The sequence below is a fragment of the Leopardus geoffroyi genome, chromosome D2 (assembly GCF_018350155.1).
Source record: "Leopardus geoffroyi isolate Oge1 chromosome D2, O.geoffroyi_Oge1_pat1.0, whole genome shotgun sequence".
NCBI classification, from domain to species: Eukaryota; Metazoa; Chordata; class Mammalia; order Carnivora; family Felidae; genus Leopardus; species Leopardus geoffroyi.
In genome coordinates, this window is record NC_059334.1 from 50,777,583 (window position 1) to 51,065,940 (window position 288,358).

Below are 288,358 nucleotides of genomic sequence, written 5' to 3' on the forward strand. Positions count from 1 at the left end.
CTGGAACTCACTCGGGCAGAAGCAGGTTCCAGCTGCCAGTCTGATTCCAGCTTCTTGGGCTCTACACCGTTGCTACTCAACAACATCGTTGTCATCTGGGAGCTTGCTAGAAATGCAAAATCTCCGGCCCAACCCCGGCACCTCTAAGTCGTAATCTCCATCTTCACAAGCATCCCTAGGTCATTTAGTCGGTTTCAGGAAGTTTCAGAAAGAGTTGGACTTTTTGGAAAATTTGAGAAGGGGACTGCAAAGTTACTGAGCAGTAGCCACACGGTACTTTAGGATATTTAAAAAACAGGCTAAGTCAAGTCCTTCCTCATTTTACGCTCTGGCTGTTTTGTTTCTTCTCCTTCCCGCAATCTCCTGCTCTTTATAAATCTGGACTGACGTCCCATTTTCACTGCAAAAACCTCTGGGTTGCATCTAAGTAATGATTAGCGAATCTATGTCTAAAACACACGTAAGAATTAGAAAATATGGCTCGTAAAAGAATTCATTAGCATTGAAAATGGACTTCTAAACGTAGAGCGCTGGAGCGCCCTGAGCTCTCATCTGTGAAGGTCTTTAGGTTCAAGGCTTGAGGATTTTTGCATTTCAGAACATTGTTTTCAGTGGCAAATAAGGCCGATTCTCCATTTAAGTAATGTAGGACGACCAGTTCTTTTAAAAAGTTTTGGAGAATAGAAACAAACCTCACAGGCTTCCCTCTAACCAAAGTCATCATTTACAGAGAGGCTCTAGCAAAGCCCAAAGCATGTATTTTGTTTATTTCATTAAATGCTGTGTGTTTGGGTTTGTTTTTGATTCTTGGAATGTTCAGATTGAGTCTGCCCGATGGTAGCTCTGGCAGAGTGATTTCCGTCTTTTGCAAGTTGAGTAATTGCAGATTGTTGATGATGTGGAGGGTAATGCTGCAGGCAGGGCCTGATTTGGAAAGGTCACGCCCATCTGCCTACGCAGGGCTGTTAACAGGCTGATGCCATGCGGATGGGATGGGCCGTGTGGAAGAAGGGAAGATGGAAAGAGGAAAGGAATCTCCTTTCTCAGAGGCTGGGGGTTTGGAGTAGCTGGGGAAGGAAGGGGAGGAGAAAGACCTGTGTGCTTGCCCTGGAATCCAACCAGGGAGGAAAGGAAAAAGGCAGCATTTTTTCCTAAACAGTACTACCTAATAGAACGTTCCTCCGGGGTGGGAATGTTCTGCATTTGCACGGTCCATACGGCTCTGAAATGTGGCTTTTTACCACATTTCATAATTTTGATTAAAATGTAATTGAAATGCATTAATACAAACGTAATTAAAATGTAATTACTTTTTTAGCTAAAATTCAGAGGTCTCGTGCGTGTGTGCTTGTGTTTGAGTGTCAGTCTGTTGCACTAACCAGGTTTCAAGCGCTCCACACGAACACCGGACAGCACATCAAGCTTTTCCTCAGCACAGAAAGTTTCAGTGTGCAGCAGGATTTTGAGGAGGGAGTGAGCCCCGGTATTCCAGCCGTCCCAAATCCTTGTCAGAACCTCATCTGGCCTACGGTGGGTGGAGGGGTTGATAATTAAACCAAGATCACTGAGTCCTCGTGAGGGTCAGAATGGGGTAATCCATACGATGTGCTGGACACAATTCCTGCATATAGTAAACGTGCAAAAAAATCTTAACCAGTATGAGCATTAATAGTCATTTTACAGTAAAAAAAAAAAAAAAAGGAAACAAAGTTGTTGCGGGGGGGGGGGGCGGCACATAGTACAACAGTTACATCCTTATTAGTCAATAACTTTTTGCTGGTGTGGTCAGCTGCTCTGGTACCACAGCTACCATTTATAGCTGCGCTCCAACCCCCCCTCCCCTCCCCTCTTCCCCTCTGCTCAGAGCTGGGCACTACCTGTACTATTCTAGCCCGGAGGCTCGGCATATTTGCTCCAGCCCCTACCATTTGTGTCCAATAAGTAACAAGTGTGTTAACAAAAATCATACCGTGCCATAGTTCAGGGGAATCAATTTTCAGTGGAGATTCTCAGAAGCGTGACACCTTAGGGTACATCCATTATGGAAAGAATTGTTTGTTCCTGTTATTTGGTCAAACAAGGATGTGTGGACTCAGCAGAGAGAAATGAGAACATTGGCTCCAGATAAGTAATATTTGGGGTGTCCACGTCAGACTGGAAGCTACCAGAAGCTTGGGGGTTGGGGCTGGCAGTCTGAGGCTTTTGCCTGAATGAAAGTTGAAAGTTTATTTTCAGGGCTAACACAGATTCTAAGAATAATTACAAACAGCAGAAAAAAGAAACAAGTATTCTCTGCTGTCAGTTCTACCAATTAGTTATACAAATTATACATGGAATGGGATACAGGGAAATTCTTCCCAGCACACCAAGAAACACGACCTTCTCGAACTCCTATTCTTGGGCCTTCTTTAATAAAATCACATCCTGTGGGCAGCTTTCGGATTCCACTTTCTTTATTGTCTTCCTTGGTTCCTTTTCCTGCACTTCTTTTCTTACGGCCATTTTCTTAGAATTCAGCCCCAATTCCTCTGCTCTCTTTACTTAACCCATCTCCCAAGCCCCTCTTGTCATGCCCGTAGCTAACAGCTGCCTGTTCGAGGCAGTAAATTTCCGGTCCTGACCTCTGGGTCTTCTTGCCAGGTCCCCAGGGGACGTTGTCACTTAACTTCTCCCCACCCCGTCACTTCCAACGTTGACCTGTCAGCAACTGGACTGATTAGGTACACTCTGCCATTAGTTGCCCCCAGACTTTCTGTTTTCTTCTCGTTGACGTCACCGCCCTGGTCTTTGGCGCTAAAATCCTCTCATGTCCCGTGACTTGAAGCCATGGAATGATTTTAACCCCTTTTTCTTCTGCATGGAGTCATGGTATAACTGAAAGACATTGAATTTGGAATCAAAAGACCTAAGTAAACACCCTGTTTTTTGCCACCCGTTGGCAGCGTGAACTTAGGAAATTTCTTAACCCTCTTAAGCCTTGTGTTTCTCATCAATAAAATTAGACCAACAGTACCTTTCAAAAATTATGACTTGAGCTGCTACTTATCTTAACCTCTGTGCTAATTAGGTTAGACTCTCACTCTCCACACTAATTAGATTTTGGACCTGATAATTCTTCATTGCGAGGCTGCCCTGTGCATTGAAGGATGTTCGGAAACAACCCTGGTCTCTACCCATCAGATGTCGGTAGTAACCTCCCTGGTCATGACCATCACTATTGTCTGCAGACATTGCCAAATGTCCCCCGGGCAGGGGCAAAATTGCCTCCTGTTGGCACCCATAGGGTTAGAGGAATTCTGGGAGGAGCGTCAGTGCCTTCCCCTGCGGGTCTGTGAGGATTCCAGGAGATGATGTACAGGAAGCAGCCGGCACAGAGCCTGACTAGGTCAACATCTGCAGGACGTGGGTATCCGCTCACCCAATGAGCTCTGTCAATGGACGTGTTTTCCGAAGATCACAGTTGAAAAACATTTTTAGAAAAAATTAATTTAGATTGTGGTGTTCTACATTATTCTATCCTAGAAAATATTGCTTTTGAATGTAAGCAACAATAAAACAAATTTCTTATATTACATTTTCTTGGTGGTTTTTGTTCTCTCCCTATCTATCCCCACTGCTCTCCAGACTCAGGTTCCCTTATGCGTAGTTTGCTACAACTAGTAGCCTTCCATTAGGTTAGTGTTCCCTTACTCCTGCCCTTCTGGACACCGACCCCTCCCGATACTGCTTATGACCTGCGTTCTTTCTACTGGAAACTCTGGCTGTTCCTGTTTCCCCTATTTACTCTCGTTGAAGTGGAACTCCTCTGTTCGTTTGCCCAAGTTCTCTTCCATCCAGCCTTCCTACCCATCCTTCATTGTCATTGTCCCCCCTGTCACCCTCTGTCATTGCCTCCTTCTTGTTCTATGAAGTCATCATGCACATTCCTGCCCCTGTTCTTTCACCCACTCTTTTCCCCATACATGGACTTTTGCTTCCTCTACGTCTTCTGCCTTTATAGACTTGATAACATCCTTCCAGGCTCAGTTCAAATCCTAGCTTCTACTGATGTTTGTAACCTCCTTTGAAAGGCATCAAAAAAAAAAAAAAATGATAGGTTGATGGTTGGATGGAGGGAGAGAGAAATGGATAGTCAGGTGATAAAGCAATGTAGTAAAATGTTAATCTAGAATCGAGGAGCAGTGTATGTATAATTTTTCAACTTCTTCTGTTTGAAAATGGTCATAATAAAAATAAATGAGATAAAAATTTTTAAAGATAAAACAAACATATCAAAGCCTTTCCATCTAACCCATAGTAATCAAGAATTCAGACTCTGCTATTAGGTAGATCTGAGTTCAAAGCCAGCTCCACCTTTCGCTGGCTGGGGGGCCTTGAGGAAGTTCCGTAACAACTCAAAACTCCAGATTCTTCGTCTATAAAATTATATAACAACACCTTCCTTGTAGGACCGCTGTGAGGGTTAAGTGAGACACATAACTCCTGAATTGCCTGGCATGGTTGCTGACACATAGTAAGTACTTGGCAAATGTTCGTGGAATTATTTACAATAAGAAGATATGGAGGGGCGCCTGGGTGGCTCAGTCGGTTGGGCGGCCGACTTCGGCTCAGGTCACAATCTCGCGGTCCGTGAGTTCGAGCCCCACGTCGGGCTCTGGGCTGATGGCTCAGAGCCTGGAGCCTGTTTCCAATTCTGTGTCTCCTCTCTCTCTGCCCCTCCCCCGTTCACGCTCTGTCTCTGTCTCAAAAATGAATAAAACGTAAAAAAAAAAAAAAAGAAGATATGGAAACAACATATCTATTGATGAGAACGGGTAGAGAAAATGTGGTATCTTTTTAATAAAATGGAATATTATTCAGCCATAAAAAAGGAAATCCTGCCATTTGGAACAACGTGGATGAACCAGAAGGACATTATGCTATGTGAAATAAGCCAGACACAGAAAGACAATTACTGTATAATCTTACTTACACGTAGAATCTAAAATAGTCAAACTCACAGAAGCAGAGAGTCGTATGGCCATTGCCATTCTCGGTGGTGGAAGAAATGGCAAAATGTTGGCCAAAGGATATAAGCTTTTACTTATGAGTAGGTTCTGGGAATCCCATGTACAGCGTGATGACTATAGTTAATAGTGCTCTATTATATATTGGAATTTGCTGAATGAGTAGACCTTAAGTGCTCTCACCACACACACAAGAAAAGTAACTATGTGATGTGATGGATGCTTTCTTAGCTTGATTATGGTAATAATGTCATAATGTATGCATATATCAAATCATCACATTGCGTACCCTAGATCAGTTTTTATTTGTCAATCGTATCTCAGTAAAGCTGGGGGAAAAATTAAAATAAATGTTAGCTGAAAATCACATACAAACACTCCTCCCTTCTCCACATAAAGCATAAGCTCTTTGGTGGCAGGGACCCCCTCTGTCTCCTTTGCAATTCTCCCAATGCTAACAAAGCAGGAATTTTAAGAAATCTTTGCAGAATGAGTGATTGTAGCTATGTCACCTTGGTTGTTCACCTCTGCTTTTGTTCCTCTGGTAGATTCATCCAGTTACTATTTATGAAGCATTTACTCCAAACAAAGTCAGCAACCATGGTCAGGATCACGATAGCCTCAGACCTAACCCGGTACTTTTCTCCCTGAAGCCAATGGTTTCCCCGGCTCTGAGCTACTGTGTGTGCAGTTTTGAGAGTTCTCTGACCAAGCTAAAACTCCTTTGGGGAACACATCTGTAATGGAAATGCATATTTCCATGAAAATGGGACAGAGAGAAAAAGCTACTGGTTTTAGCAACCAACCAGAGTGGAGTATGGAAAAAAAGAGATGAGAAATTCACCATGGCCTGACCCACAGACTTCATGACCTACCCTTTCTTGCTCCCGTTAAAGTAGCACACAGGCCCTACTGATTTAAAAAAAATTTTTTTTTAATGTTTATTTATTTTGAGAGACAGCAAGACAGAGCACGAGCGGGCAGGAGCAGAGAGAGAGGGAGACACAGAATCTGAAGCAGGCTCCAGGCTCCGAGCTGTCAGCACAGAGCCTGACGCGGGGCTCAAACCTACGAATCGTGAGATGGTGACCTGATCCAACTGAGCCACCCGGGTACTCTGGCCCCTACTGATTTTAATAACATTGAGCTTTGTTTCCCAGTTATTCAAAAATCTTGTAAATTACTGTTCAAACTTCTATATCATTTTTTTTTTCTGAAGTATGTGTTGGTTTTAGCATTTTGGTTCTCCAAATTAAACTTAAATAAAATTATTCAACTTCCGTTAATGTTCATAGCTGGTGTACCCCTCTTTCCCACCCCTGAATGGCTGGAGGGTATGATGGATTTACGGAACTCCTCTAGTGTTCTAGACAAATGTAGTTCGTTCATTCTCACAGCACCCGTTTTCCAAGTGCAGGAAGGTGGCTCAGAATTCTTGGGGAACAGGAATCCCTCCTCCTGCTCAGTCCTTCTGGACTAAGACTCAGATTGACATGAGATGGATTAACAAGAGAAAATCAAATTTAATAACATACTTAACGGGGAATCCACACAGACGTGGAAATTCTGAAGCCAGTCAGGCAAAATGAGGTATCTTTGTCTTCTTGAACGAGGGAGAAGGGGAAAGGAATGCGATTCACAGGGAAATAAGAAGAACAGATGTTTGGCATTTAGACGTTTGCCCTGCCATGCAGATGGTCACTTAGATAAAATTTACCTCTGCCAGTAACCCCTATTCTGGGATAGACACCCCCCTCCAGTTTAGATTCTTCTACGTAGTTAACAGAGGGGCAAAAGTTTCTCTTGAGCTTGTAGGCTCTCAACTGCCTTCAGCTCAAAATAATCTCTACACCCTAGCGACTCATCTTGGGGCAGCCTGCCCTCAGCCCCTACAGAGCGGTGAAATGAATTGTGCAACATTGTGCAACTAGGTAACAGCGCCGTTGGTATGTGAAGCCTGGTGTAAATCTGGAGTAGACTGGATACAAAAACAGCTGGGACTCTCTCCACCTGGGTCTCCATATCCTTTGTGGTGTGAATTTGTATCTTCCCATCAAGAAGTGGGGCCTGTTGCCTCACCCCTTGAATCGGGGCCAGTCTGTTCGTTATTTCAGCCAGTGGGAAAGATGAATAGTGGCAAGCCACTTCTGAGCCTTAAGGGGCCATGCCTCCACCCGGCTGTCTCTTAGAACCCTGCCTCGCTGGAAGAACAAGCCCGGGCTAGCCTGCAGGAAGATGGGAGAACACAGGGCCCGAGCCCAGTCAGCTCGGCCACCCCAGCCAAGGCCACAGACACCGGGAGAGCCAAGCTAAGATCAGGGAAACCGCTACCATCCCCACGGCAGGCTGCAGGTGCACTAGGGAGCCCACTGAGAACAGCTCAGATCAGGCCTGCCCAGCCAACCCACTCACGCATACACAATAATAAAGCTTTACTGTTGTAGCCACTGGGGTATCGTGCTTATCATGCAGCATCACTTTACCAAGAGAAAGTATACATTCATAATGCCCGCAGATCTTGTACGTACCCGACAATTGTAGGAAGGGTTACGCTTTTACAAACATACCTATCAGAAATCTTTCTCTCCCCCGCGCCCCTCTCCGGTTTTTATCATGCTATTTTGTTCTTTTTAATTACTCAAGGGGGGGGGGAACATACCGTGAGCAATATATTAGAAATTATTTTTGTTTGATGGGCCGATTGAATGAACAACTAAATTGGAAACTCAACCGCAGTGTGTTTCTCCTTCGTTTCTATCATCAGACAAATCCAGTGCGAACACATCAGCCAGTTGTTTTGAGGGTCGAGTGTGTATAGACACTATGCACAGTGCAAAGTGTTTTTTTTTTTTAGTTTATTTATTTATTTTGAGAGAGAGAGAGAGAGAGAGAGAATCCCAAGCAGGCTCTGCACTGTCAGTGCAGAGCCTGACGTGGGGCTCAAACTCACTAACCACAAGATCATAACCTGAGCCCAAGTTGGACACTTAACCGACTGAGCCACTCGGGGGTCCCCAGTGCAAAGTGTTTTAAGATGAGGTTCCTGTCTTCAAGGAATTTACAATGCAATTGAAAGGTAGGGGTGCCTGGGTGGCTCAGTTGGTTGAGCATCCGACTTCGGCTCAAGTCATGATCTTACAGTTCATGACTTCCAGCCGTGTCGGGCTCTGTGCTGACAGCTCAGAGCCTGGAGCCTGCTTCGGATTCTGTGTCTCCCTCTCTTTACCCCTCCCATACTCATGCTCTGTCTGTCTCTCTCTCTCTCAAAAATAAATAACACTATGGGGCGCCTGGGTGGCTCAGTCGGTTAAGTGTCCGACTTCGGCTCAGCTCATGATCTCACTGTCCGTGAGTTCGAGCCCCGTGTCGGGCTCTGTGCTGACAGCTCAGAGCCTGGAGTCTGTTTCAGATTCTGTGTCTCCCTCTCTCTCTGCCCCTCCCCTGTTCATGCTCTGTCTCTCTCTGTCTCAAAAATAAATAAACATTAAAAAAAATTTTTTTTAAATAAATAAATAAATAAATAACACTAGAGAAAGGGGTGCCTGGGTGGCTCAGTTGGTTAAGCGTCTGACTTCGGCCCAGGTCACGATCCCACGCTTCGTGGGTTCGAACCCCACGTCGGGCTCTGTGCTGACAGCTTGGAGACTGGAGCCTGCTTCAGATTCTGTGTCTCCCTCTCTCTCTCTGCCCCTCCCCTGCTTGCACTCTGTCTGTCTTCCCCAAATAAATAAACATAAAAAAAAAAAAAAAAGAAATGTAAGTATTCATGAACCGAGAGAAGCTTAATAACAATGAAAGACTTCAAGAACACCTGCACCACACCCTTACAGTCTCAAAAAGACAAGACGCATGACCGCCTGATCGTTCAGAAAAAGGACGTCAGCACTTGCTGGGAGAGCTCCGCAGTGGAATGCTTGGCAGACAAACCGCCCAGGTGAAGGCTGGACTTTACAGGTGGGGCTGGAACTCCTTCTTGGAGCCTTTCACTAAGCAGGTAGGAGGGCCGTCTTGGCAGGTGCAACTACAGGTTATAATATCAGCAGAGGGAAAGTGCAAGGTGTATTTGGCAGAGAGTAAATAAGTCATTTTGAGAACAGAGAAAAATCAATAGGACAAAGTGCCTGATGAGATGTGGAGTGGAAGACACGTGAGGAGCCTGTGTGTCTCCAGCCAGGAGGATGGTGATCATTAACAGAGAGAGAAGAGCTGATAGTTGGTGAACTCTTCAATGTTAGACACGTGGAGCTTGAGCTGGGAGTGAAATGCCCAGCAGGCTGTTGGAAATTCAGGTCAGGGGCCGAGGGGAAAGGTAAAAGTTAGAGATATGGCTTGAAAATCTTCAATGCAAGCAAGCCGAGATGAAACCAGAGGAGAAGGGCAAGGCCTGGATCTCGGGGAATGTCCGCAATGTCTAGCAGGGCAGATAAGAAAGAGGCAGAGCTGAGTGCTAAGTAGGATGTAGTGCGTGCCAGAGGGGTCACAGAAGTGTGATCACCATTCAGAGAAGGGAGACAGAGCGGCAGAGCGGAAACTGTCCCTGTGGCTCATAGCAGGGCCACCCGGCTTCTGTAAGTCACTCGGAGGGACGCGTGGTTCCGGCTGGACAGGTCACCTGCTAACAACAGAAACACAGAGGAGACTCATGACACTTATTTGCAAAAACAAAAGCCACACAACGAAAAACAAAATCCCAGCTAGCTTTGTCTGGGGTTGATGTGCCCCCTTTTGACCCTCTGTGTCGATCTTCTGAATGGATTAATTAGCACATTTCTGCTTCACTTTTATTCATTTTCATAAATTTGGGAAGTGCAAATTGAAGAAAATATTTGATGAGGGTAAGTCAAATCCAAATAAATAAAGCGTCAACCGTTTTTAGTTTCTTTTTAGTTTTTTTCTATGTGCTGTAAGTATATCTGAAATGTTATATAAGCTGCACTATAGGATACTATTGTATCTACTGCTTTGAGCAGAGACACATATTTGCACATCCATATTACTTAGTTCTTGTGGTTAGAGATGATGCTATGATAACATCATTAAATTACAGAAGTACAGTTCAGGGGCACCTGGGTGGCTCAGTTGGTTAAGCATCTGACTCTTTATTCTGGCCCAGGTCATGATTTCATCGTTTATGAGATCGAGCAGCGCCCCAGGCTCTGTGCTGACAGCGTGGAGCCTGCTTGGGATTCTCTGTCCCTCCCCCACTCGCACTTTCTGTCTCTCTCAAAATAAATAAGTAAACATTAAAAAAAAAAAAGTACAATTCAGGGACGTCTGGCTGGCTCTGTTGGTAGAGCATGCAACTCTTGATCTCAGGGTATGAGTTCAATCAACAGAGAGAGTGTGGAGCCTACTTAAAAAAAAAAAAAAAAGTACAATTCATCCCAACCACTGGAAGAACCACTGGTAGAGTTTCTAGGAATGTGAATAATAGTCATTGGCTCTACTCTATTTCAGTGAAGTACAAAGAAGAGAAAAACATAAAGTAAAAAGAAAAACAAACAAAATCTCCTTTAAAAAAAAGAAAAAGCATACAAAAAGGAGCCATAAGTCCACCAGCAAACTGCTTGCCAGTTGCTTTAAAAGTGTTTCCAACCAACACTCTGCAGGTTAGTTGAAAGGAGTGGATACATAGTTCTTATCAGCAGACACGTCCACATCCACCATCCTGCTCTGTATCTGCTCTAAGTGCTTTGCTCTAGTAATATTCTATGTAGAAACCAGTATTGAATAAACTTTCCAAGCGTCTCAGCACCCTAAAAATCGAGAGCCATGCATGAGTACTGGGGCGAGACCCAAGGGCAGTTGGAAAAGGGGAAGGCACCCCAATAGACAGGACCAGCTGCTCCTTTTCCTTGTCTTCCTCCTTAAGTGGACCAGCTCTGGTTATGGTCTTATTACATTGGATGCCATGCATTCCATTCATCAAGCCGGAAACCTGACTCATCCCTCACCTCCCACATCAATCCATCCGCAAGTCCTGTCAATTACCTCATCAAAGTAGAACTCCAAATCTGCCTCACTGTTTTTCCATCTGCAGGGCCAACAGCCTGATGCAGCCAGCCGTCTGGTCTTCTCTCCCACAGTGTCCTCCTAATCCATGTACTTGTGTCTGCTCTCAGCCCCCTGCAGTCCATTCCCATGACAACACCAAGAACATTTTTCTCAAAACTTAAAGTGGATCGCATTGCCTCGCAGCTGAAAACTCTTCTGTGGCTCCCAACGCCCTAAAACAAAATCTGGGCTCCGCTGAGCATGACCGGCGAGAGTGCCGCGCCCCTCTACGTCATCTGGCACCCCATCTCCTGCTTGCTATAGCTGTGGCCATGGCTGGGTTTTCTTCTCAGCACCAAGCCAAGGAGGCGGAGGTCTATTACAGTGTCCCTTCCTCCTGCCTGGAAAGCACTGCAACTTTTTTTTTTTTTTTTTTTTTTTGCAAAGACCTCAGCTTAAATGTCATCTCCCCGAGGCCTTCCGAGGCCATTTGTTTTCATTTTGTTTGGCTCTGAAGTAACAGCTCAGTGCAAACAAGAATCACGTCCATGGTGCTCATCCCGTGTCTCTGTTAACTTGCATGGTGCCCGGCGCACAGTAGGAACTCAATTATTGGATGAATGGATAAAAGGACCCAAAGCGTTCAAGGCGTGCAAGGCCCGGACTTAGGTCAGAAACTTTCATTTTTGGGTGGCGTGAGAGCGTGCATTGAGAAATTAAACTCCATTCTGGAGTAATCTCAGTGACCATTGATCTAAAAACGCCAAGATCACAGGGTGCCTGGTGGGCTCAGTCAGGAGACTGTGTTGACCCTCGATGAGCTTGAATCCCACGTTGGGTGTGGGCAGAATTTACTTAAAAATAAAATTAAAAATAAAAATAAACAATAGAATTCCCAAGCCCCGTTGCTCTTCCGACCTCGTGGAGCTAACTCACACTGTTGCCTGGAAACTTCTTGTTTCTCCCCTTATGTAGAGAGATTTATTGATGTGCGTCCGTAAGTACAAAGATATCACAGTAAGAAATAAGAAGAGTTTGAGCTCTTTGTGGGAGAATGCCAATTGATTAGACGGCATGTGTTATTCATACTTATTACGGTTTTATTACAACCCATGAATCACATGAAGTCTCATTATAAAAGTATGGGCTTTTGGCCAAGAACATCATGACAATCTAGTTTGGAGTGAGGCGTCATCATCTGGGGAGGGTCTCGAGCAGTTGGATCTGGCTGCTGGCCAGCCATGGCAACAGTACATAGCGTGTCCCATCGCTGATGGGAGCGGCAGTGTGACAGGAAGGAGCGTTGTCACGCTCGCAGGGGTGGGAGTGGGTGCACACGATGAGATCTAGCTCTGAGGTCCCTTCTAATGGCTTCTCATTTTCCCATTCCAGCAAAGTCACTTCAGCCCAACGAAACACGCAGTCACAGAGGGTCTTGTGAGTGCCTGAGGCCTCACCGGGAATGTGACAGTGAACGTGTAGATACCCGCTCTGCCCCAACAGAATAAATGGGAGGTGAACTAGACTTCACGAAGCCGGAGGCTGACGTCAGCCCTTAGCTCTCCCCTCGGAACGTCAAGACACAAGAATCAGCCGTGTGGAGTCGACAGTCGAGGACATGGGACTTTCTCAAATGGTACCAAAATATTTTTAGTTCCTGTTTCCATGAAATGCCCGCATTTGAAATGCCCCCAGAATTGGAAGCCCCAGCCGCCCTCGTGTCCTCGTTCATGTGAGCTCCTCCTCCACACCCCCAAGCTCGCTGCGTTTCCCGTGTTTTTTCTTCACTTAATAGTCAAACCCACATGCGCTTCTCTTATTAGGTTTGTGACATAATACAATGTCTGACTTACCCGGAATTTCCCGACCTTAACCCGCAGCTGGCCTCCTGCACGCGGTGGTGTTCCAGCTTACCACCGCGGAGCGCATTTTTGTTGGCTCCCTGGCCCCTCCGCGATAATCATCATCTTCCACATTAGGCACTACGTTCATTGTTAGGATAAAGCACACTCTGAATTGTCTCAACACCAACGTTGCCAAGCAGCACGGCTCCCTTTCAAGCCCCACGTGTTTAAAGTTGACAAGAGCCGTCTGGTAGCTGTCACACCTCTCCTCCACTTTTCCTAGCCATTTTCCTACTACAGGGAGAGAATACGGATGTTGGGCAAGTCATTCGCTTCTCTGAGTCTATTTAAGTGTTTTGTTTTGTTTTTTTTGAGAGAGAGAGAGAGAGCAAGCTTGTACATGCATGCACATGTAAGTGGGGGAACAGGCAGAGAACGAGAGCGAGAGCCAGAGAGAGGAGAGAGAGAGAATCTCGAGCAGGCTCCGTGCCCAGCACGGAGCCCATCATGGGGTTCTATCTCCCAACCATGAGATCCTGACATAAGCTGCCATCAAGAGCAGGCCGCTTAACCGACAGAGCCACCCAGGTGCCCCCAATTTTTTTTTATTTAAGTCATCTCTACACCCAACATGTGGCTCAAACTCACAATCCCTAGATTAAGAATTTCACGCTCTTCAGCTGAGCCAGCCAGGCACCCCTCTCCAAGTCTGTTCTTTGGTCCATGAAATTAGAGGATGGAATTAGGTTAGAGAGTAAACTATGGGGCAAGGAGGCAAATTTAGCTCCCTGCCGAGCTTGGATTGGCCCTCTGTAGCATTGACAAAAATTTCAGTCATAGGCAACCTTCTAAAGTTGGGAGATTTCCCATGAAATTTCGTATTTCTGGTTTCTTCTACAAAATCCAAATCTGAATTCCCTTGAAAACTCTGGCCTCAGAGACTCCTACACCTCACAAGCTTCTCACATTCGCAAATGACAGGGAGGAAGGCACAGCTGCCCACCTCATCCCTCCTCTGATAATAGCACCTGAAGATGATGATGCCCTGTCTCTGGTTCTCTGAATCCACTTTTCTGAGAGCAGTGCTTTCTGTTTGGTGACCTGAGGAAAAGGGGTGTGTGTGCTGATGGGGAGAGAGAGAGAGAGAGAGAGAGAGAGAGAAGAAAATTCTAGCCTGAGATAATTGGGAGGGAGTGGCCTTTAAATTGGACGCTGCTTGGGGCTCCTGGGTGGTTCATTCAGTTGAGCATCTGATTTCTGGCTCAGGTCATGATCTCACAGTTCATGGGTTCGAGTCCTGCATCGGGCTCTGTGCTGACAGCTCAGAGCCTGGAGCCTGCTTCAGATTCTGTGTCTTCCTCTCTGCCCCTCCCCTGCTTGCACACACACATTCTCTCTCTCAACAATATAATAAACATTAAAAAAAATTTTTTTTAAATTGGCTGCTGCTCTTCATTTAATGGCAGTTCCCACCTGTCCCATTTTATTTATGCATATTATTTGTCTGGCCCCTCTAGGCATTTCCACAAGATAATCTCTAAATCCCCCTTCCTCTGAATACACCTAAATGTTTCTAAGATATTCTTTCAAGAGTGTTGAGCCTCTGCAAGCAGATTAATTCCCTCCCTCCCTCTCCTGACAGAATATCTGGCAGGCTAAACACAAAGATACAACCATTGTCTGCCTTCCTCAATTTCCCAGCACCCAGAAAAAGCCCTAGCACCTAGAAGGCGCTCAGTAAATATTTGTAGAATGAAGTATTCAGGGTTAGCGATTACCTTTGGAAAGTGTCCACAATGATTAACCGAGCAAATTAATGTTTTAAGAAGACACCTCTAATCACCTTACTTGCAATATCATTATATTTTATGTTACCCAATAGAGAGGGATAACCAGCTTAAATTTCTTTGATTTAAACATTTGGACATTTAAAACTCCTTATTAAGTCTTGGGTACAAATACAGCCAAGCTTTTAGATTTTATTTATATTTCCATGGAGAGGATAGGTATATATTTCAGGCAGTAATGAAGCAAAATCAGAGAGCCTGAGCCTTAAAGAAATAAAGAACTTGCTTTCTTGACTAAAACTAGGCTTAAAAAAATGCCCTTTTCTCAATCGAGTTTTCTGAATGGAGCCAGGCTGGGGATAAATGGCACAACACTACCCCCATGTGTTCACTATTGGGATTTACACCGCCTTTATACATGGACTTCCGGAATCAACACTGGCACACCAGGCCCCTGGCTAGGTGCTAGAGAGCAGTCATGAGCAAAACCCACAGGATTCCTGAGATCTTGTGAGACATATGCTCAGGATTCAAGTCCGTATGGGATGTCAAACCGCGGTGACTCTTCTGGAGGAAAGGATATGGTTCTTGGAAAATGATTCAGCTTTAGTCCCCACCTCCTGAGATAATTAGCACAACATAACTCAATTTATTGAGAGCCTTCTATGCCTAGGCAGTGTAGTAAGCATTAGCTCATCTAACCCTCTCAAAAACTATAGACAGGTAGTTCATAAATAAATAATTTGCACAAGAACACAGAGCGAGTAAGCGGTGGTACTAAGAAATTTAATGTTTAACTCCTATATTCCTTACTAACTGAAAAAAACCCACATACACAATCTAAGATATTATAATAGTGTTTCTTAAATATGAGTAATGCATGAGCCCCTTTTAAAGGAATAGAAAATTTCTCACAGATGTCTCCATCAGCAGTTCTCAGGATCAACTTAAATTATTTTTTTCAGTTTTTATTTAAATTCCAGTTAGTTAACCTACAGTGTAATATTAGTTTCAGGTGTATAACATAGGGATTCAACACTTCCGTATAACACCCAGTGCACATCACAGCAAGTGCACTCCTTACTCCCCATCACCTGTTTCACCCATACCCCCTTCCTCCTCCCCTCTGGTAACTATCAGTGTGTTCTCTATAGTTAAGCACCCGGGTTACGGGTTACGGGCACCCTGGTGCCTCAGTCCGTTGTTCAGCTCAAGTCATGATGTCACAGTTTGTTAACAAACTGTCGGACTCAGACTCCGTGCTTAACAGTGAGGAGCCTGCTTGGGATTCCCTCCCTCCCCCTTTCTCTCTCTGCCCCTCCCCTGTTCTCTCTCTAAACAAACAAACAAACAAACAAACATGAAAAAAATTAAATAATCTCTTTCTTGGGTTGCCCCTCTCTTTTTTCTCCTTTGCTCGCTTGTTTTGTTTCTTAAATTCCATATATGGATGAAAACATATGGTATTTGTCTTTCTCTGACTTATTTTGCTCAGCATAATACTCTCTAGTTCCATCCACGTCATTGAAAAATGGCAAGATTTTGTTCTTTTTTTTTTTTTTATGGCTGAGCGATATTCCATTGCATATATATACCACATCTTCTTTATCCATTTACTGCCGATGTTCATTGGGGCTGTGTCCATTTGGCTATTGTAGATAATGTTGCTCTAAACATTGGAGTACATGTATCCCTTTGAATTAGTATTTCTGTATTCATTGGGTAAATACCTAGTAGTACAATTGCTGGGCCGTAGAGCCGTTCTATTTTTAACTTTTTGAGGCGTCTCCATACTGTTTTCCACAGTGGCTGCACCAGTTTGCATTCCCACCAACAGTGCAAGAGGGTTCCACTTCCTCCACATCCTCGCCAACACCTGTTGTTTCCTGTGTTGTTTGATTTTAGTTGTTGAGGTGAGATCTCGTTGTACTTTTGATTTGTATTTCCCCAGTGATGAGTGATGTCGAGCATCTTTTAGGGTCAACTTAAATTATTTTGATCATAATGCTGGCTGCTTTAGTACATAGAAAAAGTTAGGTAAGAACTCTGTGTATCTTTAGCCCTTACCTGACTATAAAACAAAAACAAATGCACAAACACGAGCAAAAGTATCATTCAAAGAGATGTATTGTCAACTTCAATTTAACAGCAATCATGTGGCACTCACTTAAAAATAAAAATACGTGAGTTGCCTGGCACAGGTCAGGCACTGCTCGTATCACTGGGGTAGAGCAGCAGAGATAAACAACAGACAAATAATGGGTAAAGTACACGGTGTGTCGGGTGGTGATGAGTGCCAGGGAGAGAGACAGCACAGGGAAAGTGGTCAACGGGGTGGTCAGGGAAGTGGCACTTACGCAGAAGCCCAAAGGAGCTGAGAAAGCAGGCCTGCGGCTATCTGCAGGGAGAACATTCCAAAGGAGCCTGGGACAAAGGAACAGACCTTGAATTTGGAGTGTGCTTGGGGGTATGGGAGGAAGAGCAAAGAGGCCGGTGGGATCGGAACAGGGAGGGAGTTGTAGGAAATGACGTGGGGTCAGAAAACGATGCCAGATAGAGATGTCTGCTGAAATTACCTCTTGGATTCATTTCCTACGGCTGCCCAAGGCAACACTACTGCCTCGTACAAGCCATTTATGGTTCTGCAAGTACATTGTAGTCCTTCACCCTTCCAAGCCTTCTCTGAAAGGAAGCCTAATCATGGTCTTTCCGGGAAAGCCTCCCTGATTAGACAAGCATCCCTTCAGAATACCTTCACACCCTGTGTACAACTCTGACTTAGTTCCATCACTGCATTCTGGCTGGTGGCTTATTTATCTGCCTTATGCACTAGAAAACCAGCTTCTCGAGGTCAAGAAGCTTTTTCTTTCCTTCCTTCCTTCCTTCCTTCCTTCCTTCCTTCCTTCCTTCCTTCTTTTCTTTTCTTTTTTCAATATCTTCAACGCATAAATACCTATAGGGCCGTAATAGATCATTAAGATAGATAATGTTTGTTGCACTACTAAGTATTTATCCAAGGGATACAGGCATGCTGTTTCGAAGGGGCACGTGCACCCCAGTGTTTAGAGCAGTACTATGAACAATAGCCAAAGTATGGAAAGAGTCCAAATGTCCATCGATGGCTGAATGGATAAAGAAGATGTGGTATATATATATATATATATATATATATATATATATACACACACATACACAATGGAGTATTACTCGGCAATTAGAACACAATCTTGCCATTTGCAACTACGTGGTTGGAACTGGAAGGTATTATGCTAAGTGAAATTAGTCAGTCAGAGAAAGACAAATATCATATGACTTCATTCATATGAGGACTTTAAGACATAGAACAGATGAACACAAGGGAAGGGAGGCAAAATAATATAAAAACGGGGGGGAGAGATGAAACCTAAGAGACTCTTAAATATGGAGAACAAACAGAGGGTTACTGGAGAGGTTGTGGGAGGGGGGATGGGCTAAATGGGTAAGAGGCTAAAAAACTTACATTCTACCACCCAGAGCCGGGATTTGAACCCAGATTTATTTATCCCAAACGACACCAAGCTGTAAATTCAACACGTGTGAATTAGGAACTAGATTTGGTATCATTTCCCAAGTTCCTTGAGAAATAACTATCATCTGTAAGAGATTTACAGAAACCCTTTCCATACTGTATTTACGTTGCTTGACATCGCTGTGGTTTTTAAGGAAGAAAGATGGAAGGCCACCTGCCAATCCCTGAGCCATTGTGAAGATGTTGACATTGTTGGCAACAAGGAAAGTAGGAGGAGCATCTGGAACTGAAGTGATGTGTTGAGCAAATGAAGACTACAGATCCTGCAGGAGTGTTAACTCTGCCGGGGAGCATTTACGAATCTGGCATTTGTACAGTTGTTGAGCGTTATCCTAATTTTTCATGTACCGTGTATAATAACATTTATTTATGTACAGAGAAAACAGGTCCAATGAGTATAAAACAGTGCTCTGGTTATTTCTAAGTTATGAAAGTTTCTATTTTTTTTTTTTTTTTACCCTGTGCTTTTCTACACTTACTAAAGTCTCCACCACTGTTAAAAAAAAAAAAAAAAAATCATGATGAAACTCAATAAGAAAATGAATCCAGTTACTATCGGACAAAAGACCTGGACAGACACTTCACCAAAGAAGATATATACGTGGCAAATGAGCAGATGAAAAGATGGCCAAAATCATACACCATTAAGGGACTACAAATTAAAACAACAGCGAGCTACCATTACACGCCCATTAGAGTGGTTAAAATCCCAAACACTAACACCAAATGCTGGTGAGGAGGTGGGGCAAAAGGAATCCTCATTCATGGCTGGTGGGGATGCAAAATGGTGTAACCCCTTTGAAAGACGGTTTGGAGGTGTCTTACAACACTAAACATATTAGTACCATACAATCCAGCAATCCCATTCCTTGGTTCTTACCCAGAGGATTTGAAAACTGACATCCACACAAAACCTGCACGTGAATACTCATATAAACTTTATTCCTAGCTGCCAAAAGGTAGACACAAACGAGATGCCTGTCAGTAGGTGAATGGATACATACACTGTGGTACATCCATACAATGGAATATTATTCTGCACTAAAAACGAATGAGCTATCAAGCCCTGATAAGACGTGGAAGAACTTTAAACGCACATTGGGGCGCCTGGGTGGCTCAGTCGGTTAAACGTCCGACTTCAGCTCAGGTCACGATCTCACGGTCTGTGAGTTCGAGCCCCGCGTGGGGCTCTGGGCTGATGGCTCAGAGCCTGGAGCCTGCTTCCGATTCTGTGTCTCCCTCTCTCTCTGCCCCTCCCCCGTTCATGCTCTGTCTCTCTCTGTCTCAAAAATAAATAAACTTAAAAAAAAACAACAACGCACATTACTAAGTGACAAAAGCCAGTCCGGAGTGGCTACATGCTGTATGATCCCAACTCTATGACATTCTGGAAAAGGCAAAACTGTAGAGATGGGTAAAAGGTCAGTGGTTGCCAGGGGTCCTGGGGAGGGAGAGATGAGTAGCCAAAGCAAAGGGGTTTTTTTTGTTGTTGTTCTGTATGAAACTATAACAGTAGGTAGGTGTCATTATACATGTGTCCAAGCCCACAGAATGTACAACGTCAAGAGTGAACACTAATGGGAACTGTGGACTTTGGTCAATAATGATGTGACAAGGGGCGCCTGGGGGTTCAGTCCATTAAGCCTCCGGTTCTTCATTTCGGGCTCAGGTCATGATCTCACAGTTGTGAGATCGAACCCCGCGTTGGGCTCCACCCTGGGCATGAAGCCTGCTTCAGATTCTCTCTCTCCCTCTTCCTCTGCCCCTCCCCCCTCAAAATAAGTACATAAACATTTTTTAAAACCATGTGTGTGTGTTGGTCCACCAACCGTAACACCCTGGGGCAGGAGGCTGATGTGGGGGGTGTTGTGCCCTGGCAGGGGAAGAGTACAAGGGAACCGTCTGCATTTTCCTCTTGATTTTGCTGCGAACCCAAAACTGCTCTAGAAATAGTGTCTATTCGGTTTTTTGTAAGTCTATGATGAGCAATGTTACTATTATTCAAAATCCAGAAGAATGCACTCCAAGACCTCTTGTGTTTGTTGGTGTTCCTCGCCATTCCAGAACGGAAATATTCCTGAGAAGAAAGCGGAGGTGTGCGAACCTAAGACATACGGGAGAATATGCTTCAGCGTGCTGCAGTATTGGGGGAGGTACTCATAACTAATCATCTGAGAGGAAGGGATGGAGAGCACCGCCGCTTATTTTTAAAAAAAGTTTTTAGTGTTTATTTATTTATTTTTTTTTAAATTTTTTTTTTCAACGTTTATTTATTTTTGGGACAGAGAGAGACAGAGCATGAACGGGGGAGGGGCAGAGAGAGAGGGAGACACAGAATCGGAAACAGGCTCCAGGCTCTGAGCCATCAGCCCAGAGCCCGACGCGGGGCTCGAACTCACGGACCGCGAGATCGTGACCTGGCTGAAGTGGGACGCTTAACCGACTGCGCCACCCAGGCGCCCGTGTTTATTTATTTTTTGAGGTGGGGGGGAGGGGGAGAGAGAGAGGGAGACAGAATCCGAAGCAGGCTCCAGGCTCTGAGCTGTCAGCACAGAGCCCGACGCGGGGCTCAAGTCCACGAACCGCGAGATCATGACCTGATGTCATGCCATCTCTTCATGACAACAGCAAGCCCCAGGACCTCCAAAAATAGCTCTGCAGATTGTTCGTTATACAAGGCTGCCCCACAAGGAAGCTTGGGGACAGAAATCTAAACCCCACCGAGCTTGCCAAGCTGTGGGCTCAAGCTGCATCTGCCGGGAGAGGTGTTTGCCCAATTAGCACAAAGGTGCTAGGAGCCAGGTACTGAGTTGAATGAATGCTTTGTGTGGATTTAATCTCCTCTAATCCACTTGTCCCACATGTCCGCCCATTCTCCTTGCAAAATCCCAGTGCTTCCTACACATGCAAAGAACTCTGTACTGCTTACATTTTAAGAAGCTGAGGTCACATGAGTCATTTGCAAGCCTGCCTATGAACACCACCTGCTTACTTTGGTTTCATCTGTCAAAAGATGATTATAGATGTTAACTGTTTGTGTAGCGTTTAGCTAAGCAGCTAGATCAACTAGGGGAGACTCTGTGACTTTGAAATGGACCTCTAATAGTTTTGAAACATAGCCAACGGTTTTAAACTTGTATTCTCTGCATTTTAGTACTAATGTATTCATCTATTCACTTATGCATCCAATAAGCACTTCATCTTTGTTTGTTTTTATTTATTTATTTTCTATTTGAAGGCCAGGCGCTATTTGGTAATGAAAATTCAATAAATAAAATGATTGTTACCTTGAAGAAACTCCTAGTCAGGGGCATCTGGCTGGCTCGATCTCTTGATCTTGGGTTGTAAATTCGAGCCCTGTGTCGAGTATGGAGATTACTTAAAAATAAAACCTTAAAAACACACACACACACACACACACACACACACACACACACACACACAAACCTCCTAGTAAAATAAGGGGGAAATATAGGGACTTGAACTCATTTATTTGTTTATCATTATATACTTAAGGCTTATTATACGTCCAACTCTGTTGGGCACTAAAAGTATCACCAGATAGGACATATGCTTCTGGTACTAGGAAATATTGTTAGTCAATTCAAAGTTACCTCATCTAACTAAACTATATAAACTAGGAATCCAGTACTAGAGGTCACTTACTCAAAATTGTCATTTCCTCATAGAATGTATTCAAACCATTCTTTCTGATGATAGTCTCAGAGAAATGCTCAAAATAGAATTGCTTTTTAAATTTTTAAAATTCTTTTTTGGGGGTTGGGAGCGCCTGGGTGGCTCAGTCAAACATCCGACTCTTGATCTCAGCTCAGGTCATGATCTCATGGTTCATGGGATCAAGCCCCCTGTCCCACTCTGCACTGACAGTGAGGAGCCTGCTTGGGGTTCTCTGTCTCTCTCTCTCTCTGTCTAAAAATAAATAAATAGGGGCGCCTGGGTGGCGCAGTCGGTTAAGCGTCCCACTTCAGCCAGGTCACGATCTCGCGGTCCGTGAGCTCGAGCCCCGCGTCGGGCTCTGGGCTGATGGCTCAGAGCCTGGAGCCTGTTTCCGATTCTGTGTCTCCCTCTCTCTCTGCCCCTCCCCCGTTCATGCTCTGTCTCTCTCTGTCCCAAAAATAAATAAACGTTGAAAAAAAAATTTAAAAATAAATAAATAAACATTTTAAAAAATTATTTCTTTCTAAGTAACCTGTACAGCCGACATGGGGCTCAAACTCACGACACTGAGACCTAGAGTCTCTTTCTCTACCAACTCAGTCAGCCAGCGCCCCCCAAATTATTAAAATTCTTGATAAACTCTGAGCCTAATTACACTACCTGAAAGAGAATAACATTTTTATGCACGATGTAAATACTAATGAGTGTGAATTTTTAAATCTTCAAAATTAGTAACAATTAGCATAGCGCTTCCCAGATAGCAGGGCATTTTCACAGACATATTTCATTTGATACTCATAAAGCCCTCGAAGGAGGGTGTTCATTTACTTTCATTTTTTTTCTGGGTGGTTAAGGAAACCCATGAGGTTTCCCCATGATACCTTTCTCTGCTCATGATCCTTTAGCTAATAGGTAGAGCTGGAGTCTAAACCAAGCCGAGAATCATGCAGATTTTATAACTACATTACAAACTTCTCTATTGCATTTTGTTATTTCAGTCTTGACAGGGATATTGTTATTCATTGGCAACTTAATAGAAAGATTTATGTTACTATAATGCAATATGAAATAGATACTTTTTAAAAGATCTAGAAATAATATCTGCATTAACAGAAGCCACTGTAACTTACAGGAGCATATAATGGCTAGATCCATGACAGTTTGTATGGTGTGCTGTCAAAACACCCATAATGGTTAATTCGTTAGGCTTTCCAACGAAAGCAGTCCTTGAACTGATATAATTTCAGTTTAGTTAATTTCACCAACTTGCAGGAGCAACCACGAGGAAATTCCTAGGGAAGCAGTGCCATCTAGTGGTAACATCAGGTACCTGCGATAAATTGCAAATAAAATACACATTTATTCAGCCATAAAAAGGAAGGACATACCAAAACATGCTACATCATGGATGAATCTTGAAAACATTGTGGTAAGTGAAAGAATCCAGACGCAAAAGGTCACATATTGTGTGATTGCATTTATATAAAATATCCAGAATAGGTAAATCCATAGAAACAGAAAGCACAATCATGCTTGCCAAGGGCTGGTAAAAGCGAGAATCGGGAGTCACTGTTCAGTAGGCAGGGGGATTTCTTGTGCGGTGATTAAAATGTTTTGGAACTAGATAGTGGATGCATAAGGTTGTGAATGTACTAAATATCACTGAATTGCTTGCTTTAAAATGGTTAATTTTGTTATGTGAATATCTCATTAAGACATTAAAATTGTTTTAATATTTATTTATTTTGAGAGAGAGAGAGGGAGTACAAGTGGGTGAAGGGGCAGAGGGAGAGGGAGACACAGAATCCGAAGCAGGCTCTAGGCTCTGAGCTGTCAGCACAGAGCCTGACGTGGGGCTCCAACACAGAAACAGTGAGATCATGAGCTGAGTGGAAGTTGGCCGCTTAACCAACTGAGCCACGCAGGCGCCCCAAGACATATTTTTAATAAAATAAATATATGAAACATATTAACCTGTAATAGCTGCGTTTACACAAAATATATAATAAACCATATTTGTCCTGTTGTTTGTTGACTGAGGCAACGCTCTAGTGCTATGAGGATATGAAAATGCGTAACCCAGTTTCTCTCCATAAAAGTTATAATTTAGCGGTAAAGAGTTGTATGCTCAAATAGCAATCGGAGAAAGTGGCATGCGGTAAGTGGCACTACTCTGGTGAACTGGAGAAGGGCACAACCCTTCGGGGGTGGGGGGCCAAGGCAAGGTGGCCGTGCAGCAAAGATCACTGGGAAAGTTTTCAGAGCCGGAGCTTAACGGAAACCCACACGCAGGTGCAGAGAACCTCGGCTTTAATTTAAATGCGCTGCCACCAAAGCCCATCGAATGCAGCGGTGTGCATCTGGCTGATGCCTGTTCTAGTGCAGTAAGATTCTGAAAGGCAGCACTCACCGAGAGGGCACAAAGTCAATAGCTGGAGGCGAACTCCCACTGCCCAGCACTGCTAAGGGGGAGGGGCGGTGTCTGTCTTCCCCGCCACCCAGAGCTGGGGCAGGTGATGGTTAAAGGTGGTGGCTTGGGGGAGTTCCTCCTGATGGATTCAGAGCCCAGCTCTGGGCAGGACAACTTGGGAGAATTCAACCAGAAGTGAGGAAGCAGAGTCTGGCCCCCGATGTCAGCACACAATGTTCATTCCTTCTTCCCACCTAGTACTTTTCTCTGCCTCGCTGTCTTTGGGTGATCATCTCAATTACTCCCCATTAATCATCATGCAGTAAGTATTTGCTGAGTGCCAGAAACTGTCCAGATCTTGGAAATATAAAAGTAAAAGACAGGATTCTTGCTCACAAAGGGCTCAGAGTCTTTGAAGAACTGATCTGTTAACAATGATCGTATGGTCACATAATTGCTTTCGTGGTTATATACACAGAGGTGCTCAGGAAAAGGAATCCAAGCTGTCTGCACAGAGCCCGAAGTGGGGCTCGAACCCACAAACCGTGAGATCATGACCTGAGCCAAAGTTGGATGCTTAACCGACTGAGCCACCCAGGTGCCCCTAAATTATTTTTTTTAATTATTTTTTTAAGTAATCTCTACACCCAACGCGGGGCTCAAACTCACAACCCCGAGATCGAGTCGCATGCTCTACTGACTGAGCTGGCCAGGTATCCCTACCCTTATAATGTTTAAATTGGCAAACAACAACCACGAAAAAGAAACGTGGTTTAGATCACATCATCCTTCCGCTCAGAAAAACGTTCACTACTTTCCTTCACCTCACACAGCGTCCTTCAGCCAGCAGCTCTCACTAATGTTTACTGATGTTGAAATATTGTGAGTACTTACCTTCAGTAGTCTTTGCTGCCTTGAATCCAATGGCTCTCAACCCTGATTTCACATTTAGAGTCACGTGGGGAGAGTTAAAAAAAATACTGACCACCTGATCCATTTCCTGATGAAGTGATTGAAATCTCTGCAGCTGGGCCAAGGAACCTGCATCCCACCAAGTCTCACAAGTGATTCCTGAGTTCATCAATGGCTTTATCAGAGACCAAACATTCAAGCAGAACTTTAACACCTGATTGAGACATCTAGATGGTTCTTGGCCTCCTTAGCAAAACAAGTATCTTGCGTTGTGAGAAAACTACTGATTACTAAATAGAAGAAATGTTTGAAAAATTAAGTGATGTTTATTTAAAAAATTTTTTTTAATACTTACTTATTTTTGAGAGACAGAGACAGAGTGGGAGCACAGGAGGGGCAGAGAGAGAAGGAGACACAGAATCCGAAGCAGGCTCCAGGCTCTGAGCTGTCAGCACAGGGCCTGATGCGGGGCTTGAACCTACAAACCGTGAAATCATGGTCTGAGCTGAAGTCGGACGCTCAACCGACTGAGCCACCCAGGCACCCCTAAGTGATATTTATTTTTAAAATAAAATCTTGTGGGTAGAAATAAAATGTCCAGGCAAACTATCTGTCAAATTCCTTGCATTGTCAAGGGCGCTTAGAAGGTTCTCAGGAAATATCTTCTGGTTAATGGTGAAATAACTGAACAAATAAAAAAAAAATTACCAGTGAGCCCAAATAAGCTGAAGAAAGTCTAACTGGCGGAAACATTCATTTGTGCAGGGTTTACCGAGTTCTGGGCCAGGTCCAGTCATTAAGATTCTACCAAGATAAGGACTTTTGGTTTGCAATAGCTGAGGTGAGGAGAGAAATGGTGGCAACATGTGTTTTGCCTTTATACATGCCTCTATCCTTTTCTTAAACTTTTCTCCTTAAAAAAAAAATAAAGTTATTTATTTATTTTGAGAGAGAAGAGAGAAAGAGAGCACAAGCAGGGGAGGACCAAAGAGAGAGGGAGAGAGAGAGAGAGGGAGAGAGAGAATCCTAAGCAGGCCCCTCACTGTCAGCACAGTCCAATGTGGGGCTCAAACTCATGAACAGTGAAATCATGACCTGAGCCAAAATCAAGAGTTGGACGCTTAACCGAATGAGCCACCCCGGCACCCCTCTTAAGCTTTTCCGAGGCAGAAAATGAATTATCTCCGTGTTCTGACTTAAAACAATTGACTTAGCACTAAGTCTCCAAAGACCCAGAAAATGAAGACAATGTCCTAACCAAAGGACAGAGTGAGTGAGTGAGCTGGAAGGGGAGGAGGTGGGGCAAGAATCCGGAGGGTACCGCCCACTTCCATTCGCGCTCCTGAATAGCTGTGCAAATCTTCAGAGTCCTAACTTCCGAGTTGGAAGCCCAAACCTTCCTTGTGCTCCCAAGGACCGAGGAAAAGTGGGGAAATTATGTCCCCTCAAACTTCAAAGCAGCAACATTTTAAGGAAATTCAAACAGACTACTTTTGTTATGAATGCACAGTGCCAGTGTAATCCTGCCATCTGTTTGAAATCATGAGTGCCACAGCTGTTACATATTCTTCAGTAAATATTTGAACCAGCTGCCAAGATGAACTTTTGTTAATAGCATATTTTCAAAGCATATGATTCCAAGTTCGATGTGCAACAGAAGTATAAAGATTTTTCAAAAGGCTAGAAAGCCTTTCTAGGAGAATGGGGTGTAAAGGTCAAATAGATGCTTATTCTCCTTCTTCCCTAAAACCAGAAAGGTTTGCCTTTCATAATCACACCAGTGGACTTTTTTAGTCAATGTGTGTCATTAATCACGGTCATAACCCCGATTTGACTTAAACAGGAAAATGTGGTGTAGTCATGTGATTAGAATGTTCATTATAGTGTCTGCCTTTGATTGAGTAAAATACCAACTTTAGGGGTGTCTGGGTGGCTCAGTTGGTTAAGCGACCAACTCTTGATTTCAGCTCAGGTCATGATCTCATGGTTGTGAGATCGAGCCCGGTGTCAGGCTCCACACTGGGCATGGAGCCTACTTGGGATTCTCTTTCTCCCTCTCCTTCTGCCCCTTCCCTGCTCGTGCTCCCTCTGTCTCTCTCTCTCTCAAAAAAAAAACCCAAAAAACAAACAAACAAACAAAAAAAACAAACATACACACACACACACAAAAACAAAACACCCAACTTTAACTTTTTTTTGAAAGAAGTGATATCTGTCTTGTACCCCATTCTCCCTATCAATACCTTCGGGGAAGTATTATTGAAAATAAAGAAACAAACAAACAAGGTAGTGAGACAGAGAGAGAGAGACAGAGGGAGGGAGGGAAATGGAGAAATAATCACTATGTAGTGTTGATTCTGGAAGCAGGATATATGCCTCTAAAGTCTTAACAAATAGGGGTTCCTGGGTGGCCCCCTAGGTTAAGCATCAGACTCTTGATTTGGGCTCAGGTCATGCATGGGGCTCCCCACTGAGCCTGGATCCTGCTTAGGATTCTCTCTCTCTTTCAAAAAAAAAATTAAATGTAAAAGTCTTAACAAATATCTGTACTTAGTAGAGAAGGGTAGGGGTGGGGTGATTGCCAGCCATTTCAGCCATTCCCAGTGAGCCGCCCTTTTAAAGAACAATCAGCCTTGGCTCCAGTGATGTAATTGGTTCAAATGTCAAAATCACTTGGGATTTTGTAAACCCCTGTTAACTCTTTATTGAAATACACCAAGGAAGCTCTAGGAGGTTTTAATTGCATGAAACGCGACAAATAATAAAAGCGCACTTTGAATAGAGTTTTTAATATGATATAAATGTTTATTAATGATAAGATACACTATCCATCCATAAAAGCACGTTGTAAGCTCATGAAACAGCTACATTGACCTAAATGTAGATATATGCATATATCTTTGCAATGAAATGATTTCATATAGTTTAAGCTTTCAGATTGATGGACCTTATTCAGAATAATATAGCATATATTTACAGAGTGAAAAAAAAGTAGGCTTTTCTTCTTTGTATTTGCACTTCATTATCACCTCATTAAGTGAGGAAAAAACATGTCTCTAGTTCTAGATAAATTAAGAGAGCCTGAGGAGAAAAATTTCAGTAATTACACAGTAAGAGTTGAAGACAATGTTTACTTTAATAATCTTTAATTTAATATGGCACAGGTTTTTCTTTTTCTTTCTTTTTCTTTTCTTCTGAGATTTGTATTTAAATCCAAGTTAGTTAACATATAGTGTAGTATTGGTTTCAGGTGTAGAATTTAGTGATTCATCCAGTTACATGTAACACCCAGTGCTCATCCCAGCAAGTGCCCTCCTTAACGCCCATCACCCATTTAGCCCATCCCCCCTGTCACTATGGTACAGGGTTTTCAAAGTAACATGGTTTCAGAGTGTCCTAGAAATTGAGAGTTTTGTGAAGATACCTAAATAGCCAGATGAGAACGTGATTTGCAGTCATTTGGGAAATTTGGCTTTCCAGAGTTTGAAGAATTTAAAATAACCCCCCTTCTTTCCTCGGTTCATGGGGAGCACTACATATTTTTATTTTATTTTATTTATTTTATTTTAAGTGTTTATTTATTCGAGGAAGAGGGAGAGTGCGCGAGCACGCGCACAAGCGGGGGAGAGGCAGAGAGAGGGGACACAGAATCCAGAGCAGGCTCCAGGCTCTGAGCTGTCAGCATAGAGCCCGATGCTGGGGCTTGAACCCATGAACTGTCAGATCATGAGCTAAGCTGAAGTCAGACACTTAACTGGCATCCCTTTTTAATTTTAATTTTATTTTATTTTATTTATTTATTTTTTTTTTAATTTTTTTTTTTCAACGTTTATTTATTTTTGGGACAGAGAGAGACAGAGCATGAACGGGGGAGGGGCAGAGAGAGAGGGAGACACAGAATCGGAAACAGGTTCCAGGCTCTGAGCCATCAGCCCAGAGCCCGACGCGGGGCTCGAACTCCCGGACCGCGAGATCGTGACCTGGCTGAAGTCGGACGCTTAACCGACTGCGCCACCCAGGCGCCCCAATTTTATTTTAATTCCAGGGTAGTTAACATACAGTGTCATAGTAGCTTCAGGTATACAATACAGTGATTCATCAATTCCATACATCACTCAGTGTTTATCAACCTAAGTGTCCTCCTTATCACCATCTCTTATTTCACCCATCTCTCCAGCTCCCCTCCCCTCTGGTAACCATCAGTTTGTTCTCTATAGTTAAGAGTCTGGGTATTTTTTGTTTGTTTGGTTGGTTGCTTGGCTCATTTGTCTCTTTCTCTCCCTTTCGTTCATTTGCTTTGTTTCTTTTTTAAAAAAAAAAAAAAAACTTTTTAAATGTTTTTATTTATTTTTGAGAGAGAGAGAGAGACCCAACGCAAGCAGGAGAGGGGCACAGAAAGAGGGAGACACAGAATCCGAAGCGGGGTCCAGGCTCTGAGCTGTCAGCACAGAGCCCAGTGTGGGCTTGAACTCATGCACCACGAGATCATGACCTGAGCTGAAGTCTGACGCTTAACTGACTGAGCCACCCAGGCACCCCTTTTTGTTTTGTTTCTTAAATTCCACATATGAGTGAAATCATATGGTGTTTGTCTTTCTCTGACTAGCTTATTTCACTTAGCATTAAACTCTCTAGCACCATCCATGTTGTTGAAAGTAGAAAAATTTTATTCTCCTTTATGGCTAAATAATATTCTATTGTATATACAACATACATCTTTTTTTTTTTTTTAACGTTTATTTATTTTTGAGACAGAGCATGAACGGGGGAGGGTCAGAGAGAGAGGGGAGACACAGAATCTGAAACAGGCTCCAGGCTCTGAGCTGTCAGCACAGAGCCTGACGCGGGGCTCGAACTCACGGACCGCGAGATCATGACCTGAGCTGAAGTCGGCCACTTAACCGACTGAGCCACCCAGGTGCCCCCCAACATACATCTTTTTTATCTGTTCATGTATCGATGGACATTTGGGCTGCTTCCACAATGTGGTTATTGTAAATAATGCTGCAATAAACACAGGGGTGCCCGTGTCCCTTCGAATTAGTGTTTTCATATTCTCTGGGTAAATACCCAGTAATGAAATTGCTGGATCTTATGGTAATTCCATTTTTAATTTTTTGAGGAACCTCCATACTGTTTGCCACAGTGGCTTACTTATTAAAAAAAAAAAGAAGAAGAAGAAGAAGAAATAATTAATTTCAATTACTTTTATGTTGAAATTTGGAGGAAACGGATAGATACCTCTCAAGTTAACAAGAGGGCTCTAGATTGTGCCAACCCAAAGATGACCTTTGGGATTAAACTCAACACCCAACTCACAAGAAGTGATTAATAAATCCTTGTTGAATTTAACAAGCCTTTTGTGCAATGGAGATTAACAAACAGGATTTCGCTTACCTTCTGTCATGGCAACCTTTGTAAACATACTCCCTGTTAGAAAAGTGAGGTTTTTGTCATTGTTTTTGTTGCCGTTTTTGTTGGGGAAAGTTTGGAGGATCCCTAGGTGAAAAAAGACTACGTGACCGCAAGGTGTGATTGCTGTTTTCCCATAGCCTAAAATAATTATACCACAACCCTGCCTCTGCCATTCAGCACAATGATCTTTTTGGAAAAAGTGGATTCTTTTAAGTTTCCATGCAGCTCGTCCTTAAAATTTCCAGTGTGTGCTCAGCATGCTTAGAAAACACAAACTGTTGAGTACTCAGAGATGACGGCAACAGTGAGTGGACGCTGAACTTACGGAGATGTCTTTTGGAGAGAGGCTAGTGGCTCACCCAAGGCCAACCTCAGACCATCTGAAGCAGAGTAACTGCCCCACTAAGAGATCCCTTCACCCCTGCAAACTGAACTGAGAACATTCCCTTGCTTAAAAAGCGTGAGAGTGGAACAGAGGCTGAAAACTAGACTACCAAACTGTGCCGGCAAAATCTGTTTCAACATAATGTGGGGGACTCGCTCGTGTATTGTTCTAGGGGCAGCCAGCCATCCTGTAGTAGCCATGGTTGACTGATGTGGTGCCATCATCAGTGATCGGGTGCGTCTCATCAATCGATGCTCATCAAACAATGCAGCTTTCCAACACTTGCAACTGAACCCAACGAGAGTTCATCCACCCAATGTGCCACAAGACCAGGAAGATGGACACTGGGCTTTTGCAGTGAAGAAAGATAGTCTCTTTACTGGTGTGGTGCCACCCAGGAGACCGAGGGGCTAATGCTCAAAGGTGCCGAACTCCCTGCTGGCTTTGCCTGGGAGAGTTTTTCAGGGTAAAAGGCAGCCGTGTTGATTGCAGGCCCATGAGGTCATGTGAGCAGATGTTACTTAATAACTTCTGATGCCACTTTGTCTGCTCTCCTGGAGGTTTGTTCCACCTCGAAATGCTTGGAATCTGAAAAATATCTTTATTTTACATCTGCTGATTATATCTTTAGGGTAGTGCTGATTAACTGCTTGTATTACAGACTCCTTTGAGTGGTAAGCTGACATTCCTACCCCTTGAGCCTGTCCTGCAGAGCCTGTGGGTGATATGGCCTGGAGTCTGTGTGTTCCCATATGAACGGACAAGATGGACACCGCCTTCACCATTGGGTGTAACCTACCAGAGAATCAGGACGGTTTATTTGAAGTGTGGACATGATTTTTAATGCTTGTAGTAATATACCCTTCAGTACAGTGATTCTCAAATTTTAAGTGGTTAAGGATCATCTGGGGAGATTTTAAAAAATGCATTCTGGGACCTCAACCCCAGAGATTTGAATTCAGAAGGTCTTGGGAGAGGTCCCCAAACAGGCCTTTAAGCAAACCCTCCAGGTTATTCTGAGACATGTCGGCCTACGCCACACTAAGATACTCCATATTATAAGCATCTTCTTCAATAAAAGCCATCTGACATCTGAGATGCTACTATTACTTAAGCAATTACACCGGGCTAAGTTACTGAGACCAAAGAATTTGATTTACAAAAAGAAAACCAGCCTACATCATTTCTGGGGGGAAAAAAAATTGAACAGGAATAAATATAATTCAATAAAAATTCTTTTTTAAAGCCATCCTTAAGGACAGGAATGGATTTAGAAGACACGGGTTTTATAATATAAATTATAATCACGACAAAATGATAGGCCATTTAAAAAATTAGATATTGGGGCACTTGAGTGGCTCAGTTGGTTGGACATTGGGCTTTTGATTTTGGCTCAGGTCATGGTCTCAGGGTTTGTGAGATCAAGCCCCCCGTGGCGCTCATGCTGACAGCACGGAACCTGCTTGGGATTCTCTTTCTCCCTTTCTCTCTGTCCCTCCCCCACTTGTGTTCCTGCTCTCTTTCTCTCAAAATAAAGGGGCACCTGGGTGGCTCAGTCGGTTAAGCGTCCGACTTCGGCTCAGGTCATGATCTCGCGGTTCGTGAGTTCAAGCCCTGCGTCAGGCTCTGTGCTGACAGCTCAGAGCCTGGAGCCTGTTTCAGATTCTGTGTCTCCCTCTCTCTCTGACCCTCCCCCATTCATGCTCTGTCTCTCTCTGTCTCAAAAATAAATATTTTAAAAAAATTTAAAAAAATAATAAAAATAAATAAATAATCTTAAAAAATCAATTAGCTATCAAAAAGAGGTTTACTCACTGAAACTAAAGATTGCATTACCACTAAAAAATTTAAATATAATGAGAAATGCTGAAAGCCAAATACCATAATTTTTATATACCTCTCTCCCCAAATTTATAATTGAAAGGTTAGTTAAAAAAAAAAAAAAAAAGAGGGGCGCCTGGGTGGCGCAGTAGGTTAAGCGTCCGACTTCAGCCAGGTCAAGATCTCGCGATCCGTGAGTTCGAGCCCCGTGTCGGGCTCTGGGCTGATGGCTCAGAGCCTGGAGCCTGTTTCCGATTCTGTGTCTCCCTCTCTCTCTGCCCCTCCCCCGTTCATGCTCTGTCTCTCTCTGTCCCAGAAATAAATAAAAAACGTTGAAAAAAAAATTAAAAAAAAAAAAAAAAAAAAGAAATCACATCAAGATGAACTGGTTTTTGTGAAAAATATAAATATTCCAAAGTAACATCAGAGCTAAGAATGCAAGTTATTGAATAAAATAGAAAGCATCTATTTCAATACATGAGACAGAAAATTGATACAAAAATCAATAATCGTTCCATTTTTCAAATATAATTTCGGCATGGATCTTTGCAATGTCAAGTCAGTATTTTGTAAAGTCAAGGGTTTTTTCCTGGACAAGGCAAAATACATATTATTTTAACCACCTAAAAGTTTAGTGAATAAGATTTTTGGTTGTTGTTTGTTTTAGAAGCGCTCTAGCCTGACCATCAGTGCTGGTGTGGAATGTGGAAAATGAGAGGAGGCCGAAGGGAAGAATGTGAATATTAACTGAATAACCGAGACGGAAGGCACCTGAGTTAGGACCTCAGATCAGCCAATGTGAAATTGTGAAGAAATCTCGATAGTTACACAGGCATTGCCTCCATACACAGTCCCCTTTGGAGAATGGAAGCAAACATCAGGATCATTTGGACCCAAAGAAACCTAGATTTTCTCCAGAAGGCCGGTTCAGGATTCTCGATTATTGGCATGTGATCATGGGTGTGTTCCTTACCTTCTTGGAGCCTCAGTCTTTTCTCCTGTTCAGTGAAGACAGGAACCCCCACCTCCTTCATTGTCTGGATGTTGCAGACCGTGCAAGGATGTTGCAGGAGCGCAGAGCACGTGACAGGCTTAATTTGTCAGTGCTGTCATTGTTAGGAACTCTTTTCGGAGTAAACATGTTTTATTTCCATGTGTTAGCTTTGTAAAGGGTAGGCCCAGTGCCTGATACTCAGAATCACAAAAGCTCAGGCTTGGAGGGTGTTAAAGATCATCTCCATTCCAAGCCCTCCCTCTTCATTCTGTGCTGAGAGTTCAAGAGAGTTCAAAGCAGGCTAATAATCTGGCACCTTCCTAATGAATATTTTCTAAGCAGATGTTTAACATTTATTTAGGAATTTTTAAGTCAGAATGACAGTGGAGTGTCTAATTTCCACTTCTTATACTTGGTAACCTTGCTTTGGGCAAGGCCTTTATCATAGTTTTGCAATTTACCACTTGACTGATCAAAGTTAACTTCTCCTGAGTTGAAAGGCAAGACTCATTGCTTCCACTCAAGCTGTTTTGCAGCACTGAATCAGTGAATAAGAGCTGACATTCAAACATGAGTGGTAATTAATGAGTAGTTAGCATTATATAATGAGTTTCTAAGTCTAGTCTACACCTTAGAGTTTGCATGCCAGCATATTTTGAATTTGCTTGGCAGTGTGGTATTCTCTTTTTAAAACCAATCTTAATTCTCTATACCCTTTTAAAAAGGTTAATTTCTTCTATCGAAGTGAGGTTACATCTGGCAATTTCTCGATGGCCACCAAAACAGAAATGGGCCTTAGGGTTCTATGAGACCAAGTTTTGTAATGAACAGAGATCCCTACAGCTTGATTTTGCTGAGACAGACCTCCCGCCTAATTCCCCACCATCGCTGTGACTGCCGCGGACAGCAGAGGTCGGGTGTAGACAGTAGACACAGGCTGAAGAATAGGAAGAATTGTGTCATCAACTAAATGTTCACGGGAAGGGCGCCTGGGTGGCTCAGTCGGTTGAACGTCTTGACTTCAGCTCAGGTCATGATCTCAGGGTCCGTGGGTTTGAGCCCCACATTGGGCTGTGCTCTGAGAGAGGATGGGGTCCTCTTTGGATCCCCTGTCCCTCTCTCTCTGCCACCCCCCTCACTAGCTCAAAAATAAATAAATATAGTAAGTAAATAAACAGTAAGTAAATAAATAAATAAATGGTCAGGGCAGAGCCAACAAAAACTCAGTTGTGTGGACAACTAAACCATTTTCTCTGAAGTTACTCTAAGTTGTGTGGGTAGGATCTACAGATAATAATTGCCTCCCTCTCCTTTGCTTGTCTAAATATTGCATAAATAACTACTTGATATATTCAATGTTGATGTTGGCGCACGAACAGATAGACAAGAGTGACTGCTCATTTCAAAATTTATAAATCCAGTATAAATAGTAATCAAACCCCAAAGGAGAATGCTTAAAAATGTTCCTGTTTAAAATTCACAATTGCATTTAACTTGCCTGATTTCAACCCACACACTTATGGAGCTTAATACAAAAACACTTTCGGTCTATATTTAAAATAATGTGACATTTGACAAACGATTCAAATATCAAATTTAAAAATACACTCTGCTAAAATTACAGTTTTGACATCAACTCTAAATACATCACTTGCAGGATTAACTTGGGGTCTCTTTCCCCATACACCATGTATATACAAACACACACACAAAACATAAAGGCTAAAGAACAGTCTAGAAAAAACCGTCTGAGAACATGCCATGAGAAGATATTTCCTATGTCAGGGTAAAGAAACTTGAGTAGCTAATGGAAAACAATTATTGTAAAATTTAAGTTTTCTTTAAAATTAAAATTTAAGTATTTCTTAAAAATACACAAGAAGATCTCTTAAGGATGCACAAAATCCACCTGTCTCACTCATGGAATGTGCTAAACCAGACATAATTCCTTAGCCACGTCATGGAAGCCAAATGGCATAAATTCTTCAGATGCTGAACCTGGTTAAAATAGCAAAGTAAATCTCCTTGAGCTGTGTGAAGGGAGGAAGAGAAGAGAAGAGAAGAGAAGAGATCGAATATTAAAAAAAGGTCCAATGCTTTCTTGTTGCTTTATGACCTAAGGGAAAATTTAAAGCTCTCCTTAAGCTAGAACTGCAAAAATTCATTCTTTTAATGTTTATTTTTGAGAGAGAGACAGAGACAGAGAGACAGAGCATGGGCAGGTGAAGGGCAGAGAGAGAGAGGGAGACACAGAATCTGAAGCAGGCTCCACGCTCTGAGCTATCAGCACAGAGCCTGACACGAGGCTCGAGCTCACGAGCCATGAGATCGTGACCTGAGCTGAAGTTGGACGCTTGACTGAGCCACCCAGGTGCCCCTGGAACTGCACAAATTAAAAGGGAATTTGTTTTAAAACACCCAGCAATTTACACAACTGGGGCTGAGACTATTTGCCTTTATGTCACAGTGCTCCTACTGTCACCGCATCAACTTTGGGCTACACAAATTTGACTACATGCCCTTGGTGGTTGTGTCTAAAACATGTGATAAGTCAAGAAATGTCCAGGGAAAAGAAGGTGGAAAAGTAAAACAACTAAAAAAGTTGTTAGTCTCAAGATGAGACTATTTTACAAAATTCAAAATAATGCCTGTCAGGTAAAAAAAGAAAAGAAAAAAGAAAAAGAGAAAAAAGAAAAAGAACATCCAATTATTAACATATATAATTTAGCTTTTGTGCAACATTCACGGGATTTTTTTTCAATCTTCCATCTAACTTGCTTTTGAAAAACAACTTTACTGAAATATAATTCGAATACCATTTAATTAATCCATTTAAAGCGCATAACTCCATGATTTCTAGTTGTGTTGTACCACCGCCACCTCAATCAATTTTAGAACATTTTCATCACCCAGAAAAGGAGCCTGATATCTATTAACAGCGACTCTTCATTTCTCCCAAATCTGCAGCCCTAGGAAGCCATTAATCTACCTTCTTCTCTATAGCTTTGACTATTTTGAACATTTTTTCCAAATGGAATCATACAATGTGTGGTCTTTGTGACTGGCTTCTTCCCCTCAGATTATTTTCAAGGTTTTTCCATGTCATGAGCCTCCTCACTTCATCCCCCCCCCCTCTTTTTTTTAAGGTTTGTTTTGAGAGAGAAAGACAGAGTGCAAGCTGGCAAGGGGCAGAGAGAGAGAGAGAGGGAGACACAGAATCTGAAGCAGGATCCAGGCTCTGAGCTGTCAGCACAAAGCCTGAGGTGGGGCTTGAACTCATGAACTGGGAGATCATGACCTGAGCTGAAGTCAGTCGCTTAACCGACTGAGCCACCCAGGCGTCCCGCACTTCATCCCATTTTACAGCCAAATAATATTTACAACCATAACCAAAGCACTTTTAACTGCGTCCAGTGAAGTTTTGACATTTGTGTTGTCCTTTTCATGGATCTCAAAGCAGTTTTTGAGTTCCTTTGTAATTTCTTCTTTGACCCGTTGATTGTTTAGGAGCGTGTTAATGTTCATGTATTTGTGAATTCCCCAGATTTCTTTTATTATTGATATCTAATTTAATTCCGCTGTCCTCAGACAGCATAACTTGAATGATTTCAGTCTTTTTAAACTTCGTGGGGCCGGTTGCATGACCTCGCATGTGGTTGATCATGGAGACTGCTCCACGGGCCCTTAAGGAGAGGGTGCATTCTGCTGCTGTCTTTAACAGTGTTCTGCTGTGTTCCGCTGGAGTATTTTATAGATGTCTTGTTAGGTCTGTGGCGTTTACAGTGCTGGTCAAGTCTTTTAATTCCTTATTGATCTTCTGACGAATTCTTCCATCCGCTATGGGAAGGTGGATTTTGAAATCTCCAACTATTGTTGAATTTTCTGTTTCTCCCTTCAGTTATACCCATTTTTGCTTCATGTAATTTGGGACTAGGTTATTATTTTGTTTTTAATTATAAATTTTTTTCTCATTTGATAATATATCTGTGCTTCAATTCTTTTGAGGTAATTTTCAGGAAGCTTTATGAGACTCGGAACTGACAACTATTTTTAAGGATCCGTCCCTGCTATTAAACAATAGGCAAAATTAGGTTAATTTGCCTTATTTTATAATACAAATATAACAGCAACTTTGTTCATTACTTTACAAGGTGGGTGTGCTGCTAATATTAATTCCAATGCATTTGTAATATTTTAACTATTTGCGAGTTTCCAAAAACCATTAGATGTTTTAGAAATGAAGTGTGTTTGTCTATGAATAACTTTTATGTTAATTATAATTCATCCTTACTGACTTACTAGAGTAGGCATTCATATATTACACCAAGTTAGCTCCCCTGGAATAAAGCCACACTTTGGCATTTCCTAACTACTAAAATTGAGATTTTCATCCAAATTCTGCTACCAATGTATTCTTTTAGTTTTCATTTTTTCATTTTTATTTTAGAGAGAGAGAGAGTGAGCTGGGGAGAGCGGCAGAGGGAGAGAGAGAGAGAGAGAGAGAGAGAGAGAGAGAATCTTAAGCAGGCTCCACATTCAGGGTGAAACTCGATCCAACAACCCTGGGATCGTGACCTGATGAGCCAAAATCAAGAGTCAGACATTCAACCCACTGAGCCCCTCAGGCGCCCCATCCAACTTATTCTTTTAACCTAGAGAAGCTTCTTTTGCTTTCTCTGCCTTGACTTTCTTGATGTAAAATAGAGATAACATTGCCTGTTTGCCTAGTTCATGAGGATATCATGAGGATAAACTAGCCAATGAGACACTTAGAACATTAAATGTTCTTAACAAGTGCACTTTTATAACCTACAGAACTTAGAGAAAATGATTGCTCACATATGACAAAAAAAAAAAAAAAAAAAAAAAAAAAAAAAAACCACCAAAAAAATAGCATTTGCAAAAGACCAAAAAAGAAAGATAATGTGCCAGGTCACATGCATAACTCTTGGAGGCAGAGGCAGAGGCAGAGGCAGTGTGAGTGGCTGCTCCCTTCGGGGACTGCCCAGGACTGATTTTTACTGAGCATGAGCACCTGAGCCAGGCACAGTTCTCAGCTCTTTTTCATCATCACTTAATCCTTACAATCATCTAAGGGAATAACTAGTTTTATCCCCATTTTACAGATGAACTAACTGAGGCTTTCAGAGGTTAGGGGACTCACCCACGGTCACACTCTAGCTTAAAGACAGGCTTCAACCAAAGCAGGCTCATTGCAGAATTTTTTTTTTTTCTGATTCACTCAACTGCATTGCCTTCTCAAAGACTGTAAGATAGCTTCTCTTTTGACCTGACAAGTTCATTGCAATTCCCAATATTAGAATCAAAAGCTCTGGATCAGGAAGATCTCAAAGACTTTCTATGCATATTAAAAGGAGATACCATTTTTCATCTATACGATTGGAAATTATGAAAGGATTGATAATACCTAGTGTGGATGAGTGTGTAGGAAAGTAAGCACTACGAAAATTCATGTACAATGTGTATACTCCTACTGTTTGGAAGGGCAAATTGTCAGTAACTCTCAAAAAATAAAATTTAAAGGAGACTGCCCAGTGCCAGGTAGATGGTCACCATGAAGTTCAACTCCTTTGTGACCTTGGACCACAGCAAAAATCTCAAACGCCCCCTCAGTGCCCCCTTGCACATGCACAGGAAGATCCTATCTTCCCCAATGTCCAAGAAGCTGCAGCAAAAGTACAATGTGCCAGGCCCATGTAACAAGGATGATGAGGGCCAGGTGGTTCAAGGACACTGCAAAGTTCACCAAACTGGCAAGTTAGTCCAAGTGTACAGAAAGATATATGTCATCTACATGGAGTGGGTACAGCATGAGAAGGCTAATGGTACAACTCTCCATGTGGCATTCACACGAGATCTATTTTCTCACCCCTAAGAGGTGGTTCTCACTAGGCTAAAACTGGACAAAGATCAGAAAAAAAATTCTTGAATGCAAAGCCAAATCCTGACAAGTTTGAAAAGAGAAAGGCAAATATAAGAACTTAATGAGAAAATGCAAGAATGAATATAACCTGTTGTGCAACCATGGTTTAATTGTAGACTTTTAGCCTGACATGTATTCCTCTGAAACTTTCCAAGATGTCTCTCAAACATTTCGTTTCATTCTTGTTTTGTTATTGATACGTAGCTCTGTAAATCTGCTTTTGTTGTTTTGATTAATAATTTTGTGAAAACAAAATAATAAATAACTATACACACACACACACACACACACACACACATACAGGAGAGAGTGAGAGATTGAGAGAGAGACACCTGGATGGATCAACATTTGGCATTATTGTGGATAGGGTATGGTATTGAAATAGGGGAATTAAGTTAGTCTATTTATGATGATAGCCAACATTTACCTGGTGCTTGGGTAGTCTTTAAAACATTTTACATATACTAACCGGTTTAATTCTCCTAACAAATTTTGTTTGCATTTGACAGCTGAGGAAAGTGAATCACAGAGATGTTAACTTGTCTAAGCTCATACAGCAGGTGGCTCCAGAGTACCACCTATACGTCATTGCCTCTTATTCTAGAAGTTCAGATTCCTCTCTTCACTCCACTCCCAGAATGCTGCAGTCAAGCTTATATTTCCAGAAAGGAGAGGAGAAACACCTTCTCTGGAGGATATCATGAATCCTGGAGAAAAGATCCAAAGATATTGACAGTGGGTATCTCCAAAGAAATGGCTGAGCCAGATCACCTTACAGTGAAGTTCAATCATCAAGTTCCACCCCTTACGTAAACCTTCAATCAACTTTTTGTCACACAAGGATCACAAGACATCTAGGGAAAGCCTCTAAAATGAAAGACAGAGACCAAAGCACATAGAAAAAAAGCAATTTGGAAGAGAGACTATTCAGACATGTAAAAACATAAAAGACAAAATATTTTTTTGAAAAATAAAACATAGGTTATGAAAAAATCAGACAATAAAAATAGTTGTTGGGAAATCCAGCATAATGGTAGAAATAGTAGCAATAATAACTTCATAGAAGAGCTGGAAGATAAAGGTGAAATGGAGCAAAAAGATTAAGATGAAAACTAGAAGAAAAAGGAATATGGAAATTAGACAGCCAATACAGGAAGTCCAACATCCAAACAAGGGTAGCTCCCGAGCAAGAGATCAGAGAGGGGATGGAATTATCAAAGAAATAATATTATAAAATTTCTCAGAGATGAAGGATACAAATTTTCAGTTTGAAGGAATCCATTATGTAACCAGCTTAGCCAATAAAAATACATTCATACTAAGGCTTATCATTATACATGTTCAGAATACTGGTGAAGGAGAGAAGTTTCTTCAATAGTTTAAATATTTTTTTTAAGTTTATTTATTTTGAGAGTGAGAGAGAGAGAGAGAGAGAGAGCAAGTGGGAAAGGGGCCGAGAGAGGGCAAGACAGAATCCCAAGCAGGCTCTGCACTGCAGAGCTCGATGTGGGACTCGAACTCATGAAAGGTGAGATCATGACCTGATCCAAAGTCGGACCCTCAACTGACTGAGCCACCCAGGTGCCTCAATAGTTTAAATATTTTTAGCCCATTTTCTTATCACTTGTGTGGTCTATGAGGAGAAGTCCACTGTAAGTGGTAAGTGGTTAAGTCCTAGCATTGTTCCCTCCATATGTAAGACACCCTTTCTCCAACTCCTTGCTTCTTTCAGAGTTTTCTCTTTGTCTTTGATTTTCTGCAGTTTGAATAGGATATGCCTAGGTGTAGATTTTTTGGTATTTTTCTTGTCTAGATCCTCGAGCTTCTTGGATCTGTGGTTTGGTATTTGTCATTAATTTTGGAAAATTCTCAGCTATTATTTCTTCAAACATTTCTTCAGCTCCATTCTCTCTCCTTTACTGGTGTTCTAAGTATGCGTAGGTTATATTGTTTGAAATTATGCCACAGCTCTTGGGTATTCTGTTCTCTCTTTGAATTTCGTTTAGAAGATTTTATTGACATATCTTCAAGCTCACTGATTCTTTTCTTAGCCGTGTTTGGTCTACTGATGAGCCTATCAAAAGCATTCTTCACTTCTTGTTGCAGCATTTGAATTTCTAGCGTTTCCTTTTGATTCCTCATTAGATTTTCCATCTCTCTGTTTACATTGCCAATCAGTTCTTGTTCTACCTTTTCCATTAAAATCCTTCACATATTTATGTTAAATTCCCTGATTGGTAATTCCAAAATCTATGTCATATTGGAGTCTGATGCTTGCTTGATCTCTCCAGACTGTTTTTTCTTGTCTCCTTGCATGTCATATAATCTTTTGCTGAAAGCTACAAAGGATGTATTAGGTAATAGAAACTGAGGTACAATGGCTTTTAGTGTGAGATTTATGTGAATCTGGCTAGGAGTCAGGCTGTGTTTAACATTGCTGTAGCTGTAGGTGCAGAGGCTTCAAACTCCTCGTGTCTTTTTTTTTTTTTTTTAAGTTTATTTATTTATTTTGAGAGGGAGAGGGAGCTCATGAGTGGGGGAGGGGCAGAGAGAGAGAGGGAGAGAGAGAGAACCCCAAGCAGTCTCTGCACTCTCAGCGTGGAGCCAGATGTGGGGCTCGAACCCATAAACCGAGTGATCATGACCTGAGCTGAAATCAAGAATTGGACACTTAACTGAACCACCCAGATCCCCCTGTGTCCTTGTTTGTAACTCCTCTGTTGTCTTTGAGTTTCCCTAATAAGTTCTTAAGTAGAATCTGCACCTTACAGCTCTCTTTGAGCTGTAGTCCACTGTTATTATACTGAAGCCATGTTGATGTGGTGGTAGGAGGTAAGGAGGGGAAACATTCATAATCTTAAGAGGAAATCTCAGTCTTGCAGTGGGCCTGTGTCCCTGGGCTGTGGGCTCATGTTTCCCAGAATTCCCCTTTTCCCACCTCCTCCTTGTACTCCCTCTTCCTTCCCCAGCCTTAGCTGAGATAGGGATACAAAAGGAAGCTGAAGTTAGGGAATTTCCTCCCCCCACCCCACTGAGGTGAGATAAATCTCTGATAAAATCCTGACCCCTGGAGGGGCACCTGGGTGGCCTGGAGCCTCTTTCGGATTCTGTGTCTCCAGCTCTCTCTGTCCCTCCCCCACTCACACTCTGTCTCTCTCTCTCTCTCAAAACTAAATAAACATTAAAAAATTAAAAAATATATTGACGATTGGGAACCAGCCCTTTTTCATGGAGAATACTCTAGACCAATTTCAAAATGGTTACTTTTACTGTCCCTCTGCCAGAGACACAAGATAATTTTTCTCAGCTCTTCACCATGAGAGCCTGATGGAGTTCCTGGAGGCACATGAAAGTGTGGAGACCCCCGCCTAAGACTGCAGGCCCCCAGGAATTTCTCTCTCTTCTGCTAGATTACACTCATCCTCCACCAGTTTGTCAAAATTGCCATGTAAGTGTACCCACCAGTTAATGGGAGGTAGGAAAACTGATTTCAGCTGTGATTTTCTGTCTCTTCAGATTTCAGGCTGGCAGTTTGCCCTATGACCTCAGTTCTCTGATGAGCCCAAGAAAAGTTATTGATTTTCAGTTTTTAGCTTTTTTCTTATAAGGATGGGAGTGATGAATTCCAAGCTCTTTACAGGTTGGGGCTGAAGCCAGAAGTTGATAAGTTTCCAAAAGCTTCCAGAAAAAGAGGGGGGAAGAAGTCACATGTGAAGATCAGGAGTCAGAATGACATCAGGCTTTCTCACAGTAACACTGGAAGCTTGACAATAACAGGGCTACGCCTTCAGAATTCTGGGAAAAAAAAATCTAACCTAATATTTTATACTTTGTCAAACTATCAATTGAGTATGAGCATAGAATAAAAATATTTTTAGAAATGTTTAAACATACAACTACCCAAAAAATTTCCACTTGTCACCCTACGCTTATCTGGGAAGCTGCTTTGCTCAGAAAAGCGAGATAAAACAAGAAAGAACAACAGCCAATGTTGAAAAAAGAGTTCCTGATAAAAATATACCCAGGCATTGGTTGGAATGCTGAACATACCCCTCCCCATAATCCTCCAGTCAGGATCGTTCCGGTAGCTCTGCACATTAGCTACAACTTTGGTGGTCTGACATGTTCAAGTGCCCTTTCCCAGCCCTTGGTTTTGCCTGTACACACTGAGGAAGTACCATGTGTCATTAATAAAGTATAAAGAGAAAGAGGGACAAAAAACAAGAAAACAGGGGTGCTGCTATTTTTTTCAGTCTTCTGGAGCTTACTTAACTTTAATTTAGATTATATGCATGTCAAAGTTGTTAAAATTATAAAAGTTACTTAAGTTTAATTTTTTAAGTTAATTTATGTATTTATTTTTTTTGAGAGAGAGGGATAGAGAGCGAGTGAGGGAGGTGCAGAGAGAGAGGGAGAGGGAGACAGAGAATCCCAAGCAAGATCCACACTGTCAGTGGATGCAGATGTCAAGACTGATGCGGAGCTTGAACTCATAAACCTTGAGATCATGACCTGAGCTGAAACCAAGAGTCAGACACCTAACAGACTGAGCCACCCAGGCACCCCAAGAATGCTTAGGAAGATGAATTCTCACTGCAAACTCGTTGAGAATTGGTGACAACGTTAAGTGAAATAGCCTCAATTCATTCTAGTTTGGAATGTTTGGTGTTTACCTGATAGAGTGAGCACAAAAAAGAGGCAAAGACTTTTAATTATCTTTTATTATTATCTTTTATTTTTGTATTGCAAGTGATGAATACTCATAAACTAACCTTTGAAAGTGTACCATAAAAGGCACTACATAAATGGTTACACTATGGCATCGCCAATATAACACTTTTGAAAAATGAAACAAATAAGTGAGGTCATTGCGGGAGTAAGTGCTTGTGGATTGGTTAAAAAATAATCCAGTCTCAATATCATAAGTAGATGCAAAAAAGTGCCGTGTGTCAGACTTGGCGCGCTCTGGAAACCACTACATGACCCTGATAATGACAAAGGCATTGACAATAAAGATTCAAGTGAACAGCTCAAATAATACTGTTTCATGAAATGAGGGAGGAGGGAAAATGGTGCATTACTAAATGTATATTATCTCATGTAACATAATGATTTTGAACTCAAATGGGAACTAAATTGATTATTCTAAGTAAAATAAAAGGAAAATGAATTAACTTCCAAACTGTTTCCCAAACACATCTCCCATTTTTCTTGTGGAGGTGGTAATGAATGACAGCAAGATAAACCTAATGGTCGTTCCTCAAGAGCTGAGGCCATCGTTTCATATTTGTATCTTAGGCCCATCTTACTAAGGAAGTCCCTTGCCTCCCTCTCCGCCACATCACCCTGTTTCTTGTCTTCACAGCCTGATCACTAAATGCTATTTTCCTGTTTATTTGTCGGTTCATGTGCTGAAAGTCCACCTCCCTCGTGAGAACGTAAGCCTGATGAAAGGAGGGGCCTTGCTGTCTTACCCCCACTGAATGCATCCCGGAACTTACCCAATGCCTCCCAGATCATAGGCATTATTAAATTAATTATGTCAAAACTAATTCAAACTAATTAAATTTGTCAAAACTAAATAGATGGAGTGAATAACGAGCCCCTGGTAGACCCAGTAGAATATGGGCATTAGTTCAATTTTCCTCACAAATTTGGGGTCGTCTTCTGATCATTGGGAGCAAAAGAGCCTTCTCTCCAAACAGTTCTCACAAGTGATGGAGTTAATGGTGATCACTGGTGTTGAAATCTTCCTAATCACTAAATGGAATCATAGCAGGGGTGTAGCTATTAGCAGCCTTTGCCCTGTGGGAAATTTCTCAAGAGCTTATATAACCCTCTTAGTTACAGAGAAACGTGGTCCACTAAGCAGCTATTGCATGAGGTCCGACACAACAGAGGAACTGAAGTAAACATGAGAATAAAATGGTGCTCTGTATTCAAAAGCATAATAACTGGTTTACTCCTTTACCTCAGTCGCACATTTTGCTCTGTTACCACTTTGAAGTCAGATTAATTCTAGTTTCACTTGGCCTGAAACCCTTTGATGGCTCGGCCCTGACTACAGAAAACACTAGAATCTTTAGCATGCAATACAACTCTTTCCATAATCTGGCTGATTTCCTCTCTCCTGCTATCTGGTTTCTCTGGCACTAACCAGGCTCTAGCTGAAGCAAACAGCTTCTAGTTCCCTGAAAGACCCAACTGTTTCTTCTCTCAATGCTTCTCTCACCCTGCTCTCTCCGCTTGGGAAGCCCTGCTCTCCCCCCTCCCCGCCCTGGCCCACTCAAGTGGTCTGTACTCACTGGTTGGGACTCTGTGAAAACTTCTTGATCCCCTCCTCTAGGAGAAGTGACCAGTTCCTCCTTCAGATGCAGCCCTCTCCCCTCCCGTACAGACCTCATATTGGGCCTGGCCCACACCTACTCCTGAAATTGCATTTCCTGTCACTCTTCCCATTGTTTACACACACTGGAATCCTTGCAACTCCTCAAAACCTCCATTCTCATTTGCCAGGAGTAAAAAATGTTCTCCCAGGGATTCACACGGTGTGTTCCCGACTTCATCTGACTCCACTCAAACATCACCTTGGAGGAGAGGTTGTCTTTGACCACTCTACCAACGATGTTTTTCCCCTTCCGCTTTCTAAATGGAACTACCCCCTCTCTCGCCCTTTACCTCACCTCATTTTCTCTTTGTAGTACTGATCTACCATTATTTATTTAGTGATTATCTATCTGTCTGTCTTCCTTCTGGAATGTAAGCTCTGGGAGGGTAGGTTTTTGTTTTGTTCTTTGTTGTAAATATTTGTGAATGACACCCGTGACACTTTTTGACACAAATTGGTCTGAGACTTATCTCCCTTGCAGAACAGCAGGGGTTATAGCCAATTCCTGTTGGTTTCCTCAGCTCCTTCCTGGCGCAAAGTGGCTTCTTATTCCCTGTATGACTGGATGAGGTCAAGCATAAATTACCTGTAATAACAGTTCCCACCAAGGGGACTCTGGATCTGTGTATGCTACCTAAGCTGAAGAATACAACTATATTCCCACAATTCCTTTACCTAAAACTCCTGGCACCAGATGTTTTTCAAAATTCAGAATTGTTCGCTACTTAACATTCCGAGTAGGGTCTGGGGTGGTACCCTGTAATCAAACATATCAGTAGCTTTGCAACAAAAGATGAGGAATCCTACAGAGTGTGATGAATAATCCTGAAGTCAGCTTTGTCTGTCAAGTGAGTTATCAAGATACATTTTAAGAGTTTGGAATTTTGGAATTGCGGACACAGGGCTATGGACATGTACTAGCATAGGAAGATCTGTATCTCTGTGCTACAATGGGCTCCCCACATTCTAGAAGATTAGATACCACTGATATCACATGTTCGTTTAAGACATCTGTTTTTCTCTTCCCAGTACAGCTAACATGTCCTATGTGCCAGCCTTTGTGCTAAGCTCTTTAGATATGGAGGTAAAAACTGTATGCCCCATTTTATGAACAAGGAAACCAGGGTTTAGAGAGAGGGTTTAGTGGCTTACCCACACAGCTAACCAATGGCCAAGCTAGATCCACACTGAAGCTGTCTCACAATCAAAAGCCGTGCTCCGGAACACCTGACCGTCCTGAATTCATACAGTTCAAGATAAAAATTCCTTAGTCTTGTCAAGTTTCTTTTCAATGTTGAGCCAAAGGAAAGTGTCTATGATTCAAGTGAATATAAAAATCCTTGAGCTACAAGTTTCTCATTGTAAAAAAAGGCTGGCTGGCTATATGGAGCCTACATTAATCGATATTTGTATAATGGAATAATTGATTTCCTCAGCTAAACTAATGTTTTACACATTTGCAGTGAAAGATCAAGTGATTCCAGATAATTAAAAAATTATATAATTATACTAACTTGCCCTGATTTCTTCTGCAGAACCATAATCCAAGGTCTGCTATTCCCTGACAGAGGAGTGTAGGATTGATTGAGGAGAATAATCAAAAGAAAGGCACTAATGTAGCTAATATGTACATTTTTACATGTATCTTTTTCAAGAACACCTTAGTTGCTTGAATTTTTTAAAGCCAGGTGGAAGTTGATAAGATGTATTTGTGATGACCAAATGTTGAAATTTGGCGGGGAGGGGAACTACCAAAGATAGTAATGATATTCTGGCAATGAATCAGTTGTATAAGAACAATAAAGCTATTTAAAAAAAAATCCCTGCTTAGAGCTACAAGCTTCAACTGAAGACACCCTTATGTGAAAGCCTCAAATTATGAGATGAAGAGTAGCTAAAATACAACACACACTCATTTTATGGCACAAAAGCAGATAATATGAACATGAAGATTAAGAAATGAAAATAACATATACACTAAACACATCACAACAGAAACAGGCTTTATTTCAACCAGACAAGTGAATACTTCAGTTAACATCGAGTTCTCCAAGACGTGAAGATATGGCAATTAAAGATGGTGCTCAGGAGGCAGAGAAGGAAAGATTCACCACGGAGTAATCATAGTGCCTGCAAAGATCCCTTTCAACAATATGCTCAGTTCAAAAGATTAATCAGTTCTAAGTCATTAGACCTCATGCGTTTCAATATTTGTACAAGACTCTCATTTGAAAGTTACCCAACGGTGCCAATGACATCTTTCAAAAAAGAAAAAAAATATGTATAGATAGATCAGTACCATGATTTTTTTAATATTAGAAACTGAGATTGAAATGCAGTTTTCAGTTTGAAATACTTCAAATCAAAATATTATTATTTAAGATGGCTTGTTACAAAGCTCCTATGTACATACGTGTACAAAACAAATAGGTGTTATTACCTGACACGTCAACCCATGACTTCTCCCCCATCTCCCAATGTGAACGGTTAATCTACTGGGAGACTTCACCCGGGAAGTTCCAATGTCCTGCATAAGGATTTGCTGCCACTCATATGGTGGGTATGAATGAGGACAGTTCATCAGAGAACACAATTTAATGTAACCTAATGTAAAGTAAATCCAACAAAACACTGTATATTCATTGTATATCATTTTCAACTTTTGCCTGACTCATAAAATTCATGAACGCTTTCGATCTCGTGCTTCACTCTTAGTGAGCTGATCAGCTCCTTCATTGGTACAAACAATTACATTAAAGAAAGGTATTGGAGAGGAGAGGGAGTCATCTGATGACAGAAACAGGGGGAAAGACTCTCTTTCTCCATAAGACATTCAAACAGAAAAAAACAAGACGAAAAAAAAAGGTAAAGAAACAAACAAACAAAATAGTGTTCACAGTAAAGCATGCCAGATTTGTAGTTTCATTTGAAACCAACAGCAAATCATGAAACGTCATGATGAATATAAGTAAAGGTAAGATCTCCTAGAGTAATTACTAAATGAAGTTAAAATTACCACACTGATCAGTAAACCCCAGAAGAAAAATAAACAGCACTTACACTTCGGGTCCTTCTTAAACCTCATACAACTTTTCAAGGTTAATGCATAAAATTCATAGGTTTGGCCTCTCTGCACAAATGTGTGTGTGTGTGTGTGTGTGTGTGTGTGTGTGTGTGTGTGTTTTAAAAATACAGTATACAGAAAAAACTCTTGTATTCCCCATTTTGAATCATAAGCTCAAAACCCAAGAGTAAAAGATCAGCTAGAAGGATTTTAAATTATTTACAAATCCAGCAGGTTCATCTGCCATAATGGCTTGGCTTCCGTCCCATAGCGACATCTACCTTCTCCAGCGACAGGTCTCAGGTCTCTGTTCTCACAGAAGGCTCTTCTATCCACTGTCGTCACTACTGGTCATCAGTCATCTTGAACAGTTCCAGCAGTGCCCCAACAGCTCCGAAATAACCCTACAAAAGCAATGGGGAAACTTGTGCACGGTTATCTCTAAACAGCCGGATACCTCCTGTTTTTCATAATTCTGGGAATGCTGCCCCCTAATGTTGTAGATAAGAAAAACTTCAAACCTGAACCCTGCCATGCACAGTAGAACAATAATAATAATATTAGAAGATATACCTGTTTTTCTTTTTTTTCTTTTTTAATGTTTATTTATTTTTGAGAGAGAGAGACAGAGTGCGAGTGGGGGAGGGACAGAGAAAGAGAGGGAGACACCGAATCCAAAGCAGTCTCCAGGTTCCGAGCCGTCAGCACAGAGCCGGATGCGGGGCTTGAACTCACAAGACTTGGGATCATTACCTGAGCCGAAGTCAGACGCTTAACTGACTGAGCCACCCAGACGCCCTGTATACCTGGTTTTCTATATTCAATAAATTAGCCGATGTCAATAAAGTGCTTAGGAAAATGTCTGGCACTTCGTGTGTACTACATGAGTGCTGGAATTGTTAGTGTTACAATTATAAGTGTTAGTGTTGTAATTCTTGCCATGGCAAAATTCATTATTATTACCCGATGAGAAATGGAAGGTAATAAAGTAAATTTCCCTTTCAGCGTCATACGCTTGTGCCAGGGCTCAGCCCCAAGCCTGTCTGACTTCAAGGTTGTGTCTCACAGGAGAGAACGCTAAGCTTCCCTCATAGATCTTGGAATGGCATCTAAATCAGCCCGAGATTCACTTTGCTCACCCGGAAAATAAAAGCCCGTATTTTTGTGAAAATGAGAGGAAATGAAAAATAAAAATTTTGAGAGAACTTGGTTTCCAAAAGGTAGAAGGCTCCACTCGTGTTGCCGAGTCAACGGTCACCGGTGGAAATGGGAGGCAACGTGCCAGGGGTAAATACTACATGGTAGGATCCCTGCTTCTGCTACCACCAGCTAACATTTCTTGAGGTTTCATAATGTGCTAAAAATTGTTCTTAAAAAAATTTTTTTTAGTGTTTATTTATTTTTGAGGGAGACAGAGCACGAATGGGGGAGGGGCAGAGAGAGAGGGAGACACAGAATCCAAGCAGGCTCCAGGCTCTGAGCTGTCCTGTCAGCACAGGGCCGATGCAGGGCTCGAACTCACAAATGGCGAGATCATGACCTGAGCCGAAGTCAGACACTTAACTGAACCACCCAGGCATCCCCAAAATTGTTCTTCTAAAAAAAGTTTAAAGAAATGTTTATGTATTTTTGAGAGAGACAGAGAGAGAGAGTACGAGTGGGGGAGGGACAGAGAGAGAGGGAAACAAAGAATCCCAAGCAGGCTCCACACTGTCAGCGCAAATTGCAACATGGGGCTCGAACCAACCAATAGTGAGATCATGACCTGAGCTAAAATTGGATGTTCAACTGACTAAGCCACCCAGGCACTCCTACGCTAAAAATTGTTCTAAGCACTTTACACGAATTTACTCATTCAATCTTCACAATAACTTTATGAGATAAATATTATTATCATCCCACTCTATGAAGACTCACACAAAGACGGAGACGTACAGTTATTGTCTAAGTTCTCCTAGTCAGTTAAGATGCTGTGCTCTTAACTGCTCAGCTGACTACTTCTCAATCCTACTAGTGGAACGAATGAGAAGGAGTGAATGAGGACCCCTGAGGCAGGGCAGGAAAATCACCTCACCAGCACCTCCCAAAAGTTCTCTGTCCACAGTGTCCTCCAGGAAGGCCTGCCTAAGCCAGAGTGAATTTAAGAACGCAGAGAATTTTCTGAGAGATATTTACAAGGGACTATAAAAACGCCCCACTTTCATTGGCCATAAAGACTAAGTTACGATATGTGCGTAACAAAGCAAAGCTGTAGTCCACAGAGGCCTAGGATTGTACAAACTAATACAGGTGACTACATTTTCACCTGCAGAAATGACTTTCCCCAAAATGATGGATCTCACTCCCTATTTTACCACCAACTAACACCCATGTGCCTTGTAGATGGCTTTTAATATCTGATGGCTTGCAGGGTTTGTTTTCTGCCTTAGTTGAAGAGAATCTGGACTTAGGGTTGCCAGATAAAATACAGATAAATGCCAGATAAAATAACTGTGTCCTGTGTTTTTAATCACTAAATATGGCAACTCTAGCTGAACTAGAACAGTGGTTTTCTTTTTTCACTTTAATTGCCTTTTTAAAGCTGAGGTGCTTTCTTCTTTTTCAAACAAAACCTTAGGTGGAAACGATAAACAAGCAGATCAAAAGGGAGCTGCTCTGGTTGGAGGGGGAGGGGGGCAAAAGTTCTCAGACTCTATTCCCCCAAAGTTCTATCACTCCATGCTATAGGTCGGCCGAAAAAACAAAAAACAAAAAAACCGGCTTTCTTTAGTATTAAGTTCTATCACTAAGCCTTAAGTCTTTCCTAGTTAAATTCTTACTGTTTTAGCTGCTTTAAGAAAACAAAAGATGGGCTTAGAAAACTGTAAGTAACTTATAAATGCATCAGCGACTTTTCAAATAAATAATTCAGTTTGGAGATGAGAAAAATGCCACAGTACTTATTCATTACAAGTTTGCAATATTGGTTCTCTCAAAGTTTTTTCTGCTACAATATACCCCAGGGATTAGGTACCTCCTGTGATAAATAAACTGTCGCTCTCTATAATACTGATTTTATTTTATTTTTAAGTTTATTTATTTAGAGACAGAGCGAGCACAAACAGGGGAGGGGCAGAGAGAAGGAGAGACAGAATCCCAAGCAGGCTCCATGCCATCTGCCATCAGTGCAGAGCCTGATGCGGGTCTCAAATTCATGAACTGTGAGATCACGACCTGAGCAGAGATCAAGATCAAGAGCTGGACACTTAACCGACTGCGCCACCCAGGCGCCCCTTAAAGTACTGATTTTAAAGGTGGTGGTGGAGGAAGTGGGCAAAAGAGAGGGAGGTCCCTCGCTTACTGTTAGAAACCTCTGATGTATAGAATTATAGAAACTCCATATAAGGGACTCTCTGAATTAACTGATCTCCGCTTCCTGTGCAAACAGGTTGCTAACGCCTAGGGACACCAGCCTTTCTGGGCCACCAGGCTGCTCTGAGCAGCCCTGGCACTTCCCTTCCTGCCAGCAGAGTTGTCTGCTTGCCAAGAGTCAGCTGTGTTTATCCTCAGATTTGTTTAGGACACTTTTATTGTTAATGTCGTAATCTAATTTAATTATGTATCATCTAAACCAATAAAAAGAGTACAAAATAAATGGACACTTCTATGAAAATCCAGTTAAATTCTCAAAAAAATTTTTTTTTAATGTTTATTTTTGAGAGAGAGAGAGAGAGAGAGAGAGAGAGTGTGAGCAGGGGAGGGGTGGAGAGAGAGAGGGAGACACAGAATGTGAGGCAGGCTCCGGGCTCCCAGCTGTCAGCACAGAGTCCAACGTGGGGCTTGAACCCATGAACCATGAGATCATGACCTGAGCTGAAGTTGGATGCTTAACCAACTGAGCCACCCAGGAACCCCCAGTTAAATTCTTGAAAAAGACTGAAAAAAGCAGTCACAAACCTCTCTACGTAGGTGGATACCAAATATGAAAGGTTGAGGAGAAAATCTAGGATTATGCAAACAAATTGCTTCATAAGTATCTTTAATTTCTTAATCCATTTTAAAGACACAGATCAGACATCAAAGAAGCTATAGGATACTTGCGGATTATGAAAAAAAGGATAACAGCAGGGGCACCTGGGTGGCTCAGTCGGTTAAGCCTCCGACTTCAGCCCAGATCATGATCTCATGGTTCATGGGTTCGAGCCTCCAATTGGGCTCTGCGCTGCCAGCGCAGAGCCTGCTTGGGATTCTTTCTCTCTCTTTCTTTCTCAAAATAAATAAATAAACTTTAAAAAAAACAGAAAGCAAAACAGCAGAGTTCCAATCAGCAGAAATCCATGCTCCAGTTCCAATCCATGCTCAAAATAAACCTTGGTCCTACACTGAAAAATTTGTGAGTGAATGAACATTTATACATTTTATATTAAAATGGTTAAAGTAGAGAGATATTTTTTAATGATTACTCATTTTACCTGATTTTTTAAATTATTATTAACCAACTACAAGTCCTGATTGTTGGAGAAGAAAGCTTCCATTTTATATATAGTTCTTCTTTATCCTTTGTCTAAGTGCAAAGTTTAAATGGCAAATCTTTCTATTTGACCAATTTAAAATTTTTTTTTTCAGCGTTTATTTATTTTTGGGACAGAGAGACAGAGCATGAACGGGGGAGGGTCAGAGAGAGAGAGGGAGACACAGAATCGGAAACAGGCTCCAGGCTCTGAGCCATCAGCCCAGAGCCTGACGCGGGGCTCGAACTCACGGACCGTGAGATCGTGACCTGGCTGAAGTCGGACGCTTAACCGACTGCGCCACCCAGGCGCCCCTCTATTTGACCAATTTTAAAATGGAGGGACTCACTCAAAAGTTAGACAACACCCAATACACTCCACGCAGGATGACTAAGTCCATGTCGACTTGACCTACCTCGTGTTCCAAAAACAGAGCTTTTAGCTGTCCTTTGGACCAAAAATCCATTGCATATGCTAGCAGTTTCATGGAGATCATATTGATTCTGAGAAAATTCCCAACAAACACAACTCTGTCAATATTCTGGAAAAAAAATTAAAGGAGAACAATGAAATGATAGTATAAAAGTAGCATGTAGCAAAGACCCAGTGTTCCATACTCCATGGGCTCCCAGGACCTTCAACAATGAATTTTCTTAAGTGAAATTATTTCAGCATTTCCAAGATGAAGTTGAACAAATGTCATAGTGCATTCCACAAGAATGAGAGGGTGAGATTCTGGTTGGGCGAGGCAGAGACCTCTATTGGGCTTGTTTGCAGGTATTATGTTAGATTGACTTAGGTCTGATATGAAATTCAGCTACCAACACACATATATAAAATTGTAATTGGAGTCTAATTCAGCTAAATTTGCTTATGCATTCCTCCAATCCCTCAAATTCCAGCTATAAATTATTATTATAACCAATTCATAAATAAAACGGCAATGGTATTATTATTCATCCAACAGGTTTGCCCCATTTGCTCTGTACCAAACACCAGGAATACAAAAAGAAACAACTCCCAGTCTCTACCCTTAGGATGTACGGTGGACTATTCTGTTTGGTCAGCATGTGGGTTAAAATATGGAAAAGAAAAATATGCTTGTAGCTTTGGTGACATGGATGTGGATTTGCATTCTGCACACACACTTAACACTGAGCTCAGCCTGACTCCCATGCAGAAGCTGGTCACTACCACTCATTCACAGAGCCAGTTGCTATGGTCACTTATGTCAAATGGAAGAGAGTCTTGGAAGTTGACATTATTTTCTGTTCAGTCTATCAGGAATAATCAGGATCTAGGAACATGGCCTCTTAACCGTCTCCAGTTTTGACAGTGTAAGTTGATGAGCCCATTAATTACGGTGAAAATTTTCCATGGGTGGACGGGTGGGAGGTGGTTTTAATAAGCTTCCACAAATAACAATGGTAGCTACAAACTGCTCAGACTGAGATGCGACAAGAAACACTCAAAGTAAGAAACTCAGATTAAAGAAGAATTTAATGAAATTTAGGAGTTCTGCCTTTTCACCTAAAACAAGGAAGTCCAACCAAAGCCCCAGTCCTGCATTACTCTGGTAATGAGCCAGAAGGAACAGAATGACAATAAAAGCTGATGGACAGTCCTCATTTCAAATAAATTCCAAGTGAGTCAAAGATAGACTATGAAAAAAAAAAGAAAGAAAGAAAGACTAGAGAAAATCTCAGGAAATTAGTTAAAAAAAATAATGTTGACAGGGCACCTGGGTGGCTCAGTTGGTTAAGCATCTGACTCTTGATTTCTACTCAGGTCATGATCTCACGGTTGGTGAGACTGAGCCTTGAGTTGGGCCTGCGCTGACAGCATAGAGCCTGCTTGGGACTCTCCCTCTCCCTCTGCCCCTCCCCCACTCAGGTGCATGCTGGCTCTCTTGCTCTCTCTCCCTCCCTCCCTCAAAATAAGTAAGTAAACATTTATAAAAAATAAAAATAACATTGCAGTAGGAAAGATATAACACTCACATGTATTCTCATGTAAAAAAGCAAGAGGCAATATTCCCGGATGTGCATATTGAAGTATATGAGGTAGGCTGATATAACGTCTGGTATTTGCTTTTAAATATTTTAGCAAAACAGAGAGGAGGAACAAAAGGAGGAGAGAGGAGCAGAGGGAGGAGGAAGAAGAAAACAGATAAGGTGTGTGTGGCAAAGTCTTGATAACTGTTGAGTCTGGTTAATAGATATAAGGAGGTTCTTTATACCATTCTACTCCTTTACGTAGGCTTACCAATTTTCATAATAAAAAGTTGATAAACAATCAAAGCAAGACATACAATAATATGTAAAGGGTGAATTGTATGAGGTGAGATTATATCTCAATAAAAGTGTTGTTAAAAAAAAAGAATGTTGTAGAGTTTGCTGCCTTTGGAAGGAAATGTTTCTCCTTTATTGCATACAAGATAGAATAAAACCCCCAAAGTGGAGAACAATGGCTACCTCTAGTGAGGCTAACATTTCCAGATGGGAATGGAAATTTCCAGGTGAAAATACTTACTTCCTCATATACCCTTTCGGTGTCTTTAGAACTCTGTGTCATGTGCTTTTTTTTGCTGCCTTTGGAAGGAAATGTTTCTCCTTTATTGCATACAAGATAGAATAAAACCCCAAAAGTGGAGAACAATGGCTACCTCTAGTGAGGCTAACATTTCCAGATGGAAATGGAAATTTCCAGGTGGAAATACTTACTCACTTCCTCATATACCCTTTCGGTGTCTTTAGAACTCTGTGTCATGTGCTTTTTTTTTTTTTAATGTTTATTTTTGAGAGAGAGAGAGAGCATGTGTGCGCACGGGTGCATGAGCAAGGGAGGGGCAGAAAGAGAGGGGACAGAGGATCCAAAGCGGCCTCCGTGCTGACAGCAGAAAGCCTGATGGGGGGCTTGAACTCACGAACTATGGGATCATGACCTGAGCCCAAGTCCGACGCTGGGTCCGAGGCACCCAGGCGCCCCATATGTTTGTATTTTCTATCCAATAATATGAATAAAAAGTTTGATGTTGATGGAGAAGCATTTTACAGGATTCCAATAATCACAGCAAAAATATTTTAGAATCTGTAAACGTGGTGCCCCTCTATGAAGTAGCCGAGTTCAAGGGCTCTCCACTCTGTGACTCCAGCACGCTAAGCAATGACTGAAGAGCTCACACTATGGCTCTGACAGGAAACCCTGCTGCCACTTTGTGGTGTGCCCACAGGGAGCCTGCACTGGCAGGTCACCGGCTAATAAAGCCCTTGCCCAAGGTCACCGGGTGGGTGATTCCTCTCATCGGCCATACTTAAAAAAAAAACCCACCATTTTTGCTACACTCCAACAATAAATGTTGGAAATTGAGATCAAGAGTGAAAAATAAACCCAGTCGACCTCCCCCTAAAGTGATTATGATTTCTGTAAAAAGACCTGCTGTCTCACTCAAAGTGCGTGGAAAGCAGGGGAAAGGGCATCTATGACCCTGTGGGGCAGGGACATTGCCATCCAACTGACCTTTGTGAGTATGTGAGGACAGCCCACTACACACATATTGGTCAGGCTTTGTTTGGCTACCTGGAAAAAACTCCCTTTAAAGGTTAAGGTCAAAAAATAAATCCTCTGTTAAAATGAGTCCCATGACTGCAGTGGACTTTGAAAGGCACATGGCTGGAACACATTCTTTCTTTCCATTTCAGCCTTGCATTTAAACTCCTGGCCTTTCATTTAAACTCCATCTCAGACAGGGACTTAAAAAAGTTGTGACCCTGAGCCACAGACCAGTGGCATATTCTATTCAAAGTTGTAACCCCAGATCTCAAAGGCCGGGCTGGCACCACCCGTCATAAAGATCGCCTCTTACCGTGTTTAAAACCCCACTGTTCAACTAGGAGGGGACAGGGGCTGGTTTCTGCAGTACCTGTAATGTTCTATTTCTTGATCTGAGTGGTGGTTATACAGGTGGGTGAAAATTCAAGCTGTACACTTAGGATTTGACTGTCTTCTGTATGTATTTCTATTAAAATTATATTTTTAAGAACTCTATCATGGATGCGACTGTGATTCTTTAATATAACTTCTATTACCCGTTGCATGTTACATGTTCCTGACCCCTTTCTTGTCTTCCTAACACAACTCAGTGGGAGCCATGCTACTTTACAGGTCTCATCTTTCAGAAAAGAGTTTTATTTTCCTGCAGGAATTCTGCAGTGTTTCAAACCATGTTACCAAAACTTTGTCACCAGCCCCACCCCTTTTTTGCCTGGGGCTCTGGCTGGCCTCGGCTGTAGCAAGCTCTCTATGCTTTGATAGCCCTGTACAATGCTGCTTGAACTCCATGCCACAAGGCAACACTGTAAAGAAGCTGAAAGCAGAGAGAATATCAACTATTGCAAGTGGAACACTTTACCTGCAGTTATTTGCAAGGATGCACAGTCTTTCCCTCACATTTCAGTAGGTACGTGGTAATAATGATGGTCAGAGAGGCTATGGTACGTGTGGTAAATTTTACCTGGTTTCCATGATTAGATGGCTTACCATTTATTATCCAGTGCCTCTTAAAAATAAGACACATACTCCTTTCCATTTCCCAAAACACACCCCTCATGTTCTACAAGATGTGATTAGGACAAAAGGCAGGCTTCCCAAGGATCTACAATTTTGTAAGGGTCAACAGTTTTGCACTGCTAAAGATGATGTGTATGAATGACACAAGTCTTTCTCTGGGTTAAGGCCTTACCTCATTCAACGCACACATCCGAGCAATGGAGCCAATGTTGTTGGTGATGGTGACCAGGGTGGCTCGGGCGAGGTCTTCCTTGCTGATGGAATCTCGCTTTTCCTTACTCATCATGTTGCCAAAGCTATGTTGGAAATATTAGCGAGAGTGTTCAAAATCATCCTCAGGCAGGTCCCACGCTTTCACCAAAGTACTGTGGAAAGCCTTATGAATAACTGTTCAAGTTCAAATGACCTGATTTGGCTACCATGGTTTACAAGCAGACAGGATTACGATATGAATGGTTGGCTGCCCTTTTTTTTTTTTTTTTTTTTTTTTTTTTTAAATAGGGGCAAAGTAGCATGACTATTAATGGGAAAAAAAATTTTTTTTTAATGCTCTCTAGATATATTGACAAGAATGGAACAGGGGAAACTGTTGCAGTTTTCCAGAACCTTCTTTCAAAGCTGCCCTATTTTAAGCACAAGCATCAAAGGCTAAACATCTCAGTGCTTTCTAAAGGGTGGGAGATCAAGTCTGAGCTCCAATAACCATAGATACTTGCACCAGGCTGGTGGGTTGACATTTTTAAAAATAACTAAGTGAATGGCCAGGGTGGAGAGGTTGCCTTGTTTAAACACTATGGCTCCTAGCTACTTCGTCTCTACCTTGATGCTACAGCGGATCCTTGAAGGCCAAATCGTTCATAGTCTCCTCCGTAAATGTCCTTCACCAGCTTATCAACATTGGTGCTGTCGCCTTTAGCTGCCATTTCCAGAGCTTCTTCAAAGGTCTCACAACCAGTCAGCAAGCAACATAGGCCTAGGAATGTTCCACCTCCAAGACTGAAGGAACAATAAGGTTTATTTTTAAATTTTACTTTAAGATATGCCCATCCGAGTCCCCAACTACAACAAGGTCACTAATACGGGTTAATAAAAACAGAAGAAAAGCAAAGGGGCACTTGAATTTTGTGGAGGGTGCAAAATAGCTTTAGGGTAGATTGGATTAAAAAAAAAAAAAAAGGGCAGAGGCTAAAAAGAAACACCAAGGAAAACTTGCCCCTGAATTGAAGAATAAAACCAGAGAAAGACTTTCACTGATTTCCGTTGTGAGACCTTCAGCTAGCCACTAACCTAAGAATCTCACTGAGTCTTCTCACCTATAAAATGGGGGCGAATCAGGATCTCTCTTATGTAAGTGGTCTGAAAGCAGCAAATAACCAGAGAAATGACTGCTATGAAAAAAAAGTGTAGCTTCATACAAATACTTGGAAAAAGAAACCTTGTGTACACGAAGTTCACAAGTGCAGAGCCAGACTGACCTAGGGTTGTGAGGAACAGCCTGCCCAGAAGCTGTTATCTTTTACCTTGACCTCTAGCAGACATAATCTCATTGAACCTTCTTAGAAATTTCTAAACGGAAACCACTGATGGCTCACATACTGGATTTTTTTCTGGTAGACTCTGGAAAAGGTTATTAATATTTTACTTACTACCCAGTAGTCAAAAATTGTAACAAAGGTCATAAAACAGTTTCAACGCTCAGCTATGTTTTAAAAGCTTTCAGTCGTTTTGGGGAAAAGTCTTCTAAAATAGTCTCTTTAGACAAAATTAGAAACTAATTATGGTAGTTGAGAATGAATTTAGTTGCGTCTTAATGTCAAAGTTACGTGACAGAAAGAGAAGCAGGCTTGGAGTGGAGCTATCACCAGTGACCTCCGGGCAGGGAAAGAGGCACTGACCCTGGCCTGGGTTTCACTCTACCACGTAGACGAGCAAATGCAGAAGAGTCAATTGCTTATGTCAGTTTTGTCCTCAAGCTCCACGAGCTGCTAGCCCTGGGAAGCCATGTGTGTTTGGGTACTGGCTTTTTAATTCTAAGAGAAAATTCAAGTGGAGGTGAAGGTTATTTTAAATTTAAATTTGAAGCAAGAAACTCTAGGGGAAACTCTATTTTCTGTCAATAACTGTCGACAAGAAGGTGCCAGATTATAGACAGGCACACAGTTCTTTAAGTTGTATCTAAAATGAAACCGTATGTGATATTTCTTAAATAGTGATTCTTACAAAAATACATGCTTGATTGAAACTATAGCTCCTTGTGGAAAATTATGTAGCTAGGCACCACCAGAGGCAGTTACCCACACTGAAGGTACAGTAGCAGGAGGAAATAAAGATCTCATGGACATCCCTGCCTTGGCAAGTCCGTCACAGTAGACATTTGGATTTCCTCTAAGAAAACTTATTTACATTTAACACGGTGTGGCACACACCTTGTCGGTTTCAGTCTGCCCTCCAAAGCTAGTATATTTTAGTGGGGACAATTTTTGGTTTGCGTGCCATCTGGATTTGTCTCTGTATGTTTTTAAGTCATTTCTCATGCTTCTAGCTGCTTTCATCCATGCTAACAACCTTTCTTTGAGCATCAGGTATTCCTGTCAATCAAGGCAGTCAACAACCTACTCTCAATCTAGGCAACCGGAGACATTGGCGGACTTAGAAAGAAGGCAATTCGTCAACTGATGTGTTGGTATGAGTGGACACGGACGAGTGCTTTGTGTGGCTGGAAGATGACCCGTGGCTCCAGACAAAGCATCGGGGCTGCGTGGGGAAAGCGAGCATGCATGTGCGTCGCTGGCACGCTGCAGATGGGAGGAAAGGACGCACAGTCGCAGAAGAGCACTTTATTAATATCCTCAACCTGCTAACCAGGATTTAATTAAAGTGGTTCTCTCGCTCATGATCAGGTACATCAGTTTGTTTCCATAGACACGGTAAGACCCTCAGCAAACTGGACACAAAAACATACTGCCAGGGAGCAGCTGTCGAATAGCATCATCATCATTTTTTTTTTTTTTTTTCCAAAAACCAACAACCTTGTAGTGAGGGATTTTAGGGAAAAGGAGAAGAAACCTTCAATTACTGAGGGCTTGTGCCCTTAAAATAGATTCCAGAACAATGAGATGAGCTGTGCTATTACTTTCACCTAAGTTCCAAAATTCTTTACATTCCCCTTTTAATAATCTGCACATTCCAACAATGTCAGCTGTAAAGTCCTCTTTTTTCTTTAGCTTCTACAATAAAATTGGAGTAGTGTCAATAGAACAAAAAAGGGGTCACTACCTCATCTAGGATGCAATAAAATTACACTTAACATGAAACGAACCATTTAAAATCGTATGCTTAAGGGGCGCCTGGGTGGCTCAGTCAGTTTAGCGTCCGACTTCGGCTCAGGTCATGATCTCGCAGTTTGTGAGTTCGAGTCCCATGTCCGGCTCTGTGCTGACCGCTCAGAGCCTGGAGCCTGCTTCAGATTCTGTGTTTCCCTCTCTCTCTGCCCCTCCCCTCTCTCTGTCTGTCTCTCTCTCAAAAATAAATAAACATTAAAAAAATAATAAAGTACTATATGCTAACCAATTTGGATGTAAATTTAAAAAAATAAAAAATAAAATTAAAAAAAATAATAAAGTCATATGCTTAAAAGAAACTGATCTCCTGTAATGATGTGGCTTCCTAAAAATAAAAATGTTTGAGAAAATAGAGTATAACATAATCACAAAAAACCTGGAGTTACAGCCACCAGTTCACGATAGCAGTAGTAAACTTAGAGCTGAAGCCATTTGCTTAGATCAGTGATTCCCAAAGTGTGTTTTACAAACTGACGTTTGTTGCCGACCATAATAGTTTATTTATATCGGTGCTTTTGTAACTTGGAAGCCTGTGGCGGAACAACTCTGGTTGGCCAAGGAGGAGCTGCAGCCCACAGAACTGATGTTTCCTTTCCTTCCCCTACCTGTGGCAGCCCTCGAAAGGGCTCTCTATGAACCTTCAGTCGGCTATAGCATGTTTCCAAAACTACTGGTCGAAAAGCATTTGCAGAGTAACTTGGATATCCAGACAGGGTCTGTTGATGATTGCAACACACCGGTCATTCATGGGCATTTACCAATAATGGGAATTCATGAGCATGATTACACATGTAATAGAAGCCAAACACCACAATTAGCTCATTAGCAGCTGTTCAAGAAGATGATCTAGATTCCTGGAACTTCCAAGTTTGAGAAAATAGAATTGTGATTGTGATGCATGAATTTGCTAAGTGTTAATCAACGAAATTATAAATATCTCTAACTGAGGAAAAGTGTTTATTTAGCTTGTTACCTTGGGACTAGCTCCTACCAATCAAGGACTCCTTCTGGGAAGAAGTCTGTAGTTTCTTCAAAACTGTACTTGTATTAGGAGATCACTCTCTAAGGTAAAACCAGCTTGGCCGAAATATTCATTTGCCTTTGACACTCCTGACAGTCCTAATACAGTCGTGGGACAGCTATGATTCTTCTGTGAGCAAGGAAGCTTAGTTCTGTACGTTCACTGAGAAAATGTGTGCCGAGTAGCGATTAACATTCGATATTCTGAACACAAGCAGGATTCAGTCGGAGTGTGTGTGTGTGTGTGTGCGCACGCACGCACATGCCAGGGTTCCTCAACAGCAGTACTATTGACTTTTGGGGTTCAGTACCTTTTTGTTGTTGGGGGCTTCCCTGTGCTTTGTAGGATATTTAGCAGTGTCCCTGGCCTCTAGCCACTAGATGCCAGTCACACCCCACATCCGATTATGACAACCAAAAAATGTCTCCAGACATTGCCCAAGTCTCCTGGAGGATTAAATCTTCCCTTCCCCAGTGGTGAATCACACTGACTAATGCGGACCCATCACAGGGCAGAGAAATACGCCCGAAAAACAGTGCTCTTCTCCTGATGGGGAAGTTATAGTGGAGGATGTCAGCACTAGAAACGCCCATAGAAACGACCTAAGAAACAACCCCCTTTGTGGCACAAACAAGGGCACTGAGGCCCAGAGAAGTTCCACGATATCTTCATCTATTAACAACGACGGGTTTGATACCATGTCCAAAACCATGCATTCCACCTGGCACTGGTTCCTTAAGTTATTCCTCCAAAAATGGGTTCTGTGCTCCAATTGGTGGGAGAAACACTCCACACCGAATCCTTCACTTAGAAGTAAGAGAAACTTCCTAGATTTTGTTTACACTAGCATTTCTCAGAGATTTCTGACACTGGATTCTTTTGCCCCTGTTGAATCACTACGAACAGGAAGCTGGGCACAACTGCCCTTGGGCGTGTGCGCGCGCTAAAAGCAAGGCACCCCGCCCAAGTGCAGCTGCGGCACTGTCTTCCCATCAGTTGCACTTGCAGAGTCCCTGTGCCCTGTGCCAACCATTCTGGCTTTCAGCTGGAACATTTAACTCAGGGTAAAAAAAAAAAAACATTTTTTGTAAACCCAGTTTGCTTTACTGGTTGCAGTGGTGATTTATTTCAAGCCACGCATCCTGTGCCAGGCACCAAGGAAATTCCAAGAGAAGGTTTCTTCCGAAGCCCTCTCTGACCATCCCAAGCATCCTTTCTTCTGGATTCTACTCTCTTACTGTCCCTGCCATTCATTTGGCATTTAACATGGACTGCCTTCCGTTTGGTGTGTGCTAATCCTTCCCTCAACCTGACCAGTTTCCAGCAGGGTAAGGACTGTGTTTTATTCACCTTTATATAAAGCATCCTTCTACTACTTTAACATATCATGCAATAAATCCTTTCTGGTTGGCTGAGGAGCGTAAGATCCTTCTTTTAAAAATGTACTCAGTACAAAGAATCTTTTTACAAACTGGTCTTCAAGAGAGACGCCTGGATTTAAGTACAGAAAGGTTCTTCTAGTAGAAACCATGTTTACCTGGTCCCTGTAACTCTTTTATAGTTGTCCTTGGAGTACACTGCTAGGATGCTGACACCCGAGCCCATGTTCACCAGCAACATAGGGTATGGGTTATCAAGGCAGTACGGCTTTTTTTGACACAATTCAGGATTTGTAGGATTTTCAAAATAGTAACATTCTGGCTTGCCATTGAAGCCAATGGAGTCGACGTAAAGCAGGCCCTGAATCAGACAGTCCAGTTCATCCAGTTTATGGAGCTGCAGGTCAGCAATCTGAAAGAGAACAAAACCTCATGAGAGAGGCTATGACCACTTCCGGGGAAGCCCCGTAGGCTTTTAGCTGGACTTAAAAATGTGTTATTAACAGTAAAAGCATGACAATATTTTTGAAACACTGAGTTGTGAAATCTGGTTGTAATTAGTCATTCTGCCAGAGAAGCACCTTGGCCGGACATCGTGTCTGCCCAGAGTGGGAAATGAGGGACAGGAAATTGCCTGCTTGCCGGGAAAGCATCCAATAGCATGTGTCATGGGTTGAACTGGTGGGCCCTGAAAGGTATGTTCATGTCCTAATTTTTAGAGCCTGTGACTGTTACCTGATTTTGAAAAAGGGTCTTTGCAGATGTCATTCAGTTAAGGATCCTGAGATGAAGAGAACATCCTGTATTATCTGAGTGGACTCTAAGTCCACTGCCGAGTTTCCTTATGAGACACACAGTAAAGAGCTGATGGCCAGAGGAGAAGGCCAGGTGAAGACAGAGGCAGAGATTGGAGTACTGCACTACAGGCCAACAAACGCCAACAGCCACCAGAAGCTGGAAGAGGCAAGGAACAGAATCTGCCTGAGAGCCTCTAAGGGAAGTGTGGTCCTGCCATCACCTTGATTTGGGTCATGTGGCCTCCAGAACTATGACTGAATCCATTTCTGTTGTCTTAAGCCACTACGTTTGGGATAATTTGTTACAGCAGCCACAGGAAATGAACAGAGCGCATCGCTAAGACCGGGGCTCCCCTGCAGGGCAGAGAGTGAGAATGTTCTGAGAGCAGAGAGAATCCCACACTTCTTTGACACGATGAGGTCCTTAGGGAGGCACAGCGAGCCTAGGAGCTGGAGATAAACACCTTTGAGCCTTCAAAATCCAGCTCTCCTTTTCCCAGGCCTGGGCTTTGGAGTTTAGATAGACTTGGCTTTGAATTCTAGCTCTAACACTTAACTGAGGGACGTGGGGCAAGCTATTTAACTTGTCAAGCCTCAGACTGCTTCTCTGTAAAATGGGGATGATACCCACTGTACAATGTTGTTGTAGAGATTTCATGATAATAATATATGTACAAAAGGTTCAAAAGATGTTGGCTATTTTATTAATAGTGGAGGTGGTCCTAAAGTGCCTTTTCATGCTCCTCTGAGACAAAAACTCCCATTCTCCCAGGTACAGGGGGAAAAAAGAAAATGGGAATGAGTTGGCTGTGGGGCAGGCTTAGGGGAGAATGGCTCCTTTGCATCCTCAAAAGTTTAATTCATGGCCCCCAAGAGTCGTATTATTGCTGGTCCATATGTCTCGGTTGAGGATAATTTCGCATGGACAAAAAAAGAAAAAGAAAGAAAGAAAGAAAGAAAGAAAGAAAGAAAGAAAGAAAGAAAGAAAGAAAGAATCTAATAATCATCAACATGAGTTGAGGATCATTTCCTATGGACTAAAAAAAAAAGAAAAAAGAAAATCTAAAAATCATCAATATGACACTGAACTAGTGAAAGAAGATAATTTGTCAGGTCTAACTCAAATTAAAAAATATATATATCTTTGGGGGGCTGCCTGGATGGCTCAGTCGGTTGAGCGTCCAACTTTGGCTCAGGTCACAGATTCATGGACTTCACTGTCTTTCTCTCTCTCTCAAAAAGATCAAGTAATAAAGATTAAAAAAATCTTTAAGAAAATAATAGCTAGTGTTTATTGTGTATTACATGCTAAGAACTTGTAGTAGATCATTTAATTCTCAGGGAACCCAAAAGTAGGTATTTTATCCTTTATGATTAAGGCTCCCAGAGCTTAAATAACTTTCCCTCGGTGATACAGCTAGCAAACGGCTCCCAGTGACTCCCTGTTCTTCTCTTGTCTCCACAATGCAAAGTACTTCTGGGATCTGGAAACAACCTATACAAGTGCTGTACTTAGATATTTTGCCAGAAAGGCATCGTTTTCATTATAAAAGTTAGCAGCTGGAAGAAAACTTTTGACTTCATATCACCCATCTGAATTTTCCCATTCAACAAAACCCACTAAATCTATACCTATAGAGCAGAATTAGTTTGAACAGGTTACCAGCAAGGTGGTACAAGTTTTCTTATACAAAGAATTATTCTGTTGTTGCTTTTTTTTTAATTTAAAGATCTAATTGGCTTTGTTCGATGATTCATGAATTGGGCAGCATATCATCCAACAAGTAGAAAGGAGGTCCCCAGAAACAATCATCCTAAATGACACTTGCTGATAAAGTAAACCTATCTCATACATGATTCCAAACATTTCCTTTTTTTACCAAGTGAAAATTTGGGGTGTGATGATCATATACATTTTAAGGGGGTAATACTTTAGGTAGAAAACTACCTGGAGACCTGAAAAGATTGTATGACACATATGAAACCCCATGCTCTTCCGCTTAGAGCATTAACCACATCCGGGCTTTGTTTATGGTTCATCAGGTGCCCCTGAGCACAGCGCTCAAAGGCCTGTCCCATCATAACTGTTTAATAAACATTTTTTCAATGGGACAGGGAAAGTTAGCGCTTCTTGGGTCAAACCAAACTGAAAAGTATCAATTTCATCAGCCAGTCTTGGGACCATAGGTTAACCTGCTTAAAAATTAATCAGAGGTCCATCAACCATATTGACAGCCATGCCCAGAGCCAACATCACAAACGTAGAGACACAGTGTGGCACGGCTTTTATGCTGTGGAAAAAGAAAAACCTCAAGGCAAATAAACTAAGCACATACAAACTTTGATCTGAAAGAAAACATCGTTATCTCATTTTTCCCATCAAAATCATTTTCGGGGCGCCTGGGTGGCTCAGTCGGTTAAGTGTCCAACTCTTGATTTCGGCTCAGGTCATGATTTCATGGTTTGTGGGTTTGAGCCCTGTGTCAGGCTCCTCGCTGACAGTGCTGAGCCTGCTTGGGGTTCTTTCTCTCCCTCTCCCTCTGCCCCCCACCTCCCACCACTCCTTCTCTCTCTCTCTCTCTCTCAAAATAAATAAATAAACATTAAAAATTTTTTCAAATAAAGTGCTAGCAGCAAATAAACATCTCTGCTATACATTTTACTGAGGGGTGGATATTTCCAAAGCCCAGGTCATGCATCCCCAAACTGGGAAACAGAAATAAGTCACTTTCGGAGACCTGTAGAGACCTCCCTCAAAAGTCTTCACCATCCAGGAAAAAGTCCAGGCTCCCAAGTGTTAAGCAATGGGCCAAATCCTTACTTGGATATTCAAACAGACCAACTGAAATTCAGAACAAGATGGGAATTACTCCCCAGACTTTCTACTTTATAAATACAACTATATTAACCTTGTGGAAAGCCTAAAACAGCACGTTCAGATCCTAGCTATGGAAAACCACTCATTCTCCAAAAAACACATTTAGTTTCTTTTATATCGGGGGTAACAAATGCAAATACCTATAGGAGACAGTAAGAAAACATGAAGAGTGAAGCCCTTGAGTGGATGTAAAGTAACAGGATGATGGGGATTGTTGCACACAGGACAATATACACATATTTACAATTCACCTGCAGCCCATTGTTGCCCTATGGTAAAGGGGGCTCAGTGTAATAAATTATCTGACAGCGAATTAACTTTTTAAAAATATTTCAGGCCAACCAAACATTTCTGTGGGCTGATTCTGACTTCTATCCTACTAACTTTATATGTATTCTAATGCTCATCTCTATAATAGGTCTTAAATGATGATAGATCTGAAACATCAGATCCAGCAAACACGCAGATGAAGCTATAACTAATGTGAACATCACCTTGTAACCAAGGTGTGCTGGTAAATGTTTAACAACCAGCTCTCTGGGAGCAAAAGCCCTGTTTTATAGCACTTACCAATTTCTGTGGCATAATCGCCCCCACAATGGCTAATTTCAAGCTCCCAACATGATGTCACTACCACAGAGTTGAGAAGACATGCACACAATGAGCTCTCTTAAGCCGGTAGGAACTGGCCCCAGCATCCCACTGCTTGTAAGTCTCCTCACCACTTTCAGAAAGTATGGCTTCCGCCAATTCCTAAATAATTAAGCTTAAACTACTCCCCAAATATAAAAGCAACAAACCTAAGCTTGTCCTAAGACTCAAACTCTGTGTAAATAATGGAAGCTAGTAAAAAATTGTATGATCTCATCTGTAGGACTTGAGGCAGGGAAGCTATTATTATTATTATTATTATTATTATTATTATTATTACTCATTTTGCAGATGAAACGCATCACCAGGGGTCAGCTGTTAAGTGACCTATCCCGGATGCCAAGGCTAGCAAGTAGGGGAAGAGGTAGAGTAGAAAAAACTTTCAAACTTACAACTATGATGAACTCACATTGTTTGCCCAGTACTAAAGTCACCCGAGCAAGCGTAAGGGTGTGGTGGGATTCTCAAACTATAGAACCCATCAGAATCACCAGGAGGGTTTGTTGAAACACAGACCATTGGGCTCCACTCCCAGGGATTCTGACTGTATTTCTAACAATATCCTAGGTGATGTTGATGCTGCTTGGCCTTGGACCACACAGTATTAGGAGCTGAAGAGCTGGGATGAGTCCATGACCCCAGAACAGTGAGTACAGGTGTTCAATAAGGTCACATACTCTTCCTAATAGCACCTGCCCTATCTAGCTCATAGAGCTATTATCTTCAAGAATCAAATGAGGGGCGCCTGGGTGGCTCAGTTGGTTGAGCATCCGCCTCTTGATTTCAGCTCAGGTCATGATCCCAGGGTCGTGGGCGTGAGCCCTGCGTGGGGCTCTGCACTAAGCATGGAGCCTGCTTGAGATTCTCTCTCTCTCTCTCTCTCTCTCTCTCTCTCTCTCTCTCTCTCAAAAAAAAAAAAAAAGAATCAAATGAGACACCTGTATGAAAATGTTTTGGCTACTATAAAGAACTATACACATGGGTTCTAATTATGTGAGAAATAAAATAATTTGGGACTTCTTCTCTTGAGTTGAAATGCACTGTTCCACTATTGGAAACACTATGTCCACAATGAAGACCCTAATTTGTAGAGGGAGTTCTATGATACCTCTATGCTAATATTAGAAAAAATGTGGGTCCTAAACACAAGGCATGCTCAGGATACAATTAGGTGAAAGGTTCTCCTTATGTGCTTCAGCCCAGTCTGCCAAAAATAACTAAATAAGGAGTTAAATAGATAAATCTGGTAAAAAACAAAAAACAAAAACCAAAAAACCCCAAAAACATCCCAAGAGTTTCCATATCCACTCCTATGGGGTTATTTGATGGACCTGCCCCAAACCAGCTATATTACTCCCCTGTAGTTGAGAAATAAGTCACCAAATTGTATTTTAGACATGAATAAAATACACATCTGGATGATACCCTACACTTCCCAAGGGTGCTTTTGAGGACACTGTTTCCATAAAACATATTGGAAGATGGAGAAACCACCAATGGCAGAAACTAAGAATAATTTGCATATAAAAGAGTTGATTCTGAATTACAAATTTCACTCTGGGCTCTTTTTTCTTCTCAAAGAAGACCTAGGAGACCCGAGACAGATGAATTTCAAACATGTTCTGTGAGTAAGAAATATAACAAAACCTCCAAGATGGCTTCTTCCTCCCTGCACCCTATAATAAAGAGGCCATAGCGTCAAGCCAGTCACAAGTGGAGAATGACATTGTCTACCAAACCTTATGCTGCTGCAATATCACGAATCAGTCCCTGAATTAATAGGAACCAAGCTAATAAATGTGTTTGAATGATCCACTTAGATTTAGATTTTCACATTTCCACAATTGTCCTCCCTCTTCCTGATAATTTTTCCACTAATTTTTTTTTTTATTTTTTACTGTTTACTTATTTTTGAGAGAGAGAGAGAGACAGAGCATGAGTGGAGAAGGGGCAGAGAGAGAGGGAGACACAGAATCTGAAGCAGGCTCCAGGTCCTGAGCTGTCAGCACAGAGCCCAACACAGGGCTCGAACTCGTGAACCAAGGGCTCTGAGTTGAAGTCGGACACTTAACCAACTGAGCCACCCTGGTGCCTCTCTAGTGAGTTGTTCAAAAGAAAACTCACAGAATAGAGACAGGGGATAGCCAAGTCTTCTCCTTGAAGATCACTTTCTTCAATGGTGGGATTCCTCACTGGCTTATCAATTTTTAGACCATTTGTAGTTAGATTAAGTTTTTCTTCTGTGTTCCATTTTGGTGTATCATTAACTCAGAAGGCTAACTTCTGAGTGTCAGAAGTTTATTTGTGACAGTGACCCTAAAATGTTAAAAGGAGAAGAAAGGAAAAAAGGAAAGAAGAGAGAAAAGAAAGAAGGGGGAAAAAAAGGAAGAAAGAATTGCAGCTTTGTTCAGTTGAAAGTATTCTACACGGGGGTCTAACTTAATGCTTGTCTCATGGTGTATAGCTCTTTCTTGTACATTCTAATTGGATGAAGGCTAGTTGATATTATTTAAGGATTTAAGTATATTTACTATAAATGAAAAAGATATAGTCATTAGATATAACAATTGCTGACTATTCAGGGTCTGCTGAACATCTTTCAGTTAGCTCTAACTACTCAGGCTTTAAAAACACACTTCTGCAAAGCTGTATTATACCCCAATCAGTAATTTTATACAATAACAATGACAGGACTTTATAATATATATATATATATATATATCTCAATATATATATCCATATATGGATATCTATATATATGGATATATATATATATGCTATATACTGCTTTATGTTGTCAGATTCCTTAGTATATATATTGATCATTTACAACCAACCATGTAAGCACCTTCAATTTTCTACTCTGGAAAAGGTAAGAGACAAAAGCTTGCATTTAGCACACCTAAGGGTCTTAGTACTTACTGTTCCCTCTGCCTAAAATACCCTTCCCCAGATACTGGTCTGATGTGCTTCATTACTTCTTTTGGTTCCCGCACCAATGTTACCTCATCACACTAAAATCTCCCAACACTCCCTATCTCCTTTACCCTGCTTTTTTCCTCCCTCCATAATATACATACATATACGTGTGTGTGTGTGCGCGCGCGCGCCTGCGCGTGTGTGTGTAGTGGCGGTACATTCTATATTCACTTGCTTATTTAATTACTGACCATCTCCCCACACTATAAGGTAGCTCCTCAAGGGCAGGGGCTTTGTTTTGTTCCCAACAGTACTTGACGCCCAGAAGGAGCACAATACATACTTGTGTACTGTGGACAGAGGATGGTAAGACCTATTCATCCTCACAAACTTTGGAAGGATAGGGGCACATAACTCAGCACCCTGGCAAACAGGTTATGGGAAGCGATGAATTCTGTCTTCGCTTTGGCTGAGACTGAGCATGGAAACAGAAGGCAACCCATTTATTTTTTTATGGATGTATGCCCCCAGCTGGCCAGGCTGTTTGGCAAATACTCCAGACTTGCTCCCTGCTCCAATCTATTCATTAGGCTCCAACAGCCTGCCTGAAGGAGCAGCGCCTTCTTTACTCTGGTGGTAATAAGGTATGACCTTGCTTAGTTCAGAACCTTGAGAAACACACTTGCCCACAGCTAACATATATTGAGTAACTTTCTCTCAGAATGTACACTACCCAGAAGGAGGAACGGAGGCATTGAGGGATGTTGCATAAATGCTCTAGGTCACCTTGCTTCCCTTTAAGCTCCCTAGTGGAGGTGTTCAGATAGGGTGACACAAGGAAGCTCCTAGCACTAGGGCTGGCTCAGCATTTTCTCCTGAATCAGAAGTGAGCTGACACCCTAGTGGTTACAAGGGGGCACTACCACAGTCTCTTCGTTTTAAAAAACGTTTTTAAGTTTGGTTATTTATTTTGAGAGAGAGACAGAGAGAGTGAGCAGGAGGGGGACAGAGAGAGGGAGAGAGAGAATCCCAAGACTCTGCTCTGTCAGCATGGAGCCTGACATGGGGCTCGAACTCATCAATGTGAGATCACAACCTGAGCCAAACCCAAGAGTGGGACGCTTAACTGACTGAGCCACCCAGGTGCCCACTACTGAAGCCTCTTAATCTCTCTTTAGCTTTAGTTTCCTTATCCATATATAGGCCACGAATGCTATACTTTCTGGTCTCCGAAGGTGACTTCAGGTTCTGATGTCCTAGAACTCCTCCCTCTTCTCTTCATTTTCCTGCCACTTTTTTACAGATGATGAAGCTAAAAAGGGATATGTCTTGCTCGAAGTCACCCAGCTAGTTAAATGCAGAGACAACACTAAAATTCACGTTCAATGCTTTTCCAATGATGAATTCAAATTTAATTTTCATGCCCGTGGATCTCAGCCTTTTCAGTTTCCAAACTCTTTGATCATTGGGTCCCTTTGGTGGGAAAGAGATGCCATGAATCATTTAGGTAAGTGGCAGCACCAAATTCTACTGCTAGATCGGGAAAGGGGACACAGAAGAAAGAGCCAAAAGCTGATATCATCAGTCTCACTTAGGATACTGTGCTAGGACTCCAATGCCAGCATTCCTGGAAACTGCGTTGTACAATTAGTGGGATAAATGATGTTACTTTTGATGATGCAAATAAAATTTGCATTTATAGCTTTATTAAATGCCATGAATAATATATTGATTCATTAATTTTCACTAATGACAGACGTTGTGGCAAGACCGGATTTACACTAGTTCCAATGACAGAATGCCAGAACTTTATACCCCAGGCTTTGGAAACATGTATTTTGTAACTCATCTCACTACATTTTCAACTTTCTGGCAAGGCTAGCCCCCAAGTCTTCCAACCCTTTCGTCTCTAATGTCCAGTCACTTCTGCCGAGCCTAGCTTCCCTGATTTTCTCTTTACTTTCTACATCCATTATTTCACTTTATCCTCCTTTTGTTCCGTGCGGGTTGAGGCTGGGCGGTATAGAGATTATCCTGACTGCAGAGATGGGGAAATTGGAACACACAGCTGTTGAAAGATTGCTAAAGAAAGAGAAACATGAGATATCTTACTCATCCGTGTCCTCCATTTAGCCAGTTTTCTCAAATGTAAATGAGCTATGCAGAGCTGGTATGGACTGCCCATTGGGAGACAGCATTATTCTTAGTACGTGAAATCACGCTCCCCAAATCTTACTCGCTAATAAAGGAAGTCACCTATAAATAGTATCAGGTGTTTCATTTCTGTCTCGAACAAAACTTCTGAGTGACAGTCACAAAACAAAAAAAGACACTCAGAGCAAATAATAGGTAGACGGCAGTAAAAAAATGTTCGCAGGATGTACAGAAAGCCTCTCTGGCGGGCCTCAGTCTCTCTAGCTAGAAAACCGGCATGCTGTTTATGCTTTTCGCGACACCGTGAAAAGCATCTGTGGAAAAGTCAAAGATACTTCGGACAGGGATCGATACCATCTCATCTTTGGCATATTGTGCAACAGTAGCTGTAGCAAAGATGATGACAATAGCTAATATTTACGAGCATTTACTAAATGCCAGGGACATACTACTGTCTCATCGAATCCTTAACAACCCTAGGAGGTAGGAACTACTCATATACAGGAGGGAACGGAGGCACAGACAAGGTGAGGTAAACCTGTCCAGAGCCCAAGACTAGTAGTCTAGCTCTTCCATATGAGAAGCCAGGTGGTTTTGTTGTTTAACAAGTACAAACCTGACATACCATTCTGAAGTCCTTTTCGAACTTGAAAGCCCCACCTCCCGTGGCACAGAGCGTGGTGTGGAGGCTGGAGAAGTTCTTCTCGCTGCCCATCTGAATGAACCTGTGCATAGCACAGCTGGGGAAGCGGATGAAGTGCAGGTTCCCTTTGCGCCCACACATGGTCAGATTTTTCAGTTCTAGATGGACGTCTCGGATCCCGGTTTTCCCATAAGCCGTATTAGAAGTCAAATACTTTCTGATGCTCTTCAGGTTCTCTACCTCCTCTTGCTCCTCTTCGGCTGTAATATCCTTTGGCTCAAAGTAGACCAATTTAACCAGCGTTCCACCGATGTCCATCCCAAACCACGGGAAGGCTAGAGGACAGAAAGATAGTACTGGTGAATCCCATGCATTGGGAGAGACGTTCAATTTCTGAATATTCAATAACGAAATGCAATGGTGTCACATCTGAACGTGCATTTAATATCCACGCCACCTGAATTCAACCAGACGTGCCTAAAAGAAGAGACAGGCAAGGGGGAATCCACCATTCGAGTGGTGCCCATGTGTCTGCCCATAGTCCACTCAGACTGTGCCTCAGAACTGAGGTTGAGAAGAGAACTAAGACATTGCAGTCCCCTAGGCTCGTCTCAATTCTCAGGGCTTCTCAGAGCTCGAGTGTCTCCCCAGGCTGAGTGCGATTCCAATATTTAAAGATTTCTTTTTGCAGGCACCATGGCTCTCAAATGCTCTCTTATCAGAATCTCAGTCAAAGAAACAGTGATCTGTTCCAATGCCAGGGGAAAAACTGGCTATGCCAGGTGTACCCGAGGCGTGATGGTCTCTAACCCACTTGGCACACCCCTAAGGCACTTTGCAGTAACAACTGATAGAGTATTCAATTTTTGCCTCCATGAGCCGACTCCACTGCTTTAATCTACAGAATAGGCAGGAAGGAGAAAGTGAGAAAAAGTGGGTGATGAGAGATGATGATCCTATGGTGACAGAACTCTAAAAAGTTATAGCTCCTCTTATAGCTCATTTCTTCATTAAGCAAAGTCACTCTCTTCATCTCAAATGGCCTGCTAAGGATCCTCAACCCAGCGGTGTGTCAGACTCGCCTTTAGCATCCCAATTCTGGTCTCCTCTCTCACAGGTTCTGACTTTAATTCAAGGCTGCAACCTGGGCATGAGTATTTTTTGAAAGTTCCCCAGTGGTTCCAATCTGCAGGCTTGGGAATCACTAAGCTGGAAGAACCATGGCCTCTGACAGGCAAGCCCACTAATGAGCACAGCTCCTGACCAGGTCTGCAACCTAAGGCAAGCCTTTAGGAGATGGTGTGTGTGTGTGTGTGTGTGTGTGTGTGTGTGTGTGTGTGTACGTATATATCTATAAAGCCTCCTGGAGATGTTTATCTTTAGGAGATGGTGTGTGTGTGTGTGTGTGTGTGTGTGTGTGTGTGTGTACGTATATATCTATAAAGCCTCCTGGAGATGTTTATCTATAACAAAACAAATCTCCATCATAATTATTTTTGTTATTAAAAGAACAGGCCTAGCTCCCTGAACTAACTAACTTCATTCAGAGGCAGCCTAGAAAGTTAATGCTGTGCAGTCAGATGCTCTGCAATGAACACAGAGCAAACCCAAATGAGATTCCAAAATCTGGGGTCTCGCTTTTCATTTCCATCAGTAGACTCCATGGACTAAATCTGAAACTGTAATATTAAAACTGAGTTTAAAGATATAGGGAGCAGGGGTGCCTGGAACGGCTCAGTCGGTTGAGCGTCTGATGCTTGGGTTTGGCTCAGGTCATGAACTCACGGTTTTTGAGTTTGAGCCCCACATCAGGCCCTGTGCTGACAGTGCAGAGCCTGCTTGGGATTCTCTCTCCTTCTCTCTCTGCCCCCCCCCACTTGCACTGTCTTCATCTCTTAAAATAAATTAAATTAAATTAAATTAAAATTTAAAAAAAGATACAGGGAGATACAATGACTTCTTTCAATAAGTTTATTTTATTCCGCCCTAGAGAACATCCATATGAGCCCTGGTCAGGTTGTGCATGCCACACCCAGAGGTCACATTGCCAGGAGCATAAGTGAGACCTACAGAAGTTCTTTTTTCTGGGCTGCCCTACTACTTTGCCCTCGACATCAGTAGGCTGGGGAGGGTGGAAGGAGAGGAACACAGCAGGAAGCCATCCCCGCACGTGCGATTTTCTCTCCAGTGCTTCGCTGCTGTCATCTTAGCTGTAATCCAAGCCAGCTGTTCCACACTTGGAAGCACTAACGCCTAACAGTATGAAAAATGAAATCCCAAACTCGCCCAAACACTAAGAGCAGCAGATTCCACTGACAAGACCGAGGTGACAAGACCAAGTCCTGTGATAACTACGGAAGTTTGCAAAGCAAACGCTTGTCCCGGCAGATCACAGAAAACCGGAAACAGTTCATCACCACTGGTCAGTTCAACTCACAGGTGACGTTTCTTGGTCTGGTCTCTAAAACTCGCTGTCAGTATAGGTAATAGGGAAAGCCTCAAAACAGGATTCACAACTGCTTCCCATACGCAGGAGCCAGTAACCAGCTCACTGTCACTCCCTCCACCTCTCTAAGATCTCATTTCCAGCATCTGTGGAGGGAGTGGATTGCAGTATAATGGTCTCCAGTTCTCTTCCTACTACAAACTTCCTACGGATTCTTTCAGAAGTATAATAAAATCGCAACCACCCCCAACCACGTAGGCTGACCAGAGCCCTAATTTCAACCTCCACTGAAATACTTGTGTCATGTCAACAGGTGTCAGGACTATGCAATCAGTGTTGCAGGTATAACCCTTTCTTCTCATAGTAGGAAAGACACCTACCACTGGACAGGATGGGGGAAGGGTATTCTGGAACTTTGCTAGGCTACTCATTTGGAAACACTGTGGCAACATCTAGTATAATGAAAAGTACTAGTACATTTTTAATCCAGCTAATCCCTCTCCTGGACCGTATTCAAAAAGCACCAGCATTTGAGGATAGGTAGAAGAATATTCTTGCAGCACCCTTTGCAGTGGCCAAATTAAAACAAAAACAAAAACAGAACAGAAAACAAATTGCATATCCAGTAACAGGAAAACACAGTGTATTCTTTCCATATCATGGAATACTGGACAGCCACTGAAAAGAATGAATGAGATCTATACCAGCTGCCTGGAGAGACAGCCCTAAGCTTCTGTTAATGAGAAAAGTAAGAGATAGCCAGAAGTGTAAATAATTTGGTTTGAAAAAAAAGGGGGAGGGAAGGAAGGCAGGAAAGAAGGCAGGTGGAAAGGAGACCCGTAGGTTTATGATTATATGATTATATATCTGCTGAAAGATATAGAAGGCTATCAATCCCTCCAGGTTGTTAATACCTTTCGGAGGTGGCAGAGGTAAGCAGGTTGTATGGGTGGAAGCTAGAGACTGGGGGAGAGGATGGAGAAAATTCTACACTCAGACATTTCGGTACATGCAGAAGTAAAAAAGAATATAAGAATAATTCAGTGACAGTGAAAAATAGGAGGCCTCCCAGCACAGGATGGACAGAACACGCTGTGTGAAACCCAGAAAATAACCTAGTTCTGTAGTAGAAATCCAGGATTCACGAAGCCACAGCTGCCCCCAGCCCTCTGCGATGAAGTGTCCCTCCGTGGTCTTTTGTGGATGCTGGCAAGTACAAGCATCCGCAAAGAGGTCTTACTTTTAAAAAACGTGACAGGGGACCTAAACATTTCATATGTTATTTAGAATCCTGCTACCTTCCTCCTGCCTCACCTCCTGCTCATTTCAAAGCTTTTGCTGGCCACTCAACAGAATGGTGGAAAAAAGTGTAGAGCTCTGAAAATCCTGTTAAATGTTGTATCAGCAGTTTTGCTTGAGGTAAGGGAATAGAGATCAGAATACTGTATTAGTTTACATGGCAAGAGAAATTGCTTTCATTTACCTATGTTCTTGTCTTTTCTGTTTATGTGTGTTGTTTACTCATTTTTGAGAGAGAGAGAGAGAGAGAGAGAGAGAGAGAGAGAGAGATGTGCTTAGAAAGTAATTGACTGGTTTACAAACCAAAAGAAAAGGGAATCAAGTCTATTAAGTCAGACTCACAGGGTTGGAAAAAGCAGCCGCTTCTCTTTCCCAAGAGATAAACAATGAAATGAGAAAAAGTCTTTGCAGGGAAGAGGTCAATTAGCACTTAGCTTTGGGGTGAAAGAGAAGGGGTATCACGCTCAATCTTAACACTCTGAAAGGGTTACAGAGTGTTGGCAGCAGTTGACGTCATGGCTCCTTAGTTCATTCTTTCAATTAGAATACCTCAGGGAAAAAGAGACCAGAGGTGTGGCTTCCCAACCAAAGGCTGACAGGCTCAAAGTATCACCAATTAAGTTAATAAAGAAAGGTTGGGAGCAAAACCACAAAGGCATACAGTGAACAGAAGCATGCCAAGGGCTGAGGGCTTGGCATATGGAAATAAACTAGAGCTAAATAGATAGGAAACTGATTTCCTTTTGAAAAGAGTCGTACTGCCAGAGAAACCAAAAGCTGAACACTTGAGTCCCCCAACCCTCTAGTCTGCTGGGAGAGCTGCTCAGCTCCTATGGAGGGCATATTCTTCCGTCTTACTTTAGCTGTGATCAAGGAGGTTATTGGGAAAAACCAAGACCTGAAGCAATGGATTGGGGAGCCCCTTCCCGAGATAACAGTCAGGACCCCAGAGGAACACCCTCTACATACTGGTCGCCAGATGGATTTCAGAATTGCTTCAGCAGTTTAGAATGATTGAGGACCAATGAATGGATGTCTCCCGTTCACCTCCTTTCTGAATAAGAGTGTATATTGAGGTTTCCAATCTTTTTTTCACCGTTACATATTCACATACAATGTGGGGGAGGGGGCACAGCAGGTAACTGGCCTCTTTGAGTTCAGAAGTCTCTAGCTCAAGAGGACCCACCTCTGGAGTTGATGTCAAAACAACTTTGTATCACCCCCTCATTTAGATCCTACCGCACATCATCCAGATGCCACGACTGGGTGAGGCTACAGGGTTGTCTGCTCTGGGGTGCGAATGGCTGTATTTCACCTGCGGTTTCGGAGAGCAAGCCAGCTATTTGGTAATCAGAAAAGTAAATTGCGATAGTCACTAGTGCTGCTGGCCAAATATTTCCAGTTCTCTCCCTTTTAGTCTCATGGGGTGAGACTGCAGCCCCCGGACATTTTATAACTGAGCTGGGCAATGTGCCTCATCTAGTCAGCGAGTTGTGCATGGACATGGGGTACATCACTTCCAGGCAAGAGCACTTACGGCCGGGGTGAGACCCTTCAGAGCTCTTTCTCTGTTACCATGTCCAGCAAGATCCAAGATAATGATGAGTCAGGGGGAGTGGGAGCCAGAATGAGTCCCGAACCACCTCCTTGATGGGCTTATAGTGTGAATGAGAAATAAACCTTTGTTGTTTTAAGGCACTGGGATTTAAGGGCTGTTATGTAGAATGATTTGCATATCCTCACTGATATACTCTACGTCAAAATCCGCCCCCGCCCCCCCCCTCCCCCCCCAACCCTCCTTCTGCAGAACCAGATCCAGGGACTGCCAGTATGGCCGATAAACATGTGGTAGCTGGGTGTTAATAAAAAGGTATGTAGGTCCTGTTGTATTTATCTCTGTCTAAAAATTTCTAAAAACACAAACCAAGATTGGCACTCTGGTAGTAATTTAAAACTGTGAAATGAATCTGTATTCCAAATACTGTAGTGAAAATATTTACAAGTTTTTTTTTTTTTTTTTCAACGTTTATTTATTTTTGGGACAGAGAGAGACAGAGCATGAATGGGGGAGGTGCAGAGAGAGAGGGAGACACAGAATCGGAAACAGGCTCCAGGCTCCGAGCCATCAGCCCGAAAATATTTACAAGTTTTATTGGTCATCAATGGCTTTGAAACAAAGCCTGTTTCTTAGAGACGTTTTTGGAGCACTAGAATAGTCTCTGAGAGACACCTATGCTTCCTGTAGTAAATGTCAAGGGTTACACAATGACCTTATACAGTGACCAAATAGCATCAAGGAGCAAAGACTCCCCCCCCCCCACCGCAAACAAAAAACAAAAAACAAAACCCCCAACAACCACAATGCAGAAAAGGTCAGAGAAACTATTTTAAAGGGCTAAGGGAGCCTGATACTAGAAAATCTACCTCCTCTTGAACAACAGCCAGACCTTTAAGGTGTTCTTGGTGAGGCAAAGTTCACTAATACTGATATTTCTTCCTGTATGTAAGAGTAACTCCTTTGGGCACAGGTTTGACTTAGCAACCAGTTGCTGTCCTGCACAGTTTAACACATTTCTTGAGGTTCCACCAAGCTGGAATTGGATGAAATAATTGTGAATAGAAGGACTGAATTTCTTTTCCCACTGTTTGTGAATAGATTTCTTGAACAAATTAATGGGTAGAAAAGATATCTGAGTATTGTGTAATCAGAAAAAAGAAAAGACTTTTAAGGCACTGATATTGATGCTACATGAATACTAATTATGTTGAAGTTGCTTAAGGACCTCTACATGTTAACAAACAAAAACTGTTAATCTAGATCCGAGTGTGTAATAGAATTGTATTTCTTAAAGTATTTGTTCTCTGGGGGCTAGCCTTCCCTTCACCATGTCTAAATGCTGATATATTCATAGAAACATTTAACTTGAAGAGGTGAAAGGGACCTTAGGTCGAGTCCAACATCCTGTTTACAGATAAGAAAATTATGGCTCAGAAAGATCAAGGAATTGTCCAAGGTCAATCACAGTAGCTTCAGAACCTGTTTTCAGTTTCATGAGCTAGCAAGCTCCCCATTTTGCAAGGCTTGTCCAAGTTAAGTGGCTTGTCACTTGAAATGACAGCACCCCCACAGATAGGATGATCGTGGGCAAGTTTCTTCCTTGAGCCGTTGACTAAGCTGTAAGGCAGAGATGGGCTCACTGATTACTGAAGTTCTGTCCACTTCTCACATCCCACCATCCTAAACACACACACAAAGCCCTCCAAAACCACACTTTTAACTGCATATAACGGAAGAGTTGAAAACCTAAGAACTATTTAAGGACCCTGCAGAAAGTGATACATGTAAAATTTAATAAAAGGGTTTCCATAACACTGCAAAGGAACCTGTAATTATTGTACATAGAGCAATCTGCTAAACATTAAATATTCTGTGCAAAGAAACTTGAGTCACGGTTTCTTGCAAATTAATGCACACCAGATTCCTTTAGTTTGAATTTTAGTCACATGGCAATCCCCAGGGTTGGCAAGGGTACAAGGACACAAGAACTTATAGAGTACCAACGGGAATGTAAACTGGTGCAATCTTTCCACGGGGGTTTTTGGAAATACCTATTAAAAAGCTCTAGATTCTTGCATTCTTTAATACATCAGTTCTGCTTTACCCTAAAGAAATAGTTATGCACGCATTCAAAAATTTATCTTAAAAAAAAAATCACTGAACTTTTACCACTAATAACTAGAAAATTAATTACTGTCCAAAATTACAGAGTCGGTAGGTAAATTAAATAAATGATTGTCCATTCACACAAAGGGAAAAAAGGCCACCATTTTGTAGGACGGCATTTAATGATGTGAGGAGAATGTTCATTATATGTCGTTCGGTGAAAGGGCAGGTGATTAACTGGGACACGTGTATGATTACTATTTTGGATAAAAATTCAACAGCTCTTTGTGCACAGAAAACAAGACTAGAAACTTCAGGCTGAAATGTTAACAGCTGTTATCTCTGGGTCATGGAGGAGGGTGGATATTTTCTTCTTCTGTTTTTTCTGAAGATGCTTTTCAATTATTTACAATGATACATTTAATCTTAATAATCAGAGTTACTTTAGAATTCTCAAAAACTGCACTATAAAAATGCAAAAGAAGAAAAATTGTTTTATTTGCCTCAATGCACCGATGGCAGATGTGGTCCCGCCCATGGGAAAGAGTGTGCCTACATTCCCCATCTCAACAGCCCCTCCCCTGCTCAGGCAGTACCCTGCCCATATCATGCCTGCTACTGAAATCCATTCGACACAGGCGATCAAAGACAAGGAAAGCCTGAGCAAAGTTGTTTAACCAGTTAGATACTGGACATCCCTCAGGTGCGAATTTAGGGTAGGAAGAGTCCTGATTTATGCACCTGATTTACTGTCAGCGCAACACCTGTAAGTTAAAGTCAGCAATTCAAAACACACTTCGGGGGCAGAGGAATGTTTGGGGGAAAGGATCGTGGTGGGAAAGGTCACACATCCACGTGTGACAAAAACCTTCCTTCCAATGGCACATGGCCTCCGATTCCTGTCAACTTTCTCCTTGGCAAGTGGGCTGGGAACAAAAAGGCTGATTTAAAGAAAAAAAAAATGCCGATCATATTCTCATCTGCGAGAGGGGCAAAGAATAGCAGGAATTCCTTCCAGCACTTTTGAGGCAGGCATAAGTATTATCACATCAGCCACCAGAACTAAGGCCCGATTTCACCAACTCCGCCATGCAGGCCCATGGTCTGTGACACACAATAGGCTCTGTGCCTAGGGACTGCGATCTTTTTGGGCACTCACAAATGAAAATATTGTAATTTCTTTTAAAATTAGAAGAAAATAGGGGAGCCTGGGTGGCGCAGTCGGTTAAGCGTCCGACTTCAGCCAGGTCACGATCTCGCGGTCCGTGGGTTCGAGCCCCGCGTCGGGCTCTGGGCTGATGGCTCAGAGCCTGGAGCCTGTTTCGGATTCTGTGTCTCCCTCTCTCTCTGCCCCTCCCCCGTTCATGCTCTGTCTCTCTCTGTCCCCCCCAAAAAAATAAATAAATAAATAAACGTTGAAAAAAAAAATTTAAAATTAGAAGAAAACATACAAACTTTCAGGTCGAAGAAAATGTGGTCACATGGCATCTCAACACATTCATCTTTCTACCAACAGAGTTGGTAATTTCAACAGAGTTGAAAATTATAACTTAAAATTTTTTTTTATTCAGGAAGGAACCCATGAAGTGTCAGGAGTCCATGAGAGTTAGTCTGTGTTTATTTACATTTTGCTCCACACCCAGTCCCAGGTCAGAACTGACAAGACATCAGACCAGAGTCTGCTTTGCATTTGCAATTTGAACTGGATTCCTATGGATTGTTTACAATTTTATTTCCTTAAAGCAACTTCATTTTAGTACTTCATGCAACCAAATTTTATTTTTATTTTTGTTTTTAAAGTAGGCTCCATGCCCAACATGGGGCTTGAAGTCACAACCCTGAGATTACAAATCACGTGCTCTACTGACTGAGCCAGCCAGGTGCCCCAGGGTGCACTAAATTTTAAAGTTAACTGTTTAAATTACATTTATTTAAAAATGACAGGCTATATTCAACCACATTTGTTCTCAAATTTGCCTCATTATAAAAACTGCCTAAGGCACTTGTTAAAAATATGAACTCCCAGGCCATGGCCTGGAGATTGGGATGCAGCAGGACTGGAGAAAATATTTTCAACGAGGGGGACCTGTAATCCTCACTGGCCAAGTTCAAAACCACTGTTCTCATTGAATCAAAATGAGTGCTGTAAGTGGCTGGACCACAGTTTAAAAGTGAGAGATCAGAGTTTGAATGGGCTACTCTTGCTTGTAACTGTGAGGGAGCTCTAAGGAGGAACCCCGGGGTGGTGCCTGGTAATGACCTGGAAGAGGTTCCCATTCTGGAAACAGAAGGACCTGAACGCATCTAACTGCTTGTTAATGGAATTATTTACGGGCAATTTATAACATGAGTGCCGCAGTATTTAATTTTAAATACAGCTTTTGGATTTCCAGGTATCATCCATCCACAACGAAAGCCCCTGGCCGTGGGTTTAGAAACGTTCCACATATAATTAAGTTTTGGCAATGTCCTCCTCTCTCCCAGCGACTCCCATTTTTAAGGTAACCATGCATTTCTCCATAAGGAAGTCAGCTCAGGCAACAGTACCGGTGTATTTAGGTCAGGCAGGCAGATGTTCTTTGATTTGCAACCCATGTGGTTGACCTTGACACAGACAACCACGTGAAATCAGAACAACAAACAGAAACACCAACGTGAAAGCTATGTTACTTTTTTTTTAGGTTAAGATTTGAGAGGCGGAAAAAAAAAAGCTCTTGCAGGGGGCCATTCTGGTGTCACCCATAAATGTATTCTTAGCTTGTCTTAGCTTGGACCTAGGCCAGCAGGAGCAGGGGCAAGATGAAGCTAGAGGTGAAGGGACCCAAAAGGTCAAACCCGTGAGGTTAAAAAGCCTTTTCCTTGGGTCTCTTCCTTAAGGCCCTGAGCAGCTCAGGGAAGTGCAGTTTCGTTCCCAAGGTCCGAGAGCTTTTCCCTGCCACTCTTACGAGAGAAAATCAGAGTAGACAAAGGGATGTCACTCTAGCGACCACCGAGCTCATTTTGTTCCTGTCACCCCCACAGTCAAGCCCTGGATTTCTGTCCCAGGTCATAAGGAGGGGAAATAATAGACAGATGAAAACTGTTTCCCATTCTGCAGTCATCTTGTGAGGCTGAGGAAGTGTGGGGGGGGGGGGGGGGAGCAGAAATACAATTACAGACAGTTAAGGTCATTGTCCCTATTTCTCACCAAGAACCTGTCTGTCCTGCCCAATCTAGAGGGAACAGAAGGTGAGTATCAACCTTCCACGTAGTCCTCGGCTTTGATTATGCCACCTTCATCATCAGAAGTACGGTCCCTGGAAGAAGATTCCGTAGTTTGGACTCTGCAGACACATGCCAAGGGACAAGCATACAGAGGCTCTTGAGGGCCACTCAAGATTGGCTCCAGTGTGATCATTTCAGCACCCAGAATAGACCCGAGCGTCCACCCAGGAATGGCTCCTTCAGCTACCTAATGTCCTGCACTGAAGCTCAAGATGGCAATCTCATTACCTGCTTAAACAAATCCCAGTTTAAACCACCAAGAGGTTTAGCTTTCTGTCTTGACAAGCCACCAGAGCGTGCTTACTTACTCCAGGGATCTACCGACGATTTAATACCAGGGAGTGGTTAATTAAGGCTTTGGGGAGAACAGCATTGCCAAGTGGCACCGCCGGGCGGAACAACAGGTTTACCAGAAATGGGCTTTGTTCATGTATTTTAGCTCGATGGCAAGAGCCTGGCAGATCTTTAAAGTCGAGCTGGGGGATGTTGGGGGGGGGACTGAGAAAAGACGTGCCAACTGCTCACATGGCGCTGCAAGCTGGAAGAAAGAGGGGGTAACAAGTCCCTCTTCAAATAATCTGAGAACAACCACATGCTTATGGACCCAGTGATTCATGAACACATGTTTATGCCCGTGAAAGTCACCGTGGCACAGAGCCGGGATATGGCAATGTACCTGCCCTCTTGGCACTTGCTTTCCAGTCTGCAAGGACCGATTGTTAATCAAGAACAACCAGGAACGAGTGAAAACTGCTAGGAGTGAAATCCACATTATTCGAGGACCAGACCTTACTTAATTAAAACAATCCTTTAGGGGGCGCCTGGCTGGCTAAGTCGGTAGAGCATGTGACTCGATCTTGGGGTTGTAACTTCGAGCCCCAGCTTGGGTGTAGAGAGATTAGTTTTAAAAAATTAAATCTTTAAAACAGTCTTTTAGTATTTATGAATGGCAGCTCTAAGCAGGGTTCCCTCTTAGGTACAATAACCATCACAAAGTAAAGCCTGACACTTCCTGGCCATTCGAGAACCTTGTAATTAAACTGGAGATGACACTCAAACCTACAAAAAGTTTAAAATCACTGGATGTTAGGGGTGCCTGGGTGGCTCAGTCGGTTAAGCGTCTGACTTCGGCTCAGGTCGTGATCTCCCAGTTCATGGGTTTGAGCCCCGCGTCGGGCTCTGTGCTGACAGCTCAGGGCCTGGAGCCTGCTTCAGATTCTGTGTCTCAGTCTCTCTCTGCCCCTCCCCGGCTCACACTCTGTCTCTCTCTCTCTCTCTCAAAAATAAATAAACATTAAAAAAATTTTTTTTAATTAAAAAAAAACAAAATCACTTGATGTTAGCGTTGGAGGGACATAAGAGATCTTTTAGGGAAATGCGTATCAAAACCACAATGAGATACCACTTCGAACCCACTAGAGTGACTATAATTTAAAAAACAGAAAATAAGAAGTGTTGGTGAGGACATGAAGAAACTGTGGCCCTCATACACCACTGGTGGGGATATAAAATAGTGCAGGGGCGCCTGGGCGGCTCAGCGGGTTAAGCGTCTGACTTCCACTCAGGTCATGATCTCCCAGTTCATGGATTCGAGCCCTGCATCGGGCTCTGTGCTGACAGCTCAGAGCCTGGAGCCTGCTTCGAATTCCGTGTCTCCCACTCTCTCTGTCCCTCCCCCACTCACGCTTTCTCTCTCTCTCTCTCTCTCTCTCTCAAAAATAAATACGCATTAAAAGATTAAAAAATAAAAAGAGCTTACTATTAAAAAAATAAAATAAAATAGTGCAGTCACTTTGGAAAACAGTCTGGCAGCTCTTCAGGAGGTTAAACGTGAGTTTGTATGTGATCTAGCAAGTCCACTCTCAGGTACATACCCAAGAGAAGTGAAAACCTGTCCCCATAAAAAGTTGTACACAAATGTTCATAGCAGTGGAAACACCCCAAATGTCCATCAACTGATGAATAACCTATGCTGTCTCCAGGCTATGAAGTATTATTTGGCAATAAAAAGGAATTAAATGCTCATATACGTTAAGACATAAATGAACCTTGAAAACACTATGCTCCATGAAAGGAGCCAATCACAAAAAAGCACAGATAGTATGATTCCAATATATGAACTGTCCACAACAGGTAAATCTGTAGAGACAGAAATATCAGTGGTTGCCCGGCTTCAGGAGTTGTGGGGGCAAAAAGGAGTGACTGCTAAATAAGGTTTTGTAAGGGGGTGACGGAGTATTCTAAAATTGATTGTGGTAACGGTTGCACTCTGCGAATACACTCAAACCCACCTAACTGTACACGTTAAGTGGGTGAATTGCATGTGCATTCTATCTTAATAAAGCAGATTTCATGCATATATAAAGCTCTGACCTAAACCCTTCATTTCATAGATAACTTTTGAAATAGAAATGCCAAATTATAATTGCTTTTGAAAAAAAGTCTTTCTACAGATTTTCCCATATTTTTAAAGAAAATAAGCACAAGAAAATTTTAGATCTTCCTGATGACTGATGGGCATATGAGGGTCAATTTTTGTGCCCACTATATAGTGATGCCCTCAGAACCACATGAACCTCTCTCTGCTTCCAAGGCTACTAGGGTTTAAGTATTCTTTTGTCTCTATTATGGCTTTCTATGTCTTGCTTTTAGGCTAATCCTGTTAATTTCCTGCTGCTATCAATGTTACTGCAGTACATCTACCCCAAACCTGCTATCTATGAATGCAGAGAAACCAGAAAATTCATGTCTGTTAACACTGCACCTTTAGTAAGAGTAAACAGACTCAGAGAGAGCACAGGAAGTACACTAAATGTAGAATGCAAAAGCGTCTCCAATTTTATTTATTTCCCAACACTGATTTTCGTTGCTCAGACGTGTTTGCTTCCTTCCAGGTTCTCAGCTGCCTTCTGGCTTATTGCTGGCAAATTTCCAGAGGTGACAGTCACTGTAATTAGTATTAAATGTTTTCTTTTACTGTAACAATTTTTATCCAAGGCACAGCTAGATGTAATATCTAACTGGAAAAAGAGGTGAAAACTTTAAAAATATAAACACGAGCATTCAAAGTATTCTGTTTATCTGGTGCCAATTAGTTTGGGGACAGAGTGCCCTTCTCTATCATTCAGGTAAGATTTTCAAACAACTTAGCCCTGGAATTTTTTATTGCATCTTAACTATGGAACTCACAGAAGGAAGAGATAAAAGCAACACCTTACTTAACATTGGCTCATTTTAGAAAAAATATTACACATTTAATGCAAAGTCCATCTATGAGACCAACACTGTTTTGATGTGTAAAGGCTGGACAGTTGTCTCTTAGGGATGACAGCCGCAGTCTCATAAACTTCAGCACCCAATTTATTTTTGTACTTTGTCTGGATTGCACAATATGGAGACAAGTTTGACTCACAGGGAGTAGGTGCAAATCCTAACTGTTTTCTGAACAGCTTTCCTTGCAATCCGGGGATTTCTGGAATCAAAACTGATTCAGTAGCTTGGACAGATTTACTGAAAATGTTTCACCAAAAAGCTGAACGCTAAAAATAACTAACGGCTCCTCAGTTTGCTTGTAATAAATATAAAAATCAAACAAAAGCCTCTAAACCTTATAATAAGTGCTAAAACTCTAAACTTGATGGGGTTATTCATTTACTTGTTATTATATAACTGACCTATGCCAGAGTGAGAGCATTTGCAAAGCAAATATGCCTAACTAAGCCTTGCCTAGAATGTAAGTGAGTGTGGTACACGTGTACTGAAGTGGTATATTAGCTTGTGCAATTTTATGTGGATATACGTGCCCAGGCCAAACTTTTTAAAAGACTTCAGAGCTATAAACTTGCCAATCACTGCTCTGCTTATAAGAATTCAGAACAAATGGGGCACCTGGGTGGCTCAGTTGGTTGAGCATCCGGTCATGATCTAGCCCTCTGTGAGTTCCGGCCCCGCATCTGGCTCTGTGCTGACAGCTCGGAGCCTGGAGCCCGCTTCGGATTCTGTGTCTCCCTCTCTCTCTGCCCCTCCCCCACTCATGCTCTGTCTCCCTCTATCTCTCAAAAATCAATAAGCGTTAAAAAATTGAAAAAAAAAAAAAAAGAATCCAGAAGAAGCTTCTTCTAATGTCTACAAAAAATGGGTTAATCCAGCAGCAGCACTGTACCGACTAACATTAAGGGCTTACCATGTGCCAGGGTGTGTGCTAGAAGCTTTACATGCAATGTTTAATTTAATTCTCAGAACCCAACGAGGTAGGCATTCTTATTTATGCCCACTTTACAGATGACAGAACTGAGGCCGAGAAGTTAAGGCACTCACCCAAACATTAGTTACGGGGTTTTCAACATGCGTTTCAGTTACGGCTTTTCAATAGAGAAAAATATTTTTAAAGAATTTTGAATTAAATACGTGGACCCTTTTAAAAAAGTTTCATCTGTATGCAGCTGGTGCCTAACAAGTATCCGTTGCCTAAAAAACAAAAGAGCGACCATTCGCACGCCGTGACTTCTACAGCCCAGTATAAAACCAGATATTAGTCATATCCCTAAATTATTAGAAAATATCACGACACTCAGTATTCTGTCCAAGAAGGCAAGGAAGTATAAAATGCATCTGAAGCACATTTTGCATAAAACTGAAAGACTCATAAAACTGCCAAGAGTAAGACAATCCTGGCAGTTATACAGATAAGAACTCACTGATGTTGAAGTGGTTTGATCCTCAAAAACGCTTGACAGACAAGAGTGATATTAGAGAGATTCAGGATCTTTTTCTTTGTTCTTGTGGTTCATTTGAAATGAAGGAACGGCAAATCTCACAAATTTCAGCAATACCCCTCCTGGTAACCTCCTGTAAACTCCACATTCAACCTTGAATCCAGCACCCCCAGATTTCCAGTCTGAGCCCAGTCCTCCTTCCCAGGTGTCTTCAGAATGAGTGCTAGCTTGCCTGTTCCCACCCTAGTGACTGCAGAGGCGGAATTCTTTTAATCCTGTTCCCAGTCTCTCCCTCTCAAGACAGAAACTACATGGGAGATACAAATCACTTCTAGTCCAGTGATTCTGGGATGATTCCAAAGCGCCTTTTTTGGCACATGGTTATTTCATTACGAGAATGAAGTTTCAAATCTCAGACCATGAAGATATGGTTAAAAATTAATCATAAACAGGCAGTAGCAGGTACTGGCAAAACAAACAAACAAACAAACAAAAACATACCAAAAAAAAAACCCCCAAACTAAATCCTCCCAGGAAACACAATATCAGATTTTCATCTATCTGTCAACAAACAGGATGCAACAATTTTAACCGTAGTTAGATAACTGAATTTATTCCTCTAACTGTGCATCATAAAATACTATATAGCTTCAACTGAAAATAATACATTGTTAACTTTTTCCAGCAATTAACAGATTATGGTTATGCTTTTAAAAAGAGTTTTTATCTTTTAGAAACACATATAAAAACACTTACCATTAAACTGAGATATCTGAGACTTGCTGCAAATCATCCAGTTTGAAAGGGGAGGTTTGGATGTAACAGAAAAAATAAGATTGGACATGAGTGGAAAGATAGGCTGAGTGATGAGTGATGGGCAGTTATTTGATGTACACTCTGGCTTTATATAACATTTGAAGTTTTCCCAAGTAAAAAGATTTCTTTACAATCCCAACACTCTCCAAATACTCATGCAAGACAGTGAGAGGACAGTGGGGCATCACGAGTCGCCTTTGGAGTAAAACTCTAATGGGAATGAACTGGGGAAGTCCCTTTTTTTGCCCCACAGATCCTGCCTCTGGAAACAAACAAACAACCTCCCTTCCCTTTTGGCTGGGACAAATTTCAGCCTGCCCGCCCTAACCAAAAACATGAAATGGAGATCCTCTGGCAACTCCGCCCTGCCATGTCACCAACAGTAAATTAATTATAAATCACCCTAGAAAGGTGCAAGGTTCACTGGGGCTAGATTTACACCCATCTAAAGGAAAAATATTGGTGTTGCCCAGTCCACATGTAACGAACATGTAGCTCAAAACAACTCAAGTCATTCAAAATAAAAACAGGAGTGAATCATAAAATGAGTGTAAAGAAGAAGCCTAAAGTTATGGTTCTCCTGTAGTTAGTACTCTGGTGCATGCATGTATATATACATAAAGTCATGTATATTATTTTCTTCTTTCTTTCTTTCTTTCTTCTCTCCTGCTGCGTTGTTGGTACACTAACACCTGCTTGTTCTACCTACTGGGTGATCTGGCACTGAACCCAACAGTATTTGGGGTAGGAATTTAGGAGGGAGAGAACGAGAGGCAGACAACAATGTGATTCTAAATTCTACCCTTAAAACATAGCGGGCCCTCAAATATGTGTGGAATACTTTCTTTCCTGAGAATGAAGTTCTTTTGTCTGACTCCTCACCTTCTGGCATTATCCTACTTAGCAAAGGACATGTCAGTCTTTTTCTCCCATTCTCTGAATCAAAGGCTTTAATTATTCAGCTCGTATTACTGATGCTGTCTGGGACTTTCCTCTGCGTGACCCATGACCTGTATTCTAGTCAGTGATGTACTGGTAAATGTTTAGCAACTGGCTGCCTAAGAAGAAAACCTTGGTTTTTAGCGTTTGCCAATTTCCACAGGGCAAATACACTCACTGTAGCCAATTTCAAGCTGCCAACACCAGGACATAGGATGCAGAGTTAGGAAGAAATGTGTACAACCAGCAACCCTGAGCACGTAGGAGTTGGCCCCGTCAAATTAAGGGAACTTGTGGTTTTCCTAGGATGATCCCAGTTTATGCCTGTGGTCCTGGCATAATTATTCACGATACCCCTTACCACTCTTTAAAAGTGTTGACGATATATCATGCAGTCACTCCAAAGAATAAATCACATTTGGGCCACTTCCTCACAGTAAAAATCTTCCATAAAAGGTAGGATGTGGTATCTCCTTGACCAAACTGATATTACCTTCCTTCTCCCAAATACGTAGCATGTTTTTAGATGTTTTTCATCAAACACTGGTAGTTGGGAAAGTATGGATGGCAAACAGACAGCCTCAACTTGTTCAAGTCCTCTGACTTATATGCACAGAGTTTAGTGACTTGGAAATGCCATAGATTTGAGTAAAATCAAGCCAGGCAACTGGCTTCAGGCTACACTCCAGCTTGGAATCACATGAAGCCGAGTATCCCATGCAGAGTCTAGCACAGTGCGTGGCCCACAGGAATAAAAACTGGTTAGCTCTAGGGCGCCTGGGTGGCTCAGTCAGTTAAGCATCTGACTCTTGATTTCGGCCCAGGTCACCATCTCATGGTTTGTGAGATTGAGCCCTGAGTCGAGTTCTACTCTGAGAGCATGGAGACTGCTTGGGATCCTCTCTCACTCCCAATCTCTCTCTCTCTCTCTCTCTGCCCCTCCCTTGCCCTCCCTCTCTCTCAAAATGAAAAAAAAAATAAACATTTTTAAAAGATTAAAAAAAAATGATTAGCCCCTGTGGGATATACAGGCTTATTAAATCTTGGCGTTCAAGGTCACCCAGGTCAGTACTTACCTGATCCCTTTTATGACAACCCCAAGAGGCCATTCTCCCATCTAAGCTTTAATACTTTGGCAACTCAACACAACCAGTACTGGCTCACAAGGATGATGAAGTCTGGCAGGTGAGTGTGTGGGTCTTTGTTTTTCAGAGGGCAGGACGCCATGGAAAAGTCAAGTTAAATAGCTGTCTTTAAATGTCTAAGGAGCTGTCATGCAGAAGAGAGATTATATACACTGTAGGGTCAAGGCAGAAGTTATAGGAGTAAGCGTAAGTAAGGAAGGGCATCTAACACCACCACCCATGACAGCTGACATTTATTGGGTGCTTATGTTTTGCTGCAAGCCTCATTACACTGTGGACCCATATCAAGCTTGAAGTCACACAAATCCACCCCTGCCTCATTCCCTCCTGGACTGCCTACCTCAGGCTGTAAAGGAATTGTTTGTCCAGAAGGCCCAGAGGATTCCTAGCAACTGGCACTGCCCAGGCTGGCCACAGCTCACAGAGATTCACGTAGGTTCAGTCTGTCCAGAGGCGCTAGCTAAAGACCCAGTGGCCCAGATTCAGCATTGAGTCAGGGCCAGGCATTCCAGAAGGTTCACGTGCTGGTCTCGAAGGCAACAAGTGCCCAGAAATATCCATCTCCTCATCTGCCAGAACAAGGTTTGCTAGGCTATGGGTAAAAAGAAGGCCTGAGAAGTAGCATCCCTTCTGAATTCTGCAGCCTTGTTTGATTCCTGCAGCTTTCATAAAGGAAAGGTGCTCACTTTCCTAATCCTTTTCTCTTGTGTGCATTATCTGCTTCACTCAGGGGCTGACATAGCAAACCATAAAGATCAAAGGAAGAAACTTCCTTTTTTAGAAATAACTTTGTCCTAGGGTGCCTGGGTGGCTCAGTCCATTAAGTGTCTCAGGTCACGATCTCACGGTTCGTGAATTCAAGCCCCTCATCGGGCTCTGTGCCGATAGCTCAGAGCCTGGAGCCTGCTTCGGGTTCTGTGTCTCCCTCTCTCTCTCTGCCCCTCCCTTACTCGCACTCTGTATCTCTCTCTCTCTCAAAAGTAAATAAACATTAAAAAAAAAAACAAAAAAACCCCAACTTTGTCCCGACACTAGATTAACAGTAAAATAAATGACAGTCTTCTTAGTCACCAAGTTGCCAAAATCACCCTCAGACAGGTCATGCTGTACATCTCAGGAGTTGCAGTGGGGCAACTTATGAAAGTGACAATGAGGTCAAGAATTGCGACACAGGCCATGTGTCCTGCCTCTAGAAACGTCAGAATTAGGGCACTTCCATTCAGGATGTGATGTTGGGTCAGGTTGGAAGATACCTTGAATGAAGCCCAGTCTCAGTTGGGGCAAGATGAGTTCATGGAAATCCTGAGATTTCACAAAGTTTTGAAAGCCTCTGTGACTAAGTAACAGCAGTAATATTAATATTAAATGTCCTGCTTGTGTTAGCAAGTAAAATATCTTTTACTGTGCACTTAGCAGGGTCCAGTCACTCTGTTTTACAACTTATCTCCATTTTCTGCCTTTGGTCCTCACAACCGATAAGATGGACGCCATTATCTCTATCGGAGAAGTTAAGGATCTCGCCTGAAGGGGACACTGTTAGTAATGGCACAGTGAGGCTCTGAATTCAGGTCTGGTGGCTTCAAAGCTCTTTCCACTACAGAACACTACCCAAGTCTAGCCCAGCAGAGTCAAAATCTGAACTCAGACAGTTTTGCCCCAAGCCTTTGTGCTATCCTTCAGTTTCTTCACCTGCCGAGGGAAGATCATATGATTTGTCTCACCATGGTCTCAGTATCTTATAAACAACAGAAATTAATTTCTCACAATTCTGGAATCCAAGATCAAGGTATTCAGCGCCTGGCAAGAGCCTACCTCCTAGATGGCTCTCTTTTTGCTGTCCCCTCACATGGCAGAAGTGGGGATGGGGGTTCTAGCTCCCTGGGGGTCTTTTATAAGGACACTAATCCCAATCATAAGGGCTCTACCCTCATGACCTAATCACCTCCCAAGGGCCCCACCTCCTAATAACACCACCTTGGGGGTTAGAATGTCAATATATGAGTTTTGGGGGGACACAAGTGTTCAATCTATAGCAGTACCCAACTCACAGGGTACTGTGAGCGTTTGCTGAGATAATCCATAGAAAGTGTTTAGCTTAGTGTCTGCACATAGTAAGTGCCCTTTAATGTTGGCCGCTGTTACTTCCACAGCCACATGGATGAGCTTTTTGCCAAAGGTGTACAGATTGCATACACTTATCTCTTCTTAAAGTTTTACAGAACACACTTCCTTTTCCCAACATAAATAATAAGTTTATCAGGGCAGAAAAGAGAGCCAGCTAGCTGGCAATGGACTTAGACTTGGGTCTGAATTTTGGCCCGGTCATTCACAGACTACAGGCTTTGGGGCAGGATACCTCACTTCTCTGAGCCTCTCTCTCTCCATCTGTAAAATGGACAGTGGGGTTGGTAATGTGCATGCTTTCATAAAAACACGTACAGAACAATATGTACACAGCTGTTGCTCAATAACAGCTACTCTACTGGAAGTGACTACTGTTAAGTACTCACTATGGTCATAAGTTTTTCCGTCCTCTTTCCAAACTGTAGAGAAACCTGCTGGAGGTCCAGATCATTATTTTGATGTAACTGCCTCTAAAAATAACATTACCTCACCCCTTCGAATCATCTGTTATTTTCAAATGTATTCCCAAGGAGAATACGAACACACACACACACCCACCCATACACACACATATGATTAGCCAAGTCGAAGCATCTAAGAGATGTCATGAATTAAGTAATGAGATACCACGCTCGATAGCTCCATCACCTACAGAAAAGGTCTTCTTAGAAATTCTGTGCGCCACATTGGGTACACTGAACAGTTTCTGTATCTGATTCAGAATACTGCCATCCTAAGGTGAATACTGGCTTATTTATTAAAGCTAAAGCACATGTAATTAAATATCATAAAAGTCAAACCTTGATTTATTTTTACTTTCAAGGCATTGGTTTGTATTAAAGCCACTCACACACACCTACACACAAGTCAAGCTATCACAAAAACAAAACCCCAAAACCTGTCAATTAAAACCAGTACTCCTTTGTTTCTCTACTAATTCTATTTCCAAAACCATGATGGGTTTTGTTTTATTCACTTGTTAAATGCCCCACATGCTAAACATTAACAGCACCCTTTCCATCTTTGGTTACTGTGCCAAGCAAAATATCCTTCGTATTAAGGTTGAAATTCACTTACTGGTCTTTTGAGGAAAAGTGTTCACATGCCTAACACATTCTGATACCTGACTTAACCACTTAGATGCAGGCCACTTGGGTCTTAAAGTCTTAATCTTCGGTTTAAATGTGCATTGCACAACTCATAACTTCAGGGACAAACTTGGGAATCTGACCACGTCCCACATGGTAGGAATACTACAGTGTGCCCTTGCTTTCCATTTCGGTCTTGTGTTCTTGAATTTGCAATGCTTCCCATCCATGTAGAAGTACTGAGTACAGTTTTTTTACAAAAAAAAAAAAAAAAAAAAAAAAAGCATATATATCTACCTTCTGTGCAGATACAACCAGAAAATTCTATGATCTTTTTTATCCTGGTTTTTCTCATAGGAAGTGGAAAGCCCAAACGCCAAAGCTAAATACCCCGATGTTTGGAAAATTGAGGCCTCATACTTTCACCATGCTGGCTAGCTGAAACGGGTGACAGATTTAGGTTTCTTTGGTTTGTACCTATGAGTATGTTATGGGTGCAATGGATGTTCACCCATTTTCTGCTCGTAGCATCCTATCTAAATGATTTGAGAAGCCAGAATGCCCACCCCACAGGAGACTGCCCTCCCTGATCCAGTCTTTATTCCTGCCTGTTGCCAAGCAACAGAGGAGGGAAGGGAGAGGGCAGCACTGATCCTCCAGTCTTCTGAGGATGCCCAAATACTTGCCTTTCTGCAGCATAGTGTTTGGTGACTCCAACAATCTCCTTTGCATTTCTCTCCTCACTCCACCAGGGTGGTTCATCTAACAGTGTCCTTGTGGTCTAAAATATCCAGCATTTCAAGGAAACATCTAAATACTACTTTGTGCTGTTTTGGTTCCTCTTCCAAAAAGTATGTGTCGACCCATCTCATCAACAATAACTTAAAGAGTTACGGACAAGGGCACGCGGGTGGCTCAGTTGGTTCAGTGTTTGGCTCTTGATTTTGGCTCAGGTGATGATCTCACTGTTGGTGAGTTTGAGCCCCTTTGAGTCCCCAGTCGGGCTCTGCACTGACAGGGCGGAGCCTGATTGGGATTCCCTCTCCCTCTCTTTCTCTCTCTGCCCCTCCCAGATCCTTCTCTCTCTCTCAAAATAAATAAACTTAAGAAAAATCTTTATTAAAAAAAAGAAAAAAGAGTTACACATGAAGTTGTTGCTACAGCAATGCTTATGATGTAGAGACCCCTCGCTGCAGCCTAAAGCTTCCAGAGAAAGGTTAAATGAATTCTTGGGGATATAATACAACCATTTAAAAAATGATGTTTTGAAAAAAAAACAAAAACAAAATAAAACAAAAAAAAATGATGTTTTGGGGCACCTGGGTGGCTCAGTCTGTTGAGCAACCGACTTCGGCTCAGGTTGTGATCTCACAACCTCACGGTTGTGAGTTCGAGTCCCGTGTCGGGCTCTGTGCTGTCAGCTAGGAGCCTGGAGCCTGCTTTGGATTCTGTGTCTCCTTCTCTCTCTGCCCCTCCCCCACTTGTGCTCTGTCTCTCTTTGTCTCTCAAAAATAAATAAACGTAAAAAAAATTTTTTTTAAATGATGTTTTGGGGTGCCTGGGTGGCTCAGTCAGTTGAGTGTCTAACTCTCGATTTCGGCTCAGGTCATGATCCCAGGGTCGTGGGATCGAGGCGCCTGCATGGGGCTTCATACTGAGCATAGAGCCTGCCTGAGATTCCCTCTCTCTCTAAAATTAAAAAAAAAAAAAAGTTTTCATGCCATAAGAAAATGCTTATGCTAAAACTTTTAAAAACAAAAGCTAGCAAAATCTCATCTTAGTATGATCTCAAATTACCTGTAAAATATGGCACATTGTAAACAGTTGTTTTCTCTAAGTGATGGGACTGTAAGTACTTTTTCCTGCTTTTTCTCTACAGTTTTCTATTATCCACTATTTGTATTGGGGAAGGGTAAAAAAATAATTGAAGGACTAAGAGTGTTATAGCTAATCAAATAAAACATTTTGGTCTTTCTTATTCTAAGCCTGTTTTTTGTTTTGTTTTGTTTGTTTTTAAGGAAGTCAATCTCTGGCAGCTCAATTGTCCTGTCCTTTGGATTAACAGTGGACAGTATTCTGTATGGGGGTGATGAGAGCTGGCATTTACTGAATAAATGCTATATGCCAAGCAGGGATCTAGGTTCTTACTATATACATTATCTAATTTAATTCTCATATCAACCCAATGAGTAGTATGATTATCTCCATCCTGGAACTGACACATAGGTGAATAATTGGCCCTAGGCCATCCAACGGCTATCCAAACTCAAGCCCTCCAGGGTTTGAATGGCTACACCATTTACAACACATTAGACCCTCACAGCATTTTATTAGGACTATCATTAGTTTCAAAGTATTTGGGAAGTGAGCTGACTCAGTAAGGTGCTACTTATGCATGCTTCAAAGAATCAAATCATCAAGGAGCAGATCAAAGGAATCTCCCAGTTGATACTCTATGGAAATTCCAGTGAAGAGATTTTGCCAAAGTCTATCTTATGGATGGAAATGACTATCTCAATGAGGTGGTGATAATGCCACTTGTACCTTTTCTCCTGTGACATCAAATGTTCATGGACCTGAGGTGCAAGGCATAAGAGAAAAAACTATATCATCTGCAATCAGACTTCTAACCTAATTGAGGAAACAAGACAACACACAGGGAACAATTGGCACGAAGAAGAAGAAGAAGAAGAAGAAGAAGAAGAAGAAGAAGAAGAGAAGGAGGAAGAGGAGGAGAAGAAGAAGAAGAAGAAGAAGAAGAAGGAGGAGGAGGAGGAGGAGGAGGAGGAGGAGGAGGAGGAGGAAGAAATCCAATTAAATGCTAAGTCGTGTGGCAAAGTGGATAACTAGCATAGAAGTCACAGCTCTGAAGTATCAGAATTTGGAAGACACAAGGAACAACACTTTAAGACCACCTAGCCAACTCCAATGTCTCAACATGAGAGCTAGTAACTTGGTTGAGGCTACACAGCTAAATAGCAGTGGTAGGTGAAGTAACCAAGGAAGACTGATGAAGCAGTCTTACAAAAGCTTTCCAAGGACAAGTGGTGAGGTGACGGTACTTTTGATAAAAAGTGGACAACACTCCCTTCTCCTGGTTTAGCAAAATTAACCTACCACTGGTCTGATGTTTAGCTTACAAGCTTGTAAAGAGTTCCTGCGTTGAGATTTAAAATTTTAAAACAATCAGAAACTACTGAATTGTTTGTTTCATTGCATTCATCATTTTCAAACGTTAAGTATTTCTATGTGTATTGCACTCTATCCACGATATTACCAAATAGAAACACACCCACTCACATAAGCATTCCAAGTGCCTATCTGAGAGCACTGAGATCTGGCTGTCTTCAACACACCTCTGGTTTAGACGGAAGCAGGTTGTTTGACGTTGTAAACTGATAAATAGGAATTATTTGTTCAGCTTCAATGCTTCCACCACCAACGATACCCCTGCATTTTATTTAAAGCACCCAAATACTCTTTGTAATAGTTGCTCACATAAAATCTATCAATCGTTAGAAAATGGGGATATACTTAACTCTTAGTATATCTAACTAAGATATAGATTAGATTAGATTAGATTAGAGAATCTAAATATGAATTGACCGAGCACTAGCTTTTTTTTATAAAAAAAATACCTAAACATTAATAGACAAGGCTTAAAGATGTTGCCCTAGTTTTCACTGAGAACTTTTGGTAGTGAACACAGCAGATGCCACTCAGAACATGTAAAATTTATTTCAGAAATGCTTGTTCAAATTTGAGAAATGAAAACATGGTAGGATAATGAAAAGTAAATTTTGATGAATCCCTTTTAAAAGTTTAAAAGTTAAGTATCATGGTCACTGAACTTAAAATAGCTAAGGTTTTAATTTTTGTAAAAAATACAAACCACTTTAATTTGTGACACCAAATACACAGGCATAAAGTTATATTTTCTTGTATTCTAAAATAATAATTGTTGGGGCGCCTGGGTGGTTCAGTCAGTTAAGCATCTGACTTCAGCTCAGGTCCATGGGTTCGAGCCCCTTGTGGAGCTCTGTGTTCACAGTTCAAACCTGGAGCCTGCTTGGGATTCTGTGTGTGTGTGTGTCTCTCTCTTTCTGTTCTTCCCCCGCCCGTGCTCTGTCTCTCTCTGTCTCTCAAAAATAAATAAGCGTTTAAAAAATAATTAAAAACTTAAAAAAAAATCCTTGTGGGTTTGCAAGCTCAAGTTAAGCCTCAAAATTATTTTTTCTCTGCCTCCAATCTATTATTAAGACAGAGTACTTTTAATTCCTCAAAAATTATTTCTAAAGGTGTTATATACCCTCACAGACCATTTAGGCTAGCTATACTACACAAAAACTCAAAACAGTTCTCTTTTGATATACTTTAGCTATTTACATTGCAAACTGTCCTACGATTTGTAAACATAGATCAGAGAAATAACTAAAATTTGGTTTCAAAAGAAGTAAAACAGGTTAATAAATCATAAGTAATCAATATCAAGTCCATAAAGAAGGTAATTTTCTAACAAGTCTGAAAAACAAAAATAAGTACAAATTCAAGTGCTAAATAGATGCCTTCCTTACAACAATCACCAAATCTGCTGTGTGGCTTCAAAGTTAACTTTCAGCCTAAACATTTCACATCTACAAAATACAAGCATCAGAGTCATCCCGTCCCACATCAGTACTTTCCAAAGTCTCAGAGATTTTAACTGAGCGCAGAAAACCTAAGAGTCTAAAGAGAGAAACAAAAAAGTTTGCCAAATATCAAGCTTTTACAGATAAATCCAAAACCTATACTAGCAATTTCTCCGTATCAGACAGAATAACCCATACGCAAATGGTGTTTGAATGCAATCACTAATTAGTATGCATTCTACTTACTTTGCTTTTTGTCATTTATAAGCTTCATTAAAGACACCCAGAAAGAGGTAACCAGTAGAAGGAGGTTCGGCTCAGATAGGAAAAAACAGTTGTAAACTCGATCTACGAATTTACATCCCACAACGTCATGCAGGGAAGGTACTCTTTATAAAGTAACATCATATATACACGCTTTAGATTGTGAAATAACGCCTTTCAGCTTTTTACGCCGCAAGCTACCATTAGAAACCCTCAACTCTACCTCCCCAGTTCCCAGAAAAAAAAAAAAAATCCACCTCTGATTCTCATTGGTCCACATAGTTCCGGCCCACATGGTATCAGTGGGTGTGCCCCCGCCAACGGGTCCTCTCATTGGCTGCGAGGAAAGAGCATTTAATAGGATGTGATTTGGGGGGTTGTCAAACTCCACGCCTCCAGGCCTTGCGTTTGCCAATAGACCCGAGGTACTGGCGGCTACTCTGCGATTCAAAGGACAAGGTGGCTGCCTGAGCGCCAACCCAGAAAGACGAACTCTGACAAGGAAAAGGGGCGAGGAGAAGGGAGAGGGCCCTCCCGCTCTACGCCTACTCCCGGAACCCGTGAAATGTTCGCACACGTGCATTTTCCCACCGACAAATTAGGAAGGCGGGCAGTACGCTGGCCTTGCCTAGAGCCAAGACCGAAGGAGCAGCGCAGGATCCGCATTGAATCGGCCCATTCTACAGACGGAAGCAAGCAAGCGTGAGGCTCAGGCAGCGATCTTTAGTGCTTGGCGCCCCTGGGGAAAGAATCAGTCCCCGGAGTCCCCTCCGTACACTCCCCCGACAGCGGGCGCTGGGGCGCACCAGTCGCGCTGCGGTGCCTGCCCGCGGCTCCCGGGGTGGTAGGCGCGCGGGATGCGCCTGCCTTGCGCCAGCGTTCCGCTCGCGATGGGACTTACGCGGCCTGTTCTTCCTCCCGGAGTCCATCCTCCTCCGCAGCCGGCATTTCTTGGCGGGGGAGTCGTGCTGAGGGGGCGGTGGCTGCGGCTGAAGCTCGGGCAAGAGCTGGAGGCGCGGGGGTGCCGCGTCGCCACCGCCCGCGGGGCCCCGGCTGCAGAGGAGCAGCGGCTGGACTGGCGGCGGGTGGAAGCCGTTGTGCAGCAGCCCGTTTACGGCGGCAGCTCCGGTGTCGGCGGGGGGCCCCGGAGCGTGCGTGGCCGAGTGCTCGGGCCGCCCGCCCCGGTCGCCCATGCCGGAGGCTGGTGCGGCGGCGCGCGGGCCCCGGCTCAGGCAGCCTCGCTGGAGGTCATTCTCGGGCGTCTTTATTTCCCCGGATCCTCCCTGCGGTTTCCGATTCAGCAGCCGCAGAGCCGGCGCCGGGGGATGGCGAGCCCGGCGCTCCTCCCCTTCTCCCACCGGCTCCCCCCTCTCCTCCGAGCTCTGCCCCCTGCGCGCCCGCCCCGCCGCGCCAGCCTGGAGCATGCCAGCTCCGGGCGCGGAATCGGGGATCCCCGCGGACCCCCAGCCGGGGCCCCCACGGCTCGCCTCCCCCTGTTTCCCCGGCCGCGCGACTTCAAACGCGGTTTCCTTGCCTTCCAGACCTGTCCCCACTACTGAGCATGCCCAGTGCTGCCCGCCACCGCCACAGACGAGTTTCAACTAGGGGACTGAAGTTCTCTGGGTTTCCAAAAAGATGGGCGGGTTGAGCTTTGTATCTCGGAGAGGCGGAGGGGGCACTGAGCGAGGCTGGCGCAAGAGGAGCAGGTAGCTTCGGGAGGAATACGGAGGCACACAAATATTTGTTGAGGTTTCAAGTTTGCTAATCCTGTCCTCAGAGAGCTAGACACCTTTGCAAGGTCATTCACGCTGTCCCCTCCAACACCCCTCCTCTCGTTGCTTTGTGAGTGTGTGTGTGTTTGGTTAAGTGACCAAACTACTCACAGGCCTGAGTGGAGGGAGGAGAGGGAATATTTATAGAAAGGTAGGCCGATTTGGGGAGGGAGGGGAGTGAAATTTCTTTACTGGCACACATACAGACACCATGTGGTTTCCCGGAGTTGTCTTCTGCAGGGAGGAAACCTAGGAATACAGTGTAAGGACAGTGAAGGACACAGCTGCATGCAGGATTAACAGGTGCTGGAAGAGACCAAGAAAGCAGAAGCAGTCCCAAGCTATAAAAAGCACTTTCCTCACCCAGAAAGGACTTCAAGAGACAAAGTGATCCTATTTATATAATAAGGAGTTGCCTGTGTTTTAAGAAGGGAAGGCAGTATGGCCCGGTGGTCAACACCATAACCTTTGGAGTCTGAGCTGGGTTCAGATTCCAACTCGGCCACTGAGCAAACCCAGAGAGAGTCATTGCTCAAGTGAGCACACCTGGCAATAGGAAACAGGACTGGACATGCTCCGTAGGCAGGGCAAATTTGGGTGCTGAGGACTTTACCAAAGTTATGTAATCCCTTGAGGCTTCAGCTTTTGAATCTAACAAGGAGCTGTTGTGAGAAATCTATCTAAAGTAACTGGTACAATCCTGGCACACAGGAAATGCTTCAAACAGGTGGTAATCTTTATTACATTATTAGCAGTTCACCCATGTCGAGTGAGAGGAACAAACCATGTTCACAGCCATATTTACTGTGTGATTTATTATATGTGATGTTCTCCATCATTTGTATTTACCTAACCTACAGAAGACTCAGAGGCCAGCAAGTGCTGCCTGGGCCACTGGGTTGCCAAGCCCCTGGGCCTCAGTGCGTTCAGCAGCAGCCAGGGCCTGTGCCTTGAATTGGCAATTTCTTCCAGGAGCGCCCTACCCAGAACCACAGCTTGGGAACCATAGGGGCCCTTGAGAACTCTGGTCTGCCCACTCATTTTTCCAGATAAGGAAACAGCCACAGAGAGATGGCTGAGGTTGTTAAGAGCAAAACCAGGGCGAAATCCTAAATCTTCTATCCCTGACTTTATCATACTATTTGAGACACAGAGGAAAAAAACAAAACAAAACTTGGGGGCTGTGGCCCCTACCTCTCCTGCCTCATCTCCAGCTCCCTGGGCTCCTGCTATGGGGCAGCCTGCCAGTTCCTCAAACAATTTATTTTCCCTTTGCATATGTTATTTCCATTGGCTGAAATTCTCTTCCCCCAGACCTCTTTGTCCACTAGATTTGGACTCAATCCTCAGATCTCTGCTTCAACATCTTATATTTGGAGAAACTTTCCCTGACCCTTGGGACTAGATCAGGTTTTCCTACTCCCTACACCGTATCTTCCTTACTTTATCAGTTTATAACTCTACCGATGCATCTGTTCCCTTATTGGTCAGTGGGGATATTAATAGGACATCAACTAAGTCGTTACAATGATGAAATTAACTAATATATGTGAAGCACCCAGCACATCATAACTGCTCTGAAAAATCTAGATATTGTAGCCAGGGCACAGGGGTGCAGGAGCACCTGGCTGTGAGGGTCCCAAACCGACCAGGTTCAGCTACTTGCCACTGACAAAATCCAAAAGGCAAAGAGACGAGTAGTGGGGAAACAAGAAAGGAATTGATTTCGGTGAGGCCAATACCAGAAAGCAGACTAACATGTCAAAGACTGTCTCAAAAGTGCTGACAATACTTCCAGGTTTATATAAGGAAAACAGGGGGCAAAGTTCAGTGGGTACATGCAGCTGGGCAGTCAAGGTGAGGTTGATCATTGTCTTGGGGTAAATCGAGCAGGGTGTTGCTGGCTTAGGGTGGTCCTTATTGCTTGAGTGGGTAGTTTTGGTTCTCATTAGGGGATGCTTTGCCCACAGGGTATTTTGCCTGAGGTTAAGAGATAAGCTGGAAAGAAGAAATTAATCGATAAATAAGTTTGAGGTCAAAATAGTAATATTGAAAGAGGTAGTTGAAGTCCTCTTTCAATATTAGTATTTGACTGTCTCACCCCCTCCCCCGGCACCCCGCCCCCCAAACACACACTGTGATCTCCATTAAGGCAGATGACTCTGTTCATAGTTGTATCCCTAGGAAACTTTTGGTAATTACCTGTGACTGAATAAATGACTTACATGATATTTCACCCAGGGTGTCTCTCACTTTCTGCTGTAAATCTGCTAAAAAATCTCTACTGCTACTCCTAAATATTCAAAGATTTTCAAATTCCCACATAACTTAAGCTGAGTAATTTAGGAAGCAGTTTACATCAGAGGTGCAAGTAGGAGCTTTAGCAATGCAGTATCTCCAAGGACATGCTCTCTCCAGCTTGATTCCCAGGCATGTTGAGGACTGCCTGAGCCAGGTGGCTCAGACCCAGGCAGGGCAGAAGTACTGGTACTGGGGACAGAACGTCCTCCACCTGCTTCCTTTCTCCCGCCCTTGTCAGGCTGGTGCCCTGGATCAGTCACACCAAGCATGTGGGGTAGAGAGGAAGTCAGGTGGCATCTCACAGGATTATTCAGGGGAGATATATCTGGGAAGTTTAACTCTGAGGTAGGAGCTCTCACGTGCTCCAGCAGGGGCATGGAACAATGTTTAGAAAAGAGTGAGGGAGGAAGGAACCCTCAAGCCACTTCTCTCCCTTTGTTCATTCATTCATTTATTTACTAGTCATTCATTAAGTGTGTACTATACTGTAGGCACTAAAACAGATGGTGGGAATACAGAGACAGCATAGATACCCTCACTACCCTCTAAAAGCTTACAACTCAATAGCAAGAGAGAAGTCAGGGCTTCTCCATCAGTGCTATAAAAATAGCCTGGGGAGTGTTTACTTTTTAACTCTTCATTGAATGTAACATACATACAGAAATGTATACATAATCTAAGGGCAGAGCTCAGTGAATTCCACACAAATAAACACTGTGTGTAATTAGCACCTGATCAAGAAACAGAACATGACCAGTAATCTAGCAGATTTTTTTAAGAGCAAATTCTTCACCCAGGTCCATGGACTGATTTAGTAGGTTTGGAGCACAGGAATTTGCAATGGTGATGATGGTGATGATAAATATTTTTTTAAAGAAGTAAAACAGTAGAAAAAAACTTTTCAAAAAACGAGATTATGGGTGCCTGGTGGCCCAGTCAGTTGAGCATCTGATTTCGGCTCTGGTTACGATCTCATGGTTCATGAGTTCAAGCCCTCACCGGGTGACCTCAAGCCCTGCTTTGGGTGAGCTCTGCTTCTCTCTCTCTCCCTCTCTCTCTGCCCCTCATGGGATTCTCTCTCTCCTTCTCCCTCTCTCTCTGTCCCTCACCCACTTGCACCCTCTCTCAATAAACAAACAAACAAACAAATATTTTAAAAAGTCCAACAACAAAGAGATTATGATGTAGATGGTCCTTGCTTGGACAAACATCGAACAATGACATCTGCCATGGAAGTAACTCCAGAGGACTCCAGACAGTGAGCTACAGGAAGGAGAAAGAAGGGAAGTGGTACTAAAACGGAGTTTAAAATTTGGGGTGCCTGGGTGGCTCAGTCAGTTGGGCGTCTGGCTTCTGCTCAGGTCATGATCTCACAGCTTGTGAGTTCAAGCCCTGCATCGGGGCCCTGTGCTGACAGCCCAGAGCCTGGAGCCTGGTTCAGATTCTGTGTCTCCCTCTCCCTCTGTCCCTCCCCTGCTCGCACTCTGTCTCTCACTCTCTCAAAAAATAAATAAACATTAAAAAACAAAAAACCTGGCTTCAGGGAGGAAATAACCCTTAAACTGAATTTTGAATAATAATGGGATTTCTTTAGGGAAGGTTGAAGGAAATCCATTCAGAAGGAGGGAATGGAGACTCTGTGGGAGGTTTGAAGCCTTCTGGCCTGTTTGGGAATCTGCCAGGAGTTCAACAAGGCTGAAGGACAGCTTTGCAAGGGAGGAGGTGAGCATTTGCAGCTGAAAATGTTAGATGGGTCCAAATCTTAGATGGCTTTCTGCCAGTAGGAAAGAGTTCCTAAGGGTCACGGGAAAACACTAAAAAGTTTTAGGTTATAGAAACACGACCAGACTTGCATTCTGGAAGAATCTCCTGTAGCAGCCTAGCAAATAATTGGGGGAGGAGGTCCGTATGGAGGGAGACCAGATAGAAGGCTACTGGAAAAGTTCAGATAAGCGGTGATAAGGGTCTGAGGAAAGGACATAGCAGTGGGAATGATAGCATTGTGTAGATTCAAGAAACTTTTAAGGGTAGAATCCATAGGACTTGGTGGGCATTTGGAGGGTGAGGGAGAGGTAAGGCTAGGATGATTTCTGTTTCCAGTTTGGCCAACTGGTGATGTAGTGGTTTCAACATGCAAGATGAAATCGGCAGAAAAGGACCAAGACCTTCTGCCTATATTCTCTTTGGGTCTTACACTTTAAAAAGGACGACCTTTGGGACGCCTGGGTGGCTCAGTCAGTTAAGCTTCCAACTCTTGATTTCAGCTCAGGTCATGCTCTCACAGTTCATGAGATCAAGCCCCACATGGGGCTCTGCGTTGACATCGAGGACCTGCTTGGGATTCTCTCCCTCTCACTCTCTCTCTGCCCCTTCCCTGCTATCTCCCTCTTTCTCAAAACAAATAAAAAGACAAATAAATAAACAGTTTTTTTTTGTTTTTTTTTTAAAAACCCGATGATCTTCGGGGCACCTGGGTGGCTCAGTCGGTTAAGCATCCGACTTCGGCTCAGGTCATGATCTTGCAGTCTGTGAGTTTGAGCCCCGCGTCGGGCCCTGGAGCCTGCTTCGGATTCTGTGTCTCTCTCTCTCTATGCCCCTCCCCTGCTCACACTCAGTCTCTCTCTCTCTCTCAAAAATAAACATTAAAAAAACATTTTTAAAAAAATTAAAAAATGATGATCTTTTAAAAATGTAGATCTGATCCTGACATTTTTGTACCTAAATTCCTATGTGGGTGCTCCACAATTCATAACATTCTAAACTCTTTAGCAGGGTACATCCAGGTCCTTCATACACTGCCTGCTTCAGCCTTAATCTCCTGCCACTCACGTTTACTCCCTGTGTTCCTGTGAGTTGTGAGTTCAAGCCTCATGTTGGGTATAGAGATTACTTAAAAAAAATAAAATCTTTAAAAAGAATTCCTAGGACTTTAGCTGCCAGGATAATATTGCCCCAATATGAACTTACTTATTTCATTGTTGCTTTTGTTATAGGCGTTGGTGCCTTGCTTAGAGATTTGCCACAAGGCCACCTCATACAAGAGGTATAGGAGACTATTTTTGAGTGTAGTGTTATTTTCGATTACAGTGATTTTCCATACTGCTTTCTGCAGGGTCCTAAGAGCAGAGCTGCCTGGGGGAGTCAGAGGCCACCACGAACAAGCAAAAGCTGCTCTGGTGAATGAACAGTGTTAGAGTGAGGTTCTGATGACCCCTTCTTCAAAGCCTCAATCTTTTCCTCTCTTCAGAAAACTCGGCAACTACTATGTAGCAGGCCCCAAGCTAAGTACCAGGGATATACTCTTGAATAAAACCAAAGTCCCTACCCTTTGCAGAAGGGACATGCATTAAGCACATAATCACATGCATTAAGCACATAATCACCAAAAAAGCAAGTGGGGAAAAGGTAAGACTTCCAGTGCCATGAGGACACACACCAGGGTGACCTGGCCTAGTTTTAAGCTTTAGCAGAGGAAATGGTATTTGAGCTGAATTCTAAATATTGAGTAGAAGCTAACCAAGGTTGGGGTGAATTTAGAGAAGGCATTCCTAGCCCGTTCTTTCTACATCATAAATTTAGTAGGCATTTCATAAATACTTGCTGAATGAAAGAATGAATTGGCCCTGTCCCTCTCAATAGGACAAATCAAATGTAAGGAAAATTAGTCACTGGAATGAATCATTGGAAAGGTTTAGGCCACTTCTTTCCTCTTTAATGTTCTTTTATATTGGTTGCTCTTCTCTCTGATGATGGAGTATTTTCTGCCCAATATTCTTGTTGCCTATTTAAGTTTCTCTTTGGTTTTGTTTTGTTTTTGGTCAACAGAGATGGAAAAATATAGCATCAGCACCACCAATAATAACTGTTTATACATGAATGGAATATACCCCGCATGAACAAACTTCCTGTCAGTCACTAATATTTTTTGAGCACCTACTAATTATGATTTGGTGAAGGGGGATAGGGTTGGGCTGCTAGAAATGTAATAGGCTATAATCAGAGTAACCCCAAGTATTGGGCATAATTTCAGGAATGGAGCTGGGTCTAGCAAAATTATAATATTCTTATTACCTAACACTTATTGAGTCCTCATAGGCCATATGCTACATACACAGGCCATGTACTAAGCACATTATAAGTGTCATCTTGTTAATCAGCACAGTAGGCATGTGTGTTGGGTACTATTATTCTCCTCATATTCCAGATGAGGGAAGGAAACTGAGAGAAGCTCATGAACTTGCCCAAATTCACACAGCAGAAACGTGGAACTGGCATTTGAACTCATGTTTAGGTGGCTCTAGAAACTGCACACTTCGTAACTCAACCATAGTGCCTCCCAAAAGTCAGTGTATTACTCTCATTACCCAGAGTTTACACCGTGGTTGCAAATGTCCGCTCTAATACTCCCCTACCTGCACAACAATGCCTTTCATCACAATTGCTGGGTCTCCTTATTTCTCATTGTTTCTTTGCAGTCTCAATTAAGTCTTGTTCACACAAGAACACTTCCCCCTGTTAAAAAATGTCCTAGCTACAACAATCTCTATTTTGTAATTTATTCAACAAATATGTTTAAATGATGCTACCACGTGCAAGCCACTGTTCCAAGGCAGTGAGGTTACGGTGATGAACAATGCAAAAAAAAAATGTCCCTCCTTTCACGGGGTATACATTCTTCTGGGCAGGGAGAAAGGTGGGGACAGGGGAAGACAGAAAATAAACAAGTAAATAAATACAGGCTGTGTTAAGTAACATAAAAATTGAACAAAATGATGTGAAAGAGAATAACTGGAAGAGGGGGGCCAGTTTAGATTGGGGAAATTGAGGAAGCCACAACTGATGCTGGTACCTGAAGGTAGAGAGATTAAGATGCAAACTGTCATGTAAGGAGATTTGGAAGAACATTCCAGCATATGGAAGAGGAAAAAAATGTGTGTGTGTGTGTGTGTGTGTGTGTGTGTGTGTGTGTGTGTGTGTACGTGTGCGTGCGTGTGTGTGTGTGTGTGGACATTTCTCCATAACCAAGTTCCAGTATTTGGAGGATACTGGTGACTAGGATGTATGCACCTTCCTTAGAGAAGGATAGCAGTGTCAGGGAGAGTTTTATATTAGGGTACCAGTGTTTAGGACACTCAGATTTGTTATATAGGCTCCCTTGTTTTCCAGAGGAAGTCCCTGCTGAATAGTGAAGGTTCTTCAGCCGCAAATAATAAAAGTCACTTTAACTCCCTTCAGCATAAAGTGAATTCACACAGAGAGCTAAGAGGATACAAATCCCTTGAAAGGCTGGAAGAGCAGGATCCAGGCTGGGCTCCCAGTAATGACGCTCAGGATTCCACCACAGAATACGCTTACTCAGGGAACAGTGATTCGGGAGCTGCCGCTTCTGATACAACAGTAAACCAAGAAATCAGGGAGTCATTGCTACTATTGCCAGTTCCAGGACTGGCTGGCTCAGGCTAAATCTACACCGCAAAATGCATGCCCGTATTCTGTCTCTCCAAAGCCATGACATCCAAGATAATACGCTCAGATCTCTGCTGCCCCAGAACTGCCTAGCTGATAAAACAGCAGAAATGCAGCTTCCTTTTCAAGCTGGCCTTCTGGATGTTGCCCAAGTGCATCTGCTTGGCCAGAGCTAGACTATGTATGGGATCCAAGCTCTAAGGGACCCTGGGAAATGAAGTCTTCAATTTTCTCACTTCTAGCATGTAATAGGGCACATATTACAAGGGGTTGAAATGGAGTTGAGTGAGACCATCTATTTACCTGTCACAAACCTCAATAGAGAATTTTGATAATTAGGTAGCACAGTGTTCAAAGAAAGCCAGTGTGACTCTTGACCTCAGGGCCATGAGTTCAAGCCCCACGCTGGGCATAGAACCTACTTAAAAAACAAAAAAAGAAAACCACAGATCCAAAATAAAGTCACTTATACTATAGGCTTGACACCTAACCTAACTACAGTTTCAACCTCTCTCAGAAATGTAGTCTTAACCAGTCAGTCAGGAATTTTCTGGTAAGCACCAATAAAGTAATTTGTCACAGGGACCTTCTCCATTCCCCACAGAAAGCTGAGGTAATTCACCTGATAAGACCCACCATCCCTCCCGCTAAGGGAAGGTGACCTTTTCTTTTTGTGAACAGCTTCTTGCCCCACCCTTTTTCCTGTAAAAACCCTCCATTTTGTATATTCTGCAGAGCTCCGTTTCTACTTGCTAGATGGCATACTGCCCAAATCATGAATTGCTTAATAAAGCCAACTGGATCTTCAAATTTACCTGGTTGAATTTTGTTTTCTAACAACGGTTTGCCCAGAATTTTTCTGCATCCCGGGAACGCCCTCAGGCCCAGGTAAATTAGGACAGTTGGTCACTCTGTGAGGTAGCCAGGCTTGAAGCTCCCTGTAAATTCCGTTAGAGGGTCTGAAGTGGAAAGCAGGAGTAAGCAAGTAATAACAGAATGATGACTGTGTTACAGTGTTGAGTTCTAGCTCTAAAGTCACTCAGACATGAGTTTGAATCCCAACTCCTCCTCTTAGTAGCTGTATGACCTTGGCTAATTTACCCCTCAGCCAATTTCTTCTTCTATCCAGCACTTTCCAGTAGAATTCTGTGATGAGGTAAAATGCACTAGATCTACATGGTGGTAGTCACTATTCAGATGTGGTTTTTGAGTAGTCAGTATATGGCTAGTGTGACTAAGAAACTGGATTTTAAATTTAAGTTAATTTGCATTTTTATGTAATTATTTTTGAAACCACTTTATTGAGGTACGATTGACATATAAAAAAGCTACACATATTTAATGTCTACATCTTGATGAGTTTGGACGTAAGTGTAGACCCATGAAACCATTACTACAATCTATGCTATAAACTTATCCATCACCTGCAAAAGCTTCCTTCTGTCCTCTTTATTATTATGATGATGATTATTATCATTTATCATGTGGTAAGAACACTTAACATAAGAACCACCTTCTTGGCAAATTTATAAGTATGGATACGGTATTTATGCTGCACCATCTATGCCATACATCTCTAAGACTTATCTTGCTTAACTGTAACTTCGTACCCTTTGACTAACACTTTCCTATTTCCCTCTCCTCCTGGCCCTGGCAATTGCCATTCTATTCTCTGTTTATGTGAGCTTCAATTTTAGATTCCTCATAGAAGCGGCATCATGTAGTATTTGTCCTGTGTCTGGTTTATTTCACTTTGCATAATGTCTTCTAGGTTCATTTGCTGTTGCAAATGGCAGGGTTTCCTCTTATATAAAGCTGAATAATATCCCATTGTATCTGTGTGCAACATTTTTTAATCCATTTGTCTGTTGACGGACATTTAGTTTGTTTCAATGTCTTGGCAGCTGTGAAGAGCACTGTGGTGAACACAGGGGTGCAGAGAGCTCTTTAAGATCCTGATTTTGATTCCTCTGAATACGTACCCAGAAGTGGGATAGCTGGATTATATGGTAGTTCTGTTTTTAATTTTTTGAAGAACTTCCACATTGTTTTCCATAGTAGTTATACTACATTAATTGAAATAGCAACATGTGGCTACTGGCTACGGTATTGGACAGCACTGTATATAATGTATACAATGGAGATAATAGACGTGCCTACCTTTATTTATTCAACAAATACCTACTGAGTATCTTCTGTGTACATCTGCAGGTATTGTGCTAGGGAAAATGTCATGAAGCTCACAGCCCAGTGATGCAGTTCAGACTCTTAACAAATGGACAAATAAAATAACCACAGTTTCTGGTTGGTAGTGTAAAGGAAGTAAACAGGATAGAGTTCCTCAGAATAATAGGGGGGTATATTCTTTAGATAGGGCACCAGGGGAAGCCTCTTGGAAGAGATGATGAATGACTCAAACTTTGTCTGCCATCATCATCAAGCTCAGGGTGGCCATGTGACATAACTCTGGCCAGTGAGACAGACGTGGAAACTGGCCAAATGATGTTTCAAGAAAGCTTTAGTTTTTCTCATAGAAAAGGAAATGGTGAACCAATGTAAGGACACTCCCAAAGGTCAGAGATGGGACCATTTGAGCATCAATATGGAGAATTGCAATGTATGTCAAAATATGTCAAATATGTTTAAATCTATAAGTTCATAAAGACAACTTTTTTATTTTTTATTTTATTTTTTTGAGAGACTCCTTAAAAAGTTTTTTTAAATGTTTATTTATTTTTGAGATATATGTAGAGAGAGAGCAAGCAGGGAAGGGGCAGGGAGAGAGGGAGACACCAAATCTGAAGCAGGCTCCAGGCTCTGAGCTGTCAGCACAGAGCCTGATGCGGGGCTGGAACCCATGAACCATGTGATCATGGCTTGAACCAAAGTCAGACACTCAACTGACTGAGCCACCCAAGCGCCTCCATAAAGACAATTTTTTAAAAAAGGATCCCTGAGTGGTCATCATTGGAGGGTGCTAGTGAGTCAACTCATTATTTTGAAAACTAGCAAACTAAAGAAAAGAATCAAGTATTTTACCTTTCCTTTATTGTCTGTATCCATTGGGTAACCTAATAATAGGGGGAGCAAGTTTCTCTTTATAAAAGTATTCCAACTAATAAATGAAGAAAGAATGATTGAATTAATGTACCAACATTTTATAACCTAATGAATTCATGGATCTAGACATTAATCATCAAAACCTGCTAATATTACAAAAAGAGAGACAATCAGATATTAGGTGACTCCAGACAGCAGAACACATCACCTCCTACAAAGCAGTCTTGCCAAACAAACAAGCAAGCAAACACACAAACAAATGAACAAAAGCTACAGTAACAAAAAACCAAGCCTGAGTCTAATGAAACCTGTAGATCCAACTGTGAGTTTATAAGACACGGAAGACAGAGGATACCATCAGGATGAAATCAGGAAAATCTAGATTGTGGGAAATTCTGGGAACAAATGACTTGATTTCTCAAAAATAAATTGAGAGGAAAAAAAAGATAAAAGGGAATCCTATAGATTCAAAGACATCAAGAACACATCATGGCAAGTATTGGTCTTATTTGGATACTTTTAAGTATAAAAAATATGACTCTTCTGGGACAATTGGAAATTTGAAATCCAGATATTTGATGATATCCAGGAATTGTTCATTTTTTGTGTGGTAATGGTATCGTGGTTATATTTAAAAAAGGAAGAGCTTTGTCTTTTAGAGATATATAGCGAAACATTTTGGGAAAAAACAATACAACGTCTGCGACTTGCTTCAAAATAGTAAGTGGAAAGGGAGAAGTGTGTGGGGAGGCGAAACAAGATTGGCTACGAGTTCATAATTATTGTGGCTGCATGATGGATCCATGAGGGGCCTGTTATATTATTCTATTTTTTATGTTTGAAATTCTGTGTAATGAAAAGTTAGAGAAGTAGGCTTTGCCCCCTAGCTCCCCTTCTTCTGCCTGGGATATGGAGTGAAGGCCTTAAAGTGTAGGAGCCATCTTCTGACCATGAGGCAGCAAGGATGAGGCCAGACACGGGAGGTCAGCATATGAAGGATGGTAGAGATGAAATCTAGGGAGAGGCCAAGTTCCTCTGGTCTCATGGAGCTGCTGTGCCAGCCCTAGAATACTGACTTCTGGAAATTTTGTTATAAGAGAAAAACTTCCATGTGTATTAGCCTTTCTTAGATGAGGTTCTTTTTATTTGCTGGCAAGAAAGACCATTCATAACCGATAAAGATCCAAAATATGAGAAGGTGCCATCTAGGTGACGAGTAAGACAGAGGGCACCACAGTCAAAAGGCCATGGGATAGGAATGTTTGGAACTTCCAGAAGGCCAGTGTGGCTGGAGCATCACAAGGGAGAAGAGTGGGTTCAGATGAGGTTGAAGGTGTAGGCAGGGTTTGGGGGCCAGAGGCCTGGCAGTCCATAGCAAACAGTCTGGATTGTTCTAAGCATAATGGGAAACTACTGACAGTTTTGAAGTGGACAAGTGACAATAACTGATTTGTTTATGTTGAGAAAGAGAACTCTGGATGTTACGTAGGGAATGGGGAGGAGCAGGGGCAAGAGGAAAAGCAGGGAGAGATCCAACAGGAGGGAGCTGTTCAGATGAGAGTGATGGGAGTATGGCTTCAGAGATGGACAGAAGGGGACAGTTCTGAGACCTATTTTGGAAGTAAAATTAACAGAAATTATTAGACTAATGTAGGGAGTTAGGAAAAGGAACAGGTCTAGGATACTTCTGGTTCTTGATTTAAGCAAGAGAGTGGAATTGGAAGAGGTAAGCTTCAAAGTAGTTACATGAACTAGGCAGGCAGATACGTGAGTCTGGAGGTGGATGAGAGAGGCCTGAACTATAGATACACATTTGAAAGCATCAGCATAATATTGTATTTCAAGTTCGTGGTGGATGAGGTCATCTAGGGAAACATGTAGGAATAGAAGAGGAGCCAGGATCGAATCTTGAGAAGTATCAACATTGACACATGGTGTTGAGAAAGGAAAGAAGACCGAGGATGGAGACCCCCACAAAAGAAGGGGAAAGCCAGGAGATTATGGTTTCACTGGAAGTAGGAGAGGAGAATATTTCAGAAAGTCCAAGCTAGCCTGATGCTGCTGAGAAGTGGAAAGAACAATGAAGTAGACATTGCTGTTAACAATAAAAAACCATTGGCGACCGTGACAAAGACAATCTCAGAGGAGTGGTGAAGCTGGAATCCAAATCCGAGTGAGCTAGTGAGTGCAGAGGTGATGGAGTAGAGATGGGGTCTGTAGAAACTTCGAGAGTCTGCCAGAAAGGGAGCAGAGAAACAGGGCAGTGCCTGGAGGGAGTGCAGGGCTCAAAGGAAGGTTTCCAAAGATGGGAGATAGTGGAGCCTATTTGAGTGCTGACAGAATGATCAGTGGAGAGGGGAAAGATGAAGGGATCTAGAACACAAATGGATGGACAGGCCTGCAATGGGAGGAGGGGCCCTTCCTCCACTGTTGAAAGAGGAAAGGAGAAGTAAATGCAGATGCAGGGGGCAGTTTAGGTTTGATGACGGAAAGAGGAGGTAGCTTCCTTCTCCTTTATCCGTGAAACCTGCGGTGAGGTCATCAGCATGGAGTGATGAGAACAAGGGTCTGAGGGAAGCTTGAGAGAGGAAGGATGTGAATGTAAAATAGTGCAACATCCAATTTACATCTGAAATTGCCAGGCAGTATTTCTGAAACTGCCAGGCAGTGTTGAGCAACCACCTGAGGATGGTGATAAGGAATTTGAAGTCATTTTTGATGCTCAGTAAACAGTAGCTGTCATTATTATGGAATGCCAGGGAGGTAAGGCTCATTTAACCCTGAAAGCACACTTACTAAGTTAGGTGTTACTGTCCTCATTTCAAAGAGGAGAAAATCCAGGGCCTCCACATTCATTAAGCTGCTCAGAATTATACGACCAGAATTATATCACCAGTTTAGGTGATGGAGCTGGGATTTGACCCCAGGTTGGGTTACGGTGAAAGCCAGAGTTTTCCCTCCTCTATCAGGCGGAGGTAGCCCTGTAGCATAGGCAGCCGAGTGGCTGGAGCGCCCTCCACCAGTCCGAGGAGCGCCAGCTTTCACGGATCACCCTTGGTCCTCTGGGGGTAAAGCAGAGGAAGAAAACTGCCAGGATAAGCCTTCAGCAGCCACTGCTGCTGCTGCTCTGAGAGGTCACACGTGTGACTCTGGATCAAATCCTTGCCAATGGTGAGCAGCTGCTTTTACATGGGAGCCAAGTCAGCGGCTAGGTAGAGAAGGAAGCGCACTTATTTTCAGCCAGCGTTTCTCATTCAAATGATCTTTTTCAAATTTCAGGGTGGATAAAAAAAAGGTTTTGTTTGTTTAGCAGCAGTAAACAGCATGTGTTATGCTCTTAATTTTGTGGATCTGGAGTTTGGACAGCACTCAGGGGAAACAGCTCGTCTATTCGTGATGATGCCTAAGTGGCTGGGATGGCTCAAATGACCATAGATGGCCGGGCTGGTTTAACTGCAGCCATACATCTGAGGCCTGACTTCGGGTCACGGTTTGTTTCTTCCGTTATTCCTCCACACGTGTCTCCTGGAGCTAAAATGTCCAAGGTAGCTCCTTCATTTCCATGTCTGGCACCTAGGTTGGGACGGCTGGAGCAGCTTGGGCTGATCGTCACTCTCCACAGGATACCTCTTCTGGGCTAGCTTGGGCTTCCAAACAAGAGTCACAGAGCAGTCAGACTTACAGGGTGGCTGGCTTCAAAAATGTATATTCGTACGGCTCAGTGTTAACCTACTTCATGGCATAAAGGAGTGTCACTGAGAGGACTGGCGCTGTAATTTGGCCACTAAGTCATTAATACTTGGACATTTTGAGAAGCAACATCGAAGTGTTTTCCATTCTTTCATCCTAAAATTAGATCAAGGGCTATATTGTGAAGTTAGGCCAACTGCCAGCCGAGGCAGATTCATACCAGTTTGTCCCTTCTTGCACTTCTCCTGCAGCCATCTTCAGCCTTCAGAGTACTTGACCCCATCTGCCTGATCCTGTATCAGCTGGGATGGCCCGAGGCCTTGACACTTTCACGTCTTCAGCACAAGCTATGTCATGGTAAGTAAAGTTGTTATTGGACATTGAAGATCCAAAAAACGTCATCTTGTAATGTATCTTTAAATTCTACTCATAGGGATTTATCTTAAGCCAAATTCAAAATAAGGAAAATAAGCTATACATACAATTGTGTATTACAGTGCCATCTATATCAGAGAGAGTGATGGAGAGAGGGAGGGAAGGATAGACAGATTACAAGTAACCTATGCATATGGCAATAAAGAATGGCTTATTTCTTCAAGAGGTAGTTCAGTGTAGTGATCAGGAGCATGGAATCACACTGCCTAAGTTCAAATCTTGACCCTGTCGCTTACTAGCTTTGTAATGATTTGGGGCATCTTATTTAACTTCTTCAGTCTTCTCATCTTTAAAATGGTAATAATAATAATAATACCTACCTTGTAAGGTTGTTTAGAGGATTAAATAGATAATATGTGGAAAGTGATTTGAATAGTGCCTGGAAATAGTGAATTAGCACAGTAGGTATAATTTTTATTTTTTATTTTTATTATTTTTGTAACGTTTATGTATTTTTGAGACAGAGAGAGAGAGAGAGAGAGAGAGAGAGAGAGAGAGAGAGAGAGGAGCAGGGGAGGGGCAGAGAGAGAAGAGAGGGAGACACAGAATCCAAAGCAGGCTCCGGGCTCCCAGCTGTCAGCATACAGCCCGACATGGGACTCGAACTCACAAACCTGACTCAGGTCAGATCATGACCTGAGCCGAAGTCAGATGCTTAACCGACTGAGCCACCCAGGCGCCCCAGTAGTTATAAATCTTAAATTGCTGAAATGACATTTCCTGGGACGTACTATGTGCCAGATGCTGAAGTGCTGGAAGCTGAAGACAGCATAATTCCTACTCTGGGGAGAGAGGTAGTCATAGAGCATGCATGGGAAGTACAATACAAAATGGAGATATGTACGAAGGTATCTAGGAGTATGGAGGTGGGAGTACCTCCCTCCTGGGGAGGATAGGAGATGCTCCTCCATGGAGGCAATGTTTATGCCAAACCTTAGAGGAGAAGTAGGAGTTTGCCGAGAGGACAGGAGGGGGCAGTGTGGGTGAGTTATTCTGGGCAGAGTAAACCCCACACGCTATGCTGTGTGCATTTCAGTGAACACAGGGGATATGGAGTAGGGTAGGGGACAGGGGGTAATGAGGCTGAAAATGCAGGCAAGAGCCCAGCCTGAAGCGGTCTGTGAGCCATTGGAGTGGTTTGGCCTCTCATGCATAGTTGGTTGGGAATCACTGAAGACACCAGTTTTAGGCCTGTCTGCTGTGTGGAGGATGGATTGCTAGACCACAAAAAGCAAGGGCACCAGTTAGAAAACATTTGCAGTAATTTAGGCAAGAGAGTACGTTGTTCTGAACTAGGGTAGTGACAAGAGCAACGTAGGTATAGCTCAGCTTTCTGACGTGGGTGTCTGAGTGGAGAGAGGAATGTGGTCGGTTAGGTGGAATGTCATGTATTTCTCAAAATGATCACAGTGAAAACTATGTAGCAATATGGAAAAATGTTAACTGATGAAAGCAACCTACTAATCGAGTCTGTACCATTTATGACTGTAAATCAAGCAAACATACTCAAAGATGAGGTGAAGGAGGGATATGAAATAATCAAATAGTTTGCTTTCTTAGGCTATTAGGATTGTGGATGTGATCTTCCTTTGTTATTAATTTATAGCAATGCTCTTGTAACTTTGAAGAAAAAATAGTATACAAAAACTATAATGAAATATTGTGCTTGGAATTGTGTTTTAGATTTCCTTTAATTCCTGAATTAGTTTTTTGGTAAGAGCTTAGTGGAGACATAATTCATATACCATACAATTTATCCATTCGAAGGGTACAATTCAATGGTTTTTTAGTATATTCACAGAATTGTGCAGTCATCACCAAAATCAATTTTAGAACATTTTTACCACCCCAAAAGGAAACCTCATACCTATTTGCAGTCACTCCCCATTTCCCCTTAACCCCCAGCCCTAGAGAAACACTGACCTACTTTCCATCTCTATAGACTTGCCTATGCTGGACATTTCATATAAGTGAAATCATATAATATGTGGTCTTTTGTGACTGGTTTCTTTTCGTCTGTACGTTTCTTTTCATGGCTGAATAATATTCCACTGCAAGGATATACCATGTTTTACTTACCCATTTGATAGTTGATAGACATTTGGGTTGTTTCCACTTTGGGGCTATTATGAATAATGCTACTATGAATATTTATGTACAAGTTTTTGTGTGGATGTATGTTTTCATTTCTCTTGAGTATGTACTGACTGAAAACATAAAAATGTAAATGGGCACCAGGGATAATTTGGGGGTCAGTGGATATATTCTGTATCATGATTGTGGCAGTGGTTACATATCTATATATATTGGCCAAAACTCATTGAATTGTACACTTACTTACCTTAATGAAATTAATTGTATTTAATTTATATCTCAGTAAAGCTGACCCGCAAAACAAAGGATAGAATGGTGGGAAGATAGATTTGGAGCATGTTAATATGTATAATGTTTTACATTATATGATGCTTTTCTGTATACCAGTATTTCACATTGTCTCATTAAAACCAATCAACCAACCAGACAAAAACTATGATCATTCCAATAGGCCAATGAGATAAGGAAGAAGGTATGTGTCCATCTGAGAGATGAGAAAAATAGAACCGCAGAAGTCAGTTAAGTGGTTTGCCCAATATCACAGAGCTGCGAATTAGCAGTGGCAGACTGTGTTCCACCTTTCATTTCTGCAGTTTTCAAACACTTAATCAAATTTGCTTACAAAAATTGAAGGAGAAGGAAGCTACATCTGAACAGATTTCATATTTGGACATAGGAATAAAGTTCCCCCACATGCTGGCTCTTCCATGACCTAGAATAAAAATAAAAAAGTGGTGACTTTAATCACAACAAGTAGAACAGCATCTCTGAGAAGCAAGAACATTTAAAAATGTCCCACCTTTGACTGCAATGCTCTTTTAAGTTGCTCTAACCCTTGAGCTTTGATTTTACTGAGAATAGAGTGTTCTACATCTCTTCCTTAGAGTTTCTGCATGTCCTACACTTTCGTGTGCTCAGATCCTTTGCCTGTGGCCTGCCTACCCTGCTCAGTAAGGCAGGTGGACTGGCTCCTGTAAGGCTGTCTTTCTCAGGCCCCCGAGTCACTTGGATTCCAGCTGGCATTAGCCATTGGGCGGCACTAGTGACAGAATGGTAGAATCTTACTCTCCTTCCCTTGGGTGGCATCTCCAAAACTGCTGCCCTTCTTCCAAAGTCTCCTGCACCTTTGGGGGATATGCTTGCCTTGACTGCCTCTTCTGCTGGGTGATCATAACTCCTGGGCTTCAATTAAACCACCTTTTCCCTGTTTTTCAGTCTAAGGGTGGTGGTGGCTTTGTGCTGTTGCTAATGTCTGTGTTGCTTCACTGTCTTCAGATTAGCTTCTCTGCCTCTTCCTCTTTCTCTCACCGTAGAGTCTCTCTTCTAAACACCCATGGTGGTTTCTCTTTGCTTGGTTGAACCTTGGATGAGAGACTGTCTCTGATCTTGACTCAGGATTGGACCTAGGCTTTACCCACTTTAAGGCTTTACCTACTTCATTTGGTATCCTTTTCTAGCCCACCCCTTGGGCACATTCAGTTATGACATCCATTGTTCCATTATGGGCAGGTATATTTGTATTCTGAAGGCAACCTTTAGAAAATTAAAATTTATTTACCAAACTGGCTGGTCAGAAATCATCCAACGGAAATAATGTATTTAATGGATCTTGAATCTCTGAATAAACATTTAGCTGCCCATTGTTGTGTAACATTTAGCATGTTAAATTAGTACGGTGGAGATTTTCTTAGTCAGCATAATTAACACTAGTTTCTGTGTAATAAATAATTCCAAATCTCAGTGGCCTAATACAATAAATATTTATTCGTTGTTCACAAAGAGTTCAATGTGGTCAGCTGGGGGTTTCTGCTCTGTGCAGTCTTTCAGAACCTAGTATTGCCCTAGATGTTGACATCAGTCTCACTGAGGGGAGACAAAAGAGAGCACAGAGGATTGTGGGCTATGGACTAGGCCTAGGAGTATCAGATAGCTTTTTCCCCATCTCATTGGTCAGAACTCAAGCCAAGTGGCCCCCCTCTAATGGCAGGAGAAGCTGAGAAATGTAATTTAACTTAGTACCTAGGAGGAAAAAAAATGAGCTTGGAAAACACATGGTCAGTCTGCTACAATTCGCTCTCTGGCCAATGAATTTCCCTTTTACTCTTCCTCCCATATATAGAGTAGATCCCTCTCCACCCTACCCCTGAGAATGTTATCCAAAGTCACTGAATCCAGCTAAAAGCGCTGGGAGATGCTCAGGCATCTCCATCTGGTACACATGTGGTTCTTTTTGGTTGTGTAAAAGCTAAAAAAAAAAAAAAAAAAAAAAAAAAAGCTATCTGTCCCCTCTTTTCTCATTCCCAAATATACAGTAGCAAGCAGAGACAAATAACCTCAGTGTCCTATTTGGAAAGGGAAGAAATGAAAGACATAAAGTCAACACTGGTCCAAAGCTAAAGAGCAGGCATTCCTTTCTCTGACCAGGAACTGTTCTGAAATGTCTTTGATTGTACTCTGTTTCTATGATAGGAATTATTTCATCCATACTAGATGTTTGCCCTGCCATACAGATGGGGCCTTCAAATAAAATTTGTCTCTGCCAATATTTTTATTTTGGGAAAGATCCCTTTTTTTAAAACATTTTTTTGAAATGTTTGTTTATGTTTGAGAGAGACAGAGCATGAACAGGGTGGGGCAGAGAGAGAGGGAGACACAAAATCTGAAGCAGGCTCCAGGCTCTGAGCTGTCAGCATGGAGCCCGACCTGGGGCATGAACTCATGAACCAGGAGATCATGATCAGAGCTAAAGTCGAATGCTTAACCAACTGAGCCACCCAGGCGCCCTCCCCCCTTTTATAAGGTTACCATTTGAGCCATTTTATTTTAAATTGTTTTTTTAACGTCTATTCATTTTTGAGAGGGAGAGAGAGACATGGCGAAGGAGGGGAAGAGAGAGAGACACACACAGAATCTGAAGCAGGCTCCAGGCTCTGAGCTGTCAGCATACAGCCCGATGCAGGACTCGAACCCACGAACCCACGATCTGAGCCGAAGTCGGATGCTTAACCAACTGGGCCACCCAGGCGCCCAGGGAAGATTTTTCTACATAGTTAAAAGAGGGGCAAAAGTTTCTCTTGAATGGTGCCTGCGTGGCTCAGTCAGTTAAGCATCTGTTGATTTTGGCTCAGGTCATGATCTCATGGTTAGCGAGTTTGGGCCCTGTGTCAGGGTCTGTGCTGACAGTATGGAGCCTGCTTGGAATTCTCTCTCCCTCTCTCTCTGCCCCTCGCCCGCTTGTGCACCTGCGCCCATGTGTGCGTGCTCTCTCTCTCTCTCTCAAAATAAATTAATTAATTAAAAAAAAAGTTTCTCTTGAGCCCACAAGGTCTTAATTACCTTCAGCTCAAAACAGTCCACATGCTAAAGTGGCACATTTTGGGGAAGACTTGTCCTGAACCGCTTCATTACAATAACAATTATAACAATAACTAAAATTCACTGAGCATTTATCATGTGCCAGACACTATGCAAAGTGCTTTATATTTATTATATTCATTATAAAAACTCTATATGGTAGACTCCATAATTTCTACTTTACCAATAAGGGAATTAATGATCAGAGAAGTTAATTTGCTTAGAGTCACATAGCTAATACCCAGTGGAGCTAATATTTGAGTTTAGGTCTGTCTGACTGCAAAACTCCTGCTCTTGGTCAGTAGATTATACACTCAGATTGCACGATGTTTCTCACCTACTTCTGGGGAGTCTTTCCAAATTTAATTCTAAAGCTGAAATCTTGGGGTGCCTGTGGCTCAATTGGTTAAGTGTCCAACTTCTGTTCAGGTCACGATCTCACAGTTTGAGAGCTTGAGCCCCACGTCAGGCTCTGTAATGACAGTGTGGAGCCTGCTTTGGATTCTTGGCCCCTCTCCCACCGTCAAAAATAAATAAATAAACATTAAAAAGTAAAGTTGAAATTTTGACCTCACTATTTGGCCAATACCACACTGATAATTTCTGTAGGTAAGAATCACCAATGGGTGGTAAAATTGGTGGGACAAAGTTTGATAAGAAACAGGATATAAGTATATTTTTAAAGTATCTCAACACAAGATATTTATTAATTATAAAGAGAGTAAGAGTAACTTTATAGTGGAGAAACAAGGCACAGAGCACCTAAATCACATAATTAAAGTTAACACATTAACATCATGCGACTCCTGAAATGATGCACCGAGAAGGGCACAGCATCACTTCTGTGGTATTCTTGCCAAGAATGTACAACCTGAATTTTGAATCATTAGGAAGGACATCAGGTAAACCCAAATTGAAGCACATTCTACAAAATAACTGCCAGTACTCTCCAAAAGTGTCAATGTAATAAAAGACAAACACTGAGGAACTACCTTAGGTTGAAGGAGACTGAGAAAATATGAGAACTGAATGCAATGTGTGATTCTGGATTGGATCCAGGACCATAAAAAACCATTAGTGTGACAATTAGTAAAATCTGGATAAGCTCTGTATATTAGTGGTATGATATCAAAGTTAATTTCCTGATTTTCATAATTGTACTCTCTTTATATAAGTTGTGAAGTTGGGTGAAGGATATATGAGGACTGATTTTTATTTTTGGTGATGCGTTGTTGGGTTTGTTTTTTTGGGGGGCACCTTTTTTGTGAGTCTGAAATTATTTTAAAATACAAAGTTAAAAGAAAAGCCTTATCTCTCCAGTTTACTTGTTAAAAGTTGTTTACCTATCAAAATCATGTCTGAGCTAAAAGTGAATGGATTATAAGTACGTCTCCACCAGCTTTCTCATCTGTTCCGCATTCTGTGTTCTGTCTCTAATAGGCTGTCACGTTCCTTTGTCCAGATGGTGTCATGCTCAATGGTGCCAGATCTAAGAGAGAGCTATTTACACCCTAGATAGCATACATTTGTATATTCATTATGACAATTTTCTGGCAAATGAAAGAAAAATGTTTTGTGCTAACAAAATCAATGTATTACGACAGTTTACCGTCATATGGAAGTAAAGTGTCTTGGGAAGGGCATTTTTCCCCCTAATTCACATAAAAGAACATCATAAGCCAGTGGTAGCCCTGCAGGCACTCCATTCCTTCCAAAGCTACCACCAAGGGTACAACCTCTCTTCCTCTACATTAGCTCTCATCACAGGCTATCTCCTGGCAGGAGGGATAACCCTTTTCCTCATCCAACCCTCAGCAACAGAATGGAAACCTTCGGTCAGATTTTGAAATGTCCTGAGGCATGATGTCCCCAGGTTGGCTGTGGGACCAGCCAATATGTAAAGAGGAATTGCAACAGGGGCAATTGTTAGACCTCAGAGTTGTGAGATGGATAGGTGATTCTCAAAGTTTTCCCCAAGGGTTGGTGAACAGCAGGGAGAGTTATTTCAGGTAGGATGCTATGGGCTGCCAGTTACAGAAAAATCGAGTTCAAACTAGCTTAAACAATGATGTTTATTAATAGGCAAATCCAGAGTTCAGAAAGGTTCCAGGCCCAATGCCATGAGGGCTCCATTCCATTTATTTGGTATTCTCTTGATTTAGTCTTTCTTTGTGCAACAATTTTGTCTCCAGACTAGGACTCTCATGGCTAATAAGTGACTTACAGGAAACAATGGGGACCTACATTACTTTGTTCATATTCCACAGGAGAAAAAGAAAACCTTTCACCCAGTTGTCCTACAGAAACCTTTCCCTTCAATCTGATGCAACTTACGTCACCTGCTCACTCCTCTAGCAACAACACTCCTCAAGGGAAAACTGTACTGTGTATGACTGAAGTCTGAGTTCCTAAACTATTCAATGGCAAGGTAGTGGGATTACCAAGAGTGGTTTAGAGTGAGATACACTTCCAAAGCTGAGGATAAGGTCAAAATCTGTTGAATCTTCTGATGGAAGAGTAAACACCTGACCAAAACCAGGGCTTTGTCAGGAAAAGAAATGGAGACAGTGGAAGCTGGGAAGTGAATTCCTGCCCATTGTGAATCTAGGGTGTTGGTCTAACATGACCCTTCACAAACAGGATGCTTTCTTGCCATTTCTACTTTTTTTTTTTTAAAGTTTATTTATTTTTGAGAGACAGAGAAAGATAGAGCACAAGGGGGGGAGGGGCAGAGAGAGAGGGAGACACAGAATCTGAAGCAGGCTCCAGGCTCTGAGCTGTCAGCACAGGGCCCCATTCGGGGGCTTGAACCCACCAGCCGTGAGATCACGACCTGAGCCCAAGTCGGAAGCTTAGCCGACTGAGCCACCCAGGCTCCCCGCCATTTCTTCTTTTTTAAAATATGAGTTCTACCATTGTGGGAAATAGTATGGAGGTTTTTCAAAAAGTTAAAAATAGAATCATCAGATGATCCCACAATCCCACTGCTGGGTATATATCCAAAGGAACTGAAAGTAGGATCTCAAAGAGATATTTGCATACCTGTGTTCCGAGCAGCACTATTCACATTAACCAAGAGGTAGAAGTAACCCAAATGTCCACTAATAGATGAGTGAATAAAAAAAATTGTGTGTGTGTGTGTGTGTATAAACAAAAAAAAAGTGTGTGTGTGTGTGTGTGTGTGTATAGTGTGTGTGTATATGTATATGTACACATATGTATATTATATTATATACATATATATGAATATTATTCAGCCTTAAAAAGGAAGGAGAACCCATTACAAGCTATAACATGGATGGACCTTAAGAACATTATGCAAAATGAAATAAACCAGTCACAAAAAGACAAACATCGTAGAATTCTATTTATATGAGGTATCTAAATAGTCAAATTTATAGGAAAACAAAGTAGAATGGTGGTTACCAGGGGGTGGGGTAGGGGGAAGGAAGTGTTGTTCAATGGGTATAAAGTTTCAGGTTTGTAAGATAAAACTGTTCTGGAGATTTGTTTCATAACAACGTAAATATACTTACCACTACTGAATTGTACGCTTAAAAAGAGTTGAGATGGCAAATTTTATGTTATGCATTTTTTCCATCACAATACAATCTTTAATTTTGGAAAAAAGCAGGTTATAGTAGCTCCTCAAAAAAATCCATTTTTAAACATAAAATATGTTTCCAATAAAGAAAGAAAAGATAGAAAAGGAATAAAACTCATTTCAAATATTGCAAAGAAAAAGAAAAAGAAGGAAAATAATGCCAACATGCTCAGTGATAAAGGACTGTTTTCTTTTTGTATTATACAAAATACAAGCACATGATACACATATTATAATGGAGCGTGGAAGCAGATACATGTCCTAGAAATTCTTTGCTAAAAGCAAAGCAAGGTTTGCTTATATATTCTTATATATTCATACAGACACTGCCGTTTTTTTTTTTTTTTTGAGAGAGAGCACTAGTCGGGGAGGGGCAGAGAGAGACGGGGGGAGAGAATCTCAAGCAGACTCTATGTGCAGCTCAGAGCCAACATGGGGCTTGATTTCACAACCGTGAGATCATGAGCTGAGCCGAAATCAAGAGTCACATGCTTAACTAACTGAGCCACCCAGGCACCCCAAGACACTGTTTTCTTATGTATACATCTGGAAGATGTAAACTTAAGTACCACAAAAGACCACCACAAGTGCTACCAATGCGGGTTGCATCTACAATTCATAAAAATGTCAACGAAATCATTTTCTCTTGAACTACATTTCATTTTTGAAATCCTTTTCCTGTTTTATCTTAAAAATTCATATGTATTTCTGGTTCTACTTCCTATGTCTGGGCTGGGTTTATTTTAGAGTGAATCTTCTCTTTCAATTTTGTGGAAAATTCCTATAAGAAGATATTTATCTTATGACATCCTCAAACCCCTGGCACTTAGCCACATATGCCACTGTTTCAGTTTGAGGCAAGATATGGAATCTAGACGAATGGATTTTCTGGAAGATAGTCTCTCTAGGGAACTAATTAAGTGACTTTTTAAAAAATTAATCAATTTTTAAAATGTTTTTATTTCTTTTTGAGAGAGCCCATGTGAGCGGGGTAGGGGCAGGGAGAAGGGGGAGGTGCACAGAATCCCAACCGGGCTTTGTGCTGATAGCAGAGAGCCTGACGAAGGGCTTGAACTCACAAACCAGGAGATCATGACCTGGGCCGAGGTTGGACACTCAACCAATTGATCCACACAGGTACCTCTGAATTTCTACTTTTTTTAAATAGGGGAAATGCTTATTTTATAACAATAAGCAAAAAAGAAAAAAGAGAATTCAATAGTTGACCATTACTACAAAAGAAATGGGCAACGGTAATGATGGTGGAAATATGAAACACATGTATACAATATCCCAAAAGAAAGAGATGAAAATATGAACAGTGGTATTCTTTGGGTGGTATATCTGCAGGAGAGTTTTTCTTTGTACTTTCGATTTTCTTGATTTTTTTTTTTCCCACCATTTATGTGATATGTTTAAAATGTTTCGTAAGGGAAAGTGAACTGGGGTAAACACAAAGATTGTGGGTCCCAGGGTCTCCCTTAATGTAAACCTGAACATTACAACCCCTATTTTGGCTGTTCAGAGGACTCACTCCACCTCCCCCATTCCTGCTTTTTTATTTTGAGTGTGTTTTTCACAGTCGAGGTCAGTATAAAAATACTACTGCACACAGAAAAATAAAGACCCAAAATTAAGTGGCTGTGTTCTCAGTGATTTAACTCCTTAGCCTTTAGAAAATTGATTTGAGTAATAACAAAAGTTGCAAGTAAATTAATTAATTTATTAGTATTACTTTTAAAAATTTTTGATGTTTATTATTAAGAGAGAGAGTGCAAGCAGGGGAGAGGCAGAGAGGGAGGGAGACAGAGAACCCGCACGGTCGGCACAAAGCCTGACATGGGGCTCGTACCCACAAGTGGTGAGATCATGACCTGAGCCGAAGTCAGATGCTCAACTGACTGTGCCACCCGGGCGCCCCGCAAGTAAATTAATTTAGAACAAAATAAAATTCTTGGTTGGAACAGGATTAAAACAAGTGTTGCATCTAGAAATATGAAATTATTGTTCAAAGGAATATAATTCAAAAATCCACTGAAAGCACATCCATGTGTAAAAAGTCATTTTGTTTTACTTCTCCCTTACATAATGTATGTATTACAAATTCGAGAAGGTGCTTGGGTTTGTTCCATTTAAATGCTCTTTGACAGTGTTGTCACTGTGTTTCTGGCAAGCACCGCTTTACATAAGCATAAACCATATGGAAATGCCGAGATTAGAATAACTTGGATTCTATCCTTGGGACACACTGTGTTTATCAGTATAACATGACGGATCGTCCCTCTGTGGGTGAGAGAGGTCCGGGTTTGGACTGCAAGCTCATCTCTGTGAAGACTCAAGTCCCAGGATCTCATCCACTGGTGATCTCCATCAGAGAAGCCAGGGGGCCACTCTCATTTGGGATCTGCAGCTGCTGCTCTCCCCTGCCTACGGGCTATGTGTGTCTGAGCCTCTATTTCTTCATCATGTCCTGGAGATCAAAATACTTGTCTCACAGGTTGAGGGGATTAAGCGAGGTTAACAGGTGAGGCCCAGAGAATGCTTAAGCGTATTTATTAGGTCCTCAGTTGCCGCTGATTCTCTGAAATATATCTATATATTTTTACTTGTTTCCAAGATGAGATTGCTTGTACAAATGGCAGAAGTTGGTACCAGAACTTATGGAAGGCCTTGGGCTAGGGAAGGTCAAGAGGCAATGTTTTTAATAGTTATGATAGCTACCATTATGGGTCAGACACTCCTGGACTATAAATCATGTCAGTGGTTTTTAAACTGTTCTGCGGCGTTGTGAGATTAGGTGGAGGGGGTCAGGAGCTGCAGTGGAGAGCAAAAGGGAGACCCATAAGTTCATATTCAGGGTCACCTTCTCTTCTTCAACTACATCAGTTTTGCTTTTACCTGTTTAATATATTGATCCTCTAGATATGATTTTGTTTGAAATGTAGTATGTCTGTTAAACACATTTGAAAACTACAATGGGGTTGGATCCAGATGGCGATAAAAACAAACACATGTTCATCTAGACTTCCTCTCCGGGCTTAACCCTAAAACGAATCTAAAGTGCATATATAAATATATATACAGATATTTGAAGATCATGCTGACTTACAAGATGACTTAATTACTCTCAATGGACCAAAAATTCTGCAGGAACTGGTGAAAGACAGAAAGTAGAACTGGGATGACATGGAGGGAGGGAACCACTGTCCAGTATTAGTGAAGACGGCACCTGTAAACTGTGAGAGAGGCTTCAGCTTGGGGAAAGTGGATATGGGGAACAGGAGGCAGTCCCAATCCAACATTTAGTATGATTTGGGTTAACATTATGGCAGTAGGTACAGTCAGGTTCCTTCTTCCAGCTGTGCTATGCAGCAAATAGCAAAGACAATTCCAATGAAAAGGACTACTTGGGCCTTACCAGCAGGGAAGTACCCAAGGGGCACTGTACCCCCAAAAGAAAATGGGAGTTCCAATGCCTACAGAAGTTGCTAATGATCTACTCAGTCAGGTAGTATGTCCTACCTCTCCCCTAGAACCATAAGAAGCAAAAAAAGGCGCTCAGACATATGGGCAGGCTAATAGGTAATTGAAAATGCAAACAGGACACAATGAAGAATCATCAAACATTTGAAGAAAATCAAAGAGGAGTTCCAGAAGGACAGACTAAAGGGAATGGAGGAGAGAAAATAGTAAAGAAAAAAAAAAAGATAAAATATCTCATTGTCAATGAAAGACAGGAAACTCCCAATGAAAGGGTCCATGAATGCCACTTAGAATGAACAGAAAAACAAAAAACCCTCAGATCACACCTAGACATTTGATGGTAACATTTTAGAAAACTAAGGATAGATGATATTTTAAAAAATTATCCTTATATAGGGGTGCCGGGGTGGCTCAGTTGGTTAAGCATCTGATTTCGGCTTAGGTCATGATCTCAGGGCTCGTGGGTTCGAGCCCCGTGTCAGGCTCTGTGCTGACAGCTCAGAGCCTGGAGCCTGCTTTGGATTCTGTATCTCTCTCTCTCTCTGGCCCTCCCCCACTCATGCTCTGTCTCTCTCTCAAAAATAAATAAACGTTTAAAAAAATTATCTCTAGATAAGGAAATTAACAGTCAATGTAAGGCATATTATTTGGGAGAGGAAGAAGAATATTATCTTTCATTAGAATTTTGTAAAAGTTACAGAAAAATCCTGAAATAACATAGGAATAGGATCCATAAATTCAATTACATGCATCTAGTTCCTAGGGTCTGGTTCACAAAGTACAAAGTAAGTATATGTCTTCTGGTGACATATATCAGTGGGGCAGACCTTTAATCATGTGCCTGGCTGAGATTTCCAGCGCAGAACAGTGACTCCAGGCATTTCTCAGTTCACACCTGTTTCAGGGACTGATCACAGGAGACTGGATAATACGGACAACAGAGAGCCCACCGTTCTCATCCCTACAAGATGGAGCTGCTACTGTTTGCCTCCCCACTGAGACTCTCTGTCCCTTGCACTGCATGCCTTTCCCGATTTCGCTCACCCCAATCCCAAAGCAGCGCTCCGTGGAGAATGGGAACCAATGGTCAGTCAGGGTATATATGGGCTCACACGATGGTGAGGATCAACTATTCCTTATAAGAGCAGCCAGTAGAGAGCTGGGTCAATATTCTGCATAGTTGTCATATGCCTTTTATAATGAAAGAAAAGCAAGAAATCTTATAGACACTACAAAGAAACCAAAACAAAAGGAGACCAACCTATAGGGGGTCAACTGACATTCATCAGGCTAATAATAGTTTTATTTATAAAACAAAATGCCAATTTTATTCACTCAGCTATCTTCAAGGTTTTATGGTAGCAGCTGAGGATATACACAGAGGATTAGGAATAAATCCTTACTCACAAGGAAGATTAAAATATTGTTTATGGGGTGCTAATGGCAGAGGGAACTGAGGAAATGGTTAGCAGACAGATAACCAATTATGTCTCTTTGTCGAATAATGTAAAGGCTAATTAGAGGTGTATGTATTTTATAAAACCAGTGTAACTTGTTGTAGCATAACATTTTCTATCCTCCAATTTGGGAATGCTTCAATCTTTTGGATGAAGATTTAAGAGATACTCTAGTACCTATCAGCAGCATATTGCCAAAGGATCTCTTAAGCTGATAAAATCTGAAGAATGCTTATTATTACTGTGCAAGGTCAATTTATTAACTTCAAAAAGACCTTGTCCTACATTTTCCTTTTAAGAGTAGGGGAATGGAATAGTAATGATAGCAATTACATTTAATGAGCATTTATTCTGTGCCAGGCATTTTACATTAATTATCTTATTGGGTCTTCACAACAAACTTGAAGGTAAATATTACAGGTCCACAATCTCTTATCCATAACCCTGGGGACCAGATGTATTTTGGAAATGAAACTTTTTGGAACTTATAAAGAAATTGGGAATATGGTACATACACTATTAATTTTGTAACATTCCAAATGGTTACAAAACTCATTATTTCTGCAGAGAGATGTATGAAAATTCACACTAAATGGAATAAAGACCATAAATAATGTTACAATTTATTTAGATAGATAAATCCATTGGCAAATGAAATTTGTTGGTAAATAAATTTATTGGTAAATGGAATGGCGGGATAAATATAGGCCATAAGTACGTAAGCTTCTTATTTCTTTTGTTGCTTATGATTAAATATTTTTTAGGGGTGCCTGGGTGGCTCAGTTGGTTAAGCATCCAACTTCAGCTCAGGTCATGATCTCACGGTTCGTGGGTTCGAGCCCCGCATCGGGCTCCGTGCTGACAGCTCAGAACCTGGAGCCTGCTTCTTCCTCTCTCTCTGCCCCTTCCCTGCTCATTCTCTCTCTCTCTCTCTCTCTCGCTCTCTCTCTCTCAAAAATAAACACTAAACATTTTAAAAAATATTTTTAAATAATATTTTAAATTTATATTTATGAAAACTAACCAATAACACATACAATAAATATTTATCACTTCTAGTTGTTTGAGAATCTTGGAGAAGAGGTTACACTGGTGGTATCCTTACCTATGAAACCAGGTTGGAGCTGGACGTTTGATGAGGAGCCAGGAATGGGATTCTCAAGTGATGAAGAGGCATTAACCACATAGGGCCTTTCTAAAGACTTTCCCCACTCTCACTGGTCTCCTTAACATAGGTTTCCGTCTAAGCAGTTTCTCTTTAATTGAATAAACGGCCATGATCTCTTGCTCACTGATAAATGCACATTGGTCAAGGCTAGCAATTAATCGATCACACATTTTCAGACTTTTTTCGCCCACACTCACGTCATCATCATTATTACTACGGTCTTCACACTGACCTGTATTTAACACCATCTCAGCAATTTCCCATCACTGAAAGAACACACAACAGATACATCATTTTCAATGTACAGCATTTCTTCCATGTCGGCTTCTTCCAACTTATTTACACTTCTGGCTGATAAACTTTTGGCATAAGTAATGAGTTTTGATAACATCTTCTCATCATAATCTCTGAATCCTTGAAAATCTTCACTGGCCAGGTCATTTTCAAACACCATTGGAGCCCAAAGCCTGTGCCAAGCATTAGTTAATGTTGACTTATCAACATCATTCCAAGCATTAGCAACACGTCGATGGCATCTTTAAGACTAATTTTTTTTTAAAAGTATTGAATTTTCGGGCATTTGTTAACTGAAGCAAATGTGCTGGCGAAAAAAAAAAAGTGATAGCTCTTCCTAGAGCATAGGGTTCCTTGGTCACAAGGCTGTATTTTGGATGTCATGTTGGGGTGGGGGGAGGATAGTAAATGCCAAAAACATTACTTTTCACAAGAATTTCAGGAGGGGGAAGTGCAGAATGGTTGTCTAAGAACAATAAAATTTTGCAATTGTCTTGCAGTCCAGCTTGCTTGCTGGGAGCTTGTACTTACTGAACCAATCAGAAAAGATTTCTCTTGTTACCCATGCTTTCCTGTTTGCATAATAATGCACAGGTAGACTGCACACAGCCTGTAAACATTTTGGATACAGGCTTTTTCCAGTCCCTGCCAATTTTGTCTCGTGTGTGCCTGCAGCATTAGCACACCCAACAGTCAACTTTTGCTTGGCATCTTTGAAATCTGCTGGTGCCCTTTTGTGAGCCATTGTTCAGGTTTTTCTAGAAACATAGTGCCAGTACAGAGCTGTTTCATCAGCATTGTGCATTTGTTCAGGGCTAAGGTTTTCATCAGATGTCACCTTAGCGAACCCACCAATGCAATTTTCAAGGGTTTCATAATCAGTAGGAGCTTTTTCACATATTTTAGGATGCTTGATACCGCAACACTTTTTAAATTTCTGCAGCCAGCCTTCTGAATATTCATCCTCACTTTCAAGGTTTAGTTCTCCATGGCACATTCTAGTTTGTTTCACAACCAACAAGCCAGCCAGTGGCGTGGCTTTACTTCTTTGTTGTTGGATGCATTCAATCAACACACACGCAAGATCTTCATTTTTGGCCCTGGGCCGTGTGTTTCTATTTTTCACTAGTTCCTGGTGTTGACTGTCATCACACAATTTCAACAACTCGCCTTTCTGTTTCTTTAAGTCAGAGGTGGTGGTTTCCGCAGCACAGTCTTCAGTAACATGTCTCACAGACACACCATCATCGATCTTCCATTTTCTGAGCTACTGATAAAGCCTGATGGCTTCCTTTTCTTCTTCTCATTGTTAACCCGTATTTTTAATGCTTTGGGGAACGTTCACAGTAAGATGAATCCCTAAGTCACAGAGTGTCAGCAAACAGCAGAGGGTGTGTGTGTGATAAATATGAGTGCTGAGACATAACTGAGGCTTCAAGTCTGTCCATGGCCACCTCTGCTGCCAAACAGTCCCGGTGCCAAGCTGACAAAAATACTTGCGGGTTCCAGAGAGTTTTTGCCTTTTTTTTTTTTTTTTAAACCCTACTTAGGAATTGCAGAGTGCAGATTATGAACTTGTATTAAAAATATCGTTTTAATGATGAAAAGACTGAGGCTCGATTAGTAACTTGCCCAAGGCAATGCAACCATGCTTTGTCTTTTCTGCCTCTATTCAGTCTTCTAAAATCTGGTCACTTTGTTGGACAAAGGACTTTTGTTCTGGTATTATTGTCTGCCAGGATGATTTGGGTTGAAATATTTTTAGCAAAGGAACTTGATACTCTTGGCTGTTTTACTGGCACAATCAATCACTGAGCCCCATGCTGAATAATGTGAGGATGTCTTGGCAAGAAATGGTTACAAATGCTAAATTTATAGTCATTGAATATAGATGTTTCTTTTTGTACCAAATTATCTGTTTGGTACTTATGTGCCTAGTTACTTATTGCCCCACAATGAGCAATCAGGAAAGATGAAAGAAAACCACTCATTTCCGATTACATCCCAAACACTCCCACAAATTTCCCTTAAATATCCACTCATTTGAAAGGTTTTTGGTTTGTTTTTTAACTGTTCTACAAATTATATCTCTCAACTGTGACTCAGAATTATTGTTAATCAAGTTCAGAATTAAAACATATTTTAGGCACTCTACTAATATATTTCTTTCAACTCAGAATTCATGAGAATTTTGAAGGACTTCTGTGGGTTGGGCCCTATGTCACGTGTTATTTTATAAGTTCTTTTTGGATAGCCAGCTTTTCTTTTTTTTTATTTTTATAAGTTTTTTTTTTTTTAATTTTTTTTTTTCAACGTTTATTTATTTTTGGGACAGAGAGAGACAGAGCATGAACGGGGGAGGGGCAGAGAGAGAGGGAGACACAGAATCGGAAACAGGCTCCAGGCCCTGAGCCATCAGCCCAGAGCCCGACGCGGGGCTCGAACTCACGGACCGTGAGATCGTGACCTGGCTGAAGTCGGACGCTTAACCGACTGCGCCACCCAGGCGCCCCATGGATAGCCAGCTTTTCTTACTCATTCCCATCATTCCCATATTTGTTTATATCCTCATCAAACATTTAATACGAACTACATACAGGTTTCCCCTGCTATCTGAAAGCAGCGTTCCTATGAAATCTTTTGAAAGCCAAATGGCATAAAGCATAGAAACAATTACCATTAATTTATATGGAAAATTTTTTGAGTGTTCCCAGACCCCAGAAATAACCTCTCTTAGGCTTTTCTGATACCTTAGGATATAGCTGTCAAATATACAGAATAAATCTAGATGAAGCACAGATGCTCCCAAACAGTTCAAAGCTACGGCCGATGAGATGCTGAGTGTAGTTCCTTAAGAAGGCGCTTGGTGGCGCCACTCTAGTTGCCGGGGCTCGTGCTGCTTCTGTAAGGGCTTAACTGCCAAACAGCTGAACACTATTTTCGCTTTTTCTCATGACAGCAAAAATCCTCTTTGGATTTCTTTTATTTTCTTTTTAAGTTTATTTATTTATTTTGAGAGAGAGTGAGAGAGAGCACGAGGACGTGGGGGAGAGGGAAGGGGCACAGAGTCAGACTGAGGGCTCGAACTCCTGAACCCCGAGATCATGACCTGAGCAGAAATCAAGGGTTGGTCACTTATCTGACTGAGCCACTCAGCCACTTCTGGATTTCTTTTGGTTAGTGAAAACAGTGCTAATATAGATCTTTTGTAAAAGTGAAGTGCAAAACATGAACTTTTGAAAAAGGGGGGGGGGTGCCTGTACTATAGAAGGCTGAAGACTTTTGATTTGGTCCCAAGTCCTTCTCTCTTTTCCCGTTAGGTACAAGCATGGTTCTTAGGGCGGAGGGGTTTATGGAATGAGTTAAAGCACAGGTCCTGTCATCCCAGAAGAGTTTATACAACCTACTAAATAAATACGAGAGTGTATAAAATCCAATGAGGATTCTCTCCCTTAGGAGTGGAAGAGATCATATTCGTTAGGTGGGGTTACGTCACTCTCCTATTATTTTCCAACACTGGTCTCTCCTGTTAGATTGTAATAATAACTACTATTTAATGGGTGTTTTTGTCTGCCAGGCTGGCACAGAGAGAAGCTGGCATTTAAGAAGCACCAGATTCAGAAAGGTGTGTTGACCTTGCCTAATGTCACAAACTTCAAACTGACAGAGCTTGGAATCCACCCATCTATTTGACTATAACGCCCTACCTATTTTTCTTACTTCAACATACTCTTTCCTTTTTCTTGACCAATCATTCTGCATTCTCACTTCTCCCTTCACTGTAGTTTAATCTCCTACTTTATGGTGCATTGTTCCAAGGAGTAAACATCTCCTGGTTGCCCAACAAAAGAACAATTCAAATGACTGGTTTTGGGGAAGCCTCCTTGAACAATTAATCAAAACACATAGAAACCTACCTGATGCTTCTCTTTCTTCTACGGATTTCTATTAAGAGTTAAGCGTTGCTTTGGAACCAGAGTATTTTGGCCAGTAGTGCTGGGATATTTTGAGTTAAATTAGAATGGACAGGGAAATGACTGTGCCTCTGGCTCTTTTTGGACTCTATCAAAGAATGCTCTTGGGAGCGAGTTCTATGACAGCAAATCAAAGAGCTTAAAAAAAAGCCCACCTTAGCACTTGTCATTAGCTGGAAAGAAAAGCATCACCAAATAGCCTGAACAGTAGTGGTAGCAATGCTGATTATTTCTTAGTATAACAAATGTTTTTTAGAAATACCAATTTTTAAAAGAGACATTGGGTAGCACTCACAGATAAAATTTTTACAAGGTTTCTCTCAGATTAGTTATTTATCAGCCAATAAAGTAGTGAAACCTATTTTATCAAACCGGATCATGAGATATTTATTCTGATTATACTCAATTCCTATTTTATTTCATCCTCTGAATTATTTTTTACCATCTCCCCATAACAACACCTGAATTTGCCAGCTGCTGGACCAGTTAGTTATTAGCTATGTGACAGACATTGGCTATCTGCTCATCAACTGGGTTTCCTCTTCCTGAGTGTGTAGGAAAACCGCATTTCTCATTCTCCCCTGCAGTTAGACTGGGTTCCTTCCAAAGGAATATGAGCAGCAGGAATGTACACGACCTGCAGGCCTAGTTCTAAACCCTTCTGGCACCCTTATTCGAGTAAGCGGTCTCTTTGCCTTCGGATAGGTCCGCAGAAGTCAATACTGCAGATTACCAACTGAGAGGAACCAAGCCAGTATTTTCAAGGCAGTTGCCCAGCACAGTCACCCTACTCACAACGGGGCTATGTATGAAATGAATGAGGAATAAACCAGTTGGAGCTGTTGTTTTACAGCAGCTAGCTTTAATTACCCTAATTAGCATATACCTTTATCTTCTATTAAACACAAAAAAGTTTGGTTGTGATGTCTAATGCAATTAATGACTATCTCTGAGTTTTAAGCATGCTTTGTATTATATTAAAAAATTTAATATCAGAGTTCAAATTATACATCTGTACGTTTCCTAAAGAATATCATACCTATTCCCCTACTCTTGCTTCATCAGTAACTTCTAGTTTTAGCCGGATACTACATTGCCAAAACTGCAGATGAATAAAAAATGTACCACTTTGTTTCAATTAACTAATGTAAAATTAACTATATTAGACCTGTATCATCTTAATATTGATTGCTTTTGGAAATATACAACACAGATTCTATAACTTACTTCTCAGTGTTTTTGATACTATTCCTTAAAACAGACGTTAAGACAGTTATTTAAATTGAAAAATAAAATCAGACTTTTTCTGACAAAATAAATCTTACAATGTTCGTACAAACTGATAAGTCTGACAGTGAGGACTGGCTTTGTCAATTATGTTATATGACATTTTTCCATACATTCAGTAAATGAAACCTTAAAGATTTTGACATAAATATATTTCAAACATATGATGAAAGAAATTTTATAAAAAAATTTGCATTTGCACAGACATTGAAATATTTCCATTTTTACTGAGTATATTGGTTTAAATGAGTGGTGCCGAGTAAAAGAGTAAAAGATGCAATTAATAGTCACTTGTTCATTTTTGATAAAGCCTTTTTGGTGTAGTTTAAGAGTTTGAGACTCTAGGGGCTCACTCGGTTAAGTGTCTGACTTCAACTCAGGTCATGATCTCCCGGTTTGTGAGTTTGAGCTCCGCATCAGGCTCTGTACTGACAGCTCAGAGCCTGGAGCCTGCTTTGGATTCTGTGTCTCCCTCTCTGTCTGCCCCTTCCCCACTCATGCTCTGTCTCTCTAAAAAATAAACATTAAAAAAAAAAAGTTTGAGACTCTAACGTCTATATAATAAAACTCTTTTTTTTTAAGGTTTACATAATTAAAAAATTTTTGATGTTTATTTAGTTTTGAGAAAGAGAGAGAGAGAGCTAATTTACAGCTTTCAACAAAATTAAAATAGGACCTAATTGAACTGTTAGGTGATAAGTCCTTAAAAATAGTCTCAGATAATGAGTCACTCTTGTATTTGGCATGTAATTTGAAAGAAGTTTAAACAATTTGGTGATGTTGTCATAAAGTCTTTCTACTCCTACATTATTTTTGTGTACAAGGCAATTATATGCTTACATATACAAAAATGAAAAACAGCAATAGAAGTGGTACTCTTTTCCATTTTAGATATAATATTCTTCCACGAGCACATGAACTAATGGAAAAATAAATCCCCATTAATCCTTATAAGAGGTATATTTCTGAAAAATTCTACTTAGTTGTTTAGTAACTACCAAAAATATTTAATGTATTTATATTGTTTTAACTACTTGAATAATAATGATGATGATGATGATGATGATAATCATGTTAACTACAGAAGTGTGTTTTTAACTTAGAGGGAATAAAAAAAATAAAATCTGTATAAGAATTTTTGTTTGAGAGACACGATAAGGTATTAATAAAAGCCTTTTGGACACAAACCCTTCATTAGGGTAAATTTATATTAGGGTAAAATTCTGGGAGAAATGGAATAACAGGAATTCTGGAAATAAAAAGGAAACAATGCTAATTTTCTGATTGCGAAAGATGAGCTTATTCATGTATTTAAAAAAAAATGTGTGCTAGTCTTGAAGTTGCTAATATGAGATCATACTATACTAATTATTTATAACTTGGTATTTTTTCTTGCGTATCTATTTTAAAAAATTGGCTATTTGTGCTGTGTATTCATATTCTGGCTCTGCCATTTACTAATGATGAATGCTTGGGTGTGTCACTTAATTTTTCAGAACGTTGTTTTTTCCCCGCCATATAAAATGAAAAATTTGAACCAGATCATTGGGCCCCTTATGTCCCTAATATTCTATACCTCTGTGTCCAAAGGCTCAGAAATATTCCTTAAGATAACTGAAAACAAAAATTATATAAGTATGCATTTTTCTTCTTCCTTCTCATTTTCCTTCTTCCCTCCCTCTCCTTCCTCCCAATATCACTAAGGCCTTGTTGATGTATATCAAAGATTGTATTTTTTAAGGAATTTATTGAAATTGGTCTCATTATTTATCAATTAATTATGGTAATGTAATGGCTTCCCTTAACCAAAAATAGTCATACTATTCATACCATCATTATTTTCCCTAGTAATTGAAATCTGAAAAGCACAATATTTTCTATAATAAAAAGATCATATTGGCATGATCCTACTTTCTCCTTCTGAGGAAACTAGAATCTTGAAATAGCTCGTCAAAATAAAACTTTTTGGCATAGATAAATGCACCAGAAAGCCTATAATTATTGTTGAATATGTATGTGAGGTCCACTAGCACTGCCCTGTGCTATTTTCAAAACAATGCAAGATATGATCTATAAATAGTGCCATCTTGGTTTTAAGTAATTCCATTTTGGCAATAGAATGCTGTGGTTTTTCTTATTTGCTATAAGCAGAAACAAAAGGTCTTGAAATGTTAGTGCTGAGCTTTTCTTTCTTGCCACACACTTCCATGTAGTTAGATCTATCTGCATCGACTTGTAGACAACTGAGATTGTTAGATTAGGGATACAAAGAAAAGGAAACAGTTAATGTCCAATTGACTGACTTCCAAAAAAGGACAGAGTTAAAAAGAGAGCTCATGTGAAGAGATGGTTGCTGGCTGGTGACTGCAGACCACCCCCAACATTTGAGTGAGTATGCCACCCTGTGTAGAGGAGCCTTAAGTCCTGTTGTGATCACCAGCAGGCCTTTGCACTTGGCTTCTTGGATCACCCAAGTGAAGGATGCCCACCTGTGCCCTAAGATTTTGCTAGGCTCCCACTTGAACTGCTGCTCTCTGTGGATTTCACCCTTGCCAATAGGACACACTTTTCAAAACACTGTGAGTTCCTTCACCACCAGAGGATACTGAAGATGAAATAGAAGCAGAAGCCCCAGCTTTGGCACTTGGAAGGGTCTAGACAGTGGGAAACCCATTCCTGGTTAAATGTGTATATATTTTTATTAGCAAATAGTAGGGTCTTAAGACTAATGAAATGGCATATAAGAATGTACACAGCATTAATTCATGTATACATTCAAATAATAAACTTTTATTGAATACCTAATGAAAACTTATAACAGCTCATATTTTGAACCAGGCCCTGTGCCTGAGTACTAGGGATACTGAAAAAAGAAAAAGAAAAAGTAAAAGCTACACCATCATTGTCTTCAGGGACATTATAGGACATTAGAGGTGCATAGAACACCTGCGAGAATTCATTCACTGAACAAGTATTTATTGAGCAGCTACTATTTACCAGGCACTGTTGGAGGTACTAGGGATATAGCGGTGAATAAGATGGATGAGATCCCCGTCTCATAAGCTTACACTGTGGTGGGGAAGACATAGCATCAACAGATAAGGTAATTTCAGTTATTGTAAGTGCTACAAAGAAAGTAAAATAGGCCACTGTGGTAGAAAGTAACTGGTTGGGGGTGGGGTGAAGGGAGCAGCTTCAGGTAGGGTGGGCAAGATAGCCTCACTGGGGAAGGTATGTTTGAGATGAGCGCTGAATAATGAGAAGGAGTTAGTCATGCCAAGACCTTTGGAAAGAACAGATAGAGGGAAAAGTGCAGAAGCTCTCAGACAAGTACTAGTCCAGTGTGTTCTGGAAAGACGGCCAACTGCACCATCTCTGCAGGCTCAGAAGTGGGGAGCCTCGTTCACTAAGGAGGTGATGGGGCCATATAGCCTGACACACAATAAGTGCTTAAGAAAGGAATGCATCTTTCCTCTGACATATGACCTTAAAAAATGTTTATTATAAATTTAAAGAATTTATAATGCCCTCCCTCGCTCCACGACTCCAGTCCTGCTTCCCAGAGGCAGCCACTCTTACAATTTGTTTTTACTTCTTTTGGTAATTACCATACATATCTTTGATGTATATCAAAGATATGTATGCTCCCAATGTTATTTCTTCTTGTAATAATTATAGATATTAACTATTCACTTCCTACAATGACAAACATTTAGCTCAAGAGTCTTATGGTTATTCTTTCTTTCTCTACTGGTTACCTCTGCACCTGTACATAGTAAACTTCTATGTCCCGATCCTTCATCTCTGGACTCCCACACTGTAAGAAAGACTGAGATGTTATAGACCTGACCCTTCCTGTTGCTTCTCTTCCTCCACTTTTCCCTCCATGTCTCTACAACCTCCTATGGCTCACAGAATATAATTCTGCGTCTCTTTAACATATCACACAGGGCCCTTTAGGATCGAGGCCCAGACGAGTTTTTTCACCTCCTATCGTTATTCATGTTAGTGACGCTCACAGTCCTACTGAACTACGTGTTCACAGTTTTTGGAAACTTTTGTGTGCTCGTGTCTTTGTTCTCGTTGCCTCATGTTTTCATTGCCTAAAACGGCTTCCCTCTGCGGTTCACTGCAAATCCCATTCATTCATTTTAGCTTACATGGCACTTGAAGAAATCTTCCCCTGTTGGGGCACCTGGGTGGTTCAGTTGGTTAAGTATCCTACCCTTGATTTTGGCTCAGGTCATGATCTCATGATTCATGGGTTCAAGCCCCGTGCTGTGCTCTGTGCTGATAGCACTGAGTCTGCTTGGAATCCTCTCTCTCCTCCTCCCCTGCTTGTATGCACTGTCTCTGTCTGAACTAAATAAACTTAAAAAAAAAAAAATCTGTTAGAAAAAAAAGAAATCTTCCCTGATAGATGACATTTATTAAATCAAAAAATATTTGAGTGGCTGTTTCATGCAAGGCACGGTCATAGATGTCAGGGCTATAGTGGACCAAGACATATACCCATGAGCTCATATTCTAGTGACTTAAGAAGAAGCAGGCTTAATAAAAATAACTACCATTATGAGACCTATTTTACTAAATAACTCACAGACACTATTTTAATCCTCACAACTTTGAGACTTGAAGAAGTGAAATAGTCTTCCTGAGGTCACTTCCTGTAAATAACAGAGCTTCTATTCAAACTCAAATCTGTCTGACTTCAGAGCTGTTACTCCAAAGCTGTATTCGCTCTGTTCTTACTACTTTTTGTATACTTCTATCATATCGTTTGTCATATTGTTTTGAAACTGTGCATGAGGTTCCCCACATAAACCACAGGGCATAAAAAGTTATTTGTGTGACTATTTTATCAGATGGTACAAAGGTAGTACCACACTAGATGCACAGGAGAGAAATTAATGCATTCACACATTGGGTGTCTTAAGAAATTAAAGATTAAATCTTTCTTGAAATCTCAGACTGATAAGGCCTTGCTTTAGACTGAAGGCTCCTTGAGGGTAGCAACATTTGCTGCATAGCATGTGCTTGACAAATTTTGGTTAAATCTGTCATTCAAACCTCTGTAATCAATACATACTCAGTTTCTGGATTGAAAAACTATGTTAGTCCTATTTTTGGAGGTGGCTTTGCACAGAAGCTAGGCACTCAGTCTTCTTTTAATAGAATTACAGGGGTGTTGATCTAAGCTTTGAGAGGCAGTAGAATACAGTGGTTAACTGCCAGACTACCCAGATTCCAATTCCAACCCCACTGTTTACTGTTTATGTATATTTAAAAAGTGACTATTTCACATACACCAGGCGCTTTTATAAGTACTTTACAAATATTACCTGAATTAAACTTAACACCTTTAAGTTAACTTCTATGATAACTTTACTATTCTTTAATAGCCCCATGCCCCAGTTTTCTCTCCTGTTAAATGGGGATAGTAACAACAACAAAATACCTTACCCAGTTATTGTTAAGATTGAGTATAAAAGTGCTCAGAATACTATCTGGCACATGGCAAGTTAGCTATGATTGGTAGCTCTTACCAGCAGAGGCTGTGACGAGGGAAGGAAATCAGCCTGATGTAACTTAACAATTCCCTCTTATGCTAATGATCACTTCAAGGGGACAGATGGAATTATTTGGACTTGGGACTAAATCTGAAGCATTTCCCAGTTAAGTTGGCTCTGTTTTTACGGGAAAATGCAGTGGCTGGCGCCGAAATGGAAAATACAGGAAAAAATACCTCTGAAATCTTCCAGTTTTCTGTATCAGCTCTGCCACGTCCCAAGTCCACGTTATCATCTCTTGCTGGGATGGCTGCAATAGTCTCCTAACTGGTTCAGTGACTCTTCTTTAGCTGTCTGTTTGCCGCTCCAGGAGATTAACCTTTTCAAAACACAAAGGGAAATCGGATTGGATTGTGCTCATGACGAGAATGGTCTACTTGCTTCTCATGGCTTTTAGAATAAGGACCCAAACCAGTACTTTGTTGACTGCGTCTTGTAGGATCCAGCCTTGGCCTGTTCCCACCAAACTTGCTTCTGGCTATCCCTCCCCAGGGTCTTCAACTCAGCCACATCAGCCTTCATTCACTGTTCAACAAATATTTATTTGATCACCATGGATTTACACTGTCATTGAGGATATATCTGAGACCAGTAGAAACAGTTCTTTGTACTCATAGAGTTTATATTTGAGGAAGCGGGGGAACAACAAAACCCAGACAAATATGCAAATAAAAAAGAGGGCCCACTGAGATAAGGTGGACAGGAAGTCTTCTCTAAGAACACACCATTACAGAGAAATCTAGAGGAAGAGCCCTGAGCCACACAATGATGGGGAGGAGAGAAATCGGATAGAGGGATCAAGCTATGCAAAGGTTCATATATACTAGAGAGAACCTGGTGTGTTTAAGGTGCCCAGAGCAGATTCCCTTACTGCACAAAGAGAAGAAGAGAGTGAGGTTGGCTGGACAGTGATACTTGCAAGGCCTGGTAAAGAATTAGAAATTTTTTCCTTTTTCTTTTAGAAAGTCTCAGAGTTATTTTTAAAAATAGAAATCAGGGCACAATGTACATGATGATACCTTTCACCTCGATCCACCAATCACTAACTTTTTACCACATTTGCTTTTTTGGTCCTATTTTCCCCATTCTCTCTGTTCTTTTGTTCCCTCTCACGATCTATTTTGGTTTTGTTTCATTTTTTGCCAAATCTTTTGAAGGTAAATTGCTGAATACCAAAGCAAGTATCTTCTCCAGTCTTCTACAAAGTCATGAATTACCACATGCAAAAAAATCTCATACTGATTCAGTATCATCTAATATATAGTCCATATTTAAATTTCTCCATTATCCACAAAATGTTTCTTTGTAGTTACTTCTTCCTCTCTTTTTTTTAAATTTTATTTTTTAAAATTTACATCCAAATTAGTTAGCATATAGTGAAACAATGATTTCAGGAGTAGATTCCTTAATGCCCCTTACCCACTTAGCCCATCCCTGCTCCCACAACCCCTCCAGTAACCCTCAGTTTGTTCTCCATATTTATGAATCTCTTCTGTTTTGTGCCCCTCCCTATTTTCATATTATTTTTGTTTCCCTTCCCTTATGTTCATCTGTTTTATCTCTTAAAGTCCTCATATGAGTGAAGTCATATGATTTTTGTCTTTCTCTAATTTCACCTAGCATAATACCCTCCAGTTCCATCCACATAGCTGCAAATGGCAAGATTTCATTCTTTTTGATTGCCGAGTAATACTCCATTGTATGTATATACCACATCTTCTTTATCCATTCATCCATCGATGGACATTTGGGCTCTTTCCATACTTTGGCTATTGTCGATAGTGCTGCTATAAACATGGGAGTGCACGTGTCCCTTCGAAACAGCACACCTATATCCCTTGAATAAATGCCTAGTAGTGTAATTGCTGGGTCGTAGGGTAGTTCTATTTTTAGTTTTTTGAGGAACTTCCAGACTGTTTTCCAGAGTGGCTGCACCAGCTTGCATTCCCATGTAGTTACTTCTTTAAAAAAAATCTGTGACCTGTCAGAAGGGCTAACATTAACAACTCAGGCAACAACAGATGTTGGCGAAGATTCAGAGAAAGAGGATCTCTTTTGCACTGCTGGTGGAAATGCAAACTGGTGCAGCCACTCTGGAAAACAGTATGGAGGTTCCACAAAAAATAAAAATAGAACTACCCTACGACCCAGCAATTGCACTACTCGGCATTTATCCAAGGGATACAGGTGTGCTGTTTCGAAGGGACACATGCACCCCCATGTTTATATCAGTGCAATCGACAATAGCTAAAGTATGGAAAGAGCCCAAACGTCTATCAATGGATGAATGGATAAAGAAGATGTGGCATACACACACACACACACACACACACACACACACACACACACACGCAATGGAGTATTACTCGGCAATCAAAAAAGAATGAAATCTTGCCATTTGCAGCTATGTGGATGGAACTGGAGGGTATTATGTTAAGCGAAACTGGTCAGAGAAAGACAAAAATCATATGACTTCACTCATATGAGGACTTTAAGAGACAAAACAGATGAACATAAGGGAAGGGAAGCAAAAATCATATAAAAACAGGGAGGGGGACAAAACATAAGAGACTCTTAAACATGGAAAACAAACAGAGGGTTGCTGGAGGGGTTGTGGGAGGGGGGGACGGGCTAAATGGGTAAGGGGCATTAAGGAATCTACTCCTGAAATCATTGTTGCACTATATGCTAACTAACTTGGATGCAAATTAAAAAAATAAATTAAATAAAGATAACAAAAAAATCTGTGAACCAATCAAGGTTTATGAAATTCATTTGTAAGTTTTATCTCCTGACTAAAGCACTCTTTTACCTTGTTTTTTTCTTTTTCCCTGACACTGACATTTTTTCCCTGACGCTTTTTGAAGAACCTAGGACTGCTGTCTTATAAAGTGTTCTATATTCTTTTCATTTTGTTTTGTTTCCTCATAATCAGACTTCAACATTTCTGGCACAGGTATCATTAGGTGATAGGTCACTCCATCATTGGTGATGCTAAAGTTTCCTCCTTTGGTTAAGGTATGTCCAATAAATAAACCTCTACATTGTAAAATTCCCCTTTCCCTTCTAATTATGAATTACTCTCTAGGACATTCTTTGAGATAGTGTTAATGTCCTGTTCCCCAACAACCTTTCAGTCAATGATTTTAGCATCTTTTATCCATTGTTTTAGCATGTATTCATAAGGCTTACTCCTATCAATTTTTACATTGGGAGTTGCAAAATGGAGATTTCCCATTTACTGCTTCATTTGTATTCATTAATTGACATTCTTGTGTAAAGAACTTTTCATTTTTATTCCATCTCTCCTTCTGTCTCTCATGGAAAGAATGTTAAAAAAATGAAATCTGTTTCAATCTCTCACCATCATTATTCTTTTTGATGCTCAAATTGTTCCAAGTATGGTCAACAGAGGTTCCTTTAAGCTAGGTCCAGTATCCTTTGAAATGACTCTGTGAACCTCTAAGGACTTCTTTGCTTTCTGACAAGAGTGTTCCAGGTTTGCTTTGTAATTCCTTGCTCCGGATGAGAATCAGCCTTCTCTCCAAGGAGCACTGATTTCGTTTTAGGGATGAGAATGGTATTTAGAAACCACTTCGGCGGCTTGGTGCTAGTATGCTCATTGTTACTGGGGTGTCAGAGTTTCTATGCCTCTAAGCCCTGTCAATGGACCAATTGAGATAAAAAAAAAAAAAAAAAAAAGAAATCACAACTTTATTCTACTAATGCCGATTCAAATCCAACACTCTGGGATTCTTCCTTAGCTTCTATCATTCTGTATTTGTTATCTCCCTTCTCCCACAGTGAGAAACTTGGTTCCAAACAACATGAATATATTCACTCGTTTGCTTTTTCCAATAATGCATGCATAGTAGTTTCAAAACTACTCTACCAATACCCTTTTCAACATCAAACTTACTAAGTGAAGTTACTGATTTCTTTGCAGTTTTTGCTCTTACGCTGTATTCCAGAACTCCTAACCCCAGTTCATGGAGTACTGTACTCAAGTAATTGAATGACCTCTGTATGGTTGTGCTGGCAATTTGATACACAGGTATGTTCAGGTCTTTTTTGTATTAAGTTTTAGGGCTTGCTTTTATTTCCACTGTTTTAAAATTTTTTTTTTTTTTTCAACGTTTATTTTATTTTTGGGACAGAGAGAGACAGAGCATGAACGGGGGAGGGGCAGAGAGAGAGGGAGACACAGAATCGGAAACAGGCTCCAGGCTCTGAGCCATCAGCCCAGAGCCCGACGCGGGGCTCGAACTCACGCACCGCGAGATCGTGACCTGGCTGAAGTCGGACGCTTAACCGACTGCGCCACCCAGGCGCCCCTATTTCCACTGTTTTAGACTTAATGTTTTGAAAGGGCAAAACTATATTTAAAAAAAACAAAAGGTTATTCAGAGAAATTAAACTGCCATCACTAATCCTTGCATAACATTCCCACCCCCCATAGATGACCATTTTCAGCTGATTTTCTTATTTAGTTTTTGAGTTTATCTCTTAAAAAACAAGAAAAAAATGTGTGTGTGTGGTATATAGGTATGTAGACTTTCACTTTTCCTTTCTCACACAAAAGTTAGTGTGTTTTGTATATTCTTTTGCATCTGTTTACTAAAAAATATAAATATGATTTTCTTAAACATTTTTAAAAAATGTTTATTTATTTTTGAGAGGGAGAAAGAGAGACCGTGAGCAGGGGAGGGTCAGAGAGAGACACACACACAGAATCTGAAGCAGGCTCCGGGATCTGAGCGGTCAGCACAGAGCCCCACGCCAGGCTTGAGCTCAGGAGCAGTGAGATCATGACCTGAGCTGAAGTCGAAGTTTCAACCGACTGAGCCACCCAGGCGCCCCTCATTCAGCTGCGTTTAAATCCCAGCTCCCCCATTAATAACCATATGCTTTTTGGCAAATTACTTAACTATATGAAGTCAGCTTCCTCAGAATCTATAAAATGGGGATGATAATGTTATTTACCTCAAAAGGTTGTTCTCAGGATCGGTAAGACGATCCATTTTATATGCTTAGCACCAGCACAAGGTAAACGCTCAATTAACCTTAGCAGTTATATTTTTCTTTAAAATCAAGTACACCAGGGAGAGACGGCCTCAGTAATAAATGCTTGACATGAATATTACAGCACCACACTCGGAAGAAGAGGATCACTTTAAAAGAAGCAGAGGAGGCTGTACTGGCTCTGAACATTTTGGGCAAAGACCTTGCCTATGCATGGAATTTAGACTGTCAAAGCACAGCGCCTCGCAGCGGTAGGTGCTTTATACTCTCAGAATGAGAAAGAAAGAAAAAAAGAAAGGAAGGAAGAAAGAGGAAGAAAGAAAAAGAAAGAAAGAAAGAAAATGCTTATACGAGTCTATTCTGGGTAAAACTCATTTCGTCCACGAGGGCGGCTGGGGATGACACATGGGGTCACGCAGCGAGGGAAGTGGCCCTTCGGGTGCGGGCAGCGCTAGTTCTAAGCGACTCTCGGGACAAGTAGGTCTGCTCCCGCCCGCAGGGACCGGACCGGGCAGAGGCTAGCACCCATTCCTCGGCCCGTCCCTGGGGGAGTCGCGGGGCTAAGTGTGGTGGCAGCGGCCTCACCTCCAGGCCTTCGCTACGTCTCGTCTCCACGACGGTATCCGAGATTGGCGTCCGTGCCAACGGAGGTGGTACCCGCCGCAACCACCAGGCAGCGTCCCATCCCTCGCGGCACGGCGGGCTCTGCGGGAAGCTCCGACCCTCCGCACGCAGACCACCCACCGGCCCCATAGCCCATCACTTGCGGGCGATCAGAGATCCGCCCCAGATTTGAAAGCTCCTTCCGGGACCTAGTGGGAAGCCCACGGCTCGAGCCGCTGCGATCCTAGGCGCCGTTCCGGAAGCCCCGCCCACTCCCAGCGTGCAGTGCGGTGGCTTGGCCGCCATTGTTTGAATTTGAAAAAGAAAATATCGCGGTGTTGCTCGCAGATCTGGCAGGTCTGGCAACTTGTGCAGGTGAAGAGGTGGGCCCAGGTGAGGGTGCGAGGTGGCTGACTGCGCGAATACCAGACTTGAGGCTGGGAAACGGTGCTGGCAGTGTGAGTACCTTCCCAGGGGATCGCGACGCCCCTGAGGTTACTCTCGGGAAACTGGGTTGCAGAGCGATGGGTGCTCTTAGGGCACCGTGGGTACCGCCTGCGCATCGCAGGGTTGAGCCATACTACTTGGGTTGGGGCTTAAATGTCGTCTCCACCGCATATTAGCTGAGTGAGGCAAGGCAACGTATTTTCTCTCTGGGTCTCAGTTTCTCATGTGTTAAAAGAGGTAGTAATAATATTTAACCTCTTCCGGCTCTTGTGAAGATAAAATAATATGTAAAGTTGTTAGAAACGGTGCCAGTATATAGTAGGCACCAAGTGTTTGCAATTAGTGTTTTTTGTTATTGCTGCTGCTGTTGTTGGGGCGCTAGCCTCCATTGCCAGGCCTAGTTTTCTGGATCCCGGAGGTGAGCAGTTTGCTTGGCAGATGATATGACCTCTCTTTTGGGGGGTGGTGGGGGGATGCTCTGTCTGGCTGTAGGTGCGTTTATTTCCACGCTGCTTCCACTACCAGGGGTTTGCCCTTTGGGGCTTTTTAGTACCAAGCGGAAGAGGGTGTGTGTGGCAAATGTGAGGACTACTGTCATCCCCCAGTTTAGAATGTTTCCCCCAACTCGTTCTACTTCCTGCTTCAGTGATTCCTTCTGACACAACTCTAATGTTCCTTGCTGAAGGATTAGTTGACAATCCTAAATTCATGCCTTAAACAATCTTTGCTTAAGGTGATCAGATTCAGATTCACTTTTTTTTTTAATTAAAAAAGATGTTTTAATGTTTGTTTATTTGAGAGAGAGAGAGAGAGAGCTAGCAGGGGAGAGTCAGAGAGAGGGAGAGATTCCCAAGCAGGCTCCCTATTGTCAGCGTGGAGCCCTACAGGTGGGGCTGGATCCCACTAACCCTGAGATATGACCCAAGCTGAAACCAAGAGTCCGATGCTCAGACTGAGACAGCCAGGCACCCAAGGTTTACTTTTGCTTTTAAAACGAAGTAGCATGTTTACCCAGAAGCCCGGTAACAGTCTATGTATTTTATTAGATGTCCACGACCCAGGACTTCAAGTTGCAAGATCCTATAAAGGATTCCTCTATTAGGAGGAGGGTTCTTTTGAAACTGTATTTTGTGGATGGCATTCAGAAACCTCATTCAGTAGTGTATTTGTTATTTTTCACAAGTGTTCAGCCATGGAATCTCACTGGAGAGAAGATAAAAAGATTCACATTCTCAGTGGTGGGAACAGCCTTTGAAACAGGTCTTGAACCCTGCTGTTGCTAAACATAATATCACTAAAAAAGTAGTACCAATTTTTTTTGATATAGAGGATTTTATTATTCTAATTTAAGTCATTAGGGAATTTTTATTCTCATACATCTCTGAATATGTTGTATAAACATAATATCACTAAAAAAGTAGTACCAATTTTTTTTGATATAGAGGATTTTATTATTCTAATTTAAGTCATTAGGGAATTTTTATCCTCATACATCTCTGAATATGTTGTAGGGGATACAGAGTAGTTCTTCTTGCCCTCAAGAGATTTCTAGTCTAGTTAGGAAGAAGTTAACTTCTCACACTTAAATACAAGTTAACCAGAAGTTCAGGTTGTGACAGTATATGTCAACAATTTTATAAATGTTAAGAGGTAGTTCATTGAAACTGAACTATGAACAAGTACAAACTACTATAACCTTGCTTTTTAAAAGAGGTATAAATATTCTTTTTGATTCAGTAATTTAATAGAAGGCTTATCATTTTTTTTTAATAATTGAAGGCAAAGAATGAAATTTATCTTCCAATTTCCTGGGTATTTCTGTAAAATCTGACTTATGCAATGTCAAGCCAGTGCTTTAATGTTTTTGCAAACTTCTCTATGTTCTAGATCAGTGGTTATTTCCACTCTATCGGATACCCTTTTTCTTAATTTTCACCCATACACTGGGTGTTTGAGATATTCTATCAAACTGCATTTTAAGTAATTATTTCATTTTTATTTATCACAGTATTTATCACTGACAATACAATAAAGACAAAAGCAACCAAGATACTAAAGTGTATGGTTGGTTGATCCTGCAGTTTCCTGGGCTTTGTTGAAGGTAAATAATTTCCTTTGTCTTTTTGAGATTTAGGAAAAACAGAAAAACAAAAACAACTCTGTTGTATTGAGTTTGTGGGTTTCAGGGCTGATCTAGGAAAAAGATATGACCACAGTATGTCAGTATCACACAGGAACTTTATTGGGATAGCACTTTGACAGGATTACATGGGAGAGAGGTCCACCCCAGCATGAAATCTTTCAGAAGCTAGAGTGAAGGACTACCACATAGAAGGGGGAAAAGGTAAAGGAACCTAGGGGGTTGGGAGGGGACGGAGAGGAGAATTAGACTTGGGGGTTTATGGTCTTAAGTGGTGTTGTTACTCAGAAGCACAGTGGGGAGTACCTGAGTCAGCCAGCTCCTAGGGGCATCAGTGGCTTGGGTTTTTATAGTCCTGAATTTGTCTCTGCAAGCAGAAGTTGGGTGCAGTTTTGTGGGATGTGCAAACTAGTTATGCTCTGGTTGACTTGAAAAAAAGAAAAAAGATTATTTGGGCTATATTAAAAGCAAATTGATGTGTAAAAATTTTAATTTGGCACCTAATAGGTTTTTGAACTAACATTCCTGGCGTTCTGTGAAGAAGTAAACAACACAGGGCCAATATACAGGGGCCATCTTTGGCTTATTTATATAATATGTATGGATGCCCATTACTCTTTTCTTGAGCCAGGAACCCTAGTTTGGGAATCACTGTTCTTTTATTTCATAATACTGTCAAAGAACATCAAGGAGCTCTCTTTCTTCCTGCTATTATGCACCTAGTAGATTGTCAATAATTATTTGAATGTTAAATTTTTTTTAGTTAAAGTTACCTGTAAGTTTATGTTTAAGTTTAGTGCCTTGATGTTTAGTTGTAATACTTTGATACATTATTCCATATTCACCTTAATTTTTAGCACCTACAATGTGTCAGGTACTGTTTTGAATGTGGTCACATACATTATTTCACTTTTCACTTGCATTATTTGGAAGAATTCAGTTGAAAGAATTCAATTGTCCAGATAACTGAATTTAACTCGTAAATGCTAAAGCATTACGAAGGCTTATAACTAACATTTTCAGAAGACATTAAATAACTAAAGTAACACAAGATTATTATTTACTCTATAATTATTTGATTTCGGAGAGGATTTCAGGCAGAGATTGAATGTTTTATATCGTCTTACTTAATGGACTACCTTTACTCATGAAATCTCTGGCTGAATTGACCTATAAGTTGGATCATATGAATAGTAGTGGCAGGCTCTGTTCAATATTACTTGATTCGGAATCTATAATTTTGATCATTTGTCTTTTCTGTGGGTCATCATCGTGTTATAGATGTAATGTTCCCCTCTCTAGAAATCTAGTTATGGGGGTTATTAGTGGGCTGGACTCAGACATTTTAAACTATGAGTGGCTTACATGCTAATTTATTAAAATTATCTAAAATTACTGTTATTCTTGCAGAATGGAATCTAATTTAAATCAAGATGGAGTGCCTAGACCATCCTATGTTTTTAGTGCTGACCCAATTGCAAGACCGTCGGAAATAAATTTTGATGGCGTTAAGCTTGATCTCTCTCATGAATTTTCCTTAGTTGCTTCAAATACTGAGGTAAGTACAAGGAAAGCATTATGCTGACTGAGTGGAAGTGTGTGTGGTGTGCACACACTTGCAGACAGGTATGACCAGAGCTTTCCAGACTTTGTGGGTTTAAGGCAACCTTCTATCTCGGTAATTTTTTCATGGTGCCCTAAATACATACCAGTTCTTCCAAGTAGTAGGTCCGAGCAGCTTAATATATAACTATACCTTAACCTAGAGCCATTTGAAAATATTAACGTAAATGAAAAAAAAATTGTCTTTCTTTAATTTCCACAGTTATTTGCTGTAAGGATATGTATATCTTTTGTGCACATCATAGCTTCTCAGGCTTTGGAATCAGATTAGATATTGCCAACCTTATTTCCTGTTCTTCAGTGTTTTGGGGTAGTACTTGTTTTTTATCATAGCAACCACTGAAGAATCCAGCTTCACCAAGATATGACATCAAAAGAAATGGTATGATCTAAGGTGGCAACTGTGAACTATTTTGAACTAATAGTTCACGGTGTTCAACATGTTAAGTACTGCCATGATTTCCTCAAAAATATAAGGCATTCCACTATGCCCCTAGGAATTGCATGCCTTACTTAAAGTAAACTAACTCAGTAGCGTTTAAAAAGTAAAAATCCTTCCTTCTACCACCGTACCTACTACCACTGTTTGTTTTGTGTCTTTGTAAACTTTATTTATTTTTTAAAAAAGTTTTATTTATTTGAGAGAGAATGAGCGAGCGAGTAAGTGAGCACGACTGGGGGAGGGGCAGAGAGAGAGGGAGAGAGATAATCATAAGCAGGCTGCACGCTGTCAGCACAGAGCTGCTGGGCTTGATTTCATGAATCATGAGATCATGACCTGAACTGAAATCAAGTGTCCGATGCTTAACCTACTGAGCCACCCAGGCGCCCCACCCTGCCTTGAGTACTGTAGCTTTATAGAATGTCTTGAAGTCGGATGGTGGCAGTCCACCAACTTTGTTCTTGTCTTTAATTTATATTGGCTTTTCTGGGTAGTCTAAATTTAGTTTTAGCCATTCTAATAGATGTATATTGGTATCAAGTTGGTATTTGCATTTAATAACTAAATGTGTTGAATATGATTCCATGTGCTTATTTGTCATTAGTGTATTTTTGGTAAAGTGTCAGTTTAAATCTTTCCCCATTTAAAAAAATTGGATTGTTTGTTTTTATATTATTATTTAATTTTAAGTGTTCTTTATATTTTTCAGATATATGCTTTATAAATATTTTTTCCTAGTCTGTGTGTTGCCTATCCTCTGTTGACAGTATTTTTTGAACAACAGAAGTTTTTTGTTTTTATTTTAATGTTTGTTTGTTTTTTAAATTTATTTTTGAGACAGAGAGAGACAGAGCATGAGCAGGGAAGGGGCAGACAGAAAGGGAGACACAGAATCTGAAGCAGGCTCCAGGCTCTGAGTTGTCAGCACAGAGCCTGTCGCCGGGCTCGAACTCACGGCCTGTGAGATCATGACCTGAGCTGAAGTCGGATGCTCAATTGACTGAGCCACCCAGGCGTCCCTGTTTTTTGTTTTTTAAAAAAAGAGTTAGCTAACTCTTGGCTTTGGGAGTAGATTCCCGTGATTCATAACATACATGCAACACCCAGTGCTCATCCCACCCAGCAAGTGCCCTCCTCAATGCCCATCACCCATTTTCCCCACCCCCATCAACCCTCAGTTTACTCCCTGTATTTAAAGAGTCTCCTATGGTTTGCCTCCCTCTCTGTAGTTATATATTTTTTTCTTTCCCTTCCCCCCTAATGTTCTGTTAAGTTTCTTAACTTCCACGTATGAGTGAAATTGTCTTTCTCTGACTGACCTATTTCACTTACGTACCCTCCAGTTCCATCCATGTTGTTGCAGATGGCAAGATTTCATTCTTTTTCATTGCCAAGTAGTATTCTATTCCCTCTCTCTCTCTCTCTCTCTCTCTCTCTCTCTCTCTATATATATATATACACACACACACACACACACACACACACACACACACACACACACACCACATCTTCATCTTCTGTCTTCATTCATCAGTTGATGGATATTTGGGCTCTTTCCATGATTTGGCTGTTGTTGATAGCACTGCTATAAACATTGGGGTACATGTGCCCCTATGAATCGGTACTCCTGTGTCCTTTGGATAAATTCCTAGTAGTGCTATTGTTGGGCTATAGGGTAATTATATTTTTAATTTTTTGAGGAACCTCCACATTGTTTTCCAGAGTGGCTGCACCAGTTTATAGTCCCACCAACAATGCAAGAGGGGAAAACAGAAATTTTTAATTTCATCAATGTTTTCTATTGTGGATTGTCCTTTTGGTGTGATACCTAAGAAATCTTTGCCTAACTCAAGTCCACAAAGATTTTCTTCTATGTGTTCTTTTAGAAGTTTTACAGTTTTAGTTTTACGTTTAGGATATGATCCATTTTGAATTTTTATAAACAATGTGAAGCATGTATCCAAATCCTTATTTTTTTTTTATGTATAGATATCTAATTGTTCTAGCATGATTTGCTGAAAAAGCTATGCTCTTTGTACTGCATTTCCTTTGCATCTTTATTATAAATCAAATGTCCTTCTCTATGGGAGTTTATTTCTGAATATTGTTTCATTGATTTGTCTGTCTTTCTGCCAGTACCCCACTGTTATGATCACTGTAGCTTTGAAATAAGTGTTGAAATCAGGTAGTGTTAGCCCACCCAATTTCTTTTTCATAGTTTTGACTATTCTAGACACTTTGCATTTCTGTGAGAATTTTTAGATGAGTTTGTCAATTGCCACAACAAAAGCCTCTTGGGATTTTGATTGCAGTTGCATTGAATATGTAGATCAGTTTTAGAAGAATTGACATCTTAACAATATTGAGTTTACCAAATGATGAACAAGGTGTATCTCAATTTCTTTTGGTCTCCTTTAATTTCTCTGAGCAATGTTTTGTAGTTTTCAGAGTGTAGGTCTCTCACATAAATTTATCCTGTATTTCATGATTTTTGATTTCTTCCAAATGATATTGTTTTTAAAATCAATTTCTGGTGTTTCTTCCCAGTGTATAAAAGAATAATTGATTTTGCATGTTGATCCTGTATCACGTTAACATTGCTAAACTCGTTTAATAGTTCTAGAGATGTTTTTGTAGATTCTGTTTGATTTTTGTATGTAGATGCTAATGTCTGAATGGAGACAGTTTTATTTCTTCCTAATCTGGATGCCTTTTCTTTCTTCTTCCCTTGCTTACTTTTTCTTTCCCTCCCTCCCTTCTTCCCTCTGTCCTTCCTTTCTTTCTTTCCTTCCTCCCTACTTTCCTTCCTTCCTTCCCTCCCTTCCTTCCTTCCTTCCTCCCTCCCTTCCTTCCTTCCTTCCTTCCTTCTTCCTTTCTCTTTCTCTCTCCCCTCCCCTCCCCTCCTTCCCCCTGATTACCATTGGCTAGAACCTCTAGTACAGAGTTGAATAGAAGTGGTGAGAGCTGAAATCCTTGTCTTGTTACTTGCTACTTATCTTAGATTCAGTCTTTGATCATTAAGTATGATGTTAGCTGTAGGTTTTTGTAAATGTTCTTTATCAGAAGGAAGTTCCTGTCTATTCCACTTGCTGAGAATTTTTATGAATGGATGTTGAATATATATGTCAATATCCTGTCATCAAATGCTTTTTTTACATCTATTAGAGATAAATGTTTCTTTATTCTTTTAATGTGGTTAATTACCCAAATTGATTTTTGAATGCTAAATTGACCTTGCAGTCCTGAGATAAAACATTTTTGGTCAGGATGTATTATTCTATTTTATATATTGGCTAATGCTTTGTTAGGGAATTTTTGCATCTAAATTAGAGAGGTTGTTCTGTAATTTCTTCTGAGGATATCTTTGTCAGATCATGGTGTCAAGGTTATGTCATACTCAAAATTAGTTGAAAAGTGTTCTCTCTCTTTATTTTCTTAAAGGGCTTATCTATGATTTGTATGATTACATGCTTAAGTGTTTGAGAGAATTTAGTAATGAATTACCAGGGCCTGGAGTTTTTTGTGGGATTATTTTGTTTGTTTGAATATAAGTTAAGTTTTTTTTTTAGTTGAATTTCTTTAATAAATACAAGTCTGTTCAGATTTTCTAGTTGTTTTGGTTTGTTTTTAGTAAATTGTATCTAAGTAATTGTTTCCTTTTTACTTAAAAAAACACACTTCTTTAGAATTATTTTAAAAAAGGAATTAATTTCTCCCCCAAAGGAAGCAGTAAAGAGAATGCTGTATAGCAAACAATTTTTAAATAGAATTGAACATTTGGGTTAATGGGCTATTCTGGTTGCTTGTAATTTACTTTGGAATTCTATGTTTTAGTGATGTAGAGCCCTATTTTTTGTTTTTAGTTACAAAGGTTAGGATTTTAGGGAAAAGAGGTGTATTATAAGCTTCAAATGTAAATATAGAAGGTAGAGGAAATCGAGTCTTTTGTGGTATTATTTTTTTTTTTAAGCAGATTTGCTTTTCTTTAGACATATAAATGGTTACAAACAGAAGAATCACTGATTGCTTAGAGGTTCTGTATGACCTTAAATGGTTATGTAATAGCCACTTTAAAAAAAGGTCATTTCTGAAAAGCCATATTTTGTATTTTTTAAATACAGTTATTTTGTTCTTCTTTTTAAGGCAAATAGTTTGGAATCCAAAGACTATCTCCAGGTTTGTCTTCGAATAAGACCATTTACACAGTCAGAAAAAGAGCATGAGTCTGAGGTTTGTATTGACTTTAATTGGGTCTTACTTTCATGGGCAAAATGCCATTGTTTTTATTTATTTATTGTGGGCTTATTTTTATTGATTGATTGATTGATGTCTTCTAGGGCTGTGTGTATGTTCTAGACTCACAGACTATTCTGCTAAAAGATCCTCAAAGCATTCTTGGTCGGTTAAGTGAGAAAAGCTCTGGGCAGATGGCACAGAAATTCAGTTTTTCCAAGGTAAGTCCTATGTGAAACTAAAGATTTTCTTTTAAGTAAAAGAGATTTGGGTTAGGGTAAATTGCTACGTTATTGTATATAATGAACTATATATGTCTTGTACTTATGGAACTTAGGTGTTAGGCACTGGTATTTTTTCTTAGAGTGGAACGCAAACTTTAGGTTTGTAAACATCTAATTGGAAATGAATAAATTGCTAAATTTATTGCTAAATTTATTATTAAATTGATAAATTTTTTAATCTTTTTAAGGAGATGTTCTTTCCAAAATTTAGATGAAAACTTGATTGACTAGGTCAGATTTCTATCTTGAAAACTTTCTGACAGTAGTTAAACTATCATGTATATTTGTGGGAATTGGGGATATGGCACCTCCCTTAAGTATGAATCTTGTAAAAGAAATCTTTTAAAATTATAAAACACGAGGGGCAGCTGGCTGGCTCAGTTGGGGGAGCACGCACCTCTTGATCTCGGGTTCATGAGTTTGAGCCCCATGCTGGGTGTAGAGATTACTTAAATAAATAAATAAAGTTAAAAAAAACGTTTTTAAAAACATGAGTTATAGGGTAGAACTCATTGTAAAAATTTACTTGAATTTTCTAAAAAGACTTGTTTTAAAAAATGCTTGTTTAGGTTTTTGGCCCAGAAACTACACAGAAGGAGTTTTTCCAGGGTTGCATTATGCAGCCAGTAAAAGACCTCTTGAAAGGACAGAGTCGGCTGATTTTTACGTACGGGCTAACCAATTCAGGAAAAACGTATACATTTCAAGGTAAATTGTATTGTTTTTACATTTCAAGGAAAAAAGCAGTAATATTCACTCATTTTCATAATATTTGCATGTAGTTATGTTTCCATTACCTAGTACATTTGCTCCATTTTTAATACTGATAGCATCGTGAATGTGTATTGCCGATGGCTTTTAATTCAGATTGATTTAATTCATTTGGGAAATTACTTTACCCATATGATAGAGAATTAGGTGATAAAAATTTGGAAAAAGGATTTATGTGACGTAGTGAACTAAGCATGGATAACCAGGGAAGCATCTTAAATTTCATTTTACTTTTCCATTATGTGATTATGGGTGATTGCAAATCTTACGGCCTGATCTGAATGTAAAATTTCAATAATAGCTGATAAAATGTCCATTCTACAATGAAGACCAAAGTGATGGAAAACTAAGTAATGCTGCAACTTCTTTCACTTTTGTCTTAGATGTTTATTTTTGCCTGTTGGTGATATAAAAGGAGTCTTCGTAATCCAGGAACATTTCCACTTTGCTAATACTCTGAAAGGATATAAAACAAAAATTCTTTTCACAGGCACAGAAGAAAATATTGGTATTCTGCCGCGAACTTTGAATGTATTATTTGATAGTCTTCAGGAAAGACTGTATGCAAAGATGAACCTTAAACCACATAGATCTAGAGAATTCTTACGGTTATCACCAGACCAAGAGAAAGAAGAGGTTGCTAGCAAAGTTACATTGCTCCGGCAAATTAAAGAGGTATGGAGGGAGTCTAGTATGTGAGATATATAAATGTCATGACCTTTTATAAGCTCTTTAGTTTGTTTTAGCCTATATTGGAATATTTTGTGGTGGTGGTGATGGTGATGGTGATGGTTGTGTTTTCTGTTTTTAGGAAAGTATTGTAACCTTGTTTGAAGTTTTTCTTGTCCTTGCTTTATATTGTACAAATAGCAGAAATGCTTAAACAATTCAAATGTAAATAGTTCCGAAATTTCTTTTGGTTGTTGTTGAAACACTACTGTCCTTGATGTAATGATTAAAAACTTTCTTTTTAGGGTGCTTGGGTGACTCAGTCAGTTGAGTGTCCAACTCTTGGTTTCGGTTCAGGTCTGATCCCAGGGTCATGAGATAGAGGTCCACACTGGGTTCTGTGCCAACAGCACGGAGCCTGCTTGGATCGATCTCTCTCTCTCTCCCCCTCCCCCTCCCCCCCCTCTCTCCCTCTCTCCCTCTCTCTCTGCCCCTCTCTTTCTCTTTCTCTTTCAAAATAAATACATAAATAAACTAAAAAAAAAAATCTTTTTTTCTCCCTCTGCCGCTCTCCCCTGCTCACATGCTCTCTCTCAAATTAAAAAAAATTTTTTAGTTATAAAAATAATTTGTGCACACAAGATCTAAACAAGGGAATGTGAGAAATATAAAGGGAAAATTTCTCGTGGCTTTATTTCTGAAGAGAAAATCACATTAACATATTGGAAAGTATAGTTTTTGATTCTTTTCTAAAACAAAATCTGTATTTAGAGCTTTCTATAACGTCTGTATATACACAAGCACAGTCATATATACAGTTGCATATATCTTCATACCTTTTGATTTTTGCTCAGTGGAGTTTAAAGTTCAGAGTCCATGGTTATGATCTCTGAAAGTAAACTAGTATATAGTATAAATAAGAATTACAGAGATTAGTAGATGATTGCACAGGTAATTCTTAGAGGATATTAAGGTCAATAATGAAAAAATTTCCCTAATGAGTTATTCAGTTAAAACATTATTTTGCTGGGGCGCCTGGGTGGCGCAGTCGGTTAAGCATCCGACTTCAGCCAGGTCACGATCTCGCGGTCCGTGAGTTCGAGCCCCGCGTCAGGCTCTGGGCTGATGGCTCAGAGCCTGGAGCCTGTTTCCGATTCTGTGTCTCCCTCTCTCTCTGCCCCTCCCCCCGTTCATGCTCTGTCTCTCTCTGTCCCAAAAAAATAAATAAAAGTTGAAAAAAAATTAAAAAAAACCAAAAAAAAACCCATTATTTTGCTATGAAATTGTTAAAATATTTAAAAAATGAAATCATGCTTTCATACATTGATTGTAAACTGCGTTTTTAGAAAGCACATTTTCTTCTATAAAGACAAATATTTTCATATCTTTTCATCCACTATTCAGATTTAGGGATGTATCCTAAGGAAATAATTAGAATGCAGAAGAAAAAAAATAACAAATTGAGATATTTATTTTAGTATTATTTTTACTGGCAAAAATTTGTAAATAAATGTTCAATAACAGGGCAGTAATTAAGACATTTCACATCTATTCCGTTATATAGCCATCAAATACTTACAAATAATTTTTAATCATAGCAAGTAAAAGTAAAAGCTTTCAAGGTAAGGTAACGAGTGTGGGGAAAAGAATAGAAAGGCAGGTATTAAAATATTAATAGTAATTGCCTCTGAGTGACAGGGATCATATATGATGATATTCTTTTTAATAGTCTTCTGTAGTATCCCAGATTTCTTACTATGAGAATGTATTATTTAACTAGGACAAAGAATTAATAGAGGTCATTGAATTGAGTAGATGAAAGGTTATGGTTTGGTTGGTGACTTATTTGGATAGATAGATAATTAATACACTGGTTATTTAACCTTAACTAAAAATGGTTTTTAACTTAAAAAAAATTGTTCCTTTTTAGGTTGCGATGCAAAATGACAGTTATGATACTCTTCATGGTAAGGTTTCCTTTCTCACTTTTCGAATGTTGATTACATGACATACTTTTGAATAGCTTTTAATTTTTGAATCAGTCCTAGCGATTTAATTTTTTTAATGAGATAGCAATTCTTGGAAAATGGTACATAACTATATGAAATATCAGTCACTGTAAAGTTTTTTTGGATTTAATGTCACAGAGAATCCCTCTCACTTATAACTTTTATGTAGAATTCAAGAGAGCTACTATTTTTTCTTTGTCCTTTACCTTTAACTTCAATTTGGCTCATTGGCATTTTTTCAAAAAGAAAAGAAAGATAAAAAGAAGCCAAACTTTGGCTAATATATTATTTATATATATAAGCCATATTTATATAAAATATAAATTTTATTTATATCTGCTTTGGTCCAAAAAGTGTTTAACATTGCTGAATAAAAGATTAAGGATACTTGGGTTCCTGGGTGGCTTAGTTGATTAAGTGTCGGACTCTGGATTTTGGCTCAGTTCATAATTTCACGGTTTGTGAGTTTATGAGTTTGAGCCCCATGTCTGCGCTGACAGCATGGAGCTTGCTTGGGATTCCCTCTCCCTCTCCCTCCCTCCTTTCCTCTGCCCTGTGCCTGCTTGGGATTCTCTCTCTCTCCCCCTCTCCCTCTCCCTCTCCCTCTCCCTCTCCCTCTCTCTCTCCCTCTCCCTCTCTCTCTCCCTCCCTCTTTCCCTCTCTCCCTCTCCCTCTCCCTCCCTCGTTCCTTCTGCCCTGTGCCTGCTTGGGATTCTCTCTCTCTCTCTCTCTCTCTCTCTCTCTCTCACTCTCTCCCTCCCTCCCTCCCTCCCTCTCTCCCTCTCTCCCTCTCTCCCTCTCCCTTTCCTTCCCTTTCCCTTTCCCTGCTCTCTCGCTCGCTCTCAAAAAAAGTAAAGATTAAAGATACTTAGTTTTTCAAGTCCACAAATCTTGATCTGTCTTATCTCATTTTTAGTCTATTTCTTAATTTTCTGATTATCCTTTTTTATTTTTTGTAGGAAGTTTAATAAACTCTTTGAATATCCCAGAGTGTGAAGAATCCATGAAAGATTGTGAACAAGCCAGCTTGAATATGGATAATAGTATAAAATTTTCTGTGTGGGTTTCTTTCTTTGAGATTTACAATGAATGTATTTATGACTTGTTTGTTCCTGTATCATCTAAATTCCAAAAGAGAAAGATGCTACGCCTTTCGCAAGATGTAAAGGGCTATTCTTTTATAAAAGGTATAGTAATGAATGTTTTTTATTTTATTGCTCCAAAGTTTCTTTCTAGACTTTGTTACAGCAAACTGGAGATTGAAAATTTTTATATTAATTGTTAACATCAACATAATAAGAGAAGTTTGTGCTTTGCAGGTATGTTTTGGTATGTTAAGTAAACCTGAATGTAAGGGGTCAGTGTTAATATTGTTTTCCTTGAGTATCATTGCAGGGGTTTGGGGGGGTGGCGGTGGGAAAAGCTCTGTGTGTTTATATTCACATTATTATGCTGCTTTGTAGCAGTGTGCAAACTTTGGAGCTTTCCATGGTGTGTTTTTCCAACTTTTTACAGTCACTACTCAAAGTAGGAAGTACTTACATATATTAACATTATGATCTAGTAGTTGCATGTGTATATACATACACGTATATTTACAACCTAGAAGTTTCGTGAATTATACTTATCCTTAGTACAAGGAACGCACTTTGGTGTTTTCTGTATTCTACTTCATTTTAATAAAATGCTGGTTATGACTAAATTTGACTTGATGATTCACTAATGAATTCAACCTGCAGTGTTTCACATCTAGGTAATTTTGTAGGGTTAATCCGTAGTGTGCTTTGTCTTTTGTCTTTTTTTTTTTTTTTTTTTCTGGATGTTTAATTCTAAGGAATCTCTTCTATTTTTAATTTTCCCTTTGACCGACTTTTGAAAAACTTTTGTCTGTGTTTGTGTAACTTAAATATTAGAAAGTAATTGTAACGCCTCCTCTTATATTTCACTTTTCTAGTGGAATATGGAATAGCTGAGTGGATTCCACATAAGGGGTGTTATTAAAAGATTTCATCATAGGGGCACCTGGGTGGCTCAGTCAGTTAAGCATCCGACTCTTGATTTCACCTTAGGTCATGGTCTCATGCTTCATGAGATCAAGCCCCGTGTCGGGCCCTGTGCTAATGACGTGGAGCCTGCTTGGGATTCTCTCTCTTCCTCTCTCTGCCCCTCCTCCACTCATACTCTCTGTCTCTCTCTCTCAAAATAAATACACTTTTAAAAAACTTAAAAAAAAAACTTCATTGTATGTCTTTGGGAAAAGAGGTTACAAATCTCTAAAGAGATTACATTGTACAACAAATGCTATGTTTTTATAAATTGATGTGTCCTCTTTATTTTTTAAAGATCTACAATGGATTCAAGTATCTGATTCCAAAGAAGCATATAGACTTTTAAAACTAGGAATAAAGCACCAGAGTGTTGCCTTCACAAAGCTGAACAATGCTTCTAGTAGAAGGTAAAGAAGAAACACTGTGGTGTGAGCTTGAAGTACCCAGGGTATTTTGTGCTATTGTAAATACAACTAATTTAAGATTGAACTGGGCAGTAGTCTCTCTGATATGTTAGATGAATTCATAGGCATAAAAAGTATTCTGTTAACTGAGGAACACTAAAACACAGAAGATTATCTGGACTATTTCTTGTTCTAACATAAAATTTGCTAATTTACATAAAGTCGCTTAGGTATTTTTACTCTTTATGTGAATATCTAACCTCTCTTTTAAGAGTTGCCATACATCTCAAGGTTAAGGAATGATGTTTTTGAGGGAAGGAATTGGGACTTGAGAGACAAAAGGAAATAAGTTTAAACAGTGAGATATTTAAAACAGGTTGTCTCTTAAGGGGGAAAGAGCCCTGTCTCCCATACTTAGGATGGCATGAAGATAGTATATGATCCAGGTAAGCCTGCATTTGGGCCAAATGTATGCTTTGCTTTAGGTAGAAGATTAGCAGTCTGTATACCATTTTAACTAATAATATGATCTTTGCAAGTACATTGAAATTTTATTGTAAATGATTCCACTAATAGAAGTGGAATGTTAAGAGAAGGAGAGGGTTCAGGGAATTTGGGGCTAAATGAAAGATAAGATATATAATTTTAGGCAGTTAGGTATTTAGGTGATAATGGAACATTGGATTGGAATACCTGGCAACTAGTTGGAAAATGCAGTGCTGGAGGTATGGCTAGTATTAGGGTGTAAATAGATGTCGATTTGGATGCTGGTTTCACCAGATGGAATGCAGAAATTAAAAATGAAAGATAACATTTGATTTTTGTATATTTCTTTTAGTCACAGCGTATTCACTATTAGAATATTACAGATTGAAGATTCTGAAATGCCTCGTGTAATGCGAGTCAGTGAGTAAGTTGAGCATTCTTTAACTCTTAATTATTTTGAATTGTTTCATTTTGAAGAACTTTTCATAGTTTTTTTTGTTTTTTGTTTTTTTTTTTTTGGTTAATTCAGATTGTGTTTATGTGATCTTGCTGGTTCAGAAAGAAGCGTGAAGACACAGAATGAAGGGGAAAGGTTAAGAGAGACTGGGAACATCAATACTTCTTTATTGACTCTGGGAAAGTGTATCAATGTTTTGAAAAACAGTGAAAAGTCAAAGTAAGTGTTGCTGAAAGTGCTGTTAGCATATTAAGTGTTATAATATTTAAACTTTCAACTCCAGTTTTAGAAAGTTCTTTTTTGTTTTTAACCTGCTTCCTATCTGATGACTATATATGGATTACAATTGAAATACTTAGAGTTCTTGGATTTAAAAAATTGAAGTAAAAAATATTGTTAGTTGATGCCAGTGACTCATCAAGTAAACAGTATTTTCCATAGCAAATATATGTCAACAGACACTTTAGATAATCTTCTTATGATCCTGGTTTAGCATCTAAAACCACTTTATTCTTACTAATGCCTTGTGTTCTAGATGTGATAGATTTCTGCGTTAATTACACTTTAGGCTTAGTAAATTGTAATTAGCCTTCATTTTTAGTTAATGTGTTTCATGGCATATCTTGTATAATTGCTTTACCCTAGAAAATACAACCCAGTTCAATGTGATTTTCTTAACATTTTGCATACTGAGTTATTGTTAGTTTTCATATTAGTAGTAGTATTTAAAGAAAAGAACATAAATAAACATAAAATGACTTTTATGGGCAGAACTAATCACTAACCTAGAGTTTAAGTCCGTGATAGCTAGATTAATTATTTCTTTGTAAATTTTATCAGTGTTCTGACTTTATGAGATTTGTTTTAACTTACGGTTTTTTGAAAATTTTTTCCATAGGTTTCAACAGCATGTGCCTTTCCGGGAAAGTAAACTGACTCACTATTTTCAAAGTTTTTTTAATGGTAAAGGGAAAATATGCATGATTGTCAACATCAGCCAGTGTTATTTTGCCTATGATGAAACCCTCAATGTGTTGAAATTCTCAGCCATTGCACAAAAAGTAAATATATTCAAATTTCTGCAGGATTTATTAAGTTTCTTACCAGAATATGAACCATTTTTTCTTGGTGTAACTAACCCATTTTGTACTTATAACTGAAAACCTGGGAAATAATTGAAAATTAGAAATGTGAATATTTGATCAAGTAAGAAGGCATTAAAAAGATTGAAAGTTTCCCTTGCTAGTATTAGGCTAACCTTAGTAATAAGAGTTCATAATACACACTCATTACAAATTACGAGTATTATTGTGAATTGTCCGTCTGCTCTGCCATCCATCTGGTTCACTTCATGGCTAATCAGGAAGCCCTTCTGCTAGGAGTCCTTCTTGTATGTTTGTTTGCATAGATAGGTCTTTTTTAAACACTAGAATTATTATTTGACTCAAATTTGTGGATTTCTTTTTTAGTTGACAGTTTTTCCTTTTCTGTTTTAAAAGTCACATTGGATATTTTTACAGGTTTGTGTTCCAGACGCTTTAAATTCTTCTCAAGAGAAACCATTTGGACCTGTCAAATCTTCTCAAGATGTATCCCTAGACATTAATAATTCAGTTAATAAAATACTAAATGTAAAAAGATCCACGATTTCATGGGAAAGTAGTCTAGAAGACCTGGTGGAAGATGAAGATTTAATTGAGGATCCAGAAAAAGGTGAAGAAAACCAAAGTGTGGAAAGTGAACATACTGATGAAGATCTAGATAAGACTTTGGAGGAAAATAAGGCTTTCAGTAGCCATGAGGAGAAGAGGGTATGTATTAAGAACTCGTATTTCTAAGCTTGGCTTATTATTATTATGAAAGTTAGGGTTAACAATACCTACAACTCCCTCTCTTCCAGTTTTTTTCAGCAACATGCTAAGTTTGTTATGTATCTCAGCTTTATATGTATATATATATATGTGTATATATTTAATATTTTAATTTTTTAAACATTTATTTATTTTTGAGAGACAGAGCGGGGGCAGGGGAGGGACAGAGGGAGAGGGAGACTCAGAATCTGAAGCAGGCTCCAGGCTCTGAGCTGTCAGCACAGAGCCCGATGCGGGGCTTGAACTCCTGAACCATGAAATCATGACCTGAGCCGAAGCTGGACGCTTAACCGACTGAGCCACCCAGGCGCCCCTCAACTTTATGTCTTGAAAAAATTTAACCTACAGTAGGACTAGTACAATGAAAACCCATTTATACTTCACCTGAATTTGCTAGTTGTTAACATTTTACCATGTTTAATTCTCTGTGTGTATGTGAATGCACATTTTTTTTGCCAGTACCATTTGAAAACAAGATGTAGACATAATGGCACCTTACAACCAACTACTTCAGCATGTGTTTCCTAACAATGTAGACATATTCCTTATGATCACAACACCATTTTCATACCTAGGCAATTTAACATTGATATAATAATATAATCTATTATATTGTCCATATTGAGATTTATTCAGTGGTCCCAGTATGTCCTTTATAGTCGTTTTTTTTTAAATTATTTTATTTTGAGAGAGTGAGAGTGCACGTAGGCACCCATGCTTGTGTGCATGAGCAGTGGAGGGGCAGAGAGAGAGGGAGAGAAAGAATCCCAAGCAGGCTCTGGGCTGTCAGTGCAGAGCATGATGTGGGCTTGACCTCATGAACCATGAGATCATGACCTGAGCTAAAATTAAGTGTTGACACTTAACTGACTGAACCACCCAGGTGCCCAGCCATTATGTTTTTGAGCTTCAACTAAAGTTAACCATTGTTTTTGATTGGTATGTTTCTTTTAGTTATTTGTAATCTAACAGTGATATTCTTGAGAAGTTGAGGCTAGTTGTCTTGTACAGCACCTTCAATCTCAGTTTCTTTGTTTCCTCATGATTCAGGTTTTACACTATACACATCCTATTATTTAGGTCAAGTTGTAAATTTTCCATTGCATCCTATCAGGAGACACATGATGTCTGAATCCCCCATTCTTGGTGATGCTAAGTTTTGCTCATTTGGTTAAGGTGTTGTGTTTCAGATCTCTTTATATTTTAAAAGTATCATCTGCGGGATGATAGTTTGAGACCATGTGAGTATCTTCTTCCTTAGTATCCTTTCATTCAGTGATTTTAGCATAATCCACCAAACTTACTTTGCAGTGAGGTAAAAGCACTCAAAGTGTCTACCTAGTACCAGTTATTCTATTTCTTCAAAAACAGGATGGCTGGTTGTCTTACATGTATGGTAAATGCATAAAATTGAACATTGGTATTTTTTTTAAAATTTTTTTTTTTTCAACGTTTATTTATTTTTGGGACAGAGAGAGACAGAGCATGAACAGGGGAGGGGCAGAGAGAGAGGGAGACACAGAATCGGAAACAGGCTCCAGGCTCTGAGCCATCAGCCCAGAGCCCGACGCGGGGCTCGAACTCACAGACCGCGAGATCGTGACCTGGCTGAAGTCGGACGCTTAACCGACTGCGCCACCCAGGTGCCCCAAACAGTGGTATTTTTTAATAATATTTTTAAAATGTTTATTTCTGAGAGAGAGAGAGAGAGAGACGAGTGGGGGAGATGCAGAGAGAAGCAGGCTCCAGGCTTTGAGCTGTCACCATAGTGTCCCACGCGGGGCTCAGACTCACAAGGCGTGAGATTATGACCTGAGCTGAAGTCAGACACTTAACCGAGGATGCTCCTTTATTTTTTAATATTTATTTATTTTTGAGAGAGGCAGAGACAGACAAGGAGTAGGGGTGGGGCAGAGAGAGGGAGACACAGAATCTGAAACAGGCTTCAGGCTCTGAGCTCTCAGTACAGAGCCCAATGCGGGGCTCGAACTCCGGAATGGTGAGATCATGACCTAGGCCGAAGCCGGACACTGAACCCATTGAGCCACCCAGGTGCCCCACGTCTGACTCTTGATTTTGGCTCAGGTCATGATCTACTGGTTCATGAGATCTCTCTCTCTCAAAATAAATAAATGAACATTAAAAAAAAAATTAACAGTGGCAAAATGTAGTCATTTGAAATTATAAAAGTATTATTTAATCATGATGGAATCTGGAAAAAGAAAAGGAAACTAAATACAAAGATCTCTCTATATACCACTCATGTTAATGGATTTTTACTATACATTACCCTTTTGTTTTTTAATTGTTTATTATTTTGAGAGAGAGAGAGGGAAAGTGTGAGCAGGAGAGGGGCAGAGAGAGGGGGACAGGGAATCTAAAGTGGGCTCTGTGCTGACAGCAGAGAACCCGATGTCAGGCTTGAACTCATGAACGGTGAGATTGTGACCTGAGCCAAAATTGGACACTTAACTGACTGAGCCACCCAGACGCCCCTATCCATTATTCTTTTGTATCCTGACTTTTTTCACTTAAAAAAAAAATGGTACAAAGTATGCATTAATATGTCATTGTTCATTACAGTAGGTTGCTGTATGATTGTACCATAATTGAACCAATCTTTTTTGTTTGACTGTTGAGTTGGGTTTCACTTTTCCTTTAATTAAGTACAATCACTATCATAAAACAACACTGATAACCATTTTCACAGCCAGAACACTGGGTCCTGGTATAGAAGTATTTCTTCGGTGTAGGTTCTTAGGACCAGGATTTCAAAGTTAGGATATTTATGGAAATATTTTCAATATCAAATTGAGACATTGAAAGATCTGTAGTTTTGAGAGAGTTTATTGGGTAATTTGTTGTTGAGAAAGTTTAAGTAGAAATCTTAAAAGACTATCAGGCTGTTATGCTATAATATTTTATTACAGATCTGTACTGGCCATGTCAAGTGTTAATTGCCTTATTTATTCATTGTCCATATTACATATTTATGCTTTTTCCAGGGTTTTGGAGTTGTTGCTCACCAAATAAGTTTATGTAACATCTCTTTTTTCCATTTTGGAATGTGTTTGGGATTCTCAGTAACTACCCTGTGTAACACTTAGGCTTTAGATCTTGACTAAGTTAAAATCCAGCCTTTACCACTTTCCACAAACCTGGTCCTTACTTTCCCCACCTACAAAGTGTGGATGCTGCTACCACGCTCACAGAAGGTTATGTGGATTGAAAGGCATCGAATATGAACTCCCCAGAGTAGTTCCTGGTGGATAATGGATCTTCAGATTTTTTGTCCTTTTTTTTCTTAGTGTAGCCATACAGTGAGACATCTGAGTTACTGTAAGTGTATTTTTAAAATGTAGAGAGGCTTTTCAGATTACTGAGTCTCTGCACATATGTAATTTTCAGTGAGAATATTATCATTATTAAAAGGATGCATAATTAGGGGCGCCTGGGTGGCTCAGTCGGTTAAGCGGCCGACTTCAGCTCAGGTCACGATCTCGCGGTCCGTGAGTTCGAGCCCCGCGTCGGGCTCTGGGCTGATGGCTCAGAGCCTGGAGCCTGCTTCCGATTCTGTGTCTCCCCCTCTCTCTGCCCCTCCCCCGTTCATGCTCTGTCTCTCTCTGTCTCAAAAATAAATAAAACATTAAAAAAAAAAAATTTAAAAAAAAGGATGCATAATTATAGTCAACTAAAGAGTTATTTTTGAATACTTGGACGGTAATATTTCCCTTGGGATATATTTGTTCTTAGGATTTTAATGTTTATGTTTTAGAAACTTTTGGATTTAATAGAAGACTTGAAAAAAAAACTGATAACTGAAAGAAAGGAAAAGTTAACATTGGAATTTAAAATTCGTGATGAAGTTACACAGGAGTTTACTCAGTATTTAGCTCAGCGGGAAGCTGACTTTAAGTAAGTTACTTCTTTCATGTCCTAGTAAAAATTGAGAATTTTATTTGTACAGAATTTTTTATTTACTTTTTTTATATTAAGTGGCTTCTGAATTCTGACCTCTTCTTTCAGCCTTGAGAGTAGCTGTTGCTAATCTTGACAGTGGTTCTGAATTGTACATGAATGATTTAAATTCTGCTTTTAATTTATAATAAATTTAATCGTAGAAATTTAGTTCTTATTTTATTTACTTTTTTAGCGTGATAAGTGTACTTATTTTTTTTAACTTTTTTTTATTGTTTATTTTTGAGAGAGAGAGAGAGAGAGCGAGGGAGGGGCAGAGAGAGAGAGGGAGACACAGAATCTAAAGCAGTCTCCAGGCTCTGAGCTGTCAGCACAGAACCCGATGCAGGGCTTGAACTCACAGACTGCGAGATCATGACCTGAGCTGAAGTCGGATGCTTAACCGACTGAGCCACCCAGGTGCCCTGATAAATGTACTTATTAATCCCCATCATCTATTTGACCCATGCCCCCTTCCACCTCCCCTCTGGTAACCATTAGTTCTGTATAGTTAGGAATTTGTTTCTTGGTTTGTCTCTCTTTTTTCTTTTTCCTTTGCTCGTTTGTTTTGTTTCTTAAATTCCACATGTGAGTAAGATCATATGGTATTTGTGTTTCTCTGACTTATTTAGCTTAGCATTATACCCTTTAGCTCCATTTGTGTTGTTGTATATGGCAAGATTTCATTCTTTTTTATGGCTGAATAATATTCCATTGTTTGTGTGTGTGTGTGTGTGTGTGTGTGTGTGTGTGTGTGTACACACCACATCTTTATCCATTTATCTATCAATGGACACTTGGGCTACTTCCATAGTTTGGCTATTATAAATAATGCTGTAGTAAACATAGGGGTGCATGTATCCTTAATCTTACAAATTCAAAACAAAAACACAAAGTTGTGCTTTTATGTTTCCTAATGGGATTAATTTGTGTTATGAAGGGAAACTCTCCTTCAGGAACGAGAGATACTTGAGGAAAATGCTGAATGTCGTTTGGCTATCTTCAAGGATTTGGTTGGTAAATGTGACACTCAAGAAGAACCAGAGAATGAAGATTGTGTCATGAAAGTTGAAAACAAAGTATGTTAACTGAAATATGAAGTCCAGTGAGGTGTTTGATCTGTGTGTAGTGTACCACATCAGTGATGAGAAACACTAATATACTTTAGAATTAAAATACTTACTATGTAGCTTTATTATAATTAAGCATGCTTTGTTAGTAATGTAAGCACAATTAGTTAAATAATAGCTATTAGACTAGAGAGAAATTATCTGTCATGTTTATATCTCCTTTTGTGTTGCTTTTTAGATGTATTGATTGTAGGTAGATTCCTTTTAGCCTCATTTGTGTCCATTTTAAACAATTTTGCTCTGATTAAAGCAAAATCATTTATATGTAAACAGGATTGCTCTTGTTGGCTGATTGACCATTCCCTGCCCTTGAGGAAACATACCCTTCTTCTGCTTCCACTGAAATTGATGTCTTTTGGGGGTTGTTTGATTTTGTTTTGCTTTTTTTTTAATAACTCAGTTTAGGGGCCTGGGAGGGTGATGTCCTGGCTCTTGCTGTCAAATCATGTTTATTATGTATCCTAGACATGGTTTGGCTCTTTGTCTGAGTTGTGATGATGGAGGTTTGTTTCCTTAGCTGTCCCACCAGAGCCCTTATGAGACATTATATAACAAAGTATACCTGAACTGACAGTCATAATTGTTCTAGAAGGATTTCTCATAACTTATGACATTTTTTTTTATGGGAAACTGTGTCTCATGTTCCATAAAATAGTCATGAGTAATGGAACACAGCTTTTTAATAATTAGAGATACTTTGATACAATTTATTGAAAAAAATTCTAAATTGTGAATTTTTTTTGCTATGTGTTCTTAAAACTCGCGAAATTAGATAGTGCCATATTGCAAGAGTGAAAGCCACTGTTAACATTAGGCATGTGGTTTTTGCTGTTTTTAGGAAGCACATAATTATGTAGGAATTGAAGATATTATTGATTCCCTTCAAGATGATGTCACTGATATTAAGAAACAGGCTGAAATTGCTCACTTATATATTGCATCTCTTGCTGACCCCCAGGAAGCTATTGCTTGTTTAGAAATAAAGTTTAATCAAGTTAAAGCTGAATTAGCTAAAACCAAAGAAGAATTAATCAAAGTCCAGGAAGAGTTAAAAAAGAAAGAAAATGGTAAGTAGATGTATTTTATCCATATTTAGATGTTACAAATGCATAAAAAACATAGTCGGTGAGTAAAACAGATGCTTATTTACATATTTACTGTACTGACTAGAAAGTTCTTTGATCTAGGCAACATTTAATATTTTAACATTTTAATGGCTTTCTACTAATTTACTATTAAAAATTTTTTTTGCCTTCATTTACTTTTAGGCTAATATTAATAGAAAGTAGAAAGTGGACCCCTCAAAACCAATAAGAACAACAAACACCAAATGAAGCATTAGTGTCATCAGCAAATTAAGAAATCTTAGGAAATTGTAAAGCTGTGAATTTTGTTCTGTATTTTTTATGTTCTGTCATAGTGTGGTAGATTCTGCTCTGGGCTTGTAAGTTTGGGATAGAGTAACTCCTATGGAGTGATTTTAAGTTTGTTACATTGGTGCTCCATTCCAGCTCAGACACACACACACACACACACACACACACACACACTCAATGTCTTGTCATATCTGGTTTTTAAAAGTGTTGGAGGACATGTTCTGCCCTTTTCTGTGTGAAACAAGATGGGTAGAAAATATCATGTAAGTGGTGCCTTTACATTATGAATGTATTTCATACATTACATTATGAAAATAGAAAAGCTTCTATTTTCCTTTCATCTCTGAAATTACACCAGAAATTTTTCACTATTTAACATAGGTCATTCATTTTTACCTTGGGTTGGATTTTGAAAGTGGCTTTTACAGAAACCTTGCCCTCTGGTGGTAGAATTAGTAACTGAGTCCTGGGTGCTTCTAGTGGCTGTGAAAATCATTTTTCCTGACTGTAACACTAGTGTTAGGTCAACTATAGAAGCTTATGTGTCAATGATTATACAGTAATATATTTTTTAGATGCTTATATATTTGTTTTCAATATTCTTATTTTTTCAGAATCAGAAATTAACATAAATTCATTGGTTCAAGAGCTTGAGAAATCTAATAAGGTAATACTTCAAATTTTATTTTGTCTTGATAAGGAACTTAATAATTAAGCAATTGAAGGAGCATGAATTATGACAAGGTACATTTATTTTAAAGATAATTAAAAAATAATAAATGAATGTGATTAAAAAAATTGAAAATTATAAGTGCTTTCACTCTCAGGCCTTTTCTTAGTGATAGCAACTAGAAAGTTTCTTCAGTCTTTCCAGAAGATATTTATTTATATTATAGAAAACACATACACACATCTTTTGAAAAGTTTACACAAATGGGATTAATTAGTTTTGTGTCTTGTTTTCTTCCGTCAAAAGGTGTCTTGGAGATCATGCTGATGTAATTGTACATCAGCACATAAAGATCTGTGTTATTCTTTCGGTGGGTGCATAGTGTTAGTTGGATGCATTTAAATGGTGTTTATTTCACCTAAAATTACTGTTGTAAAATATGAGATATGGCCTGATCAGTGTGCAGCATTGAATTCTGAAGATCTTCGGCACCTTGTATCTTTAGATCAGATAATCATTCCAAGTGGTTGTAGATGGATTTGACATTGATAGGTCTAAATATGAAATTACAAGCATACATGCACGTGTAGTGAACTTAGAGCTCTAAACTTGCTATTTTTCCTGACCTTCTCTGGCATGGGTCTTATATCAATTTATATTTATCCTTCTAAAGAGCTAAATATTTTAAGATATAATTAGACATAAATAAGATCTTTGGTATCTAATATCCAGTATTTGAAGAAATAACCAAAATAATGTACTTAGCAGAAGACACTACAGCTAGTGTTTGGATGATTCCTAATCTTTTCCTTTATTTTTTCTAGTTATAAAAATAGTAGATCCTAGTTGTAAAAATTCAGTTATATGTAAAATAGAAAATAAATCCCCCATAATCTTTGTCCTAAATAAAAATGGGAAAACCAAGTTGGTTGGTATCTTTTATAGACTTTTACTTTATATGTATTTATTTGTATAGAACATTACTGTGTACTCTTTTAAGTGCTTTACATCTCAGAACAACTTTATGATGTAGATACTGTTATTTTTTATTTGTACAGAGACATAAAATAGCTTGCCCAGGATCATACAACTAGAAGGTGGAGAAGCTAGGGTTCAGACTCAGATGGTCTGATTCCAGATTCCTCTTACTCAATTCATTAAATTGCTTTTCTTTTTTTTTTTAATGTAAATATATATTATTTTTAAACAAAAATAAGGTCATACTATGCATGGTGTGTTGCTACTGGTATTTTTACTTCGTTTTAAATTTGAAGGAATTCTAAAATTATATCCTATTTGCATTTTATCTATCCTAAAATATATTTACTAAACATTGCTGTTTTTCTTCTCTTTAAAGACAATACTTATGCAGAATCAAAAAATTCAAGAGTTGGGAGATATGATTGCTCAAAAAGAGGATACAATCAATAAATTTCAAAACCTAAAATTTCATACGGATAACACGTTTATAAGCAGTGTAAGAATTTAACTTTGTCTGCCTTACAAATTACATTAAAAAGTCTATGTTTTGGTTCAAAATAAAATAATTTAAAATAGCTCATATAGCTAAAAATAATTTACTAAAAATGTTGAATTGTTTATTTGGGTGTTGAAATTCAGTTTACTCTTGTGCAAATCTGAATTTTTGAGTAACTTGCAGGAGAACATTTGACCTCTTTGAACATAATATCCCACAGACTATGCTGGCAGTACTTTACATGTATGAGAGAGAAGAACACATAGCCCCTTGGAAGGGGAGCTCTGGGGCAAAAGGAACTTCATGTGCTTAGATATCTTCAGATCATAAAGATTTCCATCACTGTATCTATATTTCTGTATCTCTATATAGAACTTTAAATGAAATTCAATGGTGGAGGCTGCCTGGGTGGCTCAGTCGGTTAAGCAACTCACTTCTTGATTTCCATTCAGGTCACAATCTCATGGTTCATGAGTTGGAGCCCCATGCCTACCTCTATGCTGACAGTGTGCAGCCTCCTTGGGATTCTGTCTCTCCCCTGAACCCACGCATGCGTTCATACTCTTTCTCCAAAATGAATAAATGAACATTTTAAAAAAATGAAAATCATTGAAATTAGGGTTTTTTTGTTAGAGGCTTTTTTTTTTTTTTTTATCATATGCATTTTTGCTAATGTTCGTATGCTTAATAATAGCAAGGATATTTTCTTTAAAAAATTACATCATGTATTGTGTGCCATACAAAGCCTTTAAGGGTTTGATACATACAAATTTAGGTAATTTCATATTTAGTTAGTTTAGGATAATCAGCATGCCTTTTAATCCTTTGTTTAAAAAAAATGATTTTTGGTTTTATGTTTTTTATTGTAAACTCCTTTAGATTATTTTTTGAATTAAAAAAGTCAGAACATATAGACATAACACAATAGGCTGAGTAAACTAATAGCCAAACCTCTCTGCTTTGTTTGGAGGTGCTTTTGTAGGTCTTTTTCTCTGACCAGATGAGTCAGGGTTGGTGTCTTGTAAAAAGTGACTGTTGACTGTCCTTTGTATGTTTACAGTCAAGGTCCATTACCCACCAATATTCTCTGAATCATCTCAACATTAGGTGGGCTTTTGATACTGCATAGGTATATAAGAAGAGTAGCTTACCTTCTGTCTCATCTCTGGTAAGGCCTGTCTTTTGTTATTTATTAGATGCATTATTCAGGCTATCTGACTTTTTTTGTACCTGAACTGGGAAAGACACCCTTGTAATAAGGAGGACAGAAAGGATAAGAAGCATAAAATGGCTTATTTTAGTCAAGAAACACTTGTGAGTGTCTACTGGATGCCAGGTACCTTGTTAGATTTTGAGACTTATATAGGTTAATAAAAACTAGTCCCCTTAATGACTCCTCAGTAAGAGAGAAACCATATAAACATAATTACAATGAAATGTGCAGTGTAGTCACTATATGCAAGAAGCTGAGACTAGGTAGAGGTTTAGGGAATACTTTCTGGAGGTTAAAATGATTTAGTTGAGCCATAAAGGGTGACTAAAATTCAGCCAGTTGACAGTAGGGGGAGGGGACAGTTTGTAGCTGTGATAGACAAGAAAATAGGCTGGCCTTTCAGGTTTAGGAATCAATGTACAAAGTCATGGAAGTGAGAAGTCTTTCAGTCACTGTAGGAAAGCACAAGCATTTATTCAAGAAGAAAGTTTAAAAGCAAGGAGAGGTGAGAAATGAATCTGGGAGTGGTGGGTTGGGGTAAGATGATGGAAGTCCTTAAATACTGCACTAAAGAGTTTGGATTTTATTTTATGGGCAGTGAGGAGTCGTTAATTTTAAGGAGAGGAGTAGCAAAGTTGATTTTTTATTTTGAGTGATGTATTTGGAAACTTGTAGGATGGGATTGGGATGGAGTTAGACTGGAGGCAGAGAGACCAGAGAAGCATCTTGGAAGAGTCAGGTGATGGTTGATGAGAATTTTGATTAAGGGTAATTGGATAGTGGTGATAGAGATTAAGAAGAGAAAATGGACTTGTGAAATAAGGGGAGGTAAGACCTTTTGGGACTTGGGGCTTGATTTTTTACAGTAACTGAATTGCTGGGCCTCCAGACTCTCTCAGCACCTTCGTTTGGTTAGTCACCACATGCTTTTGCTCTAATCACTTCATTTGGATTTTAAGTCTTATTTGGTTTGGTGACGGAAAATACAAAAAAGAAAAAAAAAAGCCAGAGACAGATCACACTGGCGACTACCACTTCGAAGAGAATTATTAGAAATTTAAGGTAGAATTATCTTTATTTCTGTAGTATGTTTGTTTGTATACCACAGTGTGTCTGTAATGTTTAATAGTGAGAAAGCACTATAAAATAAGCCGTATTCCTAATTTAATAGTCCTTGCCTGTAAATAAACTTTTTAGATGGGTTCTAGATTGTGTTACCAACCAAGTTAAAACAGTGTGCAGTATTCACATAAATATGTAAACAAATGCAAAGTAATTTGGGACTTAGCCTGGATGTGCTGTTAAACTGTTAATCTAGGGTCACTTTTCCAAAGCTCTTCTTGAAAGCAGACTCTTCTGAAAGATAAAAAAGTTTGTCTTGAATGTCGGTTCTTGATCATCCTTCCATCCAAAAGCATACTCTAGGGGCAGAAAAGATTCTTTTCAGTAAATGAGTTGTGGAGGATATATTTCTTTTTTTTTTTTTTTTGGTGAAGTTGTATCCTTTGAAGGAGGAAAAAAATGATCATATCATTTTGATAGGTCTAAGAGTGAGGAAGGAGCCAACTTGATCCTGTTATGGAGTGTTTGAATGAAAACTCTCAGGCTCTGTCAGCCATGTGATCTGTCTATTCCAGGATTTTGTTATTTCTCAGTGACACCAGGGGACTAATTGTGAAAACGCGTGGAGGTTTTTCGTCATGACATCCTCCTCTGTTTAGGGATAGCTAAAAAAAAAAACTTCTTAAAAAAAAACCTCATTACTTTGTAATTTAAAAAAGGCATCTCATTTATATCTTCTGAATAAAATGTTTTATTTTATGGTATAAAATGGCATTTTGTTTTTTTCATACACTTTTTTTTCCCCCCAACATGGATTGCTACCAGCATGTAGGGATTTAAGTAATCTTTGCATTAAAAAAAAAAAAAAAAAGTCCCTGCCTTTACCATACTTTTGATTACTTTATAGACCTAACTACTGAGTTTCATTCTTCCTCTTTCTGGAGAACAGTATATTCAATCTTTGTTTTCTGCTCACCTTTTAGGGAGGCATAGTATTTGTGTTAAAAAATAAAAATCTAAGTGATTTTTATTGTTTAGATAAACTGGGGGCTCAGTTTTAAAGCTGTATGTGGACTGTATATCTTTATACATAGGCTTAGAAGCTAAGGCCTAAACTATTTTTCTGGGAGTTGTTAAAGATAAGAAGGTGCTGCTTATCTCTGAGAGGCTTTGATTACAAAACAAAACTTGCAGAGTTTCTAGAGGGGGACCTCAAGATTTTAAGTTTAGCCATCTGTAAGAAACAATTTTGTGGTAGTATTTTTGTATTTTTCTTTTCGAAGCACATTTGGAATGTGACTTAAAGGTAAGTGTTTTAGGGTTCTCCAGTTATCCCCATGCAGGTCTAAACCCACTAATGATGAATTTGATTTTCGGTATCAGGGTGAAACTACATGCTTAACTGACTTTAAGATAAGTATTTTTGTTTTCCTTAGAGAGTGTACAAATTAGTTAATATTACTCATTTGCCAGAGCTGTCAGTTATTTTAGGGTGAGATTTAAGAAATAAATTAGAAAATGTTTCTACTGATTTGAAAATAAAATTTTTATGATACACCACTGAAACATTTATATAGCTTTTACATGTATTGTAGCTTTCTGTATGTGAACTAATCTTAATTATTTTATTTTAGGACCAGGCTGGTACCTCTTCTTTAATAACAAGCAATACATTGGCTTATAATGAAACAGTTCAAGTGCTTGAGGATGACAAAACCAAAACCGATTTGGGAAGAAAAAGACAAAATGAAAATGAACTTCAACCAGAAGAACCGCCAGCAAAGAAAGGTACTACTTTATTTGTCAGCAGGAGGACTTTCAGAAAGTTAATTCCTAAACCAGTAATGGACAGAGTTGCAAATAGGAAATTTACTTATCTAAGGAAAAAACCTGAGGAAATGTAAATGTCACTGATTTTTATGCTAACATTATAAACTGCCTGGAGGATGGGTGTGCGTATTTACAGCTGTCTTTTATTTTAATAAAATAATTTTAGATACTGTGTTTTTATCACTCTTTTGCATGCCTATGATTCTTTTTACTTCTGTGCTTAATGGTAGTCTTCTTTAATAAATAATTACAGTATCTTTTCATGCCCAAATCTCTCCACACTGTTTTCTCCCTTTGCATTCTTTACTCCTTCTATAAAAGGACATTTGACAGTAAGACTTCGAGCTGAACAGTACCAAAGACAAATGTGCTTGAGTTATTGCATTTACTGTAGAATTACTAAAAAGTGGGTGCATGCTTACTGTATAATGTATGTCTCTGTTTATGTGGAAGAATATATCAACTTTTATGTTCTCTCTAAGAAAATCATTGTTTTTTTTGGAAAACTTTTGTAGTATGATACAGGGCGTAAGGGCTTTCTACGAAAGGTTTATAAACTTTAGCAACCTGCCTAGCTGTTTCACCTTGAGAAAAGGGGTAAGTTAAGTCTTAACTTTGGTCATTAGCAAAATAAAATAAGTACTACCTGCCTCCTGAGGTTTTCAAAGATGAAGGCAGTGGGTAGTATACCAACATGATAAACCTTATAGAACCTCAGTGAAATGAATGTTTACAAAAGTAAATGCCTTAGAGGATAATATAGCATTAGATATATGGTTTATAGGATGGGTGGTGCTCATGTGAGCTAATAGATCAAGACATAATAAACATATGCCTTCTGTTATGCATTGAAGGAGGGATGCCTTTGCTATGATTTTCCATAGCACACTGTTCCTCTCCCTCTTTCGCTTTGGTCTGTGCCATAGAGTAGCTGAGAACGTAGGATCAGTAGGTCACTAGGAAGTGGAAGTGGCCAGGAGCAAGTAATACACACAGTGGGACTAATCCTAAAGGTAACCTTTTCATGAAGAGTATTTAAGAACTGTAGTTGTTAGGCATAAATAATTTTGATATGGGTAGATTTAAGTAAGTTTATGTAATACAACAAAATATTTTTTTCTCCTTAAATTCACAACCACTTGGCCATTTCTCAATTTTTTATGTTATTAGAGACTACAAGGAATATATGTAAGGTACCCTATGAAAATCATAGTTATAACCACCATCTTTCCCCTTTAACTTCTACTAAAATCTCTGGAATAAAATATGTGAGTCCTGTAACCACTAGGATACGATCAGGGGGTTGATAGTGTTTCATAGATGCATGTTTTCTCTTCTTAAAAAGGAATGCAAAGCAATTTTCCTATGAAAGTGAATTTGCTTGTTTGAGGTCACTGTATCTGTACTTTGGGAAAGCTGGTAACCATGTAAACAGTCTAAGAAATAAGCCTTCAGGTAGCAATAAAGGAGGCAAACTAGAGACATGATACAGTCTGCTTACTTGCGATTGTTCAATCAAAACTGTACCTGTTATAACAAAATATAGTAAGCAGTATACGTGTAAGTTGAGTATAGTGTGAATGTTGAATTAAAGTGTTAACTGCATTCTTATTGTTTATGTGTACTTTTTATAAGTTAACAATAGATACTGAAGAGTTTTTCCCATCTCTGTTGCTTGACTAATACTTTAATTTCTCCCTGACAAGGCTGTTCTGAATATGTTGTATAAATCTTTTGATAGAAAACATTTAAAATTTTCTGGAAGAACAGTATGAGTATCTGAAAAAAAAATCAGGTACAAAACAAATTCGTTTGATTTACCTTATGTTTGTAATTATCCCAGTCTTGAAATATAGTAAAATTAAAAGAACAACATTATTTGATCACAAAAGTTTTATTGAGCTTTCTGTATTCACTTGAGGGTTTAGGGACTATATCCATATGGTATGCGTGACTCAAATTTCTCAACTTAGGATAGATAGGATCTATTTGTGAGTTCTGAATTTCTGATTATTCTCATTTTAAACTTGCTTAGATCCCATCTCTCCTCATGAAGGGTTCAGACAATTTTATAACTTGTCATTTTAAAGGGCAAGAGGATTCTTTTTTTAAAAAAACATTTCTAAGTTATGAAAAAAAAAAAGTCCAGGACTCTTATCATCCTCATTTAGTTTTTTTAATTAGTCATTTCCACTGATGAAGTCATAGGTATAAATATAGCATGACAAGTAGAGAATTACATGAAATGGGAAGTAAAACAGAAATCTGAACCAGTGGAGACTGGATCATTCCACTTTGGGACGACTTGCCCCAACTTTGTAAAAGGTTAGGAGACACTTAGATGGAAGAATAATATATTGGTTGAAGATTATTTAAAAAAAAAAATCCGTAAGAGGAAGTGGGCTAGTTTGTTGTAAAAATAGGGTAAATCTTTAAGATTCCAGAGTAGCTGGAATCCTTAGAATAAATTAAGAATCTTGAGGCAGTAAATGGGGAAAATGTAACTACAAACATAAGAAAAGCTTCAAAAATAAACTAAGCAGCTTTTAAGATAGTGAGGCTATACAGCAAGGGTAATGCCGTGTTTTCCCCACCCTCTATGAGGCAGAGGACACAATGGGAGTTACAGATAATAAAACCTTATTCAGTGTGCTTTTAAAATTAGTCTGTATTAAAGAAAGATCTTGGGATTCCGAAATGAGATTGCACAGTTACCCAAGAGCATTTAGACAATTAGGTGAAGGAAATGAATACGGATTGTATTTGAAAAATAGAAATCTACTGATAAGGCTTGTTTTTGTATCCATACTGTTGAAACTGAGATAGGTGATGTTATTATTTCTGCTTTACATTTGAGGAAGTGGTCTTAGGGTTGGGGAGTTTATTGACAGTTATACAACTAGTGAAGAAGGGTAAGGCAATATCAGAGTTCTCAGAATTTCACCGATTTCCCCCCTAATTTTAGCTATTAAAATAAGGTACTCAGTTTTCAAGTCATTAATTCAGTAGATCTGTAATACAATTGTACTTTAAAATTGTTCTTTAAGGTTTGGGATGTCCACCTTAAGTGTCTCATTATGTGATTTCCTTCCCTCTGTCCCATGTTATAATGATAACAAAGACTTGTAGTAGAAAATTTAGATAATATTGAAAGTTATAAAAAGAAGAGAAATAACTGGTAATCCTGCTCAGGTAGCTACCATCTATTTTGGCATGCTTCCTTTGCTAACTCTTTCTGCATTAATTTAAGGAACTATAATTTTTACATCAATGGGCTTATGTGGGTGTATGTTTTGCAACCTGTTTTTTCTTTTTCACTCAATGCCCTGTTTCTGTTTCTCATTAAAAGTTTGCTTTCATATTTGTTGTATGTTTTAATATTGGCCTATAGGGTAATTTTTTGGTTTTATTAAGGTTTGCCAGATTAATAACAGTTTTCTTATTTTTAAAGGACCTATCCACGTAACTCCAACTATTACTGAAGACGAAAAGAAAAGTGAAGAAGTGCAGAAGAGCATTTCAGAAGATGAGGAAGGCATAAGAATTTTACAAGAAAATAATGAAGAGCTGAAAACATGTCTACTCACGGCTGAGAATGAACTTAAAAATGAAAAGGAAGAAAAAGCAGAATTAAACAAAAAGATCATTAGTTTGCAGCAGGAACTTTCTTTTTCTGAAAAGAAGAGTTTGACTTTAAATATTGAGGTCCAACAAATTCAGTCAAATTATGATAATGCAATTTCTGAATTACATGTGCTGAGAGGTATAAATCAAGAACAGGAGGAAAAGATTGAGAAATTGTCAAAGGAAATAGAAACCGCTAGAAAAAATATCACAACTAATGTTTCACAAATAAAAGCAATGCAAGCAAAAATAGATGAACTACGAATGCTTGATTCAGTTTCTCAGATCGCAAACATAGATTTACTCAATCTCCGGGATCTGTCAAGTGGCTTTCAAGAGGATAATTTACAGAATACACAGTTACAGCTTTTAGATAATGATGGTTTGGTAAGTAAGCAGGTTAACGAATATCATATTCAAGAACTCGGTAGGGAAAGTTCTTTCCACTCTAGTATCGAGGCCATTTGGGAAGAGTGTAAGGAGATTGTAAAAGCCTCTTCCAAAAAAAGTCATCAGATCCAGGAATTGGAACAACAGATAGAAAAATTACAGGCAGAATTAAGAGGCTGTATGGATGAAAACAATAGGCTAAAAACAGAGGAGAGGGAGAATAAAAATCAAGGTGACCTACTGAAAGAAAAAGAAAATCTTATACAACAGCTGAAACAAGAATTGCAAGAAAAAAACATTTCTCTTGATGTTCAAGTACAGCATGTAGTTGAAGGGAAGAGAGCACTTTCAGAACTTACACAAGATGTTACTTGCTATAAGATGAAAATAAAGGAACTTAAAGCAATCTTAGAAACTCAAAAAGATGAATGTAGTCGTTCAGCCAAGTTAGAACAAGAAATATTGGAAAAGGAATCTATCATCTCAAAGCTAGAGAGAAGTCTGAAGGAATTTCAAGCAAATCTTCAGGATTCTATTAAAAACACCAAAGATTTAAGTGAAAAGGAAATCAAGTTGAAAGAAGAAATTGCACAATTAACAAATAATTTGCAAGATGCAAAGCATTCACTTCAGTTAAAGGAAGAAGAAAATGAAACCAACCGGCAAAAAGCAGAAAAGTAAGATAAATGTTATTAAAATATCTAAAATGTGCAAAGCATTTATTTTATTGGTTTTCCTATGTAGCTTTTAAATAATAGATGGGCATAACTTAATCTAATACAATATAGCATGTATGATGAGTAAAGAACTTGAACTTTGTTCAAATAGACCTTTGGAACCCAAAGTTATGTGCAAAAATCTGTTTATAAAATCACATGAAATCCTCTCTGAAGGACTCATTGGACATTCCAGGTTTGTGAAAATAGAGAATTTTGTAGATCGTTATCAGTTACACATATGATCTTATGTGTCTAGTGGTGGTCACTATAGAACATGATTTGTGTTCTTTAGGTTGAGAGAGGAGCTCTCTGCAAGCTCTGCTCTTACCCAGAATCTGAAAGCAGATCTTCAGAGGAAGGAAGAAGACTATGCTGAGCTGAAAGAGAAACTGGCTGATGCGAAAAAACAGATTGAGCAAGTACAGAAAGAGGTAGGTTATTTGAAAAGTTGTATGGCCAACTTAAATAACAAAGATTGTTTCCCTTCCATAGCACATTTTTTAGACACAGATTTTAGAATGAAACAGAACATTTACCAACTCCATAATTTTTCTTAAAATGCTGAGAAAACTTACTTCACAGAAGAAAATTTAGCCAGCTTCAACAAACAGGAATGTTCAACATTAAGAAAAATATGTGGGGGAGGTTGATGGAATAGGTGAAATAGGTGAGGGGGATTAAGAGTCCACTAATCATCATAAGCACGGGGTAATGTGTAGAATTGCTGAATCACTACTTTGTACACCTGAAACTAATATAACTGTATGTTAATTATCCTGGAATTAAAATAAAAAACTTAATAAATCTCAAAAAAAGAAAAAAATGTGCCTCATATAGGATTAGAATCTTATTTTCTTTTAAGCACTGCCAAGTTCAAGTTCCCCCAGAAGTAAAAATGAAACTTGTTTGCAGATAATATTCATAAGTGTATGCAGTATAGTTGTAACAAGTTTTTATTAGTTTAATATTAAAATAGGAAATGTAGGGGCGCCTGGGTGGCGCAGTCGGTTAAGCGTCCGACTTCAGCCAGGTCACGATCTCACGGTCCGTGAGTTCGAGCCCCGCGTCGGGCTCTGGGCTGACGGCTCAGAGCCTGGAGCCTGTTTCCGATTCTGTGTCTCCCTCTCTCTCTGCCCCTCCCCCGTTCATGCTCTGTCTCTCTCTGTCCCAAAAATAAATAAACGTTGAAAAAAAAAAAAAAATTTTTTAAAAAAATAAAAAATAAAATAGGAAATGTAATCACTGATTGCAAGTACAAAATACACAAAAGTATATACAGTGAGAAAAAAAACTCCCTCCTTCCTAGCCATCAAGTTTCTCTCCAAGGCATCAAACGATACCAGTTACTTTCTCTTTACTTCTTCCTCTCTCTAGCCTTCTTTCTTCTCTTTCTGTAAAAAAAAAAAAAAAATGAAAATATCCTATAGACACTGTTGTGAATCTTAGTTTTTTCACTTAATAGTGCATCTTGGCTGTCTTCTCATATCAGGATAATGTCAAGAATCTCCAGGGGCGCCTGGGTGGCTCAGTCAGTTGAGTGTCCGACTTCCACTCAGGTTATGATTTTATGGTTCAAGGGTTTGAGCCCCACGTTGGACTCTGTGCTGACAGCTCAGAGCCCAGAGCCTGCTTCGGATTCTGTGTCTGTCTCTCTTTCTGTCCCGCCACCCTCAAACTCTGTTTCTCTCTCTCAATAGTAAATAAACATTAAAAAAAAAAAAAAAGAATCTCCAAATGAACTATTTTAAGACTACAAACTGTATTTGCCATTAGTTAATTGGTTCTGTATTATTAGACAATTCAGATAATTTTGTCTTCTGCTGATTGAGCTTATGCAGCAGTCATTTGAACATTTACAAGAAATTCTGTGATACATAAATTCCCAAAAGTAGAATTTATGATTCACTGGTTTGTACATTTGTAATTTTGATACTCTCAATGCCAATTTGTAAGCCAGAGGTAATTATGAGAATAAGAGAATATTTTTTCCACCCTAATCCACAAAGTAGTATTTTATCATACTTTTTGATATTTGCTAATTTGACAGATAAAGTATGTATCTCACAGTAATTTAATTTGCATTTTTCTAATTATGAGTGAGCATCTTTTTGTTTAAAAGCCACTTATATTTTTTTCTATGAACTGTGTATCCATATCTTTAGACTTTTAATTTGGGTTATTGATTTTTCTGTTTTTTTTAATTATTTTTGCTTTATAGGAGCTTATTACATATTTAGGAAATTAGCCTTTTTAAAGATATGAATTGAAGACCCCTTCCCCTCATTGCTGTTTTTCTTAATAGGGTTCTTTTTTTGCCTTAGAGCAAATTTTTATTTTCATGTATTTAAATTTATTTATTTTTCTTTCATGACTTCTTGATTTTGTCTTGTACTTAGAGTTTTTTTAAAGCTGAAGGTGTTTTTTTTTTTAATAAATGTGGTTTTCTTTGTTTTGTTTTTTTTTTTAATTTTAAGCTTTTTATTTTTAAGGAATCTCTACGCCCAATGTAGGGCTTGAACCCATAACCCCAAGATCAAGAGTTGCATGCTCTCTCAACTGAACCAGCCAGGCACCCCTAAAAGCTGAAATAATTTTTAATTTTTCTTATTATTTTTTTTTTAATGTGTATTTATTTTTGAGAGAGACAGAGACACAGTGCGAGCAGGGGAGGGGCAGAGAGAGAGAGGGAGACAGAGAATCTGAAGCAGGCTCCAGGCTTTGAGCTGTCGCTGACAGAGCCCAACATGGGGCTCGAACTCATGAATTGTGAGATAATGACCTGAGCCAAAGTTAGGTGCTCAACTGACTGAGCCACCCAGGTGCCCCAAAGCTGAAACGGTTTTAAAGAATTATTTTTTATTATTACTTTGAGTTAGTTAAAAAGAATACTTAAATGTGTCTGGTCTGAAGAAATTGATATAGCAAATGCTTGTGGGCCCCATCCCTACTTATGCTTCCTACCTCCATAGAAGTTACTACATTGAACGTTTTGTGTTTAATCTTTCTTACCTTCTAAAAATATAATTTATTTATTTATTTATTTATTTTTTTTCAACGTTTATTTATTTTTGGGACAGAGAGAGACAGAGCATGAACGGGGGAGGGGCAGACAGAGAGGGAGACACAGAATCGGAAACAGGCTCCAGGCTCCGAGCCATCAGCCCAGAGCCCGATGCGGGGCTCGAACTCACGGACCGCGAGATCGTGACCTGGCTGAAGTCGGACGCTTAACCGACTGCGCCACCCAGGCGCCCCTAAAAATATAATTTAAAACCATATTTATTCTTTATCTCTAAACAGTATATTGTATTTTTCTGAGACTTTTTATTTTTCACATCATATTTCTGAGATTCATTTATGTATAGTTGTAATAATCACTTTTACTGCTGTATAATACACCCTTCTGTGACCTTCTGCTATTTATTTATCCGTTCGCCTATTGCCATTTAGGGTTTTTTTTTTTTTTTTTCTGTTTTTTGCTGTAGAAGCAGCATTCCTTTTTTCTACATGCCTGTGCATATACTTGTGTGAGAGTTTCTTTTTTTTTTTTTCTTTTTTTTTTTTTTTAACGTTTTTTATTTATTTTTGAGACGGAGAGAGACAGAGCATGAATGGGGGAGGGGCAGAGAGAGAGGGAGACACAGAATCGGAAGCAGGCTCCAGGCTCTGAGCTGTCAGCCCAGAGCCCGAGGCGGGGCTCGAACTCACGGACCGCGAGATCGTGACCTGAGCTGAAGTCGGACGCTTAACCGACTGAGCCACCCAGGCGCCCCAGAGAGAGTTTCTATTCCAAGGGGTGGAATTGTTGCATCAGACGATGTGAAGGGGTATTATTGCCATTTGGAATTGTATTCCTATGATTATTAATGAAGTCCAGCATCTATTTATGTGTTTATTGGCTATTTGTCCTGGTTACTACCTACTCTGTGAAATCATTTGTTAATATTTTCTCTTAATTGTGCTTTTTTTTTTTTTTTAATTAGTGTGTAGTATTTCTTTATTCTTGATTCTTTATCAGTTAAATATGTCACAAATATCTTCTATTTTGTCATCTTTTGATGATTGAAGTTCTTTATTTAAAATATTTTTTTTAATGTTTATTTTTGAGAGAGAGAGAGAGACAGGGCACAAGTGGGGGAAGGGCAGAGAGAAAGGGAGACACAGAATCCAAAATAGGCTGCAGGCTCCAAGCTGTCAGCACAGAGCCCGACGTGGGCTCAAACCCACAAACGGTGAGATCATAACCTGAGCCGAAGTCACACATTTAACTGTCTGAGCCTGAAGTTCTTTATTTTAATAGTTTTATTTTTTACCATTCTTTTGAAAACCAGACCACTTCATTTTTCAAATGTACTTAAAAGCCAGCATCTGTCAGTGCTCCACTTATTTCTATGATTCTTATTTTCACTCAGTTTTTTATCTCTGTATTTCTTAACTTTTTTTTTTGCTAATTATTCGATGCATTTAAAAAGATTAAATTTATTTTTTTCATCCAGTATATATATATTTTTTCAACAGAGGTTTATTCTAAACCATTTGAAATTGAAGTTCTGGAATAGTTTATTATTTAATGTAAAAAAATGCCCATAATAAGATAGCATTAATGTAAATTAAAAATGAATAAAAAAGTTAGAATGGATATGAACTTTCTGATTAAATAAGCAACAATTTTCATGACCATTAGGTCTGTCTAGTAAAGAAAAGGAAGGGGGAGTGAAGCTCTTGCTATGGACCCAGTTCCCCTCTGCACTTTTTATGGATGGAAGTTCTTTTCTTTCTCTGCCAGTTCCTTAAGCACTGTGATGCCTGGAAGCTTTGGCCTAAGTTCTGTTTCTTCATTTATAGTGATTTGTAGAGATGTGTAAATTGTATTTCTCATTGTTTCATCAGCACAATTTATAATTTATAAAGTTTTCAGAATCATCAGTATAAATAGCAGGATTCTGATTTAAGTACAAAGTTAAGACCTAAGCTTTCATGATAATATGGGAAAATGCTTGTGTTATAATATTAAATAATAGAAAGTGAACCCAATTTTATATACAGTCAAACCTGAACAGATAAATTTGAGCTGTGCAGGTCCACTTTTTTCTTTTCTCTAGCTTTACTTTATTGTAAGAACACAGTATATAATACATATAACATACACATGTGTTCATTGACTTTATGATATTGGTAAGGCACATGGTCAGGGTTTTGAAGAGTCAAAAGTAATATGTCGGGGCACCTAGGTGGCTCAGTCGTTAAGTGTTCGACTCCTGGTTTTGGCTCGGGTCATGATCTCACAGTTCATGAGTTCGAGCCCTGTGTCAGGCTCTGTGCTGAAAGTGTGAAGCCTGATTGGGATTTCAATCTCCCTCTCTCTCTGACTCTCCCTGGCTTGTTCTCTCTTTGCTCTCTCTCTCTTTCTCTCTCTCTCAAAAATTAAATAAGTAAACATAAAAAAAAATTAAAAAGTAATATGTCAGTTTTTGACTGCATAGAAGATATGTATCCCTAACCTCTGTATTGTTCAAGGGTCAAGATTAAAAGTTTGTGAACAATCTGCATTAAAATATAGACTGCAAGGAAATATATAAAAATATTACATATTTTGATTAACTTAGGCAGTGGCATAGGTAACTCTTTTAAAGCTCTATTGCTGCATTTATTAATATCTTATAGTATGTATTCATTATAATAAGGGAAATATAACAACGTTTTTAATCATACCACCATAGGTAAATATAAATCATACCACCATAGGTAAAATGTAAAAACCTATGGAGTTTCATATAAGTATATACAGAAAGTTTCGAAGTTATGTGACAAATATTTTAATGGTAGATTAGATAAGGAATGTTAGACAGTAAAGATGACCTAAACTATAATTAGATAATAGGAAAATTCTTAGATCAGTAAGCTAAAAGCAATGTGGTATAATTTGGAAAAGCATTTGTTCGTTACTCAGAAGATTTGGATCCTTTGTTTTCTAGACACGTAACTTCCTGGTTTAAGGTACTATTTCTGAGCACCATGATTATCAGTAAACATTCTCAAGGATGGTATAATTAACTTCTATTCACATGGAACCAGCTACTTAAATAATAGCTCATTTTTCCAATTAAATAATAGCTCTTTTTTCTAACTAAAAACTTAATTGTATATATTATCTGGAAATATTTCTTAACATTTCTCATTTCTCTCTTCTGTTTAAACATGACCACTCTTTTTTTTAAAAAAATTTTTTTTTTCAACGTTTATTTATTTTTGGGACAGAGAGAGACAGAGCATGAACGGGGGAGGGGCAGAGAGAGAGGGAGACACAGAATCGGAAACAGGCTCCAGGCTCTGAGCCATCAGCCCAGAGCCCGACGCGGGGCTCGAACTCACGGACCGCGAGATCGTGACCTGGCTGAAGTCAGACGCTTAACCGACTGCGCCACCCAGGCTCCCCAAACATGACCACTCTTGACAGTCCATCTATGTTTTTTTAGATCTTTGTGTATGCATTTGACTTAATATATGTATGTAATTGCTGTGTATACTTGTATGTGTCTATTTTTATAAATGGAATCATTGATATATAAATATTGCTTTTTAACTCTAGTTTTGAGATTTTTTTTCACACCACTATTTACAAGGGTATCTCTTTTTATGTTTTATTGTATAGATGACCACTGTTACCCTAATGATGGTTATTAAGGGTATTTTTTCTTTTTCAAAATAATATGTAGTGTCAATGTAAATAATAATAATGACAACAACAATAATAACTTACTCTGGGTCAGTTATTCTGAGTTTACATATAACATCTCATTTAATTCTCAGACATATTAGGGGTAGGCATTGTTTTTAACTTCCATTTAATGGATAAGGAAACATGTACTGAGAGATCTAACTTGTCCAAGTTCACTTAGCTAACAAATGGTAGAGCCAGGATGGAAACTAAGGTGGTCCTTATGTGCATATTGGTGCAACACACAGTCTTTAATTTCTTGTTGGCTGATAGTTTATGGCTGTAAAATTGATAAGGATGGTTTTATTACTCTAAGTCCCATATTTTTTAAACAAAATAAAAATAATAAATATTATTAATGTATGATTATAAAGGTAATAGGTATCTGTTGTGTAGTAAATTTGGAACATTCAGAAAGCCTAAAAAGAAATGTAAAAATTCCCTGAAACCAAACCACTCAGAGCTACTATTATGGTATTTCCATGCTTTCTATGAAGGGGAGCTTTTTTTCAGTTTATAGCCTTCATTTTATGAGATCTCTAGGATTGGTAGAGAATTGTAGAATTATGTTACCAGTAATCAAAAATCAGTTGACCTTCACTTGCGTGGATAACTTTTGATTTTATGATTGTTCCATTTTCATCCTCTGTGGGCCATTGTTAGCTTTTAAAGTATTTCTTGTATTACTGATCCCATTACTCAGTAAACCTTGGAAACCTGAGCCAGTATTTTCCTCATAGAGTATCTCTATTGATTTTTCTGTGATAATGATTTTGCTGTTGCAAGGTGCTATGTTGATTCTTTTTTAGAGCACTTAGAGAATTTGAAATTCTTAAAATATTATAAGAAGAAAGTGATCTTTTCATATGTACTCTCCTTTAGTGTATTAAGACATTTCCTATAATTTGAAGCCATATCATAGTATGTTACACTCTGTAATTTTTCTAATGGGTTTTGAAGGATACGAATCTTTGAACCAGTGGCCATGAATTTTAAACAACAAAAAGCAGTTAGTATTATAAAAAACATTTAATTTGTTTTATAAACATTACTTTGTAGGTATCTGTAATGCGTGATGAGGAGAAATTGCTGAGAATGAAAATCAACGAACTGGAGAAAAAGAAAAACCAGTGTTCTCAGGAAATAGATATGAAACAGCGAACCATTCAGCAACTCAAGGTAACAGTTTTGTTTTTAAAATAGTTTAAGTAGATTTTGTTGGTGTATTTTAGTATCTACTTAAATGTATCCATTCTTTACAGCAAATTCTCTTTTGGCTATTCCTGGAATCTAAAATTTTTTTTAATTACTTAAAATTAAGTATGGCCATAGTGATTTGCTTCTAATGAATAGAGTATGGAAAGGAAAAGGTAGTATCTTTACAGCAGAGAAACCTGGCAGATACCACCTTAACCAGGTGTTCAAGAATAGCATCACCAGTAGTAAGTCATGTTGAGACCATGTGCTTCCTGATAGGTTGTGTCCAGAAGGGCAGGGCCATCTCATGTGGTATTTTACCCCCAAATCCATAATCTCAGTTTAATTAGGAGAAAACATCAGACAAACCCAAACTGAGGATGTTCTACAAAATACCCGACCAGTAAAAAGTGTCAAGGTTATTAAAGAAAAAGATTACCAAGGAATTCTCACAGAATAGAGGAGACTAAGGGGAAATGATAGCTAAATGCAATCTTTGATCCTGTATGGGATCCTAGAAGAGAAAAAGGATGTCACTGGAGAAACTGGTGAAATCCAAATAAAGTCTGTAGTGTTCATTAGCATTATTGCATCAGTGCTAATTTCTTTTTTCATACAAAGATGATTTTTTCCATATTTTAAATAATAGAGAATGGACACTCAACTGCTCATTCTTCTGTCCAGTGTTTTGCAATTTTTAAATAAATGTACTTTGATAATGTAAGAGTTAACATTAGGGGAAGCTACGTGGAGGTTATACAGGAGATTTCTTCTATCTTTGCAACTCTTTTGTGAATCTAAAATCATTTCAAAATAAAAAGTAAAAAAGTGAAGCTCATGTTCTAAAAAAAATATTTTTCAAAAGGACAATTAAAAAGCAAAATCCCTTTATAAGTGATTATATTTTGCTTGACATCAATTAAGTGGATTGGGCAACAATAAAAAGAATGGATTTGTTGTATTCTTTGCATGTTTGCTTTTAAATGAAGCAAACCAATGAATATTCAGATATAAACACATGATTTAATTTTTTCTTAATGTTTATTTCTTGAAAGAGAGAGAGAGAGAGAGAAACAGGGCATGAGCAGGGGGAGGGGCAGAGAGAGAGAGGGAGACACAGAATCTGACACAGGCTCTAGGCTCTGAGCTGTCAGCACAGAGCCCGACGCGAGGCTGGAACTCACAAACAGTGTCATGACCTGAGCCGAAGTCAGATGCTCAACTGACTGAGCCACCCAGGTGCCCCAACACATGATTTAATTTTTAACTGAATGTAATCCTAATAAAGCAGCCTGTACTTTCATAATAGGATTCAGAGATTTCCAGATTCTGTAATGATTCATTGTAAAATTTATAAAGTAAGGAGATAGTGTTGACACTGAATGAGACAGGGAATGAAGGATTAGCAGATAGGTTAAAACTAGAATTGGAAGATTTCCAGTGTCCATAATTTAGTCTTGCCTTTGTGGCTCCTGTTATTTTTTTTCAAACTTCCCAGCTACTTTCTATGTAGAGGGTTTGGAGGACCCTATTTTTTCAGCTTTTTAAGTTTATTGATAGGGAACTTTTTTTTATGGTTTTCCTTGTTCCTTCTATTGTTAAATGTATAGTGAGCCTCCATATCCTCATTTCTACTTTTGTGGTGTATAAGAGAAACCTGGTAGCTTAAAATATTGAGTAAATAAAATGACTGGGCAGTAACTTTGAGGTAGATTAAAGGTATCAAGTTGTTTTTGTTTTTGTTTTTCTTATTACTACTCTCACCCTGCCCTTTTCTCCAAGGTGAAAAAACTTGGAAGTTTGAGACTAGTAATCAGCCTTGTAGGAGAGAGATTTCAAACCTAACATTGAACCTTATTTTTAAATCCCAATATTAAATATTGATGTGCATTTTAGTTACATTTGCATTTAATTCCCGTTGTTTCATTTTGCAGGAGCAGTTAAATAATCAGAATGTGAAAGAAGCTATACAACAGTATGAAAGAGTATGCAAAGGTCAGGAGCAAATCTCTATTTCCGGTACTAAAATAACTGCATAACAATTGATTTAGCATTTTCCTCTGAAAATTATAAAGTAAGGTCAACATAAGATGTAACTGTATCAAAAGAGAAAAGCATTGATTTTTTTTTTTTTAAGTTTATTTATTTGTTTTGAGAGAGACAGAGAGAGCACAAGCAGGAGAGGGGCAGAGAGAGAAAGGGAGAGAGAATCCCAAGCAGTCTCTGTGCAGTCAGCACAGAGCCTGATGCAGGGCTCGAATTCACGATACCATGAGATCATGACCTGTGCCAAAATCAAGAGTCCCAGACGCTTAACCAGCTGAGCCACTCAGGCGCCACAGAAAAGCATTGATCCTAATAAGTAACTTGTCAGCATAAAGTTTATTCTTAGAAAAATAAAACATTAAAAAATGCTCAGTTAAAGGAATATTGATTTCTAGATAATGGCCACTATTTTCTGAAAAACAAAGTCGGTTACATAGGTCACAATGAATGGAATAGATTTCTAGCAAAATCATGTAAGAATATATGTCAAGTAAAACATCTTTAAAATTAAAATATTTTTAAAAGGTTTTTAAAAACCATTAAGTACTTCAGCTTCACATCTTATGTGCTGAATTGTGCTTTTTTTACTCAAATTTTACTTTTAAATTTGAAATGTAAAATTACCTTTGTAGATGATACATCTTTCTATTTGTGATATTATGTGCATTCCTCTACTGCCCGTCACTCATCCCTCAATCTCTTAGTTGTGTGGTTAGTAGAGCTGGGATTTGAACGTAGGTCTATTTCATTCTTAAGTTTCAGATTCTCTTCACTAATTCATGCTATTTGTATTTGGCCAACTAAAAAGAAGGGGTAGGTCAACCAGATTATTTGTTTAGATGATTTGGACATTTGTGGGATTAACTAGGATCAAATATTTGAGTGTGTGTATGCATAAATATACTGTGTATATATCTGCACACTGTCCTATTTTCTCCTGCCTGCCTTTTTAGGCTTTTGTCCCTTAACATTTCTTATTTCTATAATGCTTTTAGGGATTTTCTTTACTTTGACTCTTTTGTCATTGTTGATAAATGTGAATAGATCTTAGCTATTCTGAAAAAGCATGCCTTTGGACCAGGATATAGTTTCTATCATATTTTAATTTTTCCTCTCGTTGCACAGTATTGAGAACTGTGGCATTGGCCCATTTTGACAACTTTAATCTGACTTCCATGTTCTTGAAACTTGCTCCTAAGTCACTTATAACCTACGTATTTTCAAATCTATTAGCTTTTTGCAATCCCTCCTTTCCTTTGTCCTTTCTTTTATTTTGACATAATTATTCACTCTCCTCCTTTTCCTCCTTTTCATTTTTTATGTAGCATTTATTGTGTGTGAGTATATTTTTTTCTAAATAAAATGGTAAATATGTAGCTTCCCCCCTTTTGAGACTTGTCTCAGCTGTTATGATATGTTCTGTACCAGTTGCTGCCTGTCTCTCAGAATGAGCCTCAGCCACTGTGGCAACTTTCCTAATGAAGGCCTCATCCTCTTTGTTCCTTTTGTTCTCTCACTTGAGAGTTCATTCACTCCTGTGATTTCATTCCCCAACAAACACAAAGGGCATTTTCACTTTGGCTTCTATATGTCCATTTAAACACTGAGTGCCATTTACTTAGCTATCTTAGTATAAAATTCTTGTTTTAAAAATTGAGCTATAATACCTAATAATTACCTTTTAAAAGTGTAATGCTGAGTGCATTTTAGTAAATTCACAGGGTTGTACAATCACTATCATTATCTAATTCCAGAACATTTTCATCACCCAAAAAAGAAACCCTATACCCATTAGCTGTCAATCCTCAGTCCCTGTCATCTACTAACATACTTTCTGTCTCTGGCTTTGCCTGTTGCAGACATTTCATGAAATGGATGCATACAATATATGGCCTTTTGTGTCTCACTTCTTTCCCTTAGCATGTTTTCAAGTTTCATCCATACTGTAGCATGTATCAGTACTATATTCCTTTTTATGGCTGAATAATGTTCCATCATAACAAATATACCACATTTTATTTATATATCCGTTGATGGACACGGGTTATTTTTACTTTTTGGCTTTTATGACTATTTGTGTATAAATTTTGGGGTGGACATATGTTTTCAGTTCTCTTGGAGATATATATCCAGGAGTGGAACTACTGGGTCATATGATGATAGCTCTATGATTAAGTTTTTGAGGAACTATGAAATTTTCCCTCAATGGCTATACCATTTTACATTCTTACCAACAGTGAATGAAAGCTCTCCAAATAGTTACCAGAATTTATTTTTCATTTAAAAATTTATAGTATTAGTTTCCTAGGGCTGTTCTAACAAAGTATCACAAACTTGGTGCTTAAGACAATGGAAGTTTCTTTTCTCACGGCCCTGAAAGCAAGAAATCTGAAGGTATTGATAGGGATATGCTTCTTTTGAAGGTTCTGGGGAAGAATCTTTCCTTGTCTCTTCTGATTTCTAATGCTTGATGGCAGTCCTTTGTGTTCATTGGCTTATGGCAGCATAACTTCAATCTGTCTCTGTTTTAACATGGCCATTTTCTGTTTTGTTTTGTTTTGTTTTGTTTTGTTTTGTTTTGTTTTGTTTTGTTTTTTAGTTTTTTTAATGTTTTACTTATTTTTAAGACAGAGTATGAGTGGGGATGGGGCAGAGAGAAAGGGAGACACAGAATCTGAAGCAGGTTCCAGGCTCTGAGCTGTCAGCACAGAGCCCGATGCGGAGCTCGAACTCACAAACTGTGAGATCATGACCTGAGCCCAAGTCGGATGCTCAACTGACTGACCCATCCGGGTGTACCCTTTTTTTTTTTTTTTTTTAATTTTTTAATGTTTAATTTATTTTTAAGACAGCGTGATGAGTGGAGATAGGGAACATGGCCATCTTTCTTATGGGTGTGTCTGTATTGGTGTCTTCTCCCTATGTGTCTCTGTCCAAATTACCCTCTTCTTAAAAGAAGACCAGTCATATTGGATTTAGGGCCCACTCTAATCTAGTTTACCTTATTCTTAACTTGCTTATATCTGCAAATACTCTATTTGCAAATAAGGTCATATTCATCGTAGGTGGCCATGAATTTTGTGGGGGGGACACTATTTAACCTAACATGCAGGTAGGTATAAAGTATTATGTCATTGTGATTTTGATTTGCATTTCCCTAATGACTATTGGTATTGAGCATCTTGTCTTGTGCTATAGGCCACTTGTATATCTTTGGAGAAATTGAAGTCCTTTGCCCATGTTTCATTTGGGTTATTTGTCTTTTTATTATGGTGTTGTAAGACTTCTTTATATATTCTGGATACATGACTTACCAGATAGATTTGCAAATGTTTTCTCCCATTCTGTGGGTTGTTTTTCACTCCCTTGATTGTGTCCTTTGATGCATAAAAGTTTTGGATGAAGTCCCATTTATGTTTTGACTGATTGTATTTTAGGTATCATGTCTAAGAAACTGTTGCTTAATCCAAAGTCATCTGTGTTTTCTTCTAAGAGTTTTAAGCTTTTAGCTCTTATATTTAGATTTTTGATTCATTTTGAGTTAATCTACTTGAGTTATAGTTTTGTATATGGTATAAGGTAGGGGTGTCTAACTTAATTTTACCTATGAAGATTCAGTTGTCCCAGAACCAATTTTTGAAAAGACTCTTCTTTCCCCTACTGCATTGTCTTTGCACCTTTGTTGAAAATCAGTTGATCATCAATGTAAGGGTTTATTTCTGGACTTTCAATGCCATTACCACACTGTATTGTTATTATAGTTTTACAGTAAGTTCTGAAATTAGGAAGTGTTGTTTTGGCTATTTTGGGTTCATTGCATTTGCGCATGAATTTTAGAATCAGCTTGTCATTTTCTGTAAACAAGCCAGCTAGAATTTTAATGGAAATTGTGTTATATCTTGAGGATCTGTTTGGGGAAATTGTCAATTAAATGTGGAACATCTTTTCATTTAGCTAGGCCTTCTATAATTCCTTTCAGTGATATTTTTTATTTTTTAGTGTATACATTTTGCACATCTTTTGTTAATTCATTTCTAACTGTTTTATTCTTTGTAATGCTATTGAAAATGGAATTGTTTCCTTAATACCATTTTTTGCATTGTTAATTGCTAGTATATAGAAACACAATAGATATAATTATATTTATCTTGTATCTTGTAAACTTGCTGAACTACTTTATGAACTCTAATAGGGTTTTTTTTCTTTCTGTCTCTTTCTTCTTATGTACAGTATCATGTCATCTGCAAATAAAGGTAGTTTTACTTCTTTGTTTTCATTCTTTTTGACTTTTATTTCTTGTTCTTGTTTAAGTGCTCTGGCTAAAACCTCCAGAACAGTGTTGAATAAAAGTGATGAGCGTGGACATTTTTGTCTTATTCCTGATTGTAGGGGGAAAGTTTTCATTCTTTAATCACTATGTATAATGTTAGGTGTTGGGTTTTTGTAGATGCTTTTTATCAGGTTGTGGAAGTTTGTTCCCTTCTTTCTGTTCCTAGTTCATAGGGTGTTTTTATCATTAAAATGTGTTGAATTTTGTCAAATGTCTTTTTCTGCATCCCATCGAGACAATTGTATGGTTTTATTCTTTTTTTTTTTTTTTTTTCAACGTTTATTTATTTTTGGGACAGAGAGAGACAGAGCATGAACGGGGGAGGGGCAGAGAGAGAGGGAGACACAGAATCGGAAACAGGCTCCAGGCTCTGAGCCATCAGCCCAGAGCCCGACGCGGGGCTCAAACTCACGGACCGCGAGATCGTGACCTGGCTGAAGTCGGACGCTTAACCGACTGCGCCACCCAGGCGCCCCTGTATGGTTTTATTCTTAATTAATTAGGTGTATTGCATTGATTGGTTTTCATATGTTGAACTAAACTTGCATGCCTGGGATAAATCCCACTTGGTCATGGTGTATAATGCTTTTTATATGTTGCTGGGCTTAGTTTGCTGTACTCTGTTGAGGTTTTGCAACTATTTTCATATGGGATATTGGTCTATAATTTTCTTTTCCTATGGTGAAGTTTTTGAAGTCTTATTAAATTCTGAATGTGAATGTGCTCAAACTGCTTTAACTTTCTGGATCTCTGTTACTGATGTCTACTATTTCCATTGTTTAGACCAGGGATTAGGAAATGGAAGTCTTCTGACCAAATCCAGTTTACTGCCTAATTTTTTAAGTAGTTTTGGAACATAGCAACACATTCTCTTGTATTGTCTGGCTGCTTTCATATTACAGCGGCAGAGGTAAATAGTTGTTATAGTCCCTTAAAATAATTGTTATCTGACCCTTTGCAGAAAACGTTTGACTATCTTTGCTTTTAGACTTTAAATAATATTGTCTTCCCACACCCTCAGAAGTAGTACCCAAGTTACTTTACTTCTTTTTACTCCTCATATTTGTCCTAGCTCATTGCCAGGTTTTATGTCAAACTCACTCGTATAGCAACACAGCTAGATTAGATTTTTCTAAAACTCTTCTTTCATTGTCATTTTCCTATTAAAATTTTTCAATCCTTTCATATTGCCTACACAAACTTTTACCCTCTAGCTAGGGATTTTAGTCTACCTTTTTCTAGCCTAATATAACTTTACTGCACTATCCAGACTAATTTGTTTTGTTCTCTTATTGTGACCTGCTCTATTTGCCTCTATTCCTGTGATAAAGAAGGCAAATAAAAGACCACACATTTCCTTTGTAAATATATGATCTCAAGAAAAATACCCCAGAAGAAATCACTAACTAAAACAATAAGTCTCTACATATTTGAGAAATTTTTCCGTATAATCACACACAGATCTTACTTTACCTTCCCCCCCCCCCCGCCCTTTTTAACTTTGTAATTTTATTTTATTTGAGAGAGAGAAAGATTGGGGGAAAGGGGCAGAGAGAGAAAGAGAGAGAATCCCAAGCAGGCTCCAATGCTCATCCCATGACCCTGGGATCACAACCTGAGCCAAAACCAAGAGTCGGACATTCAACTGACTGAGCCACCCAGGTGCCCCTTAACCTTTATTTTAAAAGGCTAAATAGTATTACATTTTATTGATATTGATATATCATACTGTATTTAATATGACCTTTTTTTTAATGTTCATTTTTGAGAGAGAGAGAGTGGGGGAGGGGCAGAGAGAGAGGGAGACACAGAATCTGAAGCAGGCTCCAAGCTGCTGTCTGAGCTGTCAGCACAGAGTCTGACATCGGGCTCGAACCCACGAATGGTTAGATCATGACCTGAGGCGAAGTTGGATGCCCAACCAACTGAGCCACCTAGGCGGCACCCCCCCCCCTTTTTTATTTTTTATTTATTTATTTATTTTTTAATTTTTTTTTTCCAACGTTTATTTATTTTTGGGACAGAGAGAGACAGAGCATGAACGGGGGAGGGGCAGACAGAGAGGGAGACACAGAATCGGAAACAGGCTCCAGGCTCTGAGCCATCAGCCCAGAGCCTGACGCGGGGCTCGAACTCACGGACCGCGAGATCGTGACCTGGCTGAAGTCGGATGCCTAACCAACTGCGCCACCCAGGCGCCCCCCCCCCCTTTTTTAATGGGAAAAGAAAATTTTATTCCTTTGAAAGAAAGCCTTAAGTAATGTAATACAATTTATTAGGATAGAGGAGATAAAACTGATTTTAATATACACTATTGCAAGGAGCGGAGTCCCTCATTTGCCTGAAGACATGGTGTTGATCATAAATGAAACATAATGTCAAAATCTAGTAGAGAATATTATATGCTAATTTAAGGGACAATTTCAATTGCTTATAAAGTAGGAATCATTATTCCTATTTTTCTCAAATTTTAATTAAGAAATAAACATTTGTGAAGGAATCAGAAAGTAAAGATCACTTGAATACCCTTTATTAGATTCACTGTTTTTAAATATTTTGTCACATTTGCATCTGTCTCTGGCTCTTGTCTCTTTCTCTAATATGCATGTATAAAACTGAGCAACTTGAAAGATATTTGCAGGCATCAATGATACTTTACGCTTAAATACTTTATCATGAAATTCATAAGGTAAGGAATCATCTTACATAAATACAGTATCATACTTAAGAAAATTAACAACACATTTATAATCTAGTGTCCAGTAATATGAACTCTTTTGATGAAAAAAATACTTTTGGTTATTTCAGACATTGTTTTTTTGTTGTTATAGACATTACCATGAATAAATTTGTACAAAAGTGTGGATACATGTAAATATATTTGTAAGGAAAAGTCTCAGCCCAATTGTTGTAATCGTTGGTCCAAATGATGAGTATTTGAAATTTTGATAAATATTGCTAAATTGCTCCCTAACGTGATTAAACTAGTTTATATTCACAGTAAAATAGTGCATAGAATGCCTGTTTCCCCACATTTTTGCCAGTATCAGGTGTTACCAAACTTCGGACTTTTGCCAGTGTGATATGTGAAACTGGTGTCCTGTGGTTTCATGCTTCTGTAGTTGGTCCGTGTACATCTGGTGTATATTCTGAAATAAATTTTAACTATCAATAAGTGAGTATTTCTAATCTGGAGTCTTTGATGGCGTTTATATTTATTTCTCTCCCTGGCCTCGTGTACGTGATGGCCCTTTTTTCTACTTCCTACTTGTTCACAAATGTTATGTTGAAGCCTTTATTCCTTGAAGCCTTCCTAGGACACCATAGCTCTAGTGACGCTCTCCCCTCAATGCTTAATGCTTGGTTGCTGGCTTATTTGATAGGCATTTATTTAGCTGTGGCAGCTCACGGCTATCTTTAGATAGCAGTGAAGAGATAGCTGTCTCATAGCTGTCCTCATGCTGCTTTATTTCATTTTATTTCATTCATTGTATTTCTGGATTGCTTCCTGAAATGAAGTGTATATTATTGGAGGTAGTGACTGATAAAATAATTCTTTCTTTTTTTTAAGTACACCTACCTTTCAAATAATAATAGTCATTAGTGAAATTGTCATTGGTGTCCTGGGACTTTCCTAATTGGTAACTAGATACTTAAACCTTTTTCTTTCTAGCCTTCTAGTTTAGAGTAAAATCTGGGGTGGAAGAGAGAAGGGGTTCTTTGAATAAACTTTTAATTAATTAATTGTATAATCTGAATATATTTGCAAATCATACTTTTTAAAAGAAAGAGTTTAGATAATAATACTAAGACTCCTTTTGATCCTAGGAGGAATTCTGTTTTATTAGCACTCCTGGCAGCTTACATAAATGGACAGAAATACTAAAAATTACTCATATAATGTTTTCTTAGTGTTTTGTCTTTATTTTCTTTTTTAAATTTTTTTTTTCAACGTTTATTTATTTTTGGGACAGAGAGAGACAGAGCATGAACGGGGGAGGGGCAGAGAGAGAGGGAGACACAGAATCGGAAACAGGCTCCAGGCTCTGAGCCATCAGCCCAGAGCCCGACGCGGGGCTCGAACTCCCGGACCGCGAGATCGTGACCTGGCTGAAGTCGGACGCTTAACCGACTGCGCCACCCAGGCGCCCCTGTCTTTATTTTCTTAATTGCTTTATGTGCACTTTGAGAAGGCCTTTTGAGATTTTTGTCATTTTTAATGTTCAGTGACCTGAGGTTGAACTATATGCATCTAGAGGTTTATTACCTCTGGCATCAGTAATAATAGTTTTGGTAAGTTTTGTAGTAGTGCCCTGCTACAAATGTGGCCGTCACCAGAGACCACGTTTTCCTTTTTCCCTCTTTCTGGCAGGCAGCATTAAAATAGAATTGTTTATGTCATTATTGTCATTTTTTAAGGGCCAGAGACAATTTTGGTAAGGCTAATAGCACAGTCATTCCTGAAGAGCTGATTTTAAAAATACTAGAAGTAAATATTTGGCTTTGGAAATTTTTGTAGAAAAAAATAATTACTTGAGATCTAAAAAAAAAAAAAAGTCAAATTGGGATTGAGCCCTTTTTGTTTTTAGGAGGTAAACGTTTTACTTTTGGTTTGAGAATATTATACTGAAAATGAATGTTTTGCAAATAATGGTTTTTCTAAGCCCCGAGATTTGTGTTTATTAGTACCAATAGTTTGATATTATAAAAAATTGTTAATTTTATCTGAAAAGAGTTTCTTTTCCATCCATCCATTCTTGCAATCATTCAAGTATCTATCTGTATGTCAGATACCTATTTAGTGCTTCATATGTGCCAGTACTGTTCTAGGCATTGAGGTACAGCAGTGAACAAGACCAAGCTTTTATGTGGAACTCAGATTCTATTGTAGTTAATAAAAGTGTATTTTAATTTTAGAAGAACTCAAGAAAAATTGGATAGCTAGATGTACATGTTAGTAGTTTCTAAAATGTTCTCCTCAAATTTTTAGATCTAAATGTTAAAGAGAAAATAATTGAAGACATGCGAATGACACTGGAAGAACAGGAACAAACTCAGGCAGAACAAGATCAAGTGCTCGAGGTGAAATTAGAGGAAGCCGAAAGACTGGCTACAGGTAAAACATGGTTGCTTAAATATCTCAAGGTCTGTATTTTCTTCTCTGTATTTTCCTAGATTTCTTTCCCTTTTAGAAGGAGTTGAGTGTAATAAAAGTATTGGCGTGTTTTCCGAATGTCCTATCACTTGCTGTTTTCCATTGTGGTGAAAATTGTTTTGTCTAAGTAAAATTATATGTAGTAAAGAAGGAGTAAGGACACTTTCATAATAACTGGATGATAGCTTGTAATATTTCCCAGACGTAAGAATAAATTTCTCAATCGAGTTTCACCTCTGTCCAGCTTTTTAGTATCATCTTATATGTTTATGTCAGTAAATATCCTGATTCTATCCTTCAGAATACCATCACGGTTTATTTTATTTTTTATTTTTGAGAAGTTTCCTACATAATTAAGGTTAAGATGTATTTAACACTGTATACTCTGAACACTATTCAGTGGGTTCTTGAGAGTTCCTTGTACTTTCTCTTCTCTAAGAATTTGGATTTGGTAAGAACTCTTAAAAATGAAGTCCTTGGAATTGGCTCTGTTCTCATCTGGGTTTATGTTTTTTCTTCTGGGTTCTGCTGATTCTTGTCTGTATCTCATGCCACAGGTATCTCTGTATGGTATAACTTTTTCATATGCTTTAAAAAATAAATTTATGTTTTCAAATTAGAATTGGAAAAATGGAAGGAAAAATGCAAAGATCTGGAAGACAGAAGTAATCAAAGGTCAAATAAAGAACTTGAGGATAACACAGATGTACTTAGTGAAAAGCTCAGTAAGCTTCAGGATGAGTTACAGGTACGATTTTATGTGTGTATGTATCTCTCCATTGTATTTCTCATGAGAGAGAATTCGGCAAATAGTTTATAATTAATTTAGATATGGGTGAAATACTCCTGGAAAATGTTTAGCATATAGGTATAATTTTTCAGTATACATTGAAATGACATGGCGTGGAAATTCTCAAGATACAAATCACTGTTAGTGCCTAGGAAAATACAGTGGTTGGGTGTTCATTTTTATATTCTATATATCTAATTCTTAAATCACAACTTCTTATGTGTTTGTACCTATTTTTCTACTCCTTAAGCTTCTGAGTCATCAAATTCTGCTGTGGGGAAGAGGACTGTTAGGAAGATTATTTTGTAAATAATCATTTTAATTTTCAGTTATGAAGTTGGAAAAGAATACAGTTGTGTATGTGGACACTGGAATATATTTGAAACTGCATCATATAGAAGATACTCTGTTTTGTGTTTATATTTTTTCCATGTTCAACTCTAAATACTGTAAGGCATACAACATATGGGGGAAATATTTTTCTTTTTTTTTTTTTTTTTTTCTTTTTTTTTTTTCCTCGGGAAATATTTTTCTAATGGGGTTTACCAAATACTACTTAAAATTTTCTACATTTGATTAGAAAGGACTGGTTTTGAAATTGAAGAAAGGATAATAATGATTTTAAAAAGTTGGCTGTACCTAAATGGTTTTCTTAAACTCATGCTACATATATAATCAGATACTGAATAAATAAAGAATATTTTCTTTTGTTAACTGTTAATTTGTATTCTAAAATTTACCCTTGCTGTTGGGAAAACTCCAAAGCAGCTAAAACAAAGTAAATACTGCATTATTTATGAAAAAATATATTAACTATATTGAGAATGTTCATATTAAGTTCATATTGGTTTATTTTATGTTGTCCTCAAATGACGTAATCACATATCTTAGATTGTAAACTTTCTAATTCTGGAAAGGAAATTACTTCAGTCTAGCTATTCCCAGTGTTCCTCAAATTAATAAACGTCCTGTTGTACAAGTTGTTTTTTATTTGGCATCCTGTATACCCAGGACTATTTTATTTTTGATATCATGCAATTAGAAATGTCCGTCATGGGGGCCCCTGGGTGGCCCAGTCAGTTAAGCGTCCAACTTTGGCTCAGGTCACGATCTCACGGTTTGTGGGTTCAAGCCCCGTGTCAGGCTCTGTACTAATAGCTCAGAGCCTGGAGCCTGCTTCAGATTCTGTGTCTCCTTCTCTCTCTGCCCCTCCCCTGCTTACACTCTCTCTCTCTCTCTCAAAATAAATAAATATTAAAAAATTTGAAAAAAAAAGAAATAACCATCACAAACCAAGTCTTTTTTTTTTGTTTGTTTTCTGGTGTTTAGAAAGACTTGGGTCTTTGTAACTCTTTCAGAAATAGAAGTTGTTTATTTCTTCTTAAGGTCACTGATGAAGGAGAGTCCTTAAATGGACTTCATAGCAAAATAAAGTTTATAAAATGAAGTCCATTTAGAAAAGGAAACCAGCAGCATTCATTCTATAATCCAAAATAAACTCTGTTCTTATCATTGTTTAGTGAAAAATGCTTATTTTTAAGTTTTCAAAAAGGTAAAAAAAGTGATGGGTTATATGAATATGTTATAAAAATACATTTACCGACTATTACTTATTCATGTGATAGTTACTTGTACTATTTATATATATAGGAATCTGAACATAAATATAAAGCTGATAGAAAGAAATGGCTAGAAGAAAAAATGATGCTTGTCACTCAAGCAAAAGAAGCTGAGAATCTACGAAACAAAGAGATGAAAAAATATGCTGAAGACAGAGAGCGTTGTTTAAAGCAACAAAATGAACTGGTGGGTAACAATTATACTTTATCTTTGATGTATTTTACCAGCTTTCTTTGGTTTGTTAAATTTATCCCTGGGGTTCTTATCAGTCTTTACATGGCTGCCTGATTTTCTTGGCTTTTTTTAAAAAGCAGTCTATTTGTAAGATGACTTTTCCGTCCCAATTTTGAAGTTCACTTATGTTCTTATTTTAACTTTTTTCAGTCCATTTAGCAGGTTGGGAAAATGCCTAATTACATCTCAGTATCTGGATACAGAACTTAAACGTCTCTTCCTTTTGATTGCTACAGTGGTGATCCTTACTATATTATAAGATTTTGCATTTTCAACTGTAGATTCTACTAACATGGTGTGTGTATTTTACCTCATAAGCTGATTTTATCAGGACTTTTAAAAAGTCAACCAAATAGTTTCTAGAAGACTACAGGTAGAAATGACCTTCAGTTTTACATTGACCAGCTGTAGCTCTTACAGCATTCTATCTTAGCTTATTCTTCCCCTCCTGTTTTAATTGACTGCTTAGTATGTTTAGCACCTTATGTTGCCAACAGAAAAAAAAGAAGTTAAAAGGCATCATTGGTCCTAGGAAAACTCTTGAGCGACACATTGACACTATCTTTAAATGAAAACCTCGTTTTCTCTTTACTATCATAGTAATTGGGCAGTATCACATTGTCATTGCTGGTATTTTTTTGTTTATGACAGAATTTTATAGCTAATAGCTAAGCTTTCCTATAAAAATAGGATGGTAATTTTCCATAAGGTAAGGGTGATTTTCCCACTAAATTTTTAAAATAATTTTACCTTTTTATTTTGAAATCATTTTATTTATAGGAAAGTTGCAAAACTTATACAGAGTGTTCCTGTATACTTAACCACTAACTTCTTTTTTTTTTTTTTTTTTTAAATTTTTTTTTTTTTCAACGTTTTTTATTTATTTTTGGGACAGAGAGAGAGACAGAGCATGAACGGGGGAGGGGCAGAGAGAGAGGGAGACACAGAATCGGAAACAGGCTCCAGGCTCTGAGCCATCAGCCCAGAGCCCGACGCGGGGCTCGAACTCACGCACCGCGAGATCGTGACCTGGCTGAAGTCGGACGCTTAACCGACTGCGCCACCCAGGCGCCCCCTTAACCACTAACTTCTGATGTTAGCACCTTACATAACAACAGTACAAGGATTAGAACCAACAAATTAACATTATTGCAGTGCTGTTAGCTAAATTGTGGACCTTATTAGAATTTCATCAGTTTTCCCACTAATATCTTTTTCTGGGTCCAGAATATCATCTGGAATACAATATGACATTAGTTGTCATTTCCTTAGAGTCTTGACTCTTTTGGTCACATGCTAAATCGTGTGAGACTAACACTTGTCGTTACTGCGGCTCTGAGATGGTAATGTATTTCATGTGCCAATTCCATGTGATTGAAGGTATCCTCAGGAAGTGGTGGGTTGAGCTGGATTCTGCTGCTACATTTGTCTTAAAAGGAAAGGTTGCTTCTAGTTCTCTGCTTCTGTCCCACAGCCCATCATTCCTTCCTGGGCAATAGTAAGAGGCAAGAAGTGAAATCAAAACTACTGGCTTTGAGTCACTCCAATTTAAAAACAGGAATCAGGGCTATTTTCTTTCTCAGTCAGTGGTCCCAGTCATTGGCAGCAATGCTAGCAAGGAAACCTACTTTGCAATCCTTGAGAAAGCTAGCTTCCTTCTTTCTCCCATACATTTCTTTACCATCATATCTAGGATGTATGTTTCTGCCATTTTAAGATATATAAATTGTTAATTTTTTTTTTTTTAATTTTTTTTTTCAACGTTTATTTATTTTTGGGACAGAGAGAGACAGAGCATGAACAGGGGAGGGGCAGAGAGAGAGGGAGACACAGAATCGGAAACAGGCTCCAGGCTCTGAGCCATCAGCCCAGAGCCCGACGCGGGGCTCGAACTCACGGAGCGCGAGATCGTGACCTGGCTGAAGTCGGACGCTTAACCGACTGCGCCACCCAGGCGCCCCTATAAATTGTTAATTTTTAAAATTGTCACATATGGGGCGCCTGGGTGGCTTAGTCGGTTAAGCGGCCGACTTCGGCTCAGGTCATGATCTCGCGGTCCTGAGTCGAGCCCCGCGTCGGGCTCTGTGCTGACGGCTCAGAGCCTGGAGCCTGTTTCAGATTCTGTGTCTCCCTCTCTCTGACCCTCCCCCCTTCATGCTCTGTCTCTCTCTGTCTCAAAAATAAAATAAAGTTAAAAAAAAATTAAAAAAAAATTAAATTGTCACATATAATACAGTAAGTAAACAAACAATAGTTCGGGAAATATTTGTAAAATCAGTATCTACTTAAGTACCATCCAGTTCAAGAAATAGATTACTCCAGAGGTACCTTAGAAGGGTCCTCTTCTATTTATTTATTTATTTTTTTTTTAATTTTTATTTATTGTGAGAGAGAGAGAGCGCGCGGGCACGCACGCACGCAAGTGGGGGAGGGGCAGAGAGTGAGAGAGACAGAATCCTAAGCAGGCTCTGTATTGTTAGCACAGAGCCACATGCGGGGCTTGAACTCATGAACTGTGGGGTCATGACCTGAGCGGAAATCAGGAATGGGATGCTTAACTGACTGAGCCACACAGGTGCCCCAACTATTGGGTCTTTTAATGTTGTACTTTAGTTTTGACCATTTTTGAATTTTATGTAAATGGAAATGTATGGGATGCATTTGTTTGTACTTGGCTTCTGTCACTGTTATGTTTGTGAGAATTATTCATGCCACACGGAGCTGGAATTAGTCCATTGTCTTTGCTGAATATTGCAGTGTATGCATATACCACAGCCTAATCATTTTAATGTTGAAGATATGTGTATTATTTTCTGTTTTGAGCTATTATGAGTAAATTCTCTTATAAACATTTTTTTACACATTACTTTCGGTGCACATGTGCATGCATTTCTATTGCGTATTTACCCAAGAACAGAAGTGTTGGATGATAGGGTATACATGTGTGGGACTCTGGTAGAATGTCAGGTTTTCAAAGTAGCTGTACCCATTTATATTCTAGTACTGGAGTTGCTGTATATTCCTACCAACATATGGTGGTGTTGGTTATTTCTTATGATTTTAAGGTGCTTTTCCCTGAGTACTAATGAAGTTGAAGGTTACATACAGGTCCCCTTGCCTTTTTCCTATCTGACTGTTTGGCTTTTTGTACTTGATACATAGGAGCTCCTTATACTTTCTGGATAGAAGCCCTTTGTCATGTGTTTCAAGTGCCTTTCTTCAGTCTCTGGTTTACTTTTTACTCTCTTAATGCCTTTTTATGAATATAAGTTCTTAAATATTCTTCAGTTCATTTTCCCAATCTTTTCCTTTATTAACCTCAAAGACATGAAGATGTTCTCATACCATTTCCTGTTAAGGTGTTACCTTTCATATTTTGATTCTAGTATTGAGTGTTGTGTTGGAATGAGTGAGGCATCCAGATTTTTTTTTTTAATGTGGATTACCAATTTTCCTGGTGGTATTCATTGGAAAAAACTGTTTCTTTCTCACTGCTCTGCCACTTTTGTCATAAATCAGTTGGCTAAATGTTAATTTTTGTATATGGTGTGAGATTAGGTTTGGGTTTTTGTTTTTTTGTTTTTTTTTTGTTTTTTTTTTTCCATTTGGCTATTGTAAGCAATCTTTGTTGAAAAGACTGTTCTTTCTTTGGCATTATTGTAGAATGTCTGTTGACCATGCACTTATGAACCCTCTTTTCTGTTCCACTGATCGCAGTGTATTCTAGTATCACACTGTCTTGATTATCATAGTAGGCTTGAAATGACAATGTGTTTGCTCCTACTTTGTTCTTCATTTTCAAAATAATTTTGACTATCCTGGATAATTTGCATTTCCACATAACTTTGATAGTGAGCTTTCCCGTTTCCACACACACTCACACGCATGCACACATGCATACACACATGTGTACCTGCCTGGATTTCAATCAGAATTGCTCTGAATCTATAGATCTGTTTAGGGAGGACTGACATCTTAACATTATTGAGTCTTTTGATCACTGAGCACAGATTATCTCTCTATTTATTGAAGCATTTTTAATTTCAGCAGTGGTTTGCAGCTTCTCATGTTTAGGTCTTGCATGTAGTTTTGTTACTTCACCACTATTTCATGGTTTTTGAAGACATTGAAAATGATATTTTAAATTTTCATTTCTCTGTTATTTGTTGCTATTAGTTTTGTCATTTGTTTTACTGTAATTTTACCTCTCACTTCCAAAATATTGGGGGAAATGCTAGTATTAGTTTAAAAGCCATAATTGTTGAAAGAAGTGACCAGTAAGCTGATTTTTGAAATGAGGTGGGATAGTGATAAATACAGCATGTGGACATTAAATATATTTAAAGGCATTATGTATTTTGTTTTACAAGTATCTAGCCAAAACCATGTAATTTGGTACATGTCTTATTCATGGTTGTGTTATTTCTAATAAAAATTTCAAAAAATTTTTAGTTTTATAACGTTTGCTCCATTTTCTGGTTAGGAAATACTTACAGTACAACTGGCAGAGAAAGATGATAACCTTCAGAAGTGGCGAGAAGAACGCGATCAACTGGTCGCAGCTTTAGAAATACAGCTGAAGGGACTGCTCTCCAGTAACATACAGAAAGACAATGAAATTGAACAATTAAAAAAGATCACATTGAAGCCTTCTGAAACGGTGAATAGAATCTTATTCTTTCTGTGCCTCTTTTTATTGAACATAGGAATTTTTCAAGATAATTGATTAACTCTTAGAAGACAAAAAAGTAAGTTTCAATAGATCACAGGGGAATCAGAGTTTGAAAAATTATTTGGATAGTTTTCATGTATTTCAGGTTTTCAGAGTTTATCATTATGACTGACTTGCCAGTGACCCACTGAGAAATAGTACTTTCTGAAATATTTTGGTCATATTTTCCAGGTAGAGTAATTAAAAAATAAACAATTTGTGACTTAGTCCCTAATCTACCTTTAAAATGTGGAAATGTGATTCAGTATTAGTCTTGGTAATATTTAAGTACGTGGGCCCACTCTAAGTTTGCTATATAAAGGTATGAATTGTTTTGAAAATAAGCACAATGGTGAGTCATTCAGGAATTACTTTTGTAATGTTACGTTGGGGTTGGGAACCCTGCATGGAGAGAGGATTGCATTTCACAGAGGATTGTTACTTCCTGGTGAAATCAAACATCTGAAACTAGTCTTTCCAGAATAAATGATCTACCTCAAAAATCTGCTGCTCTAAAGCCTCCAGACTATAGGAAAATGAATGTGTGTGCCTGTCTGTCACAACAAAAGACTTCATGATTCTAAGAGGAAGACTGCTAAAAAAAGAGGTAGTAATATGTGGTATAAATAGCATAGACTAGAAACTTAGAAAAATTGGGTATCTGTTGCTGTCATTGTGGTTTTGGGATCTTTGGGAAAATCACTTATTAGATCCGAACTTATCTAAAACAGAGATAGTAATGTCTTCCTAATAGAGTTGTGAAAATTGAAAGTATTTGTAAAACAATTAGCGCAGTTTTTAACACAGTGGAAGTCAATACATGCTGGTTGCTTTCCGCATTACGGATTCAGTGGATTCTTTTTTATTTGGCAATAATGGGTAGATGGCATAAGAGATACATTTGTATTTGACTTCTGCTTTTGATGGCAGTGGTGAGAAGGCCACCACTGTTAGAATTTTATCAAGTTTAAAAATGTAATCTGATTCTTCTTTATAGATCCCTTAAGTAGGGTTTAGGAGTAGAACATACCCTGTAACTGAGAAAATGGGATGAAGTGTGCAGCAAGAGAAGGTTTAGCTATCAATATGGTCTTTTCTCCCCTGATACCACAGTTCTATTCTCAAGACTCCTCTAGTGTTTCACAATGGCGTTATCAAAGCAGTTGGCGTTCCAACACTTCAAGCTTAGTGTAGACCTTGGCCATGTCATTTAACATCTCTAGGTCCCTGTTTCCTCATTTAGAAAGTAGGAATAATGATTCTTGACAAATCTAGCTGAGAGAGTTCCAATGAAAGTAAAATGAGAGAATAAACGTAAAACACCTTGGAAATTAAAAGTGATTTTTCAGATTTCTCTTCCAACCAGACTCAGGCTGGCAAGTTGCCCAACCTTTCCTGAGTCTCTGATGATGAAAGAGAGGAGGAAGGAGAGTTAGGTGGTCATTGAAGAAGTCTTTAATTACTTCCATGTTATAATCTACCCAAATCTTGATTTTCTATTCTTTAGGTGAAGTGTTTTAATGTATTTTTGGTTACAGTGGCTTGTTGTTTTATATTTCCTTACTTAGGAAGAACAAGATGTGGCTATCAAGCTTAGACATACAAGTTCAGTGGATCCTGGCAGAGTTGAAACTGAACCTCAGTCAGCAAGTTTTGAAATGTCTAGGAATGATGTAGAGGTAGGCATTTGGTAACACAGTCTACTTTTTTACCCTCTTTACCAGTGAGCATTAATTAATAAATAACACTTGCAAGTGTAATTTAATCAATTGTTAGTAGGTGCCTTGCTATGCAGTTAGCTATATGTGCTCTTGGCTGTGGGAAGGAAAACCTAAAGGCTTTTGAGAAGTGAAATTCTTTTGGGAGATTAGATCCCCAAATGATATTAGTCTCTCAAAATGAAACTTACTGCAAACAACAGATCTGTTAATATAAACAGACTTGGTGGTCAGAAATAGGAAATCCTACAAAAGATAAAATATGATTATTTGTCCTCATAAGAGGTCCTTTTTTTTCTTTTTCTTTTTTTTTCTTTTTAAAGTTTATTTATTTTGAGAGAGAATCCCTGTCAGAATCCCTGACAGCAGGGGCGCCTGGGTGGCACAGTCGGTTAAGCGTCCGACTTCAGCCAGGTCACGATCTCGCGGTCCGTGAGTTCGAGCCCCGCGTCAGGCTCTGGGCTGATGGCTCAGAGCCTGGAGCCTGTTTCCGATTCTGTGTCTCCCTCTCTCTCTGCCCCTCCCCTGTTCATGCTCTGTCTCTCTCTGTCCCAAAAATAAATAAACGTTGAAAAAAAAATTAAAAAAAAAAAAAAAAAAAAAAAGAATCCCTGACAGCAGGCTCTGTGCTGTCAACGTGGAGCCTGATGTGGGGCTCAGCCTTACAAACTGTGAGATTATGACCTGAGCCGAAATCAGAGTTGGACACCCATCCAGTGAGCCACCCAGGCTCCCAACAGGTCCTTACAATAAGCATTCTATTCAAATAGTGGTTTGGGTGGGGTTTTTTTGTACCCATTTAATAACTTTGTTACCAAATCTCAGTAACTCATGGTGAGTTTCCTTAATTTGCAGTGGGTTTAGGGCTCTGTGAATCACTTTGGATAATATAGAGATTCTCAGATTATATATGCAATAGATAAAAATTTTATGACACTTAAAGTTTTGAAGATGAAATTCCTTTTTTTACGTTTATTTTTTAAACACAATTACTGGGAGCATTGAGTATTGGGAAACTTGCTAAACACTGAGGTTACAAACACAAGACATTGCTGTCCTCAAGGAGTAAAAAATCTAGTAAAACAGATACATAAATGACTATTTGTTTGACTTTATCTTATGGGCTAAGACTCATGAAGAGACTGCTAAGAAGGAACCCTGCCTGTGGAGGGTATGATGAATTTTGCCTGAGTGGCTGTGGATGTGGATTAGAGAATGTAACATTATACTGAGTCTTGAAGGTGAATAGAATTTTACCAAGCTGAGAATAGGAAGAGAAGGGCATTTTAAAATGGAGAAATGTCATGACGCTTTTTTTCTCTTGGCCTTTCTTTGATAGTTTTTGGTAGTTTCAAATAATTAGCATTGACCTTAGAGACTAAGATCATATCATTTGAAGAAAAGTTTGGAGTTGATTCATAAATAAGATTAATCTTGATTGCAAAGGCAATTATTTTTTAAAAAAATTTTTAAATGTTTATTTTTGAGAGAGATGGAGACAGAGTACTAGTGGCGAAGGGGCAGAGAAAGAGAGAGGGAGACACAGAATCTGAAGTAGGTTTCAGGCTCTGAGCTGTCAGCACAGAACCTGACGTCGGTCTCAGACTCCCAAACCGTGAGATCATGACCTGAGCTGAAGTCCGACTCTTAACTGAGCCACGTAGTCACTCCTGCAAAGGCAATCATTTATGGAACATTTCTTTATAAATTTATATTGCTACCCTAAAACCTCCTGATTCCAATTCCTATTAAGAGTTTCAGCAGTTATTGTATATTCCACGGTTTCGGGAGGAATGGTATTGTTAATGCTATTTTGTATATTTTTTTTGCCTTCATGAAATCAATATGCTCTATTGTCTTAAATATAGGTTTTTTTAAAAAAATGTTTACTTTTAAGAGACAGAGACAGAGTGCAAGCAGGGGAGGGGCAGAGAGAGAGGGGGAGACACAGAATCTGAAATAGACTCCAGGATCGGAACTGTCAGCACAGAGCCCAACGCAGGGCTCGAACCCACAAACCATGAGATCATGACCCGAGCTGAAGTCAGATGCTTAACTGGCTGAGTCACCCAGGTGCCCCAATATGCTCTCTTGTCTTAAAGTCTGATAAAATGATTCATTCAGGTAGTTGATGGTTGATTCTGGGGATAGTTGATTCTGGGAGCTTAGCTCGACCTACATGCGGCCTCCCCCTGTGCTTGGGCTTCTCACAGCACAGTGGCTAGGTTCTGAGATAGGGGAGTGTCCTGAAAGTTCCTTTTCCAAGAGCACAGGGTGGAAGGTACAAGCCTTCCTCTACCTCTTACAATCTTCCTCTTATGGTCAAGCCTCAGAATGATGATGTTATTTCCACCACATCCTATTGGTTGTGGAAGTCATTAATAAGGACAGCCCAGATTCAAGGAAGGATTGAGACTCCAACTCAATTTGTTGGAGTCCAACAAATAGGAATTGGAATCAGGAGGTTTTAGGGCAGCAGTATAAATTTATAAAGAAATGTTCCAAACAATTTGTTACTCTGTTTCCCTAGATTTTAATATACCATGTATAAATCTTGAGAGGGTAGATGGTAACTCCATCTTTTTGTACTTGCTGTGGTAAATTTGACCCAGCGTACTTTTAATGTTTCCAATTCATTGTCTTTGATGGGCATTTGAAAGAGTTAACTCTTTGCGATTCATAAATTCATATTCTGCAAATAAGATTTGTGTTCTTTTTAATTCTGTTGTAGGATGGCTCTGTAGTCCTTGACTCTTGTGAAGTGTCAACAGAAAATAATCAAACGACTCGATTTCCAAAACCTGAGTTAGAGATTCAGTTTACACCTTTACGGCCAAACAAAATGGCAGTGAAACACCTCGGTTGCGCCTTACCAGTGACGGTTAAGATTTCCAAGGCCCGGAAGAGGAAGAGTAATGAAATGGAGGAGGTAAGTACTTAACTAATGAGTGAATTTAACAAGCAAACCTTAAGCTCAGTTATTATATAGTTAAACTATTATACTGTCCTCCTGTTCATAAGCACTGCTGTTAGAGACCAAAATCATAATTTATGGCACATTTTATATTCTTTAAGAATATTATTGTAGTTTGATAGTCCTCAAACAAAAAGCTTGCGGTTATTAAAATATATGGCTTACCTCTTGTTTCATTGAAGCTTTGATAGGTCAAGTGATGGTGGATTTCACTGGAGAGCTACTTCAGTATACCAGTCCTTTTCAAACTTAGTGACTCTCCCTCCAGTAGAAGAGAGTTGACAAAGAAATTAGAGAAACTGAATGGCTAAACTGCATGAGTATAATCTTTGTTATTTAACTAAAATCTTTAGGTCTCTATGGTCATAGTAGGTTTTGGAAGAGAGACTTTTTCTGTTAGCCAGTATATTAAAATTTGGGCCTCTATTTAGTGGTAGGATAAAAACTTTTTACTTCTTCTCACTAAAGATTTCTGATTGTAGGGTTACCAAACCTCCTGCCATCTCCTAGCCAAGCAGGTTTGGCCAGTCACATAAACTTCTGCGCCGCAGTTTTCTTCTTTTGGAAATACGGGATTAGAGACAATACGTTTAAAATGCTTATTAGCTTTTGTTCCACATGTGGTGGATACATAATAAATGGTCGTATTTATTTTAACAGTAACTTGTTTAAATTTAAAACTAATTATAAACTCTCTAGCACAATAACTTGTTCAACTTTTTTTTTTTTTACCCCTCTAAAGAGTAGTATATTTTCAAGCTGGTGGAAGGGCAGAAATAGTATTAACCATACTCCTGAGGCTCTCTGTCAGGTAATAAATTTGCCAAGTGAATATTATTTAGCATATTTCCTGCTACACCTAGAACACCTTTAGTGACTGTTTTGTAGAGTCTTAACTTTGTATTCAATATTTAATTTATATTTAGTAAATTTTAGATAACTTTAAAAGAGTAAGTAGTTCCATTATGATCTGTGTTAAGTTGACTTTTCCTTGATTCATTGTTTTCGAAGGAAAAGGAAAAATTGGTTGTGTACTCAGGGTTAAAACACAATTATTTTTTTCATTTTACTATCGGAATATACTCCCCATGTGTTTTTTAGAATAGATATGCAGATTATTGTAGATGTAGAATTATGTAGAAACTTAAATTCTGTTCCTGATGTTTACTAGCTCTTCAATGCTTTAAGAAACTGAGTGTTATAATAAGGTCCTCATGAAAATCATTTATACAGTGCTATATTCTAATCCAGTGAAGACTCCAGAGAGCTCTTTATTGCACACTACAAGTAAGAGGGACTTCTTACTCTTCATTTGTTTTACATTGATTACCATCTGTCTTTCCCCTTTCGGGAGGTCTGCTTCTTATCACCCTTATGAGGTCTACTTTGTAACTTGAATTCTGAGGTTCGGTCATGATCTTTGCTTCTCTTCTTGCCTTTTTTTGTTTTTCGTTTTACGCGTACGATCTTTGGTACAACCAGGATTTTTACCAGTTTGATTCGGTTAATATACCACAAGAGACGTTTTCCTAAGAGAGGTGATATGGGGAAAAGAAAAGGAATATGTCAAGTCTATTTAATAGGGAAGATAAACTATATTTCTTGATTTTAGCATTTTGCCTCTGCTTATACTGAAGATTTTCACTTGATCTTGTTCTGTTTTGTTTTTGATGCTGCCAAACATAGATGCTCTGAATGATTTGCGAATTGAGGAAAGTGTAGGTATATTGCTGTATTTTGGAAATGGGGGTTCAAATAAAAGATGTTATCTTTTCTACTATTTTTTATTTAGCTTATATAATTTCGTTATTTGTGATGTGTGTGTGTGAATAATTCATGTGTTCAGTCACGTTGCCATATATGTGTGTGTTAAATCCTCATGTTGTACATCTTAAACTTAACATATGTTATACTATAGTCAGTAATACCTCAATAAAGTTGGGGGGGGAAGTCATACCTTCAGTCAGGGATTCTCAGCTTCAGCGTGATTGACATTTAGGCTTATATACCTCCGTTTTGGAAGCCTCTCCTGTGCATTGTAGAAATGTTTAGTAGCATTCTTGGCCTCTACCACTAGTTGCCAGTAAAACCCCCTCCCCCCAGCAACGACAACCAAAAATAACTCCAGATATCATCAGTGTCCTTTGGGGTCAAAATCACCCTTGGTTAAGAACTATCATCTTTCTTCTTTTGAGTCTAGAGAAAGAAAATATTGTTAAGGAATTAACCAGTGCTGAATTTCATTATTTTTAGGACTTGGTGAAATATGAAAATAAGAAGAATGCTACACCCAGAACTAATTTCAACTCTCCTGTTTCTGAGCATAAAAATTCCTCTGGCAAAAAGGATCAAAAGGTTTGTCTTTTCATTCATCCAAAATTGACCATTTTCTTAACTTATAGTTAGAAAGTAAATATAAAAGTAAAAATGTCAGATTTAATTAGTAATTACCCAGAAATTCAGTTTTCTCCAGTTATAACTCATTTATCTTCCATTTCCTATTCATCTAATTCAGCTTAGAATATGAACTTTAGCATTTGGCCAGTAGCGGGCCCTTCTCGATACTTCTGAGTCCGCGTTCTGCCCGTTACACCCATTTGCCATTCTTGGGCTCTTTCATCGTCTCCTCATACACTTAATCCTGAGCTTTCTGCCTGCAAATGTGACCTGGGTCTGGCCTCTTTAATTCCACTGTGGTCACAACTGTTTCCTTCTAACATTTTTCATCAACAGTAACAAAAAATGTCTGTTTCCTTAGGTTTCCACACGCCCATCATCTAAAAAAACATACTCTTTACGGAGTCAGGCATCCACAGTTAGTACAAACGTGGCCACTAAGAAAAAAGAAGGAACACTACAGAAATTTGGAGACTTCTTACAACATTCTCCAACAATTCTTCAATCGAAAGGTTTGCAGAAAACTAATTAAAAGACCTTTTATGTTAGGTATAAGGTGTTTTCTAATATCTGGTTGGCGTATAAACTCAACAACAGTGATCATCTTATTTCGAATAGACATTGTCCTGTGTGAAGTACGATGGGAGGGTGCGTGAAAGGATGATGTGTGCTTAGGTGTTGGCTGTAGAGGTGGAGAAAGAACCGTATGTACGTACAGTTGACCCTTGAACAACATGGGCTTGAACTGCATGGGTCCACTTATGTGTGGGTGTTTCTTGCTAACTATGTTACTGTAAGTGTATAATTTTCTTAATATTTTGTTTTCTCTAGCTTATTGTTGGAATACAGTATATACTACATACAAAATCCATGTTAATCAGTAAAGCTTCTGATCAAATGTAAGGCTATTAGTTAAGTTTTTGGAGAGTCAAAAGTTGTACGTGAATTTTTAACATGGGGGGTCGGTACCCCAAAATTCTGTGCTGTTCAAGGGTCAAGTGTACTTCATCCAGAACAGGCTGCTTTAATGTAGTTACAGGGATCCAAGAAAGTTCTGTAGTATTGGAGGCTAGAGAGCTCTTTTGATTCAGAGGCTAAGGGAAAATTTTATTTTTTTTGAGGAGATGGGATTTAACTTGGGATTGAAATGCTGGCAGGATTACACCCTCTAGAGATAATCACTCTGTTATGGTATATATTCTACTAGTATTTTTTTCTATGCATTGACAAACATTACCCATTCATATATATCAAAAATATCAAATATATATGTATTTCTATAAATATCTCTTGAGTTCAATTGCTTAATGCTTTCTTCTTTATAACATAGCCATATTATTTGTGTATAAATATATACTAAGATACATACTTTTTCTAAATACACAACACACATAAACACAAACATACATTTATATGTATTCACACATGTGCACACACACATCTAGAGGGAACAGTTTTAACACAGGTAGAGTACCAGGAAAGTGTAGAGAATGTGTAGGCAATTCTGGGTAGTAATATGCATCTGGCTTGGAGAGTGTGGAGAGGTTACTGGGGACAAGGGGCAGGCAGGGAGTGGATTTTCGTCAACTTAACCTCAGTGGTAGTTGTGGGATAAATTGAGACTACCGGTGAGGAGAATGAGGGAAAGGGACTGAGTTAAATTAAAAGCAGGGGATAGTTGAGTCGAGTCAAATAGGCTGTGGAAAAACACTTCCTGTAAAAACTTAATACAGAGGTTCCCAAACTTTCTTGGTTCACAGTGCCTTTAATGCCTAGGTAATTTTTTTCATTGTTCCCCTACACCCAAAAAGAAACAGCTAATATTTTATCCATTAATGCTAAGGCCAAACAACCACTGAAAATTCAGCTTCTGAAAATCTAGTTTGTAAAGTTACGTCATCATCAAAAGGATTGTAACATGTTACCATTTGAAACAATACTACCTTGAGCTATTGAGTGTCACTGTTCTCTTTCTTTTTGAAAAAAAATTTTAACGTTTGTTTATTATGGAGAGACAAAGAGAAACAGAGCATGAGCATGGGAGGGAGGGGCAGAGAGAGAGAGGGAGACACAGAATCCGAAGCAGGCTCCAGGCTCTGAGCTGTCAACACAGAGCCCGACACAGGGCTCAAACTCACAAATGGTGAGATCATGACCTGAGCCGAAGTCAGATGCTTAATCGACTGAGCCACCCAGGTGCCCCTAGTGTCACTGTTTTCTTTGAAAATTTAAAGTATTTCGAGGTGCTCCTGTGAGTTTGTTGTAGTCTGGCTGGCTTCATGTACAGTGTGGGAATTTTAGACTTACCAAACCCCATTTGTATATATGTATTTTTTTATAAGACATGTACTTTTTTAAAAGTTATAATTAGCATAAGCATAGAAGATATCTGGAGGGACAAACAGCAACTGTTAAATGTTTAAATGTAGAGCGGTAGGACTTGTTATTTTAGATTCTTAGGTATTTTGCTTAAATTATATTGAATAGCACTTTCATAGTAAAGGAAAATAAGTTTTCAAGGAAAGGAGCACACATGGTAATTGACTTTCTTGCTTGGTTGACTCAGCTCCTAACAGCTTCCCTACCTGTACAGCAGGTGTGGATTTTATTTTTTTTTCATTCATTTAATCTCTACACCCAGCATGGGGCTTGAACCCCTGACCCTGACATCAAGAGTCACATGCTATTCCGACTGAGTCAGCCAGATGCCCCTAGTGTGGATTTTTAAAAACTTACTTCTAGGAGTATAAGATACCCCAAGTTTGGATTATAACTACACTATGTGTCTGTTGTCGATCACTTAGAAATCTAGGGGGAAAAATAGAGATTAATTTTTAGAATTCTGCGGCTCTTGATAACCACTGTTATTTCATTCCTTGGTATCATTGGTCTTCCTTCTTTTCCCTTTTGTCTCTCTCCTGTCCCGCTAGTGCATGGCCACCAGAGTGATCTTTCAAACTGCAAATTGAATTATTTAAACTACAATTTTTGTGTTATCTTTTCCACTACAATATAAGCTTCACAAATGCCACGTGTTTGTGTGGTTCACATCCTCAGCCCTTAGTATAGTGGCTGGCACATCGTAGTGGGGAGTTTGGGCCTCCAGGCCAAAATCCTATGTGTGGTTTTTTTTCCCCCCTTTTAGGCTGACCCATAGGCAGTTACATAATCTTTACCTGTTAGGCCTCATGGCTTTTTCGTGGGAAAGGCTGCCCTCCCCATGTAGAGTGCAGTCTCTGAAGGGAGTCACAGTCAAGGACTCAGGACCCTGGCCAGCCATCCCCTTATACATACCCGCAGTCCTCACCGAGGTGCCTTCATTCAGAGCCTCCTTACTGGGGGCCCTCAGCAGAGAAATTCCTCAGGCACCTCTTCCTAGGACCTTCTCATGACGGGAAAGGGGAGGGAACCTGGAAGATACTTTTCCCCATTCAGACTTTACTTTTCCACTCTTCTCCCTTCCTTCTGGTCTCCAGCCCTAAGGTCCATGAAATAGCAAAGGCAAGAGCTTTTTGTTCAGTACTCCCTTGGCAGTGGGAGGACTCCCCACTTGTGTGCCGATCCTCCTGACCTAGACCACACCTGGGGAAAGATGGAAGGTGGGTGCGAGTCGCATTTTCGCAGGTTTTGCCTCTTGCTTATTCTATTGCAGTAAGTGGTTAAAGGCCTAAGTGTTGCTTTCATTTTGGCTTATTGACTTAACTGGCTACTCTGACATCTGGCAGCTCAGCCCTTTCAAGCCCAGCCTAACCCTTGGCAAGTAGACTTTCAATTTAGCATGTTTTTTCAACCTTTTTTCTATTAAAAAAAATATATAGTTAATATCATATGTATATGGATTTTCTATCCAGCAGGTTTCCTAACTGGAAGTATGTTTTCTATTAAAATCAATATGTACCTGTTGAAAAACAAACAAATGTAGGGATGCCTGGGTGGTTCATCCCCTCACTCTCAATCTAAAGGTGTCCTCAGGTCTAAAATGAGTCTCTTGTAGACAGCAAATAGATGGGTCTTGTTTTTTTATCCATTCTGATACCCTATGTCTTTTGGTTGGCGCATTTAATCCATTTACATTCAGTGTTATTATAGAAAGATACGGGTTTAGAGTCATTGTGATGTCTGTATGTTTTATGCTTGTAGTGATGTCTCTGGTACTTTGTCTCACAGGGTCCCCCTTAGGATCTCTTGTAGGGCTGGTTTAGTGGTGACAAATTCCTTCAGTTTTTGTTTGTTTGGGAAGACCTTTATCTCTCCTTCTATTCTAAATGACAGACTTGCTGGATAAAGGATTCTCGGCTGCATATTTTTTCTGTCTAGCACACTGAAAATCTCGTGCCAATTCTTTCTGGCCTGCCAAGTTTCAAAAGAGAGATCCGGCACGAGTCTTATAGGTCTCCCTTTATATGTGAGGGCACGTTTACCCCTTGCTGCTTTCAGAATTTTCTCTTTATCCTTGTATTTTGCCAGTTTCACTATGATATGTCGTGCAGAAGATCGATTCAAGTTCCGTCTGAAGGGAGTTCTCTGTGCCTCTTGGATTTCAATGCCTTTTTCCTTCCCCAGTTCAGGGAAGTTCTCAGCTATTATTTCTTCAAGTACCCCTTCAGCACCTTTCCCTCTCTCTTCCTCCTCTGGGATACCAATTATGCGTGTATTATTTCTTTTTAGTGTATCACTTAGTTCTCTAATTTTCCCCTCATACTCCTGGATTTTTTTATCTCTCTTTCTCTCAGCTTCCTCTTTTTCCATAACTTTATCTTCTAGTTCACCTATTCTCTCCTCTGCCTCTTCAATCCGAGCCGTGGTGGTTTCCATTTTGTTTTGCATTTCATTTAAAGCGTTTTTCAGCTCCTTGTGACTGTTCCTTAGTCCCTTGATCTCTGTAGCAAGAGATTCTCTGCTGTCCTCTATACTGTTTTCAAGCCCAGCGATTAATTTTATGACTATTATTCTAAATTCACTTTCTGTTATATTATTTAAATCCTTTTTGATCAGCTCATTAGCTGTTATTTCCTGGAGATTCTTCTGAGGGGAATTCTTCCGCTTGGTCATTTTGGATAGTCCCTGGCGTGGTGAGGACCTGCAGGGCACTTCCCCTGTGCTGTGGTGTATAACTGGAGTTGGTGGGCAGAGTCGCAGTCAGACCTGATGTCTGCCCCCGGCCCACCGCTGGGGCCACAGTCAAACTGGTGTGTGCCTTCTCTTCCCCTCTCCTAGGGGCGGGATTCACTGTGGGGTGGCGTGGCCCGTCTGGGCTACTTGCACACTGCCAGGCTTGTGATGCTGGGGATCTGGCGTATTAGCTGGGGTGGGTAGGCAAGGTGCACAGGGGCGGGAGGGGCAGGCTTAGCTCGCTTCTCCTTAGGTGATCCACTTCAGGAGGGGCCCTGTGGCAGCGGGAGGGAGTCAGATCCGCTGCCGGTGGTTTGGCTCCGCAGAAGCACAGAGTTGGGTGTTTGCGCGGAGCCAGGAAGTTCCCTGGCAGGAACTGGTTCTCTTTGGGATTTTGGCTGGGGGATGGGCGGGGGAGATGGCGCTGGCGAGCGCCTTTGTTCCCCGCCAAGCTGAGTTCTGTCGTCCGGGGGCTCAGCAGCTCTTCCTCCCTTTGTCCTCCAGCCTTCCCGCTTTCCGAGCAGAGCTGTTAACTTATGACCTCCCAGACGCTAAGTCGCGCTTGCTGTCAGAACACAGTCCGTCAGGCCCCTCCGCTTTTGCAAGCCAGCCTCCGGGGCTCTGCTTGGCCGGCGAGCCGCCCCTCCGCCCAGGCTCCCTCCCGCCAGTCCGTGGAGCATGCACCGCCTCGCTGCCCTTCCTACCCTCTTCCGTGGGCCTCTCGTCTGCGCTTGGCTCCGGCGACTCCGTTCTGCTAATCCTCTGGCGGTTTTCTGGGTTATTTAGGCAGGTGTAGGTGGAATCTAAGTGATCAGCAGGACGCGCGGTGAGCCCAGCGTCCTCCTACGCCGCCATCTTCCCTCCGGTTCTCTCCTGCCTGGGTGGTTCAGTTGGTTAAGTGTCTGACTTTTGATTTGGCTCAGGTCATGATCTCACAGTTCATGAGTTCAAGCCGTGTGTCGGGCTCTGTGCTGTTTAGTGTAGAGACTGCTTGGGATTCTGTCTTTGCTTCTCTCTTTGCCCCTCTCCCCTGCTCTCTCTCTCTCAAAATAAATAAATAAAATAAACTTTAAAAAAAAGAAAAAAGAAAAATAGGGGCACTTAGGTGGCTCAGTTGTTGAGCATCCGGCTTCAGCTCAGGTCATGATCTCAGAGTTTGTGAGGTCAAGCCCCATATCAGGTTCACTGCTGTCAGGTCAGAGCCCACTTCAGATCCTCTGTCCCTCCCTCTGTGCCCCCCTGCCCCCATTTGTGCTCTCTCAAAAATAAATAAAACATTTTTAAAAAAGAAAGAAAAACAAATGTACACAGTAAGAAATTGAAAATTTTTTCCACTTCCCAGAAACAATCAACCATTAACAATTTGATTTCTTTTACTGTGTGTGTGTGTGTGTGTGTGTGTGTGTGTGTGTGTGTTGTGTGTGTGTTAACTATAAGCAAAGGGCTCACGATTATAAACTACTTTGACTTAATACTGATTGTGGATATCTCTACATGTGAGTACTGCTGCATGGTCCAGTATATATGGATCCTGCTTTTTGCTATAATAGCATAAGCCTCTTTGAGTCATTAAAGACACTTATTGGTTGTACTGTAATTTACCAAACCTTTCACCATGTTGAACATTAGTCAAATGATGTTTTATTTATTTGCCTTTTTGTTTTTGCTGTTCATCGCTATACCATGTGTTTATGAGGCACTTAATTTTTTCTTTGTGAATTGTTGAGTCATGTCCTTTCACCATTTCTAAGTTGCAGTGCTTTTCTCTTTACTTTGGTATGTTTTTTCTTTATTAAGGATTTCAAACCTTTCCAGTTAGAAAGTTATTTATTTTAGGATTTAAACTTTTTTTTTTCATAGCAAAGAAGATAATTGAAACGATGAGCTCTTCAAAGCTCTCAAATGTAGAAGTGAGTAAAGAAAATGTGTCTCGACCAAAACGGGCCAAGCGGAAATTATACACAAATGAAATTTCATCTCCTATTGATATATCTGGCCAAGTGGTAAGCTACTCCTTTCGTTTTCTTGAAAGTAAAACTGTTCATGCTCTTTTTAATTCTGAAGTATTCATACAGTTTGAATTTTACAATGGTTTGAATTTTTATTCTTTAGATCACATCTCCTGAAATGCTTTAAGTGTTACACTTTTGCTATGTGATGTGTTAAATTTGTAATAATTAAAACAAGTGCTGCATTAACGTATACAAGTGTCATGTATTTACATTTGTAAACTCATCAGAGGAATTTTAATTCCATCAATAGAATTATCACTGTTGAGCAATGTGTTTGCTCCTAACACCTGTTTTTCTTGTTAACTTTATCACAGGAGTTGTACAAATCTGGCCTAAGTGGGCCTGGTAAAAATGCAGAATTGACATTCAGTCATTTCCTCCCACCTTTTCTCTAAGCCTTCCAGGTTCTTTTAAGAAAAGACTGTAGTTTGTCATCCCGACTCGATGACTCATTCTCTTCACTCAGAACAGTCTGTGCTATTACAGGGAGAGTTCTAATTTCCCATCATGCTTGCATTTGCCCAGTAGATGAAAGTGACAGTAGAAAAGTAATTACAGGAGGAGGCTTCTGCAGGAAGTGGCTCAGAGAAATCAGGGGAGAAGAGAGACTTTTTGCAACAGCAGTGATCAGATATAAGACACTTGAAGGCAGGTGGTGAAGAATTGGTGTCAATTAGGACATGCTGTTGGAAATCCTAGTTTCTTGGTCACTTTTCACCATCTGTCTGATTAGTTCAGGATTTCTTCCTTTCACTGAAGTTCTTTCTTTTCTTAGTTGGAATATAATACTCGCTCTACTTTTCTGAGTTATATGCTGTAGCCCTTTCTTATCCTTTGTTTTACTTCCCATGATTTCAGTAACCCATGGTCATCTGGAGTCTGGAAGCAGATGATCCTCCTTCTGATGTATTATCAGAAGGTCAGTAGTAGCCTATATGTCACAATGCCTACATCATTCACCTCACTCATCATGTAGGCATTTTATCATTTCTAGTCATTTCAAGAAGAAGGGAGAGGACAGTACGATAACATATTTAGAAAGAGATAACATTCACATAACTTACTATACAGTATATTGTTGTAATTGTTTCATTATTAGTGATTGTCAATATAATAATGTGCCTAACTTTCAAATTATACTATATCACAGGTATGTATATGTATAGGAAAAAACAGCATACCTAGGGTTTGGTACAGCCACTGGGGATCTTGGAATGTATGCACCACAGATAAGGGGGGATTATTATACTTGTTGCTGTGAAAGATAATTTCTTAAAAATTATTTAAGGTACTTCTCTCCAAATATTTCAGTTATTACTTCAAGATATATATGTCCTGAATTCAATATAAAGTGTAGATGATTTTAATTCTGTGTTAGGTAATGTTGAAAGAATCTTTACAAAATCTGTTACTTTTGATGATGCTTTTTTTATAGAAGGTTAGTATACCTGCAGGCCAAGAGGACAAAAAAATATTAAAATGTACCTATTATTCCAGTTATTAAGCACATTAATATCTTATTAAATTATAAATAAGCTTTTATTTATAAAAAATTGTGGAATTGTTAATTTCAGATTTTGATGGACCATAAAGTAAAGGAGAGTGATCATCAGATTCTTAAACGACGGCTTCGAACTAAAACAGCCAAATAAATCACTTTTGGAGGACATTTTAATATAAATTTTATGTTCATAATCATTGTAATTTGTATGCTAACTTTTCAAAGAGAATTGTATATATGATGATGCATTAAATCCCTCTGTGTACACATTGCTATTTTATACATAGTATAATTTTAATTCAATAAAGACAATATGTCAACAGCTCAATTTGTCTACTTCTCTAAGACTTTTTTATAATAGCTTTTTTTCTTTCTCTTTTTTTTTTTTTTTTTGAGTATAGTTGACCCACAATGTGACATTAGTTTCAGGTGTACAACTTACTGATTTGACAAGTTTATACATTGTGCTATATAACAGTTTTTCAAACTGTGTGCATTTTCCTTTTATCTCAGGCATAAGGATCAGTGAGGTTCTGGGAAAGATGCTGTTGTTTTTGTTTTTTTTACATACATCACAGGTCAGATATTTGGTTTACTTCTATTTAACAGTGTTTTATGAATTGTTTTTACTTCATTTGTTAGGAAACCCAACTGATTTTACATGTCTGGATTATAGCTAAGATCCAGGAGTAGGGTGTACAGGTCTCCTCACTGCCAGAATTTGTAGGCACATAATTTAGAAAAAATCTCGAGTCTTTTAATTATAATGTCTTGTTAGTAATGTCTTGTTAGTAATCCTGTTTTTTTCTAGGACACAGAAGATCAGAAGCAGAAAGAAAGGAAGCATCTAGAGGCCAAAAAGTACTGATAGCTAGAAAATACAAAATTTTAGACCTGGAAGGACCTTAGAAATGCATTTTCTTAGTTTTATAGATAACTGAGACATAAAGTTTACTTTTCTCGGGATAATATAGCTAAGGTATATTGAGCTTTTGGTTTTAAAAAAAAAATCAATAAGAAGCAAAAAACAGGGGCGCCTGGGTGGCGCAGTCGGTTAAGCGTCCGACTTCAGCCAGGTCACGATCTCGCGGTCCGTGAGTTCGAGCCCCGCATCAGGCTCTGGGCTGATGGCTCAGAGCCTGGAGCCTGTTTCCGATTCTGTGTCTCCCTCTCTCTCTGCCCCTCCCCCGTTCATGCTCTGTCTCTCTCTGTCCCAAAAATAAATAAACGTTGAAAAAAAAAAAATAAAAAAAAAAAAAAGCAAAAAACAAAGCAGAGGCTTCAAGAATTGTTGCCAAATGGGGTTTTTAAATCTAAGAGCATACATTCATATATCTAAAACCTTAAAGGTTTCATTGGATTTTATCACTGTTCATTTTATTATAGTGATGACCTTGACTTGGGGAAAAAAGTTACCTTTAGTCTTAAGAGCAACACCGTGTTGAGGAAAAATTTCCATCAAAATAGGTAACACAGCCTTTTAAAGCAACAATATGTTTTTATTATGTTACCTGGCTTCATTACGCTAAAAATATATCCTCAGTTGATCCTCATTCACAGATTATGTTTGGAAATTTGCTATTTGCTAAAATTTCCTTGTAACTCCAAAGTCAGTACTCTAGGCTCTTTTGTAGTCTTTCTCAGGCATGTGCAGAGTGGCAAAAAAATTTGAGTTGCCCAAGATGCATGCTCCCAGCTACGGTTGAACAAGGTGACACTGCCTTCTTGTTTTAGGTCTCATAATGTAGACAAGTGTCCGCGTCCCTGAATATAGTCTGAAATCAAGCCTCAACAAGATTTGCAAGGGAGACAGAGTTTACCAAATTAGAAGGGTTTGAGATACACCTTGTACTTTCCAAAGAATCATACTAACAAAGCATAGAACCAAGCCTATGTAAGGTTGAAAGCAGTAATCAAAATGCCTCCTGGGACAGAAATCACCCTTCAGAGAAAGATACGATGCAGATTCTCTGTAACGTAAGTTTTATAACGTGTGACACAAAAGTCAAAACAAAGCTTGACACGGCCCATCAAAAACTTTAAAGCACCTTGTAAGTGCATGTTCAGGGATTTAAAGGAAATGTCATCTTAATGACTGTAGACATAAGGAATCTCAGCGGAGAAATGGAAGGAATGAAAAAAAATAAAATGGAGTTGTTACATCAGAAAAGTAAGATAAGTGAAATGAAAAATTACTGGAGAGATATAGCAGCAGAGGTGTCAAAAGAATGATCAATTTAAATTGCCCAAGCTGGAAAAAAGAGATGGAAGAAAGAACAGAGCTTCAGGGTCCTATAGAATAGAATCAAATGGATTGACACACATGTAATTGGAGATTCGTAAGGTTAAAAAAAATGAAAATAGGGCAGAAAAAGTGTATTTGAAGAAAAACGGCCATTGTATAAGTTTTATGAGGAAACATGGACTTCGAATAACTGTAAACCCCAATTAAGATAAATCCAATTAAGATAAATCCTAAGATTACACTTAGGAAGATCATAGTGAAACTACTGAAAACCAGTAAAGAGAAAATTTTGAAAGAGAAATCACAATCTTGAAAATCGTAGGAAAAACACATTGCATATGAGCCACTGGGAGAAATATAAGAATTATATATAAAATTGTAATGAGAACACAACCAACCCAATAAAAATCTGGTAAAAGTCTTGAACAGATCCTTCACTAAAGAATATACAAGCAATGGTCAATATGCACATGAGAAGATACTCAAGTCTTTAGTTATGAGAAGACAAAGCCAAAAGTAGAGGCAAAACCAATAGTGATTTCTTCAAGGCTGTGGTCAGGAGATGAGATCAGAGGACGTGAGAAATCAGTGGGAATTAGAGCGGCCAGTTTGAATCTATCTTCATATGACTGTCTTCTGGAATATGTAAAAAGCAGTAAGATGCATCCTTCATGCTATGTGTATACTAAAAACTCCTATATATATGCCTTTGATATATTTTCCTTGCAAGATTATCAACTGTGTGTTTGACAAGTGCACATTCAGTAAATCGGTAATCGGGGAAAAAAAAGCAAGCTAAGAAAGCGGATCTTGGAAAAGTAAGTTTTAAAAACTATTTTCAAAAAAACTTCATTTGTAAATAATTTCAAGATTACAGAAAACTTGCGTGAATATTACATGAAATACTTTTAGAATCTTTACCCAGGTCCTTCTGTTTACAAGCTTTGAGATATAATTGACAAAATTGTAAGATATTTAAAGTGTACAAAGTGATGATTTGATACAGGTATACATTGTGAAAGGATCCCCCTTGCCAACGTGTTAACACATCCCTCGCCTCACATATTCTCCCCCTTTTTGGTGAGCAAGTTGAAGTTCTAGTAGGAAATTTCAATTATACAATACAGTGCTGTTCAGCAAAGTAAGCTTTAATGAGAGAAGATTAAAGGGAAAACAGGGTTTGAGTGGGCGCTTAAGATGCTTTAGGGATCTGGTCTTGGATGAGTGTGGACACTCGCAGAAGGAAGACCTACTTTCATAGGTTCTTGAGAGAATTGAGAAAGTATGTAAAATTTGTAAACACATAAGTTATTAAAATAAGGTTGAGACTGCTTGCCAAGTTTGCCCAGGGACAGGTCTGGGTATTTGCTCAGCACATTCTGTCTCCTCATATGGAGAGTCACACAGGAAGGAATTTAAATTTAGATTTCTTTTATTCTTAGCATCAACTTGCCGAGTTCTCTGGAAGGTGGAAAAAGGCCTCTGGAATAGTATAGAATTTACCTGCATATTCTTTTTCCTTTATGGCAATCTTAGAGGAAGGATGATTGTCCAGCATCCACCAACTTAGAGCTTCTTCGAACTCAGTGGTTCTTAGCGCTAATTGCACATTAGAATTACCTATATACCTAACACACACACACAAATACTGAAGCCTGGGTCCTTTCTCAGACCGGACTGAATTGGTCTGGGGAGGAGCCTGGTATCCTGACTGTTTACAAGCCCCACTGGTGATGCTGAAGTGCAGCAGGCTTGAGAACCACAGGCTGACGTTGCTGAGTTTGTCCACTAGATGGAGACAAAGCACTTCTCTGTGCAAAAGGCTCCACACAAACAAAACCCATTCTCTGACTTTACATCTGTACTCTAATTTATGTAACGTACCAAGCAGGGCAAACATGTGGGAAGATAGGTAAAATTATCCATGGTACCGTTGCTTGCCAACCAAAGATATTCTTGCCACCACTGGGGAAAATTCCAGGAACCAATTTAAAAAATACCGTGTGGTTAAAAATAAAACCTATTCACCCAATTACCTGAGCTAGCATCTGGAAATATTTTCTAATCCTTTTCCTAGCCCACTTTGATAAAGTAGACCATATAGAAAAGGAGGGTAATATTGTTCATATAGAGGGGGAAATTTCGACATAAGATCACTCTAAGAATTATGCAGCTAGAAATCGTCAGCACATGTAAATTAGATTAAAATATGCTCCCAAGATTTTAGGAAATACGCAGATATAATAATGTGACTTAGATTTTATTAAGTCTGAAATACTGATTGACAGTTCCCAATTTTTATTTCTCCCACCTCTTGCCAGGCTCTGTGGTGGAAGCTGTGAAAGCTACAAACTTGATCTCTGTCCTCTTGTAGCTGGAAATGGTCAGTGAGATGTAGGTCAAAGTCACTGGGGAGGACTTACCATCCTAAAACAAGTTTCTTTTCTCTCTTGCTCTATCCCCTTCGCCCTGTCCTCAGGACACAAAACTTGGAGCAACCAGCAATCACTCTATGAGATGACAAGTAAGCACTAGGCAGTATAACTAAGGATGGCAGAGAGGACAGGTAGGAGGACCCCGGGTCTCAATGGGTCCCTCTGGCCACGACTATGCTAACAAGGACTGCCTATCTCTGAACTTGTTATGAAGGAAAAAGAGGCTTCCTGTGATTTGCAGATAAATTTATTCCTGACTGATCCATCACTGGAAAGTTATATTGCCTATAGACATAAAAACATATTTATCATATTGACCTTAGACATTATCTTCTCTAGTTATTTTCTTTTTAATCTTTCTAGGCAAAGAAACCCTGTCAGCTTTTGACAAAGCTAGGAATTTGGAAGCTCAACTTCCTTTTTTGGTTCTTTTTTTTTTTTAGTTTTTTTCTTTCTTTTTTTTTTTTTTTTTTTTTTTTTTGAGGGTGGGGAGCACACGTGTGAGCGGGGGAGGGGCAGAGAGAGAATCCCAAGCAGGCTGTGCACTGTCAGCAGGAAGGCCGACACAGGGCTCAATCTCACAAACTGTGAGATCATGACCTGAGCCGCAATCAAGAATCGGACGCTTAACCAACTGAGCCACCCAGATGCCCCTTGTTTTGGTTATTTCTAAAAAGCGTATGTTAAATGCCTAATTGTAAATGCCACACAATCTGCAGAGCATTTCTGCCCTAACCCCATTTTCCAAGCCAAAATGCAGAGTTTGACATATCACCTGGTTATAGGGTATTTTTAGCACAACAGTGCTTGAAAATCCAGGATGTTCTGTTACCCTACCTGACGTAGCCTGTGGTTTCTTCAGGGTACAGCCCCAGGTCAAAGCACACAGACCCCTGCTGTGGCCAAATGCACAAACAACAGAATAGAAACAAAAAACCAAGTAACAACAGACAACAGGTGTTTACATCAACACGGGCCCAATTTGATCTTAAAGGTAAATGACAAACAAAGATATCTAATTGGAAAAAGAACTGATAGATCATAAGACTTGTTCATCTTGATTAAGCAGAATGGCAATTTGTGATTCAATGGTTAGGGTGTTCAGGATAATTGCCATCCTGTGGTTCCTAGGAGGATTTCATGGAAGAGAATTTCACAGAATTCAGGGGCTGTTTAAAGAACCTGGGAGAACTGGCTTGGCAAAACGGGGAGAAAGATATTATAGGCATACAATGTTGCCTTGGGAAGGTCATAAAGGCACAGGTGAACCCTCCCTGGGGCACAACTTAGAAATGTGTGCCTGAGCCTCTCATATGCCAGCTCTGTGAGCAGCCCAGGGGGCAGTGAAGGCAAAGGTAATTGCCTACGAAGTAGGAGGAAGTAAATCCCTTTAAATGTTGAATCTCATTAGGTCTGCTCCTGACGCTCTTCTCATTTTCATGCTTTTTATCGCTTCCTAGAAACTCACATCTTTATCTCCAAACCTATTCTTCCCTCGAGATTCAGACTTGTTGCCTGCTGCCTCTGATTATCCACACCTGGGTTTTTGCACAGTCATTTCAGACTGACCGTGTCCAGAAAGCAATTTGTTAAATTGGTATCTTTTTTCTTGTACTTCCCTTTCTCAATCTGTAATCTTTGGCATTTATTTACTTATTCAGCTTTGTTCACATCTCATTAACAAAGTTGCAAGGTATTTAAGGTATAAGATGATTTGGTATATGTATGTGTTGTGAAAGGATTCCTGCATTAATTATCACGTCTATCACCTCACATATTTACCTTTTTTGTCTGTGTGGGAACACTGAATTTCTACTCTCTTAGCAACTTTCAATTATATGCTATCGTGTTATCAACTACAGTCACCATGTTGTGCATTAGATCCTCAGACCCTGTTTATCTTACAAAAGATCCATACCCTTTTTCCAATTTCTCCCTGTCTCCCTATGTCTCTTGCCCTCCCCACTGTCCCTGTTTTCCTTTTTTTTTTTTTTTTTTTTAACATTCTACATACTTAGTATTTGTCTTTCTCGTTGACGGCTAGTCACTGTGTGCTGACTCCGTGCCACCCCCCAGTGCCAATGCTGGTGACGCCAGGGCTTGCAGACCTCACGCGGTTCTGCCCGCCCCTGCGTTTTCAGTCCAGAGGGGCAGGCTGCCACTGAACAAGTAAGCACACAATAATGACATATTTCAATCTGTGATGACAAAGGAATGCACACAGGATGCGGTCTGAGAATACCGGAGGGGGCCTTCCTGTCTCATTTGGCAGAATTTTCACCCACCTGATCATCCAAGCTAGAAAACGGGCCGTCGTTCTTTTCTTTTCCCTCCTACCATTTACACACAGGGAACCACATCTCGCCTATCTGACCTTGTAAATATTTCACAAACCCCGACCCTCTTTCCCTTCCTCATTACCGTCGGCGAGACTGTCTCTGTCTTCTGTATGGACCATGCACCGCTGATGCCAGACTTTGTACACCTTTCCCCTTGCCCTGCCCTCCACCCCCATCCCTTCCCAGACTGCTCCAGACAGCGTTATCCAAAACCTACATCTGACCGTGCTGCGTTCCTGCCTAAAGCTTTTCTGGTAGTTTTCTATTTTATGTTTCTATTTTCTATTTTCTGTTCTATTTTCTGGTAGTTTAGCTTTTTTTTTTTTTTTAATGAATATAATCTATTTCAAATTGGCTTACATACAACACTCGGTGCTCATCCCAGCAAGTGCCCTCCTCAATGCCCATCACCCACCAGCTTAGCTTTTTTGTAATCTCATCATTTTTTTCCTCTGTCTTAAATTTTACACCCAAGCAACACCAAACTATTCAACTAGTGTATCTTGAACACACTATTATGGCATTTCACACATTTGAGACTTTGATCCTGCTGTCCCATCTATATGGTTCTACCTCACCTTCTCATCTTTGTCTGACTTCCAGTTTGCTGGTCTCCCACGGCCCTCCCATGCTCATAGTGGTTCATGCTTATTTACTCTCATTATAGCACTCAATACTACACTACATTTCACATTTGCCTGCCTTTCTAGAATGTGGGTACGTCAAGGACGGGGGGGCGTACTTTACTCATCTCCCTGTCCAGCAGTATGTTTGGCAAATGCAATTTGTAATGGAGCTCACCACGAAATGGAACCAGAAATGGAGAAATACTAGTTTACCTGGGAAGAAATGTGACGTGATGCCTCAGACGAGGAAGCAACTGATGATTTATGGTTTGATTGTCCAACTGGCCTCGAAAGTCAACAGCACAGAGGTAATGACTCCCTTACACAGACACGTGCTTTCATCAGTGACAGACGGGCACAAGCACTTGATCTCCTGGATTCTGAACATGTGCAGGGCACGATCTTTAGGGTAGAGCTGACCAATTACACCTTCCACTTACAATAAGAGAGCCCTCATTTTACCCTAATGAATGGTTGCGATTCTTGTGGTAATGGCTGTTTGGTCTTGACTCCATCCATAATAGCATGCTGGAGCATATGATTTATGGGCTGGGTTTTTCTCATTCAGACAGAGTTTATAAATAATAGGGTCCTGATAGCAACACGCCGAGAGCCCAGGTGCTACAGCAGCTCCTAGGATGAAGGATTCGTGGACCCTGGTGTTTGGACAGCTGGACAAGTGCAGCTGTATTTGAGACATACTAAAGCCATCGGTTTGTTTATCTGATAATCAAATGTAAAGGACGTCAGATGTTTTATCTGGCACCTCCACACAAAAGTGACTTGAAAAAACATACCCCAGTTTAGGGGCTGTTTACGTGTGAGGAAGAATTTCGGAAAAATGTCCGACGGACTGGTTTCTAGCCACACAGCTCTTACATCTTGCAGCTGCTGTCTCCTTATGAAATGAGAGGGTTTCGGAGTCCACGGTTCTCAGATTTTGTTTAGTCTCAAATCTGCACAAAGGAAATTTTATGAGAAAGCCCGCCACGTGAAACAGGTAGGAGTGTAACTGCCGCTGAGGCTGAGTACGGTTCACTCCGCGCCCCGAGGTGGCAGAACTGAGCACAGCTTGAAAACCATGGGACTTGGTGATTTCTAAAATCCCTTCTACCTGCGACAGTCTCCGAGTCCAAGTGAATCATTTCACAGGGAGCGAGGATCCCGTTGGTGGGTGATCGCACCCGCTCTTCCCTAGTTACTGTGGCAAAGGCTGCAGAGAGAAAGACAAATGTTACTAGCAATAAACGTGGCACTTAGGAAGGACCAAACAGATTTATTAACTGCCTTCATTCATTTCTTCAACAGACACGGTTGAGCACTTACTGCCCACAAGGCGATGGGTTCAACAGACACTTTGGAGGGAGAATAAGGGGGAAACTTCAGAAGGACCTCCTCACTGAGTAGGAAAGCTACACCTTGCGTGCAAGTAATCACACTCGTACCGACGGGGATTCACTATGTGGTAGGCATGTTAAAAATACTTCCGTGAGCATTACTCCAGCTCACAATTCTCGTTCCTTTCCATCTGCTCTCGTCACAACCTATCTCCTTTCGAATGTGCTTCTAAACCACAAGACAACTCCTCTAATTGTCGTTATCTGTGAATTTGTCTAGCTGATTTAGGATATTACTATTTATAAGAAGCGCTGTCTTGGCTCAACGTGGGATGATGAAGTCATAACGTGTTCTTCCCAAAAAGGTGCCCCTCCCACGGTGGGATGCGTCCCCAGGTCTGTGGTAGAATTGGTTGTTTTGGACATTATTGTCATTTTCACCCGTGCACATGCTGAGGCTGTTATCACATTTAGCCATTTCCTGTTCTGCAGGATTCCCTGACTTTTCTCCTCCCCTCTTTCCCGGCCGTGCCTAATTGCTCACCTAAGCTCTGCTCATCCCACATCTACCTCACCACCCTTTTCTGTTTCCAAGTCTCTCTCTCCCTTTCTTTACATTTTTTTTTTAATGTTTATTTATTTTTGAGACAGAAAGAGACAGAGTGCAAGTGGGGGAGGGTCAGAGAGAGAGGGAGACACAGAATCCGAAACAGGCTCCAGGCTCTGAGCTGTCAGCACAGAGTCCGATGCGGGGCTCGAACCCACAAACCCTGAGATCATGACCCGAGCCGAAGTCGGACGCTTAACTGACTGAGCCACCCAGGCGCCCCTTTTAAAAAAATTTTTTTTTTAATGTTTATTTATTTTTGTCCCTTTCTTTTAATATTTTGCATGGCTCAGCAAGAGTTCTTCTTAGCCGCCCTAGGGCTCACAGCAAGGGCTTTGAACCCACAGCTCTGTCCGTGTCTCTCCCAGATTGAAAACTCTCAGGTGCGTGTTTGAACAAACACCAACCTTTTGACATGGCTCTAAAAGACCAGTTATGGGGCGCCTGGGTGGCTCAGTCGGTTGAGCATCCGACTTCAGCTCAGGTCATGACCTCTCACTCCGTGAGTTCGAGCCCCACGTAGGGCTCTGTGCTGACAGCTCAGAGCCTGGAGCCTGCTTCAGATTCTGTGTCTCCCTCTCTCTCTGCCCCTCCCCCACTCATGCTCTGTCTCTCTCTCTCTATCAAAAATAAATAAACATGAAAAGAATTTTAAAAAAAGACCAGTTATTATTTTTTATTTGGATTTGCTTTTCAAAAAACATTTTTGTTTTTTTTCCATGGATTGCAAGATAATATCTATTGATACAGAAAGTTTAAATGTGTGCAAATTTTTAAAAAGTAAATGAAAATCATATATAAGATCATGTATACTCATATATGATTTATATTATATAATATGAAATCTGTTTCTGGGGGTGGGGATGGGAAATGGACACCCAAGATATCCTTTTGGACTATTTCTCTGCCCATGTATTTTCTTCTTCAACAAAATAGAGGCAAGTACCTATGGCTTTGTGCCTTGTTTTTTCACTTAACAATCTATAGTGAGCATCTTCTGATTTTATTAACTATTTTTCCTCAATCTTTCTTTTTTTTTTATTAAAAAATTTTTTTTTCAACGTTTATTTATTTTTGGGACAGAGAGAGACAGAGCATGAATGGGGGAGGTGCAGAGAGAGAGAGGGAGACACAGAATCGGAAACAGGCTCCAGGCTCCCAGCCGTCAGCCGTCAGCCCAGAGCCCGACGCGGGGCTCGAACTCACGGACCGCGAGATCGTGACCTGAGCTGAAGTCGGACGCTTAACCGACTGCGCCACCCAGGCGCCCCTCCTCAATCTTTCTAAAGACTGTGCGGTGTTCCATCGGATGCAGGGGCTATAATTTATTTCGCCTGCCCTGTTTTCTCCGTCATCTAGGGTTCTCAGGTTTTCGCTACCAAAAACAATGCTGCACTGAACAGCGTTGGAACTCTAGCTTAACATACAGGAGTGCTTGCTTTCCTTAGGTCACTTTGCAGAGAAAATAGTTACACGGAACCTACGATCACAGCCAGGTTTCACCATGTGTTTTGGCCAGACTTGCTCGTGATGTTGCTGATCAGTCCCTGGCTATCTGCCTCCTCGCCATCTAGGACCTGCCTCCTGCCCTTGTCGGTCCCGTATCTTCTGTCGCCTTTAAACCACAGCTGTGCCCGCAGAGCTCGCCCGGTGAACATGACTCACTTTTTCCAGTTCTGCAGGTGGAAGGAAGGCAGGGCCGTCCACTCCCTTCTCCTTCCAATGTTATTGTTACTCCCGTCTCTTGCTTGAGAGCATGGCAGGATGACAAAGGCCCCTAACTTGAGCTTCACATGAGATTGTGGTGAGGGAAGCCTGTCCGCTCACCGTGACTCACGCCACACACGCTCATGCTCACCCTGTGCCGTGCAGACACTCACCTCAGCTCCGAGTCCCCAGCGATGCTCTCACAGAGAGGAGAGTCAAGATCAAGGACCACGCAGCTGGCTCCTGTCTCTGGCTGTGAGCAGAAAGGTGGGCGCTAAGCAAGGTCATGTCAGGAAGTCTCAGGGCTCATTTTACAATTTTAGCAGAGGATGGAAAAATTGGTTTTTAAGCTGGGTTCTGTGACCCTAGGGTTCTACCTCAGAATCTTGGGGGTCATCCCAGGTGGGGAGCAGGAGACAAAGATGATGGCAGGGACCCGAGCTGGTTTGTTTTTCTGTCCTGCCAGAAAGGAAGATCTGAAGGTGCTGGAAGGAAGTGATGGGCTTTGTGAAGTAAGCAGAGGTCGTGTCTTCACCCGAGGTTCCTAGTCTCTTTTTCTTTCTTCCTTTTTTGAGAGGAGGCAGCTGCTGGGCCTGGCAGGGGGCCCAAGAGAATCCCCCAGAGGGTGGGAGCTGATTCGGGCTGGTGCTGGCTCCAAGTTGGGAACCCCAGGAGTGCTAACTGGGGGTGGGGGTGGGTCATGTGGAGACACAGCTGAGGGAGCAGGGGAGGGGGGCCGGCCCTGACCCGTTACATGGCATGGCAGGTGCACTTGAGGCTTGCTGTGGGTCCTGAGCGAGCTGGGGAGTGACTGGGGAGCAGGGACAGTTTTGTCACCTTTTATCAGTGCGAGAAGCCTGTGTGGTCAGTAGGTCAGGCTGGAGCCACTCACAGGGTTTGATGGGGGAGGAAATAGGACTGTCTCTGTAGAACCTCCCATGACATCTCACCAGGGGTGAGGAAATTAGTAGAGGGATAAGCAAAAATTTGATGAGTGACATCTTTATCACCTCTATGCATCTAGGCGATTGGACGGCCCACCATGAGACTCAGACTGTGGGACTCAGTCAGGTGTGAGGCCCCATGGAAGCCGACAGACTGTTAGGGGGCGGGCACGGTAGGCCAGGAAGTTAGCACTGCGTGATGCCTGACGATAATGATGTTACTTAAGAAAGTGGCATTTTAAACCCAAAACGATAGGAAATTAGTAGACTGGGCCAAAATTTTCAGATTGGCTTAAATCTAGTTTAGGGGGCACCTAGGTGGCTTAGTTGGTAAAGAGTCCGACTCTTGATTTCTGCTCAGGTAATGACCTCACAGTTCATGTGGACAATACAGAGCCTGCTTAGGATTCTCTCTCCCTCTCCCTCTGCCCCTCCCCTGCACACGTTCTCTCCTTCTGTCTCTCTCAAAATAAATTAATAAGCATTAAAAAAAAGTGACGTTTTAAATCCCAAGTGATAGGGGTGCCTGGGTGGCTCGGTTGGTTGAGCGTCCAACTTTGGCTCAGGTCATGATCTCACAGTGCATGAGTTCGAGCCCCGCATCCGGCTCTGTGCTGACAGCCAGCCCAGAGCCTGGAGCCTGCTTTGGATTCTGTCTCCCTCTCTCTCTGCCCTTCCCCCCACTCATACTCTGTCTCTCTCTGTTTCTCAAAAATAAATAAACATTAAAAAAATTAAAAAAAAATCAATCCCAAATGATAAAAAGAAAATTACTAGATTGGGCCAAGTTTTTCAGATTGGCTTAAATCTAGTTTTGTCGTTTCTGAGAGGGAATGAGTACTCATGACAGAAAAATTGATAAAAAATAAAGTGAATTTTATGCCTGCACAGAGATTATTTATGACTACCTATGTCGCATCTGCTGTCCAATTTTTCAGGTGAGAAAGGAGGCCCAGAAAAAGGAAGTGATCTATTCAAGGATATAGTTATTGAGCAGCAGAGTTGGTCCGGGACCCCATTTGCTCAAAACCCTCCAGGGGAAAGCTACCCACACAACCAGCCAAACAGAATCGGACTCTCTGACTTGTAATGAGGGACAATGAATGACACAGAGAAACATGGCCGGGGCAGGAAAGGAGAGGTCTTTGAATGAACTTACAAAACGTGGGCCTGTGGTAGGTGATCTGGGGGCAGGTGTAAAGGGGCGGGCCTTTGCTCTGAATTGGATGCTGTCTGAAGTGTCGCTGTTGTTCAAGAGACAGCTGGTGTATCGGCGGAGGCAACCTGTCGGCCAGATACTCTTTGTTCGAGGCATCTTCTGCTGACACGATCAGCTTGAGTAAAAACACGCCCAAGTTAAAAAGAAGAGCAGGTAATTTCTGGTGATCATGTAATTTGACGCAAGTGTTGCTACCCAGTACCGGAGGAGGGAAGGCTTTTTTAGAAACTTGAACGATGTGAATTAAGACTTAGATCGGGTGTGACGTGTCACCGCAGAGAGTAAACTGTCCATCAACAAGCAGAGCCAAAGTACAAGTTTCGCCTCTAGTTTGTGGGGGGAGGTTTTTCCTGTGCTTCTTCTCCATGGCCCTCGCAATATAAGAATCTGGAAATCTCTGCCATCCGTCTGACTATCGAGCCCAAGACCGAACCTGGACGCAAGAGAGACGGTTGAAATAGAGAGCTTGTACATCCATTTGAATTTTATGATAACCACAATTATAATGAAGGTTACATTTCCCTCCTTACCTGGGGGCGATGACCAGGTACTTGGAGCTCCTCCGGCCAATGCCATTTGCGTTATGCCTCAGCTTCTGGGGGAAGAGGGATACAGAGCATGTACAGAGGATGAGGACTGCTCCCAGGTTTCCCAGTTGGTATCTGAGTTTGGCCTCTGGCTGGAAGAGGATGAGCTCCTTAGATGGTACGAACCCTAAGTTTCAGAGTCAGTAGACCGAAGCTCTACCTTACTGAAAAGCCAGGGAGAGCTTGTCAACGGGGCATTTTAGGGGCTTGCACAGATTAATTTCTGACTAAGCTCTAGGGACTGATGCACCACGTATGGCTGGCGAACTATAGATAGACCAACCAGCTTTTCCATATATCAGCCAATCTAGGTAGAAGCACAATTTTTTCTTAAGCCTTATAAAAAGCAGGGTCATGATGGCCGGGGATCCTTTATGTGAATAACCTCAGATGCAGAGGAACTTTTAGAACGCTCTGGAAACATCCAGCAGCTGAAAAAAGGAGGAGAGCAGCTGGGAGGCCTGGGAGGAGACTGGGATTCGGCAAAAGGAAGATCACCTGGGAGAAAGGCAGTGTGGCATCCCTGCCAGAGTCAGGAAACATCAGGGCCAAAATGGGCTTCTCCTGGGGAGACAAAGCTGAGAGAGTGGCTGCATGCTTTCCAGCTGCCTGAGAATCCAGGTGCTGCTCAGAGGAAGCGAGAGATCCTGGGAACTTCCATTGCTGAGATCTGGGTTTCCAAAAGCTCCCTCCTTGCCTTTTCCATGTTAATTAAACTGAACATGGGACAGGAGCAGGGACCCTGCGGGGAGAAGCAGAGCGTGCCAGGTATAGGAGAAGCTGCCGCTGAGAGCACAGTCCTTTTCTGCTGGTTGGATCTCTTCTCTGCATCTTCTAGCCGTGGGACCTGGTCGACGATATCTAAATCCTCTGTGCATGGAGCTCCTCCTTTCTCAAAGGGAATTGTAAATGCCTTCTTCCTAGGGTTGATCTGAGGACAGAGAGAGATTGGGCTCTTACAATGGCTATGGCAGGTCCTAACACATAGATGGTAGATTGGATCATTTCTTCCCCCCCGAGCAGAGAGTGACACTTTCCTTCTAGGTAATCTAGTGAGTGTGGGGGTGTGCAGGGGCTAGACTCAACTTGGAGGGAAAGGGATTTCACACTTAACCCTCTTTCTAATTCTCGCGTTAACACAGATTGCAAGGAAGGGAGATGGTCTCTGCAGGAGGCTGCCGTTTGGATCCACTACAATTCTCCAAGCCAGTGGGCTGGAGACACGTTACTCCTGGTTACCCGAAGCCAGAGAGAGCTGGATCTGATGGGGTTGACTGACAACGCTTATCACCGTGGACCCCGGCTTATTGGTTATTCTCCCCTCTAAACAGCATGAGGGCCATGTAAAACTTGGCATTTCCAAAGTCTCCGCAGGCAGCCTGCAGCTACAATTGACAAGGGAGTTTTAAATTCTAGTTAATAGCCTTGTTCTTGTTCCTGTTTCCATGGATCTAGGTGGATGTTAGATGGATGAAAACAAAGAAGGCTTAGAAATAGTTAGGCTAAAGAAACTGGCACTGCTGGGAAGCATGAACTGGGCTCACCATTGGAGCTCTTCAAATGCCCCATTTACTGAGAGCCAAGCTGCTGGCTCCAGTGACCAGCTCATTCTGGTCTACCTGGACTTTTCCCAAATATATTAATGGAAGTCTGCCTTCCTGTAAATCTCTCTGTCTTGGACCAACTGGGACAATCGGTCACCAAACTGGAAAGGACTGAGACAAAGCATTGAGAAAGAGACAGCTTCAGTGGACTCTAGAGCTGTAGGCTGGGGTCAGGGGTAAGGGAAGTCTGGGTAGGGGGTCAGCCGCTTGACGTAAGTCCCCAGAGTCACAAAGTAGAATTAGTCAACCATTGGGGAAGCCCGGAAGTTGAAGCAGTTACTGAGGCCGCTTCGTATAACCAATAAGCAAAATAATCAAACGCCACAAACACACAGACACGAAACAAACTCACTCCCTGCCCTAAATTAAAATGTGGGCTAGCCACAGACAAAGACCTCCTTTGGGGCTTGGGGCAGAGGCAATAGATTAGCTTTGTAGGGAACAGATCTGGCAGAGCTGGACTCATCAAAATCACCTGGAGTGTTTACTAAACAGTTTCCTGGACCTCACCCCAGATCTCCCGAAGATAATCATCCCGGGTGAGGACTGGGAATCTGGAATCTGTTCTTTTTTTTTTTTAATTTTTTTTTTTTCCAACGTTTATTTATTTTTGGGACAGAGAGAGACAGAGCATGAACGGGGGAGGGGCAGAGAGAGAGGGAGACACAGAATCGGAAGCAGGCTCCAGGCTCTGAGCCATCAGCCCAGAGCCCAATGCGGGGCTCGAACTCCCGGACCGCGAGATCGTGACCTGGCTGAAGTCGGACGCTTAACCGACTGCGCCACCCAGGCGCCCCTGGAATCTGTTCTTTTAATAAGTGCCTTGGGGGATTCTAATCTGCAGTGAGGTTTGGGGATCGTTTATTCTGGAGCAATGGTCTTCGAACGTTTTTGACCACTCACCCTTAGCAGTGAAAAAAACGTGAAAAATATACACCTCCAACGTAGGAAGATGCATTTACTTATAAAGTTCTGTTAGTCCTGCCCATCTTTTGAGTTTCATATTTCACACCTCAAGGAATGGCTTAATTGGCTCAGTTCATGTTCTGATTGTTCTGACCGACGTTCCAGTCAGCTAGACCGGAGTCTCATGAGGGCAAAGGACTATGTCTATTTTGTTTACCTTCATACTTGCAGGAGCTTGGTGCTCGGCCTATACTAGTTGTTCAATGAAATACTGGTTTCAGTTGAATTTGGGACTCCTTGAAAGAGAGAGAGAAGGAGTACTTGTCCGTGGAGCAGTGCTGGTTAATGCTAACATCGCCTGTCCAAACTGCCTTATGTTTCCATGGAAACACAACCCGTGGTTCATGTAGGCACCTCCACCTGTCAGTGCCAGGTATCCAAAGAGAGTTTAAAATCCCATTTCCTGGTCTCCAGCTGGTTTTCTCCCACAGGGGCAGAATTCCTGCTGCCAGAGAAAGGACCCTCCATCAAAGAGCAGGAAGAGACATCAGCAAGAGGCTTTCAATCCAGACAAGTAAGGAGGAAGGTAGTGGACCAGCCTCATTCTTCATACAATACCTCCGCTCAGGTGGCAGGACTCAGTGGGGAAGCTTCCTTGGATAGGGAGGCAAGAGAACAAATCTACTTCACTCTCCTGGGAGCCTCATTGTTGAATTCCAGTGGCTGCTGACATTCAATTATGCCTTCACTACTTAGCAGCATCTTTGAAAAGAGGGACGGCTGGCTTTGGAAAAATCTAGTCGGTTTCTTTATCTGCTATGGATGGGAAAGATCAATACCGAAGTGAAGATTGAAAGATACGGAACACTTTCATGATTACATAACTGCTTCCAGGCCTGGGAGGTAGATGCTGCACACATTTTAGGCAAGTTGCAAAATCGAGGAATGTTGCCACTGGAGAGATCCTCGAGATTCTGACCCTCAATCTGCGTCATCATTGAGGTGGATGTTGTGAAGTGACCCAAACTAATCTGCTCATGTACACCCATCGGGTTCTTTTTGGCAGACGTCCGTGGTTTTCAGTGTTCGAAGCTGGGGAGGATTATTTGCTCCTGCTTTACAACTCCCTACGAGATTCTGATGAGAGCAAGTTTCAGACCAGATATCCTGGCACATACTCACATTTAATAGCAAACAGGCCCCTAAACGACCAGATCTGACCATTTTGAGATCCTCTGGCCATTGTTAAGGAACAAAAATTATTCATGATGCTTGTTAAAACAGTAAGGCAGACTTTATTCAGGACTAGTGAGATAGGTATAGGGACTAATGCAGTGGGGGTTCACTGTAGAAGAGACAGATTGAGGTCAGCTCCTAATACAATAAGGAAAGGTAGCAACTTATAGCCAAGGAACAGTACATGTGTGTGGGCGGGGGGTGGACGGAAAATTGCTAAGGGGAAACATTAAGGGCAGGGGGATTCTGGCTTAATCAACCTAGTGGGATTCTTACTGAAGGCAGGCCAGGATGATCAGACATCACCTGAGGGATGGTGGAGGATGAAGAATCCGGTTGGGTATTGAGACTGATCGGATGTAGGGGATGGGAGGTTCTGGCTAAACTGACTGAAGCAGGATTCTTGCTTTTGAGGACATGCCCCAAAACTGGGCTTTTGAGGACATGCCCAAGAACAGGTTCTAGTTGAAAAAGAGCTCAAAGGAGCCCAACTAGTCTGGTCAAGGAGAGAATCTTTGTCTCCATACCTGGTTGAAAGGTCCCTGAGGGAAAACGGGGCAATATTCTGGAAGCTGGATATGGCTAACTTTACAGTTGGGCACTGACGTCAAGAATCCCTTGAATCGGGGGCGCCTGGGTGGCTCAGTAGGTTAAGTGTCCGACTTTGGCTCAGGTCACGATCTTGCAGTTTGTGAGTTCGAGCCCCGCATCAGGATCTGTGCTGACAGCTCTTACAAGAGGAGGAAGAGCCTTTGTAATACTTAACAGTGCAGCTGCACATCTTGAAGAGCATTCATACTTGTGAAAGTCCATAGCTCATCACCAGTATCTGGGGGTGACAAAGATGGCTGAGACAGTTCTGAGGTGTGGCTGTCCATCACAGCCTTTCAGACACGAGCTGCCGCACGTGCACTGGTGTTCCCCTTGGGACGAAGGTCCGCTCCAGGAGCCCAGATCAGGGGCAGGCAGGATTTCACATCGATTATAGATGGCAGGAAAGTGGTAGTCAGGATTAGAAAAAGTCTATCACTATAACCTGAACAAAACAAGGTATTCTTGTGCTTCTTGATTGTGTAGTGCACAGGTTGTATAAAGGGATGATTTTAAGGAAACCCGTAACAACCACAAAGGAGTAATTTTACCGAAAAATGTACTCCGACTAAGGAGGGGACAGAGAATATTCCTAGTGTGTCGCAGAACCTAAAGTATTTGTCCTGATCAGCGCCCCTCTTAAGATATTCCTCACGGACAGAAGTTGCTTTCAGAAGCTCTGGCTTACTCTCAACTCCCAACCCTAGATATTCTTCCAAGCCCAGGTTCGTTTCTCTCCACCCCTTCTGAGCCTTCTTTTGTCTCATCATTAATTTTCCCTTTTTTTTTGTGGACATCCAGGCTTTCCTGCTGAGTTCTCACCATTCTGACCACCTGCGTAATGAAGCACGGAAATGGGGGTGGGCCGGGGGGCTGGGGAGCAGTGCAGCGCCAGTTGGAATTGTTGGAGGAGGAGAAGACAGTGTGAATATTCATTCTGCGCCCCCGCCCCTGCTAGATAGCTTGCTTACTCAAACCCCAGGTTCATGGACGAGTTTGAGATCTCTGGTGCTGGATTATTCGTCTCCTAGCTCTTACTTCTCTTAATCAGTCCCCTCCCGTTACTACTCATAATGCGACTACAATTTAAAAATACGTTTACGTTTTAGATTTACTGTAGCGATAACATATATGTCAATGAAATTATTACAAATTGCAACCAGTAACGATAGCAATAAAATTTATTCTCGGCTCTACTATTGCAATGTGTAAACCCACAGAAGATGATAAATACAGCGACAGGGGGGCCCTGTGACTATTTACCCTCAGAGAGTGTTTGGTCCCTCTCCTGGGGGTGGAGGTGCTCAGGTTATTTGACCTGGTCATTAGTGGGACATAAGTAATAGAAGTTGGAGAGTCCTTGGTCTCAGTTCTACTTCACTACTCTGATAAAGGAAAGAATATCCAGAGAAGGTTGAACGTTTTCCAAAGACTAAACCAGCTGGTGGGCAGCAGACCCAGGGCCAGAACCTGCTACTCTGTCCTCTCTTTCATGGTGTCCCTTTGCCAGATCTCGGCAACAGGATACAAGAACATAGGAAAGGAAATTTATTTCTACACATACACAGAATGTAGCATTCTGTAGGGGAAGGTGGGTGAACTCGTCTCCACGGACACGAAAGCCGAAGGACCTTAAACATTGAGGTGAACTAGGTAGGGGGAAAATACTGGAGGATGTCAGGGAGGAGGTCGGTCATGTGATGAGGCCATTTGCATTTGCTAATTGATGGTTACTGAAATCAGGCTCCTACCACGCACAGAGCCTGGGACATGAGGGTCCTATCTTTCTTGATGATTATATTTCAAAGGGGCTGGCTCCAGGTCCTGGAGAAAGATTTCTGGGTTGTAGAAGACTTTTACCTCCAAGAAGTGGAAGAACAAATTTACGATTGCAAATTTTCTAAAGTTTGTGGTCTAAGAAAAGGGAGGCTGGTCAGGGGCCCAGGGGCCTAGGGTCAGAAAGTCTAAAGGTTAGTCAAGCTGACTGGCAGGTTAAGGTCCTCTCTGCCAGGAGTTTGAGGACTGGAAGCAGGTCGATGCAGGTGTGTCAGCTGAGATAAGCTGGGTTATACTGGAAACAGTTCCTGTTCGCACATTTCCCATTGCGGGCAAGCCACCGAGACCTGAAGTCACACGGAAAGTGGTTCATTCTTCTGGTATGGCTTTGCTCTCCCAGTTCAATTAACTTTTTTTTTTTAATGTTTATTTATTTTTGAGAGAGAGAGAGAGTGAGCACAAGCAGGGGAAGGGCAGAGAGAGAAGGGTATCGGAATTGGAAGAATCAGAAGCAGGCTCCAGGCTCCGAGCTGTCAGCACAGAACCCGACGCAGGGCTCAAACTCACGAACCGCGAGATCATGATCTGAGCCTAAGTTGAACACTTAACCGACTGAGCCACCCAGGCGCCCCTCAATTAACTTTTAAAACGGAGCGGTGAGTGGACCTAAGAGAAGGTGGAGAAAGAGCCCCGGCGAAGGGGCCACCTCAGGGGAGTTGGAAGGAGAGATGTTTGACGGGGTAAAGGACGATGGCTTTCAAACATTTCTGAGGTGTGATGTGATTGAAAAGTTACCTTCAACTTAGAGAAGTCTAGAGCATTCCATTTTTGCACACCTGCATGCATATCCAGTGCACCCCTTCTCTCTCCTAGATGTGACTTTCCTGGACGTATGTCTGGATTCACAGGCACAATGCTCAGCGCCTGGCAGTGCAGAGTCAGTGGCTGCTCCAGAACTGTCCTGGTTCCCCCGGTCTGTTGTTCAGGAGCTGCAAAGGTCTGGATCACAGCACTTCTGGGGTGCAGGGAGCCCATGCCTTGGTTTTTCTGAGACTAGGTTGCTGTGAGTGTTCTGTAGGGGCGCTGCCCTGCTCATCCCCAACAGCCATTCCTCGTACTGCCTGCAGGGGGTGCTGCACCTCATGTAAATTTAGGCATTCCATGAGATGATTTGATATACACATGTATTATGAAATGATAACCCCAATACACGAGTTCATACCTCCATTACCTCACACAATTACCATTTTTCTTTGGTAGTGAGAAAATTTGAGATTTACTCCCTTAGTAACTTTCAAGTATATAGTGCAGGGTTGTTAACTCTAGTCATCATGCTGCACATTAGATCACCCGGAATTTATTCATCTTCTCACTGGAAGTTTTGTTCCCACTGGCCAGTATCTCCCTATTTCCTCCAAACCCAGCCCGTGCCAACTATCAGTCTACCATCTGTGTCTATGAGTTCAGCTTTTTTAGATTCCACACATAAGTGAAAACATCCCGTATTTATCTTTCTCTTATTTCACTGAGCATAATGCCCTCCCAGTCTATCCACATTGCTGCAAAATGTCAGGATTTTTTTTTAATGGCTGGATCATATTCCATTATGCATATATTGCACATTTTTTATCCACTCATCCCATCCATCAGTGGAGACTTTGGTTGCTTCTGTGTCTTGGCTGGTTATGAATAATGATGCAATGAACATGGGGGTACAGGTATCTCTGTGAGGTAGTGATTTCGTTTCCCTCAAATACATACCCCGAAGTGGGATTGCTGCATGGTAGGGTGGTTCTATTTTCATTTTTTGATTTTTTTAAAAAGTTTATTTGTCTATTTTTTTTTTCAACGTTTATTTATTTTTGGGACAGAGAGAGACAGAGCATGAACAGGGGAGGGGCAGAGAGAGAGGGAGACACAGAATCGGAAACAGGCTCCAGGCTCCGAGCCATCAGCCCAGAGCCTGACGCGGGGCTCAAACCCACGGACCGCGAGATCGTGACCTGGCTGAAGTTGGACGCTTAACCGACTGCGCCACCCAGGCGCCCCTTTTCTTTTTTTTTTTTTTTTTTTTATTTGTCTATTTTTGAGAGCAAGAGAGAGAGCGGGAGAGCGAGCGCAAAAGTGGGGGAGGGGCAGAGAGCGTGGGAGAGAGGGCGAATCCCAAGCAGGTTCCACACCGTCAGCGCAGAGCCCCACCCACGAACCGTGAGATCATGACCTGAACCGGAATGAAGTGTCCCCGCGTAACTGAGAGTCCCCTAGGCACCCCAGCGTAGTTTTATTTTTAATTCTTTGAGGAGCCGCAGTACTGTTTTCATCGTGGCTGTACCAGCCTGCATTCCCAGCAACAACGCTTCCAGCCTCCCTCTTCTCCCCTTCCTCACCAATACTCATCTCTTGCTTTTTGCAGAACTGCCATTCTAATAGCTGTGAGGTGACATCTCACTGTGGTTTTGACTTGCATTTCTCTGATGGTGAGTGACATCGAGCATCTCTTCATGTGTCTGTTGGTTATCTGTATGTCTTCTTTGGGAAAACGTCAGTTCAAATCCTCTGCCCATTTGTGTGGGTGAAAACTTGGCCGAGAATTGGATTCGGTCGAGGACCGCCTCCTTCGTGCAGTGCGCGAAACTCAGGGTTCAGTATTTCCTGAGATCCTGGTGCCCAGACATTTTCCAAATTTTCAGGAGTTGCCGCAGGGCCTTGAAAGGGGCTATGGCAGGTGGAACATAGGTCCTGGCTACTTAGAGACTTTTACAATAATAGTAAGTATGGTTTATTATTATTATAACTAGAAACATGTTAGTATAAAAGTGATCAATTGTAAAAATTCGGCGAAAATAATAAGAATGAAATAATATTAATATTCCCTCCCCAAGAAGGTCGTTATTATCACCTTCATTTCACACATGAATAAACTAAGGCTTAAGGTTGAACACTCAGGTTTGTCTGGCTGCAAAACCCACACTCAGAACCAGTCTGCTACCCTGCTTCCGCTTCTTAAACATGGCCTTTAAACACTCTTGACTACTGTTAAAGAGAACTTGCCACAAACCTGGTGTGGGAAGAAAACTTTTTACATGAAGTCATTTGCAACCTCCATTCTGGGAAGACATGAACATTCCCGATAAAACGCTGAAGTAATTTTCTGGTAAACATTAAAGGAACGAAGTCTTGTTCTGGGAAGCCAGTCGCCCGTCCACTCTGCTGACTGACACTCACCAATCTAGGAACTTGTAGCAAGTATTCCTTTCCTTTGGTATTTCCCTGTAACATTTTCCTATGAAGAGTGCATTTTTGATTGCCTCACTAGAGGCTTTTGCCTTTGTGGTAAGAGTGTCGTACGTAATAGACTTTGGCAGCGCTCATAACCATTCTAGACTTGCATCTCTGTTGCGGAATCCCAGCTTTGTCACATCCAGCGGATGAGGATCTCCTCGTACCTACTCTTACCACCCCCCTCCCTGCTGCTTCACCGTCTCCTCCACCCCTCAGTGTGCTTTCTGTTCCTAATTGATCTGGACTGGAGACACTGGGATGGCCGAGTCCCCGCCTCTACTGGAGCCCTGTCTTGAAGAATTTTCTTTTCCCTTAAATGATCATCAGCCACGTTCAAGGGCCCAAGTGCAGTTTTTCAGGAAAGATTCAAGGGAGGGATGCCTCACGAGGATAAGCTCAATTGCCCAAGATCTAGCCTAGGGAAGAGGCGACACCCAGGAGGAGGTACCCTTCCAGCAAACCTTTAAGGTCAACGGTCTGGTCTGGATATCATTAGAGACCGTTGCACCAAGTCCTGAACAGAGGTGAGAGGAGCCTGCTTTGCAGCTCAAGTGAACCACGCTTAGGATATATAAAAGGAAATACTATTTCCTGTGGCGAATGGTAAACCAAGAGAAATAGTATGAGACGAAAAATGGACAAAAGAGCCGTGATTATAAGGACACTGAAGGGCACCTGGGTGGCTTGGTCAGGTAAGCATCTGACTCCTGATATTGGTTCAGGTCAGGATCTCCTGGTTCGTGGGCCTGAGCCCCGTGTTGGGCTCTGCCACAGAGCCTGCTTGGGATTCTCTCTCTCTACCCCCACTCATGCTCTCTCTGTCTCCCAAAATTAAAAAATAAACATTTAAAATAAAGAAATAAAAGGACCCTGAAATGCTTGGGAAACGAGGTTCCTATTAAGATTATAATCAGAGGCAAAATACATCCCAAATGTATTGTTGAAGATGCTTTTAGGCCGAGGGCACCATTGATCCAATCCAGAAAAGTTCTTGTTTTCATTTTGGCTGGAGGGTTTTTTTTTTTTTTAAATCATTTTGATAAAAATTATAGAGAAAGAGGCATATTACTTAGCATTCTGTTAAACTTCCCTGTGATAAACGGAAGTGGGGCAGGTTGGCCATGAAGAGAGGTGAAATAGCATTATACATCATTTTATAAGGGCTTTATCATCAAGAAGTGGCTCAGAGTCTAGAGTTTGAGAGTCTGAAGCGCATCCATGTACAGACATGAGTTTTTCAGCAAATCACTTGACTTTGTTCAACCTGTTTCCCCTTACAGAAATAAGAGATACAACAGTACCTTCTCCACGGTGTTTGGAAGTCACCGGCTCCTGTTCTGTTTTTTTGTTTTTCTGTGTATCACTTTCTGCTTCTTTCGGCAATAATTTTCCTTTAGGAATAACCGCCCGTTCGCTTTTCCAAATAGTTCAAGGAAGACTAGTCTCACATACCAGCTCAAAGGGTCAGCAGGTGACCCAGGCCTCCCCACGGTGATTGGTTCAGTGGTGGACATGTGACCTGAACAAGGCCTGAGTCTGGGACTTTGCTAAGGTTGTTGGGAAAACCCCTCTAGGGCTGTTATTAGTCAGTGGGGTGCTATGACAAAAATACCATTGGCCTAAACAACAGAAATTTCTCACCATTGTGGAGGCTGAAAGTGGAAGACCAAGGTACCAGTAGGGTTAGTTTTTGGTGAGGCCTCTCTCTTCCTGGCTTGTAGATGTCTCCTTTCTCTCTGCATGCTCACATCCCAGAGAGAGGACCTCTCTGACATCTCTTCTTTTAAGGACACCAGTCGCATCGGATTAGAGCTCCACCTTCATGACCTAATTTACTCTTAATTACCTTCAAAGGCCTTAACTCCACACACAGCCACATTGTTGGTTAGGGCTTCAGCATATGAATGGCAGGGTGGGGGTGGGGGATGGGGGAGGGGAGGTACACCAGCGTTCCATAGCAGGTTGTTTTGTTGATAGGATGCGAGCATGGAGCTAAGGGCAATCATCTCATAATAATATAGGGATAGCTTGGGAAGAAAGCTGCTTAGAGGGAATAGAAGTGAGAGAAAAAATGGCATCCTGATGATGTGGATCCAGCCACATCTTTAGCCAACAAGACTCCAAGACTTGCAGGTATGGGAGCTTGTTCTTTTACTCCTACTTAAAAATGTTTGAGTTGGATTTCTGCTACTTGCAAACCAAAAGTTCTTGACTAATAGGGAGTTATCGGGAAGATAAAATGAGATTACATGTATAAACTGCTTAACGCTGTACCTGGAGGAGGACAGTAAGTGCTCAATGCACGCGAGCGGTTATTCTTATTACGAGTGACTGCATCGATGGCAGTGTTAAATGATGTTGGATTTTCTGAGACATCTAATGGAACCACGGAAAAACTTATCATCTGAGAACTGTTGTGAGGGTAATTTAGAGAACTCTGAGTTTTGTGGCAACTCATTTTTTGAAGGGCACCGGGTTGTTGGACAGATTGCTCCCAGCAAAAAAGAAACAGGCACAGCAGCACACAATTCATAACTTTGAGACACTGTGATTTGTCTTTTCAATGAATTGAATAGAGATATCTCAAAATGGAGAGCTGGAAGTTAGAGGAGGTGATTGCCTTTGGTCTTCAAACCAGTTCAACTAAGAATGAAACGTAGAAGGCAGAGGAAGAAAAATAGGAAAACACGTAATGTTGCACCAAAGCATTTAGCTACTTGAACAAGCATAGGACGAATTTAGTGGCCTGATGTTTTGGTTTACATACTTGGTAAGATTTTATACTGACTGAAAAAAAGCTCATGACATCAATTTGTCAAGTGTATGATTGACTTTCATTAACATCAGTGTTTTGACTTTGTTTTAATAACAGAAAATAATTATTCTTACTATTGTGCTTATGGAAACATTTTCCATCTGGATCTTTTTTTTTTATTAAAAAATTTTTTTTAATGTTTACTTATTTTTGAAGGAGAGAGAGACAGAGCATGAACGGGAGAGGGGCAGAGAGAGAGGGAGACACAGAATCGGAAGCAGGCTCCAGGCTTGGGCTGTCAGCACAGAGCCCGACACGGGGCTTGACCTCACAAACCGCGAGATCATGACCTGAGCCGAAGTCAGACCCCAACTGACTGAGTCACCCAGGCGCCCCATCCATCCAGATCTTTGTTAAAGAAACTAGATTTTATTTATTTATTTTTATTTGAGGGGGGGAGGAGCAGAGGGGGAGTAAGAGAATCTTTTTTTTTAAAAATTTAATGTTTATTTATTTTTGAGAGAGAGAGAGACAGAGCATGAGCGGGGTAGGGGCAGAGAGTAACAGAAACACAGAATCCAAAGTAGGCTCCAGGTTCCTAGCTGTCAGCACAGAGTCCGACCCGGGGCTCAAACCCACAAGCTGTGAGATCATGACCTGAGCCGAAGTTGGGCACCGGACCAACTGACTCACCCAGGCACCTTAAGAGAAAGAGAATCTTAAGCATGTTCTGTGCTCAGCGTGGAGTCCAACATGGGGCTCAATCCCTCAATCCTGGGATCATGACCTGAGACAAAATCAAGAGTCATATGCTCAACCGACTGAGCCACCCAGGCACCCTTATATTCTATTTTAAATTTCAATTTTGAACATTATATTCCAAGATTAACTGATTTTTTCCTCTCTCTTTCACTCTCTCTGTCTTTTTTGCTTTCATTCAGTACAGGTAAAAATCCACAAAAAGGATTCTAGTATTTTCATCTACATTTTAGACAACTCTGAAATGCTTAGAGATATTAAGAAGACTGTAGTTTTCATCAAGTGAAACAAAGTGTGTGTGTGTGTGTGTGTGTGTGTGTGTGTGTGCGCGCGCGAAGGGATAAGAAGCAACTTTCAAAGCAATGAAAATGCATAATGATGTGTAGGGGTAGGGAACCTGGAATTTAATTTTTAGAAGTAACCCAGCCCCCATGTTCTCAGTCAAACTGTAGGAGGCCCTGGGCTTTAGAAAAGTCTCTGGCTTTCATAACATGAATAAAAAAAAAAAAAAATAAAGCCTCAAACTGTTGCCATTTCAAGGGACAAGGAAATATAAAACATAAAAATTAAGCACCTGGCCAGAACAGGGATGGCTATTTTGTATCTTTATTTTTTATTGTTGACAGAATTGAAACATTCCTGAGTTATACTAATATACTATGTTTGCTATGGTAAGAATTTTCAGCAATATGTTCTGGATTTATTTTTGGTGTTGCTATTGGTAAGGACAGACTATGGAAACATACATGTTGGAGCGTCTGGAGTTGAAAAAGCCAACAGGGAATCGGGGGTGCTGACAGCGAGGGGCCTCGCGCCTTGAGAGCAAAACTAGAATGGTCCAGATGGAATGTTTTTGTATCAAAACTTTGTCTCAAAACTTTCAAAAATGTAAATACATGATTTTACTTTCTATTTAGTCCATTAGTAGAAAAGAGGGTGGAAGTTTGCTTTACGGTTCAGAATCTTGTACTAAATTTGTTCAAAATTTGCGGTGCAGTAATTACCAAATGGATGCTTCTCCACATTGATCTCCCTAGGGTGTCCGGGATTAAAAAAAAAAAAAGCCCAAGGGAAGAAAAAGCTCCCTACTAATGGTGGCAAGGGAGTTTCATTCATTGCTTTCATTTACCGGACAGGGATTTCTACGGCACCTTAATAGGTCCCAAGTGCTTTAAGACGGAGAGCATATGATATCATGGAAGACAGGCAGCATCCTTCCCCTAATGGAGTCTCCAGCGTAGTGGGTAAGACAGACCAAAGATACAAAGGCCTAGAGGACACAAGAAAGGGACTTAAAAAAAAAAGAAAAGAAAGAAAGGGACTTAAGTTGGTCAAATGATATGAACTGGTAGATCCTGTGGCAAACCCAAAAGAGGATATACTCACTAAAGTTCTTTAATGAAAACAAACCAAACAACCCTAACAACTGCACAGGCCATGGAATGCACTATAGACGCATTAGACCTATACATACCATTTGAGATGGATGAATGAATGAATGAATGAATGAATTCATTCATCCATTAATGAATTACATTAAATGAATAATTGCACAAATACTTATGTAGGTGGAAATGAGAGAGGGACCATAAAGAAAAGTGCAAGACATCATGAAGAAGTATGGTAATGGCTTTTCACTATGATTTTTGAGGAAGTTAATATTTTACTGAAGATCTGGAAGATTACTAGGAATTAGTTAGGCAGTAGGGACTGGAGAGAAAAGATTTAAACTGAGCTCAGCGGTAGAGAGTACATGATATATTATGCTTTAATGTGATTGGAGCCCAGAGAATGAGATGGAAAAGTAGCAAGGGATGAGTTGAAATTTTGTTGGCCAATGTAAGGCTGAATAAGGCCATCTTGAAAATTTCAAACTTGTCCTAAAACTGATGGGAATACATTGAAGGATTGCAAACAAAGGAGTGATTTAATCATGTAAATGTTTTTGTATTATATACATGATTTGATATTATGACATTTTGAGCCACCTAGGGACCCCGAGAGAAAGAGAGTCTTAAGCCGGCTCTGGTTGCAGTGTATAGAATTGAACGGAGAGAGAGATCAATATCAGATGTGGCTGGAAGGGTCAGGATGCTGTTGCAGTAGTTCAAGTGAGATGTGTTGGGCTTGGACCAAAGCATTGATGGTTGAAATGGAGAGACAGTTTATCATTTGGTATTAGGAGTAGCTGTGACAGAAAGTCCCATATTAGGGTGGCTTGGGCATATATGTGTTTATTTCTCTCTCACATAATTGAAGGCTGCACATAGTCAGCCTAGAAGTAGTTTGGTGTCTTCACAAATGGCAGGTACCAGATGTTTCCATCTTGTTTGTCAACATGTGACTTCCGCCTCCTGGTCCATGATGGCTGCTCTAACTCCAGTGACGTTGTTTTCATTCCAGCCAACATGAATGAGGAAGGGAGGAAATGGGTCTCTTTTCTTTGAGGGCATTTCTAGAAATTACACATGACACTTTTAGTTATAGTTCATTCAACAGAACTTAGTCACATGGCCGCATGTGGTTGCAAGGAGAGTTGAGAAATTAAGACAATTATTCTGGGCAAGATTATTCTGGGCAACTACAGGACCAGTGGAAAAGCCAGGATTCTGTGACTAAGGACAAAGGGAACAACAAACATGGGAGATAACCAACATCTTCTGGCACAGAAGTAGACAAAAAATTGAGAGATGTTTTGGACGTAAAATTGTGGGATTTGATGAGTAATTTAATGGAGAGGGTGGGTGACAAAAAGAGAAGAAACAAACCCAACTCCCACTTTTTTGGACATAATCAGTGCGATAAGCGGTAGTACCTTTTTGGAAATGAAGAAATGAAAGGAGGGGCAAGTTGGAGGCAAAAGAATAAGAATTATTTAGCTGTTGGGAGCTTGTCTACCCTCCCTCAACATTATAGGAAAGCAATTTATTAATTATTTCGTTGTACCATTCCAGAGATGGTCTGTGGCCACACAGCCATGTGGAAGTTTACACAGATCATACACACATATGCATATACACATCTTTTATTTTATTTTTACAAAATAGTAGTGTTCAATCACACCATCATATACCTTGAATTTTTCATGTAATGTATCTTGGAGATTTTTCCATGTAAGCACATTAGGAGGTACCTTACTATTTTTAACTATCACAGAATATTCCGTTGTATGGCTATGTCATAATTTAACCAGTCCCTAAATAGTTTTTATGCCACTACCACGTGATCGAATACAACCAGGGAATAAATTCCTTTCAGTAAAATTATTGTATTCAGAGACACATGCATTCACAATTTTGAGTTGACTATTTCCCTTCGTGGATGTTTTAGCAATTTGTGCTACCACGGGCAACACATCAAAGTGTCTGTTTTCCTATACTCTTGACAATTCAATGTGTTAAACTTTCTGTCTTTGCCAAGGCTACATATTGAAAAATGGTACTTGGATTTGGTTTCAGTTTGCTTTTATTTTACCATGGTTGAGATAAAACATTTCATACCTTTAAAAATCAGTTTTATTTTGGGGTGCCTGGGGGGTCACTTGTAAACTTCTGACTCTTCATCTCAGCTCAGTCTTGATCTCAGGGTCCGGAGTTCAAGGCCTGTGTTGGGCTCCACACTGGGCGTGAAGCTTACTTTAAAAACAAAAATCAGTTTTATTTTCTTTTCTAAATGCCATTTTTCTATTGGATTGTTCATCTTTATTGATTCGAAGAAAATCAGTTATCTATTAAAGAGATTACCTGTTATGTTTTGCAAATATTCTTCAGTTTGCTTATTCATTTTTTCCTCACAGTAAATTCCTTTCTGTAAATTGATTATTATTAGTGACTTATTATTATTATGCTAGTTCAATATAGGTACCTTGTTGGTACTTTCAACCTTATTTTCCTTTGCATACATAATTTAACAAAAAATGTGCTCATACTGTGCATATAATTTAGGTGTCTCTCTTTATTTCCACTTAATAATGGAAATCTTTCTTTGTCATTCACTATTGTAAAAATATTTTAATGGTTGCATTATGATTTTGCCCCTTGGAAGTACAATAATTTATTTAACCAACTCCCTTACTGTTGGGTGTTCAGCTTATTTCCAATCGTAAAAACCACTGTAAGCTACTCATTCATGGTAATTTCATTAGGCTGAAGTTCTTAAAAGAAAGCTTGTAGGTTGTAGTGTAGAAGTGGCTCCTGGCACTTCAAGGAGAGACTCCCTGGAGCTGGGGCTCCAATCTGTAGAGAACATCAAGAAGAGGCTGGAGGGCGGCAGGGATGAGGCGGGGATGCTGGGACGCGGGGACTCGGGGACTCCACCCATCTGCAGTCTCCCGCTCCAGCCCATCCCGCCATTAATGACAATGGTACGTTACCAAATCGCCATCTAAAAAGCCAATCACACTGTGAACTTCCATTAGAAACCATTCGATAATTCCAAGAGAAGGGTTGGTTCCTATTTTGGGTACCAACCTTGCAAATTATATTATATATTATCAACTTTTTTTTTTCACCTCCCCATTCTCCTCCTAGTGAACATGAGAAGAGTGAGTAGTCGTTCAGCGTCTCTCTCAGGCTATAAAAGGGGAGTGTCATTTAGCAAGAGAAGGAATGGGCATTCCCCAAAGATAAAGTGACATACTGGACTTCCTATCCTCTTTTGGCTAGTGAGGGTCAGGGTGTTTTTGGTTGTACCAGGAATAATCGCATCAGGTTAGGTATAAGCCAGACTTTGCTATTCGAAGTTCAATATGGTTAAAAGAGGTGAGTAGGATTCCAATTTGACGAGGGGTAGTATCGCGCTGGGCTGGCCTAAGCTGGAGCTACATTTCCTTTATGGTTGCATGTCAAGGTTGGTCAAAAGGGTTGCATGTCAGGGTTGGACAGGTTGCACCCTGTCCGTGTGCAAGCTCTGGACAGGGAAATGAAGCAGCCGCTACTATTCCCTGTAGGGAGTGCCTAGAGGCAGTGAGAGGCAGGTACACAGGCTGGTCTAGGGTTCTAAGCTTGTCCTTGCCCTCCTCTGTTTTGCCACCAGCCCTTTTTTCCTCCCCGCCTGCCCTGCAGACCGGCAGCAACCCCAGGCCCACCATCTGATGCAGAGGCAATAGCCTTCCATGGGCTTCTACACCAGCTCCCACCTATGTCCTGTTCTTACAGCTGGATGTGCTGTTCCCATGATTGCTCTGCAAATTCTCAGTTTCCCTCCACGTGACTACTTCAGGAGGACTGGGCAGTGACTTTTCCCTGCTTCTCTTTCCCCTCACTCTGGACTTTCCTTCCCTGTCTCCTCCCATCATGTGTTGAGGTCTCAGTCTATAAGTTAATAGACCAGAAACTCTGGGAAGGTAGGCAAGGGTCTGCTTTGGTCACCACGATAGCCTCATCAGACATTCAATAAATCTGTGTTGACTTAACAAAGGACCTAAAACATGTACTTAGCCCCTAATAAGCACACGATACGTGATAGCTCTACCTATTATTTATCCACTACTCAGATTCTCAAATAAGAGGGTGTGGCCTGAGAAGGAACATGAACAACTTGCTTTCAGTATCTGGCTTCAAGAGTTTATTAGGGAAAACTATTTCTTAATATTTGTGCAGCGTTTGAGGGTGTCCTGGGCCTCTACACTCGTGCTGGTCCCTGGAAAGTGCCAAATTGCCTCACGTGCTATAGAGAGGGTGGTCTGAAACATGTTGGCTTGTACCTCACTGCTCAACCATACCTTCATCTTAACTCTTTGCTTTTCCTGGATTTTTGTTGTCTTCTATATGTTATGGTCAGCAGAACGTTTCCCCCCTACTTCTATAAAGTGACATGAACTTTTTAAAACACTATTTTATGCATATCTAAGTTTTTGACTCATGTCTGAGAGAACTATTTGATTTTGTTTTGGCTAAGGGTATCTTTGCCATTTTCTTCTTCTTCTTTTTTTTTTTTTTTCCGTTTTAAAATCACTCAGCTGTAACATTCATGGAGGAGTAGATAGCACAACACAGTGGAGTGGACATGCTGTTGGACCGTTGTTATGAATTTATTTATTCATTTTTAAATGTTTATTTTTGAGAGAGAGAGAGTGCGAGAGCACAAGCGGGGGAGAGGCAGAAAGAGAGGGAGAGAGGATCTGAAGCAGGTTCTGAGCTGACAGCAGAGCGCCCCACGTGGGGCTCGAACTCACGAACCATGAGATCATGACTGAGGCCAAAGTGGGACGCTTAACCGACTGAGCCACCCAAGTGCCCCAGTTGCTATGAATTTAAAAGAATCCATGGAAAACGCATTCTGAAGCAGGGAGTGGGGAGTAACTTCTGGGAATAGATATTCAAATGTCTTCAAGGCTTTTTAGATATGAATATCCTACCTAACATGCATTTTAACAGATCACAATAGCTATTAAAATATTCCGGAGCTTATTCTGTGGTTTACTTCTTCCCTCAGTGTCTTGTCATGGAGAGCTCATATTTATAACCTATTTTATATTCTGCCTTAGGGACTCTAACGTATTGACTGTTTTTGGCATCTGTTTGATTAGATTTAGCATTTTTTGCTTTCCTCATAATTCTTGTCTATTTGAAGTGTGTTCATCTCAATCACGTTAGAATTTCACTCCGGCCTCGTGGTCTCCTCAATCCATACTGTCCCGTGAGCATGTCTTTCATGGTTTCTAAGTGTTGCAGCATGCAATTCCATCATTTCTGCATTTCTTAAGCTTTTACAAGTTTAACACATAAACATTTAGGCAAATAGAAAATTCTTCAAGTAAGTATATCAACACACAGCAGTGCATATAGTTCCTTTCATCTTAAATTTTATTAAAGTAGCAAAGGTTCTCCTTCACGAAGCCAAAACGTTCTCTAAGTCAGCCGAGGCAGGTCGGCATCCAGTTCCCATCTGCACCTCCCTTGATCCTCATTCCCGAAGGTACTGATGTTCATCTCTTTTAACTGTTTCCTCTATTATGTATCTTCACTTTTCTATAACATGTCTCTAACACTGTTTTTTTATTTTTTATTCTTTTTTTACCGTTTATTTATTTATTTTGAGAGACAGAGACCGTGTGTTTGGGGGAGGGCAGAGAGCGAGGGAGGAGAGAGAGAGAATTCCAAGCAGGCTCCGCACTTGTCAGCGCAGAGACTGATGCGGGTCTTGAACTCACGAACCATGAGACCATGACCTGAGCGAAATCAAGAGTCGGACATTTAACCAACTGAGCCACCCAGGCGCCCCTCTAATACATTTCTTAATTTTTAACTTTCTGTATTTTCTATGTCTTTCCTACTAGAGAAGAGGAATTAGTTCTCCTACCACTGGGCACATTTCTCCCCTTCTCTCATTTTCCTGATCTAGAGCTATGTATTTTATTACATCAGCTTTCAGTGTCTATTTTGACAATGGGTTTTTCATGCTGTTCTTATATATATTAGGATTACATCTCCTTACGTACAGACCTTGTTTTCCCTTTACGATGTATCGTCTTGATTTTTCTTTGCTTAGTTTTTTCTGTGTCCCTATGACTAACCCGCTTGGTCTAAACCACCTTTCCATATGTTGAAATAAAGCTGTCCACTTTCTTTTTTTTTCCCCTGGGAGGTCAGGGCCACATGATGACTTTTGTAGGTCCTAGCGGTTTTGCCATTGTGAGCCCCTTCTTCTGTAACAAATACTAAAAATTACATTTCATGGCTGCACTGGGATAAAGATGAATATAATCCAGGTTGGATTCATTATTGTATATCCACTGTTATTACATTACATTTGGCTCTTGATTTTAGGGAAACTAAAAAGAATACCTTTCTGATAGTCCCTAAATGTATCATGGGCCCAAGGCACTGTGTGCAGTGTCCCTCATGGATAAGTTAGCCCTGCTGGAGGGTGTCTATCACTCCAAGAGCCCTGATTTCACCTCCTCCAACCTCCTTATTCTCTAGGTCCTGACATCTCCCTTTATCTTCATCCTGAAAATTCTATTCATTTCTCTCATATGTTGGATCCTCCATTTTCTGAGATTTCATGTTGGCCCCCTTACCCCCTCTTACTTCCCCCTCATTTCAACAGAGTACATTTCAGAGGGCTCTTGATAAACGGTGTCTGGGAGATAAATTTACATGTCAGATCAATCCTTCAATCTACCCTAATTGGCTGACAGGATAGTGTGGCTAGATATAGGATTATAGGTTGGAAATAATTCACCTCCTAAGTTATGTTTAACTATATGCAAATACATACTTACTGTAGGAATTTAAAAACATAGTTATAATTAGAAAGAAGAAAGTAAAGGTAGCCTGAAAACAACATCCTAAATTAACTACCGGCAGTCACGGAGCTAGTGGACAAGGGGGCCAGGAGGGTCTCACTGTCTGATGCTCACTTGTCCCTGTTTTCAGCTCAGTTTACTGCCAACATGGGGAACTGGGGCCCTGAAGTCCAGAGTTTTGTTTGATGTACATCTCCAGAGAGTAAACCTCCCGTCTTCTGTCAGTGGGGAGCAGATATGGCTTTCTAACCACTCTGTATTCACACTTCCAGGGACTCCCCTGACTTTTCAACCACCTGTTCCCCCCCCCCTCCCCCAGGGTCCCTGATGCCTCCAGTTCAGAGCTTGGGAGGGGCCTGCGGCAGGAAGGAGCTTGCTCAGGGGAGCTCGGCCGCTGCTGGCTTGGGCTTTGGTTTCCTCACGTTTGCTAAAACGTCACTACTCCTACTTCTTGCTTCCAAATTGTTATTGCTGTTGTCTCCTTGCCACTTCTATTTAGCCTTGTGGTTTGACCTTTTAATCTAATCCCTTTACTATATTTCAGTGGAGTTACAGGAGGGAGTGGAGGTAAATGTCCATGTCCATTTTTTGATGGTTGGTGGGAAGTGTCTCAAAATGCTTACATTTTACTTCGTTATTTAAGTGTAATCTAGTGCCCTAGATCCCTTAGAGCAAAGTAACTATTTTGCCATGTGTGTTCTTGAGGATAAGAGGGCATCAGTGCTAGACTTGGATGCTTAGTTGAGCCTTAACTGTATGCTATTCCTACATTTAAATCACAAATTTAATCTTCGATACTCATTTTCCCCACATATGTTATAAATAGCTTAAGTTTTAAAATCTATTCTTTCTTTCACACACTGACATTACATCTATGTCAAAGCAAGCTCCTTTCCAGGAATAATAGAATCTGTCTTGCTTGGAACTTAAAAATACTTTTTCAGAATACATCAGGACCTCTTTCTTCTTTTTGTTAAACATGCTTATGGCCCTCCTACACACATTAGGAAAACTGAGACTATAAAAACGATGGGAAATTTAAAAATATAAAATTTGTCATAGCTCTAGATATGAGGATTATAAAAATAAATCTATAATCCTTTAAGTTTGTATTACCCCATGTACTCATTTTATTTAAGGTTCTCTTATATAAGCCTATTTCTGTCTTTAGTCCCAACTAATAAAATCAACTAATGTTAAGTGTCAATAATATTTATTTACGATAATATTTAAATACATGTATTTTTTTATTCTAGAATCTCTTGGGTACAAGTGACAGAAACTCATCTCAAACTAACTGAAACCCAAAAGGTAATTAAGTTTTTAGAACTCCTGGGAATTCTAGAAGTTTATTCAGCTCTAGATATAGCTGGATCCAGGTGGGTTCTGATGATCAGGGTTCTGATGTCCCCCCGCCTCTCTCTCCCTCTCTCTCTCTCTCTCTCTCTCTCTGTCTCTCTCTCTCTCTCTCTCTCTCTCTCTCTATATATATATATATATATATATATATTTGTATGCATATACAGATACAACCAAATTACACAAAGATTTTTTTTAGAGAGAGAGAGGGACAGCATGCACGTGAGTGGGGGATTGGCAGTGGAAGAGGGAGAGAGAGAATCTTAAATCGGCTCCATGCCTGCCACGGAGCTGGATATGAGGCTCGAGCTCATAACCACGAGATCATGACCTGAGCCGAAATCAAACAAGTGGGATGCTTAACCGACTGAGCCACTCAGGTGTCCCCAAACATTTCTAAAATGAAAACTGTATCATGTTGTCAATAATAGTCAAACAAGTATCTAAATGACTGTTAATGAAAGTCAATTTCTCAGGGGTTTAAGTCACTTTCTAAAAGAATGGGACATTTTAATAATTTTTCTCTTGGATTTGCCTTCTGGTAGTGCGCATTAGAGCCACAGAAGGAAATCAGTCTGGTAACCTCCTAATCATAGGACATTTGCTGGGCCCCATCAATACACTTTTTCTTATGGACAATTGTGTGTATATTGTTTTAAGGCTGCTTAGCATCCGCGGGCCCTTGTATGTTTGGTATTTCCCCAACCTTATTAGCAATAGTGGGATGCAGAGGGTGCCTCCCCCGATGGGAGAGGAAAATGACAGACGCTTCCTTCCCTAGGTTCCCTTGCAGCTACAGCATGATCAGGTGACTTGCATTGACTTGGAAGCAGGAGCCAGGGACTCAAAGAGGTAGGGACCGGGAGCCTCCACCTGGACTGGGTTCCTAGGGCAGTCGTGGCCGCGGGGCCGGGGTGGGATGCAGGGTACAGTGCGGGAGGGGTGGGTGGTGCGAGCTGTAGAGTCTTTGCCTCGCTGGTGGTGGTAGGGATGTCCACACCTGATGAGTTGTGCCATGCGGTAGTGGGCATTGATCCGGTGTTTCGTAGAACCTGACTCTCCATGCACACGGGCGATTTGGTGATCCGCTCAGTATCATGGTCATAAACCCCTTTCCTGCCGAAATCAATCTGAGTTGGTTTCTGTTGCTTACAGCTGAGACCATGAACCGACGGGCCTCCTCTTCCTCTGTGATGTGTCTCCTTTAGCTCTATACTTCACAGTCTGCATCTTAGATGACTTCTTTTGGCCTCTGCTACTTGGCCCGTCTGACATTAGCTGGAAGAGGGGGTCTGGGAGAAGAGATAGGAGAGGCTGGAAGGCCATACTGGGCCTGGGAGGCAGACAGCCCTGCAGGAGGCCCCTGGGAAATCAAGCCCCGAGGGCTAATTCAGCAGGTACAAGCTGCCAGGCACAGGGCCATGTTCCTCTTCACCTTTGCTTCCATGACCCTGGTCCAGTCCACCATCTCCACTCACCTGCATCATGGCAATATTTCCTGGTACTTCCCCACGTCTGCCCTGGTCCCCTAAACACTTTAGCAGACACAGGGATCCCACTGAAACATCAGTCAGCTTATGTCAATTCTCTGTGAAAACTCTAGTGTCTCCCGATTCCTCTCAGATTAAGTCTTACAGAGTCCCTTCCCCCACCCAAATATTCTTTTACTTTCTGTTCGATCCTCAGGAGAAACTAAGTGCGGGAGGGATGCTGGGTGGGGTGGGCCCTGGCTGGGGTGCCCCAGGAGCCTGGCCATGCCCTCCTGGACCTGTTGGAGCATCTGGGAAGTTCCACAGAGCAGGAGTAGGCAGGGCGGGGAAGGGGAGCCCTAGATCTGAGCCTTATTTCTCAAGGACAGAAACAGCTGAGAAATAACTTGAGGGATGCAGCAGCCACCAGCCGGCGGCCATAACCATCCATTCCGACACCAGGAGCGAGGCTAGCAGACCGGGGGCCTCGGTGGCCGCTGGCCAATGGCCTCTGAGCGCACAGTGGAGCCTTCCCTTTGCACTGGGAGGCCCCCCACTGTCCCGGCTGCTGGAGTCGCCGCCACACGCAGGGAGGGTGGCGACGGGGCCGCCCAGCTGGGCTCCCTCAGCCTCATGTGCTCTCACTGGCGCCGTGTCTGTCCCCCCCGCAGGGCCGTCTGCCCTCCGCGCAAGGCGGTGGAGATGACGCGGCGGAGGAGCAGTGTCCCGGACTGCGGTGTGGCCGTCCCGTCCCGGCGGCCGCCTCCCGAAGCAGCTGGGGGGGGGGGGGGGCGGCGAAGCTGTCACTTGTGTCACCTCCGTTCTGCACCTGCAGCACAGGGAGCGCCGCGCGGTCGCCGGCGGGTCCTTCCCGCGGTGTCACCAGCTTCGCGGCCGCGCCAGGAGCGAGGGGTCTTCTCCTTTCAGGTTCTTTTAGGTTCCAACCGGCCCCACTCGGACAAAGGTTCCTCCTGGAGGTTTGAGGCCACTGGGACCTGCTGGGGGGCCGTGCTGGACGGTGGCTCCTCGCGGGGACTCTGCAAGGGCGCAGCCCAGAGGCCTGCCTGGGCCTTGGGTTCCTGCAGGGGCCCTGAGGGAAGGCGGCGGTGGCAGAAGCGGAAAGCCTCCGCCCGGGACCCTGGCTGGCTTAGGTTGTCTTGGACGTCCTGCATGGAGGCCTGGCCCAGGCCGCTCTCTCCCAAAGTGAGGAATTCCTGCCCTGATTCCTGCTGGTGGAGAGGTTGGTGACAGGGCAGGGGGGACAGGGTGGTCTTCCCCTCAGGCGGGTTGGCAGAGACCCCTGTGCGTCCCTCGGAGGTAGGGACAGGAGCCGCTGTTGGTTAGATCAGCTGAAGGCTCAGGCTTCAGGGCGGGAGGTCGCCCTCGGGTCTCTCACCCCCCGGGAGCAGGTAGGTGGCCATGGCCTCATTGCACTTCTGGCTTGTGAGTGAGTCCCGGGTCTCTCCTTCCGGGGGTAACCCAAGGGCACCCCGAATTCAGCCGGCCCAGGTCCTTGTAGTCACAGAGGGGCTCCACCTGGGCCTTCAGGCCCTCAGATTCATGACCCACAGTAACCCACGGAGTCTTCCTAGTATCCCCCACCTGCCCCTCTTACCGGGTGGGAAAGAGCAACTTCTCCAGCAGATTTCCACCTTCCACGGGCTAGAATGGAAGGTGCTCTGTTCTGCTCAGCACCGGCTGGCATAGCTCCTTGGAGCTCTGTCCCTCAAGAGGCAGGAATGTGTTGACCCGTGTGTGTTGAAGGACTCCCTGGACGAGCGGGGGGCGGCACACGGGGGGGCTGCCACAGAAGGCATCCGGCTTGTTGGAAAAGGTGAGCTTGTTGCTGAAGCCGGAGTTGGCAGTCGCCATACTCATACCAGCATCTAAGGGCAGGTTTTCTGCCTTTAAGTCTCTATGGACAGCGCCTGTCATACTTAGTGACAGGCACGGACCCCTGGTGACAGTCTGCGCAGAGGACGCTATGTGATGGAATCTGCCTTCAGCCTCTTCTCTCTCCTACTGCCGCGGGCCACCCGGTGCTCGAACACCTCTCCTCCACCAGTGCCCCTCCTCACAAGGCCGGCAGTTTCCGCAGCCCCGGTCACTTTAAGTGTTTCGCCGTGTGGAGGTGATCTGCCCTTCACGAGTCCTGCTTTGCGGGGTAGTCTCTGGAGGCTGGCGGAGTTCTGTGGGGTCTCAGCAGTGATCTTCAGGGCCATCATTTTCCCGGTCAGGACGTGCTGGGCCAGCCTCACCACAGCCCCGTCACCCTGGCCAATGGCTTGAGGACACTGTTGTCTGAGTCTCTCCTCGGCAGAGGTGACTGAGAGGCCCCGCAGCATGTTGGGCTTAAGGCTGCACTTGGAGTCAAGGTGTCGTAAGGTCGGCTCACATTTGGGAAAAGCTGGTGAGAAGGTTGGTCCAGATCACCTCAAAAGAAAACCAGTTCGAAGTTCTCCTGAGGAACTGATCTTGGTAATGGAGTCAAAATGCAATGTCAGACGAGCCCTCCCCTCTCCAAAACCCAAAACCAAAACTGAACAGATACAAACAAATTTAAAAAGAAAAAAAAATGACGTAAAAGGAAAAATAAACGGAGAAGAGTAGAAATAAAAGAATAAAAAGGAATAAGGATGAGGAAAAAAGAATAGAGAAAAAAGGGAAAAACTAATGAACAAAAAAGAAAACTCACAATGCCGAGGAGGAAAAAGCTAAGGTTGGTTAATGTCTCCAGGTCACTGAAAAGCAGCTTCCTGAGCCAGAAGGAATAGAAGGAATGGTAACCTAGGCCCAGACAGAAATTTAGTTGGTTGCTAGAATCCCCGAACAGTAGCTCCGTATGAGGTCATAGGAAGAAATGAACCTAGTGTGGCTGAGGACCTTCCACAGTGATTTATTCCCTTTGGGCTCAAGATCCTCTACTCTTCAAAAAAATTATTGAGGATGCAAAGAGCTTTTTGCTTATGTAGGTTACAGAGATCAGTATTTACTGTATTAGAAATTAAAACCTGTAGGATGATCCATTGGCCTTTTCATATCTAGCTTGAAAAGCTGTAATAATTTTTGGCTTTTGAAGAGTTCATAACGTCTACACTTAGCAACATTCAATCTCTTTTTCTTTGAACTCTGAGCAGTTTGGTCTCAAAATGATGCCACAACTTGTCATGCCACATCATGACCTTGTGTAAAAATACTCTGTGAGATAAGATACAATCAGGTACCTTACCAACATCTGTAATGCTGAGGGGAAGGTGGCTATCATCATAGTTTCCTTTCTTGTTTACGGTTCTGCCCCATTTCTTGGGAGTAAAAACTTGCCATGTCCATTTCCGCGTCTTTAACCACTGAGGTTGCAACTTTGAGCTGAGAAGGCGCGTCTTCTGCTCTTTTTCTGGCAACACCCACCCCGTGCCCTGCAGCATAGGATGCAGGATAGGGGCATCTGCACATTGGCCATGTCACTACTATCTTGGAGGAGGGAACCAAGATGGCCCTACGTGATTTTTCAAAAACATTTCATTGAAGCATAATATACTGAAAAATGCACACCTCATCAGGGTGCCGCTTGGTAGCTGTTCACAAATTGAATGCATGTACTTAACTAGCATCCAGATCAGGAAACAGGACATTATCAGCTCTTCCCCAATCTCCCATGCTCCTTTTTAGTCACTTTCTCCACAGTGGTAAGCAACAACCTGTCCTCTACCAGCACAGATTCGTTTTGCTTGTTGTTGATCTTTATATACATGGAATCACAGTATTCTTTGGGTCTGCTTCCTTTGCTCACTATTTTTTTTGTGAGATTCATATATATGGTTTATTTTGTTATTTTAAATGCTTTTTTGTACCCATTGTTTATCCATTTTGCTGTTACTGGGCATTTGGGTAGTTCTCAGTTTTGTGTTTTTTTAAAACTGAGTTGAATCCTCAGCAGCTTTTTTTTTTTTTAAGTTTATTTATTTTTGAGACAGAGAGAGACAGAGCATGAACGGGGGAGGGGCAGACAAAGAGGGAGACACAGAATCGGAAGCAGGCTCCAGGCTCTGAGCCATCAGCCCAGAGCCCGACGTGGGGCTCGAACTCACGGACCGCGAGATCATGACCTGAGCTGAAGTCGGACGCTTAACTGACTGAGCCACCCAGGCGCCCCAGTTCTCAGTTTTTTAAGCACAGTGCTGCTGTGAGCATTCTTGTTCCAGTCTTTGGTGAACATTTACAGGGTTTTCTGTTGGATATATACCTACAAATGGAATGGATTGCTTCAAGGGTATGCATATATTGGGTGTTAGTAGACCCTGCAATTTGTAGCAACTTACACATCCTCAATACTAATTCCTAGCATTGCCTGCCTTTTAATTTTAATCTTTCTGTGGGTGTGTGATGGTGTAGCATTGTGGTTTTAATTTGCAATTTCTTGACGATTAATGAAGTCGAGCACCTACTTCAATAAGCATCATATGCTTATTGGCCATTTACTTCTCTGTGAAGTGCTTGTTCCTGTCTTCTGCCCATTTTTCTGTTGGGTTACCTGCATTTTTCTTACTGGTTTGTAGGTATTCTTCGTTTTGGGGGGTATGGATTCTTGGCTGGATGTGGCCATGCCTCTACTTCCTCTCCGGTCCACGCATCCCATGTCTGTTAACTTTTTGGTGGCAGCTTCTACTTTAATCAGTTGCTCATGCCTTTCTAGCAAATGGACTTCTTCCTTTGAACATGCCCTACCAGGCACACTGCCACCTCAGTGCTCTGCTCTAGACCCTACTTCTGCCTGGAATGTTCTTCCCCTAGAGAGCCTCATAGCCCCCTCCCCTGCACTGCTCCAGTGTCATCTTCTCAGCAAGGTCTTCTCCAATATACCGGTTTGATCTTGCAAGCTGTGTAGCAAGACCTATCTGCCACCCCCATCCATTGCTTTCTTTCTTTTTTAAAAACTTTGTGTTCTGTAAAATTTTAAGCCTACCCCAAATTAGAAATATTAGTATAAAGGCCCTTCACGTATGTATCATCTAGCATCAATAATTATCAACACTTTTTGCAATCTTACTCTATCCATAAATATAATCAGCCTAAATCTTTAATAGATAAATACCTGTTTTTTTGGAACATAGACATCATGCCGTCGTCCAGTCTAACAACATCAATAGTATCACAACACCAGTCCATATTCAAATTTCCCATTTGTCTCAAAGACGTCTTGTTACCGTTGATATGTTTAAATAAAGATCTAAACAAGGTGTACATGTTGCTTTATTTTTTCCATAGTAATATCACCATTCAAAATACTATGTATTTTGCTTGTTTGCTAATTTTCTGTTTTCCTCCCATTAGAATATTGACCCCATTCGAGCAGTTATTCTTGTCTGTTTTGTTCTTTGCTATATCTCCAGCACCTAGAACAGTTCCTGGTACCTAGTAGACATAAAACAAATGTTTGTAGAATGAATGAGTGAAGGTAATTGGCAACATGGACGTAATAGCCCAAAGGGTATGCTGTGTCACCAAGGTCAAATCTGTTACTTTACCTCTCTAAAACTTTGGGCAACTTTACTTTTTGGGGGCAGCAACTTTTCTGAGCCTCATTTTCTTATCTGTAAAATGGGATTAACAGCAGCAACTGTATAGGATTTTAAGAATTAGGCAAAAAGATGCGTATAGTGGCAGCTAATATACTCTCAATAGAGCTACTATTTTTATTTTTCCGTCTTTGTCGGGCATTTCTAGGAGGCAAAAGCAGGTGAAAGAGGTGTAGTAAAGAACTTGCTTTGCTCAAAGACAAGTCTGGCCTTGGTCCCTGGTTCCTGGGAGGTAACCTCTAAACTCTTGGAATTTTCCAAGTGCCAGGAATGTATTTTTTATTTATAGTGGCCTCTTAGGTCACACTTGATAGTTTATGCTAACGAGGTGATGCATGGTGGGTCCCTTGGGCCACATGTTATCAACCCTACCTCTGGGGTTGGGGAAAGAGCTGAATGCTGAGTTAAACACCATGGCTCATCAATAATACCTGCAGATAAAGCTCCCATAATAACTCTAGGCACTGCAGACTAGGTGAATTTCCCTGGTTGGCGATGCTCCATGTGTATGGTCACACACTGGTGATGGGAAGGTAATATGTCTTGAGGGCAATGGAAAGTTTTGTGTTTAGGAACCTTCTAGACTCTTCTCTATGTGTTTCCTTGTTTGGCTGGCTTTCACGGGTATCCTTTCTCGGTAATAAACTCTAACCATGACTATTGCAGCTTTCAGCCCGTTCTGTGAATCCTTTGAATGCAGGATTGAGACTGAGGGTGGTTTTGGGAACCCTGGGATTTGCGGTTGGTGTCAGAAGTGAGAAAAGTCATGGAAACCATGGCCTCTTAACTTCGTAGGTGGACTCTATCTTTGCAGGTAGTGGCAGAAGTTTGAGGGAGACTTGGCAACTCTGAAGGTCTATCCCCTCAAGCCTCCCATCTGGGCCAACAGCAAGTAGTTGGTGCCAAGAGAAGTGGGATTCAGTAGAATGACCCTGACTCACCGAAACACGTGGTTTGGAGAGAGAAAGGGTGAGAGGGCAAGGCTTGACACACTTTTGATTCCTGGACGGCGGGGTCATCCATGGTATGGACTGGCAGCTGTCATCAGTTACTGGAACTAAACGTTACCAATGGAAATTAGAAATGATGGATGCAGCTTCCAGGGAGTTAGCTCACTGGTTGCATAAGAAAATGCACAGGACGCAAGAGAAAAGCAGAATATACTGTTCTTTGGTTACTGTTATTTATACTAGCTAAGATAAAAGTAGTAGAGAGTAGGGGCGAACCCTGAAGACCAGGTGTAGATTTTGGCTGCTCTGAGCCTCTGTCTTCAGCCTCAGGGCCCTTACCAGTGGGTAAAGTAAAAAAGAAAAGCAGAAGAAAGTTTGGGGTAGGTTCTGACACTGAACAAACCTTGCATCCCGGCCTGTCCATGCTACGGCCTCTAGCCTCAGAGCTCTGCCACACGATCAAGTTAAAATGAAAGTTAAGACAAAGTGTTGGGAGTAACTCCCCAAAGCCGGGCAAGCTTGAAGTAGTGAAAATAGCCACCACGGTAATTGCTCTGCGTACAGAGGAGACAGGTTTCATTTTACTTCTCTGAGTTCCTAGGAAATTCAGAACTTAGTCTAAAGTCCGATCCAAAACGTTGCTCTTGGTGTATTAGAAAGAATGCTAGACTTGGTGTCCAGAGATCTGGTTTTAAATTCTATCTTCAGCGTTTATTATCTGTTTGACTTTGGAATTTGTATTTGTCGGTTTGGGCTGCTGAACAGAATACCAATGACCGGGTGGCTTAAACAACAGAAATGTATTTTCTCACAGCTCTGGAGGCTGGAAGTCCAAGATTAGGGTTGGTTTCTGGTGAGACCTCTCTTCCTGGCTGCTTTCTCACTGTGTCCTCAACTGGCTTTCTCCTTTGTGTGTGAAGTGAGGGAGAGAGAGACAGAAAGTGAGAGAGAGAGAGAGAGAGAGAGAGAGAGAGAGAGAGAGAGAGAGAGAAAGAAAGAGAGAGAAAGAGAGAGAGAGAAAGAGAGAGAAAGAGAGAGAGAGAGAGACCTGGTGTCTCTTCCTCTTCTTAGAAAGACACCATTCCTGGATGATTAGACCCCACCCTTATGACCTCATTCAACCCTAACTATTTCCTTAAAGGCTCTATTTCCAAATATGCTTCATTAGGGGTTAGAACTTCAACACATGAATCTGGGAGGTATACAATTCAGACCATTACTGAAGTGCTCCTTAATTTTAATTTCCTCACATGTACCTTGCTGGCACGCAGCTCTGAAGATCAAATAAGATGTATGTAGGAGATACTTCTACGTGATTTTTAAATGTGTATCAATTTATTTTTTAGATCTCGGCTACGCACTAGACTGTTGAAAGGAGGGGGAGCTATTGAACTGAATTTAGAACTTATTTGGGCAGGTTGAATAGATCACATAATGCTTCTAAGTTGATTTTCAGCATTTGTGAAGCACATGCAGGATCTTTGGGTAAAAGAAAACATTTGCTTCCTGGGTTCGTACGCACTCATTTCAGAATGGGCACACATGGCTAAGGAAGCCGCTTTCAGTCATGACCGGTGGGAGTGGACATCACCAGAAAGTAACCGACGTCACAGAACTTTGAAACCTATGAAGTGCAACACAGCCATACGGCATTCTTTGTTCTGAAATATATTCGTACGCTGCATCTCTCTCCAAAAGGCTTTGAAGTCGTTTCCCAAAAAGTCTAAAAGACGTTATTTGGCAGCTTCAGGGTTGTGTGGCTTATTGACATCAATCATGGAGTAACGGGGCCAGAATCTTCAGTTATTTGTCATTTGTGGGACTGTGAGAACACGCCATAGCCAATTAAAAGAACTCTTAGGTGGCAGTTGGCCTGACACTCTTCACGCAAACCTGACGTATCGAACCTAGACTGTGTACGCAAACAACTTTATATTCTGTGCAAACGACATTCACCACACAATCCAGGCAATTCTCACCATGTGAAAAGCATGGAATCACGTGGTGGTACAAAAACCCTGATGGTATTTTACAGCAAACGTTAGGTGTGTGCTCACCAGTTTGAGCCGACTGTCCATGCGTAAGGCCACTGGAGGAACCAGTAAGGAACAGAGGGGCTTCTAAGTAAGAAGGCATTAGAAAGAAACTATTATAGGATTTGGGTTTGGTGTTTTTAATTTTTTTTAAGTTTATTTTGAGAGAGACAGAGAGAGCGAGCCGGGGAGGGGCAGAGAGAGAGGGAGAGAGAAAATCCCAAGCAGGCTCTGAACTGTTAGCGTGGGGCCCCAGGCAGGGCTCAAAATCACGAACCGTGAGATCATGACCTGGGCTGAAAGCAAGAGTTGGGTGTTTAACAGACTGAGACACCCAAGTGGCCTAGGATTTGGGGTTTTTTATAAGGTGATTTTGTAGAGGGTTGAGGGAAGTATGAGTTTGCTTTGGATTGGATGTCAGGAAGCAGGGGTAATTCTATGGAAAAAAGAAGCAGGAGAGAGGCCATTAAGGGATGGGCTGGAGCGGAGAAGGCAAACAGACTTTGTGGAGCAAAAGTATATCTTGTCCATTGAAGCGGGGGGGCGGTGGGCATGCAGTAGGTATTTATCTGGGGTGGACGGTTTGTGGAGATGGTTGTGGGAAGAAAAGCCTAAGCATTTGGTTGAGGCCAGATCATAGAAGGTCTCGAATGTCGGAGATGGGGAGCCATCGAAGATGTTTGGAGGGAGAGCGAAGAAATCACAAGAAATGTTAACAGAGACTCACAGCCAACAACCAATCCTGATGTTCCTCACAGGGCTCTCATACTACTTTGACCATCAGTTACAGTAAGAAATACATTTTCTGGGGACGCCTGGGTGGCGCAGTCGGTTAAGCGTCCGACTTCAGCCAGGTCACGATCTCGCGGTCCGTGAGTTCCAGCCCCGCGTCGGGCTCTGGGCTGATGGCTCAGAGCCTGGAGCCTGTTTCCGATTCTGTGTCTCCCTCTCTCTCTGCCCCTCCCCCGTTCATGCTCTGTCTCTCTCTGTCCCAAAAATAAATAAACGTTGAAAAAAAAAATTAAAAAAAAAAAAAAAGAAATACATTTTCTGGTGAAACCCAGTACGTGTACGCACTCACATACACGCATGTGCCTGAAACTCATCAAGGTTTAGCCGTGTTGTGTGAGCTGTGCTGTTCTCCACTCCACTCTGCTACGCATCACCCTCTCTACTCTCCCCCATTCTATTCTGTTTCATGCTGGTTTTTATCCTCTAAATTAATTTGTATTCTTACTAAGGAATGGCCTGAGGTTTGAAAAATATTGTTTTAAGGAGATGAATCGGTGTGGCAAGGGGAAATAGGAGCAGGGAGGCTGTTAATAGGAATAGCAACAGTTCATTTACAAACAAATTCGTTAATTCATTCCTTCCACAAACACTTATTAAGTCTCTACTGCACACCAGGCATGAAGATACAAAGATACCCAGACCCAGTGCTACCCTTGAAGAGTTTGTGGTCAGTGGGGTGACCACGTGGTCAGTGGGTCAATTCACTGTTCAAGTCTTTAATGGGTATAAGAAACTATCTTGGGATGATCTACCTGAGGGAAATAGGGAAGGGTCTCCAGAGGAAGGGTGCTTGAGGTGGTTCTTGAAGACTGAGTTTGCCAAGGGGATAACGGAGTGCATCTTAAGGGAAAGGATAGTGTGACAATGACAAGGACATTTGAAAGTACAAAGTGTGATCTGGGTAGGGTTTATTTATTTATGTAGCAAATAAAAATAGCGTGTATTCAGTTAATTTTGAATTTCAGATAAATTTCAGTGAATAATTTTTAGCATAAATATATCTCCTTGACCTGGAAGAGGCAAGACTTTCTATGTGGCTGGAACATGGTGGGTGTGGGGAAGTGGTAAAGGGGGATCTGGGGGTGTATTGGGATCACGTTGTGAAATGTTATGAAAGAGTAAGAGTCTCCCCTGTAGACTCATGCTCACACTGAAGGCTAATTTGAGAATAATTATAGAATGCTTGAAAAGAAATTAACAAATACACACAGAGCGATATGTAACCCTTGAGTCCTTAGCTTATTAGCAATAAAGGTAGGATCCCAGTGTGTGGGCGGAATGGTTATTAATTATTAATGATTATTAATTGCACTTGAGTAATTCTTTCTCACTTTCCATCCTGCTGATTTTAATTTCTTCTAAAATGCCTTTGTCCCAGTGCTTAGTTGAGAAGAGGAAATGAACCATTTTGCCATGTATACTGATTTCTTATTATAGTCCAGCCTGAAGCCACATTTCGGTTGTTAACAGTAATGGAGTGAATTACACGTGCGTGATCAACCAAATGAGTCTTTGCTCAGTTTAAGCAATTTTCCAGTGTAATAGACACACGGTGTCTATCTCTCATCCTGCCCCTTGCACTCCCCACCCCGCTCATTTGTGGAAATGGCTCTCCTTCCTCATCCACGTTTCACAATGTCATAGGGACGGCCCCTGGGGGGCCAGTGAAGGCACCTGCCCCACGTTGGAGCAGGCGGAGTTCAGTCTCTCTTGTGGTTGTACCTAGAACTTTAAACTCAGGAGCTCACAATAATCAAGTGGTTTGTAGACCTGGATGGGAAAACTACCTCTCTCTTTTTGTTAACTTCTGACTGAAATTTAGCATTTCCTTCGGTTATGGATGTAGCAACAGACCTGGTAGTAGGAGCAGAATCCATGACTTGGTCACAATAGACTCCATAGACGTAGTCATGTTACATCACAGTTGCAAGTTTCTCAAACTTTCATTTATGCTTCCTGCTACTTTGAAATTATGGTAATAATCAGATCCTGCCTTGTAATGCATTAATAAGGACACACATATTTGCCAAAATGTTTTTGATAACAACTCTGCATCAAGCACATTGCCTGCCCCATGTGAAGAATGAATGATTGAATGGATGAATAAGTGAATGAATGAATGGATGAATATTAACTGATGTTTTTACACCACCAGCTCAACCACCATCACTGGTCTAAGCTCTCGTATATCTCACTTCAATTCCAGCCTCAGAAGGCAAAGTAGACATTTAATAAATAATGGTCAAATTAAATGGAATTATCTACCTTCGTTGCTTCTTTTGCATGTGATTACATGTTAGAGAAATTCACAGCTTTATAAGAACCATTAACTTGTTTATAGATTCACTTCCGCATTCATCTGTCAAACATACACCTCCTGGTTACTCTGCCTTGGTCTCTCTGTGCAGGTAGTTTGTGTGGTTGGAGCAGAAGTGAAGAGGGGGAAAGTGAATGGGAAGAAGTCTTTACATTCTGTTTCTTCACACTTCATCTCTCTCTGTCTTATTTCTGTTAACTCCAGAAAATTCAGGGAAGTGCTGCCATCTGTTTCTAGCATCCTGCTCTAAGCCTCAGCGTGCTGGTGAAGCTTAAAAACAAACCAGGCTTTGCCCACAGTGTTGATTTTACAGGGTAGGGTCACTTTCAGAGACTGAAGTACGCACTTTGTTGGTTATCTGGGATTTAAGTGTCTTTTGCATAATCGTCTCTGTATTGCTTCCAAGTGGAAGACTGGCCAGGTGAGAAGCCATTCTGCAGTGGGCTGAACAGTGGCCACTAAAAGACAGATCTAGGTCCTAACCTCTAGTGCCTGTGAATGCGACTTTATTTGGAAATAGAATCTTTGCACTTGTAATTAAACTTATAGAATCTCAAGGTGAGATCATTCTGGACTTAGGGTGGCCCTAAATCCAATGACAGTGTCCTTTAAGTGACATGAGAAAACTCAGACACACACAGGGAAGAAGGCCATATGAAGACGGAAGCACAGATTGGAGAGATGCAGCCACAAGGAATGCCGGGAGCCACCAGGAGCTGGAAGAGGCAAGGAAGGATTCTTCCCTAGGGCCTCCAGAGGGGGTGTGGCCTTGCAGACACCTTTATTTTGGACTTACGGCCTCCAGAATTTTGAGAGAATAAATTTCTGTTTTAAGCCACCAGATCTGTGGTAATAATTGGGAAACTAGTACATTTGTCTCCACTGGACACAGTGGAGAGTACCAAACCAGTACTCAGCCAGTCCTATGGTTTGGGTCACAGATACTGCTCGGGTCTGAATGTTTGTGCCCCCCACTCCTCTCCCTGGAAATTCATGTATTGAAATCCTAACCCCCCACTGTGATGGTTTTGGAAAGTGGGGAAGCTGAGAGAAGATGCCATCAGGCAGATGAGCATGGCTATTGAATGAGTCATCAAGGCATCACCAAGGGATGCCTCGGAACAATGGGAGGCAATCTTTATTAAAGACGTGTGACTTGAGTCCTGCAGACCTTGGAGAGCAGGAGGCTTTTCAGTGGCTGGTTGCAAGGGGAGGGCGGAGCCTGCGGAGAGCGTCCCTCCCTCCCCCAGTCCCAGCCTCTAGAAAAGTTCAGGGGGTGTTCACGCAACAGGGTAACCCCCAGCCCTTTCCCAGTTGGAGTGGAGGTTTGGTGCAAACAGCGGAAACGCAGAGAGCAGTATTATGAGACCATGAAGAGGGGAGGAGAGCTAAGAGAAGAGATGAGGCCCCTGGAGGCCAAGAGCAGCACCAGGGGGGGCCTCGCGGAGGGTGGTGTTGGGGTGTGCGGGTGGTTGGGTGGGAGCTATCTCACCAAAGCAGTCCTCTCCAGGAGAGAGACTTCTCCCAGTCCCGCTGGAGTGTACCTTCCCCTCCCCAACAAATTTGGGGGCTCCCCTGGGCGGCAAAGCGAGAGTGGTGGGGAGGCCCCGGGCGGGGCTGTTTGCTTTAGCAAACAGCGGAGCTGCGTGCTAGTGAATCTTGAAAAGGATTAATGCTGCAAATTAAATTAAAATTAGGAAACACACAAACTGAAACAAGACCTTTTAATTTGTAGCCCCAAATAGGCAAACTGCTCTGTTCAGGCAATTAAGCAGCTGCGATGGTGAGCGGCAGCAAAACGCTGGAGCCGCACTAATTAGAACTAAGGTTAATGAATCCAGGAGGTTAAAGCAGGCTGTTAGGAAGTGGACTTGCTCGGCGGTTCTCCCACTCTGCACCCTCCTGGCAGCCAGGAACCGGCCCCCACCCCCCTTCCTGGTGGCGGCTGGCACACCAGAATGCCACAGCCTCTCCCCCTTCCCCTCAGCAGGGTGCGCAGGGAAGGGTGAGGCTGGGACAAGATCATTCACTGGCTTTCCAAGAGGCGCCTGGGATGACCTTTGCAGCTCTAACCGACCTTGGAGAGTGGAGGGCGCCAACGGGACGCCCCACGAGGGGGCGTGCTCCCCCGACTCACCTGCCCTAGGGAGCCTGCCTGCCCTGGCGGGTCCCCTTTCCTCCTCCATCGGGGGCCTTTGCACCCTCTTCATCAGTGAGTGCTATCAACAATGACACCGTTTTTTTCCTTTTGTGTTTCTTATTTGGAAAGGGATATACAGAAAACTTGGGAAATACAGAAAATCACCAAGAAAATAACTGCCCACAGTGCCTGGACTTTGCAATTCCTCTGTTAGCATTTTGGTATGTAATGAGTTGATTTTTTTTTTTTTTTTAAATTAAAGTAACAGCTGGCATCAGAATTCCTCTTTGGCGTGAAATTCTTTCTTTTTCAGAGAAAAATAAACTGATATATTTTCTGGATTCAGCGTGGAAGAACATTTTGTCCCTTGGTATAGGAAGGAGAGGGGGTGTGGGGGCTGGGTGTCCTCTGGCCAAAGGGTTTTGGAAGTGGGGGAAAGCTGGATGGGGGAGAGGCTTATGTTGCACTGTGTGAATGGATATTTTGGGGGTGCTGTGAAGAGGTGTTAATTTCACTTCTAGACCAAAACAAGCAGCATAAACCTGAGGGTGGGGGAGGCCGCAGCTCAGGGGACCAAGAGCACTGATGCCCACCGGTAGCTGCAGGAGTCTTTGGCAGGCTTCTGGACCTCCACAGACTGGGAAAGAATGACAGGGTGAGTCAACTATATCTAGGAATTGGGGAAGGGGAAACATCCAGCAGCTTGCCTTTCCCTCCGAGGGATTTAATTCTGGATCTTATGTTTTAAGTTCACCAATAGTGAAATCAAGAAACGCGAGGCACCCCACCCTCCGTGGCAGTAAAGGAAGAACCCCAGGTCCCCCTCCTCTTTCTCTCAGAGGTCTCCTGGGTGGCTCCAGGCATGCCGTGTACCCTCCAAAACTTGTGAGTAATATGCCTTGATTTTTCAGTTTCCTGATGGCTATTGCTGAACTTGTCTTGGAATCATAACAAGAACCAGAAGGGCTGGTCCAGCCACCACACTGGCTCTGTGGGGCTCCCTACAAGTGGTACCGGCCCTGGTGAGTGCCCGCAGGCATTTCTAGCCAATAGCATCATTATCTACAGGCTGAGACCGACCCAAAATGATTGTTGTTATATCACATATATAGTTTTTATCCTGTTATAATTTTTCCTACTTTATATTCTTGAACAGTCCCCTGTCCATTAAAAATGTATGTACATACACTTACACACACACCTACATATGTGTATACGTGCAATAAATATATGTGTGTAAACATATATATACATGAAACTTAAAATGTTTAAAAACTGCAATATTCCATCATGTAGATGAACTGTGGATCCCTGCATTTGAATGTTGAGGGTATTTTTCTTTCTTTTTTTTAACGTTTATTTTTGAGAGGGAGAGAAGGGGAGAGAGAGAGAGGGAGAGAGAGAGAGAGAGCACATGCATGTGTGAGCAGGGGAGGGGCAGAGAGGGAGGGAGACGGAGAATCCCAAGCAGGTTGCGTGCTATCAGCACAGAGACCAACGCACTTCACAAACAGTGAGGTCATGACCTGAGCCGAAATCAAGAGTCAGATGCTTAACCAACTGAGCCACCCAGGCACCCCGAGGGTGTTTTTCTATGGCAAAGACCTCCCCACCTGATTTTGAATTCAGGGGGCTGAGCATTCATTTCTGAATGATCTTCCACAGCTCTGGCCTTTCTTGCTCCAAAAGACCACCGGGAGTGCCCACATTGGATTGGGGGACCACTCTTATGCTGCACTGGACCAAATATTTCAGTTGTGTGTTTCCATTTCTTTCACTACACTGGGAGCTCGCTGAACTCAGGACACCCCCTGCTTCAGCTTCTCCGCGTAGCATCAAGCATACTGTATGGGTTCAGTACATGTTTCAAATAAACGTGAGTTTTTGAGTCAATGGGCAGACCCACACAAAGAAATTAAATGTTGGGACTCTCCCACCTCACCCCATCAAGCTCATTCCGGGAAGCAGATTAAACTGACAGTTAAATCTACTCCCCACACAGCTTAGATGAGCCCCGAGGGAGGTGAGTGGTCAGGATTCCCACATACATAGGCTCTTTTCATGGGTGACATCCAAAGGGTTTCCTAACAGTCTTAAAAAATTTTTTTTAATGGTTTTATTTATTTTTGAGAGAGACAGGGACAGAGCATGAGTTGGGGAGGATCAAAGAGAGAGGGAGCCACAGAATCCGGAGCAGGCTCCAGGCTCTGAGCTGTCAGCACAGAGCCTAACGTGGGGCTCAAACCCACGAACCATGAGATCATGACCTGAGCTAAAGTTGGACGCTTAACCAACTGAGCCACCCCAGTGCCCCTCCCAAGAGTATTTTGTATTGCTGGTTGTTCTGTCTTCTGGAGCTGAAAGGAGTCTGGGGAGGGGTGGAGGAGGCAGGGAGAAGAGGGGACAATTAGGGGTCTTTCACTGGCATGATTTGATATACTATTACTACTTTGACTTCAGGTAGCTAGACACTTTAAAGATCACATTCCAGTTCTGAAAGAACTTAATACCTCTCGAGGGAAAAATGTGAGGACAAAACCCCACGTGTTGCTATTTTGAATTCAAAGGGTTGAAAAGGTACCCACGCAAAGAATTTCACTAGGTCCGTGATCTTGTAGCCTGTATTGTTTCTAGCATTTCTGATACCTGAAAAATTGAGCTGTTAACTGAAAAATATACTTTTTTAAAAAAACGTTTATTTATTTTGAGAGAGAGAGAGTGGGGGAGAGGCAGACAGGGAGGATCCTAAGCAGGCTTCGCGCTATCAGTGCAAAGCCTGATGCGGGCTCGAACTCAAGAACCCTGAGATCACCACCTGAGCCAAAGCCCCACACTTAACCAACAGAGCCACCCAGGCACCCCAAAATAGCTTTCTTTTTATTGGCAGCTGAGAAGAGAACTACCTTTCAGGACGAACACATCCTTTGGGAAGTGAATGTTTCCTTTTTTTGTTGTTGTTGTTTTGTTTTTTTTTTGTTTGTTTGTTTTTGCCAGCAGCTTCTGTTTAGAGGAGCAGAGTCCTGGTGCCCGTGGCAAGCAGGGCTCTTTCTGTGGCAAATAGAATAAATGGAGTGGCCACTAGGCTACATAATTCCTTTTTCTCTTCTAGGCCACTTGCCAAAAATAATGTAAAATATATAAGGAAGAAAAAAAAAGGAAACTGTAGGTATTTTTCAGACATTTCCTTCAACAGAAGTTGGCCTTTTCCAATCTTTTTTCTTTCTTTCACCTTCTTATGACTTCAACGGAATTTCAGTGAGTTAAGATGTTTAACATCAAATCAACGGTGTGGCCATTATACTCTCCACAAAACAGAAATGGAAAGTAACCATAAGAACAAAGAAATAAATGATGTTCTAAACAAAAACACATGCTTTTCAGAGAGCCTAGAATCTTAGAAAAGCCCAGGGAGGTGACATAGCTAAACACCTGTGGAATCTAAACTAGCACTGCTTTTAGGGACCATGGCAGACACCATTAATTGATCACAGGATCCTTCCCACTGTCCGGAGACGTGGCCTCAGAATCACTCTCTGCAAACAGTTCTGGTCCTTTCTTATCAATTCATGGGAATTGGTGCTCAAGATGAAAGCTCTTTGCCCAGTGTGCCTTAGACATGGTAGCCACTCTCTGAAGGAAGTTCCTCATTATGCCTTGGGTAGGTCATTCAAGGCTTCCTGCATCTGTTTCCAACTTATCTCTGTAGCTTCCAGTAACTGTATGTACCATGAATTCAGCCACATGGAAAGCTATCTGGTCCCCAAATAAAGTCTTTGTTATTCTTGGTTTACTAGGTAAATGTCCGTAAGTCTCCGGCATTGCTACCACCCTGCCAACATCCCGGCATCCTTCAGTAAGCCTCCAAAGCCTCTGCAGCAAAGCCTCTCACTGTTCACGACTCACAGAATTTTATGTGATCACTTCTTCATTGAAACCCTCACAGCATTCGGAGCCTTATATTAAACCCTAGCAGCTGTTTTGTCTCCAAGACTTTTTATTTTAAGCTGCTTTTAAATTATTGGCCAACGTTTTTGGGTGTCAGAACATCTGGATGAAATGTAAAAGACTCGGCTAATCTTTCCAATGTTTGGCCCACCCAATGCCAAGTCAGTCTGAATTTTTTTTTTTCCTTTTCCTCGATTGAATTGATTTGAATTTTCTGTTTTCCTCTGTAGTGTGAAACCACTTATTCTTGTTTTCATTGCGCCAGTCAAAGCTGTATCTTAGCAACTATTTTGGAGGCACTTTTCAGTAGACTATGTTTTTGTGCAAAGGTAGGTAACTATATCTTTCTCAGAGCATAACAAATATATAGACAGCTACAGGCTCACCAGCCTGATGATCACGAATTTCATGGTAGAGACTCCCTGACATCTCCATAATATTATTATCCATGATAAAATGGAAGTAGAATAAAGTGAGTCTCTCCTAAGGGTGGTCAGGTCATAGTACACTAGAAAAATCCAACTTCAATATATGACAGCCTTAACCTTGGAAGTCTCATGTCCAAATATTGCCTTATGTTGCATAGAAGTTTCCACATGTGTAGAAGGGACATGAAAAACATTCTGAAAAATAATCGACCATTCTTCTGACTTAAGAAAAAAAATCTACGTTATGTGTGTCATGTAAACACAGACTTACTTAGGTTGGTAAGTGTCAGATTATTCTTTTTAAAAATATTTATCTATTTTGAAAGAGACAGAGAGAGAGAGTGTGTGTGAGCGGGGGACGGGGAGAGAGGTGGAGAGAGAGAATCTGAAGCAGGCTCCGCACTGTCAGCACAGAGCCTGACTTTGGGCTTGATCTTTCAAACCATGAGATCATGATCTGAGCTGAGATCAAGAGTAGGATGCTTAACCGACTCAGCCCCATGTGTCGGATTATTCTTGTTAGTTCCAAACCACAGTTCCTCCCATTTCTTCCTTAGATTTAAAAAGAAAATGTTTATTAATTTTGAGAGAGACAGTGAGAAAGCATGTGCAAGGAGGGGAGGGCCAGAGAGAGAGAGAGAGAGAGAGAGAGAGAGAGAGAATATCCCATGCAGGCACTGTCAGCACAGAGCCCAACACAGAGCTCAATCCCATGAACGGTGAGTTCATGACCTGAACCAAAATCAAGAGTCCGATGCTGAACCAACTAAACCTCCCAGGAGCCCCTCTTCCTTAGATTTAGTGCAAATATCTCCCTCTTGAAGCTGTCAGCTTCCTCTTTTTCTGTCCTCTGTGGACCTGGCTCACAGCTAACCACTCTTGTTTGTATGCTATTCTTTCATTGTTTGAATATTTATAGTCACCTTCTGTTTGAGCTGAAATAATCTTTATTTTTTAACCTTTCCTCAGAAGGTCTGTTTAAGCCTTTTTTAAACTGCTCTCCTATGGATCCTCCCTGAGTCCACTAGATTTTGTTCAATTCTGAATTGAACAGAGTAGTTTCATAAAGGCTGTTTCTCATCGTTCTGAGGCAGGTCACTTGGTGCTGCCCGGGTGGGGGGATCTGCCAGGTGACCCTGCACAAGAAGGCACTCTGGCAGAAACACTTTTTGATGAATGGATAGAGACCAGAAATAGACCAACGTTAATATAGTCAACTAATTTCTGACAAAGTTACTGAAGGAATTAAACAGGAAAAGTAGTGCTAGAAGAAATATATAGAGGGAAAAAAATGAACCTTGCCCCCTACCTTACTCACATCATACACACAAATTAATTCAAGATGGATCATACACCATGTAAAATCCATAAGACTTTTAGAAGTAAGCATAGGAAAATATCTTTACGAATTTCAGGTAAGCAATGATTTCCTGGATAAGTCACGGAGAGCAGAATCCATAAAGGAGACAATTGATAAATTGTACTCAGCAAAATTAAAAGCTTCTGTTTATCAACAGACACCATGAATAGTAAGATAGGCATGCTATAGGTGGGGAGAAAATATTCCTAAAATGTATAGCTGACAAAAGGCTTCTGTTGAGAATGCATAAAGAACACTGACTCAATATTAACAAGACACGAAACTCAATTAAAAAGAAGCCAAAGTCTTGATCAGAAACCTCAAAATAAAAGATATACAAATGGCCAATAAACACACGAAAAAGTTCTCAATACTATTAGTCAGCAGGGAAAATAGAAACCTCAGGGAAATATCACTACACACCTAGGAGAATGGCAGAAACCAAATCCGATGACACCAACGTAACTAAGAATGTAAGACAACCGGGGCTCTATCTAGCATGTTGCTGATGGAATTGTAAAATGGCACCACCTCTTTGGCAGAAACGTGGTGCTTACTTACAAGGTCAAATACCACCCATGCTTCAAATCTCCAAAATAACGCAAACCCAAGATACAATAAAATGGGAACCACAAAATAAATGGGAGCACAAACTAATAAAAATTCTTATATAAGGGAGTTCATAGCTGCTTTGTACATACAAAAGTCGAAATAACACAAATACCCATCAACAGCAAAAACTGTAACATAAATATACAATAGAGTACTATTCAGCGACAAAAAAGAATGGGCTATTGATACCTTCAGACATAGATGTATCTAGTGGTTTTCCGGTAAGTGCTTAAGAACTGGCGCTCCAACAAGTGAAAAAAATTCTTATTTGTGGTGTTTGCTGATTTTCATGGTGTAGGTAACTCCCACTATAGCCAATTTCAAGCTACCAGTGCGGTGACACTGAACCCAGAACTGGGAAGCACACCGTTATACAAACAGAATGGATACCAATAACCTCAAGAGAATAGAGAATAGTGAAATGTGGTAAAACATTAGGGAATAATGCGTTTTGAGTATTATCTTGTTTTTAAATTTTTTTTTTCAACGTTTATTTATTTTTGGGACAAAGAGAGACAGAGCATGAACGGGGGAGGGGCAGAGAGAGAGGGAGACACAGAATCGGAAACAGGCTCCAGGCTCTGAGCCATCAGCCCAGAGCCCGACGCGGGGCTCGAACTCACGGACCGCGAGATTGTGACCTGGCTGAAGTCGGACGCTTAACCGACTGCGCCACCCAGGCGCCCCTTGTTTTTAAATACAATCTACTTAATTGTATGTTTATATAATTTAGCTTTTAATAATAGTTGTTTTTAACAACCAGTTCTCAAAATTTGGCAGTCAGCTCTTATGGACCAATATAAGCCAGTTTCAGCACATGACTGGGTGAATCTCAAAAACATGCTGCGTGGAGAAGCCAGTCACTAAAGAGTAAATACTATATGATTCGATTCATATGAAGTTCTATAGCAGATGGAACTAATCTATGGAGATAAAAATGCAGAATATTAGTTGTCTCTTGGCTTGGGGTAGGGAACCAAATCGATTGGAAAGGAACAGGAGGGAACTTTCTAAGGGTCTTGGAAAAGTTCTATATCTAAGTAGGATGTATGTTTTTATCAGATTTTATTGCTCTGTACACTTAAGATCAGTGTATTTCTTTGTATATAAACTGTACCTGAATAAAAAAGAAAAGCAAAATGGCACTAGCCATACCAATAATAAATTAATAAAATGAGGCCAAAATACACACACACACACACACACCAAGCCAAAAGGGAGAACCCACCATAAGCAAAGAACATGGAAGTGTGAAAAAGTCTGTTGTACTTGGCACATTCCGTTGGTTCTATACGTCTGGAGCATCAAATTTAATGAGAGGATGGACAGAGAGGCAGTTTGGGGCCTGATAATGAATGATTTCACATAGTGATCCATGATAGTGCCCCTGCTGTCCAGCCTCAACAAACATTTTCTGTAAAGGACAAGATAGGACATATTTTAGACTTTGCAGGCCAAATATAGACTCTGTTGCATAGTCTCCTCCTCTTTTTTCTTTTACAACCCTTTAAAAATATAAAAACTATTCTTAGCCCAAGAGTTGTACAAAAACCAGTGGGCTGGATTTGTCCTGCATTCTGTAGTTTGCTGACCCCTCTCCCATACTAAGCACTTTGGGTATATGAACGAGGTCCCTCCAATTAGAACCACTACATCAGAGGCACTATTTGTCCAGATTTGGGAGCACACAGATGAGAGTGACTAATTCTTCCTGAGGGGAGGGATGTGTTCTCAGAGGATGTGTCATTTGAGTTGAGTTTTGAAGGATAAGACATAGTTCACAAGGACAAAAGCACATTACAGGGGAGAGTTGTTCTTATCAAGAGCCAGGCTTCGCCATTCGGTAATCATATAATATGGGGTATGGCTTTGCTCGTCCTGAGATTCTTCATCTTTGGGATGGGTCTTGCAATAACTACCCTCCTGACCTGGGAAGAAATGCAATGATAGCAAAAATGAACAAACAAACCAACCGAAAAAAGAAAAAAAACCCTATAAAACACCACGAATAAAAAACAAAAATCCTGCTTGAGAGAGTTAAAAGTGCCTTAAAAATGTGCCTGTTACCTCAGCCTCTTCATCTTGCATGAGCCAGGGTGACTCATGCTACTCATGTGTGCTTGGTAATTGCTGAGATTATTGGGTTTGTGCTGGAGTGTCTGGAGCCTACCACACAGCTCTCAAGAGAGTTCGGAGTGAGTCAGGAACAGACTTTGGCATCTCCTATTTGATTGTGATGTGAGTCATTTGCATATTGATCTAAGGCTAAATGTGCTCAGCTTCTTGCTTCTTAAAAACACCAGCACAAATGGCATGTTGTGTGGCAACACAATGGCACAAATAAATGGAAAGACACTCCATGCTCATGCGTTGGAAGAACAAATGTGAAAATGTCCATACTACCTAAAGCAATCTACAGATTTAATGCAATCCCTATCAAAATGCCAACGGAAGTTGAACAAACAATTCTAAAATTTGTATGGAACCACAAAAGACTCCAAAAATCCAAAGCAATCTTGAAAAAGAAAAGCAAAACTGGAAGTATCATATTCCTGGATTTCAAGTTATACTACAAAGCTGTAGTAATTAAAACATTATGGTACTGGCACGAAAATAGACACATAGATCAACAGAACAGAACAGAGAGCCCAGAAATAAACTCACGATCATATGGTCCATTACTCTTTGACAAAGGAGGAAAGAATATACAATATGAAAAGGATAGTATCTTCAACAAATGGTGTTGGGAAAAGTGAACAGCTACATGCAAAGGAAGGAAACTAGACCACTTTCTTTCACCATACACAAAAACAAGCTCAAAATGGATTAAAGACCTAAATATGAGACCTGAAACCATAAAAATCCTAGAAGAGAGATCATGACCTGAGCTGAAGTTGGATGTTTAACCAACTGAGCCACCCTGGTGCCCCTTTTGTTTTGTTTGTTTCTTAAAATTCCACATATGAGCAGTCTATTTAGATTGATGTTACTTAAGATTGAATCCAATCATTATTTCTCTCCCACCCCATGTTTTAGGGACATGATGTCATCCTTCTACGTAATGGATGATTGATTTTTACAGATAGACTTAATTTTTTTACTGCTTTTGTGCTTCCTACTTTTCTAACTCTTACTTATGATCTTTCGTTTCCACTCAAAGAGTACTTTCTTTAACATTTCTTGTAGGACTGGTTTAGTGGTCATGATTTCTTTTAACTTTTGTTTTTCTGGGAAACTCTTTATCTT

At 40.7% G+C, this 288,358-nt stretch overlaps 2 protein-coding genes and 1 pseudogene across 10 annotated transcripts; 2 read left to right on the forward strand and 1 right to left on the reverse strand.

Annotated features, from left to right (window-relative positions):
• Positions 1-39,252: 39,252 nt before the first annotated feature.
• LOC123577517 lies at positions 39,253-39,839 on the forward strand (annotated as a pseudogene).
• Positions 39,840-48,132: 8,293 nt separating this feature from the next.
• On the reverse strand, positions 48,133-149,172 carry PANK1 (pantothenate kinase 1). 6 transcript variants are annotated; one of them, XM_045438173.1, is made up of 9 exons: positions 149,061-149,172; positions 143,630-143,772; positions 110,799-110,942; positions 74,035-74,387; positions 64,169-64,422; positions 59,089-59,265; positions 58,442-58,565; positions 54,116-54,241; positions 48,133-49,614 (listed from the first exon to the last, which is right to left on the reverse strand). In XM_045438173.1, the coding sequence occupies exons 4-9, from the start codon at positions 74,368-74,370 to the stop codon at positions 49,555-49,557; spliced, it is 1,077 nt and encodes a 358-aa protein (XP_045294129.1). In that variant the 5' UTR covers positions 74,371-74,387; positions 110,799-110,942; positions 143,630-143,772; positions 149,061-149,172; the 3' UTR covers positions 48,133-49,554. The 6 variants fall into 6 exon arrangements, with proteins under 6 accessions (XP_045294129.1, XP_045294128.1, XP_045294127.1 ...); XM_045438172.1 differs by lacking the exon at positions 110,799-110,942; XM_045438171.1 differs by lacking the exons at positions 110,799-110,942; positions 143,630-143,772; positions 149,061-149,172 and adding an exon at positions 100,702-100,776.
• A 182-nt stretch (positions 149,173-149,354) lies between these two features.
• Positions 149,355-227,253, forward strand: KIF20B (kinesin family member 20B). 4 transcript variants are annotated; one of them, XM_045438166.1, is made up of 34 exons: positions 149,355-149,453; positions 151,534-151,626; positions 153,076-153,223; positions 157,874-157,960; positions 158,068-158,184; positions 158,817-158,955; positions 159,509-159,693; positions 161,618-161,654; positions 162,656-162,883; positions 164,040-164,151; positions 164,987-165,058; positions 165,164-165,310; positions 165,990-166,152; positions 166,612-166,902; positions 170,738-170,877; positions 171,860-171,998; positions 172,888-173,116; positions 174,040-174,092; positions 175,453-175,572; positions 179,482-179,635; positions 183,129-184,368; positions 184,703-184,841; positions 192,188-192,307; positions 194,260-194,320; positions 203,692-203,817; positions 204,477-204,604; positions 206,297-206,452; positions 210,984-211,160; positions 212,780-212,890; positions 215,661-215,858; positions 218,157-218,258; positions 218,662-218,812; positions 225,273-225,415; positions 226,999-227,253. In XM_045438166.1, the coding sequence occupies exons 3-34, from the start codon at positions 153,077-153,079 to the stop codon at positions 227,074-227,076; spliced, it is 5,490 nt and encodes a 1,829-aa protein (XP_045294122.1). In that variant the 5' UTR covers positions 149,355-149,453; positions 151,534-151,626; position 153,076; the 3' UTR covers positions 227,077-227,253. The 4 variants fall into 4 exon arrangements, with proteins under 4 accessions (XP_045294122.1, XP_045294124.1, XP_045294123.1 ...); XM_045438168.1 differs by having other exon boundaries at positions 149,356-149,453; positions 173,008-173,116; XM_045438167.1 differs by having other exon boundaries at positions 149,363-149,536; positions 173,008-173,116.
• Positions 227,254-288,358: the final 61,105 nt, after the last annotated feature.

What these genes read in the sequence shown, in the direction of transcription:
- PANK1 (XM_045438169.1), bottom strand. Translation starts at nt 90,284, where the DNA reads ATGTCCAATCTTATTTTTTCTGTTACATCCAAACCTCCCCTTTCAAAC. An exon ending in TCAGATATCTCAGTTTAATG is followed by an intron (nt 74,388 to 90,196) that starts GTAAGTGTTTTT and finishes TCTGTCCTCTAG; the next exon opens with CCTTCCCGTGGTTTGGGATG. An exon ending in AAAAGAGTTACAGGGACCAG is followed by an intron (nt 59,266 to 64,168) that starts GTAAACATGGTT and finishes TTGTTCCTTCAG; the next exon opens with TCTTGGAGGTGGAACATTCC.
- KIF20B (XM_045438166.1), top strand. Translation starts at nt 153,077, where the DNA reads ATGGAATCTAATTTAAATCAAGATGGAGTGCCTAGACCATCCTATGTT. An exon ending in AACAATGCTTCTAGTAGAAG is followed by an intron (nt 164,152 to 164,986) that starts GTAAAGAAGAAA and finishes TATTTCTTTTAG; the next exon opens with TCACAGCGTATTCACTATTA. An exon ending in GTAGCCATGAGGAGAAGAGG is followed by an intron (nt 166,903 to 170,737) that starts GTATGTATTAAG and finishes TTTATGTTTTAG; the next exon opens with AAACTTTTGGATTTAATAGA.